Source organism: Papio anubis, chromosome 6, assembly GCF_008728515.1.
Source record: "Papio anubis isolate 15944 chromosome 6, Panubis1.0, whole genome shotgun sequence".
Taxonomy (NCBI): domain Eukaryota; kingdom Metazoa; phylum Chordata; class Mammalia; order Primates; family Cercopithecidae; genus Papio; species Papio anubis.
In genome coordinates, this window is record NC_044981.1 from 104,070,677 (window position 1) to 104,339,997 (window position 269,321).

The window sequence follows — 269,321 nt, forward strand, 5'->3', positions numbered from 1 at the left end:
CTGGGCGCCTGTAGTCCCAGCTACTCGAGAGGCTGAGGCAGGAGAATGGCGTGAACCCGAGAGGTGGAGATTGCAGTGAGCTGAGATCGCGCCACTGCAGTCCAGCCTGGGCGACAGAGCAAGACTCCGTCTCTAAATAAATAAATAAATAAATAAATAAATAAATAAAACTTTCCTTTGCATCTGCCTTGGGTCACACAGTGAGCTCAGAGCCCAACTGAATCTGATAGGCATTCTGGTAACAGTATATCTTGACCACTCATTAAAACGTGGCTGTGCTCCTGGCGGTGGTTAAGCACCACTGTCATACCCTAAGGCTGGGCCTGAAGGCACAAGGGATCCGCAGTCACAGCCAGCCGGGCACCTGGGTTGGCCTCTGTTCCCTTCTCTTCTCTCCACACTTCTTTGCACCCCTCCCTGGTCATGATGTTCCTCTAAGACATCCAGACAGTGAAGCTTCAGCAGCTCTTCTCACAGGCCTCTTCTCTGCCTCCCTGTCACCAAGCAGCCTGCTGGGCGACTGCCCTCCCTCCTGGCTGCAATATAACTCAGAGCCCAAAGTTTCCGCTGTCTCAAGCCCTTCAGCCACCAAGACACTCAGGAAGGGGATAGGGAAACTGGCTCCTGGACATAAGGAGATGGCAGAGGAGTCAGAGCTTTTGAAGAATAAGACGCAAACCCTTCCCCTTTCAAGGTGTCCTGAAGGTGAAAAATGCCTGAAGGTGAAAAGTGCCAGCACTAGCTGAGGTTTCATCACTGGAAACCCAGCATCTGGCACCAGGGGAAACGCTGTAGCCCTGCTGTGCTCCGCTCAGCCATGCCTCATGCAGACTGTCCTGCAGTTCTGGAGGCCACCACAGCCACATGTTAAGAAAGAGTGATGAGTTGCAGCACATCCTTTTGAAGGGTGGCCAGGATGGTGAGGACTCTAGAAGCTGTCTTACAACGTCATACAGTTTTACAAACATCTGATGAAGAAAATAAGAATGTTTAACCTGGGAAGAAACACACTTACAAGCCCCTGCTGGTGAACTTTGTCCCATTGAGAGCAATTGTATGGGAGGGTTGTTCTTTTTTTTTTTTTTTTTTGAGGCAGAGTCTTGCTCGTCGCCAGGCTTAAGTGGCGCGATCTCAGCTCACTGCAACCTCCGCCTCCAAGGTTCTAGTGATTCTCCTGCCTCAGCCTCCCGAGTAGCTGGGACTACAGGCGTGCACCACCACGCCCAGCTAATTTTTGTATTTTTAGTAGAGATGGGGTTTCACCATGTTGGCCAGATGGTCTCAATCTCTTCACCTCGTGATCTACCCACCTTGCCCTCCCAAAGTGCTGGGATTACAGGCGTGAGCCACCATGCCCGGCTGGGTTGTTCCTTTTTGATTATTCTTTGAGCTTCTACTTTGAACCAGGCACTGTCCAAATGAGAACAAGTATGTGGGAACCTATGAAGGGGCTTCGGATCAGAAAAGGAAGGGCCTCTGCTAGGGCGGTCACCGGGAGGTGTGTGGCCTTGCAAAGTAGCCTTAGCCCACCTACTTCTTTTTTTTTGAGACGGAGTCTCGCTCTGTCACCCAGGCTGGAGTGCAGTGGCCGGATCTCAGCTCACTGCAAGCTCCGCCTCCCGGGTTTACACCATTCTCCTGCCTCAGCCTCCCGAGTAGCTGGGACTACAGGCGCCCACCACCTCGCCCAGCTAGTTTTTTGTATTTTTTAGTAGAGACGGGGTTTCACCGTGTTAGCCAGGATGGTCTCGATCTCCTGACCTCATGATCCGCCCGTCTCGGCCTCCCAAAGTGCTGGGATTACAGGCGTGAGCCACCGCACCCGGCCTAGCCCACCTACTTCTATCGTTTGACTTTGGTGGCCTGGGCTGGATGCACAGAATGCAACCCAGGGTCCCACTCACCCTCTGCCTTAAAGGCTCGAGGCTCTAGTCAGCTAACTCTTCCCCTTCCCAGGCTGCTCAGAGCCTCCCAGAGCAAAATAATACCTGGACCAAGATCTAGAACCAAAAGGACTGCTTGGCTCACTCTGGAAGGGAGAAAATGGCTTACAAGAAAAGAGAGCTTTTGTCATTGTCTCCTTCTTCCCATCCAGGAGAAGAGAGGAGGTGAGCGGGCTGCAGTACTTTGTACACAGTTGAAGCACCACTCTCCTTCCTCCCGATCCTTTCATTGCTGAGGTGGTCCTTTAGGGCCCTGAATTCTGAGCAGACTCTCAGTAGATGCACATAGTTGGGTACACATTTTCTTTTTTTGTTTGAGACAAGGTCTTGTTCTATTGTCCTGGCTGGGGTGCAGTGGCGTGATCATAGCTCACTGCAGCCTCAAATTCTCCAGGCTCAGATGATCCTCCTGCTGCAACCTCCTGAGTAGTGGGACCACAGGTGCATGCCACCACACCTGGCTAAGTTTTTATTTTTTTGTAAAGATGGGTGTCTCACCATCCTGGCTAACATGGTGAAACTCCATTTCTACTAAAAATACAAAAACATTAGCCAGGCGTGGTGGCAGGCACCTGTGGTCTCAGCTACTTGGGAGGCTGAGGCAGGAGAATGGAGTGAACCCGGGAGGTGGAGCTTGCAGTAAGCTGAGATCTCACCACTGCACTCCAGCCTGGGCAACAGAGCCAGACTCCATCTCAAAAAAAAAAAAAAAAAAGATGAGGGTCTCACTATGTTGCCCAGGCTAGTCTCAATCTCCTGGGCTCAAGAAATCCACCCACCTCAGCCTCCCAGAGTGCTGGGATTACAGGTGGGAGCCACTGCACCTAGCCCACACTTTCTTTAAGCAGGGTGGTCGACAGTTCAAAAGACATTGACTTGGCGCCAGGTGCAGTGGATCACGTCTGTAATCCCGGCACTTTGGGAGACCGAGGTGGGCGGATCACTGGAGGTCAGGAGTTGGAGACAAGCCTGGCCAACATAGTGAAAACCCATCTTTACTAAAAATACGAAAATTATCTGGATGTGGTGGCGCACGCCTGTAATCCCAGCTACTCAAGGGGCTGAGACAGGAGAATCACTTGAACCCAGGAGGCAGAGGTTGCAGTGAGCTAAGATAGTGTCACTGCACTCCAGCCTGGAGACGGAGCAAGGAACCATCTCAAAACAAACAGCAACAACAATACAAAGGCACTGACTTGGTCTTAGGTAAGCAGCTGTTAAGGCAGGTAGCCATAACTGTTTTGGGAAACATTTTTTTCTGGCAGTGTTCTAAAAGCTTTCCTACCTCTTGATGTGTAGAAGTGTTCCCTGGGGCCGGGCGCAGTGGCTCATGCCTGTAATCCCAACACTTTGGGAGGCTGAGGTGGGCGGATCACCTGAGGTCAGGAGTTCGAGACCAGCCTGGCCACCATGGTGAAACCCCCCCATCTCTACTAAAAATACAAAAAGATTAGCCAGGTGTGGTGGTGTGCACCTGTAGTCCCAGCTACTCAGGAGGCTGAGGCACGAGAATTGCTTGAACCCAGGAAGTGTAAGTTGCAGTGAGCTGAGATCGTGCCACTGCACTCCAACCAGGTGACAGAGTGAGACTCTATCTCAAAAAAAAAAAAAAAAAAAGAAAAAGTGTTCTCTAGGACAGAGGAAGAGTGATTTTATAAAAGAAACTCGTTAGCATTAGGAGATATACCTATTGTAAATGACGAGTTAACGGGTGCAGCACACCAACATGGCACATGTTTACATATGTAACAAACCTGCACGTTGTACACATGTACCCTAGAACTTAAAGTAAAATAATAATTAAAAAATCAAAAAAAAAAACAAAAGAAACTTGCATTCCTCTAGTAGGAAAGGGATCAATGACCCTCACACCTTCCTCTACAAGGCTCAGGATGAAGGATGTGATGGGCTGGACCTGTCCAAGGCCCATGGCAGGGGAGGCCTGGAGGCCTTGAAGTTCGGTGACTGAGAGCAGAGTAAGATGGAATCCATGATTTACTCGTGGGGCCACGTGGGAAGGAGCCAGCATGGAGGCCCAGGGCCGGGAGGTGTTGGTGCTGGAGCCAGTTTGGAGCCAAGCCTCAGGAAGCTGGCTGCCCTCTGTGAAGCTGCTGGGTGGGAGAGCCATGGAGCTGGCAGCCGAGGGCTGTCATGTCTGAGCCTGAAGACTATTGTAGCTGAAGCATCATTCAGTGGACATGACTTCCCTCAAATAGCGATCCCCTTAAACGCTTTCGTCTTATCTGTCGTATAGAATCTGTTTGTTCTATCTGGTTTTGTGTTCGTGTTCACCACCACTTGGAAGAACTAATAGAGACTTCTGAAGAATAGACGGTCACATGGCCTGGGTTCTCATCTGTGCCACCACCTGGGCACACTACTACATCTCTCCAGCCTCCATTTTAGAGTCTGTGAAATGCGCAGGGGGCATAGTTCCCTGACCCTTCCCGACTTGAAAGCCCTATAGCTCTTTAAATGAAGTTCACTCATAGAAATATATATAGGGTTCTTTTCCGACCCATGACTTTGCTGTAGTTTGGAATATTTATACCAACCTCCCATAAGAAATATCTTGAAAACACTTTTTTAGGGCCAGGCGTGGTGGCTCACACCTGTAATTCCAGCACTTTGGGAGGCCAAGGCGGGTGGATCACCTGAGATCAGGAGTTCAAGACCAGCCTGGCCAATCCGGTGAAACCTTGTCTCTACTAAAAATACAAAAAATACACCACCTGGGTGTGGTGGCGGCTGTCTGTAATCCCAGCTACTCTGGAGGCTGAGGCAGGAGAATCACTTGAATCCAGGAGGCAGAGGTTACAGTGAGCCGAGATCGTACTATTGCACTCCAGCCTGGGCGACAGAGCAAGACTGTGTCTCAAAAAAAGAAAAAAAACAAACAAACCCTTTTTTTAGAAATAGAGTCTCAATCTGTTACCCAGGCTGGAGTGCAGTGGCATGATCCTAGCTCACTGTAGCCTCCAATTCCAGGGATGAAGGGATCTTCCTGCTTCAGCCTCCTGAGTAGCTAGGACTACAGGCACATACCTCCACGGCCAACTAATTTTTTTAATTTTTTGTACAGATGAGATCTCAGTCTGTAGCCAAAGCTGGTCTTGAACTCTTGGCCTCAAGCAATCTTCCCACCTCGCCCTTGCAAAGTGCTGGGATTATGGGGATAAGGGGCCACACTCAGCCCCCAGTTACATTTTGTTTTTCCTCAGCAAGTTCATCCAACGTAAATTTCTCAAGCGAGGAGGGCTATATAGGAAGAGAAAAACAAACAAACAAAACAACAGCAACAACAAAAAAACCAAACTGGGAAATTTTAAAGTTAAATTTATTTCTTTCTTTCTTTTTAATAGATGGGGGTCTCGATATGTTGCCCAGGCTGTTCTCAAACTTCCGGGCTCAAGTGATATTTCTGCCTCCATTTCCTAAAGTGTTGGGATTGCAGGTGTGAGCCACTGTGCTAGTCCCTAAAGTTAAATTTCTTTTTTTTTTTTTTTTGAGACGGAGTCTCGCTCTGTCGCCCAGGCTGGAGTGCAGTGGCCGGATCTCAGCTCACTGCAAGCTCCGCCTCCCGGGTTTACACCATTCTCCTGCCTCAGCCTCCTGAGTAGCTGGGATTACAGGCGCCCGCCACCGCGCCTGGCTAGTTTTTTGTATTTTTTAGTAGAAACAGGGTTTCACCATGTTAGGTTTCACCAGGATGGTCTCGATCTCCTGACCTTGTGATCCGCCCGTCTCGGCCTCCCAAAGTGCTGGGATTACAGGCTTGAGCCACCGCGCCCGGCCTAAAGTTACATTTCTATCTCTATGCCATACTTTCCTTTTTTTCCCCTTCTTCCTCCCCCACCCTTTTCTTCCCTTGACTGTGAATCCAAGATATACTTAATAACCACTAAGAAGTCACTAACAGGACCATTGTTCAAGCATTTATTTTGGAGGAGTCTACCATAAATTTTCTGAGAATATAAGGATAGCAAATACTGTTGGTTGTACCCACAGCCATTCTCCCGACTTACTTGCTAATGAACCCTAGTTTATTAAGATATCCATGTGTGTCCATATCATAGTCCACTCCAGGAAGCCCGGCCGCATCCCCACATCCTGACTGGGCTGTGCTAGAGGTTCCCACCATGTGGTCCCTGGCCCAGCAGCAGAAGCAGTAATGGGGATTGTTAAAAATGCACATTTTCAGGCTCCATGCCAAACTTCCTGAATCAGAGCCCTGCTGTTGGGGGCCTGTCTGTGGTTTAACACACTCCTCAGGTGATTCTGATGCACACCAAGTTCAAGAGTCATTGCTATAAGCAAATCGTGCCAATGCTATTCTCTTTCCTTAGAAACAGGCAAATTGATTCAGTTCTGGTCAGTTACACACGGGGGATACTGTACCGGGGAAGCCTTTCAGAAACCGTTTCTTAGCCTTTATTCTTTATTATGTATTTATTTTTTTCAGACAGAGTCTTGCTTTGTCACCCAGGTAGAGTGTAGTGGCGTGATCTCAGCTTACCGCAACCTCTGCCTCCCGAGTTCAAGCGATTCTCCTGCCTCAGCCTCCCAGGAGCTGGGATTACAGGCACGTGCAACCACACCTGGCTAATTTTGTAGTAGAGACTAGAAATGGGGTATCATCATGTTGGCCAGGCTGGTCTCGAACTCCTGACCTCAAGTGATCCACTCACCTTGGCCTCCCAAACAGGCGTGAGCGCCCGAGCCCAGCCCATTTCTTAGCTTTTGAAAGAGGCATAAGGACTCTCCCTTTCGGGGGTCTTTGGGTCAAACTGTTTTCATAATAATACTAAGATGTCATTTCCACTCTCACCTCTTGCAAGTGTACGCTGGACTCTTCCAGAGGCTATGTGATGATGTGCGATGTATGACAGATTGCATGAGAAGCAGATAGGAGAAACCATCTGTCCTCAGTGAAGCTGACATCAAAAACATGTAAAAATGTAAAACAATGCCAACTTCTCACTAAATTTTTTTTTGGAAAATATAGTTATTTTTGTCATAAAAATGTGTGATGTATGTTAACATGTAATAGATTTATTATTTTTTAAATAAATCAATATTTTAAAATTTTCAGTTTATTCATTTATAAATGATAAATATTGATAAACATTATATATTACACATATATATATTACACATATATATATTACACATATATATATTACACATATATATATATTACACATATATATATTACACATATATATATATATATATATTTTTTTTTTTTTTGAAAAGCTCTTTGGCGTCCTTGGTTTTTAAGCCTGTGATAGGAAGTAGTCCTGAGTCGGAGAACCGCTCCTCCGGGAAGGCTGCAGTGCCCGTGGCTGCTGCTGCCACCTTGTGGCTGTGAGAGGACACAGCCAACACAGTGAGGCCGGAGGACCAGAGACAATGGCAGGGTCACTGTCCCTCCCAAACAGCCAACCTGTGTATGTGCCACATGCCTCCACTATCTTGAAACCTCCTGTTCTCTGAGATGAGAAACTCCCTTGTTCCTTAAACAATTTTAGGCTGGGCTTTCTCATACATACAAAATCTTCCCAGCTGTTTCAAGTTTGCCCTGAGGACCTCAATGATTTTTTTTTTTTTTTTGACAGTGTCTCCCTCTGTCACTCAGGCTGGAGTGCAGCGGTGCGATCTCGGCTCACTGCAACCTTCACCTCCCGGGTTCAAGCGATTCTCCTGCCTCAGCCTCCCCAGTAGCTGGAATTACAGGTGCACACCACCATGCCCGGCTAATTTTTGTATTTTTAGTAGAGACGGGGTTCCACCACGTTGACCAGGCTGGTCTCAAACTCCTAGCCTCATGTGATTTACCCACCTCGGCCTCCCAAAGTGCTGGGATTACAGGCCTGAGCCATTGCACCTGGCCCTCAATGCCTTTTCTATGCATTGTGTTTGTTTCCAGGTCTTTGTGGATTATGACACTATTTTCCAAATGAAGACACTGAAGCCTTAAGACAAAACTTTTAAAAAAGAAATCATAGATTGAAATGCGATAAAGGCGTCATTCAGGAAATTAACAGAGATCATCAGCACTGTAAAAAGCAGATGTCAAAAAACAGACAAAACCTATTGAAAATACACTGGCACTCACATGCTCTTAGGAAAGCAAGTCTTCTAATTAGGACTATGTGCCATTATCACCTCTATTTTGTAAAATTGTTCATTTTTATGTAAATGCTAGCCATTTTCGATTTTACTCAGTAAAAAACTTAGATTTTGTAACTTCAGACTCTGCAACTGATGTTTGCCAATAGGACCAATGGATGCAAATGTCATGTCATAATTTATACTGTAAGTAAACATTGCTCCAAAGAGAATCACTTAGCAGACACTCAATAAATAATTTTTGTTATATAAAAAAATAAGCCACTCACTGTAGTTCAGCCCTGTAATCCCAGCACTTTGGGAGGCCTAGGTGGGACGATCGCCTGAACCAAGGAGTTTATATATATATATGTATTATATAACATATATAATACATATGTTATATATGTCATAACTGGGCAACACAGGGAGACCCCCATCTCTAAAAAAATTTTTTAAATTAGCCAGGCATGGTGGCACAGGCTTGTAGTCCCAGCTACTCAGGAGGCTGAGGTGGGAGGATTGCTTGAACTTGGGAGGTTGAGGCTACAGAGAGCCATGATCATGCCATGGCACACTCCAGCCTGGGTGACAGAGCAAGACCTTGTATCAAAAAAAAAGAAAAAAAGGTAAACAAAACAAAAAAAACTAGGTGGAGGAAGATAATCTCTGAAAGACTTAAACATTTAAGTATTATATAAGTATTAGACCACAAAAGTAAGCAATCCCAGCAATGATTTACCTATGTTGAAATAATCTTACAGCTGCAAAATCATGCCAACGTTTTGGGTATTGCAGAAGTGGCAGCTAACTGTACACCACGAATCCTCTGATGTGATAGAACTGTAACCAGGAAGTCTTTGCCCAGCCAGAGACTGCATTTCCTAGTACCTCCCTACCTCCAAGTGGAGCCATGTGACTGATGCTCGCAATCGGAATGATGTGTCTCACTCCTGGCCAAGGCAGTTTTAAGAAATGGCTGTGTTTCTCCACATGTTCTCTTCGCCTGCCAGCCAGCTAGGTGTAAAGAACTTGAGGCCCTAGAGAATGAAGCCACCAGATAGAAAGGGCCGGGATTCCTGAATCACTTGTGATGGAGGGCTGGCTCCCAACAAGAAACATCTACATGGGACTGCTAGAGGAGTACAAAATAATCCCAGTGCAGTGGGAGCAGGAAGAAAAAGCTGAAAAAGAAAGACAAAAAACAGAAGAATGAAAAAAAAATTTTAAATTCCATTTTGTGAAGCCTCTGAAAACTACAGCTAATATTAACACAGACACTAAGCTATTTTGAAGCACTGAAGTTCTAAATCGGCATCAGGAACATTTTGGGCCTGGGGAGAAAAAAGAGCAAGTTTCATGTTTACTATTGTATCCCTATTTCCCTGCTGAGCCCAGCAGCACGTAGTGATTATGTGAGCCAGACTTGAGCGAGATTTGAGCGAGACGCCATTAAAAAAAAAAAAAAAAAAAAGGCTCCACCTGTCAACGTGGTCACAATGGCAATGAAATTTCCTTTTTTTTTTTCTTTTTTTTGAGACGGAGTCTCACTCTGTCACCCAGGCTGGAGTGCAGTGGCACGATCTCCGCTCACTGCAAGCTCTGCCTCCCGGGTTCACGCCGTTCTCTCACCTCAGCCTCTGAGTAGCTGGGACTACAGGCGCCCGCCACCACGCCCGGCTAGTTTTTTTGGTATTTTTAGTAGAGACAGGGTTTCACCATGTTAGCCAGGATGGTCTCGATCTCCTGACCTCGTGATCCACCCGCCTCAGCCTCCCAAAGTGCTGGGATTACAGGCTTGAGCCACCCCGCCCGGCCTCCTTTTTTTTTTTTTTTTAAATAGTCTTGCTCTGTCGCCCAGACTGGAGTGCAGTGGTGCAACTTCAACTCACTGCAACCTCCACCTCCCAGGTTCAGGTGATTCTCCTGCCTCTACCTCCTGAGTAGCTGGGATTACAGGAGCCCGCCATCACGCCTGGCTAATTTTTGTATTTTTAGTAGAGATAGGGTTTCACCAATGTTGGTCAGGCTGGTCTCAAACTCCTGACCTCATGATTCGGCCACCTCGGCCTCCCAAAGTGCTGGGACTACAGGCATGAGCCACCACACCTGGCCAGCAATGAAATTTCAACGTGAGTTTGGAAGAGGACATTCAAATCATAGCAAAAGCTACAATAGTCTCAAATAAAATAATAGTAAACACTTGGGGGAAAAGTTCTACAGATTAACTGGTATTTATTTCTGTATATTTTAGGTAAACAGAGAACTAGAGAAAGCTGCCTTAGAAGGTAGTGAGTTTTCCTGGAGATATTAAAGAATAGAACAAGTGACAACGTGGCAGGGGTATAAGATGTGACAGAGAAAGTTCAAGCTTGGAAAGGTGGTTGGACTAGTTTTGCCTTGATATTACCTGATCTTTTTTTTTTTTTTTTTTTTTTGAGACGGAGTCTCGTTGTGTGGCCCAGGCTGGAGTGCAGTGGCGATCTCGGCTCACTGCAAAGCTCCCACCTCCCGGGTTCCGCCATTCTCCTGCCTCAGCTGGAAGTAGCTAGGACTACAGAGCGCCCGCCACACGCCTGGCTAGTTTTGTATTTTTAGTAGAGGCAGGGGGTTCACCGTGTTAGCCAGGATGGTCTCGATTTCCTGACCTGCGTGATCCAGCCTGTCTCGGCCTCCCAAAGTGGGATTACAGGCTTGAGCCACCCAGCGCCCGCCCTACCCTGACCTTTTAAATAAAGAGTGATGAGAGATACTAGTTGGGATTCTATATTTAGCAGTTTTAATAATGGAGTGCTTTTGTTTTTAGGCTTTTAATTATTATTTTTAAGAAGTACAAATCTGAGATGAAAAATTCATATCTCTAAATGGTTTCAGATCACATACCAAGCGAATCATCATAAAATTGAGTACATTTAATTATAGGCAAAGAATCCCTGCAGAATCATCAATATTGGGATTCAGGCCTTATGGCCCTAAACACATACAGCGACGTATTGCCGAGTACTAAAGACTTGCATGGCGGCACGATATCAGGTTTAAGAAAGAAAAACAGAACTTTGATGTGGTGGCTCCAAACCTGAAATCCTACTGGGAGGCTTGAGGGCAGAGGCCGGATCCATGAGAGGTCAGGAGATCAGAGACCATCCTGGCTAGCATGGTGAGAGCCCCGTCTCTACTAAAAATATACAAAAACTAAGGTAGAGTGAGTGTGAGCCTGTAGTCCCAGCTACTCGGGAGGCTGAGGTGGGAGAATCGTAGCAGGGAGGGGCTTACAGTGGGTGTGATGCATGCTGCACTCCAGCCCTGGGCAGCAAACAAGACTCAAATCTCAAAAAAGAAAAAAACAGATTTTGGCTGAGCCGGTGGCTCAGCTTCTGGCTCCTTTAGGAGCCGAAGCGAGACTGGATCCACGAGGTCCAGGGAGACTGGGATCATCCTGGCTAACCACGGGTGAGAGCCGTCTCACCACTAAAAGTAAAAAATTAGCCCAGGAGGCGAGGTGGTGCGCCTGTAGTCCCAGCTACTCGGGGGAGTCAAAGGCAGGAGAATGCAAAGTGAACCTGGGAAGCGGGCTTGCAGAGTGAAGAGCTGAGATGGTGCCTGCACTGCAGCCTGGGCACAGGCAGACTCTGTCTCAAAAAAAAAAAAAAAAAAAAAAAAAAGAAGAAGGAAGAAAAACAGATTTTATATAGAAAAATTTCAGACAAGTACAAGAGATATATGTTAGCCCATTTGTTTTGTTTTAAAGTTAGATGAGTAAATATTAATTTGCTTCTCTTAATAAGACTGAAAGATGGACTAGGAAGTCAGCTTGGAGAAATAAAACAACGTGACGTGAACAGATTAAACTTTCCTCAGGCCAGGTCACGGTGGCTCCGCGGCTGTAATCCTAGCACTTTGGGAGGCCAAGGTGGGTGGATCACCTGAGGTCAGGAGTTTGATACCAGCCTGACCAACATGGAGGTTACAAACAGTCTCTTTACGTGTTTCTCTTCTATTTATTTTATTTTTTTGAGACAGAGTCTCACTCTGTCACTCAGGCTGGAGTGCGTGCTTGCCATCTTGTGCAACCTCCACCTCCGGGTTCAAGTGATTCTCTCTAAAAATACAAAGGAAGAGTGGCTGGTGGTGGCACATGCCAGTAATCCCAGCTACTCAGGAGGCTGAGGCAGGAGAATCACTTGAACCCGGGAGGCGGAGGTTGCGGTGAGCTGGGATCGCGCCATCGCACTCTAGCGTGGGCAACAAGAGTGAAACTCCGTCTCAAACACAAAACAAAACAAAACAAACAAACCAGAAAGAACAAAACAAAAATTAGCCGGGCGTGGTGGCACATGCCAGTAATCCCAGCTACTCAGGAGGCTGAGGCAGGAGAATCACTTGAACCCGGGTTGCAGTGAGCTGAGATCGCGCCATTGCACTCCAGCGTGGGCAACAAGAGTGAAACTCCGTCTCAAACACAAAGCAAAACAAAACAAACAAACCAGAAAGAACAAAACAAAAATTAGCCGGGCGTGGTGGCATGTGCCTGTGATCCCAGCTACCCGGTAGGCTGAGGCAGGAGAATCACTTGAACCCAGGAGGTGGAGGGTGCAGTGAGATTGTGCCAGTGCACCCCAGCCTGGGCAACAGAGCGAGACTCCATCTCAAATAATAATAATAATAGTTTTCCTAGAAATGATTCTATTTTAGAAAAAATATCTATCTATCTATATCTGTTTCTATCTAATATATATTTAACCTAAATAGTACATACTTTCTCCCAACCTTTCTGTATCTCCAGAGCAATAGAAGACATGTAGTGAAATCGACTAGTTGCCTAGCAACCTGAATTAGTGAGACATCTCCCCTTTCATTGATTTGATTTTAAATCATGCTTTTCAAGGATGTCTATGAGATAAATGACAAACATGTAAAAGCTCAGGATGCCAGCACGGTAGGTACAGTGAGATTCAGGAACAAGCTGCATATGTGGTCCACATGTTAGGATATTGTGGTTTATTTGGAAAATAATTTTAGTCCAGAATCCTCTTTTTCCTGTAATTATTAAAATTATTTAAAATTATTTTTGCTAATGGGGATCTCCAGAGTGTCTGTGCAGCTTTATATATATGTATTTGTACAGGTTCTTTATAGACTTTTTAAAAATGGAAACATAAGGGTAAATTTGAGGTCTGAGGCCAAGAAAACCTCATAAACTTTTTTACACGGGTGGTATAAAAAGAAGAGAGGTAATCCCAGCACTTTGGGAGGCCGAGACGGGTGGATCACGAGGTCAGGAGATCAAGACCATCCTGGCGAACACGGTGAAACCCCGTCTCTACTAAAAAAAAGACAAAAAACTAGCCGGGCGAGATGGCGGGCGCCTGTAGTCCCAGCTACTCGGGAGGCTGAGGCAGGAGAATGGCGTGAACCCGGGAGGTGGAGCTTGCAGTGAGCTGAGATCCGCCACTGCACCCAGCCTGGGCGGCAGATGCAGACTCGCCTTCAAAAAAAAAAAGAAGAGAGGTTGGCGTGGTAATTTCACCTGGTTTCACTTGGGAGGCTTAGGTGGCGAGATCACTTGGTGCCGATTGAGACCATCTTGGAATATGGTGAAACTCCGTTTCTGATTGTACGAGCAATATTCCAGGGTGCTCGCAGTCCCAGCACTGCAGCCGAGAAAGGAATTTCAACCACAGACTTCCAGTTTGGTGACAGAGTGAGATTTCCCTGTTTAAAAATAAAATACTAATAAATAGAAGAGAAACACATAAAGAGACTGTTTAGGCCCTCTAAATATATAAATTATAAATTAGGGCTTTTTTTTGAGATGGAGTTTTCGCTTTCTTTGTTGCTCAGGTTGGAGTGTAATGGTATTATTCTCGCTTCACTACAACTCTCTTGCTCCTGTTCAAGTGACGCTGGTTTCAGCTCTCCTAAGTAATTGGATGGCAGGTATGGGCGTATGCTAACGCCTCGCTTCGGCCTCGGTGCCGCATATCAGGCTCTCCGTGGGTCAAGCTGGCCCCACCTCCCGACCCTCGCAGACCGCCCTCGGCTCCTCAAAGCCAGATTGGCTGGCTCGGTCACCGACCATTCAGCAATTTCATACTTTTTTTCCAACAAACATGAACGCATTAATTTTTTTTCGGAGATCTTTATCTCAGGCTTTTCTCTGTCCTCAGGTTGAGTGTAGTGGTTAGATCTTCGCTTACTGGCCTGGCTTCTGTTTTACGCGATTTTGTTTAGCCAGAGCAGCCGACCGGCACCAACGCCAGTTTTCGCGAAGAGACCCGGTCAACCGGCCGAAATGGCGACGGTCCCATCTCCGACCCCGTGATCCCAACGCCCGCCCGCGCTGGATTACAGGCTTTGAGCCACGCTACCGCCTGTGAATGCATTAACGTTCCAGTGTACCGCTCAAGGAAAAATATATGTGTGTGTGTGTGTGTGTGTGTGTATATATATATATTTTGTGGCAGCATTTTATTTCCTTATTGCCTGTCATGACACAGAGAGATAATGATATAAGGTTTGATCTCAGGGACTTTATTGATAGTGAGATAGATCTTTATCAGGTGTTTTGTTGAGTAGGGAGAGCGAGCAGTTCCCACAGCCCAACCGCCGGGCCGAAGCCATCCCTCCCACTTCAGCCGCCCAAGTAGCTGAGACCGCAGGCGCACTGAGCTCTGCGTCTGTGCTTTTAAACTCTTGCTCAGAGCTCCTCCTACTGGAACAACGCATTCAGTACCACGTCATATCAGACCGCTTCATGATTCAAAATGTAACACAGTGTTGCAGACTCACTACACCACAAATTCCTTCTTTGTGGCAGGGAAAAGATTTCACATTAACTGCTGATTTTTTAAAAATCCATATCACCTCTTCCATTTACCTTATAATTGATGTGTACATTCAGATTTGGCTTAACATTTACATAGGGCTTATGACCTGCCTAGGACTATTCTAAGAGTTTCAATATAACTATTCACTTGATCCTTACAACCACCATATAAAGGAGGTACTGCTAATGTTCATTTCACAGGTGAGAAAGTGAGATACAGAAATGAAGTATTTTTAAAACTTGCCCAATGTCACACAGCTGGTAAATGACAGACTCAGAATTTGAGCCAAGGCAGTCTGACTCCAGACCCCAGTGCTCCTAATCACAGGCTATACTGTCAGAAACTTGGAGTAACCAAAAAATGTCACTGTATGTATTGAACACATTCTAAAGTGTTAAGAGTCAATGATGTCAAGATGATCTTTTAAAGTAGCTTTTGTTGTTGTTATTGAGATATAATTAACATACAATAAAATGAACAAAACTTGTGTTTAGTTGAATGAGTTTCACAAATGTATCTCTGTGTGCAAACACCACTAACAATAGAAATAGTTTATCTCCACCAATTTTGGAAGTTGTTCTATTACAATCAAACCTAACCCCTCTCCCTGCACCCCCACCTCTGAAAACTACAGTTCTAATTTCCATTACCATAAATTATTCTTGTCTGTTTCTTGACTTCATATGAATTATACAGTATGTATTCTTTTGTATCTGGCTTTGCTTTCTCACTATAATGTTTTGTTGTTGTTGTTTGTTTGTTTGTTTGCTTTGAGATGGAGTCTTGCTCTGTCACCTAGGCTGGAGTGCAGTGTTGCGATCTCGGCTCGCTGCAATCTCCGCCTCCCGGGTTCACACCATTCTCCTGCCTCAGCCTTCAGCTTCCCGAGTAGCTGCAACTACAGGTGCCCACCGTCAACACCCAGATAATTTTTTGTGTTTTTAGTAGAGACAGGGTTTCACCTTGTTAGCCAGGATGGTCTCGATCTCCTGATGTCGTGATCCGCCTGCCTCGACCTCCCAAAGTGCTGGGATTACAGGCATGAGCCACTGTGCCCGACCTCACTATAATGTTTTTGATATGCATCCGTGTGTTAATTCAACTAATTGAATTTGCTTCTGCAATTTGCCTATTTGCTTCTGCAATTCTCCTATTGATGGACTTTTTAAATTTTTTTTCTTGAGATGGAGTCTCACTCTGTCGCCCAGGCTGGAGTGCAGTGGCACAATTTCAACTCACTGCAACCTCTACCTCGCAGGTACAAGCAATTCTCCTGTCTCAGCCTCCCGAGTAGCTGGGACTACAGGTGCCTGCCACCACGTGGTCTCGAACCCCTGACCTCAGGTGATCCACCCACCTTGGCCTCCCGCAGTGCTGGGATTACAGGTGTGAGCCACCATGCCCAGCCAATGGATGTTTAAGATGCTGCTAGTCTTTTGCTATTATGAATAATGCGCCATGAACCTTATTGTACAGGTTCATTGTAGACTTTTTTATTTTCATTTTTTTTTTTTTTAGTTGAGACAGGGCCTCACTCTGTTGCAAAAACTAGGGTACAGTAGCATGGCTCCACTCACTGTAGCCTCAGCCTCTCAGGCTCAAGCAATCCTCCGTCTCAGTCCCCCAAATAGCTGGGATTATAGGTGCACATTTCAAATCCTATGCCTGTCTTTCTTGCTGTGTTGATTAATATGTTCTGTTGTGCCTGCTTAATTGTCATTGAATAATGTTCCTTTCTGGCTTCTGCCAGTATTTTATGTTCATTTTAGAATTTCCAATACAGAAGTTTAACCCAATCTATTAGTATCAATTTAAGAGAGAGAGAGAGTATATCCCCTAAAACATTACTACTTGTGAAGTGTTAGAACATTTATTTATTTATTTATTTACTGAGACAGAGTCTCACTGTGTCACCCAGGCTGAAGTGCAGTGGTGCAATATCAGCTCACCACAACCCATGCCTCCCGGGTTCAAGTAATTCTCATGTCTCACCCTCCCAAGTAGCTGGGACTACAGGCACCAGTCACTATGCCTGGCTAATTTTTTGTATTTTTAGTAGAGATGGGGTTTCGCCATGTTGACCAGGCTGGTGTCGAACTCCTGACCTCAGGTGATCCGCCCACCTCAGCCTCCCAAAGTGCTAGAATTACAGGTGTGAACCACTGTGCCCAGCCTAGAACATTTTATCAAGTATAAAGTTCTAAAATATCTGGTGTGAATATTTGTTCTTTATTAAGGACAGTTAACTTTGCCAAGTACTTGGGATTAAATTAAATTTGGAGATTAAATTCAAGTTTTTGTGACCTGAAGATTTTAATAATTACTAGACTCTTGCAGGAACAAGCCGGCCAAGAGAATTTATTGCATATTTTTCTTCTTAATTAACAATCAAATGATCAATTTTTTTTTTTTTTTTTTTTTTTTTTTTTTTTAAAAGTTTCTCTTTTTCCCCCTGTTTGGTGTTCTGGGCCCGGGTTCACGCCATTCTCCTGCCTCAGCCTCCCGAGTAGCTGGGACTACAGGCGACCGCCACCGCTCCCGGCTAATTTTTGTATTTTTTTAGTAGAGACGGGGTTTCACGTGTTAGCCACGATGGTCTCGATCTCCTGACCTCGTGATCCACCCGTCTCGGCCTCCCAAAGTGCTGGGATTACAGGCTTGAGCCACCGCGCCCGGCCTCAAATGATCAATTGATAGATCAATTGGTGTATTTATGCAATACCTATTACCCCTTTCAAAAAATTGGTTTTGGTTTGGGGAGGGAGACAGTATATATGCCATAAAGCATACTTAATCATGATGAGGGCCGGGTGCGGTGGCTCAAGCCTGTAATCCCAGCACTTTGGGAGGCCGAGACGGGTGGATCACGAGGTCAGGAGATCGAGACCATCCTGGCTAACACGGTGAAACTCCGTCTCTACTAAAAAATACAAAAAACTAGCCGGGCAAGGTGGTGGGCACCTGTAGTCCCAGCTACTCGGGAGGCTGAGGCAGGAGAACGGCGGGAACCCGGGAGGCGGAGCTTGCAGTGAGCTGAGATCCGGCCACTGCACTCCAGCCTGGGCCGCAGAGCGAGACTCCGTCTCAAAAAAAAAAAAAAAAAAATCATGATGAGGAGAAAGACATTGATGATAATGAATCTTTGTCTTTTGAAGGGAATCTGCTGTCAATTTTGTTCCACTTAAACTTTGGGAGATAAATACATATAACACATATAGAATATTTATTACCTATCCATATGATCATGGTCTCTGACTCATTAAACATTTTTCTTTTTCTTTTTTTTTTTTTTTGGAGACAGAGGCTCACTCTGTTACCCAGGCTGGAGTGCAGTGGCGTGATCTCAGCTCACTGTAACCTCCACCTCCCAGATTCAAGCGATTCTCCTGTCTCAGCCTCCTGAGTAACTGGAATTACAAGCATGCACCACAACGCCTGGCTAATTTTTTGTATTTTTAGTAGAGATGGGGTTTCGCCATGTTGCCCAGGCTGGTCTTGAACTCCTGAGCTCGGGTGATCCACGTGCCTTGGCCTCCCAAAGTGCTGGGATTACAGGGTTGAGCCACCGCGTCTGGCCTAAACATTTTTCTTTAACTTCTATTTCTCTATGATACCATCACTTTGGGTGTTCGAGCTTAGCTACTCAAAATGTGACCTGCCAGACAGCAGTACACCATCCCCTGGAAGCCTTCTAGAAATGCAGAATCTCAAGCCCCAGCCCACACCCACTCAATTGGAATCTGCATTCCAAGGACTTCCAGATGATTTGTAAGTACTTTAAAGTTGAAAAGCACTGATATAGACTAAGAAGCCCTCAATGGCATATCTGCCTCAGTCAAGACCATAAAGAACTTTATGCTGGAAAATTTTCAGAGCGGCTTTTGGACCAATTGCTCAGTATAGTCATAGTTAGAGGTTTAAACACTCATAGAACATTTACTTTTAGACATGGTAGCTTCTATTACAATATCCAAAGTGCAATTGTTACAAATTACAGTTGCAAATAGCACCTGATTTAATGTGTTTGATAAGCCTGACATAAGACTAACCCTTCCATTCCATGTCTCCACAGAAGTTCAAAACCTTCCAAGATTTCTGTGAATTCTTCATGTCACTAAATCAGGTGTGTTTGTATATCTCTCATGGTCCTGCCTCTGCTCTCCCTGTTTTTGTGTGTCAAACTCAACTTCTGTCCTTAATTTAATAAAATATAAGTCACACATCCAAAGACCTTATGTAAGTGCACATGTTACTGAGGGCTTGAGGGAACCAGAGGAGTGATGAGAGTTAGGTAAGCCAGTTAATACTGAATTAGACATCTACCTCCGAAAATCTCTTCCTGAGAAAGGATATACTGACATACCTTAACAGTTTGTTTCACACGTACAAAAAAAGGAAGGTAAATAATAAATAAACACAAGACTAAAATATCTTAGTTAATTTATGTTTTTGTTTTTGTTTTTTTAAAAACCTTAACCAATTATGAGTGCTGCAATGACTTTCCTCTGTCTAACCAAATGATCCAACCCAAGGTAGCTACTGTCAATAAATAGGATCCTGCAACGACTTGGGGAATCAGTTATCTAATTAGTGAATTTTAACAAAAGCTGGTTCTTGCTGGGCAGACTCAGCATTTCCTTGGCAGTAAAAGGAAACAGCTGTGCTGGTAGATTAGCCTACTGGAAACCAAACGAAACCCCAAAACAAACCCTCCTATCCAAAGTCTCCATTGTGCACACACTGGCCCAGGAGTTCTCAGCTCTGACTGCACAGCAGAAGCACCAGGGAGGCCTTTTAAAGATGCTGACGCTTGGGTCCCATCCCAGAGCAACTAAATCTGAATGACTGGGGGCTGAGGCCGGGCATCAACGTTTTAAGAATGCTCCCCATCTAAAATCAGAAGAAAAATTTTCCTCTGAAATAGAAATCCTGCTTCAGGTTTTTAATAAAGGATCATGAAAAATTAAGTGAAAAGGCAAGTGTCAAAGCAGTGTGATCTCACTGGGATGGGGAGTAGAACTCTTTTTATATATATATATATATATTTTTTTTTTGAGATGGAGTCTCGCTCTGTCACCCAGGCTGGAGTGCAGTGGCACAATCTCGGCTCACTGCAACCTCCGCCTCCTGGGTTCATGCCATTCTCCTGCCTCAGCCTCTCAAGTAGCTGGGACTACAGGCGCCCGCCACCTCGCCCGGCTAATTTTTCGTATTTTCAGTAGAGACGGGGTTTCACCGTGTTAGCCAGGATGGTCTCGATCTCCTGACCTTGTGATCCACCCACCTCTGCCTCCCAAAGTGCTGGGATTACAGGCATGAGCCACCGTGCCTGACCTCTCTTTTTATATTCTTAAAAAAAAAAGTGAAGATTGTCATTAGCTTTTTAATTTTTTTATTTGAGACAGGGTCTCACTTTCTTGCCCAGGCTGAAGTGCAGTGGTGCAATCATGGCTCATTACAGCCTTGACCTCTCTGGCTTAAGCGATCCTCCTGCCTCAGCACCTCCCCCAACTCCAGTAGCTGAGACTACAGGCATGCATCATCATGCCGGTCTTTTTTTTTTTTTTTTTTTTTTAAGGCAGAGTCATACTCTGTCATCGAGGGTGGAGTGCAGTGGTGCCATCTTAGCACACTGCAACCTCCGCCTCCTGGGTTCGAGCGATTCTCATGCCTCAGCCTCCCCAGTAGCTGTGTGTGCACATCACATCTGGCTAACTTTTGTATTTTTAGTAGAGATGGGGTTTCACAATGTTGGCCAGGCGGGTTTTGAACTTCTGGCCTCAAGTATCCACCTGTCTTGGCCTCCCAAAGTGCTGGGATTACAGGTGTGAGACACCACGCCTGGCCTAATTTTTTTGATTTTTCAGTAGAGACAAGGTCTATGTTACCCAAGCTGTTCTGGAACTCCTAAGCTCAAGGGATCCTCCTGCCTTGGCCTCCTGAAGTGCTAGGATTACAGGTGTGAGCCATCACACCCAGCCTGCTATTCACATTTTAATTGTGGCTACTCCTGAGTGGTGAGATTATGGTCGAGTTGTATTTTCTTTTGTTTCCCTTTTTCAGTGTGCCTGCAATGAATGTGTGTCACTCATAAAAAGAGAACTTCAATTAAAAATAAAAACAGGCTGTGACAGGTATAGTTTTTTAAAAATTTTTATTTTAGATTCAGGGGGTGCACATACATGCTCATACCATGGATATACTGGGTATAGGTGGGCATTGGGTTTCTAGTGTACACATTACCCAAAGAGCGAACACTGTACTTAAGGAGTAGTTTTAAAGGGAGTGCAACATAACCAAAAGCTCAGTAGCCAAGATTAAATCATGTTGGGTGCAGCAGAAACAGGTTTTCAAGAAAGTAAATCAATTTTAGTGACGAACTTGAAAAGCATTCCTAAAACAGAGAATTAAAAAGCAATGAAAATAATGAGATAACAACATAAAGGTGTTAATCATGGAGAATTAATACATTTCTGAAGAAAACAAACAATACAGGTATTAAAGTTGTAACAGCTTATTCAAAAACATCAAAAGAATTCTCCCCAAAGCAAAACAAAACAAACCACCTGTTTGAAGAGATCAAGAAGACTCATGTATTCCAGGCAACATTAAGAAGTTTCAAAATTTCAAAGAAATAATTAACTGCAGAGGAACAAAGGAAAGGGAGGGAGGGATGAAGAATGACAGCCAACTAGAAAAAGAACAGCTGGGTGAGAAAACAAGAGATGAGCGAAGAGAATGCTCCTGCAATCCAAACAGAAAGAGTTCTTCAAAAGTTAAGTCCAGGCCTTGCGCAGTGGCTCACGCCTGTAATCCCACCACTTTGGGAGGCTGGATCACTTGAGGTTAGGAGTTCGAGACCAGCCTGGCCAACATGGTGAAACCTCGTCTCTACTAAAAATACAAAATTAGCCAAGTGTGGTGGTGCATGCCTGTAGGGATGGCTGAAGCACTAGAATCACTTGAACCTGGGAGGTTGCAGTGAGCCGAGTTTACGCCATTGCACTTCAGCCTGAGCAACAGAGTGAGACCTTGTCTCAAAAAAAAAAAAAAAAAAAAAAAGAATAAAGTTCAAACTGGACTCAGTACATTTCTGAGGACAATGAAAAAAATAGCCTAGTTTTTATGGAAATGGATTGTGATCCAAACATTCTATACGAGACTAATTATCATTCCAGAATGAAGGCAAAGATAAGAATGGTTTCAGAAATGTTAACTATCCTGACACCTTTCCTGGTAGAGTTGCTCAGAGACAGTTTTGAGATCAGTGAAAGCATCAGACTGCTGGTGGACTAGCTACCCAATGCTCTTTCTTAAGGAATTCTCCTCCTTCATCTGTTAGTTTCTGCATGGCATTGTGACAATGGGGAAAACAATGTATATGTGTGTGTATTTCTATCTTCCCCTTTATCATTGTGCTCTTCTAGATTCAAGGTAACTCAATTTCATAACGATCTGCTTTATATATGAGGTAACTTCAAAAAGTTCACGGAAAAATAGAATTAAAAGATAAAAATATATTTTTTTTGTTTGTCAACATAAGCTCCATTAAGTTCAAGCAATGATACCAGCCATTCAGTCTATCCCTAAAGAACTGACGGTCCTAGGAAATTAACCATGTCAGTGCAGTCTTTTTTATTAACTGAAGAAAAACAGGTGCCCTTTAGGGATTTTTTTAAGATTGGGAAACGAAAAGAAGTCAGAAGGAGCCAAATCAGGACTGGGAGAGGGATACCTAATGATTTTTGATAGAAACTCTAGCTAAACTGCCCTTGCTTTACGAGAGGAATGCGCAAGGGCATTGTCACAGTGGAGGGCCCTCTGATGAAGCTGTCCCAGGTGTTTCTCTGCTAAGCTTTGGCTTTCTGGAAATACTCTCATAAACAGATGATATCTTTATTTGGCCCTCCAAAAAGTCAACAGGCAAAATGACTTGAGGATCCAAAACACTGTTACCATGACCTTTGCTCTTGATCGGTCTGCTTTTGCTGTGACTGGACCTCTTCCACCTCTTGGTAGCCATTGTTTTGCATTTTGTCTTGAGGGTCATACTGGTAAAGCCATGTTTCTCTCTGTGGCAATTTTTTTTTTTAATGTTTGCAAAATAATTAGATACTTTATTTTACAGCTCAGCAAAAGAAATATCATTGGATATTTTGAGCAAAAGGACTCGGACGACTATAGATTTTTTGTTTTTTTTATTTTTATTTTTATTCTTTTTGAGACGGAGTCTCGCTCTGTTCCCCAGGCTGGAGTGCAGTGGCGCGATCTCGGCTTACTGCAAGCTCTTCCTCCCGGGATCATGCCATTCTCCTGCCTCAGCCTCCTGAGTAGCTGGGACTACAGGCGCCTGCCACCGCGCCCGGCTAATTTTTTTGGTAATTTTAGTAGAGACTGGGTTTCACCGTGGTCTCCATCTCCTGACCTTGTGATCCGCCCACCTCAGCCTCCCAAAGTGTTGGGATTACAGGTGTGAGCCGCCGCGCCCGGCCTGACTATAGATTTTTTGAAGGAGTAGCGAATACTCTGCATGATGACTGTGCCTTTCTCTCTGCATTTGGGTATCTTATTTAAACGTGTGTTAGTGGGTTGGTTTGGTTGCCATGTTAAATTCCTGTTGTATCTGGTCATTTTCTGAAGATGATCTCTCCCAAAATGATCTCAGTCCTCTTAAAATCACCAAGCAGTCTTTATGCCTGTCTCTGAATTCTTCTTAAGGTTTTAAAAGTCTGTTTTTCTTTGTTACAATTCTTTGAAGAAATGCTTCAGGATCTTGATCTCCCTTGTTTAACATTTCCATCGAAAGCTCTGCTTTTGTCTGCGGCTGACCTGGGCTCGATGGTTTTGTCATCCATTGAGTGGAAAGTGTGCTCAACTTTAATTTTTCAGTCAGATTTACAAAAGCTGAACCAACTGAGAAGCATATTGTATTGGCTATCGTTTCTGCTGTTAATCATTGGTCCTCTTCAAGTAGGGCATGAGATAATTTTTTCCTCACGAAGTGACATGGTCTGCTGCTGTAGGTTTCATCTTCAACATTGTCTCGTCCTTTCTTAAAAGGAATTATCCATCTTTTTTTTTTTTTTTTTTCTTTTCCTGGGGCAGAGTCGCGCTGTATCGCCCAGGCTGGAGTGCAGTGGCGCAATCTCAGCTCACTACAACCCCTGCCTCCCGGGTTCACGCCATTCTCCTGCCTCAGCCTCCCAAGTAGCTGGGACTATAGGCGCCCGCCACCACGCCCGGCTAACTTTTTGTATTTTCAGTAGAGACGGGGTTTCACCGTGTTAGCCAGGATGGTGTTGATCTCCTGACCTCGTGATCCGCCCGCCTCGGCCTCCCAAAGTGCTGGGATTACAGGCGTGAGACACCGTGACCGGCCAAAATGAATTATCCATTTGTAAACTGATTTCCTTGGGGTGTTGTTCCCATAAACTTTTTGCAAAGCATCAATGATTGCACCATTCTTCCACCTAAGCTTTGCCATAAATTTGATGTTTGTTCTTGCTTCAGTTTTAGCAGAATTCATATTGTCCTGACAGAGGCTCTATTTAAACTGATACCCTTCTTAGTGCCTCAAACTAGATCCTGTTCGGACATGTTATAATGTTGAGTTTATTTTGTTGCAAAAATTTTTGAAATCTAAGCATAATTTTTTTATAATATGCATTTTCCATGAACTTTTTGAAGACCTCTTGGATGTTAACTCCCATTCATTTTAATAGTCTTTAAAGAAAGGCATTCCTGTTTACACAAATGAGTACTCATTTGAGGCACAAAGAAATCCAATCAATGAAACATCTGAGATTCCAGAGCTAGTAAGCAGAGATCTGACACTTGGACTCAAGGAATCTGGATTCAATCAGTGCTTTTTTTTTGAGACGGGAGTCTCGCTCTGTCACCCTGGTTGGAGTGCAGTGGCACGATCTCAGCTCACTGCAACCTCCGCCTCCTGGGTTCACGCCATTCTCCTGCCTCAGCCTCCCAAGTAGCTGGGACTACAGGTACCCATCACCACACCTGGCTAATTTTTTGTATTTTTAGTAGAGACGGGGTTTCACCATGGTCTCTATCTCCTGACCTTGTGATCCGCCCACCTCGGCCTCCCAAAGCGCTGGAATTACAGGCGTGAGCCACCGTGCCCCGCCCCAATCAGTGCTCTTAATCACTTGCCCATCTTGAGAACAGTGTTTTTTAAAAAAGCTTATCCAATAATCTCAACCATAGACATTTCAGTGTTACCTTTGCTGCAAATGAAATTGAGTTACATACACTTGAGAATATTTATTGACTATATTTGGAAACTGCATAATTTCTCCATCCTTAAAATATACCCCTTCCCCACCTGTTAAGTTTGTTAAGGTAGAATGATCTCAGTATTTTAGTTACAGCAGAGGTTTTTTGTCAGAGCTTTTACTCCTAGTTTCTTGTCAGCTAAGATTTATTGTATAACTACAAAATAGAGTAGTAAGTACATTATCAGCTTCTCAGAAAAAAGTACAATTATGTCAAATCATCTGTTCTAGATAATATAAAGAGCAATAAAATCATTAATCATTTGGATTACCACCTATAATGCCTATCAGAAATAAAATGCAGTAGTGTTTGTTGCCTATTATCTGTAATGCTGTTACCGTTCACCAAAACTGATTTCTCAAAATACATTTTTATATCAATCAACTGTGATGTTAGATAGGATCCCTGGAATTTTAAATTAATCACATGAAATTTCACAAGGAAATTGGAATTCAAGGAATTAAGACCTTGAACTTTGACCTAATACAGTATTAAAAGAAAAAAACCTTTATTGAGAAATATAACACTCAATATCATGGCTTTAGTCCATAGTTCTGTGACTGATTAGCTACCTTCCATAACTTATGATTCTTTTATGGTTAAGATTTTTTTTTTTTTTTTTTTTTAAGAGACAAAGTTTCACTCTATCACCTAGGCTGCAGTGCAGTGGCACTTTCTTGGCTTACTGCAGCTTCAAACTCCTGGGCTTTAGTGATCCTCCTGCCTCCAGTTAAGACATTTTAATGCTACCTTTAGGACTTTTTTTTTTTTTTTAAATAGTAGTAAATTTCTTGGTGCCAAGCACCAACATCCTTGCTCTGGACATTTAAAGTATGCCAAATCAAATAATGCTAGTCAGATTCCAACAAACAGCCTAGGTAAATGTCACTTATTTCCTGTTCATTCATAGTTGGACATGTCAGCTAAGTGGTTACAGGTGGGCTTCCTATCATTCACATCACTCTATCTTTCTTAATAATGTCCAGAGAAAGATATTTAACATTTGCCCCAACACAACTTTTAATAAATAAGAGCTAATATTTTCCTTCACTTATTTCACTTAATACTCTTTGCAGTCACTGTTCAATAGTTTTCTCCTAAATATCTTTTTTTCTCTTTTTTACTTCAGTGGCAAAAATCCTAATACCTTTTTAACTCTGGGATTCTATCAAAAATTTTCTAAGTTTCATGTTAATATGAAAGGTTGGTAACAAATGCCTGAGGAATACTAAAAGTTGATTTAGACATGCCTGAAATATAAAATACATTAGTAACATTTTAGTATAGTTGGAAATTATTATTATTATTATTTTTCTTGTTTTTTTGTTTTTTTTTTGAAATGGAGTCTCCCTGTCGCCCAGGCTGGAGTGCAGTGCTGCCATCTCAGCTCACTGCAAGCTCCACCTCCTGGGTTCACACCATTCTCCTGCCTCAGCCTCCCGAGTAGCTGGGACTATAGGCGCCCCCCACCTCGCCCGGCTAATTTTTTGTATTTTTAATAGAGATGGGGTTTCACCATGTTAACTAGGATGATTTCGATCTCCTGACCTTGTGAGCTGCCCGCCTCGGCCTCCCAAACTGCTATAGGTGTGAGCCACCGCGCCCGGCCTGGAAATTCTTAAGAATCATCTTTTACTTAACAAGTTTTAGTAATAGTAACTCATCAAAATTTTTTGCATTGCTATGAGGGAATGAAAACTGTGAACTGTATAGACTGAGTTATATGGGTGGGAATCATGTAAAATATACCTAACTGAAAATCTCCAGATTCAGTAATGCTGTGTAAGTGAGTAAAAATGGTACACAAGTGCTTTGAATAAACATACCATAAGGAAGCAGGTAAAACAGATTTGATAAGATTCTACATGTCATGAAAATTCTCTTTTCTCTTGGAAAATTCCCATTTTAGGAACTCATCCCAATGACATTGTCTTTAGGAAGGGAAGCAAAGCCCCTCTCAGTGTTATTGTTTTTGCCTTCAATTGATCACAGAACTCTCTCTTGCTGCACACACACACACACTTTTTTTTTTTTTTTTGAGACACGGTCTCTGTCACTCAGGCTGGAGTGCAGTGGCAATGATCAAGGTTCACTGCAGCCTCAACCTCCTGGGCTTAAGCCATCCTTCTACCTCAGTCTCCCCAGTGGTTGGGACAACAGGCAGATAATTTTTGTAGTTTTTTGTAGAGACAGGGTTTCGACTTCTGGGCTCAAGCGATCTGCCTGCCTCAGCCTTCCAAAGTGCTGGGATTACAGGTGTGAGCCATTGAGCCCAGGCCACAATATATTTTAATCTAGTAAGTCCTTTCCTGTTGGGCTGACTTTGCATATGGCTGTTTCTATTTTTCCTTTTTTTTGAGACGGAGTCTTGCTCTGTCACCCAGGCTGGAGTGCAGTGGCCGGATCTCGGCTCACTGCAAGCTCCGCCTCCCGGGTTCCTGCCATTCTCCTGCCTCAGCCTCCCGAGTAGCTGGGACTACAGGCGCCCGCCACCTCGCCCGGCTAGTTTTCTGTATTTTTTGGTAGAGACGGGGTTTCACCGTGTTAGCCAGGATGGTCTCGATCTCCTGACTTCGTGATCCACCCGTCTCGGCCTCCCAAAGTGCTGGGATTACAGGCTTGAGCCACCGCACCCAGCCCCTATTTTTCTTTTTTAGGTAAGTTTGATAAGTATTCTTATAAGGAATAAGGTCAAGTAGAATTTTTTTTTTTTTTTTTTTTTGAGGCAGGGTCTCTCTGTTGTCCAGGCTAGAGTGCAGTGGTGTGTTTGTAGCAACCTCAGACTCCTGGGCTCAAGCAATCCTCCCACCTCAGCCTCCCTAAGCTGATTTCTTAATAAAAAAGAATACAGATGGGAAAATGTGGCCAAGAAAGTTTGAACAAGGAAAAACTAAAGATGCAAAGCAGCATGTGCCTTTCCCATTTGGTTGGTTCTAACCCTCTTAAAAAACAATATTCTATTTTCAGGGAAATGCAAACTGTAGTTTACATTAGTTTTACATCTTCATCAATAGAGCTGGCTGGTATGCAGGTAGAATTTGTGAGACATACATAATGTCAAAGTCCCCACCTTGGCATATTCAAACAGCAAATCTATGACGTTTCTAACTGAAACCAAACAACCATATCCACACAGCAAAAATGCACAGTTCACAGGGATGAGCAAAATAAATACCTATGTTACACTGACAATTTAAAAGCACACTCCTGTATTAAAAAGGCAGGAAAAGCATTGACATTCGTATTTTAATAAAGGATAATAAAAGACAAATTATAGCCAACTGTTAAAGCCTTTTTTTTTTTTTTAATTCTATGGTATAACAAAATCAGTTCAGGGGCTTTTTTTTCTGAACAAATGATCATGATCCCTTGGTCTTTCCTGTGGCATGCTCCTACAACAACCCTCTATGTCTAATCAGTCACCTATCAAGTGGCAAGTCTTTCACATTTGCTGCTTATAATTCCTAAATGGTCCATATTGAGTATTTTCATTTCTGGGTAAGGGAAAAAGCATTTTGGTCCATTAATTCACCCACTCGCTCCTGGAGGACATTAACCAATTCTGCTATTACAAAGACGTGAGTGTCATCAATGTCTTGAATGATGAACTTCTTCCCCAGGGCATTGGACTCATCCAAGTACAGCAGAAACTGCTTCATGGCAGGATCACTGTGAAGACAAACACATGATTGTAAGACCACTTGTTGTCAAATCACACCACAGAGACTTGAGCAATTAAATTTGAACATGTAGAATTTTTAGAATGATTTTTAAAGTTCTGTTACTCAATCCCTCACTTCCTCTCTGCCTCAAGTGTTAACAATTTATAGACATGGCTTCATTTTAGAACTATTAGTGTAAGTTAAGGAGGCAGAGGCCAACGGCAAGATTTTTAAAGAATAATTTGTCACTAAGTGAAAAAAATGAAAGAATATTCAAAGCTTTGTAGTTAGTAGGGCCTAGAATCACAGCTTTCTTAACTGATTTAAAAAATGAATTTCTTCCTTGTCTATGCCCATTACATCTAAGGAAACAGCAGGTGTTCAATGTCTTACCAGTGACAAATTAACTTACAAAACCAGTTAAACAGTCACTTTGATCAGGCAGGGCGTATAGCAAGAGTCATACCTGGATTCAACCCCAGCTTCATCACTTATTTGTGTGACCTTGAATAGAATACGTACTTATCTCCCAGAGCCTCTGTTCCCAAATACAAAAGTGAGGCTACCTAACAGAATTGTTTACGGAAATTAAAGGAGATAATGTCTAGGACGGTGCTTGGCTTGCAATAGGTACTCAAGGGAAGAGATCCAAATTCAATTTTATTAACTTGTGGTTTTTGCTTTGGAAAGAATAGGATTTACAGCAAAATGTCTCTTTCATAAAAACCCTGAATTATGTATGACAAAGGACACTCTTTAGATCTAATACACAATGTGTTTAGCAAAAAATGAATATAAAAATGTCAAGCTGCACCACAGATTTTTGCAATTCTTGAGAAAACAATCTTACATAATCTTTTGGTGTCTTGAGAACTGTCAATATCAATTGTAAAGGTAACAATTTAATACAAAAGATGTCACTATAATTTACTGAAAACAAGAAAAATAAGGTTTAAGTACAAGCACAGGTATTAACTGATGCTAACACAGGAATTACTTCTATTCATAGATGAGTATGAGCCTCAGAACTGATTTGGGGGACTTTGGCTTTTACCAAGTGACATGATTTAACTTACAAATTGACTTAAAGTTTAATTGTAAGGATCATATTGGCTGCTGGGTTGAGAAAAGACTGGGAGTGGCAGAGGCAAGGATGGAAGCAGGGGACCCATGAGGTGACATCCAGGCAAGAGATGATGATTTTGATGTAGGTGGTAATAGTGGAGGTGATGAGAAGTGGTTGAATTCTAGATATATACTGACATAAAACCAACATAATTTGCTAATACTAGACATGAGCTTTGAGAAAGAGGAACAAGGAAACTCCAAGATTTTTGGTCTGAGCAAGTGGAAGACTGGAGATTTTTACTGAGATAAAGAGGAATGTGTAAGAAGAGGTTTGCAGGTAAGATCAACTTTGGTTTTAGGGAGGGCATGGTGGCTTATGCTGTAATCCCAGCACTTCGAGAGGCCTAGGCTGGAGGATGGCTTGAGGTGAGGAGTTAGAGACTAGCCTGGACAGCACAGTGAGATATCCTGTGTTAAAAAAAAAAAAAAAAGGTTTAGTTTTTGATGTTATATTTTGAGATGCCTACTGGCCCCTGAGTGAAGAAGTTGAGTAAGAAGTGACCACTGAGGTAGAAAGAAAACCCAAAGAGTCCTGAAAGCGACGTGAACAAAGGCTACTCAGGAAGTGGGAGTGATCAATTCTGTCAAAAGCTTACAGGGTATAGCAAGATAAGGACTGAAAATTGCTCACTGGATTCAGAAAGTCACTGGACCTTGACAATAGCAGTTTTGGTGGAGTCATAATAGGGAAAGCATGACTGGAGTGGGTGTCATATGGGAGGAGAGAAATCAGAGACAGTGAAGAGAACCAAGTCTTCTCTTTACTGAGAAATTTTGCTACAATGACCAGAAAGGTAGATTGGAAGCTAGAGAGGGGTGGGAATCTGAACAGATGGGAATATCAACAGACCATAGGTCTGGCGAAGTTGAAGAAATGATGGGGTGAGGTATTAGAGGGAGTGATGCAGGGGCCTTTGAAAACAGTATGCTGAGAATAGATAGGGCTCAAGGACAGTATCTCCAATTGAACTTTTAATGAACTCCCGTAGGCGCCAAGAAGGCGGGCAGATAAGGAAGAGCATAGAAACAAGGAACTGAGTAGAAGGTTACATGTGGGAAAAGAAAGTTTGTTTTGCATTGCATTCTTTCTGCTGACGTGGGGTTTAGGGAGTATAAATAAAGTGAGGCGGAGGCTCTGAGTGCGGCCGCCATGTTCTCTGTGTGTCTTCGTCTTTTGTGTGTTCTTTCATTCTCCACCACCTCTGGCACGGACCCCAACAGAGTGAACTCAAGAGAGGAGGTGGTGGTCAGAGTCTGATGCCTGAAATGAGACTGAAGAGCTGGCATGTGGGTAAGGAAGGACAAGTCTAGCTACAACTATGAGAATGAGTGGCTGTGATGAGGTGGAGGATAAGCTCAGTGGAAAAGGAGGTCAGGGAACTGGGAGAACAGCATTATCCTGATACCAAACCCTGGCAGAGACACAACAAAAAAAGAGAATTTTAGGCCAATATCCCTGATGAACATCGACATGAAAATCCTCAATAAAATACTGGCAAACTGAATCCAGCAGCACGTTGAAAAGCTTATCCACCACGATCAAGTAGGCTTCATCCCTGGGACGCAAGGCTGGTTCAACATATGCAAATCAATAAATGTAATCCATCACATAAACAGAACCAATGACAAAAACCACATGATTATCTCAAAAGATGCAGAAAAGGCCTTTGACAAAATTTAACAGCAGAAAAGGCCTTCGACAAAATTCAACAGTCTTTCATGCTAAAAACTCTCCATAAACTAGGTATCGATGGAATGTATCTCAACATAATAAGAGCTAATTATGACAAACCTACAGCCAATATCATACTGTATGGGCAAAAACTGGAAGCATTCCCTTTGAAAACCGGCACAAGACAAGAATGCTCTCTTTCACCACTCCTATTCCACATAGTATTGAAGTTCTGGCCAGGGCAATCAGGCAAGAGAAAGCAATAAAGGGTATTCAGATAGGAAGAGAGGAAGTCAAATTGCCTCTGTTTGCAGATGACATGACTATATATTTAGAAAACTCCATCATCTCAACCCAAAATCTTAAGCTGATAAGCAACTTCAGCAAAGTTTCAGGATACAAAATCAACATGCAAAAATCACAAGCATTCCTATACACCAATAACAGACAGAGAGCCAAATCATGAGTGAACTCCCAATCACAATTGCTACTAACAGAATAAAATACCTAGGAATGCAACTTACATGGGATGTGAAGGACCTCTTCAAGGAGAACTATAAACCACTGCTCAAGGAAATAAGAAAGGAAACAAACAAAGGGAAAAACATTCTATGCTCATGAATAGGAAGAATCAATATCATGAAAATGGCCTTACTGCCCAAAGTAATTTATAGATTCAATGCTATCCCCATCAAGCTACCACTGGCTTTCTTCACAGAATTGGAAAAAACTACTTTAAACTTCATATGGAACCCAAAAAGAGCCCACATAGCCAAGACAATCCTGGGCAAGAAGAACAAAGCTGGAGCCATCACACTACCTGACTTCAAACTATACTACAAGGCCACAGTAACCAAAACAGCGTGGTACTAGTACCACAACAGATATATAGACCAATGGAACAAAACGGAGGCCTCAGAAATAACACCACACATCTACCACCATCTGATCTTTGACAAACCTGACACACACAAGCAATGGGGAAAAGATTCCCTATTTAATACATGATGTTGGGAAAACTGGCTAGCCATATGCAGAAAACTGAAACTGGACCCTTTCCCTACACCTTATACAAAAATCAACTCAAGATGGATCAAAGACTTAAACATAACACCTAGGACCATAAAAATCCTAGAAGAAAACCTGGACATAGACATGGGCAAAGACTTCATGTCTAAAACATGAAAGCAATGGCAACAAAAGCCAAAATTGACAAATGGGATCTAATTACACTAAAGAGCTTCTGCACAGATAGAAGAAACTATCATCAGAGTGAACAGGCAACCTACAGAATGGGAGAAAATTTTTGCAATCTACCAGTCTGACAAAGGGCTAATATACAGAATCTACAAAGAACTTAAACAAATTTACAAGAAAAAAGCAAACAACCCCATCAAAAAATGGGCAAAGGATATGAACAGACACTTTTCAAAAGAAGACATCTATGCAGTCAACAGACATATAAAAAAAAAATGCTCATCATCACTGGTCATTAGAGAAATGCAAATCAAAACCACAATGAGATACCATCTCACACCAGTTAGAATGGCAATCATTAAAAAGTCAGGAAACAACAGATGCTGGAGAGGTTGTGGAAAAATAGGAAAGTTTTTACAGTGTTGGTGGGAGTGTAAATTAGTTCAACCATTGTGGAAGACAGTGTAGCAATTCCTCAAGGATCTAGAACTAGAAATACCATTTGACCCAGCAATTCCATTACTTGGCATATACCCAAAGGATTATAAATCATTCTGCGATAAAGATACATGCACACATATGTTTATTGTGGCACTATTCACAATAGCTAAGACTTGGAACCAACCTAAATGTCCATCAATGATAGACTGGATTAGGAAAATGCAGCACATATACACCATGGACTACTATGCAGCCATAAAAAAGGATGAGTTCATGTCCTTTGTAGGGACATGGGTGAAGCTGGAAACCATGATTCTCAGCAAACTATCACAAGATCAGAAAACCAAACACCACATGTTCTCACTCATAAGTGGGATTTGAACAATGAGAACACATGGACACAGTGGGGGATCATCACACACCGGGGCCTGTGGGGGGTGGGGGGCTAAGGGAGGGATAACATTAGGAGAAATACCTAGTGTAGGTGATGGGTTGATGGGTGCAGCAAACTACCATGGCACATGTATACCTATGTAACAAAACTGCATGTTCTGTACATTTAACTCAGAACTTAAAGTATAATAATAATAATAATAATAATAATAAAGAAAGCTGAACAACTGATTTGCAACCTGGTACTCGTAGTCACTGGCCAGATCACCAGGTGGCCCATTACTCAAGATAACCACTGCAACCACAGATGCTGACCACATACTGTACCCTTCACGTGCTTTGCCCAGCCCAGCCTGCATACCTTATCCCTGATGTCAATTCCCATGCTTTGTCTAATCAAAAAGTCCCTGTCAGCTTTTGTGGGGATCAGCAGCAGAGTTCTTACTACTGTACTGTCTCCCTTGCATTTGTGGATAAACCCTGAATTAAAAGCCTCATCTGGAAAAACTGTGTAGCTGTGTTAATTTTTATTACATAGGGAGCCAAAGAGCTTGTGATCTGTAACAGCAATGTTAGTACCATAGCTACACTGCAAAGTTGATGGACCAGAGAATATTTCTAAAACATCTTGCTCATAGTAGGTACTCAAATGAGCAATTAAAATGCCAAGAGCCTGTGAGAGGATACAGGCAGAGAGGTTTAAATTACAGTTAGTTCTATCCCTATCAAATGATTTACTGTTGGGAACAGGCACCCCAAAATCTGGCCATAAACTGGCCCCAAAACTGGCCATATACGAAATCTCTGCAGCACTGTGACATATTCGTGATGGCCATGACACCCACGCTGGAAGGTTGTGGGTTTACTGGGTTTCAAGGAAAGAACACGGCCCGCAGGGCGGAAAACCATAAAGGTGTTCTTAAACCACAAACTAAAATAGCATGGCGATCTGTGCGGACGTAGCTCCTGCTGCAGATAATAACCAAACCCATCCCTTTATTTAGAAACATCCCTTTGTTTCCCATAGGAATACTTTTTTTTGAGGCCGGAGTCTGTCTATCACCAGGCTGGAGTGCGGTGGCGGATCTCAGCTCACTGCAAGCTCGCCTCCCAGTTCCACCATTCTGCCTCCAGCCTCCCGAGTAGCTGGGACTGCAAGGCGCCCTTTTTCGCCCGTGGTTTTTGTATTTTTCAGCTATCTGCCGTGTTAGCCAGGATGGTCTCGATCTCCTGACCTCGTGATCCATGCATCCTACGTACCCAAAGATGCTGGGATTACAGGCTTGAGCCACTCATGACCAGGAATACTTTTAATCTATAATCTATAAAGTAAATACTTATGCTGGCTTGTTGTTAATAAATACGTGGGTAAATCTGTTTGTAAATCTCTGTTCGAGGCTCTCAGCTCTGAAGGCTGTGAGACCCCTGATTTCCCACTCCACACCTCTATATTTCTGTGTGTATGTCTTTTATTCCTCTAGCGCAGCTGGGTTAGGGTCTCCCTGACCGAGCTGGTCTCAGCAATTTACTATTTTGATTACGAAACCATTAACCTGTGAATATATATGGGTATAATTCTAAGACATACATATAACCTCTTAAAAAGCAAACATAGGCTGGGCGCGGTGGCTCACGCCTGTAATCCCAACACTTTGGGAGGCTGAGGCAGGTGGATCACGAGGTCAGGAGTTCAAGACCAGCCTGGCCAAGATAGTAAAACCCTGTCTCTACTAAAACTTCAAAAATTAGCCAGGCATGGTGGCAGGTGCCTGTAATCCCAGCTACTTGAGAGGTTGAGGCAGGAGAATCGTTTGAACCCAGGCGGCAGAGGCTGAAGTGAGCCAAGATCGTGCCACTGCACTCCAGGCTGGGTGACAGAGTGAGACTCCGCCTCAAAAAAAAAAAAAAAAAAAAGCAAACACAATATTATACTTAGTTTTATAATGGAGAGATAGTATATGTAAAGTTTAGTAGCTTGGGCTCTGGAGCCACAATACCAGGATTTAAAAAAATCCCAGTTTAACAACAGCTGTGTAACTGAGCAATTGATTAATTTCCCTGTATCTCACCTTGTACATCCATAAATGGGGATGATAGCACCTACCTCAAAGGGCTGTTGTGAAAACTAAATTAATATTAGCAAGTGCTTCCATAGCACATGTCACATGGAAAACAGTGTTAATACAGGAATCCAGGTGTTTTTACTTAACATCATTATGCAATGTCATTTCCCTGAATCACTTAAAATGTCTGAGAATATTTTAATAGCTATATTATTTGATTAAAATATGCCACAATCAACAAATTTCTTTTTCTAGCACATTAAATACACACATTTTTATTGGCAGTTCTGATCATTTCCTAAATTTTTTTTTTTTGAAATGGAGTCTCACCGTGTCACCCAGGCTGGAGTGCAGTGGCACGATCTTGGCTCACTGCAACCTCTGCCTCTTGGGTTCAAGTGATTATCCTGCCTCAGCCTCCCCAGTAGCTGGGATTATAGGCGTCTGCGACCATGCCTGGCTAATTTTTGTATTTGTAGCAGAGACAGGGTTTCACCATGTTGGCCAGGCTGGTCTCAAACTCCTGACTTCAAGTCATCCACCCGCCTCGGCCTCCCGAAGTGTTAGGATTACAGGAGTGAGCCACTGCGCCCAGTGATTTCCTAAACTTATAGAAACGGAGTTACTGTGTTAAAGGAGATAAAAGCACAAAACACCCATCACAAGTTGCTTTCAGTTGTTTCTCAGGATTACACTTCCATCAGCAGCTTGGTGGCATGCCTGCTTTTTAAAAGCTATGACTGAAGACAACAGCCTCCTCATTTACAAGCTATTTTGATATATAACATGCTAAATGGAGGCCTAGTATACACATCTGTTTTGAACTAAAACTTTATCAAGAATCTCATCTTATCCACTGTGAATCTCACTGTAGGAATAGAGAGGCTATAAAGGAACATTAACAAATTTGGAATTTTGCCTGAGATCACAAACCTGGACTCAATTCTGTTAATAAAATTCATTCAGTAAACAAATATTTACTAAGCCATATCTATATATGTGTATGTGTATCTCTTTCTCTCTCTATCTCAGGCACTGTTTTGGGTGCCTGGAAAACTTCACTGAACATGGCCCTACTGAGAAGCAAAGGCTGAGAAAAGATTTATACATGCTGAGAAAAAAACAGAACAATGGTTAGATTGGTTTTGTCATACTTCTTACTAGCTTCTCAGAAACAATACAGGTTTAGAAGCCAAACTCATAAGAATAAGGGTGGTTTAATAATACATATTTCTCCAGATTCTTTGCTATTGTGATGTAAACTGGTTGAAATTTGCACCTTGCCAACAAATTTTTGCTGAAGCACTTGCCAAACCAATTGTGGCAACTGTTAAACCAGAGGTCTGCTCCAGCATCTGGAACTGGACACAGACATACTGTGGTCATGTGTTGCTTGCTTTGGGAATTGCTTGGGAGGCTAGACTTGGGAGAATACTTACTGTGAGCCTGGCAGTTAATGGTGGATCCCAACAAAGAGGAAGTTTTCACCAACCTTTCAGTTTTGACATAAAAATGTAAATTTATAAACATAAAACTTTTTTTTATAGCCTTCAATTTTAGTATGTGATAAGCCCTTGGGAGTTAAGAATTTAACTATATCCAAGTGCCCTGATTTTTCAATTCACTGAAGGTCAGAATAAATGGCCATCATCATAATTTGCTTTACTTCTTTAGCAAATCTCTGCAGACTTAAAAATCAGTTAAACATAACTGATAGAAATGGAGCTTAAATATGGCAGTAAGTGAAGCCAACTTAAGATATATGTGGGACAGCACTATATAAGTTATTACACATTAGCTTATATTAATACAATGATGGGACTGGAATTTGGAGAGATTCCTGGGACAGTGGAAGCAGCTGTGAGATAGGAATTCAGCAGAACTAGTTTCTAAGACAGGAGAGACAGTAAACAACAGGTCAGAAGACCCGACTGATAAGAGAGGATACAGTAAAGAAACCAGCCAGAACCAAGATGGTGACAAAAGCAGCCTTCACCACTATCATACACTAATCATAATGCATGAGCACGCTAAAAACCACCCCCACGGGCACCATAACAGTTTACAAATGCCATGGCAATATCTGGAAATTACCCTGTATGATCTGGACTGGGGACTCCTGGTTCCTCAGAATCCCTGTCTCTTTTCCAGAAAACTCAGGAATAATCCACCACTTGTTTAACATATAATCAAGAAACGGCCATAAAATAGCCAGTTAGCAGGCCCCGCCTGCTGCCCACCCACCCCACCCCATTCTGCCTATGGGGTAGCCACCCTTTTATTCCCTTATTTTCAATAAACTTGCTTTCACTTTACTCTGTGGGCTCATTCTTGAATTCTTTCCTGCATGAAGCCAAAAACCAACTTGGCCTCCAGGGCTGAGCCTCAATTTTGGTGTTCACCTGCAACAGTTGTAGAAGATCCTTGAGTGGTTTCCCTGTAAACTCCAGACCTATGAAATTCTATACTCCAATATGCCTAAATGCTTCATGTAATCCATGGATATTATGAAGTAATAAACAGACTTAGCTGATATCGTATTACTAACAAGCTTCTCCTTGGCATCAAATATAGACATGAGGGAAACTGAAGGACTTTTCCAGTTACCATCCTAACATCTGCATCTGACTGTGAAGGGGAATCCACTAGCACTGGCCATATCCTTTCCTTTGTGAATCTATGTTATTTCTTAAGCCCAAAATCTTTTTGGAAGACTTGCGTTTTTGGGAAGACAGAGTTACCCTTTTGAAAAATTGTGCAGACCACACTTTAGAATTCACTTTGAAGGGAAAAATTAGTTTTGCAAGGATGGTACCTACCTGCAAAATAAAATTTAATAGTCATGGTGCAAAACACTTCTCCACAGGGAAACTTATTAAACTGAAGCTGATTAACAGTATTATTGCTTCTCAAAATTTAAATATCTTAACAAGATTCTTTGTATGCACAATTCTGATTTAGTAGATGTAGGGTGAGGTCTGAGATTTTGCATTTCTAACAAGCTCCAGATGATACTAGTCTGGGGATTATCCAGAAGTGCAAGGTGATGGACAGTCATTAGAGAGACCAGGCAGAATTCAGAGGCTAGATACAGGACAGCAAACTAGGCACTGAGACTTCAGAGTCCCCCCAGAGTTTTGTTCTTTAAGATGTAATCCAGTCATTTTTTTAAAAAATTAAAACGTAGGTTTAACGCAATTCCAACCATCATGCCAAAAGGATTATTTTGGAAACAGACTAAATTATTTCAAGGTTATTCTAGAATAGGCAATAAAAAAGATGAATGTGGGAAGGGATGAAAGAGAATAGCAAGGGGAGTAAAATCATGTGATTAAGGAGGCATCAAGCATCATTAGGAAAGGAAATAAATGGTGGAGAATTAGCTATTTGGCAAAATGAACAGACAAAAATGCCCAAAACAAAAAAGAAGCTAGGCTGGGCATGGTGGCTCACGCCTGTAATCCCAGCACTGGGAGGCAGACACAGATCAAGAGATAGAGACCATCCTGGCCAACATTGTGAAACCCCATCTCTACTAAAAATACAAAAATAAAATTAACCAGGGGAGGTGGTGTGCACCTGTAGTCCCAGCTACTCGGGTGGCTGAGGCAGGAGTATCGCTTGAATCCGGGAGGCGGAGGTTGCAGTGAGCCGAGATCGTGCCACTGCACTGCAGCCTGGCAACAGAGCAAGACTCGGTCTCAAAAAAAAAAAAAAGAAGCTACATTTAGATCCTCACCTAATAATATGCCTCTCCTCCAAATAAATTCTAGATGAATGAATCTAACACACCAAGAAAAATACAAAATCCCCACAAGAGAGAAGTGAATATTTAACAATCCTATGCCGCTCCTCCGAATAAATTCTAGATGCGTGAATCTAAAACACCAAGAAAAACACAAAACCCCCACAAGAGAGAAGTGAATATTTAACAAACCCAGGGGTGAAGATTAAACTTAGAATTGGAAGAAACAAGAGGGAAAGAAAAATGACAGCTGACACTCTGTGTATGTGCATCCTCTGTATTTAAAAATAACACTAAAAGGTCAATGAGGAAAATATTTATGACAAATTAATAGGAAAATAAGTACATCAAACCTAGAGTCTTCAAAAGACAACAGAACAGTGTGTTTAGAACTTCTGGGGTCCAGATCCCAACCCCTTTGCTTTTCCAAGTGAAAAAAACCACTCCCCCATAGTGGTTCACTCTCATCAACGTACATTCTAGTCTTTCACATTAAAATAAAAATAGCAAGAACCTGAGTCCCTCACCATGTCCTTCCTCAGCTACCAATCCAGTTAGTTCTCTATGAGTTTGCTCATGATCACAGTAAAAATTCTCCAAAGTCTCCATCTCTACCTCTTCACCTCCCTTTCCTTTTTCACAGTACTCCAATCTGGCATCTCCCCACCCTCCATTAAAATGGCTCTCATCAAAACTCCAGTCCTCATCTCATGCCAGTTCTCAATCAGTGCCCAACACAGCCTACTCATCCCTACGAAACACTTCCTCCTTTGGCTTTCCTCCCTCCAACCTCACTAGCTATTTTCTTCTTAGTTGCCTTTGTTGGTGTCTCCTCTATCAAAACTCCAAATCTGCACTAGGCATAAGGTAGCCCACTAGTTAGGTCACTACAGAGTCCTTGAAACACGGTTAGTCTGTGAGATGTGCTGTAAAATTAAAATATCCAGTCGACTTTGAAGATGATTTTTTTGAAGACTTAGCACCTGTTGAAAGCATAGTGTTTTGCACAGACAGGGTTAAACAAAAGAAATTAACTTCACCTGTTTCATTTTACTTTACTTCTAATGTAACTAGAAAAAATGTAAGACTGTATCTGTGGCTTGCATTAGATTTCTATTGGCTAGTGCTGTTCTAATTGTTGGCAGTGTCCAAGGGTTTGGTCCTTCTCCTCCTCAGCTTTGCCATCACAGTAAACAGTATCATTATCCATGCACTGGCTCATATTAGAGGCACAGAAAGATAGACAGTAGTATTTTCAGACAATGGGAGTGTCCACAGAGCAGGGTTCCTAGACATTGGATTGCTTTGAGGACCTCAACCCTGCCCATTTATGGTTTTTAGTTTCTCCTCTGGAATGTATCTAAAGGAATTTAAGAAACTTTCTCCACTTGGCTCTCTTGTTTTTCTCTTTAAAGTCCACAGTTTGTAATGGTAAAGACTTAAGCAAGTTCCTGAACTCTTTCAGGCCCTAAAATTCTAGTCATGTTTGAGGAGAATGCAAGCACTGTTCCTCTAAAGATGACTCATCTAACAAATATGCTGCCTCTGATCATGCCAGTTCCATCAATTCAACAGAGGGACTGAAATCTGGCACTAGGAACTTTGCAACAAAATCTGTGCCACTTGTTAAAAGTGAAAGACTTGATTTCATTCATATCTTAAAAACAACAGGGTTTTAGAAAAGACACACACGTAAGTCAAGATTCAATATTTAAACTTAAAACTCATGAAGTATCAAAACTACTAACCATTCTATAAGCACTCCTTTCAAGACGTTGACCATGTTTTCTTAGTCAGAAGGTTCAGATGACCTCAAGAATGCTAATAAAAAGAAGAAGGTAAAACTGAATTAAAAATCATTAACTTTCATATACTTTGGGGACTGCCTCTGAAATGAGGCAAAATAATTAAGTGTCAATATTTAACAGTTAAGTCTATGAAAGACAGTTAACATTAAGAGACATTCTGATTTTTTAACAAAATTAAAATGAGTCTACTTGGAATATTAATGCCACATCTTACTTGCCAACCAACTCTACCCAAGGTCAATTAGCCCTAATAGAAGCAAGCAGCCTAACTCTACACCAGTGTGCCCAACCCAGGTGTAAACTGTCCGTTATTCAAAGGATTTCTTTTCCCATTCAGGAGAATGACAAAGGGTAAGATCCTGGGAGACAGGACTCAAAGATAGTTCTGAAAGGTGCTTCAAAAATTACACAGTGAGCCCAACCACCTCCTTTTAGTTTATATTTTATTTTATTGAGACAGGGTTTGGCTCTGTCGCCCAGGCTGGAGTGCGGTGGTGCGATCTCAGCTCACTGCAACCTCTTGCCTCCCAGGTTCAAGCCATTCTCCCACCTCAGCCTCTCCAGTAGCTGGGACTACAGGCATGAGTTACCAAGCCCGGCTAATTTATTGTATTGTATTGTGTATATATATATACACACACACACACATATACTTTGCGACAGAGTCTCGCTCTGTCGCCCAGGCTGGAGTACAGTGGCGTGATGGCGGCTGACTGCAACCTCTGCCTCCGGGGATCAAGAGATTCTCCTGCCTCAGCCTCCGAGCAGCTGGGACTACAGGCGCCCGCCACCACGCCAGGCTAATTTTTGCATTTTTAGTAGAGACGGGGTTTCACCATGTTGGCCAGGCTGGTCTTGAACTCCTGATCTCAAATGATCCACCTACCTCGGCCTCCCAAGGTGCTGGGACTACAGGCGTGAGCCACCGTGCCCGGCCAATTTATTGTATTTTTAGTGGAGACGGGGTTTCACCATGTTGGCCAGGTTGGTCTCGAACTCCTGGCCTCAAGTGATCCACCCGCCTCGGCCTCCCAATGAGCTGGGATTGCAGGCGTGAGTCACCGCGCCCGGCCCCAACCACCTCATTTTACAGAAGAGGAGACCAAAGGAAGAGATTAAGCCGTAGTTCCCGGGGAAAGGGGAAAAAAGTACAAGCCAGATTTCCAGATCTTGTGCCCCTTCACTAAATAAATCACGTCCTGTGCGGACCTAGGCTGGAAAGAAATCACTCAGCGTCCGCCCACTAAACTAACTTCCACTTACACCTGGGCGCAGGGCGAGCCCTAGCCCCACAGGAAACCCACGATTAAACGAGTGCGGGACTGCAGTGCGGCCCCGCCAGGAAGGGCCTGGAGAGAGTGGGGGACACCGCCCTGTGCCCCCAGCACCCGGTGGACAGGCTTCTTGGGCTTTCCTCTTCTTCCCCTCTTTCTTTGGGACCCCTCAGTCTGCCCACACCCCACTTTCCCCAGCCACTCGGACGCTTGCCACACACCTCAGCCCACAGATGCAGAAGCGCCTCGGCGTCGCCGACACAGTGCGCCTGCGCCGATACGTCATCGCGCTAGGGACGCTGTTGTGAGTGGAGCGAGCCGGCAGTAGGCGGGCCCGGAGAGGGCCGAGGGGGGCGGGGTCATAAGCCGCCCGCCGCCGGGTGGAAGGCCCCGGCCGGGAGCCGAGGAAAGGGGTGGGCTCCCCAGACAACTGGGTCCGGCGAGCAGTTGGGGACAGGCTGAGTCTGCGTGCCGGCAGGTAGGACGTGAAGGCCGGGCTAGTGTGGGGGCGGACAGGGGCGTCGGAGCAGCTGGGCGCGGTGGGGAGTGGAGAATGGGGAGGGCAGTGGCCGGGCACGGCCGGGCGCCACCGTAAGGCGCGCGGACCGGACCGACCCGCTGACGCTCCCCTGGGTGTGAGGGCCTCTCTCTGGTGGTCGCGAGCCTGACTCTTCTTTCCCGGTCGCTGCCTTTCTCTGGCTGCTGTCGAGGCCTCGGGGAGTGCACCTACCGGTCCTTCTTCCCGGGCTCGGTAGTCACGGAGAGATAATGAGGAGGAGGAGGAAAGGGCCTCACGGGTCACTTCTGAGCCTTCCAGACCACCGCTTCCGGCTCCCTCTCTAACCCCAGAGATGGAACCGATTGAATACTGAGAGATCTCTAAACTCTGCAACGGTCATTTAAAAGTGAAAGACCCCAGAAGCTTCTGAAGTGATTCCCTTTCCCCAAATCTGTTCTGTAATCTAAAGGAGCACTCTCATTATTTTTACTAGTTGAGATATGAGATTCTTGTTTTCTGTTCCTTAGGTTAAATTGTACTTCCCGAATTAAGCTCATGCTACCTTCTTTTTTTTTTTTTTTTTTTTTGAGATGGAGTCTCGGTCCGTCGGTCACGCCGGAGTGCAGTGGCGCGATCTGCGCTCACTGCAACCTCCGTCCCCTAGGTTCAAACAATTCTCCTGCTTCAGTCTCCCTAGTAACTGGGATTACGGGCGTGCGCTACCACGCCCGGCTGATTTTCGTATTTTTAGTAGAGACGGGGTTTGTCCATGTTGGCCAGGCTGGTCCGGAATTCCTGATATCAGGTGATCCGCCCCCGTCAGCCTCCCAGAGTGCTGGGATTACAGGTGTGAGCCACCGCGCCCGACCTCATACTGCGTTTTTTTTTTTTTTACATCGTGTGTGTTCATGTGATCGCTTAGGAACCCAGCTCTTCCATTTAGTTCCCTCTTTCAATTTGCTTTTTTTCATCTTGCATACATTCTCTTCCTTGACCTCATCAGTTCCATTTTTGTGCACTTGATGTGTGCCAGCTATTATTCTAGACACTTGGGATACAATGGTGAACAAGTAACTAATTTTGGTTGGGGCAGAGAGACACAAATCGGTTAAGGAATAAGTACCATTTGGTGATGTGATAAAGGGTGACTAGAGGGGTTATTTTGGCCAGGGGGATGTCAGAAATTGCCTTAATTTCTGCATTTAAAAACCTTCTGTATATCAGTAACAATTAACTAGGAGTTTTAATAATAAAGACACTATTCATAATGGCGTTGAAAACTGAAGTTACCTAGAAGTAGATCAACCTAAAGCTGTGTAGTCCTTTAGACAGAAAATTGTACGGCTCTGTTGGAACACAAAAGATGACCCAAGTAAATGGTAAGATATACCGTATTCATGGATGGAAAGACTCAACAAAATGATGTCAGTTTTCCTCAATTCTACAAATTCAGTGTGATGCCAATTAAAATCACCATATTGTTTTATGGAACTTGACATGCTGAACTTAAAATTTATATGGAAAGTCAAAGGGCCAAGAATAGTGAAGTCAATTTTGAAGAAGAAAAATAAGGTCTCTCTCTATCAGATACCAAAGCTTAATATAAAGTTGTAATTATTAAGGTGGTATGATATTGATTCAAGGATAGAGAAGTAGATTCATGGAACAGAATAGAGACACTAGAAACATACGTGTTTACGATGGGAGCTTAGTATACCACTAAGTAGTATTACAAAGCAGGGGGAAAGCATATAATATTCTAATAAAGGATGATGAAATATGTGGTTGGTGAAATATGTGGCATCGTTGTGGAATACAGACAGGATTAGATTCTTTCTTTCAAACTACTGACGACAGTTTCCAGATAAAGACCTAAATGTGAATGGCACAGCTGCAAGGTATTTGGAAAGAAATATAAGAGACCATTGTCTCTAGGAAAGATTTCTTTTTTGTTTGCTTTGTTAAATCTTGTTACACATAAGATTTATCCTGTTAACCATTTTGAGATGTTGAGTTCAGTGACATTCACGTTGTGCAACCAGCACTACTATCTATCTCCAGAACTTTTTTTTTTTAAATCTCTCTGAGAAGGATTTCTTAAGTTACAAAAAGCACCATTGAGGTGTCATTTTATTACTCCAAATGAGAGATGATATTGGCTTGAACTAGACAAGAGTGTAGCAGTGAATACAGAGAAAAATGGATGGATTTTGGGGTATGTTTTGATGATAGAGAAGAGCAACTATGCATGCTTTGGATGTAGGGTAAGGGAAAAACAAGGAATCAAGAGCAACAACTGTTTTCTTGCTTCAGTTAAGAGGTAGATCATTTACCATTTACAATAAAAAAGCATTGACCATTTGGTGGATGGTGATGGAGAAGATTTGTGGAAGAAGAGTTTGGATAGAAAAAGTAAATAATTCTGTTTTGGATAGTTAAGTATGAAAGGCTTATTGGACATCTAAGTGAAAATGTTCCGATAGCTGTTGGATAGATGGGTCAGGAAAGATCGTAGCTAGAGGTACTCTGAGATCACTGGCATATAGATTTTTTTTTTTTTTTTTTTTTTTTTTTTGAGACGGAGTCTCGCTCTGTCGCCCAGGCTGGAGTGCAGTGGCGCGATCTCGGCTCACTGCAAGCTCCACCTCCCGGGTTCACGCCATTCTCCCGCCTCAGCCTCCGAGTAGCTGGGACTACAGGCGCCCGCCACCACGCCCGGCTAGTTTTTTGTATTTTTAGTAGAGATGGGGTTTCACCATGTTAGCCAGGATGGTCTCCATCTCCTGACCTCGTGATCCACCTGCCTCGGCCTCCCAAAGTGCTGGGATTACAGGCTTGAGCCACCGCGCCCGGCTATATAGATATTAAGAACTGTGGTGTGTTAGAATTAGATCAGCTGTACTACACAGAAAACAAGATAATACTGGCTTAAATATGTATGTAATTGCATAGGTAGGCAGCCATGCTTTTATGGCAGCAGCTCTGTAATCATCAGGGACTTGGATTCTTCTATCTGACTGCTCTACCGTCCTTAATAAGATGCTTCATGGTAAGATGACTGCTTTAATTCAAACTGTCAGTTGCTCATTCTAGCAAGAGGGAGGAGGGAAGGAGGAAGAAAGACGCATACCCTTCTTTTTAAGGACACTTTTCAGAAATTGCACGACACATCCACTCATATTTCATTAGCCATTTCTTAGTAAGTGCCCATCGTTAACTAGAAAGAAAGAAAGGTGATGTAGTCTTTTTTCTTATCTGTGTACCCAGCTACAATTCAGGTTTTATAAATCAGAATGAAAGCATGAAATGAAGTTTCACTCTGGCTTTTTCTACCAGGGCAATGAAACTGCTGATATGAAGATCCCAGTGACCTCCATGTTGTTAAACTTAATGGAATTTTCAAATATTTGTTTTATTTTTAAGTTATAGTCTCTTCCCTTTTACTTTCTGTGTCTTTCTTAGTCTAAAAATTTCTCCCCGTTCTCTACTTAACATCAGTGTTTCAGATTTTATGTAATCACCATCGTAATCTTTTTTTTTTTTTTTTTTTTTTGAGATGGAGTCTTGTTCTGTTGCCCAGGCTGGAGTGCAGGCGCAATCTTGGCTCACTGCAAGCTCCGCCTCCTGGTTTCGGCCATTCTCCTGCCTTAGCCTCCCAAGTAGCTGGGACTACAGGTGCCCGCCACCACTCCTGGCTAATTTTTTTGTATTTTTAGTAGAGATGGCGTTTCACCGTGTTAGCCAGGATGATCTCAATCTCCTGACCTCGTTCGGCCTCCCAAAGTGCTGGGATTACAGGCATGAGTCACTGCGCCTGGCCCCATAATCTTAAAGGTGCTTTTAAATAGAAATTGACAAGCAGACTCTAAAATTATGTGGAAGTACCAAGGACCTAGAATAGTTCATCTTGAAAAGGAAGGACACAGCTGGAATATTTATACTGCTAGTTTCAAGACTTACTTTAAAAACTACAGTAATCTGTAGTAATCTGTAGGGCACGGTGGCTCACACCTGTAATCCCAGCACTTTGGGAGGCCAAGGTGGGTAAATCACGAAGTTAGGAGTTTAAGACCAGCCTGGCCAACGTGGTGAAACCCTGTCTCTACCCAAAATACAAAAATTAGTCGAGTGTGGTGGTGGGTGCCTGTAATCCCAGCTACTTGGGAGGCTGTCAGGAGAATTGCTTGAACCTGGGAGGCGGAGGTTTCAGTGAGCTGAGATCGGGCCACTGCACTCCATCCAGCCTGGGCAACATAGTGAGACTGTCAAAAACAAGAACAAAACAAACACAGTAACAACAACAACAAAAAACCTACAGTAATCTAAACAGTGCAGTGTTTATATAAGGATAGATAAATAGATTGATGGAGTGGAATAGGTCCATACTTACATATTCCATTAGGGTTTTTTTGTTGTTTTTTTGAGATGTGGGTCTCACTATGTTGCCTAGGCTGGTGTTGAGCTCCTGAGCTCAAGCAGCCCTCCTGCCTCAGGCTTCTGAGTAGCTGGGATTACAGGCATGTGCCACAGATATAGTCAGTTGATTGTGGTCTCAAGCAATCATCCCATCTTGGCCTCCCAAATCACTGGGATTATAGGCATGAGCCACCACACTTGGCCCTATGGTATACTTTTTATCGTTATTTTATAGTGTATTCCTCTATTCCCTCTGCTTATAAAAAAGTAAAATTTACTGTGAAACAGTATACCAAGTTATACTGGCAGCAACCTCATATATCTCGTGTAAAGTTTAGAAATTACATGTCAGCTTTTTGAGGCATTATAAACCATCCTAAAGGCTACTGGCTAAAACAGACATTTATTATTGCTTGCACGCTAAGGGCTGAATATGGATTTGTACCGTCAGCTAGGGGCTGGCTAGTTCGATGTGGCTTCACATGCTTGGCGGCTGGTGCTGGCTGTCAGTTGGTACTTGTTGGCTTCATTAATGGGGATATTGGACATTTCTCTTGTGATCTAGCAGACTAACCTAGGCATCTTTACATGGTGTTGGTCACAGGGTTCTCAAGAGCAACAAGACAGAAGCTTCGAGGTGCACGTGCTTCCCAAGTCTCAGCTTGCATCATGCTTCTGTTGTCCTATGGCCAAAATTACTCATAAGATCAATCTAAAGTCACCGTGGGAGGGAACTACCAAAGATCATGGTTATAGGAAAAGGAATAATTTGTGGTCATTAAAAAAAAAATCTGCATTTAAGACAAAAACTGTGTAAAAAAAGCAGGCAGGTATAAAAGTGAGTCACCTGGAAGTTTTAGAAATAAAAATTTTTGAAATACTCAGTGGATGGATCAAATGATAGTCTAAACACAACTAAACAGAAGATGATGAATTGGAAGGTAGATTTGGGGAAATAATCCATAGTGCATGTCAGAGAGACAGAAAAAAATGGAAGAAGTTGAGATTTGAAGGTTAGACTTTAAAAATCTAGCATACATCTAATAGGAGTACCAGAAAGTAAAAGTTGAATGGAGGTCAAAGTGATAATTATTAAGAATATTGCAGAATTGAAGAAAAATGTGAGTTCTAAGATCGAAGGCGCATACCAAATCTTGAGTGGGGTATATAAAAACAAACCCATACCCAGACATAAAGTAGAGAATTGTAAGAACATCAAAAACAAAGATCTTAAAACTGCCAGATGGAACATAATATTGATACTAATGATAAGTAATATTTATTGAACACTTAATTTGGAATAGGCACTATTGTGTGTGTTTTACATATATTAACTTATGTGATATTTGTAACAACCCTTTACAGTAGTTCCCTTATTACCACCATTTTATAGATGAGGAAAGTGAGACACAGAGAGGTTAATTAACTAGCCCATTATCATATGTGTAGTGCTTTCAAATGTACGTGGATTTTGTTTTAATCAGGTATGGTAAGAAGACAGACACAGAGACAACTACCTTGAAAGAAGAGTTTATTATGTACAGTTCCCAAGGAAGAATGGGCATACCACACCATGCAAGGCCACATGGGGAAGTACCAGGGTCATTCAAGAGGCATAAGGAACAATGTGAAAGCATGGGCCAGAGCTTGCTTTTATTGTGTTTTTTTGTGGGAAGGAATGAGCGAGACAGGGTAGATGAGCTGAGCACATTTAGGATTGGATAGTTCGAATAATTTTGGCAGACCAGAGAGGTGGTCTCTAGTTGTCTAGTATCTGGCTCCGAGGAGATTTAGAGTAAGGGAAGCATTGGCTGTGTGTGATGTTTGGGGGTGTGCAGCTGGGATTGGTTGGTTTGCGTATGAGAGGCATGCTCACAGGCAAGTTGTTTGCTACCTCTAGCAGTTAGCTATCCCAGACCCAGAGAGAGGCAGTCACTCCCTGGGTCCTTAAGGTCCTAAGATGTCAAAGCATTCTTAAAAAAAAAAGACTAATACAAGTCGTTTGTGGAGTTGGATTTGAAACCAGGCGGTGTGGTCCTACAGAGCACTTTCTTAAACTTCTTTGCTACTGTTTTGCCTACAAAGAAACAACAATTAGACTTAGATTTCTCCTGAGCAACAAGAAATATCAGTGAAAATATCATTAATGTACCGAAGGAAACCTACTGTTATTCTGAATTCTAAACCCTGAATTCCAAACCCAGCTATTACTGTTATTATTATTTTTTCTGAGACAGAATCTTACTCTGTCTCCCAGGCTAGAGTGTAGTGCGTGATCATGGCTCACTGAAACCTCTGTCTCCCAGGCTCAAGCGATTCCTCTGCCTCAGCCTCCCGAGTAGCTGGGAATACAGGCACATGCCAACTGGCCCAGCTAATTTTTAAAATTTTTTTGGAGAGATGAGGTCTCACTGATCTTGAACCCCTGGACTGGCCTAGAGCTCCTGGGCTCAAGCAATCTGCCCACCTTGACCTCTAAGTGCTGGGATTACAGGCATGAATCATCACGCCTGGCCCAAACACAACTGTTTTTTAGTGTATCTAAAATAGAGCATTTTTAGACATGCTGAGAGTGAGAGTGCTAACTACATATATGCCTTCATGAAAGAACTGTCAAAGGATATACCTTCATCAGACTGATTTGAACCTAGAGGGAAGTTGTGAACGCAAGAAACAAAAGTAAGGAAGGAAATTCACAAGATGTCGGTAAATATTTAGGTTGACTGCTTTTAAAAATGACTTCTTTTGGGATGTTTAAAAATAAAATGGAATTAAAATACTAGACAAAAATACCTAAGATAGGAGAGGATTGGATTTAAAGTATTTTAATAGTCTCATTTGGGAGGATAATTGTATTGTTTAAATTCATACTGTATATAGCACTTTTAAAATGTAGCTATTTACTAAAGGAATAGAAATAAATGGTATAACTTTAAGCAATTAAAGAGTAATAAAAAAAAATCCTGATCTATCCAACATGCGATAAATGTAAATGGATTAAATTCATCTATTAAAAGAGAGGTTTTGAAATTATAAATGATACCAATAGATTATAACCATGATGGAAAAAGTTAAGATAGTTAAATACTTTGGAGAAAACTGGCAAGGAACTTAAAGCAGTAAATGTTAATAGGGATAAAGGAAGATAGTATGTGATGACAAAAGGAACAAAGTACTAAGTTCCTAATAATCGTGAATTTGTGTGCACCTAGGCATATCTTTTCACATTATGGCCCCCCAAAAAGGGTAGTATTTGTTTGCCACACTAATTGGGGTGTTCTGCGCTAGAGAGTAAGATCCATGAAAGCAAGGGCAAATTTTTCTTTTTCATTGTTAAATTGCTAGCATCTAGAACAGTTCTTCGTTCATAGGAACTCAGATAAGTATTTGCTTAATGAGTAATAAATAAAAAAAGGACAACAAAAGGGGTAAATCGACAAGTGCACAAATCAGTATGAAACTTTAAAAAACCCCTCTCATACTGGTAGATCATGCAGACAAAAATTGGCAAGGCTATTCAATGGCCATTTGGAGCTGTGAAAAAAAATTAGCAAGACTATAGAAACAACAAAATTAACAAGCCTAGTATAATGGATATATTCTGCTCACAACAAAGAATAAGTTTATATGATATATTTATAAATATTGACTGGAAGAGGTAACAAAGCAAGTCTTCACAATTTTAAAGAATCTATATCACATAGCACAGTAAGATAATCTTTGCCTGTAATTCCAGCACTTTGGGAGGCTGAGGTGCGTGGATCACTTGAGGTCAGGAGTTCAAGACCAGCCTGGGCAACATGGTGAAATCCTGTCTCTACAAAAAATACAAAAAATTAGTTGGGTGTGGTGGTGGGCACCTGTAGTCCCAGCTGCTCGGTAGGCTGAGGTGGGAGGCTTGCTTGAGCCTGGGAGGCAGAGGTTGCAGTGAGTGGTGATTGCACCATTGCACTCCAGCCTGGGCAACAGAGCCAGACCCTGTTTCAAAAAATAAAAAAAAGATCTTAAAAAATTTTATATATTTGGAAACTAAAAGCCACACTCTAAAACAGTTCACAGATTAGAGAAAAATTACAGTGGAATTTCAGAGGGATAATTTACAGTCTTTTTGTCGCTGGAGACAACAGTGGCACAATCTCAGCTCACTGCAACCTCCGCCTCCCAGGTTCAAGCAATTCTCCCACCTCAGCCTCCCAAGTAGCTGGGACTACAGGAGTGTGCCACCACACCTGGCTAATTCTTTTTGGTAGAGTCAGAGTTTCACCATGTTGGCCAGGCTGGTCTTGAACTCCTGACCTCAAGTGATCTACTCACCTCAGCCTCCCAATGTGCTGGGGTTATAATAATTTATAGTCTTAAATGCATTTATGAAGGAACAAGAAATGCTCATCTTAGGCGTTATTGAAGAAGTTAGGAAAAGGACAGTTGCACCCAAAGAAAGAAAGAAGAAAATAATAAAAAGCAGAAATAGAAAACAAAACAAAAGAGAGAGGTACCTTCCTTCCTTTCCCTTATAGCAAAAAGAAAAAGAAAAAAAACCTCGCTATCCAAAGACAATCTGATATGGGTCTAGAATAATGAGTTGTGTTCTGGGAATGATTGCATCATATTTAGATCATCTTTACTCAGTTGATGAATTAGTTGAGTGACAGCTCTCCTTTGATAGAATGCCAACAATTAACAAATTTCAAAAATTTTAAACAACATGGGTACTATCCTGAAAGAACTAGAGAAAAGCTAAATGCTTCTATGGATTCTAAGTGTACCGTCCACGTAGAGCTTCTCATTTCTTTAGGGCCTCAGTCATCAGAGATAAATACATATATATATTTTCAAAGACATTAAATTCTTTTCATGCCTATGTTGGTATTCTGATTAATAATATGTCTATTCTTGTTACCTGTTAATTCTTGTGTTCTGGAAATGATTGTATCATATTTAGATCATCTTTCCAATTGTGAAAATTATGCACAATTGGACACAGTGTGAGGAAGAATAATGAAAATACTAACAAAATATTATTCTAATAAGTCCCTTTTAAGTTTTTAAGGGAGAAATTTTTTTTAATTGGAAAGTTTTCTTCGTAGTCTTGAAAGATTTAACTCTGTGGGTCATCCACTGTGATGGTAACATGTTCTTGTAGTTAAAACAAGTGTTTTGATTTAGATGCTAAATTAAATTTGTTGTGATTGTTCTACTTACACAGAATGTCCCTGGCTGCTTATTGTGTCATCTGTTGCAGAAGAGTAGGAACCTCTACTTCCCCGCCGAAAAGTGGCACACGCTGGAGAGACATCAGTGAGTACAGCTTAAACAACTCTTCTTTTCTTATAGGAACAGTGATAGAATTGTGGCCGTTTCTAAGGTGGGCCACAAAATCTTTTTGAACCCATGATTAAATCTCAAATTGGTTTATGTGTTTCTGTACTAATAGTCCACCCCAATTTTATAGACCCAGAGCCATACATACTCCTTTTTCTTGAGAATTATTTTCCCTCTTCTACTTCTCCTGTCAAATTTCATACTCATCATCGTAAACTTAAATATAACTGCATTTTCATTCAGCAGATATTTATTAAGCTCTTGCAAAACAAAGTGCCAGGCACCCATGTTAGGTTCTGGGAATACAGTGGTGAGCAAGGAAGATGTCATCCTTGCCTTCCGGGGGCTCGGGATGTGTCTCCAGTCTACTCCATTTGGAGCCTTGCCTTCATTTAGGAAGCTTTCTCTGACACCCTAGGCCAGGTTGGATCTGTTACTTGTCATTTCGTAGGGTCAGCGTAGAACTTAGTTAATTATCTTACAGTTTCCACTATAAACTCTGTGAAGGCAGTATTTTATCTTGTTTACCACTATAACCTAGTTAGTTATTATGCATGGCATATAGTAGGTGATCAAATAGTTTTTGTTGAATGGAAGAGTGAAATAACTTACCTTTTCTGAGCATTATTTCCTTTGTGTGTAAAATGAGAAGATTGGCCTAGAACAGCTTTTATTCATTTGACAATAAACAAAATATTTAATTGACCAGGTACAATTTAATTGTGCCAGGTACAATTCTAGGCCCTAAGAATACAATATTGAATAAAACAAACTCCTTTTCCTCGTGGAGTTTCTTTTTGATCTTTAAGAGAAATCTGTTTTTAAGGATAGATCATTTTCATCTAGAAAATTCTGATACTGTTTTAAATACAAAAAGAGAAGTGAGGACAAATGTCTTTTTGGCAGCATGAGTTGAAGCTCTGAACGAAGGAGTGTCTCAATATGTGCACTAAATTATAGGTTAAGGCCGGGTGAGGTGCTGTGACTCATGCCTGTAATCCCAGCACTATGGGAGGCTGAGGTGGGTGGGTCACTTGAAGTCAGGAGTTCAAGACCAGCCTGGCCAACATGGTGAAACCCCGTCACTACTAAAAATACAAAAATTAGCTGGGTGTGGTGGCGGGCGCCTGTAATCCTAGCTCCTCAGGAAGCTGAGGCAGGAGAATCACTTCAACCCAGGAGGTGGAGATTGCAGTGAGCTGAGATTGTGTCATTGCGCTCCAGCCTGGGCAACAGAGTGAAACTCTGTATATATACATAAAATCTTTATATTTATTTATATATATTTTCTTTATATATATAAATATTATATATGTAAATATTATATACAAATATATAAAGAGTTTTGTGGGCTAACCTCAGTACCTAATCATCATGAGTACCATATCAGTTAAGGTTGTGCTCAGTGCATGTTATAGAAGCTTGAGTCCAGTGGCTTAGGTAATATGGTTTTCATTCTTCTTACATAATAATAAGTCAAGGTGGAGACAGTTAGGGCAGGAATTACAGTTTAGCAATCTTCTTGTCTTCCTGCTCCATTCTCTTTATTGTCCTCATGGTCACATGATGGTGAATCCTTGGGTATCAAGAAGCAGAGGGCCAAAAGCCATTTTGAGGCTTTGTCTTTTTATGTGGGGAGGGATCCACCTCTATAGACTTCCATCTATATCCTATTGGCTACAACTGTGTTGCACAGTTAGCCCTAGCTACAGAGTTGTCTAGGAATTTGAATATTTTTAGGTGGTAATCAGGTTGTGTATTTGTAAGGATTAAAGGGCATGTGTATTGGACAGGCAATTAGCAGTGTCTGCCATAGGAATTTTTTAATATTAAAAAAGTTTTCCAAGACCCAAACAAACATTTATAAATGAACTTGTAGAATATACTCTCTATTTCATTTTATTTATTTATTTTAAGATGGATTCTTGCTCTGTCGACCAGGCTGGAGTGCAGTGGTGTAATCTCGGCTCACTGCAACCTCTGCCTCCGTGGTTCAAGTGATTCTCCTGCCTCAGCCTCCCGAGTAGCGGGGATAACAGGCATGCGCCGCCAAGCCTGGCTAATTTTTTTTTTTTTATATTTAGTAGAAATGGGATTTCACCATGTTGGCCAGGCTGGTCTCAAACTCCTGACCTCAGGTGATCTGCTCGCCTTGGCCTCCCAAAGTGTTGGGATTACAGGTGTAAGCCACTGCACCTGGTCTAATCTCTGTTTTAAATGGGGCTATGTACATGTATACCTAACCATCAACTATAACATAATTACTTTAGAAAACATTCTTTCATGTCCTCACTTGACAATATAATCCTTCAATATAGTTCTAGTAGTGATAGGGACAATGCTTCCCATTTCTTTCTTTAATGGGTTGTTAACTAAAAGGGGTCAGAAGGGAAGCGAGCTGCCTGAATGTTGCATTTGGTGGAAACATTGTAGTGCTACCAGCGTCAGTAGTGGAACAGGGACTAGGAGGGTGGAGAAAGGGAAGGTATGAAATGTCTTCAGTATACATTATATTTGCACTCAGTGCTTGTTGATTTGTGTGTTTGTGTCTAAGGATAGGAGACCATTTATTAATAGCAACTGATTATATTAATATAAAAATAATAGCTTCTTATCTGATAACATATGATATAGGTAGAGACACTGTTGCCTATTTCCTTTCACACTTTTAAAAATGAAATTCATCACATTGACTTTTTTTCTTTTGAAGGAAATATAATAAAGTTTACTGGATCACTTATTTTAGGGTAAGTTGTCAACTGTGGAATGTTAATTGGCTTCATTTTACTCTATTGGAAATCTCAATGGCAGTGATTTACAGGTTGCATGAGGTATTGAAAGGGTATAGATTTTGGAATTAGACTGGTGGATTTAATCACTGATCCCACCAGTTAAATGTTGTCATGATGTGGTTTCCTTACCTTCTGAAGAGTGCTTTCTCTTGGAGCCAAATGTGTACTAGGAACTCTGCCTGCCAGGCACTGCTGCTGTGAGAAAAGCACTTTGACGCACCTATATCAGGCACGCACTTAGTTTTGACACACTTAGAGTCACGTCTTGTATTAGGTTCTAAAGTGGGTGAAAAAGGTGCAAATTGACTATAGTCAAAAGTATTTTGGAAAATCCCTTAACTCACCATAAAGCTTGCGTGAAAGGAAATTGAGGCTGACTGAGAAAACCAACAGATGGACATCTCCCATTTGATGCTCCCTCAGGAGCACGTGTAATGAATGCAGTGACCCTCTTTCAGCAAATTGTTATTTTTCATATTCCTTCTTCTACTTTTCTTTAGGGGGAGGAATATATATGTAATACTGTTGTACTGTATTTGTTAATACTTTTTACTAGTACAAATATAAAATTAACTCTCAGATGCTGAAATGATAAAAGAGATATATTTGGCATTTTATCCAAATGCATACATTTCTCTATGACATTGTAATGTACGGCAAAATATATTTAGATAATTTTTCCCTTTGACTCATTCTGAGCAAAGCATAAATGTATATATAACCTTTTCTGTAATGCAGTTTGTCTAGCTCACAATTATGTTCAGGAATATAGTGAAAATTAATTACAGTTTTTTCTTATAGTAAAGAATTTTGTCTTTCATGGAAAACAAGATAAAAGTTCAGATACATCCCGAAGAGAGTAGAGGATTCTTTTTTTTTTTTTTTGAGACAGTGTCTTACTCTGGTCACCCAGGCTAGAGTGCAGTGGCATGATCTGGGCTCACTGCAGCCTCTGCCCCCTGGGTTCAGGTGATCCTCCCACCTCAGCCTCCCAAGCTGGACCACAGGTGTGTACCACCACACCTGGCTGTATTATTATTATTATTATTATTTGTATTTTTAGTAGAGACAGGGTCTCGCCATGTTGCCCAGGCTAGTCTTGAACTCCTGGGCTCAGGTGATCTGCCTGCCTTGGCCTCCCAAAGTGCTGGGATTACAGGCTGAGCCACTGCCCTTGGCCGAGGGCAGAGGATTCTAAAGAGCCTTCTTTGTGTTCCTCTGGTGCTAAACCAGTGTCTGAACTTTGTTTTATCTGTTTGCCTGAGGGTAGAAACCAAAGGTCAGAAGAAGGTGTAGGAAAACAATGTTGCTAAACTCTGAATCCAGAGTGCAATGTTTGTGTCAGGATTTAGGGAGTGTGTAAGTCAATCTGATTAGGAAAAAAGAAATCTTCATTTTGAGATACACAACAAACAACATTTAAAATTCACTTCAGGTACATGATGGGAATACACATTGGCTCATCTTTTCGCAAAACCGGTTTGTCATTATCTAGTAAAATTGAATATGTATACTATCAGAAGGTATGTAATTCTAGATATATGTATGTGTAGATAGATAGAGGTACACGTACATGTATGCACGGTACAGATGTATAAGATATGTAACAGCATTGTTGTGATAGACTCAAACTAGAAACGTTCTCGGTGCCCATCTATGGGAGAGTGAATAAGTAAGTTGTAGTATATCCATGCAATGGATAATCGCATACTATACGAAAATCTAAGTGCAGGAACTACATTTTACGTGCAACAACATGGATGACTCACATAAATACAAGGCTGAGCAAAAGAATACGTGTAGTGTGATTCCATTGATATGAATTTCAAAAACAGGCAAAACTAAGCTCTGTTGTTTAAGGATGCATATATAAACTGGAAAGAAAAGCACATTGTTATAATAAAAATCAGAATCATATATAGAGATGAGAACAGGTCAGTATCGGGGAGGGCACACTGTGGGCTTCTGGGGTGCTGTTAACATTCTGTTTCTTGCCTGGATATGATTATGAAGCTATTTATTATTTGTAAACTGAAATGTGTATATACATGTATATGTATATATACAGTCATGTGTCAATAATGGCGATACATTCTGAGTAATGTGTTAGGTGATTTCATTGTTGTGCAATCATCACAGAGTGCACTTGCACAAACCTGGATGGCAGAGCCTACTCCACACCTAGGCTGTGTGGGACAGCCTATTGCTCCTAGGCTCCAAACCTGTACAGCATGTGACTGTACTGAATACTATAGGCTATTATAATACAATGGGAAGCATTTGTGTACCTAAACATATCCAAACAAAAAAAGGTACAATAAATAACATTTTAAAATGGTACACTTACATAGGGCACTTACCATGAGTGGAGCTTACAGGACGGGGCGTTGCTCTGGATGAGTGAGCATGAGGGCTTAGGACATTACTGTACACTACTGTAGACTTTATCAACACTATGTACTTAGGCTACATTACACTTTTTTTTTTTTTTTTTTTTTTTTTAAGACGGAGTCTTGCTCTGTCACCTAGGCTGGAGTGTAGCGGCGTAATCTCGTCTCACTGCAGCCTCTGCCTCCTGGGTTCAAGCGATTCTCCTGACTCAGCCTTCTGAGTAGCTGGGATTACAGGCGCCTGCCACCACGCCTGGCTAAGTTTTGTATTTTTAGTAGAGCCTTGGTTTTGCCATGTTGGCCAGGCCAGTCTTGAATTCCTGACCTCTGGTGATCCGCCCACCTTGGCCTCCCAGAGTGTTGGGATTATAGGCGTGAGCCACTGAATTTTGTATTTTCTTTAAAGGCAGAGTCTCACTATGTTTTGCCTAGGCTGGCCTTGAACTCCTGGACTCAAGTGATCCTCCTGCCTCAGGCTTCTAACTAGCTGGGACTACAGGCATGCACCACTGCACCCAGCTACACTAATTATAAAACAGTATTTTTTTTCTTTAATAATTAACCTAGCTGGATGTAGTGCTGTGGGCCTGTAGTCCCAGCTGTTTGGGAGGCTGAGGCAAGAGGATGACATGAGCCCAGAAGTTTGAGGTCAACCTGGGCAACATAGTTGAGACCCTGTCTCTAAAAATAAATAAAGTCCTGGCTTTAATAATTAACCTCAGCTTACTGTATTATTTTTTTTTTTTTACTGTATTAGCTTAAATTTTTGAAAAACTTTTTGACTTTTGTAATTACACTTAGCTTAAAACACAAACACATCATATAGCTATACAAAAATATTTTCTTTCTTTATGTCCTTATTCTATAAACTTTTGTCTATTAGAAAAATCTTTTTGGCCTGGTGTGGTGGCTCATGCCTGTAATCCCAGCACTTTGGGAGGGGAAGGCGGGCAGATCATGAGGTCAGGAGATCGAGACCATCCTGGCTAACAAGATGAAACCCTGTCTGTACTAAAAATACAAAAATTAGCCAGGCGTGATGTGGGTGCCTGTAGTCCCAGCTACTCGGGAGGCTGAGGCAGGAGAATGACGTGAATCCGGGAGGCGGAGCTTGCAGTGAGGCAAGACTGCACCACTGCACTCCAGCCTGGGCAACAGAACAAGACTCCCTCTTCCAAAAAAAAAAAAAAAATCTTTTTGAGGCCGGGTGCAGTGGCTCATGCCTGTAATCTCAGCACTATGGGAGGCCCAGGTGGGCGGATCACGAGATCAGGAGATTGAGACCAACCTGGCTAACACGGTGAAACCCCGTCTCTACTAAAAATACAAAAACAAAATTAGCCGGGCGTGGTGGCAGGCTCCTGTAGTCCCAGCTACTTGGGAGGCTGAGGTGAAAGAATGGCGTGAACCCAGGAGGTGGAACTTGCAGTGAGCTAAGATCGTGCAACTGAAGTACAGCCTGGGGAAAACAAAAAAAAAAAAAAAAAAAAAAAAAAAAATATATATATATATATATATATTTTTTTTTTTGAGACGAGGTCTCGCTCTGTCGCCCAGGCTGGAGAGCAGTAGCTACTCGTGGGTACAGTCATAGCATGCTGCAGCCTTGAACTTCTGGGCTCGAGGGATCCTCCTGCTTTAGCCTCCGGAATAGCTGAGACTACAGGCCTTGCTACTGTGCCAGCAAAAACAATTTTTTAACTTTTTAAATGTTTTTATTAAAAATGAAAACACAAACCCATTAGCCTAGGCCTACACAGGGTCAGGGTCATCCATATCACTGTCTCCGCCTCCGCATCTTGTCCTACTGCGAGGTCTTCAGGGCAGTGACACGCATGGAGCTGTCATCTCCTGTGATAACACTTTCTTCTGGATACCTTCTGCAGGACCTGCCTTAGGCATTTTACAGTTAAGTAGAAGGAGTACACACTGAAATAGCAATAAAAGTATACTATAGTAAATACATAAATCAGTAACATTTATTATTATCAAGTATTATGTACTCTACATAATTGTATGTGCTAGACTTTTCTAGGATAGGCAGCACGGTAGATTTGTTTACACAGCATCACCACACACATGTGATTAATGTGTTACGTTGGCTACTCAGTCACTAGGAGATACGAATTTTTTTAGCTCCGTTATAATCTTATGAGACCACTATCATATGTGAGGTCTGTCCTTGAACAAAAAGTCAGTATATGGTGCATGACTGTATAAATGTTATATGCATGTTACTGTATACATGTTATGTTTCCCAATAAAAAAGAAAGAAGTTTACTATGACAAACTTAATAGAGAAGAGTAGCTCTTGTGTTACATTTTGATTGTGTATTTATGATGCATTTTTTCTTTTCTCTTTAAGAGGTTCTCTATTTCTTACATATGAAGTTCTGGCCCTGAAGAAAGCTGTGACATTAGATACTCAAGTGGTAGAAAGAGAAAAAATGAAGTCATATATATATGTGCACACAGTTTCTTTAGATAAAGGAGAAAATCATGGTAAGTTTATTGTGAAGTAAGCCTCTCTTTGTGAAAAATGGAAGCTAGTCATTGAATTTAAAAATATGTCTATTTAAAACACAGTATTAGTAGTACAGATTGAGCTAATTCTAAGAATCACCAAACCCTGTGAAAACCAAGTTCCTAAAGAATTAATTAAGGACCAAAGTTTAGACTTCCACATTTAATCCAGGTTTGCAACTCTCCTAAAACTAAGTGAAGACTAACTGGCATTTTTAGTCTGAACCTGGAATTCCACACCTTGGTGGAACTGTCAATACAGAGGCTGGCTCTCAGTTTGGCAAGTACAAAAAACATGATTTTGTCATTTAGCTCTGCGATATTTCTACCTTATTTAAGGGATGTATTCATGCAAACCAAACACATGAGATACATTCGTCAATATGAATGCCAACTCATTATAATTATCTGTCACCAAGGCTAGAAAACCTGTCTTTACTAGTTAGGACACTCCACTTCTCAATATTTAGGATACATGGAAGCCCTCATTAGTGATCATATGGTTGCATGGTGAACATGAAATTTTACAGCAGAGGAGTGTATTTTCCTCAGCATATGGGTAGCATGGTGAGTCACACACTTGACTCACAGCTGCCTGTTCATACACTGTTAGCCAGAATGTGCCAGTTAACATGATGTTCCTCGAGTGGGGCAGGCTCTACTGCTTTCCTGTGTCTGTCACCCGCTGCTCTGTTGCTATTAGTTATTATATCACTTTCTGTATTTCAAAATGCTTTTATGGTATGTTTACGATTTCAATTACATAGATAATTGTTGTTGCTTATAATATACCTGTATAATAAGACTTAATCTCTTTAGTAAAGTATCTCCAAACTTCAGTTTGAGGTGAGCTCATCATGAAGGACATTTTCCTGGATATTGCAAAACCTATGTTGTATGTGGAGATTTTCATTAGCTTTAGTAAGTGTTTTTGTAGTTAGTGTTTTTGTTTTTACTTTTCCCTAACTTGGAGAGCAATCTTATTTTGGAATTGAGAGCTCTGTGTTTCCATAATGGTTTTAGTTGCATCAATAGTGACAATAAAAAGACAGCGATGCTATTTTGTATTTTCTTTGTGAAAAAATTTGGAGTTTATACATTTCTCTTTGAAACACTGGAGCATAGTGTTAAGAATACATTCTTGGGCGGGGCGTGGTGGCTCACGCCTGTAATCCCAGCACTTTGGGAGGCCAAGGCAGGTGGATCACGAGGTCAGAAGATTGAGACCATCCTGGCTAATATGGTGAAACCCCATCTCTACTAAAAATACAAAAAAATTAGCCAGGAATGGTGGCGGGCGCTTGTGGTCCCAGCTATTCGGGAGGCTGAGGCAGGAGAAGGGGGTGAACCCGGGAGGCGGAGCCTGCAGTGAGCGGATATCGCACCACCGAACTCCAGCCTGGGCGACAGAGCAATATTCTGTCTCAAAAAAAAAAAAAAAAAAAAAAAAAGAATACATTCTTGGTTTTACTTAATTTTATGATCATTTTAGGTATTGCCTGGCAGGCAAGAAAAGAACTTCACAAAGCAGTAAGAAAAGTGTTGGCAACATCCGCCAAGATACTACGGAATCCATTTGCTGGTAAAGATCAAATACGTGACTTGGAATCCTTATCAGTAATCTGAAAGTCATTGGAATGATCAACTTGATACTTTTTTTCATTTCTTATACTAATATTTTTTATAGCTATGGAAAATTAATCAGGGCAGGTGCGGTGGCTCACACCAGCACTTTGGGAGGCTGAGGTGGGTGGATAACCTGAGGTCAGGAGTTTGAGACCAGCCTGGCTAACATGGTGAAACCTCGTCTCTACTAAAAATACAAAAATAGCCAGGCATGGTGGTGGGTGCCTGTAATCCCAGCTACTCAGGAGGCTAAGGCAGGAGAATCGCTTGAACTCAGGTGGCAGAGGTTGCAGTGAGCCAAGATCGTGCCACTGCACTCCAGCCTGGGTGACAGAGTGAGACTGTCTCAAAAAAAGAAAAGAAAAGAAAAGAAAGAAAATTAATTAGCATTATTCTCTTGGACTGTATTTAATTTTAAGGGCTTAATGCTTTGGACAGTTTTCTTCCTTCCTTAGGTAATTGTGAATAAATATGGAGATAAAATATACCCTATTCTCTTGATAAGTGTTTTATAATTTTAAATTTGTTAGAAAATCACTCCCATGCCTTCTTATAATGAGCATAGTACATCCACAATCATAGATTTCACAATCAGGTTAATCTACAATGTGGAGCTAGATACAAAAGAGCTTATCTGATCTCCTTAAAAAGTTGGCATTGTGAAAATAAAAGATGAGAAAACTTTCTACAGTTAAAAGAGACTTTATTAAATCCTGGTTTTAGAAAACAACCTTAAAAAAATTTTTTTTTTATTGAAAAATTGGGGAAGCTTGAATATGGAATTAGACTGAATTTTAGATGATTTGGGAAGATTTTTGTTAGTGTTTTTGGGTGTGATAATAGCATTGTGGTTATTTAAGAGAATGCAGGATTGTTCTTAGGAGATGCAGGTTGAACTGTGAAGGGGTAAAATGTCATTTTGTCTACATCATCCTTTCAAATAGTTTGGGAAAAATTACATGTGAATATAGATTAAGAAAATATGGTAAAATAATAAGAGTTATTGAATGTAGATGTGATGTATGGATGTTAACTTATTCTTTTTTTTTTTTTTTTGAGACAGTCTTGCTCTGTCACCCAGGCTGGAGTGCAGTGGCACGATCTCTGCTCACTGCAAGCTCTGCCTCCTGGGTTCACTCCATTCTGCTGCCTCAGCCTCCTAAGTAGCTGGGACTACAGGCGCCCGCCACCACACCCGACTAATTTTTTGTTTTTGTATTTTTAGTAAAGACGGGGTTTCACAGTGTTAGCCAGGATGGTTTCGATCTCCTGACCTTGTGATCCACCCACCTCGGGCCTCCCAAAGTGCTGGGATTACAGGCGTGGAAGCCACCGTGCCCAGCCTATGTTAATGTATTCTTTAATTTCTTTCATATATTTGATCTTTTTGAAAAAGTTTTGGGGAGAAAAAGATTTTTAAAATGACCACATATGAAAGACACCAGAATATACAAAACAAAAGCATACATGTTGAACCTGGGCAATGTAACAAGTCCCTGTCTCCAGAAAAAAAAGAAAAAGATTAGTTGCGCCTAATGGTACACACCTGTGATCTCAGCTACTCAGGAGGCTGAGGTGGGAGGATTGCTTGAGGCCAAGAGGTTGAAGCTGCAGTGAGCCATGATCGTGTCACTGCATTCCAGCCTGGGTAACAAAGTGAGACTGTCTCAAAAAACAAAACAAAACTGACCCCTGAACCCCACCAAAAAAAAAGCACACACAATATTCATAATAATATAAAAGATAATATTACAGAATTGAGAACAAATAATATCAGTTTTTATCAATACCTATATACATGGATTTAACTGTCCAATTGTAGATTTCAAATATTTATAAATTACCATCTTAAAGTGAAGATAAAAGTATTATCTTAGCTGTTCATATTGTCTTGGCTTTTTCTTTTTGCAAAGACCCTTTTAGTACAGTTGATATAGAAGATCATGAGTGTGCTGTGTGGCTGCTCCTACGGAAGAGCAAGTCAGATGACAAAACCACGCGACTCGAGGCTGTGCAGGAGATGTCGGAGGCCCATCATTGGCATGGTAATGAGACCACCCGAACAGGTGGCAGGTCTTCAGCTGGCTCTTGATTTCCGATGTAAAAGACAAGGGAGTGAGATTCAGGAAGGAAAATAATTCAGGCAGTCTTAGTATATATAAAAAGTATTTTAAAAATTTTAAGAAGCTTCAATGATACGGAAAGTAGAAAGCCTGCTGACCTGGTAGTCAAATGTGTTTGGTAAGAATGAGCTCAAAAATGAGGTATATATATTTGTATAACTTTCTACCAGAACAAAGTTTTATTTGGTTACATACTTCTTTGGGAGCAACTCTTGATTCTGATAGTTGCCTAATGTACTTGAGTTTTCTTTGGGTTTCTATTTAATGAAGTATACTTAATTGCTTGCTACACCATACAATTATATTTGCTTTTACTTTTACAATCTACTTGACTCTAATACTAATAGTTGAATGTACCCAATTTGTATGTGTGTATATCATTTTTAATGGACTATTTGAAATATGTAATTGTGTTTCAGAGTCACACATTTTACAATAAAAATACTTTAAAAAGAACTCATATCTGCTCTGGTTATAGTACATGGACAAAACTATATTTTGTTAGTAGAGCTGTCTTGTAAAAATGGGTAAAATAGAAAAAAATAATTTTCTCAGCTAGGCACAGTGGCTCACACCTGTAATCCCAGCACTTTGGGAGGCTGAGGAGGGTGGATCACTTGAGGCCAGGAGTTCAAGACCAGCCTGGGCAACATGGCAAAACCCTGTCTCTACTAAAAAAATACAAAAAATTCAGCTGGGCATGGTGACGTGTGCTTGTAATCCTAGCTACTGGGAGGCTGAGGCACAAGAATTGCGAACCCACGAGGCAGAGTCGTTAGTGAGCTAAGATTGCACCACTGCGCTCCAGCCTGGACAACAGAGCAAAACTGTCTCAAAAAAAAAAAAAAAAATCTCAAAGAAAAGTTAAACTCAGAATGAGATCTCTGAAAATTAATTTGTTAATTGGTTGGCGGCTACAATTATAATAATTTATAATGTAAGTATAAGCTCACTTAATGTTGGTGGAGATTTAGAATAGAAATATTTTTCAAAATTTGCCTTCCAGGGCTCCATTCCAGACTTACTGTATCAGAGAAATCAGAGGAAGTGCCCTGGCCCATAGATTTTGAAAAAGTTCCCCACTTGATCCAGAAGTACTCACCCAGGTTATTATTATTATTATTTTTTGAGACAGAGTCTTGCTCTGTCACCCAGGCTGAAGTGTAGTAGTACGACCTCCGCTTACTACAACCTCCGTCTCCTGGGTTCAAGCTATTTTCCTGCCTCAGCCTCCCGAATAGCTGGGATTACAGGTGCCCACCACTATGCCTGGCTAATTTTTGTATTTTTAGTGGACACAGGGTTTCACCATGTCGGTCAGGCTGGTCTTGGACTCCTGACCTCAGATGATCCACCCGCCTCGGCTCCGAAAGTGCTGGGATTAGAGGCCTGAGCTGCAGTGCCTGGCCAACCCCAGGTTATAAACTGCCATTATTGAAAATAATGTTTGCTTTCATGATTGGAATTTTGTTTTTGATATATAAAGAATGGCATGTTTAATTGAAAGTACTGGTATCTGGAACTGCAGACTAAATATTCATGGGCATTATGAATACCAAAGCACCATAGCATCACCACGGGGCAGTAGGCTTAAACGCAACCTCATGTGTTTTGAGTAGTGGTCGAAACAGCTTTTGAATGCTGGAATTGTTTTAAAAAGAAGTTAAATTGGTTCTGACTTACCAGTTTCCACCTTTGAGCTTCCTTTTTTCCAAAAAGTTAGGCTGTGACCCGGTCTCTGGATATACGTTGAGGAGAACTGTGAGATGAGTCCTGGAAATGTAGCTAGCTTATAGGTATTGTAAACGTAGTTGCACTTGGGACATTTTGGATTACAAATTTGCAGAGCAGTCTAAAACTTAGAGTGCTTTCAGTAGTTTGTTCAGTTAATCTTTACAACATCTATCAGCTGGTTTTGGTATTAACAAAAGATAATGCTTTTTCAATAGATTACCAGTATAGGCTAATTGCTCAAGCCTGTGATCCGAAAACTCTTATTGGTTTGGCACGAAGCAAAGAGAGTGATCTTCGCTTTTTTCTCCTACCACCTCCTTTGCCATCTTTAAAAGAAGTAAGTAAAACAATATTAATAATAATTTAGAGAGTGAAAAATGGTTTAATATATTATCTTCACTTTGGGTACAAAATACTTTAAAAAAGTAGTTGTTGGCTACTTCTCACAAGCAGATAAACTGGAATGTAAAACTGAAATCATAGTAGTTATACAAATATTTGGTTCCTCAGGAGGGGCTGTTCCTGCTATATTATTTTCTGCCTTTGGGAATTGGGAGTCTCTGTAAACCAGTGGGTGACATGCCATAGCATATCAGCATCCATGAGTTGGTCCCTTCTGAGTTTCTGTAGGTCAGGTTTTCTTAGCCTCAGCACTATTGACATTTTGGGCCAGATAATTCTTTGTGGTAGGAAGCTGTTGTGTACATTGTAGGGTGTGTAGCAACATCCCTAGACTCTACTCCCTAGATGCTAGTAGCACCCCCTAGTTGTAACAACCAAAAATGTCCCCAGACATTGCCAGATGTTGCCGAGGCAAAATAGCCCCTGGTTGAGAAACACTGCGACAGATTTAAAGCATGCTTCTTGAGTATCTTTCCTAGATCAGAAAATGAAACTCTTAAAACTTATGCGTTCGCAGCTTTCTGAAAAATAGGAAAATGAATATGCTAGATATTAATTATTAGAGAAAATGAGATAGTAACAAGTTCTGGATTTAAAAAGCAGTAGCTTTAATTAGTAAGGGTGCAATACTTCATTTTGAGTCAAGATGTTGAGAATGTCAAGATGTCAGATGAAAATTCAGAGTTAAAGTTTACAGTACGTCTCTCAGTTTGAAGTAGCAAACGTGAAAATATAGAATTCAAAATTAAATGATTGTTTATTTACCTGGGTGGGTGACTGTTTTCAAGACTGAAAGCAGTAATTAATCTCTGATATCTCTTTCCCTATATCTCGTATCATATATATATGTATATGTATATATATAGAGAGATGCACATATCATATATGGCTTTGATATATATGGCAAATATTGGCTTTGAGTATTTGGATATTTTTTGTTGTACTCAGTTGTTGAGTATTTATGAAGAATTTCCTTTCATTTCAGGATTCTTCCACTGAAGAAGAGCTCAGGCAGTTGCTGGCTTCCTTACCTCAAACAGAGCTGGATGAGTGTATCCAGTATTTTACATCTTTGGCTCTTAGTGAAAGCAGTCAGAGTCTAGCTGCTCAGAAGGTTAGCTCATGTATTCATTCAGTAAATATTTTTGAGTGTCCACTCTTTCCAATGTATTGTGTCAGGGGCTAGCATTCACCCAGTAACTGAGTAAACATGCTAACTTCTGGTTGTGTGCCATGCCCTGGGCTGGATGTCAGGGATGACAGGGAGGCAGGTAAATAAACAGTCACAGAGTGTGTAAGAGAGATAAAGGTGATTTCAGGAGCCCTTCACTCTGCTTAAGAGGTCATTTACAGCTTCACAGGAAGTAACTCTTAAAATTTTATCTTAAAGAATGAGGGCCGGGTGTGGTGGCTCATGCCTGTAGTCCCAGCGTGTTGGGAGGCTGACACAGGTGGATCACGAGGTCAAGAGATAGAGACCATCCTGGCCAAAATGGTGAAACCCCATCTCTACTGAAAATACAAAAATTAGCTGGGCGTGGTGGCGCATGCCCATAGTCCCAGCTACTTGGGAGGCTGAGGTAGGAAAATCGCTTGAACCCGGGAGGCAGAGGTTGCAATGAGCCGAGATTGTGCCACCGCACTCTAGCCTGGTGACAGAGCGAGACTGTCTCAAAAAAAAAAAGAATGAACAGGGCTGAGCGCAGTGGTCGACAACTGTAATCCCAGTGCGCAGTGCTTTGTGAGGCTGAGGTAGGAGGATTGCCTGAGGCCAATAGTTTGAGACCAGCTTGGGCAACACAGCGAGAACCCCCATGTCTATAAAACATTACAAAAAAAAATTAGTTGGATGTGGTAACATGTGCCTGTAGTTCCAGCTGTTTGAGAGGCTGAGATGGGAGGATTGCTTGAGCCCAGGAGATTGAGGCTTCAGTGAGCTGTGATTGTGCTGCTGCACTCCAGCCTGCGCAATAGAATGAGACCCTGTCTCAAAAAAAAAAAAAAGAAGAAAACAAGGCTCTCAGTGAATACTGAATTCTGATATTCTTGGGGTGCAAGTTATTCTTTATAAAAATCTCATACCTCTAAGAGAAATCAGAACGAATAACCACCATTATTAACTGCAGTAACTATGTAATCTCAATGAGAGGAACGTATTTTGTCAGTAAAAAAAATCACAGTATTCTATATTCTTTGACCAATTAAATGCATTTTCTCATTTTTCCCTTTTATGAAAAATTAGGGACACATCAGTAGACAGGACTTGTCTAGTATACTTTACGTAATTTCCCCTTTTGGGCCATGTCTTGGAATTGCTCCAGTGAATTATAGTGGTGTTTTCTTTTTGAAGCTGAGAGTTCCGTCGTCTGGCCTCTATACCATTTCTGTACACTGACTTTCTTATGCTTTTAAATTCTGTTCCCAAAGTGGCTAGAAGGTGCCATGGTTTTTTGACAAGATATCCCTGGCTCTTTTTGATTCTTCCTGCCCTACGAGATATGGCTGCTTCTCCAAGGAGATCTGATTCTTCTTACAGGAAAAGGTTAAGAGTCCAAAACCCAGGCACTAGGTGTGCGTAATAGTTCTTCATGAAGGTAGAGCTGGTGGACCTTGAGGGCTCCTAGACACCTAAGTAACAGAGCAGAACAATTACCTTTTTCTTAAAAGGTCTTAAATTTATGGTGATATTTCCAATTCAACTAGTTTTCTTTATAATCCACATACCATAAAACCCTTTAAAACTATACAATTCATTCAATGTTAATATACTCATAGAGTTGTATAATCATTACTCCAATCTAATTCCAGAATATTTTCACCATCCCCCAAAGAATCCCTCTAACCATTAGCAGTCACCACTCATTCCCCTCTCCAGCCCCTGGTAACCACGAATCTATTTTTCCTATGGATTGGCCTGTTCTGGACATTTCATATAAATGGAATAATCTAGTATGTGGCCTTTTGTGTCTGACTTCTTTCACTTAGCATAATGTTTTCAAGGCTCAACCACATTGTGGCATATCAGTGCTTCATTCCTTTTTATGGCCAAGTAATAGTCCATTGTATGGCTATGCCGCATTTTATTTATCTGTTCATCAATGATGAACATTTGGGTCATTCCTATTCTTTGGCTGTTATGTATGAATAATATTTCTATGAACATTCTATCGTTTGGCTATTATGTATGAATAATACTTCTATGAACATTTCTAATTGGGAAAAAAAAAAACTGTACTGTACAAGATAGGGAAAAAGCAAAGCATTTTTCCTTCTTTCTCACACCCCTTAACACTTCTGACACCAGAAGTGTGGAGGGTTTTTCCCTACACACTCAGCAATTCTCCATAAGACACCAGCTCGGTGTCCTTCCATTTAATTCAGTTCTGACGTCTCTACCTAGAGATGGTATCAGAGCCTATAGGTTAAGGGCTCTGTCCCACAGGACTGCCCCCCACTTCAGATGCCAGTCACGTGTTCCAAGTGTGACCTGTGCTTCTGATCAGCCATAAACTGGCAGTGCCCATGACCCCCTCCTTGGGTTTGATTAATTTACTGGGATGACTCATGGAATTCAGGAAAACACCTGACTTATGCTTACCGTTTATTATAAAGGATACGACAGAGGAGAGGGATGGACAGCAGATGGAAGAGACGAATAGGGCAAGCTATATAGGAAGGGGTGCTGAGCCTTCATGCCCCTCCAGGTGCATCACCCTCCAGATATCTCCACAGGTTCCGGTATCCAGAAACTTTCCGAACCCTGTCCTTCGGATTTTCATGGCTTTAATCAGTTGGCATGGTTGATTGAATCATTGACCTTTGGTGATCACCTCAACCTTCAGGCCCTCTGTCCTCCCCAGAGGTTGGTGAATAGGGCAGAAAGTCCCTACCCTCTAATCGTGTCCTTAGTCTTTCTGGCCACCAGCCCCCTTCCTGAAACTATTTAGGGGCCCTCCAGCCACCAGTCATCTCATTAGCATACAGAAGACACTCATCACTCTAGAGGGAACCAGGGGTGGAGACCAAATATATGTTTCTTATTAGATCTCAATATCAACATTCATGTGCATGTCTTTGTGTGGATGTATGTTTTTAGTTCTCTTGAGTATATACCTAGGAGTGGAATTTCTGGGTCTTATGGTAACTCTGTGTAACTTTTTGAGTAACTTTCAAATGTTTTCCACAGAGACTTTACCATTTTACATTCCCACCAGGAATATATGTTATTGTCCATCTTTTCTTCTAGCCATCCCATTGTGTGTGAAGTAGTATCCTCATTCTGGCTTTGATTTGCATTTTCCTAATGCTTAATGATGTTGAGTACCTTTTCACGTGCTGTTGGCACTTACATATCTTCTTTGGAGAAATATCTATTCAAATCCTTGGCCCAATTTTTTTTTAACTAGGGATTTTGTTTTTGTTTTTGAGATGAGGTCTCACTGTGTTGCCCAGGTTGGAATGCAGTAGCTCTTCACAGGCAAAATCATTACGTGCCCTACAGCCTTGAACTCCTGGGCTCAAGTGATCCTCCCACCTCAGCCTCCTGAATAGCTGGGTCTACAGGTGTGAGCCACCATGGCTCCCTTTGCTCATTTTAAAATTGGGTTACTTGTCCTTTCGAAGCATCTTTTCATGTTGTAGCACCCAATTTAAAAATGGGCTTTTGTTTTTTTTTGTTGAATTGTAAGAGTTCTTGATATATGCTAGATACAAATCTCTTATTAGATATGTTGAATTGTAAGAGTTGAAATTTTTTGTTGTTGAATTGTAAGAGTTCTTTATATTGTTGAATTGTAAGAACTCTTTATGTATTCTGGATACAAATCTCTTATTAGATATGTAATTTGCAGATATTTCTCCCATTCTGTGGGTTCTTTTCACTTTCTTGATAGTGACCTGTGCACCCCAAATGTTTTTAATTTTCATGAAGTCTGGACAGGCATGGTGGCTTATGTCTGTAGTCCTAGCACTTTGGGAGGCGGAGGTGGGAAGATCACTTGAGCCCAGGAGTTTGAGAACAGCCTGGGCAACATTGCAAGACTATCTCTACAAAGAAGAAAAACATTAGCCAGTTGTGGGGTGTGCGCCTGTGATCCTAGCTTCTCAGGAAGCTAAGGCGGGAAGAGCACTTGAGCCCAGGAATTCAAGGCTGCAGTGAGCAGTGATCGTGCCACTGCATTCCAGCTTGGGCAACAGAACAAGTCCCTGTCCCTAAAAAAAAATTTAAAAATAAAAAACATTTTTGATGAAGTCCAATTTATACATTTTTTTTCTTTTGTTGTTTGTGCTGTTGGTGTCAAACCTAGGAAACCACGGGCCTGTCATACCAAGTAGTTTCTTATCTAAATCTGTATTCTTCCCTTCTCTATTCTTATGCCCCTGCTTTTCATCTGGAAGCCAGGGAACCACCTCATTTTCAGCAGGCCTTGTCTAACATCTGACAGTTTCAGCTTGGTTGGGATCAGGCTGTTTACAGACAGGGTCTTGTGGACTTGGGTGCTTCTCTGTGTTCTGCCATAGTGTCTCCCACTCCCATCACTAACTTCTCTCCTGCACCCCCATGTCAGAGCTCCTGAGACCTGGCCTGACATTACTGTTTAGTTAATATTCCTCTACCTTCTATAGTGTTCTGTAACCTTACCTTTTGCCAAGTGAAGAGAGGGAAAGTGGTTTAATACTACCATGCCACTTCTTTTTTTTGAAATGGAGTCTCCCTCTGTCACCCAGGCTAGAGTGGTGCGGTGGTGTGATCTCGACTCACTACAACCTCTGCCTCCTGGGCTCAAGCAGTTCTCCTGCCTCAGCCTCCCGAGTAGCTGGGACTACAGGCATGCGCCACTACACTAGGCTAATTTTTTTGTATTTTTAGTAGAGTTGGGGTTTCACCATGTTGGTCAGGCTGGTCTCAAACTCCTGACCTCAGGTAATCTCGCCTTGGCCTCCCAAAGTGCTGGGATTATAGGTGTGAGCCACTGTGCCTGGCCCCACTATGCTGCTACTTTGTGCAGAATTCTTGGCCTCAGCAGTAAAGAGTTACATAGTTTAAATTGGCCTTGTACATGTGTATGTGTGTGTTCATAATTAAAATATCATGTGTTTGTGTGTTTTAACATTCACCACCTTGGAGAGGACCTGGGTCTTCTGACAACTTCTCCTACCCATTCCAGGTGCCTCATTTTAAAGATCTTCCCCTAACTAAAGTTTTTCTGAAAAAGTAATTCGTATGACCTTTTTTTTGAGATGAGGGTCTCACTCTGTCACCCAGGTTGGAGCACGGTGGCATGATCTTGGCTCACTACAGCCTCCGCCTTCTGGGCTCAAGTGATCGTCTCACCTCAGCCTCCCGAGTAGCTGGGACTACAGGCATGTACCACCAGGCCTGGCTAATGTGTTTTGTATTTTTGGTAGAGACAGGATTTCGCCATGTTGCCCAGGCTGGTCTCTAACTCCTGGCTCAAGAGGTCCACCCAGCCTCAGTCTTCCAAAGTGCTAGTATAACAAGCGAGAGCCACCGTGCCTGGACCGTTTGACCTTTTAATTGCATTGTCTTTACGCTACACCAATTCAGTATATTTAGGAAACATAGATCACACTGGAAATGATGAAACTGACACTTGAAACGTTTCCATTCTACTTGGGCAGATCACAGACACATATAGATCCATCCTTTAAGTAAAAAAATTGTTTTTAGTATTTTTTTTAAAAAACAATGAATGCTTTATGTTTAATGAAGCACCTTTGATTTTTCCACTTGGAAGGTACTAGTTTCACTTTGATTTGAGTCCCTGTTCTTTTTTTTAAAACAAGAGGTAGCATATCTTTAATTGATTTTTCAAATAAATATTTAATTTTAATTCTAATGTCCCATCTCTTTAGGCCAGTAAGCACTGCCTTTTACTTTTTTTTTTTGAGGCACAGCATCGCTATATCCCCAGGCTGGAGTGCAGTGGCTCCATCTCGGCTCACTGCAAGCTCTGCCGCCCAGGTTCAAGCGATTCTCCTGCCTCAGCCTCCGAAGTAGCTGGGACTACAGGCGCGAGCCACCATGCCCAGCTGATTTTTGTGTTTTTAGTAGAGACAGGGTTTCACCATGTTAGCCAGGATGGTCTCGATCTCTTGACCTTGTGATCTGCCTGCCTTGGCCTCCCAAAGTGCTGGGATTACAGGCGTGAGCCACTGCACCTGGCCTCCTTTTCGTTATTCTTATTCCCCCTACTCTGCCTCAAGTTTGTCATGCCTCCTGGATTTCACATATGCCAGGAGGCTGGGGGTGCTGACATGGCGGGTGGAGAGAGTCCATCTGGTTTGCAGTAATCTGTCTGCCCAGTTTATGACAGACCTGTCTCATAGTGGTCCCCAAGGGCCCTTCAGTGTCAGTGTGCTGTTTCTATATAAAACTGCTTTCAAGCTGGGCACAGTGGCTCATGCCTGTAGTCCCAGCTACTGAGGAGGCTGAGGCAGGAGGATACCCCAGTCCAGAAGTTTGAGGCTGTGGTGCTCTATGATAGCTTCTGTGAACAACCAACTGCACTCCAACCTGGGCGACATAGTGAAACTGCATCTCTAAAAAATAAATAAACAAAACTCCTCATGTACGGAGGCGACTGTCAACCCCAGCATATAGCCAACACAATAATGTTTGGTTTTGGAACAGAGTTCTTAACCTTTGAATACCATGGACTCCTTTTGTGATTTGGTTAAGTCTAGGAACTCAGTTCTAAATGCATAAAATATAATGCATAAGATTACAAAGGAAACAAATTATATTGAAATACTATTATCAAAAGAGAAAATAAATTCTGATATAATTAATACATGTATTTATGGATGCATTCAATAATAAAATATATTTAAAACATGAAAGTTGAAGTTAATTAAAATTTTTCTCTAACTTTTTATTTTGGAATAATTTCAAATTTAAATAATTGCAAAAATAATACATTTCATTAAGGTTTACCAATTACTGGCTGGGCGCAGTGGCTCACGCCTGTAATCCTAGCACTTTGGGAGGCCGAGGCAGTTAGATCACGAGGTCAGGAAATTGAGACCATCCTGGCTAACACAGTGAAACCCCATCTCTATTAAAAAATACAAAAAAATTAGCCAGGCGTGGTGGCGGGCGCCTGTAGTCCCAGCTACTTGGGAGGCTGAGGCAGGAGAATAGTGTGAACTTGGGAGGCAGAGCTTGCAGTGAGCCGAGATCACACCACTGCACTCCAGCCTGGGCAACAGAGCGAGACTCCATCTCAAAAAAAAAAAAAAAAGATTCACCAATTACTAACATTTTATCCCATTTGTTATATCATCCCTCCCTTTTACTTTCCCTCTCTCTGCAGATATATTTTAAGATACCTATTCACACACATTTAATATTTTTCTCCCTGAGCCATTCATTAGGTACAGACATGATGCCCCAAGGACATTCCCTGAAAGAACCACAGTACAGTTATCAATTCAGAAAATTTAATATTGATATAATACTGTTGTCTAATATTCAAATACTCCGTATTTGAATTTTCCCAGTAATTCTTTTATGACAGCTTTTTTTTTTTTTTTTTTGGAGATGTAGTCTCGCTGTGTCACCCAGGCTAGAGTGCAGTGGTACAATCTCAGCTCATTGCAATCTCCGCCTCCCCGGTTCAAGCAGTTCTCCTACCTCAGCCTCCTGAGTAGCTGGGATTACAGGCATCCGCCACCACGCCTGACTAATTTTGTATTTTTAGTGGAGACGGGATGTCACCATGTTGATCAGGCTGGTCTCGAACTCCTGACTTCAGGTGATCTGCCCGCCTTGGCCTCCCAAAGTGCTGGGATTATAGGCATGAGCCACTGCGCCCAGCCTATGACAGCCTTTTTCTTTTTAAAAAATCTATTGCAGGATCTAGTCTGGTATTAAGTGTTGCATGTGAGTCTTGTGTATTTAGACTCCTTTTACCTGAAAATTTTTTCAGCCTTTCTCTGTCTTCATGACATTGACATTTTTGAAGAGTACAAAGCAGTGGTTTGTAGATTGGCCCTCAGTTTAGTTTGTCTTATGCTTCCTCATGATTAAATTTGGGTGTGTGTTATTACAGGAATACGATAGAGGTGATTTTGTGTCCTTCCCAGTATGTCATGCCCGGAAGCACGTGATGCCAGCTCACCCCTTATTGCTGATGTTCCCTTTGTTCACTTGATTAAAGTGATGTCTGCCAGTTTTCTCTGCTTGAATGTTAATATATTTCTGTATTTGAAATTAATACGGCCAGGTGCAGTGGCTCCCACCACTCTGGGAGGCTGAGGCGGGTGGATCACGAGGTCAGGAGATTGAGACCATCCTGGCTAACACAGTGAAACCCCGTCTCTACTAAAAAGACAAAAAATCAGCCGGGTGTGGTGGTGGGTGCCTGTAGTCCCAGCTACTCAGGAGGCTGAGGCAGGAGAATGACGTGAACCCGGAAGGTGGAGCTTGCAGTGAGCCGAGATCTCGCCCTTGCACTCCAGCCTGGGCGCCACAGTGAGACTCTATCTCAAAAAAAAAAAAAAAAAAAAAGAAATTAATACACGATTTGTAGGAGGAGGAACTACTTTGAAATTAGGAGACTGTCCTGTTGCTCTTCAAACTTTCAGCCAGTGGTTTTATTTAATAATATTCTTTGAATGAATCTTGCCTGAATAACAGTTATTGTTAGGTGGTTACAAAATGCTGAGTTTTTCCCCCTAATTTTATTACTCCTTATTCATTTATTTAGTACTCTTCTGTAGGAAAAGCTTTCTTCCTCCTCCCATTTCTCCTTTCTGCCTTTCTTTCTAATCCATATGGGATCACATATGGTTATTTTTCTTCACTAGATTATAATCTATTACTCTCCTTATTCATACTGATGTTCAGATTGTCTCAGGTTTGGCTGTGGGAGCCCCTTCAGGTTGTCTCCCGTGTCTTTTGGAAATGGTTTGTCATTATTTTTGGAGCACTTGCTTATTTTCTGGCATTAGAAAATGTTCGTCTTAGACTTTCCCTATTCTAGCCCTAGAATCAGCTGATTTTTTAAACAGCCTTGGTTCCTTTTAGGGCTTATGGTGTTTAGTAACCAAGTTCTGGGCTAGGGAAGCTCATTGCTGCTGTCGTTGCTTTCAGGCCTTCGGTGGATAGAGCTGGGGAAAAGAGACAGCTTCATATGGTTCTGTTCAATATGTACCTTTTATTTTTTAATGACATACCAGTGTGAATGCTGTTGTTGCTTCGCTGAATGAGAACATTGAACTGTTGATCTCAAATCATTATTGCTAGGGAATACGGAAAGCAGTGTAGATTTGGGATCACTAGTATGAGAATGCAACTTCACCATTTGGTGATAGTTGGCATTGAAAGGAAGGGTGAATATAACTGTATTTTCAGGTAGCTGCAACATGAGATGTGATATGAAAATACCTGTGCTTTCCCTTACAAACAGAATCACAGGGACTGCTAGTGTTACTGTGGTTTATTGTCTGTGTTCATAACTGAATACTATGCAGAATTTCAGTTAGAGGTTAGGAAAAAACAAAGGTAATTTTTTTTCCATCCAAGTTTACACCCTGCCTGCCTTGAATTCTATCTACCCCATACCCCTAAGGACCTTGTTAAAAACTCCTGCTTTAGAATGAACATAATTTTAAAGACCAGTTAGTTTGGACAAATCACAGAGCTCTAAGGTTGTAACTTTTTTTTTTTTTTTTGAGACGGAGTCTCGCTCTGCCGCCCAGGCTGGAGTGCAATGGCCGGATCTCAGCTCACTGCAAGCTCCGCCTCCCGGGTTCACGCCATTCTCCTGCCTCAGCCTCCCAAGTAGCTGGGACTACAGGCACCCGCCACCACGCCCGGCTAGTTTTTTGTATTTTTTTTAGTAGAGACGGGGTTTCACCGTGTTAGCCAGGATGGTCTCGATCTCCTGACCTCGTGATCCACCCGTCTCGGCCTCCCAAAGTGCTGGGATTACAGGCTTGAGCCACCGCGCCCGGCCGGTTGTAACTTTTTATTAGGAAACACCAGAGATGGGCCGGGCACGGTGGCTTATGCCTGTAATCCCAGTACTTTGGGAGGCCAAGGTGAAAGGATCACGAGGTCAGGAGATCGAGACCATCCTGTCTAACATGGTGAAACCCCATCTCTACTAAAAATACAAAAAGTTAGCCGGGTGTGGTGGCACGCGCCTGTAGTCCCAGCTACTCGGGAGGCTGAGGCAGGAGAATCACTTGAACCTGGGAGGCGGAGCTTGCAGTGAGCTGAGATGGCACCACTGCACTCCAGCGTAGGTGACAGAGTGAGACTCCATCTCAAGAACAGAACAAAACAAAACAAAACAAAACAAAACAAAACAAAACACCAGAGATTGGCTCTTATATATTACTGTTGCCTTCAATTTTTCTACCTATTCCTTTTCCTTTTTTTTTCTGTCTGTTTTCGAGACAGGGTCTCACTCTGTTGCCCAGGCTAGGGTTCAGTGGCATGATCATGGCTTACTGCAACCTTGACCTCCCTGGGTTAGGCAATCCTCCCACCTCAGCCTCCTGGGTAGCTGCGATAGCAGGTGCACCACCTTTCCTAGCTAATTTTTTGTGGAGATGGGATTTCACTGTATTGACCAGGCTGGTCTTGAACGCCTGGGCTCAAGCAATCCACTTGCCTCGGCCTCCCAAAGTGCTGGGATTACAGACGTGAGCCACCACCCTTAGCCTGTACCTACTCTTTATTGTTGTTTTCAATATCGTCATTCTCTAGCTTTTTCTATGCACTTCCTTAATCCTTAGGAAATTATTGTTGTACTCATAGAATTTGATGTTTGGTGTTTCTTGAATCTTTATGAATTTATTTAGTCTTGTCATATCTTAATTCAGTATAAAGCAGCAGTAACTATGTACATTTATTTTTACATTAGGGTTTAGAATATAATCCATACAACCATACTGTGAGTTTGTTCCTTTGTATTCATTCCTTTTTGCTTGTACTTCTTACTGCCACAAAATCTGCCAATTCATAAGTAACAAGCTTCGCCAACAATGAGAATGGAATGGGAACTGCATTCTACATCACACTGCCGAAATGGTCAAGACAAATGAAAGTCCTAGATCATTTTTCTTCGCCTTCTCCCCTCTCTGTCCTTGGGGAATTTAGAGTAGAAATAGATGAGATGATTCAAGGGTACAAGGTGGGAAGAGGGGTTTGGGGGAACCAGGATGTGGTGATAAATCTTCAAGAAAAAATTCCTACCCCCTGACAAAGGTTCACCAATCCGCTATTTACCATTATCTCTGCCACAGAAGGATGACTTTTCATGACTTAGCCCCATCTCAATCCTCAGTTTAAATAATGTGACTCTCTGAGATCCAATGCATGTTTAAATGTAAAAAACCAGAATATTATATACGAGAAGAAGGCATGAATAAAAAGTATAGAGTGACCAAAAATTATTTTTACTTGGTTTACTGAACCATGGACCTTATAAATTAACTAAAAATGCAGAATCTTATGGATTATATTTTCTATAGAAAACACTGGGCTTTATATTAATGTATACATTTTTCAGCCATTACCTTGTAGTTGTCCTCTTTTGCCAGCGGGTGGGCTGTACGCGCACAATTATGACCCCTAGCTCCAAGGTGAAGCACTTCCAAAGCACCTACAGCAATGCAGCAATACATCTTCTCTCCAACTCTTCCGTCTCTCCTACCCCAATGCGCACACACTCTCTCTCTCTACATGAGTAGTAGCACAGGATACATACACACCGTTTTATACCTTTTTCTCACTTAAGGATTATTGTGGAGATTGGTATATATCAGTGTAAGAAGAGACTCAAAATTTTTAGACTGGCATAGCATTCCATTGTACAACTGTACCATAATTGATTTAACTAATCCCCATTGATGAATATTAGCAGGTTTTCAGTCTTTATTATTGTACAAACAATGCAGCAGTGAGCAAACTTGCATATCTCTCACTTTCCGTATGTGTGAGCATCTCTGTAGGATCAATTATTAAAGGGCATGTGCACTTGTGATCTTGATCGCTGATGCCAGGTTGTCCTTCATAGAAGTCGTGCCATTGATACCACTCGCAGCAGGGCGCTGTGCGTGCTTGTTTCCCTAGAACCTCGTCTGTCTGATAGATGACAAATGTAGTTTCTCAGTGTCCTTTCAATGTGCATGCCTCTCATGAACAGTGCTGAGTGTTGTTTATATATATTTATAAAATAAATATATAAACAGGTATATATTTATATTATTATATTTATGTATTTTATATATAATGAATTATATTTAGAAGTATAAGGCCTCTAAAATATAAAAATCTAAATATAAATATATAATTTGCATATTATATAATATATGATATATAGCTATAAAAATGTATATATAATATATAGATATAAAAATATATAGTATAATATATAATAAATGTAAATATATAATATATAATTTACGTTTTTATATATTTTAGAGTTATATTTATTTTCCTAACAAGTTTATGTTTATGACTGTTGCTTGTGTTTCTATAATAGTGTTGGTATTTTTTGTCACTGACTTGTAGGAGATTATTGCATATTAGTGACATTAACCCTTGATCTGTGATAAGAATTGAAATTGAAATGTTTTAATTTTGAAAACATTCAATTAAAAAATGAAATGTTTTTATTATTTATGTTTTAATATCTGTTAGAAATAGTCCCCACTACTCTTCTGTTTTGTAATTTTTGTAACGATTTTTGTTTATCCTTGCATATGAACTTGAATTGAATTTCAACTTGAGAAGAATTTAAAGCTCTGTGATCGTTGTCATTGTGATCTCTCTTTTTAACTTGTCCAATAATGCTTTATATCTTTTGAATTATGTTGATTATTAGACTTTAAGTAGGCTATTAGCAGAATCTGGAAAATAATATACTGTTCTGACCACTGGCGGGGGGGCTGAAAGAGATGACACTAGAACATCCTGGGCTTTTCTTACTTGTTAAAGAATTGTGAGTTAGTCTTCACACTTTCAAACGAAAGGACACAGAGGAGAGACTTGAGGAGGACACAAAGGTTGCGCTCTTCTCGGAATAATTTGTATGTTTTCTGTTCTGATAACCCACAGTTTGCATAAAATTCCTTTTACGTTTCCAACATATTTTGAGGCCCTACACATTAGTATTTTCTAATGCCATCTATTAGTACAGAGATTTTTTTTTTTTGTCAAACAAGAATATTAGTCACTTTTTTCAGTAAAAATTTTAATTATTTTAATTTCAGGGTGGTTTATGGTGTTTTGGAGGAAATGGACTTCCTTATGCTGAAAGTTTTGGAGAAGTTCCTTCAGCAACAGTGGAAATGTTCTGTTTAGAAGCTATAGTAAAACATTCTGAGGTAATTTACATTTTCAAAATGTAGTTTACTTTTTATGATTTCATTGAAATAATTATATAAGTTGATTCTTGCAAGGGCAGTAATCATCATTTACTGTAAAAGGAGAAAAGTCCTTCACTTATCTTTAAATTTCTGCTTTCCTCCAGTTTTGATTGTTAGACTAATCATGATTTAGCACCAATAAATGAGATTCTATTTTGCTAAGTATTTCTAAAAATTTATTTAATTTTAATTGCATAGAAGAAATTAGCCCATCATCTAAATGTGGCATTTGCCTTTGAGTTATGTTGTCTTCTACTGCCTTTCTCAGATATTTTTACATATTATTTTCAGATAATTTCCATTAAAACAACTGCCAAAGATGTGACAAGATAAAAGAAAAAAACAGGCCGGGTGCGGTGGCTCACGCTTGTAATCCCAGCACTTTGGGAGGCTGAGGCGGGTGGATCACCTGAGGTCAGGAGTTCGAGACCAGCCTGGCCAACATGGTGAAACTCCGTCTCTACTAAAAATACAAAAATTAGCCAGGTGTGGTGGTGTGCGCCTATAATCCCAGCTACTTGGGAGGCTGAGGCAGGAGAATCACTTGAACCCGGGTGGCAGAGGTTGCAGTGAACTGAGATTGTGCCACTGCACTCCAGGCTGGGCAACAGAGCGAGACTCCATCTCAAAAAAATTTAAAAAAACAAGGAAATATTAGATGACTGTACTCTTGAAGTGTGACTGTAGCATATATCAGTGATGGTTAAACTCTTTGGTACCGTAGAAACTTTTGTATCATGATGACAGTTTAAAGAAGAAAAAGGCAACAAACCTTGTAGTGCTCATAGTGCAGAAACATCACCCAGGAAATGTGTTTAAAAATGCACATTTTTCCACTCACTTGTATCAAGTTTAATGTGATAGATTTGGTGTGGAGTCCAGGAATTCGCATTTGTAGCCAGCACCCTGGTGAGGTGAATGCAGGTGATCTGACCCACATCAAGACAAACACCATCCTTGAGATTCTGAACTCTCCAGTTCAGTTTTGGGACACATTAGACATGGCTTAAAAGCCATGTGTGGAAAGTTACCTTTACACTAGAAAGTCATCTTTAGTTCTCACCCATGAAATAAGGAACTGACCACAAAGCAGAGGGAATAAGGTGTTGTAGTACAGAAGGGACCTGGGAAAATTTGCTCGAGTGTGATGTCTCCTGAGTTGTTTTCTGAAGCAATAGCTGCATCTTCAGTAGAAAGGGCAGTGCATGGAATATAATAGTTACCTTTCCAGAAATCTCTCAAATGATTGCAGATCTTACTTGATATACAGTATATTTAAAAGGCATACATTTTAAAGCACTTAAAATATGATATAATTTAACAAAAATCTAGAAAATGAAAATTGCCATATGTACATATGGTGTCATGTCCTTGAGTAAAACTAGTGATGGGAAGAGGCAAGGCTGTGCCCAGTGACATTAGAAAGACTGACTTGTTGGTCAGTTCTCTTCCCTTAACTTAATATGCATGTTTTCTTTTTCTTTTATCTGTTTTCTCCATTAAAACTTCAATCCCTTTTTACTTTTACCTGATCTTTCTCTCTTAAAAAATTTTCCAACTTCTAAGTTTGAGGCTAGCCCCATAGCTGTGGGCATTGTGTGGAATGGGGTGTGGGACCACAGAGGTCACTGGTTTCGCCCTGTGTGAGTTCTTATTTGCTGAACGAAATCTGTCTGCTTGCACAGAGGACTATTTCCTGGGAACAGGTGGCAGATTTCTCAAGGTGAGAACTGTTTTAAGGTAATTTCAAGTCAAAGTGTCACTATAAATTGAAACAATTTTGTAATAATGACATTGTCAGGTTACATCCAACCAAGAGCTAAGCAGAATGAGAATAATGATTTTAGTAGTCCTGGTGAGAGATGCCTTCTTGGGATTTTTTCTATGATTTTGAAGCACTTCCCACTTAGACAGGGATTTACTGATTTAAGCAAGCTGAGACAAGAGCTTTGAGGAGTCTCCCTGCATCCCCGCCCTTGAGCAGGAGCTACCTATCTGTCCCCATGACCAGGCTGTGTCATCTCATGTCATGAATTTGTGCAATGTCTAAGGGAGCTTTCGTTTATTTATTGTGCCAGATATCCACACATTGTGATAAAATCGAAGCAAATGGAGGCCTGCAGCTACTTCAGAGGCTGTACCGACTTCACAAGGACTGCCCTAAAGTACAGAGAAATATAATGCGTATCATTGGAAATATGGCTTTGAATGAACATCTTCATTCTTCTATAGTTCGCTCAGGTAACAGCGTTACATACTGAGTATTTTTTACTTTGCTTTCCCACCTCTACCCCTCATGATATGTTCATTTGTAATAGACAAGGCTCTATTTAGGGTTAGGTATGGGTCCTTAGAACATGTTATTTTGGTAAAGGCAAGGAATTTCTTGAGATTGTAGATAATCTGTGCCTAAGATAATCAGTGTTGTAGATGATCATAGGAGAGCAGGTTTGCCATGATGATCATCTCATTATTTATGTAATTTTTTTTTCTTTGAGAGAGAATCTCACTGTGTTGCCAAGGCTAGAGTGCAGTGGTGTGGTCATAGCTCACTACAGCCTTGAACTCCTGGGCTCAAGGGATCCTCCTACCTCAGCCTCCCGAGTAGCTGGGACTACAGGCACGTGCCATTGTACATGGCTAATTTGAAAATCTTTCTATAGAGACGGGGGTCCCACTTTGTTGCCCAGGCTAGTCTCGAACTCCTGGGCTCAAGTGATCCCCCTGCCTTGGCCTCCCATAGTGTTGAGATTACAGGTGTGAGCCACCATGCCCGGCCTGTAATATTTGATATGATTTGGTTAACCAAGAGGCATAGTCAGACTAAAAAGAGATTCATTTTATGATTAATGATTTTCCCTCTTGCAAGTAATAAACCAGCTGTGGGGAGATACTTTAAGACCAAGCAAATATCCTGCTTTCTATCTTCTGGCAGTTCCTGCCCAATCTAGTCTTCACCTTAATGGTTTTAAAATCATTTTCTAGCTCCAGCACACCCTCTGCATTTCCTTTTCAGCTTTTGGCATTCTACTGGAAGCAAGAGTCCTTCTCTCTCCCTCCTCCCTCGCTCCATATCCTCCCTCCCTTCTATTGACAGGTCCATGAATTCCTATTTTTAATAGTTTATAATTTATTGCTCTACTTAATAATTTGGTGCCAGATTGTTCCAGCTTTGACTAATGGGAGCTCCAGCAAACTGGCCCATGTCCTCTATGATATGCCCACGTTATTTTGGGGAGGCATTTCTTATTTCCTGGTATAACAAGATATTTTAGGCTCATTTCTCTGAAGAAACCTCTATCCTTTTAGTGGGAGAATGATTCTTAGATACCAAGGTCTAAATGATAGGAGTGCATATTGCTCCTGGGGTGTCTTTGCTTCTTGCCTCTTTCAGTAGAAAGAGCTGGATAATACATACACACATGTATATATACACACAGATATACATATACACACAAATACGTATAAATGTATATGTACACATATATGTGTGCTGTGGGATGGAGGATACACTTTCAGCACTTACTAATGTAATTTTCGGTACTGTTTGGTTATGTTGGTCATCTTGCTCTTTGCTTTCTATTTGTCCCTCTTTTTCTTCTTTTTTCTGACTTCTTGTATTACTTGAGTGTTTGTTTTTAAATTCAGTTCTTTCTCCTCTTTTGGCTTTTTATATTGTGTTTGTGTGTTATTTTTAATGGTTGTATCCTTACAGTCTACTTTGAATTAAGATTATACCATTTCATATGATGTAAGATCCTTATAACCCCATAATTCAGTTCACATCCCCTGCCATTCTTTGTGGTATTGTTGTAATATATTTTACTCTTATTTATAGACTTTACAATATATTATCATTGTTGTTATTATTTTTTGAGACAGGATCTTGCTGTGTTGCCCAGGCTGTCCTCAAACTCCTAGGCTCAAGCGATCCTCCTACGTTATCCTCATAAGTAGCTGGGACTATATGTTTGGGCCATTGTGCCTGGTTACATTGTTGTTATTTAAGTTTTAATAATTGTTTTAGTTTATTTTGTGCTTCTGTAACCTAAGGCTATATGTTGGAGGCTGGGTAATTTATAAATAACAGATTTATTGTCTCTCAGTTCTGGAGGCTGGGAAGTTCAAGATCTAGGTTCTGGCCATTGGTGTCTTGTGAGGGCCTCATTGTTTTATCATCACATGGCAGAAGACTGAAGGGGAAGCTAGCCTTCCTGTTGCATGAAGCCTCTTTTTTTTTATTTAAAATTTTTTGAATTTAAAATTTTATGTACATAATAGTTGTACATATTTATGGGGATATACATGTAGTGATGTTCCGATACAAGCATACAATGCGTAATGGTCAAGTCAGGGCAATTGCAATAGCAATCACTTCAAACATGAATTAATTCTATTAATGTGAGAGGAACACTGATGGCCCCGTCACCTCTTAAAGTCTCACCTCTTCATACTGTCACATTGGCAACACTTGAATTTTGGAGGGGACACATTGAAACCATAGGAACAGTCATGTGACATTTAAAGAATATAAGAAATCAAAAATCTTTTTTGTTTGCATATTTATAATCTCCAGTGCTCTCCTTTTTTTCTGTATATATGAATTTACATCTGATAATATTTCTCTTCAGCCTAAATACTTTCCTTTAGTATTTCTTGTGTATTGGGTCCGCTGGCAATAAATTTTTTCACCTCATTATTTTAAAATGTCTTTACTCTGCCTTTATATTATGCCCAGGAAAAGATATCTTCCCTGGATATTCTTTGTTGACTGTGTGTGTGTGTGTGTGTGTGTGTGTGTGTGTATGTATATATATTATTATTTTTTTCCGGCATTTCTAAAATGTCATTCCACTCTTTCCTGGAATCCATTGTCTGATGAGAAGTCTCTTTGGATTCCCACTTTGTTCTCTTATATGTAATATTTTTTTTCTCCGGCTTCTTTGAAAATCTTTCTGTTTGATTTTTGACTCTGAAATGCCTAGGTGTCATATTTATCCTGCTTGGGGTCCACTGAACTGAGAGAATTAACGTATGCATTACCTCATACATACCATTTTTTCTGGTGAGAACATTTAAAATCTATTCTCTCAGCAATTTTCAAGAATACAATACATTGTATTGATAGTTTGGTGTTTTTGATCAAATGTGGAAACTTTCCTGCCAGTGTATCATCCAGTATTTATTCTTTTGTCCTTTTTTATTCTTATCTTTTTCTGGAACTTCTATTATAGATATTAGATCTCTTTTTTTCTGTTCTGCAGGTTACTGAGATTCTATTCATTACGTTTCAGTTTTTTCCTCTGTGCTTTACTTTGGATGATTTCTATTGAGCTATCTATAGGTTCATTGATGAAGTGGAGACTAAGGGATTCAAAGCAGGACAAAAACCTGATCAAATCAGTATCTTGCTATAGAAAAAAAAAAATCACTCTTCTCTGAAACTTCGGTCTACCTCAAGTCTTCAGTCCTCTTATCTCCTGGACAGCCCACTCATCACCTTGGCCTCAATTACATGACCTTCTCATCTTCATTGACTTCTTGCTCTGCTCCTGAGCTGTCTAGTACTCTACTCCTAAGTCATACATTGAACCTAGTCACTGCCTGAAACCACTTCACCTAAAAATCAGCCCTGAGAACATCCTTGTTTCATTCAAGCTTGGTTTGCATCTACCCCATATGGACTGGTTCTCTTCTCTATTGAAATCTTCTATCCACAGACCCCTTTATCCTCTCCCAATCCATCACTCTTTTTTATTCTTTATTTCCTCCCTGAACCCAGCTTATATTCCGTGGTCTGTTATTTCAGAAACATTTTTGCCAGTACCTACAACTCACTTTCCCTTTGATCCTGTTAGCAGTCTCTTGGTCAAGACCTTGATGAAACCTACTGCCTGCTTACTCTGTGGCTGAACGTGGGATCATTGCAGATTGGTTGTCAGCATGCTTATGAGATTGCAAATTAAAGAACCTTCAGTATTGCTCAGCAATTATGTTTCTCCAATCAACATGCCTTAACATTCTTAGCGATGACTATTGTAAACCTTCTCCAAGTTCCTTAAACCTTCCACATATTCTTTCCTCTCAGAGGGTGACTTCTCCTCCTACTTTACTGAGACAATTGAAGCCTTAAAAGGAATTTTCTCACTAACAAAAACCAACTCTGTTCTTTCCTTTTCGTGATAATAGGAAGAGCGACACCTCTTTTATAAGGCCTCCAGCCATGTTTGGGCCTGTCTCCTTTCACAGTCTCAGGAATGTATACTTTTTTCTGGTCTCATGGTCAGCTGCTGCCTCATAGCTGGACCCTCTGATCACATACATTGGAGGAAGATGTGAAAAACATTATCTGCATCCCCAATAACATCCTCTCCTCCCTGTTATAGCTAAACTCCTGAAAGAGTTACCTACATATACCTTCTTTTTGCTCAGTCTTCATTACTTCTCAATACTCCAATTTGAATTCTGCTACCTTGCCCTGTGTTTTTTTCTTTTTAGGCATCCTGTGTCTTTCCCTGTTTTTATATATTTTTGTATCAATCTTAGTATCAGATCTGCAGATTTTTGCCTTCAGATTTACAAAAGTTGGAAGCAACTTAAATGTCTGCCAATAGGAATGAATAGTGGTTAAACAATGGCGTACTCAAGTGACGTTAGTACTGTAGTTCAAAGGAATGAAGTTGATATGTATAGAGAGCTCTCCAAGACATATTGCTGAAGTACAGTCACAGAACAGTAGTATGATTCCATTTAGGTTTCAAAAAGTGCGTATGGAGCTACATTTTTTTTTTCTTTTTCTTTGAGACAGAGTCTCACTCTGTTGCCCAGGCTGGAGTGCAGTGGCGCTATCTTGGCTCACTGCAACCTCCTCCTCTCGGGTTCAAGTGATTCTCATGCCTCAGCCTTCTGAGTCGCTGGGATTACAGGTGCCCACCACCACACCTGGCTGCTTTTGTAATTTTAATAGAAATGGGGTTTCACATGTTGGCCAGGCTAGTCTTGAACTCCTGACCTCAAGTGATCCACCTGCCTCAGCCTCCCAAAGTGTTGGGATTACAGGCATGAAACACCACGCCCGGCCCATTGTATATGTTTAAATTATAGATATATGACTATATTTTTCAAAAGAGTGTCCACCAAACTTCTACCTTTCATTACTCTGAGGATGTAAATGGAGTTGGGAAATTATGGAAGTACTAAAGCAAGACTTTCATCATTAGATGCTACTTTTAGTTATTTCATTATTTTTTACAGTTAACATGTACAGACATGCATTGCTTAATAGTGGAGAAACATTCTGAGGAATGTGTCATTAGGTAGTTTTGTCACTGTGCAAACATCACAGAGTGCACTTACACAAACCTGGATGGTAGAGCCTACTCCACACCTAGGCTGTATGGGACAGCCTATTGCTCCTAGGCTCCAAACCTGTACAGCATGTTACTGTACTGAACACTGTAGACAGTTGTAACACAATGGGAAATATTTGAGTATCTAAACATAGAAAAGGCACAGCAAAAATACTGTACTACAATCTTACAGGATCACCATCATATATGTGATTCATTGTTGACTGAAACATTATTATGTGGTGCATGAGTGCATGCAGATGTTATGTAATTTTAAAATGCTCAATGTTAAAGAAAGACGTAGGTTTTCCAAAGGGCATTTGGTATTTTTCAAAGGTGGAGGTATCTTGGACATTGTGAACATATTTTGTCAACTGAAAAAAGCCAGAGATGGCTTGTGCCATGCTTTTTCTTGTGACTTCATTAAAAATAAAGCCATATTTTCATTTATTTATTTATTTATTTATTTATTTATTTTTTTTGAGACGGAGTCTTGCTCTGTCGCCCAGGCTGGAGTGCTGTGGCCGGATCTCAGCTCACTGCAAGCTCCGCCTCCTGGGTTCCCGCCATTCTCCTGCCTCAGCCTCCCGAGTAGCTGGGACTACAGGCGCCCGCCACCTCGCCCGGCTAGTTTTTTGTATTTTTTAGTAGAGACGGGGTTTCACCGTGTTAGCCAGGATGGTCTTGATCTCCTGACCTTGTGATCCGCCCGTCTCGGCCTCCCAGAGTGCTGGGATTACAGGCTTGAGCCACCGCGCCCGGCCCATATTTTCATATATACCAATAACATACTTGTCTATCTTTATAGATAGAATTTTTAAATATTCTTATTTTATTATTTTAAAATCTTTAACAGATTTTGAAGAGGAATCTTCTGATGTTATAAATTTGAATATTGTTAAGTACTGAGTCTGAAGCTTCTTTTAGGTTATTAAATACTGGCTTCCCATCATCACAGTGACTCAACACTTTTGTCTTAAAGAGTGGGAGAAGGGCATGGGGACAGCTGTCGGGTATTGAGTGCCTGCTGGGCCTAGGCCCATGGTTTTCACGTACATTAGTTTATTAAAACCTTCCTCTAGCTCAGTTGCTAAATAACTTGACTGAGGTTCCAGAGCAAGTAAGCAGGGAGCAGAAATGTGAGTCCAAGTCTAACTTCAAGTCCCATGTTCTGCTTTATTTAAATTAAATAAATTATATAAATAAACAGATTTTCACTGTACTTCAGAAAATAGATAAAGCAAAAAAAGCTAAACGTACCTTTTTTTACAGAGCCCTCTTCCACCCTACCTCTCTTCTAAGAGGTAATGACTTTATAAGTTTGGTGTATAGATCTTTATGTGTTTGTGTGTGTGTGTGTGCACATATACTTTTATACATATTTATGTATATAAAGTTTTAAAAACAAAAACATTAAAAAAAAGAAATCATAGTATTATCCATGCATTTTCTGTTTGCCTCCCTTTAAAAAATGTTTTTTCCTTCCTGATCTCCAGATTCTAACAAGAGTTTTGTGTGTCAAATTCATTATTAAGAAATAATTTCCTCATTTGTATGAAAGGGTATTACTGACTGCTGGTCAGGATGAAATAACTAGTATTGAGTTTCATAATTCTTGTTAAAAGCAAAACATCATGGTATTTTGTTCACTTTTGTGAACACCTCTATAATTGCTATTAGTGTTAGGTTTTCTTTTTTTTTTTTTTTTTTTGAGACGGAGTCTCACGCTGTGTCACCCAGGCTGGAGTGCAGTGGCGCGATCTCGGCTCACTGCAAGCTCCGCCTCCCAGGTTCAGGCCATTCTCCTGCCTCAGCCTCCGAGTAGCTGGGACTACAGGCGCCCGCCACCACGCCCGGCTAGTTTTTTTTTGTATTTTTAGTAGAGACGGGGTTTCACCATGTTAGCCAGGATGGTCTCGATCTCCTGACCTCGTGATCCGCCCGCCTCGGCCTCCCAAAGTGCTGGGATTACAGGCTTGAGCCACCTCGCCCGGCCAGTGTTAGGTTTTCTATATAAGAAAATGGCTCTTGAAGCCCTCTTTCCTTCTTTGAGGTCCCTTAAGGGGTATGTGGGTGGTATTGTGCCACAGGTCTCAGAGGATCACAGGGGAGAATGGGGTTGGAGTGGTCGGACTTCTCTGCCAAGGACAGACATGCGAGGTTTGCCTTTCTCCCATCACATTCAGTTTGAAACTTCTCTCTACGGTCTGCGATGGATTCACATCAGTATTTAGGATACGTGTACTTTTCACCAGGCTGGGTGTCCATCATGGCAGAAGCAATGAAATCTGACCGCATTATGGAGGCCTCACACGCTGCCAGAATCCTGGCAAATCTAGATCGAGAAACTGTGCAAGAAAAATATCAGGATGGCGTGTATGTGCTGCATCCCCAGTATCGAACAAGGTAAGGGAGCAGAAGAGAGTCACTTTGTCCCCTTTGGGAATGTGAAGGCTACAGACCTCAAATTTTTAACTTATTTCTGCATAATTCAGATAAGTACCTTATAAGTCAAATATCTTATTTACTAAAATAATTTGTCTACTGTAACCTCAGAAGAATTGGAGGTTGTCATGAAAAGCATGTGAACTAGCTAAATTATCGTGGTTATTTTACAAAGGGCTTCCCTTCAGGTAGATTGAATTCACCTTTGATAATGCGTCACACTTAAACTTTGAAATACATATCTCCTTTGGTTCAAGGCATTTTCACTTAGATCCGAGTTAATAACTGATTTGGATTGTAGAAGTCAGCTGACCAGGAAGGAGACAAAACATTGTCTTATGTGGCAACCAAATTAGCGTGGACCTAGAACTCAAGGGACTGGAGAAAGTTTATACTTAGTTATAAAAGGATGCATTGGAAGGAATAAGTTGTAATCAGTTTGACTCATGCCCCTTTTTAAGGTTATTTGTGGTCATTATGTCTAGTTCTATAATTGCTAAGACAATAAATATAGAAGGGACCACACTGAAAAAATAACATATTTCTTGGTTTTCTTAGGGCACTTTACAAAAAATACCTCAGACAATAGCAAAAACTTCCTTTAAATTAAAAAATGAATTACCTGGTTAATTACAATTTGTAAATAAAATATTATGGTAATGTATTTTATATGTGCATTGCATAATTGTATGTGTACTGTAAATAGCTTGCAACTAACATACTATCTACAATTTTTAATGGGTCATATGCAAAGAGTGAATGTTACTTTGAAATCTCATTTTATAAGTATTAGTTTCCTTAACACATTTTCAAAAATCTCTTTTATATATACTGACTTTGAAACTGTTATTAGCACGTTCTTTAATTTCTTAAATACTTTTATTGATTTGTAGAATATTCTCAATTGGAAGTCTTTAGAGGGTAATCTGACTATGACATCTGTCAGTTGATTGATTGCTAAGCTCATTACAATCGATTGTGGTTGGTCTGCCTGATTAGAAAAGTCTCCATTTTTAGAGAACAGTGAACATGCTTCATGTATGTCTATGCCAAAGTTCCTTCTAGGGTTTCTCAGCAAACCTGTGCTTATAAAGCTTGCTTGAATTCAGTTTTATATCACATAAACCTGCTAAAGCACCATCCACAGAGAATGCTGTGTAGATTCTTACCAAAGCAGTAATGCATTTATTCTACTTCTTTTTAAAACTCTCTCCCCTATTAGTCAGCCCATTAAAGCAGATGTCCTTTTTATTCATGGCCTTATGGGAGCAGCATTCAAAACATGGCGCCAGCAGGACAGTGAGCAGGCTGTAATTGAAAAGCCTATGGAGGAGGAAGACAGATACACAACGTGTTGGCCCAAGGTAAGGGAGTCACTGACTCTGGCCCTGGTTGCTGGGGCCCTGATTGTGACTTGCTTGTTTTTCTCTTTGTACTGGGATTTTTTTTCCATGCAGTTCTTCTTTCCCTTAGGGAGATTTGTAGTATGTTATGACAACAACTGGGCTTGTCACCCTATCTTGTATAATTTCCGTTTGGGGTGCAGTATATGACTCTAAAAACATTAAGTAAAAAATAGGGGTAAGAGCCAGTAATAGTTCACTTTTGTTGTAATAAAAAAATAACATAACCATACTTATATTTATAATAGGTACCTAATTCTATGACCTTAATAATTATAAAAATAGAAAGTCTTTGAAGAAGTAATTATACTTTGCATTTCTTTCTTTTTCTTTTTTCTTTTTTTTTTTTTCTGAGATGGGGGTCTCACTTTGTCACCCAGGCTGGAGTTCAGTGGTGCGATCTTAGTGCACTGCAACCTCCACCTCCCAGGCTCAAACAGTCGTCCCCTCAGCCTCCTGAGTAGCTGGAACCACAGGCACATGCCACTATGCCTGGCTCATTTATACTTTACATTTCTTTGATATTATTTCTCCCAAAGAACCTTAATTCTGGAATGAATTCATTGAATGGAATTTATCTAAAGCTCATTAAAAGTGATGCCGGCTGGGCGCGGTGGCTCAAGCCTGTAATCCCAGCACTTTGGGAGGCTGAGATGGGCGGATCATGAGGTCACGAGATCGAAACCGTCCTGGCTAACATGGTGAAACCCCGTCTCTACTAAAAAAATACAAAAAAAAAAAAACTAGCCGGGCGTGGTGGCGGGCGCCTGTAGTCCCAGCCACTCGGGAGGCTGAGGCAGGAGAATGGCGTGAACCTGGGAGGCGGAGCTTGCAGTGAGCTGAGATCCGGCCACTGCACTCTAGCCTGGGCGACACAGCGAGACTCCGTCTCAAAAAAAAAAAAAAAGTGATGCTGCATATATGTGTGAATAGTTTCTAGGGCATTGTTCCATTACTACTTATTGTCTTTCACAAGGCTTATCAAGTAGAAGAATGCTTTGCGCTTTCCGGTGGCACTAAAGCACAGAGATGATGGTAGACCTAGGGTACATAGAGATAGAACTGTGACCATTATTATTAGTGTCTCTGAATTCTCAGATCCAAAATCTGTCAGACTATGCCATCTGTCCTGAGAGATAGCATTCTACTACATTCTTTCAAAAAGCCAGTTTGATATAGACTTTAAAACAGGCCTTGCTTTTGGCTATGGTGGGTTAAAATTGAAAATATTCTCTTGAAACCTTCATTGGCCTTATGCTATAAATACTGGTACCACTTCAAGACCAGAGACATAAAAAGATAAAATGCTGGAATTGTTTTTACAGTACCTTCAAAACTTATTCCGGTGCTATCTTTAGGTATATTGCAATAGGCCTTTAGTTGTAAATTTCATTTACTAGGCAGTAATTGCAGTGGTGGAGATTCATACTTGTTCTCACATATGTTTTATTTTACTTAGACATGGTTAGCAAAAGACTGTCCTGCTCTCCGAATTATATCTGTGGAGTATGACACCACCCTCAGCGACTGGAGAGCAAGGTGCCCTATGGAAAGGTAACAGAGGCGACTTTTAGACCAGGAGGACAGGGAAGAATTCAGGCTGCAAGTTTAGGTCCTCTTGGATGGGAAGTGATTTTAATTTTTTGATGCCACAGACAGGATTTTCTTATGAAAAACAAACCTAATCTTTTTTTCTCTTCCTTCTAGAAGGAGTTTGCTCTCAATAAGCAGTGGAATAGGAGAAGGCTTAGGTATATCATCAGTGGTGGGCTCCTAACATGGTTTATTTACAACTGTTCTAATAGTTAAGGATCATGGATTCTCTAACAAAGTCTCCTTTTCTATGAGAAGTAAAAGTGATGTTTTTTGTTCTTGTGTCCACAATCATACTGGCTAAAGGAAGCAAAGAGAAAGATGCTGAGAAATATCAGCTGCTATATCCCTTGTATGTCGTCTGTGCCAGTTGTATACATGGGAAGGAGTGCTCGATTTCAGAGTTACTGGGTGAGAGTAGCCAGATCCTACCTTTGATTTGCTATGCAGTCTTAGACCAGTCAGTTAACTTGTCTGGGAAGCTTTGTCTACAGATTAAGAGAGTTGGTCTAAATCAGTGTTATCAAACTGCTTTCTGAATGGACCTCCCGTAGGTGCCCAAGAAGGGTGTCAAGGTGAGCAGGCAAGACCCTAGGTCTCCCTCCCCATTTCACCCAGAGGAGCTCTGGAGAACCTTTATTTTGAAGAAATGTGTCTGCAGATAAACAGTTTGAAACTGCCAGACTAGATAGTTTTGAAGTTCCTCTTTAGTTTAAAAATTACTTATTTCAAATTCTGATTCTAATAGCATCCTGTTTATGCTAGTTACAAAAGCATGCATTGGAAGGAATAAATTCTAATGAACTTGACTCATTCTAGTGTTTCTAAATAGCATCCTAGTATTTCTAAAGAATAAACCAAAATTATGAAAGTTTAATATTTTTGCAGCCTAACTACCAGTAGAGAGACCACAGTCTTTGGTGATATCCTTGAATGAGAAAGGACATATCCTAAGTGTTGAGGGGCAGTTGCAGGGAGACTCAAGTTTGACCTGAAAAAATTGCCTGACACAATGCTCCAACAATGTTCATGTAGTAAATGAGTGGCCTGTTCTGGGCTTAGATATTCCTAATTATGCCAATGTTAATAAGTTACAATAGAGAATGAACAATTTCAGGAATTGAGCAGAGAGATCCCAGGCATGGTGGCTCATGCCTGTTATCCTAGTGCTTTGGGAGGCTGAGGTGGGAGGATTGCTTGAGGCCGTGAGTTCAAGAAGAGAGAATAGGGGTATTTTATATTAAGCAGAGAGAAGGGGGTATTTCTAACTCTAAAGGTAGTATGTAGTGTTGGTCCTATAGACAAAAGTTCTTAACTCTAAAAATTACACAGCAAATTGAGGGGATCAATAGCCTCGTGTCATGCCTGCTGTTTTTGTTTTGTTCAGAAAGTCCATTGCATTCAGAAGCAACGAACTTCTTAGGAAGCTCAGAGCTGCTGGTGTTGGGGATAGGCCGGTGGTTTGGATATCACATAGCATGGGAGGTAAGTGTGGCTTCAACTTTGTGAAGTGGCCATTGTGATGTTATTTTCAGCCACTGTGGCCAACCTAAAGTTATTGTGTCTTTCCGTTTTACTTAATAGTGGCCCCCTTGCTCCCCGCTAAATTAATCTGTGTAGCTATAGCTAGGACTTTTAAAATTACTACTCTTCTTCCATGCTGTTCCTTTCTCTAGAAAGGGGCAATCTGTTCCAAACCATCTAAGAGGGATATGGGTTTGACAGTGTAGTGCTTTCACATAGCAGTAATGAATAAACATGAGAAGCAGTCCATTTCATATACACCCACCTCATCAACATGCCTCAGCATTCCTGGGGGGCCCCAGGGTGCCCCTTTATTCTTTCTGCTCCCCCTCACCATTGCAGAATCTATGGTCGCTTTAGTGCCCACAGTCCCAAACCCTGGGTGCCTGCTCACACCAGGCTCAGAGCTGCTGAGGTGCAGGTGTGATCAAGTGTCTGTTCTTGGGGTCCTAGTGGTTGCTTATGGAGCTGCCTCCCCTGCGTGCGACTCCCCCAGTCCAGTTTGAGATTTTCACCACCCACCTTGCAGAAGGCCTTTCTGCAGCCCGTGGCCTAGTTTATCTGTTGAAGCACTCAGGATTGCCTCTGAGGTGGGGCTTTTTGCTAAGACAAAGGTGGGTGTAGCCCTTTGTGTCCTTAAAGACCCACTGTCATCATCTTTGAGATCTTTGTGTTTCATTATGGGTTCCAAAGCCAGGGCAGGGAGATGAAAGAAAAGGTGCCTCCAGAGGAACAGTTGCCATGAAAGCTGTGTTCTCCATGGGGGACTGTGTGCTGTGGAATAATAGCACCGTCCTGACAGTGTGGTCATCAGCAGACTGCCATGGCAGGCTGAGAGACCAGCCACACCACACTCACGACCTGAGGGAGCTCCCAGCTGGGCATACCTCATGTTTCTGCAGTGGGACAGTAGATCCTGTCAGACGAGGATCTGCCCTACAAATGAGTTTCTAGACTCTTACCTGTTTGTAGGCTTGCACTGTAAGGATCAGGAGTATTATTAAATGTTTTAAGGCCTTATTTCTTACACTACTGTACAGAGAATTTTTTTTTTGAGACTGAGTCTGGCTTCCTTGTCGCTTCTTAGCTGGAGTGTGGCTGATCTCAGCTCACTGCAAGCTCCCGGGTTTACACCATTCTCCCGCCTCTGCTCTGAGTAGCTGGGACTACAGGCTCTACCACCTTGCCCGGGCTAGTTTTTGTATTTTTTGTAGAGACGGGTTTCCCCTGTTAGCCAGGATGGTCTCGACTCTTTGACCTCGCGGATCTGCCCCGGCCTCAGCCTCCCAAAGTGCTGGGATTACAGGCTTGAGCCACCACGCCTGGCTCGGAGAATTGTTTAAACCATTTTTTAAAATAAAGCATCTCTTTTTATGTATTTCTTGTTTGGCTTTTTCTTTTTTTACAGTAACAGAGGGAAGGAAAATAGCTTATGCATTGTTTATCTTCCTTATCTGTGGCTAGGTCTTCTCGTCAAAAAGATGCTGTTGGAAGCCTCTAAGAAGCCAGAAATGAGTGCTGTTATCAACAATACCAGAGGAATAATTTTTTATAGTGTCCCTCATCATGGATCACATTTGGCTGAATACTCTGTTAATATTCGCTATCTTCTCTTTCCCTCTTTGGAAGTCAAAGAACTCAGCAAGGGTAATACTTTCTGTCATAAAGGAAATTGGGGTTATATTAACATCACTTATACAGAGAAGAAGAAAAAGTTTCTTCCCTGAATATATTATCTCATTTTATAATTTGTATATAATTGTGTTTAGACTATTCATGGAAATTTTGGGTTGGGCTTGATTTTTCTTTGATAACTTCTCATTTTTTTTTTTTTTCTTTTTTTTGAGACGGAGTCTTGCTCTGTCACCCAGGCTGGAGTGCAGTGGTGAGATCTTGGCTAACTGCAAGCTCCGCCTCCCGGGTTCACGCCATTCTCTGGCCTCAGCCTCCCAAGTAGCTGGGACTACAGGCGCCCGGCACCAAGCCGGGCTAATTTTTTAAATATTTTTAGTAGAGATGGGGTTTCACCGTGTTAGCCAGGATGGCCTCGACCTTGTGACCTTGTGATCCACCCGCCTTGGCCTCCCAAAGTGCTGGGATTACAGGCATGAGCCATGGCACCCAGCCTCATTTTGTTCTTAAGCCATTATTTACTCCAGCATTGCAATAATTTTAATATTATCTTAAATACTTAACATTAGAAAAATCACGTTTTGCTTTTAAGTATTATTCCAAATTACCAATAAATGGCTTTTTTCCCCATGAGTGGAGAATCATCAACTGTTAAAATGTAAATGAAACTTTGAGATTGTGAGCATTAATTTTAAAGTACTCTATTTGGTTTGCTTAATAAGCAGTTTTCTCTCTGGAACACCTGTTAATCAGAATTTCGACTCCCTGGCTCGAGCCTAAATATACCAGGTGTCTTTTTGCTCCCATTTTCTCTTTGTTCTACTTTATGGAGAATCTCTTGATTTCTTCGAAACCTTCTGTTGGACTTTCCTTTCATGGAGTCAGATTTTGTTTTCCACATGCGCCTTCTTTCCTGTGCCCTGGTGGTTCTGCACTCATGGCCTCTTCTTCTTTTGTGGCTTATCTTTTCAAATAATTCTAAAGATCCTAAGTAGAAGCTTTGTGAGTTCCCTTCTATTCCTCATCTAGCTGTTTTTTTCTGTGGCCAGCTTTTCTGTTTGCTTATTTGATCCATCTCTTTTAGGTCATAGGCCTATCTGGTGCCTCTTGGTTGCTCTTTCATATGTGAGGGTGAGGGATGGGAAGGGACAGGCACTCTGTGATTGTAGACAGGCTTTGTTGATGGGAGGCTGGGCTTTGGGGTGGGTGTAGCGGTACCATCATCACTGGAGGACCCCTGCGGTCCCACACACCAGACTGCCCCGGGAACTGCTTCCTGCCCCCAGTAATGTGGTAAAACCTCTCCTGCTGCTGACTGTCCTGTCAGTTCTTGGTTTTAGCTTTTTCCCTGACTCTGAATGACTTCTTGGCAGGGGAGAAAGTAAACGTTTACTCAAGCCTCCATCTTGAATCAGAATTCTAATTTCCTCTCTAAATTTGAAAGATTAATGCATTTTATTATGAATTAGATAAACAACTTGTCACAGTCTTGTTCTGTATAATTTTATAGATTCTCCTGCACTTAAAACACTGCAAGATGACTTTCTGGAGTTTGCTAAAGATCAAAACTTCCAGGTGCTGAATTTTGTGGAAACACTACCAACCTACATTGGCAGCATGATTAAGCTCCATGTGGTGCCTGTGGAATCAGCAGGTATTCACTCTTTTGAAACTTGTTGGCTGTTAGATGCTTAATTGTACCTAGCATTTACTTGTAAATAGCAATTTTTATATCCAGGTTCTCAGTTTTAGGAGATAGTTTATGAAGATCTAGATTGGAATTCTTTTATTCTTTTCAGCAATAGATTAAAATTTCTCTGTAAACATACAACCCGGGCATTACCTCTCCCTGCCCTTTATGTAACTGATTAGATGAGAAGGGTTAATTGGCTAACTCTAAGTTAGGCATCAACAGTGAACTCTATTTCAGTAAAGAAAGAAACAAAGCTCTTCTATTAGCTAGATCGAAAGGGGCATTTATTTAATAGACTTATATTTACATGCAGAACCCTTAAGAAAATCAACTAAAAGTGTGAAAGTTTTCATAAATAGAAGGTCCATGGGGAATAGTAAAGCTCCAGAAATATTCCAATGGGAAAAACTAGTGTTGAAATACAATGTCTTCATGATCCTGGGGTTGAGGGAAATGGCCAATGCCAGCTCTCTACTGTCATATAATGTATTATAGATTCTTTGAGGGAGGAGCCCAGATCTTAACTGTTTTCATAGACTCCTCTATTACTCTGTACATAGTAGATACCCCGTACATTTCACCACCTGAATTGCTTTTGCCTCACCTGGCCACGTCTTCAGCTTGCCCGTTATCTCTGGGAACCCCTTTCTTACCGCCTCTGAGGCTGGCTTAGGTGCTGTTCTGGTGGTGGCCAGCCACACTGTGGGTCCTTTAAGCTAGGGACAGCATGCATCTGGAGTGCTTGCCAGATGGTTCTTTTGTCTACATAATGAGTTTTGTCCTAACTTCATTATATGCTATCTAAATAAAATGAAAAATGTCATACTTTGTAGTAGAACTGAAAAATTTTACCTTAAAGTAATATGCTGTAGGGTAAGGAGTTACTGTTTAGTAGTTGAAGAACTTGAAGAGTTCCAAAAAACAGCTGCCAGATGTTTTTAAAAAGGACTTTGGAAGCTTGAAGCAACAGCCAAGTTTTTTGTTTTTGTTTTTAAGAGACGGGGTCTCACTTTGTCATCCAGCCTGGAGTTCAGTGGTACGATCATACCTCATTGCAGCCTCGAACTCCTGGGCTCAAGCGATCCTCCCACTTCAGCCTCCTGAGTAGCTGGGACCACAGGCGCACACCACCACACCTGTCTAATTTTTAAATTTTTGTATAGATGGGGTCTTGCTGTGTTGCCCAGGCTGGTCTCAAATTCCTGACCTCAGGCAGTCCTCCTGCTTTGGCCTTCCAAAGTGCTGGGATTACTGGTTTGGGCCACTATGCTTGGCCCAAAAGGAAAGTTAATATCATGGACCAGCTGCTTGGAGTGGCATAGCCTTGTCCTAATTCTGTCACCAAGAGGCTCTTCTTCCTTTATAACTACCACCTGCATTCCTCACCTAGGTGGCCTCACTAGTACCTCTTATCACTTCCACGTAGGGGGACTTTGCTAGACTGAAATATCTCAAGCACTAAATCATTTTTACCCTGAAAGTGATCATTGCGGTTTAGGTATAGAATGGATCCCATGTGAAACATTCCCATTCATTTCATCAGGACAAAGAAGCTTACTAGAAAGTTTATAACAGAAACTCTGAAGTAAGTAATAACCTACAGGTGTAAGAAGGTTTTGAAGATGCTAGTGCTCAGTCTCTTCTTGCTCTGAAATAAGGAAGTAGGCCAGAACACATATGAAAAATTTACGGAAAGCATAAAATTATGGTTATATTGACTGAGAATCCATTCCTGCATGTTTCCTCAAATGTAGTTTAGCTACAATCAAACTTCAGGTTCCTTTAAGAGTCCCTTGTCACAACCAAAGCAATATCTGGAACTATCTATTTGGCCCCTTTCAGTATTGTCAAGGGGAAAGCTTATATTTTTACTTAGGTTTATTGACTTTTTTGTTTTCTTCAGATTTAGGCATTGGAGATCTAATTCCTGTGGATGTTAACCATTTGAACATTTGTAAACCAAAGAAAAAGGATGCTTTTTTGTACCAGCGTACTTTACAATTCATCCGTGAAACTTTAGCCAAAGACCTTGAAAACTAACAGTTGTCCTCTTCCAATTTTCATATGTGAATTCAGTGCAAGAAACTTGGTGTTCTGTTTCTCCTTTTAAGCTCTAACCAATCATGTAAACATAGTGATCATAGCATCAACATGGTCTGGAGTGTGTTGCAGACTACAGAACATTGTTCTCCCTTCAAGCGCTGTAAAGTATCAACCCGGCAGTGGCAGGCACAGAAGGAAAGGCTGGATTGGGCTCCTTTGGCGTAAAGAAGTCCCTGTGTGCTGCTTTATGGTTTGTGGTGTTGGGCCTGGTGACTGCTGTGAGACAGTGCCCTTTCCCATCTGTGACTTTCCCGGCGCATGCAGGAGGGGCACAGCAGGTTCTGAGGGGAGAGCTACCATTAACTCAACTCACCATAAAAATGCCATTAAGAGAGTACCTAAAATAGAGAGAAGAATGAACTAGAACATTAAAGACTCTTGTACTTCTAGGTATTGATTTGCTCTACATTTTAAAAATGTGTCAGTTTTTTAAAGTTTGAGTTTTTAGCTTTCAGTTCTACCTTTTATCTGACACATTATTACTGGTGTTAACTGTTAGACCTCTTGTCGTGTCTGGGTCAGTTCCTTGTATCTATTTTCATATTGCTGAGAACAAATATTTTTCTTTTTTAGAAAAATTCTAGCTTATAATAATTCTTTCCAGACTGTAGTTGCCTATGCTTGGAATTGGTCCTAGATAAGGATAAAGTAGCTAATCCATTATTGATCACAGTATGAAATAAAACTATTCTAAGCCATTAAATGAATTAGCAATTCTTAGTATCAAGATTCTCAGATTCTCTTTAACTAAATAAAGTAAACCTGTCTTCCCTGCTCATTTGGAAGTGGTGTTAATTGACCTCTATAGCATGAAAGAAGTAGGAAATCGTGTTTTTTTCTTTAGAGTAAAGCATTATTGAGTTAATTTACATACCATAAGATTCACCCTATTAAATTTTACAATTCTTTTTTGTTGTTATTTAGAGACAGGGTCTCACTCTGTTGCCCAAGCTGGAGTGCAGTGGCATGATCATGGCTCACTGTAACCTCAAACTCCTGGGCTCAAGAGATCCTTTTGCTTCAGCCTCCCAAGCAGCTAGGACTACAGGTGCATGCCACTGTACCTGGCTAATTTAAAAAAAAAAAATACTTTTTTATAGAGACAGGGTCTCACTGTGTTGCCCAGGTCTCAAACTCCTGGTCTCAAGCCACCCTCCTGCCTTGGCCTCTCAAAGTGCTGTGATTATAGGCCAGAGCCACTGTTCCCAGCCTCAGTTCATTGGTTTTTAGTATATAGTTCGCTGAGTTGTGCACCATCATTGCTCTCTAATTTCAGGATATTTCATCATCCCCAAAAGAACCCCATGCCCATGAGCAGTCAGTTCCCACCTCTGCTTTCCCCAGTCTGCAGTAAACACTAATCTCTTTTCTGTTTCTATGGATTTGGGGATTTTATGTAAATGGAATTGTACAATATGTGGTCCTCTCTGCCTTCCTTCTATTAGCATGTTTTCAAGGTTCATTCATGATATAGCATGTATCAGTACTTCCTTTTTATGGCCAAAATTACTCCATTGTGTGATATGCCATGTTTATCCAATCAGCTGATGGACATCTAGGTTTTGTTCATTTTTTGTCTGTGATAAATAATGCTACCATGATCATTTGTGTACAGATTTTTGTGTGGATAGATGTTTTTGATTTTCTTCAGTGGAATTGCTGGTCAAATGGTAAGTCTATGCTTAAATTTTGAAGATGGTAGACTTTTGTAGAATGAGATAGTCAAAGCTAAAACTGGAGTACAGTATCTGAAGGTAAATGGCTCATCAATAAACCCTATCAGCATCTGATTGTTTCATATACAACAATCTAGCAAAACCCACTTATTTATTGCTGTATGTAGATATAGCAAATATGATAGTTGCTAACAACAAATGTACTATCTAATGTGATAACATGGGAAGAAGGGGTAGATATGTTTAATATTTTTTTTTTTTTTTTTTTTTTGAGATGGAGTCTTGCTCTGTTGCCTAGGCTGGAGCACAGTGGCGTGATCTCGGCTCACTGCAACCTCCACCTCCCAGGTTCAAGCGATTCTCCTGCCTCAGCCTCCCGAGTAGCTGGGACTACAGCCACGTGCCACCACACCCAGCTAATTTTTGTATTTTAGTAGAAACGGGGTTTCACCATGTTGGCCAGGATGGTCTCGATCTCTAGATCTTGTGATCCACCTGCCTCGGCCTCCCATAATGCTGCAATTACAGGCGTGAGCCACTACACCTGGCCCTGTTTAGCACATTTTCTTGTTCTGCTTTCTGTGAGCCATGGCAGATAAACAACATTTGAAACAACTGTTCGTTAATTCAGAGTAATGGAATGGAAACCCTGTTTCTTAAATTTTTAATAGAACGAATACAGCTGTGCTTTAAAAATAAGATGTGGAAGAGATATCCAGTATATTCCTAACTAAATTAGAGTAGTTTTCCAGGAGAGCCACTTACCTTTTCTTTTTATTCCGTCTGTGAAATGGAGGGTCCACCTTCCATTTATCAGGCAGGTAGGGGTCTGGGTAAAATTATACATAAGCAAGATTAAAAGAAATGGCATAGCACATAAACAACACAGTAAAGCAAAATAAGTACAGATGGTCACTGGCTTAATGATGGGTCAACTTACAATTTTTTCAGTTCACAATGGGTTTATCAGAGTGTTTTTTTTTTTTTGAGACGTCATCTCCCTCTGTCGCCCAGGCTGGAGTGCAGTGACGTGATCTCTGCTCACTGCAAGCTCTGCCTCCCAGGTTCATGCCATTCTCCTGCCTCAGCCTCCCGAGTGGCTAGGACTACAGGCACCCACCACCACGCCCAGCTAATTTTTTTGTATTTTTAGTAGAGACGGGGTTTCACCGAGTTAGCCAGGATGGTCTCCATCTCCTGACCTCGTGATCCACCTACCTTGGCCTTCCTAAGTGCTGGGATTACAGGCGTGAGCCACCGTGCCTGGCCTATCAGAGTGTTAAATGCATTGTTGACTTACAATGGGTTTATGGGGATGCAGCCCCATCATAAGGAACATCTGTATAAAATGATGGTTGAAGGTGCAATTCCAAAAGGAAATATAATCCCTGAACAACAACAAAAAAGTGATGAAGGAACAGGTGGAAACCACTTGAAAATCAAATCAGCACAATTACAGAAGTAGAAACAGCACATTAAAGAACAGACATGGGGCCGGGCATGGTGGCTCATGCCTGTAGTCCCAGCACTTTGGGAGGCCAAGGTGGGCAGATCATGAGGTCAGGAGATTGAGACCATCCTGACCAACATGGTGAAACCCCATCTCTACTGGGAAAAAAAAAAAAAAAAAAATTAGGTGTGGTGCGTACCTGTAATCCCAGCTACTTGGGAGGCTGAGGCAGAGGAATCACTTGAACCCAGGAGGCAGAGGTTGCAGTGAGCTGAGATTGCGCCACTGTACTTCAAGCCTGGGCGACAGAGCGAGACTCTGTCTCAAAGAAAAAGAAATGGATGAAAATTCTATTAATAGAGAGGTGGCTGGATGGATATGGAACCACAATAGATGCAGAAGCAAAATAAAATAATTAGAAGATAATAGGTAAGTTATTCAATTGTAAAGGCAATAGACAGGCATTGTGAACATCACCTCAAGGAATAGGGACCTATGTGCCTTTCCTGACAAATTTGCTTCTTAATTAAATCCAGACATTCAAAAAAAAAGAATGAAAATAGCACACTTTACAATGCAAACAAAAACCCTAAAAACAAAAACACTTATGTTAGAAAACAGTAATGTTGGAGAGAAAGAATTGTGTGCCCAGCTAAGTTGCCCTTGAAATGGGTACAAAGGTAATGGACCGGCATGCTCAAACCTGCAAGAACTTGGGGAATACTGTGCAGTTCTAGTTTTACCTTAGCTTAAAGTAAATTAAGTTTATTAGATAATGACATATAGTATGCCATCATACTATGTCATTAATATTAAACAATTTATGACATAGCATTCTATGTCATCTAGTAAATATTAAACATTAAATACATATGTATTCTAGAATATATATTTAATATATTTAATAATCTACATTTAATAAACACATGTTTTATATCTATATTCTAGAAACCTCTGTGTATATGTATAGTAAAATCCCAGACACTATAATATATAATACACATAGATTTCTAAAATAATGTTTATGATTACTTTTGGATAGATTTTGGGTGAACTTTTAACTTAATACTTTAATGCTTAATTTTATGAGTATTTATTACTTTTTTTTTTTGAGACAGAGTCTCACTCCTATGCAAGCTGGAGTGCAGTGGCATGATCTCGGCTTGCTGCAGCCTCCACCTCCCGGGTACAAGCAATGCTCCTGCTTCAGCCTTCCAAGTAGCTGGGATTAAAGGTGCCTGCCACCCACACCCGGCTAATTTTTGTATTTTTAGTAGAGATGGGAGATTTCACTATGTTGGCCAGGCTGGTTTGGAACTCCTGACCTCAAGTGAGCCACCTGCCTCAGTTTCCCAAAGTGCTGGGATTGTAGGTGTGAGCCACTGTGCCCAGCTGAGCATTTGTTACTTTGATACACAATTTATTCTAAAAAGAAAGCTCTATAAAAGTCAAAATCCAAATAATAGCCACTGTGCTTATTGATCAAGTTATTGCAACATAAACTGGAATATTAGTGAAAAAGATATCTTAAAAAATAATAGGCCGGGCGCGGTGGCTCAAGGCTGTAATCCCAGCACTTTGGGAGGCCGAGATGGGCGGATCACGAGGTCAGGAGATCGAGACCATCCTGGCTAACACGGGGAAACCCCGTCTCTACTAAAAAATAAAAAACTAGCTGGGCGAGGTGGCGGGCGCCTGTAAGTCCCAGCTACTCGGGAGGCTGAGGCAGGAGAATGGCATGAACCCGGGAGGCAGAGCTTGCAGTGAGCCGAGATCCTGCTACTGCACTTCCAGCCTGGGCGACAGAGTGAGACTCCGTCTCAAAAAAACAAAAAAATAATAATAACAGGCTTCTGCTTTCAGTAATAGCAGGATAGATCATTTGGATCTAATCTCCCAGTGAGGACAATTAAAGAATCTAGAGGAATTTTTTTTTTTCTTTTTGAGATGGAGTCTCGTTCTGTTGCCCAGGCTGAAGTGCAGTGGCGCCATCTCGGCTGACTGCAAGCTCCGCCTCCTGGGTTCACAACATTCTCCTGCCTCAGCCTCCCAATTAGCTGGGACTACAGGCACCCGCCACCATGCCTGGTTAATTTTTTTTTGTATTTTTAGTAGAGGCGGGCTTTCACCGTGTTAGCCAGGATAGTCTTGATCCCCTGACCTCGTGATCCGCCCGCCTCAGCCTCCCAAAGTGCTGGGATTACAGGCGTGAGCCACCACTCCCAGCCGACAAAATGTTTTTAATTGATCAAAGAGCTACAAAGAAAATAATGATTTATTGGCCAAAATATTATCATCATCATTATTATTATGAGACAGAGTCTTGCTCTGTTGCCCAGGCTGGAGTACACAATCTTGGCTCACTGCAACCTCTGCCTCCCAGGTTCAAGCAGTTCTTCTGCCTCAGCCTCCCGAGTAGCTGGGATCATAGGTGTGTGCTACCACGCCCTGCTGATTTTTGTATTTTTAGTAGAGACAGGGTTTCACCATGTTGGCCAGGCTGGTCTTGAACTCCTGACCTCAGGTGATCTGCCCACATTGGCCTCCCAAAGTGCTGGGGTTACAGGCGCGAGCCACTGTGCCTGGCCCATTATTTTATCTATAGAAATAGAGTCCAGGAGGCTGGGCGTGGTGGCTTATGCCTGTAGTTCCAGCACTTTGGGAGGCCGAGGAGAGTGGATCACCTGTGGTCAAAAGTTCAAGACCAGCCTGGCCAACATGGTGAAACCCCGTCTCTACTAAAAATACAAAAATCAGCCAGGCGTGGTGGCGGGTTCTTGTAATCCCAGCTACTTGGGAGGCTGACGCAGGAGAATCCCTTGAACTCGGGAGGTGGAGGTTGCAGTGAGCTGAGATCATGCAGCATGGGTGACAGAGCAAGACTTCACCTCAAAAAACAAAACAAAACAAAACAAAAAGGTGCAGGAAAAGGCAACAAACTGAAGAGGAGACCAGCAAGCAGAACTACATTGGCTTGAGGCAAGGGTGCCACTCACATATTTGGCAACCTCAGTATGCAGACAATTACAAAAAAAGAAAGTCCCCTGTGGGCAGATAATATTTGTTTATTTATTTATTTGAGACAAGGTCTCTGTCACCCAGGCTGGAGTGCAGTGGTGCAATCACAGCTCAGCAGATAATTTTTAAAAGGCCTTTCTTCTTCCAGCATATGGCTTGGGACATAGAGCAGGGATCTGTATTTCTGACCCCACTTAACTTCTTTAGTTGGGTCTCTTTGTACAAGGTCCCACTTTGAAGTCATTTGCAGAGCCAAAAGCAGCAACCAAGAAATGGAGCTATGGTTTTGGCAAATTCCCAAGGTAAGAGGGACAGAAGTTAAAGACCAGGGCTTGCCAAGGGAGTTGGATAGTCCCAAACACATTAAGCTGGGACTGCAGAGGGCTATATACACAAAGTAAGGATGACCTAGAAGGAAATATACTGTGCTCGTGACTCTTGGGTGATTCAAGGAATCCCAAGCCCACCACTTGAGTTAAGAGGATTCCAGACTGGGAGTGTCTCCAGGCATCTGACCAAAGCAAATTAGGAGGATATATTCACCCCAGACTTTAAATTATTCCTACAAATAGTTTTTCAAATGCCTTATCAGTGAATAAAGATAACCAGGCATACAAGGAAATAAGATACCATGAATGAGAACAGCAGCAGAACAGATCCCTGTGCCAAATAAATAAATAAACAAAACTTGAGATACTGGAACTGTTAGACACAGATGATTAAACAACTATGCTTAGCATGTTTTTTTAAAACACAAGGTTGAAATATCTTCATACACAGGCTTATATAATGACTTAGGTTTTAGAAAGTCTGAAATAGATTTGACTTAGAATAGAAATAGATTCTAGACAAGGAAACTAGTTGAAATTAGATTGCACCTGAAGAAAGTTTGTGAACTGGAAGAGAGGTCAGAAAGAGAAAGTATTCAGAACGTAGTACAGAGAAACTAAAGGTAGAAAATATGGAAGAGAGACTAAGGACATAGACAAGTAAAAAGATAAAGTCTGCCATAAGGTTAGAGTAGCAGAAGGAGAGAGAGAATGTCTTAGAGGCAGTATTTGAAGAGATAATGTTTGAGAAGTTTCCAGAACTGATGAAAGACACTTATCCACAGACTGAAGAAGTTAATCCGAAACAGAGGATATAAAAATAAATCTGCATCTATACAGAGAATAGGGACACTGCAGAAAAGCCAAGACAAGAGGAAGAACTTAAAAGTAGTTAGAGAAAAAAGTGTAAAGAACAACAGTTAAAATTGCTGCTGTTGAGAAGTCATCAGTCAATGGAAGCCGGAAGACATTGGAAAGATATTGTCAATGTGCTAAAAGAAAACCACTTCCAATCTAGAATTATACATCCAGTAAAAATCATAAACACCTAAAATATTAAGGTGAAATAGACATTTTATATAAAGCAAAAGAGTTTAGTGCCAGCAGACCTTCATTAATGGAAGGCAGAAGGCAAATGATCCAGCCAGAGGCACTGGAATTCAAGAAAGAATGCGGAGTGAAAAAAGAGGTAACTACTAGGAAAAATTAAATAAAAATTTCATAAAACATAATGTATCAAGTAGGTGTTAAAATATGTAAAATTAAAATGCACAGCAACTATAGCGTATAAGTTGGGGGTGAATAAATGGAGTTAAAATGCTCCAAGGTTGTTGCATTATTCATGAGAAAGGTAAAACAATAATGATTATCACTAGACTTTGAGAATTTAATGATATGTCTTGTTTCTAAGATAACCAACAATAGACAAAAAATAGTGTATAATGAATTCCGAACTAGGAGAGGAGAAAAAGGGGAATAAATAAAAATCTTAAGGCACAAACCGAGGGGAAAAGAAATAAGGAACAGATGGTACTAAGAGAAAGCACAAAATGGCATGGCAAATTAAAACCCAAATATAGTAATGATTGCATTAAATGTAAATGAACTAAATGCCCAAGTTAAAAGAGAGTATGTCAGACTGGGTAAGAAATAACACCCTACTGTATGTTTATGAGACCCATCTTGACACATTGGCTACAGAAAGGCTCAAAATAAAAAAGATGGAAAAAGACGTCACACAGACACCAAAAGAAACCTGGTGTAGCTATCAGAACACTTCAGGGCAAGAATAATTATTATTAGAGAAAAAGAGGGTTACTTCATGGTGATAAAAGATTAAATTCAGGCTGGGTGTGGTGGCTCAAACCTGTAATCCCAGCACTTTGGGAGGCCGAGGCCAGCGGATGACTTGAGGTCGGGAGTTTGAGACCAATCTGACTAACATGGCGAAACCCCATCTCTACTAAAAATACAAAAATTTTACTGAAAATACAAAAATTCTACTAAAATTATAGGCATGGTGGTGGGCGCCTGTAATCCCAGCTACTTGGGAGGCTGAGGCGGGAGAATTGCTTGAACATGGGAGGTGGAGGTTGCAGTGAGCTGAGATCATGCCACTGCACTCCAGCCTGGGCGACAAAGTTAGATTCCACCTCAAAATAAATAAAAATACAAAAATCAGCCAGTCCTGGTGGCGTGTGCTTGTGATCTCAGCTACTTGGGAGGCTGAGGCAGGAGAATCACTTGAACCTGGGAGACGGAGATTGCAGTGAGCCAAGATCGAGCCACACTGCACTCCAGCCTAGACAACAGAGTGAGACTCTGTCTCAGAAAAACCAAACAAAAAAGATTAAATTCACTAGGAAAATGGTAAATTTTAATTGTGTATGAATGTGAGTACAAGACATAAAAATTATATACTATAAAAATGGAGAAAACTACAAAAAGAAACAGATGCCACAGGAGATTTTTAACACACCTCTCTTGACCTGCTGGAATATTTAGAGCCCTATACTGTATCCAAGGAATAGAGAATATATATTCTTTTCACATTTGACCATATTAGCTCATATGGTCAAATGAGCTAAGCATCTCAAGAAGTTAGAAAAATGAACAGTGAAATAAAACCAAGGAAAATAGATGGAAGAATTTAAAAGAACATAAATTAATGAAATAGAAAAAAACAAAATAGAACCTCAGCAAAACTAGAAGCTGACTATTTGAAAAGACTAATAGTTGACAAACCATTAGACCAATCAAGTGAAAAGAGGCACAAATTGCCGATATTAGGAACGAAGAGGAAATACCATTACCGTGCACACATTAAAAGATAAGAGGATATTAAGAAATACTTTCAGGCCAATATTATTAAATTTTTAATAGAAAACTCCAAGGAAAATACAGCTTGCCCAAGTTGCCCATGAAGTAGAAAACTTTTTTTTCTCACAGTTCTGAAACTTATTTATTAACTTAATTACTGTATCATGGACATCTTTTCTATGTGAACAGGAATGAGCAAGATGGGAACTATTATTCTTTTTCTTTTTTTTATACTTTAAGTTCTAGGGTACATGTGCACGACGTACAGGTTTCTTACATTTGTATACATGTGCCATGTTGGTGTGCTGCTTTTATAGTCCTATTCCTATAAAAGGAATAGAATAAGTGGTTTTAAAATCTCACAAACTATAGGCCCAAGTGAATTCAATGTACTATTCCTTACTGGTCAGGAAGGACTAGCCATATTTATTACTTCGAGATTATCAGTATAATCTTATTGCTGAAAATCATCAGAGAACATTTATGACCTATATTTTAATTAGCTTAGAACAAACCTAGACAGAACTAGACTGGTGAGTGCTACTGAAAGTTTAAGGAGGAAATAGTTCCAATATTATCAAGTTTTCCCAGTTAATAGAAAAGAGTGTAGTCCCCAGCTCATTTTATGAGGTTAACAAAACTGATATCAAAACCATTCAAGGACAGTATAAAAAAGGGAGAGTTACAAGCCGTTCTCACTTATGGATGTAGCTGCAAAAATCCCAAGCAAAAATATCGACAAATTAAAGTCAGCTATTTAAGAGGATAAAATAATCTGCCCAAGTTGGAGTTACACGATGCATGCAAGGTTTGCTTAGCACTGAAAAATTGATCAATGTAATTCACCATATTAAACAAAAGGAAAAATCATAATCATTGCAATACACACAAAATATCTGATAAAATTCAACCACTATTCATGCAAAAGATAAACTTAGCAAGCCAGGAAGAGAATTTTCTCAATAAAGGACATTTAAAGAAAAAAACAACAATAAACACCATACTTAGTGGTAAAAATATTAACATCTTCCCTCTGAGAACAGGAATAACACAAGAATGCCTACCAGCAGCATTTTTAACATCGTACTAAATATCCTAGCCAACTCTGTAAGAAAAAGACACAAAGATACAAGGATGAGAAAGGAGTAAACAAAATTCATTGTTTGCTGATATGATTATTTACAAAGAAAATCCAAAAGAATCCACAGATGCCATGTTTTATCAATTCCAAGACACATTTTATAATATTTTAACATCTCTGTAATTGGGCTGCATCTCGCAATACATACTGAGTCATAATTTAGTTGGAAGCCTTCTTAAGAATGATGGTACATAAATGGTGTATCTGATAATTGATAGTATACTAGGTGTATCAAAATACAGTAAATTGTTAGAATTTTGAGAGTTTGGCAAGGGTGCTGATGCATTCAGTATAAAAAGTCTATAAGTATAGTAGTAAAAAATAGCAAATGAATTTTAAAATAAGAATTATTGTCTGTTAGATATAATAATGACATTAAGGTTATGAAAGAAAATGTTGGAGACATGTTGAAAGTACCGAGGAGTCAAGTATAATAGCAGAATTGCTTTAAAATATTTCAGCAAAGGAAAAATATATAAAGCAAATATAGCAAAGTGTTATTACTGTTAAATCCCAGGTGACAGATACGCGAGGGTCCAGACTATTCCCTCTGATTTCATGTATGTCCGAAACTTTTTATAACAAGTTAAAAACTAAGTCACATCAAGGAAAACCTTAAATGAAGAGATGTGCTTGGACTGAAGACTCAATACTGTAAAGCTGTCTATTCTATTCCATGCAATCCCAAAAATTCCAACAGGTTTTTTTGTTTGTTTGTTTGTTTTGTTTTGTTTTTTTGAGACGGAGTCTCGCTCTGTCGCCCAGGCTGGAGTGCAGTGGCCGGATCTCAGCTCACTGCAAGCTTCGCCTCCCGGGTTTATGCCATTCTCCTGCCTCAGCCTCCCGTGTAGCTGGGACTACAGGCGCCCACCACCTCGCCCCGCTAGTTTTTGTATTTTTTAGTAGAGACGAGGTTTCACCGTGTTAGCCAGGATGGTCTCAATCTCCTGACCTCGTGATCCACCCGTCTCGGCCTCCCAAAGTCCAACAGGTTTTTAAAAAATGGAACTTGAATTGATTTTAAAATTGATATAGGCTGGGCATGGTGGCTCACGCCTGTAATCCCAGCACTTTGGGCGGCCGAGGCGGGCAGATCACGAAGTCAGGAGATCAAGACCATCCTGGCTAACATGGTGAACCCCGTCTCTACTCAAAATACAAAAAATTAGCCGGGGGTGGTGGGGGGCGCCTGTAGTCCCAGCTACTCGGGAGGCTGAGGAAGGAGAATGGCGTGAACCTGGGAGGCGGTGCTTGCAGTGAGTTGAGATTGCGCCACTGCACTCCAGCCTAGGCGACAGAGCGAGGCTCTGTCTCAAAAAAAAAAAAAAAGAAGAAGAAGAAAAAAAAAGATATAAAAATACAAAGTCTCAAAAATAGCCAAAATACTCTTAAAGAAAAAGGATATGGTGGGAATGCTTATTAGATATCAAACTTAAATGAAATAAGATAATGCTGTATTGGCACACAGATAGACAGACTAGCAGGTCAATGGCACAGAACACAGAGAGCTCAAAGGGTCTACATTCTGGAACAGCTGCATGAGCTGCTCAGGGAAACCTCTCCCCCAGAAAGACATCTATTAAACTGCTCAGAAATAGCAGAAGCAATCATTCAATGTCTCTAGAGATTGACCAAAAGGCTTATGACAAATTGCAAAACATCTATTCAGCAAGATCTAAGGAATCTTGGTAGGAGCAAGGTGAGGGCATCACTTTGGAACTAGAAGTAGAGCCTTCACCATCCCCCACAGATCTGCCTTGCACAAAGACCTGTTCCAGCAGGTAGAGTGTAGTTGACAGCAAATCAATTTCTCTCTCTCTCTCTCTCTCACACACACACAATTCTTTACCCTATGCTTAAAAAAAAATTATATTGATGAAACCACTTCACAAATCAATTCTGCACATGGCCACATCGAACGTTAATACATTTTTAAAAGTAGATGGTTTTCTAGGTCATAGTCTCAGATCACAGGCCAATAAAATTAGGGGTAAGCAACTTAAAATGCCAACAAAACCCCCCAAAAACAAAACAAAACAAAACAAAAAAACAATTTACTTGGAAATTATACAGTCTCCTAAATAACCAGTGGATCAAAGAGAAAATAATGACAAATTACAATCTAGCAATTAATGACAAGGAGAAAATTCATCCAAAATGTATAGGGTGCAGTTAAAGCCAAAATCAAAGGAAAACGTTTAATTAAATATCTTTATTATGAACTATGAAAGACTAAAAATAAAAAACCCAGTTCTACTATTAAGATTAGGAAAGGAACAATATTCAAAGTGCAAAACAGATCCAAGTTAATGTTAAAATTAATGAAAGATGTTTAAAAAAAACAAAGAAAAAATATATTTTTAGACAGTCTCCCTCTGTCACCCGGGCTGGAGTGCAGTGGCGCAATCTTGGCTCACTGCAGCCTCTGCCTCCTGGGTTCGAGCAATTCTTGTGCCTCAGCCTCCCAAGTAGCTGTGATTACAGGTGTGCACCACTATGCCTGGCTAATTTTTGTATTTATAGTAGAGATAGGTTTTTCCCATATTTGGCCAGGCTGGTCTTGAACTCCTAAACTCAAATGATCTGCCTGCCAAAATGCTAAGATTACAGGTGTGAGTCACTGCACTGGCCAAATATTTTAAAACACAATACAGAAGGAGCTGGGGATGGTGGCTCACACCCGTAGTCCCAGCACTTTGGGAGGCCAAGGCGGGAGGATTGCTTGAGGCCAGGAGTTCGAGACCAGCCTGGGCAACATGGTAAAACCCTCTCTCTACAAAAAATACAAGAAACTAGCCAGGCATGGTGGCACGCCCCTATAGTTTCAGCTACTTAGGACCTGAGGTGGGAGGATCACTTGAGCCCAGAAGGTCAAGGCTACAGTGAGCTATGATCATGCTACTGCACTCCAGCCTGTGTGACAGGCTGAGATCCTGTCTCTAGGAAGAAAAGAAAACAATAGAAAGGATATATAAATCCCAAAGTTGTTATTTGAAAACGTCAATAAAATTGAGTAATCCCTCGAGAAACCTAATTCAGGAAGCAAGAGCAATGGTTTATTACTTAACAAATGGTCCTCCTACAAACATCCCTCAGGAAGAAAGTGTTGGGCTCACTTCATACCATTTCTAAACTATATTCCAGATGCTTTGAAGAGTTGCCATTAGCCCAGGCAAAGCCTATAACTTTAACCATTCTACCACACAGATTTATTCAGATATTTCTACAATAAACTTCTTCTATTACACACAGAATAAAATCCTAAACTATAAAGTCCTCTGAAATCATCTTTCCCATTGGCTAACACCCTTCCTCTTAATGAACTCTGTTACCTTTCAAATTCTTAATCCTCCTTTCTGCTCTGCAAAAGACAATGTCAAGAGAATGAAAAGGCAAGCCACAGACTCAGAGAAAATATTTACAAAAGATGTATCTGATAAAGGACTATTATCCAAAAGGTATGAAGAACACTTAAAACTCAACAGTAAGAAAATGAACTTTATCCATTTAAAAACCAGACCAAATATATGAACAGATACCTCACCAAAGAAGACGCACAGATGGCAAACATACAAGATGTTCAATATAATGTCATTAAGAAACCACAAATTAAGACAAGACACTACTACATACCTGTTAGAATGGCCAAACTCCCAAAACACTGTCAGCACCAGATGCTGGTGAGGATGTGGAGCAACAGGAACTCTCATTCACTTCTGGAGGGAATGCAAAATGGTACTCCCACTTTGGAAGACAGCTTGGCAGTTTCTTACAGACATATTTTTACCATATGATCCAGCAATTACATTCCTTCGTATTTACCCAAATGAACAGAAAACTTATGTCCACACAAAAACATGCACACAGATGTTTATAGCAGCTTTATTCATAATTGCCAAAACTTGGAGGCAACTAAGATGTCTTTCAGTAGGAGAATGGATAAACTGGTACATCCAGACAATGGATTATAGTCAGCACTAAAAAAAAAAGCTATCCACTCATGAAAAGACTACATACTGTGTGATTCCAACTCTATGACCTCAGGAAAAGGCAAAACCATGGAGACAGTAAAAGATAAGTGGATGCCAGGGATTGAGAGGGAGGGAGGGATGAATAGGTGGGAACCAGAGGATTTTTAGGATAGTGAAACTCCTCTGCATAATACTGCAATGGTGGATCCAAGTCATTATACACTTGTCCAGGCCCATAGAATGTGCAACACCAAAAGTGAACCCTAAACTATGGACTTGGGAGGATGATGTATCAATGTAGTCAACTGACTGAAACAAAGGTACCACTCTGGTGGGAGGATGTCAGTAGTAGAGGAGGCTGTGCATGTGTTGGGGTAGGGAGGATATGGAAACTCTACTTTTTGTGCAATTTTGCTGTGAACATAAAACACCTCTGAAAATATATTTTAAAAATAGTTCAAAATTCCTTTTTGAGACGGAGTCTGGCTCTGTGGCCCAGGCTGGAGTGCAGTCGCATGATCTCAGCTCACTGCAAGCTCCGCCCCCCAGGTTCATGCCATTCTCCTGCCTCAGCCTCCCGAGTAGCTGGGAATACAGGCGCCCGCCACCATGCTTGGCTAATTTTTTGTATTTTTAATAGAGACGGGGTTTCACCATGTTAGCCAGGATGGTCTCGATCTCCTGAACTCGTGATCTGCCTGCCTCAGCCTCCCAAAGTGCTGTGATTACAGGCGTCAGCCACCACGCCTGGCCCAAAATTCTTAATACTCTTCTCCCAAATCTTCCCTAACCCTCTGTTCACAATTACTCTCTCATTTATACTCATTTATTTATTTATTCGAAACAGAGTCACACTCTGGCTGGAGTGCAGTGGCGCAATCTCAGCTCACTGCAACCTCTGCCTCCTGGGTTCAAAGGGATTCTCTTGCCTCAGCCTCCTGAGTAGCTGGGATTACAGGTGTGCGCCACCTCTCCCAGCTCATTCTCGTATTTTTGTAGAGACAGGGTTTCACCATGTTGGCTAGGCTGGTCTCAAACACCCGGCCTCCGGTGATCCACCCGCCTCGGCCTCCCAAAATGTTGAGATTACAGGCATGCGCCACCGTGCCTAGCCTCATTTGTACTCTTATTACCTCACTGAGATACAAGCAAACAATTTGCCTTGGATGAGGGTGCATTTTAAACCTATCTCCCCCACTCCCTTGGAAAGGAAGTTTCTGCAACTCTCTGTCAGATTTAGTGAATTCATATGCCTCCTTACTGGTCAGAAAGGACTAGCCATATTTATTAGAGATTATATTCTTATTCCTGAAAATCATCAGAGAACATTTGTATTAATTAGCTCAGAGCAAACCTAGACAGAACTTGAAGAGTGTTTACTTCTCCTGCCTCTATGCTGTAATGGACTCAAGCTAGCAGTTCAGTTTTTGTAAGTTTGCTATAAAATCGAACAGAAAATGAATTCTAGCATCTCTCAAGTCTTGTAGATAATGTAGCATAAAATTATTATATGTTATGGCAGTAGCCCTGCTAGCAGCGTTCAAGTCATAAATTCTTAACAAAATGATTCCTTTTCTGTTTTTTGAACTTAATTTGATGGTTTAAAAAAATGAACTGGTCAGGCACAGTGGCTCACGCCTGTAATCCCAGCACTTGGGGAGGCCGAGGCAGGCGGACCACGAGGTCAGGAGTTTGAGACCAGCTTGGCCAGTATGGTGAAACCCCCGTCTCTACTAAAAATGCAAAAAATTAGCCAGGCATGGTGGGACATGCCTGTAAGCTCAGCTACTAGGGAGACTGAGGCAGGAGAATTGCTTGAACCCGGGAGGCGGAGGTTGCAGTGAGCAAGATCGCACCACTGCACTCCAGCATGGGAGACAGAGTGAGACTCTGTCTCAAAAAAAAAAAACAAAAAAAACCCCAAACTCAAGAGGAATAACTAAATAACTAGTAATTGCATTTGATCCAGAACAGAAAGGTAGCCAAAGATATTCTAAGGTTCTCTTCATATCTGAAAAGAAATAAACCCAATTAAAAAAAAGACAAAAACATTTAATAGGTATTACGTACAACTTCAGTACAAATTTTCACTTCAAAAAATATTACAGGATTTTATTAATCACTAGTCCCCCAATAGTCTTTGCAGCTTTCCTTACAGATGAAATGACTTCATTATAAAGCAAACGCTTTGATACAGTACTTTGTTTATACTTACACACACATCAGAGAGAATTTTATTATGTGCCTTGAACTTCAACAACTTTCAACTGTTACAGGAATTGCTTGAGCTGATATCCTAAGTCAATCATTAACCAAAACATATTTTAAGAATAGGCAAGAAATCTGAGAAGATGGTGATGTAAAAGGGACTAGGCTTGGGGTCAGAGAACAATGGGGAGTTGTGAAGTACCTAAACCAGTCTGCGTGAACTGCACACGTTAGAGAACAGCAGGAACAAAATAAGCTACAAGGTCACAACAAGCAGCCCTGGATGGTAGCATCAAAGATGAAATATTTAAAAAACCACAGAATGAAGTCCCCAAGACGGCAGCTGCTCATTGTCAAGATTATTTAATCAACTCTGCCGCTGACCTGGGAATCCTACCAGCTAGTAAGCATTGATTTTAAAAACAAAAGGCAATTCCAATTGTCTTTTTTTTTTTTTTTTTTTTTTTTTTTAAAGAGAATTCTGGTATGAGAACTATACCTACTACCAACTCCAAATCCAATCTATGTTGTTCACTAAATTTGACAGTCATGATCAAATAACATTTAACTCTTAAACTCCTTGTAACTTCTTTGTGATTCACCTCCCCAAGTCAACACAATTCTGTGTGTTTTTACGTACGGTCAGACTCTGAAGAGCTACTTAGGAAATAAGCACCTATTTTAGCAGAAATTTTATTCTCTGTCCCATTTATGTGCTATCTGGAACAAGGAGAAAACCTAAAAACGAGATCTATTTCCAGCACTGCAAGCAACTTTGGAGGAGCTTACTTTTCCCCTGTTTCTTTGACTGGTTGTTACATTTATCTGTTTTCAAATTTACCTCCTTTTTGGTGAGAAAAGAGGTTATAGGGAAAAAAGCATTTGAATGAATTCTTCAATTTCATTTCATTTATGACTCTGTTAATAGCGATGTGTATCTTGGCAAACCAGCTTCTCCAAGCAACCCATCTTGCTCTCTCCCCCAGACTCTGTTAAGGACCATTCTGTTTATTTCTTGTGTTTATTATGGAGGTAAAAGCCATATAAAGCACGTAACTGCCACTAAAGGAATCCTGATCACTTAAACACCGCCTTTTATGATTGGTTAACTATGCATCTTATCTGTCTAACTCTGTGGGTCACGGATTCCTTTTTCTGTTATCCTTTTCCAGGTATTAGTTTTCAGATGAAGAGAGATACGTGTTGTAACTTTTGTTTTGATGGCCAGATTTAAGTAATCTGCAATATATCTTGATAGTGTCAATGAAAACTAATTCTGAAATTCCAGATGTCTAATTGGTAACAAGAGCATGGCATAGCCCAGGCAAGATGATCCTTACCATCCTAGCGGTCAGTGTTTAGGACAGACATTCCCCAGTCATGTGAGGGATGACACTTGATCACAGCTGTACAAGCCTCTGTACCAGGCTCCCAGATACGACAGGCAGTACAGTAAGATTTCACTAGTGAACTTCTTATTAAATAGCAAAAACACGGTATCTGATCCAAATGGATTCTAGACTTTGTAACATTACTTTAAAAATGTAAAGCACTATGGTAATGTCTTTTTCAGTTATTGAATAGGTGAGAAGTGCTGTTGGAAACGTGGGAAAAATGTATAGGCAAAAAATAAACCTAATAAACATATAGACAAGCAAACCCAGAAACACTGGCCTGGGGATTCTTATATGCAGGGACACATAACACTTTCCATCCTGAAGCTCCAGCCGGACAGACGCGGTTGAAACACTCTCCATATTCTAACGATGAGAATCAGTATCACGTGTCAGCATGAGTTTTTACACTGTGTGCTTTTATGTGGTATGCATGGAATATAAGTGGAAAAAAGGATCTGTGAGGTTTCATTTAATAAGGACTAGATGGTGGATAAAAATTGGTTCCAGTAGCACACCACGGCTCAGGATTATAATAATTGAAAGGGGATGCAATGTCTAAGACACGGCACAGGAGGCTTCAGCTAGTTTAAAATAAGGTTAAGCTAATGATATATGCTTTAAAGGCAAAGCGGTGTATGACCCCAGCTCCCCCGGGATTCACCCATCATCAAGGTTAATGCACATGTACACAGTTAAACACGAAGGCTCATGGGAATGTACTGTCTAGTCATTAGGTTGACTCTGATTTTTTGTAACCTTGTTTAAGTGGGCCAGGACAGCTATTAATGGTCCCAAATGACCTCTTTCTCTAATCCTTACTTTATACATCAGGTGGCTCCCCAAAATGTTACACCAAATCTGTAAAATACAAATAAAACAAAAGACAAATCCCCACCACGTACAACATGAACTGAACAACCATTTAAAAACTCAATGGGTGAGAACTTCTTGGGCCTCATCTGCTAGATTCCTTTCTTAAAATCCATACACCAAATTTAACAGGAAGGTTCCCACTCTTTGAAGAGGAAACTTCAGATGTACAAGTCTTGAGTGAAAAATATTTTGGTGGCTGACTAACCATCTTACTGAATAAGAGACACGATTTTTGTAAACGACACAAGAGTGACAGATGCACAAATGTTTTGGCCGGTGTGCCTTTAAATAGGTATCTCCCTAGAGGGAGGAAGGTATGCATTCTACAGGAGGGCAGCCTTCAAAGCTGCTCAGTCATGTTTTTGCCAGTGGGTCAAACACCTGCAGTGCTGTCCTCTTGTCTTGGTCACTGATTGTCACCCAGTGACCCAAGGTTTTGTGTTCATGATCTGGTGGCAGCTCCGCCTTCACAGCTGAAGCGCCAACTGACACTGGGTCTATGGGATCCCTTTCAGGGCTCCTGGTCCCTGAGTCCAAAGGGTCTGAGCTCTTAGAAAGCCAAGTGTTATTCAACAGTTTAGGGTGGTGAAGAAGGTTCCAGAAGGGGTCCTGATAATCACCAAGAAGAGGGGCTGCCTCTGGCGTCATCGCTTTGCTGCCATCGCTGTCGGGGCTTGTAGCAGATGAAGTGCTGAGTAAGTCCCCTTGTGGAAGAATGGCGCCCACAGCAGGCGGGTGCCCAGAGGGGCTGTCGCTGCTGTTGTAAGTGAGGCCCTGGAGGAGCTGGCTGTTGCTCTGCAGGACCTGCAGGTGGAAGGCTGCGGGGGCTGACTTCTTCCTCCTCGGGGGGACCTTGGGCACAAGAGATGGTGCCTCCAGAGGTGGCGGCACGGAGGCTCCTGCCACAGGAGGGGCTTCGTCTGATGCCGGCTTTCCATGGCTTGGTCTCTCTGCAGCTTTCCCGGGCTGAAATGTTCTTGGTTTGGGAACAGGAGGGACTTGAGGGACTGTCGCGAGAGGAGGGGCCTCAAGGCTTGCCTCCGGGGGCCCGATTGTAAAATGGACAGTCTGTTGCTCAAACTGTTCTTCCGGTGACAGGGGCTGAGAAAAGGTGGGACAAAGAGTGTAAATAAGAAGCCAACACCTGGGCAGCTGAGGATCAGAGAACACTGAGTGGTCAGCAGAGAACAGAGATGAGACCAAGCTGGCATTCTAGCAAATTCAAGATTTGAGAATGTGTGGGGTGCCAGAAATGTCACCAGGTAGGGAAAAGAAAAAGCACAGGAGAAACACACATGTATCAGGTCACACCAGCAGGTCCAATGAAAATGAGTGGAAATTTTAAAACCAGGGCCACAGTAAATAATCAGAGAAACTTTTCTTTGTCACTTTAGGAAATGGGGTTATGCTTTTCCTTTATTGAAAGCAAACCTCTCTGAAAACAGTCTTTGAAGATGCAACCTGGGCTGATTCATGGTCTGTACCATGCTAGGGTGAAGTAACTTGTGTTACAACACTAAGCTGATTGAAGGACTAATGGATATACTTTCTCCTTGAATTTTTTTTTTTTTTTTTTTTGACAAGGAGTCTCGCTTTGTTCCCCAGGCTGGAGTGCAATGGTGCAATCTCAGTTCACTGCAACCTCTGCCTCCCAGGTTCAAGCGATTCTCCTGCCTCAGCCTCCCGAGTAGCTGGGATTACAGGTGCCCGCCACCATGCCTGACTAATTTTTGTATTTTTAGTAGAGACAGGGTTTCACCATGTTGGTCAGGCTGGTCTCGAACTCCTGACCTCAGGTGATCTGCCTTCCTTAGCCTCCCGAAGTGCTGGGATTACAGGCGTGAGCCACTGTGCCTGGCTCCTTGAATCTTTTATACTTAAATATTGGTAAAAAATGGAAATCTTGACACTGCTTTGGTTCTGGTTCAAATCTATCACAAAGAAAACAACTGCACAGGCAAAATGAAGCTTTTGTACAGAAAAGGTGATCAGTAGACTAGTTAAACATTGGCGTTTCGGTGTTTCTTTAGGTTCTTTAGAAAACAAACTAAAAAAAAAGAAAGTCGCTTTTCCAACAGCCTTTTACTCTAACTCCTGTGCAGCAGGCTGGGAAAATGAATCCATTTCTGCTCCTGGCTTTTACAAGAAAAGACAAAGCAGGTGGTCCCCGACTTACAATGGTTCCACTGAGGATTTTCCACTTTACCCTAGTGTGCAAGTGCTAACGTTCCATAGAAAGCATACTTCGATTTTTGAAGTTTGATCTTTTCTTTTTATTATTATAAAATAGGCTGTGTTGAATGTTTTTTTTTTTTTTTTTTGGCCCAGCCATAGGCTAATGTGTGTGTTCTGAGCATGTTCAAGGTCAGCAAGACTATGACGTTTGGTAGGTGTATTAGATGCAGTTTTGACACGATATTTTTTAACTTACGATGGGTTTATTGGGACATCACCCCATTTTCAGTCGAGGAGCATCTGAACGGGGAAAAGGCGGAGGAAAAAGGTCCACTTTGTAAGGAGGCATGGACAAGGGATGGATGGTAATGAGCCAATGTAGGACAGAAGAGCAACCCAGGAAATACAAAGCAAGCGCTGTCAAGAATGAAGCCGAAGCCCCCCTCACACTCTCTAGGAGAGAAGCAGCATCGTGCTATGACGACCAGGAAGGGATTACCGAGGGTCCGTTACTAGAACACTGAGATCAAACGGAAGATCCAGATGTGTCTACAGATGCCAGTCTTTGGGCTGCTACTGTCCTTACAAACTCATGTCTTTGAAGCAGTAAGCAAGGCTGAGAAGCTTGAGAGCGAGAGCAAAAAACAATCTGCAAGAAAAGTGGCAAGAAAAGCTGTGGATCCTCTCGTAGACTGAGGCCACACGAAAGCATGTGAACATGGCGACTCTGGGAATCAGTTACTGTTTTTCTAATGCCTTGAAACCATGTGCACACAACACAGACCACATGCAAATGGGCGGTACCAGAACACGTGGGGAAAAGCATCCCACCGTGGTTCCCTCTGGGGACTCAGAACACTTAGGAAGCATAATGCCTCCAAGCTGTTCTCGTCACACTGACAATCTGCAAGACAGTGGACTCCTCGTTCTTCTCAGCCAGAGCCAAGACACAGTAGGATATGAGGGAGGAAGCAGTTGTCAGACCTTTCCCCAAAGACATGCCTGTGTCTAGGACTCATGAACATGAGGCTGTCCATAGGGAATTTCTTTTTTTCTTTTTGAGATGGAGTCTCACTCTGTCGCCCAGGCTGGAATGCAGTGGCACAATCTTGGCTCACTGTGACTTCGGCCTCCAGGTTCCTGTCTCAGCCTCCTGAGTAGCTGGGATTACAGGTGTGCGCTACCACACCCAGCTAATTTTTCTATTTTTAGTAGAGACGGGGTTTCACCATGTTGGTCAGGCTGGTCTCGAACTCCTGACCTCGTAATCCGCTCACTTCAGCTTCCCAAAGCGCTGGGATTACAGGCCACAATTCTGATCTATCGAGACATGTGAGCAACTTAGGAGTAAGAGGTTTTATATTACCAGGCTTTTACCTTTCCTGTCCTTCTCAAGGTTGGCTTCTTGATGGCAGGAACTCTGGGTGGGGGTCGACGGGGCAGGAGCGGGGGCACCTGTGGGGTCTCTGGTTTGGCTGCCCCCGGTGTGGGCTCTGGTTCAGACGATGCTTCGGGGGCCCTTGGAGCCATGGCACTTAGGGCTTCTTCGGAAGTGCCTGAAACATTAAACCACATGGCCGAAGTGTAAAGGACAAGGCAATTCACTGCATGACTTCATCTTTAGACAGTCTACATCCTAAGGGTCATTTACTAATTCAATGTATTTCAGGAGTAACCAGCTAGGTTCAGCCCCAGCATTTTTCCTTTTTTATTTTTTAAGATGGGCTCTCGCTCTGTCACCCAGGCTGGAGTGCAGTGGCATGATCATGGCTCACTGCAGTCTCAACCTCCCAGTCTCGAGTCAGCCTCCCTAGTAGCTGGGATTACAGGTGAACACTGCCACGCCCAGCTAATTAAAAAAATTTTTTAGTAGAGATGAGGTCTCGTTATGTTGCTAGAACTCCTGGGCTCACGCAATCTACTTACCTCAGCCTCCTAAGTAGCTGGAACTACCGGTGGGAACCATCACGCCTAGCTAATTTTAAAATTTTTGTAGAGACAGGGCCTCACTCTTGCCCAGACTTGTCTCGAACTCCTGGACTCAAACAATCCTCCTGCCCTGGCCTCTCAAAATGCTTGGATTATAGGCGTGAGCCACTGCACCCAGCAGCCCCAGGTTTTCACACTCAACTTCCTAGCAGGGATGGTGATCTGGGGTCTGTGGATAGTCTGGATGACCCTGAGATCATATGCAAAGTCTCATGTGTACTTACATTTCTCAGGGTAGATGATCCAAACATAAAAAAATCTCAATGGGGCCATGACCAAGAGAGTGTTAAGCTGGGACTGTAGGTAGATTTCAAACCTCTACTAACATCTACATCTCTAGCATTTTTTTTTTTAAACAGCTTTATTGTCGTATAATTCACATACTGTGAAATTCACCCTTTCTAAGTGTACCATTCACTGGTTTTTAGTATATTCACAGAGTTGTGCCACCATCACACTATCTAACTCCAGAACATTTTCATCACACAAAAAAGAAGCCCCACACCCGTCAACAGCCACTCCCCACCCAGGCCTCCTTCCAGTCCCTGGAAAGCACGAAGAACTTTCTGACCCCATGAATTTGCCTGCTGTGGCCATTTCATAAAAAGGGGATGGTACACTATGTGGCCTTTTTTTCTTTCTTTCACATAGCATAATCTCTTCAAGGTCCACCCATGAGGTAGTAGGTATCAGGCCCCATTCTTTTTTATTTTTATTTTTTTTTGAGACGGAGTCTCGCTCTGTTGCCCAGGCTGGAGTGCAGTGTTGCCATCTCGGCTCACTGCAAGCTCCGCCTCCCGGGTTCACGCCATTCTCCTGCCTCAGCCTCCTGAGAAGCTGGGACTACAGGCGCCCACCACCACGCCCGGCTAATATTTTTTTGTATTTTTGGTAGAGACGGGATTTCACCGTGTTAGCCAGGATGGTCTCAATCTCCTGACCTCGTGATGTGACCGCCTCGGCCTCCCAAAGTGCTGGGATTACAGGCATGAGCTTCTGTGCCCAGCCCTATTCTTTTTTTTAATCACTGAACAATATTCCATTGAATGGATGGACCACATTTTGTTTATCCATTTATCAGCTGATGGACACTTGGGTTGTTATATTCATAGTTTTAGTTATTTTTCTTTTCTTTCTTTTTTTTTTTTTTTTTTTTTTTAGACAGCTCGCTCTGGCGCCCAGGCTAGAGTGCAATGGGGCGATCTCGGCTCACTGCAAGCTCTGCCTCTCGGGTTCTCACCATTCTCCTGCCTCAGCCTCCTGAGCAGCAGGGACTACAGGCGCCCACCACGCCTGGCTAATTTTTTGTATTTTTAATAGAGATGGGGTTTCACCATGTTAGCCAGGATGGTCTTAATCTCCTGACCTCGTGATTCGCCCACCTTGGCCTCCCAAAGTGCTGGGATTACAGGTGTGAGCCACCGCGCCCGGCCTAGTTTTAGTTATTTTTCTAAAATAAAAAAAAGAAACCATTTGTGGCAGTATCATTCTACAACGGTAGTTCTCAACCTTTTAACTCATGCCCCCTTAAATATTATTTGAGAATTTCAAAGAAGTTAAACATGCTGACTAAAAGCAAATGAGGCAATGGTGATTGCTTACACCTTTTCAAAGGGCACACTCAGCCGGGCATGGTGGCTCAGACCTGTAATCCCAGCACTTTGGGAGGCCAAGGTGGGTGAATCACCTGAGGTTGGGAGTTGAAGACCAGCCTGGTCAACATGGTGAAACCATGTTTCTACTGAAAATACAAAAATTGGTTCGGCATGGTGGTGCGCACCTGTAGTCCCAGCTACTCAGGAGGCTGAGGCAGGAGAATTGCTTAAACCTGGGAGGCGGAGGTTGCAGTGACCTGGGATTGCGCCACTGCACTCCAGCCCAGGTGAAAGCGTGAAACTCAGTCTCAAAAAAACAACAACAAAAAACCCACAAAAAGGGCACATTCTCCTCTTACCAAAGGAGATTCTGGAACAAAGCCAAGGCCAAAACTAAAAGTGTAAATTACCAGTGATTATGAATGAAGCCGGGGAGAGCCCAAGTTGACTAACATGGTTTAAGTAACAGCAACAAAAAACAGTGTGGTGGGAAAGAGATCCCTGCCTGTCACTAAAAACTTTATTTCCACTTGCCAGTGATTTAAAAGGTAGATTTTGTGCCTGAAATTAGGTCAAACACCGTCACTGTCTCTGTTTTATAAAGCTGGCTGAATGACTTCGTGCTGGCAGCATTCACCTTTTTAAAAACTCATTTTGGTTTATTTCAGTCTCTCCTTTAGATGCTGCTTAATAGCCCTGGGATGATTTTTATATACATACTGAATTTTGAAAATACAATTTTAAATGAACAATCAATCTTAGTATAGATTTATATAAAATGTTGCTAAAGGATGCTTTCATTTAAGATTGCCTCCAGAAGAATAAAAAGAGTTATTTTTGTTTCTAGACCATTTTTAGTGGTGAGATGAAAAGAAGAATCGGTTTTTCCACTGCCCCCAGGCACCTACCTCCTCTGGCTTCCAGGAGACACCGGATTGCTGCTTCTGCCTCCTGGGCATTGGTGGTTTTGATCTGCTTGACATTATAAGGTTTACTTATTCCAGTCCGAGCCTTGGGCTTGAGGACAGAATGAGGAAGAGCAGAGTATCAGCACAGGCAGGCAGATAGCCTCATGGGACGTATTTGCTACCTATGCGTCTGTGCAGGGCTCCACCAGACGATGCTGACCATACAAACTTCAGCCTCCACCACACCCTGCAATCCTCTCTTCCCCGGAGCACTCTCTTTCCAAGAGTGCCACACTACGTAGACCTGATGACCCTGGTCTCCAAAGCCAGGTGGTTACCAATTTTTGTATATGGACAGACCATCTTCTATCTTTATTTCAATAACCAGGTGAAAGTCAGAAAGCAAAATCAGAGGCCACTCTTTCCATGGTCCGGCTGAGTTATTAAAATAGCTTCCAGATATGTATTTCCTTAAAAGTGTTTTTTTCTACTTCTTCATCCAGCATCTGGTGTGCCTTAATGACCTATTTTCACTACTGTAAACCACTGGCCTCCAGTCACCCCCGCAACTGCTGGGGCTGCACAAGCACCTGACCAGGCCCAGCACCCCAGAGGCATCCCAGTCATAGCAGTTTCCCCACCAGCACCCGGCTTCCCCTCTACTCCCCCGCCTTCACCTGCTCTCTTCCCCAGCAGCTCATGGGACCCTCTGGAACCCTGCACCTCCACAGTCCTCTATGGCTGTTACTCTTCCTACTGTTTTCCCCAACTTCATTATTTACGTTTCCTTTTAGCCTCTTCTCTCAACCAACTTGACTCCAGAATGATCATCATTTTCCCAGGATGATGACCTGAATTTCTCCCATTTTCCCTTCTACCAAGCAACGCTCTGTCCGTACACCAAGGGCAGAGGCAAGAACGGGAAGAGAGAGAAATGGATGAGTCTAGAAACCAGGGATATTTGGGATTTTTCATCAACAGTGATTTTCTCTAGAACACTACATACAACCATTTAAAAGCCCTATGGAGGACCTGTGAGGAAGGGTCATGGGGTGTGGAGATGAGACGGTGAGCAGGTAGAGGGTTAAAGACACATAAATCTATATATTCATTGAGAAGAGAGACCTCACACTATCCTGGGGACAAAACCCGTAGGTTTGAAATGTATGCAGAAGAACTCACTGGTTGCTGAGGTGCTCCTGGCAGAAGTCTTGCGGTCTGCAAAATTGAATACTGCCCACGGGTGCCAGAGGAGATGGACGCATCTGAAGCCGACTTTTTCACCATTAAACCGGCTGTAAAAACCAATGAGGGCAGAGTCTCAATCTCAGTGAAGGCACAACTTTCCAGTCAGCTGCCAGGAGCCCGACTAGACGAGGCGGATGTCCCAGCAGACCACAGACACGGTGAGGTCCGAATACTCACTCGGCACTTCGGGCACCCACAGAGCCTTCCTTGACTCTCTGTGGAGTTTCTCACTTGATTCTACCCGTGTGTGCCTACTGATGTAGATGATCTGGAGAAGCATTACTAGAATGCAAACTTTAACATCCTGGGGGATTCAGATCTGATATAAAAACCAATCGATTTTGAAATGGTTCCAAACACTGTTACTAGGACCAGAGTTTTAAAATATTTTGTGGGGAAAAAAATAGTTCAAAAACCCCAGCCTGGGCAACATGGTGAAACTGTCTCTACAAAATAAATAAATAAATGAATAAAAATAGCCAAGCCTGATGGCATGTGCCTGTAGTCCTAGCTACTTGGCAGGCTGAGGCAGGATGACTGCTTGAGCCAGAGAGGTCAAGGCTTCAGTGAGCTGTGAGATCGCACCACTGCACTCCAGCCTGGGGGACAGAATGAGCCTATCTTTAAAAAAAAAAAAAAAAAAAATTGCAAAGCAGGGGAATAAACTGTTAAAATATACTCGTAGCCATTAACAAATGTTTTAGAACACTTAATGACACAGAAAATATAACCCCATTAAATAAAAGACAACCGACCAGAGAAAATGGGTATTAATTTTTTTTTTTCTTTTCTTTTGAGATGGAGTCTCGCTCTGTCGCCCAGGCTGGAGTGCAGTGGCTGCATCTCAGCTCACTGCAAGCTCCGCCTCCTGGGTTCACACCATTCTCCTGCCTCAGCCTCCCAAGCAGCTGGGATTACAGGTGCCCACAACCACGCCCGGCTAATTTTTTATATTTTTAGTAGAGACGAGGTTTCACCGTGTTAGCCAGGATGGTCTTGATCTCCTGACCTCATGATCTGCCTGCCTCGGCCTCCCAAAGTGCTGGGATTACAGGCGTGAGCCACCACGCCCAGCCAATTTTGTTTAAAAAAAAAAAAAAGGTATGTTGCTACAGATATACGTAACTGGAAAAAGAAGTCTTTTGTAACAACTATTATCTGTAGATCATCAAGTGAATTTTAAAATTTTGTTCTTCTTTGTAATTATCTCTAAAATTTCTGCAATAATACATGCCTTATACATTTTATTTTTAGGTTATTTTTATTTTATATCTGGGCTTGTGGCTTGCCATTGGTTACTACTGTGACGTCAGCCACGATAAGCCCAATTCTGAAGTAACGGCTTAGGAAGATCTAAGTCTGATCATGACATTTTTGGGGAGGGAGAAGTAAACAGTGGTGGTAAAATGGAAGTGGATCAAAAGCACATCACAGCTTTGCTTTCAGGTTATCAGGGAGGGCTAGATGGGCAAAGCATTGTTCGAGGAACCAGAAGAAAATGCTCCTAGACCCAGGCTAAGGGGGAGCTTGTTCTGAGCCCGGGGAACAGGAGGCCTGGGAGCGCAGAGGGGTGACTGGGTCACCTCCAGGCGGGGACCTGGGTTTACCAGATTCCTCATAAGCAGAGGGAGGACTGTGCAGTCGCTGAGGAGAGATGTCTGACTGCGAAGCTCACGTCCCTCCCACAGCTGCTGCCCCCATTCTGCATCCTCTAAAGCTGCCGAGGGAGAGCAGCTTGAAGCAGAAGCACAGCTCCAGGGTGAAGAGCAGCTTTGCAAAGGAGCCATTTAATTTGCCATGAGAAACACAACCAGCCCTGACGTCAAACATGTACTGGATTTACAACAAAAAGGAGCCCGAGGAGGAGGAAGTCCTGTGGGGACCCGAAGGCGGGGGAGAAGTGGATTCTGAGCCATGTTTTCAGTGGCAGGGAATGCGCAGTTATTCCTGGCAGGCATCCAGGGAGCTGAAAGCAAGCAGAGTCTTACTTGGAGGGGGGGGTCTCTGCGGGGGGTGAGGTGGCCGAGGCCGGTTGGGGACCGACAGAGACCTGCTCGGAGAACGGTGGCGGAACTCCCCGACGGCTTCCAGCTCCTGCTTGAGCTCCACCAGGTCCGCGTCATCTGAAGGACATGGCGGGGTGTGAGTACAACGGTCTGTTCCACATGTGAGCGTGTCAGACACAGGTCTGAGCACAGGAGGCTGACTGTGCAGGGGGACCTGCTGCAGGACAGCTGAAGGCTCTGTCCAGAAATGGGCACCCCTGTCTGCCGGCAAGGGGCGGGGGTGGGGAGGACACCCAGCGCCTGCTTGGAACATGCAGTGAACCATGGACAATGTGTGTTTCTTAGACTTGAGACATTGAGCTATTTGAAAGCGTGTTTTCTTGTGAAATAACAAGACTTGCGCGGAGTAGAGGAGACAGTTGCAAACCACAGCCCCTGAAGAGTCACCTAACCACGGGAAGACATTTTCAATTCCTCACTCTAGAATACACCGGCTGAGGAAGCTGAGGGTGTTCTCCCTGCTCTGGCAGCAGAGCAGCCTGGCGTGCAATGGCCAGTGCCCAGGACCAGGAGTCTTGCTCACTCATCAAATCCCAAACCCTGTGGGCCCATGGCTGGCCACTCCCAAGGTTCTGCCATCTTGATCTGCCCTGCACGCACCTTCCAAGAGGCTGAGAGATCTTGAGAAGGCACAGCTCCTGCTTCATTACAGATCAAATCAGCAGCCCTAGGGCTCCCCTGAAGCATGGGCCTCTCCATTTTATTTTGACTCAGACACCCCACTCCTTGTATCTAGCAGCTCCACCCCATGTGTCCTGGAGACTGGAACTGGGGAAAGGCAGGATTTCTCCTACAAATGGGAATTACTGAACACCCCACAGCATCAAGGGAAGACCCTCTCAATGCCCACCAGGTAGCAAAGCCGCCCATGTGTCCCGGGTTGCTCTATTAGTTTCTTCATGTAAAGGACTATCTGTGCTCACACCTGCACTGGCTCCAGAGGCTGCCTGCGTGACGGTCACTCCCGAGAAAAAGGTCCTTCTTATGGGAAGAACACATCCCTCCAGCCACTTCAGTTCCAGGGCAGAAGCCCGCGGCAGGAGCAATGTAAAGAACCACCGCGATGCCTTGGCGAAGGCTGCTGCTTCGGTTTTGGGCAGAAGTCCCCAAACCTGGCTGTGCGTCCAAACCACCTGGAAAGCCTGGTGAAATGCCAGGCTTCCAGGGTCCCACCCCACTCCTGCCAAATCCAGATCTCTCTGGGCAGGGCTCAAAAATCCATAAGTTTAAAAGCTCCTGATGGTTCGGTATAGGCAAGGTATTGATCAGTGTGGGGACCAGCGTACGGTCAAAGGGGCTTGGAGGTCTTCACACCTCTCCTGGCAAAGTACCCTCCCTGAGCTGTGCCTTAATCCACTTTCAGCCCTGTTCTCTGCTCTCAGCCCCAGCTCAAGGGGCCCAATGCATGGCTAAGCTCCTGCACCTGCTGGTTAGAGCTGTCCTCCAACTCGGGGCTCAGTGACTGACAGCTAGAGGCATGCCTGGCGATGAATGGAACAGCATCAACATAGCTGACACTGAAATATGAACTACCCGACCTGCCAGCCATGTAACATTAGTGGGCTTTAAAAGCTACTCAGAACAGTTATTGGCCAGGTGCAGTGGCTCAGGCCTGTAATCCCAGCACTTTGGGAGGCTCAGGTAGGAGGGTCTCTTGAGCCCAGGAGTTTGAGACCAGCTTGGGCAACACAGTGACACCCCATCTCTACAAAAAATGCAAAAACATTATCTGGACGTGGTGGCGCATCCCTGAAGTCCCAGCCACTTGGGAGGCTGAGGTGAGAGGATCGCTTGAGCCTGGGAGGTGGAGGTTGCAGTTAGCTGAGATCGTATCATCGTGCCCCAGCCTGGGAGACAGAGTGAGACATTGTCTCAAAAAAAAAAAAAAAAAAAAAAGGGAAAAGAAAAAAATTATATTGTTTAATTTAGGGGTGTGTGGTTCAATTAATGTGACCTTTCAGGGCCTCTCAAGTCTAAAATGATACAATTATGTGACCATATAACATGACTGTATAACAATATGATATTATATGTATGTGACCATACGCCAGCAACTCAGGACATAGATATGGAATATGTCTCTACTGGGATTGAATCAGAAGTTTTTTGTTGTTGTTGTTTTGAGAAGGAGTCTCACTTTGTCACCCAAGCTGGAGTGCAGTGGGGCGATCTTGGCTCATTGCAACCTCTGCCTCCCTAGTTCAAGTGATTCTCCTGCCTCAGCCTCCTGAGTAGCTGGGATTACAGGCATGCGCACCACCATGCCCTGCTAATTTTTGAAAAATATTTTTAGTAGAGACAGGGTTTCATCTTGTTGGCCAGGCTGGTCTTGAACTCCCGATCTTAAGCGATCCGCCCATCTGGGCCTCCCAAAGTGCTGGGATTACAGGTGTGAGCCACTGCACCTGGCCGAATCAGAAGAATTTTGTTGGGGGCAGGAAATAATCACAAATATAAAACCAGTTCAGAACCGTGGACATTTGAATATCCAGAGGAAACAGGAATTATCTTGAATCTGGTGTGTTATAGGGGGTACAAGTCATTGTAAAAAAAAATTAACTAGAGGAAATCAGGGTGTTGGAGCTGGCTACCTCTGCAGGGCTCAGTCCCTACCCCTCGCTTGGCCTGCCTGGTTTAGGTATCTCCTGGGACCTGCATACTTGATATCACATAGTGCCAGAGCGCCAAGAGAAAAAGAAAAATCTGTCCTGAGCTGACTCCGTGGCAGACGCTCCTGAGAAAAGAAGGGTCGGGCTACCTTTGTACGTTGGATGCTGCTTCTTTTTGGCGAGAGCAGGTGACTTGCTGGAAGGAGCCAGTGCTGTGGGGCCAGGGACATCAGAGAGGTCGTCTCCCCCAAGTTCACTGTCCGAGACTCCAGGCTGACTGAGTTCATCCACCAAGTAGTCTTCATCATCTTCAAGAATATCCCCTGGGAGAAGGAAATGAATCACAGTTTGGGTGAAAACAATGAGGGGGAAAGGCTCGGTCTTTCATCAGTGGGACTGGTTCAGCTCCTGTCAGGACACCTGCACCCTGCCACGCAGCCCAGGGCCAGGGCGCCAGCAGGGATGGTACCCCAGCTCCTTTGGTATGCCCACAGCCCTGACATCCTCAAAGCCAGTTTGTAGCCTAAGTTTAGACGCCTCCGGTCCCAGGTAGCATGGCATGCATCGTCCACACATACAAACATGGCTCATCACATGGGACAGATGGCTTGCCCTGCACGTGTCCTCTGTCACTTCTGCAAGGGAGGCTTTAGAAGGTGTCCTTAAAAGCTCAGGCCTGTTGCTTGAAGAATGGCTTGCCTGTCCTTCCCTGCAGGGTCACTAACCTTCTGATTCATAGTCCAAACTTGTGAAGTCAAAGTTTTCCTCCAGCAAACAGGAGTTGGCAGTGGGAGACACGGGCGCCATGCTGTCTCGTTTCCGAATGATCTCCTCTCGCAAACCTTTCAGCCAGTCCTTCGTCTTCGGTCTAATCTTCACTGCTCTGCCTTTCACCTGGGAGGGCAGAGCGGCCACCCAGGAATAAATAAAAATCATGACCACTCCTGCTGATCACACAATGCTTCTCACTAAAACCCACACACCCGCAATGAGGCCAATCTTCACGTTTGGCCGTGAAAAACCAAGGATCCAGACCTCAGGCAGGCTCAGCATAGCTCTCATACATCTGGCTGAAAAAAAATTGAACTGGGCCGGGTGCAGTGGTTCACACCTGTAATCCCAGCTTTCTGAGAGGCCGAAGCAGGTGGATCCCTTGAGGTCAGGAGTTTGAGACCAGCCTGACCAACATGGTGAAACCCTGCCCGTACTAAAAATACAAAAATTAGCTGGGCGTGGTGGTGGGTGCCTGTAGTCCCACCTACTTGGGAGGCTGAGGCAGGAGAATTGCTTGAACTCGGGAGGCGGAGGCTGTAGTGAGCTGAGATTGCACCTCTGCACTCCAGCCTGGGTGACAGAGCAAGATTCCATCTCAAAGAAAAAAAAAAGTTGAACCGTCATCTCCAGCTTCCCATTTGGTACAAATTTAAAGCCAAGACACTATAAAAATAGAAACTATCTATGAGCTGCATATTCCAAAATACATACTCTAAAGGCAAAGATTGGAACAGCCTCCCACGTGGCGGTGCGAGCATAGACAGATCAAGTAACTAGGCGAGAACTACACTCTGAAATGGCTAAGCTTCTGCCGCTGCTGGTAGAGCTGCCTTCTAACGCGAGACACAGTGACTGATGTTCTTCTTCCCCATTCTGTTTGTTTGGTTTTTTGAGACCGAGTCTCACTCTGTCACCCAGACTGGTGTGCAGTGGCACAATCTCGGCTCACTGCAACCTCTGCCTCCTGGGTTCAAGCGATTCTCCTGCCTCAGCCTCCTGAGTAGCTGGGACTAGAGGCACACACCACCATGCCTAGCTATTTTTTTTTTTTTTTTGAGACAGAGTCTTACACTGTCGCCTGGGCTGGGTGCAATGGTGTGATCTCAGCTCACTGCAACCTCTGCCTCCTGGGTTCAAGTGATTCTCCTGCCTCAGCCTCCCGAGTAGCTGGGATTACAGGCACCTGCCACTATGCCTGGCTAATTTTTGTATTTTTAGTAGAGATGGGGTTTCACTATGTTGGCCAGGCTGGTCTCGAACTCCTGACCTCATGATCTGCCCGCCTCGGCCTCCCAAAGTGCTGAGATTACAGGTGTAAGCCACTGTGCTGGGCTAAATTTTGTATTTTTACTAGAGACAGGATTTTGCCATGTTGGCCAGGCTGGTCTCGATCTCCTGACCTTGGGTGATCTGCCCACCTCGGCCTCACCAAGTGCTGGGATTATAAGCATAAGCCACCGTTCCCCCCCTTCCTCCCTATTTTGCAAGTAGCCAGAGCCAGACATGAGACATCTCAGAACCAGAGTGAAGAATCCAAACTCCCTCTCGCACATATGGTGTCTATACATAAAGACAGATTGGTGGCCAGGCATGAAAGCTCATGCCTGTAATCTCAACACGTTGGGAGGTCGAGGTGGGAGAATGACTGGAGCCCTGGAGGCTGAGGTTACAGTGAACCATGACTGTCCCATTGCACTCCAGCCAGGGCTACAGAGTGAGATCCTGTCTCTACAAAAAATTTAAAAGATTAGCTGGGCGTGGTGACATGTGCCTGTGGTCCCAGCTACTTGAGAGGCTGAGATGGGAGGATCGCGTAAGCCTGGCAGTTCAAGGCTGTAGTGAGTTGTGATTGCATCACTGCACTCCAGCCTGAATGACAGTGCAAGACGTTGTCCCCGCCCCCCCCCCAAAAAAAAGTCACAGGTTGGGCACAGGTCAGGGCAAGAGGAGGGAGCAGACATGCCCACGTAAAAATAGGGATTGATCTGACCTCACTCCACAGTGTGGCCAAGTACAGCGTACCTTCATACCATCCACATCCAGGACACTGAGAGCCGAGTGACTATCTGCAAAAGTCACCAGCATCTGCCCTTGGTTGATCCTGGAATAAATGATATGCCAAGTCAGTGCCAAGAACGACCCGGCAGCTCTCACGGATCCTCCCCGACATCCCCTGGAACCCACATCAACCAGGGGAGCAGTTACCTGACAAGAACAATTGTCCCATAATTCCCCAAGGTCTGCATGAGCTCAGCACGCAGGTCCTCAGGAAACTCGTTTTTCTCTTCTAAGGTCGGTGACTGAAGGTTTACTACAACAGTGGCATCCAGGGGGCCCTGGAAAGAGGATACTTCCTGGAAAACCCTCTCCCGAGCACCCACATCGACTTCCTGAACTTCCACCTCCACGATCGCCAGCACGGGTCTGTGTTAGACAGCAACAAAAGAGGGATGACAGTTAGCCTGGGACAGATGTCCACACCCCCGGCCTCCAGTCCCCAGCTGCTGTCCCCCAGGGCTCTCTGTAAACAATCAACGCCAACAACCTGCGAATGTGGCCACCGGCAGGTGGATTTGCAGGCTAGCTGCCCTGCCCTCATGTTTTAGTCTTCATCGTTCCTTAATCTTAGTATCACCTTGGCATTTTTATCTAAAGACGATTTGAGGGGAAAAATAAAGTGTGGTTCTCTAATAACATATCCCAGTACTTGGAAAATGACCAGCCATCAGCAAAGATTTTTGATGTGGTGATCCTCAGCATGGCCAAGGAGGTGGGGAAGCAGACATCTGCCCTCTGCCAGGGGTGCAGGCTTTTCAGAGGGCTACTTGGCACTTTACATAGAGTTCCAAAATTGTTCATCTCTTTTCATCTAGTAATCTCATTTCTTGGACCTTATTCTAAGGAAATGACCAGGGATTCAGACAAAGATTTAATGCATGAGGTTGATCATTTACAGCATTGTTGATGGGAGGGGAAAAAAAGGGAAATGCTCTATTTTTAAATTTTGAGTGAGAGTCTCCCTCTGTTGCCAGGTTGGAGTGCACTGGCGCGACCTCGGCTCACTGCAACCTCCACTTCCCAGGCTCAAGTGATTCTCCTGCCTCAGCCTCCCAAGTAGCTGGGATTACAGGCGCATGCCACCACGCCCGTCTTATTTTTGTATTTTTGGTAGAGATAGGGCTTTGCCACGTTGGCTAGGCTGGTCTCGAACTCCTGACCACAGGTGATCCGACTGCCTCGGCCTCCCAAAGTGCTGGGATTACAGGCATGAGCCACTGCACCAGGCAAAAATGCTCTTGTTTCTTAATGGGGAAACAGTTATGATACATTCATGCAGTACTCTATGCAATCATTAGGAATAATGTAAAAATCCATGATGTAAACAGGAAAACAGTCCAGCAGGAAATAATACAAATCCTTATAGTAATTCTGACATAGGGATGGGTATTACTCTATTTACAAATTTTCAGAAAATCCTTTCTTACAAAAATTACATAGCCTGATTGAAAATAGCTCAACTCTGGCCTGACTCCTGCCACTACTTTTTTTCTTTCACAGCACTTATGTTTGTTTATTGTCTGTTTGTCCTGTCCAGAAAATTCCATGACAACATGGTTTCATCTGTTTTGTTCACTGCTTTTCTCCAGGCCAGCAACAGGGCCTGGCATGTAAGGGCCCTCAAGAAATATTGGTTAAATTAAGGTTTCAAAATACATTGAGCTAGCAAACCTTGACGTCACACATCTGAAGATTCCTCAAGATTCACTTCTAGGTATGTATTTGCAACAACAGGTATCTAAAGAATTTAGAATTATCTAAAGAGTTGGCATGGTGGCTATAATCCCAGCACTTTGGGAGGCTGAGGCGGGCACATCACTGGAGGCCAGGAGTTGGAGACCAGCCTGGCTAACATGGCAAAACCGTTTCTACTAAAAATACAAAAATCAGCTGGGCATGGTGACGCACGCCTGTAATCCCAGCTACTTGGGAGGCTGAGACATGAAAATCACTTGAACCCTGGGGGTGGAGATTGCAATGAGCCAAGATTGTGCCACTGCACTGCAGCCTGGAGGACTCTGTCTCAAAAAAAAAAAAAAAAAAAAAAAAAAAAGGTTTTTTGGTTTACCAACTGTTCCCCACCTTCTTTTTCTTAATTTCTTTCCCTGTAAAAGTTGAAACTGACATGAGAGTTTAGGCAGCAGCCTTGGGAAAATAAAACTCTTCCCTCTTCACACCCTCAAATGCCATCCTCTCCTCTGTCTTTAAAGACGTTCTGCAGGGTGAGCCTTCCTCTGCGGCAATCCCAGTGCACAGGCACTGGTGCCCATGGTGCTCCCTCTGCTGCCCCCAACTCTATCCTCAATGCATGATGCACAGAGCATTTAAAAAGCCCTGCATCCTAAGGCCAGGTGTGGTGGTTCATGCCTGTAATCCCAGCAGTTTGAGAGGCCAAGGCGGGTGGATCACCTGAGGTCAGGGGTTCGGGACCAGCCTGGCCAACATGGTGAAACCCCGTCTCTACTAAAAATACAAAAATTAGGCAGGCATGGTGGTGTACGCCTGTAATCTCAGCTACTTGGGAGGCTGAGGCAGGAGAATTGCTTGAACCTGGGAAGCGGAAGCGGAGGTTGCAGTGAGCTAAGATTATACCACTGTACTCCAGCCTGGACAGTAGAGCAAGACTCTGTCTCAAAAAAAAAAAAAAAAAAGTAGTGCATCCCAGATTTGAAAACCCTATGGTGTTTATAATCATAAAATCCTGGAGAAAATATTCATCAGGAGGTGAATGGGTAAGTTGTAAGTTCCATGGACCTATTTAGTGGGATACTACACAGCAGTTACAAATGAATGAACCAGATCTATAACATCAACACGACTGTATCTCAAAAATAGTACAAAAAAGCAAGTCGCACAACGACATCATTTAAGAAAATATAAAAGCCACAAAATACGTAGGTTGCATCTTTGAAATTTTCATAAATGATGTCATTTATGATATGGAGCAATGACAAAATGCTAACATTTATTAATTCTTGGTGGTGGGTCCACAGATATTTGTTCTATCATTCTTTGTTCTTTGGTGTATTGTATGAACGCAAATGCACCCACACACGCACACACATCCCTATGGGGACAGCATGCATTTCCCTGTGGAGAGGGAGACGCTGCCTTCCCCAACACAGGAGAAAGCACCATGGAAGTGAGGACCTCACCTGTGATCAGACGCTTGTAGCTCCGCACGGCCGTAATACTGGAGGGCACCAGGAGACCACGTGTGTCTGACTTTGGTGTCAACATCTAAATCACTGTCCAGAAGGTTGAGTTCTCCAGCTACTCGCAGGGGTTCCATTCGAGAGATCCATAAAGAATCGAGTCAATATCCAAGAATGCAATCGTGAAACTTCCACAATAGAGGTCTACGCCACAAACCACCCCATGTCACAGACTCATCCTCCTTACTCCTCGACCTTGAAGCCAGGCTTCGGATGCTTTGGGGCCTTTGGTTAAAAACATTCTACACATATAATTATTGAAAACTGTCATGACCATGCCTGCAGTCCTCGCCAGCGTGCCCGCTGTGGGCTCGAGACACAGTGTTGCTGCCGGGTTTCCAGGAATCCCAGGAGGTTGGGAGCAATTGGTACAGTAAGTAAGAGCTGCAGGAGCTGAGAACACGTGGACTCATTCTGGGCCCTGCCTCTCAGAGTCCTGGGGCCACGCAGGTGTTCACAAACTCATCTGAAGGAAAATCTGTATTTTCTTTTTACAGATGCAATTTCCCGGCTATTCTCTACCAAAATGTGTAATTAGATTTTTTTTCTTTCTTTCTTTTTTTCTTTAAAATGTACTAGTTACAGATATTCTAACTTTAAATAAACTTCACTTCCTACCTGGGCATCAACAGTTGTTGAAAACATACTTGACAACTAATGATTTTTAAAAACTTAACTTATTTTTACTGTGTCTTACTCATGTCCAATTTGGAATTAGGGCTTTAAGCAGGTAAGAGCGCAGCTGAACAAAACAGGCTGGATAAAGAACATGAGGGGGAGCATGGGGGGCAGGCAGGGAGGCAACCTCATGCTCCCCTACTCTTTCCCCACCCAGAAAAAAGAGGTGGGGGTGCGGGGTGGGGGGAGCTGTGATGCAGGGGCAGGGGCAGGGAGAGCCAGGAGCAGATCTATTCACTGTCTCTAGAAAGAGGCCAGAGGAGGCCGGGTGTGGTGGCTCACGCCTGTAATCCCAGCACTTTGGGAGGCCGAGATGGGCAGATCACCTGAGGTCGGGAGTTCAAGACCAGCCTGACCAACATGGAGAAACCCTGTCTCTACTAAAAATACAAAATTAGCTGTGGTGCATGCCTGTAATCCCAGCTACTCAGGAGGCTGAGGCAGGAGAATGGCTTGAACCCAGGAGGTGGAGGTTGTGGTGAGCCAAGATTGTGCCACTGGACTCCAACCTGGGCAACAAGAGTGAAACTCCATCTCAAAAAAAAAAAAAAAAAAAAGAAAGAGGCCAGAAGAGGAGGCTCCCCAAAAGCACAACTTCCAAAGCTTAGGGGTTAAGGTCTGGGATGACTTTTGTGCCATCTGGGGTTATGAAGAAACTGATTTCTGTAGCAGCGCATGGGGCTGGGTAAGTATGACTTTCCCTCCACCGCATTTCTTATTCACCCTCTGCCGGCTCTAGAATGGGCATGGCCCCCTCACCTGTTTTATCAAAGGGATGTTTCTTCCTCCACCACAGCACCCTGTCTGTCCAGGCGGGGGTGCGGCATTTGTCGCTTGTATCATAGGCAGCTGAGCCGACATCATACTTGTAGGTGGGTCCAAAGTTAATGGCTCCTTCGTGAAAGTCCTTAAAAATCTATTGGGAGAAAAAGAAGTCATCAGGCCGCCTTAGTTTTAGATCCTGAATGTTATATACAAAAATGAAAACTAAAAAGGCAAGTCCCTATTTTTTTTTTTAATTATACTTTAAGTTCTAGGGTACATGTGCACAACGTGCAGGTTTGTTACATATGTATACATGTGCCACGTTGGTGTGCTGCACCTATCAACTCGTCAGCACTGCAAGTCCCTATTCGTAAAAAGTAACACAAGCTCCATTACATTTGAAAATCTGTCTAAAACTGGACATATGTGTGTCTTTTAATTAGCAAAAAAGTGATCCTTAGCTCATCCCACTGAGGGACACACCACCCTTGTATCTTCCTACCCGCTCCAGTGTCTGATCTATCCACTGTCTGCTTGTTGCCTCCGAGGAGACAATGCAGTGTCCGAGGCAGGGGTCGGGGTGCTCATCTTTACGGTCCCATGCCTGGTGCGACGTCTAGCCCACAACCACCAAGACCTTCATCCACGTTTGTTGACTAAATGAGCTAAGTACACAGAGCACAGAGTGAAAGTCAGCTCTCCTCTCTCTCTCTCTCCTCGGAGTCTTGCTCTTTTGCTCAGGCTGGAGTGCAGTGGCACAATCACGGCTCCCTACAGCCTCAACCTCTGGGGCTCATATGATCCTCCTGCCTCAGCCTCCCAAGTAGCTGGGACCACAGGCGCTCACTGTCATGCTCGGCTAATTTTAGCTTTTGTAGAGACAAGGTCTCCCTGTTTCCCAGGCTGGTCTCAAACTCCTGGGCTTAGGAAATCCTTCCGCCTCAGTCTCTCAAAGTGCTGGGATTACAGTCGTGAGCCCCTATGCATGTCCTTCTTTTCTTTGTTTAGCTTTGGATTGGCCTTGCTTCCATGGGAAGCCCAAGGGACAGACACACCCTCATTCTCTCGGGGATCACTGAAAGGATGTGAGAATGTTGGTGGTAGGAAGACAGGAAAACCTGCTTTAGGAGGTTGGTGTGGTCACTTGTCTATGTGGCAACCCTTTAGCACTCCACACAATGGCAGGGGCTGAAGTGGGAAGACACAGTAAACCTCCAAGAACATCTAAATCTTGCTTCAGGAGAGACCTTATGTGCCCTGTCCTCACACTTTTTTTTTTTTTGAGACGGAGTTTTGCTCTTGTCGCCCAAGCTGGAGTGCAATGGCATGATCTCGGCTCACTGCAACTTCCACCTCCTGGGTTCAAGCGATTCTCCTGCCTCAGTCTCCTGAGTAGCTGGGATTACAGGCGCCTGCCACCATGCCCAGCTAATTTTTGGATTTTTAGTAGAGATGGGGTTTCACCATGTTGGCCAGGCTGGTCTCGAACTCTTGACATCAAGTGATCCGCACGCCTCGGCCTCCCAGTGCTGGGATTACAGGCATGAGCCACCGCACCTGGCCCTCACATATTTAACCAGCTTCTTTCTCCACAGGTAAATGGAATTTCATCTCAGCCCATCCTGCTAGGAAGAAACAGGCACTAAAATAACAGTATTAGAAGGAGGAGAAGGTTGGCCAGGCATGGTGGCTCATGCCTGTAATCCCAGCACTTTGGGAGGCCGAGGTGCACGGATCACCTGAGGCCAGGAGTTAGAGAGCAGCCTGGCCAACATGGTGAAACCCCATCTCTACTAAAAATACAAAAATTAGCCAGGTGTGTGCACCCCTGTAATCCCAGCTACTCGGGAGGCTGAGGCATGAGAATCACTTGAACCTGGGAGGCAGAGGTTGCAGTGAGCCAAGATAGTGCCACTGCACTCCAGCCTGGATGACAGAAAAAGACTCTGCCTCACAAAAAAAAAAAAAAAAAAAAGAGGGACAGGACGTGTGTATGAACAGCCACTCCTGTACTATAACCTCACGAGTCCACCTGTTTTCTACAATGTTGGAAACAGTGAAATCCACTCACAGAACTGAATTTGCTGCACCAGCCTCTACATCTCATAGATATCATTCCATCTTGGAGCAGCTGCTAAAAATTATGTTTAAAGCACAACTTACTTTTCCACTTGATTTCTGTAGTTGTAGTTGATCAAATTCCAGAAGTTTCTTCCAGTCTTGGCGTTTAACAAAATAGAACACTTCTTCATAAGTAAGATCAATGCGGTAGTTGAAATCGCCGCACCAAAATACATAATCGTGAGAAAAAACATTTCTCCCCTAAGTTGAAAAGAAAATAATAATCATTCAGCCCATCTTGCAAGGAAGGTGGGAGAGGGGAGAAAAACAAGCTCACGGGGACAAGCAGGAGTATTTTTCTCAAAATGTTACTTAAAAAAGAGAAAGTTTTCTACTAGAGCATCTCATTTTTCACTCATCCCATACAACTATGGAGGCATTTTGACACAGCTTAATTTTAAATAGTAGTGTTTCTGAGTGGTTAGAAGGAAGCTCCTATCCTAAACGGAGGAGAGCAACATGGCCAGCATTTCCTCCACGGATCCCGTCCAGAAGACCAGATGCACCCTTGCTTTGGAGTGTCTGCTCCTAGGAAGCAGCACCCAGCATTCAGCGTTAGGAGAATGAGGTTTCGAAAGAGCAGCATACACGCTCAGGATGTGCACCTTCATATAACTTCCTGAGCTTTTTCAGGTGACCCTTCTCCATCTCTCGCTCCTCCTTCCCATCCTGCCCAGTCCTAGGAACCCACGGCCCCAGCTCAGCCCCGGAGAGCTCCCGGGGTCCTTGCCTTTCCTGTCTCTTCCCCAGGAATCACAATGACAGCAGCTGCTGCGGATCAACTATCCGCAAGGGCTGGGCTCTGTTCCAGGTGCACAAAGCAGATACCACCAGATCTCTCTTCGATTAAAAAAAACAAACAACAAAAGTTCAGAGACAAAGGCACTTGCTGAAGGTTACACAGCGAGTGCATGATACAGATGGGATTTCAGCTCCCATCTGCCTAGCTCCCAAATCAGTTTCTCTTCTCCTATAATATGAGGCATTTCCACTCCCCCCATGACAATAATCTGGACAGAAGATTAAACGGGTCCCAACCAAATAAAATGAGTGTCTAGACAACACTGCTAAACAGAACTTTCTGCAGCACCGGAATGTTCTCTGTACTGTCTGATGTGGGAGCCACTGGCTACGTGGATACTGATCATTTTCAATGTGGCCAGTGAAAGCAAGGAATTTAAAATGTTATTTAATTTTAATTAATTTAAATTTAAATAGCTACTTATGGTTCTCAAAAACAAAAACAAAAAAGAAGTGTAGACTGTTAATAGGTCCCTCAATATTTTTATTGTAGAAAAGAACTACATTATAAATCCTTTACTTATTATGCATCCCAAGCTTACTATGTCAAAGTAGCACTTTTTTTTTTTTTTTTTTAGATGGAGTTTTGCTCTGTCACCCAGGCTGGAGTGCAGTGGTGCGATCTCAGCTCACTGCAACCTCTGCCTTCCGGGTTCAAGCAATTCTTCTGTTTCAGCCTCCCGAGTAGCTGGGATTACAGGTGCACGCCACTGCACCTAGCTAATTTTGTTTTTTGTATTTTCAGTAGAGATGGGGTTTCACCATGTTGGCCAGGCTGGTCTTGAACTTCTGACCTCAGGTGATCCGCCCACCTCAGCCTCCCAAAGTGCTGGGATTACAGGTGTGAGCCACTGCGCCTGGCCCCAAAATAGCACTTTTTAAGTGACAAGGGTTAGACTTCTTTTTTCTTTTTTTTCCCTAAACTACATTACACACAATTGAAAACTTCTCAAGTCATTTGTTTCTTTTTTAACATAAGAAATAACTCCAACAAGAACTGTGGCACTTGTTATTGAAAACTAAAGAAATTTTGCCTTGAGTGCTCATGCAGCCCAGTAAAATGGGATGTCTGTTTTAAAGACCTCTTCTCACAGGCAAGAGCTCCGTGACCCAGCCCGCCACCTCTCAGACAGTGGAATATTTTGCGGCAAGAACAGCTGACGTCTATCCTCACTTCGGGGAATAGGTGGGCCTCATGTGTGTCACACGCTGAAGCTGTGCCGGGTAGCATCTTTGCACAGGAGGGAGAACGTTAATGTCTAGATTTGAAAAGAAAATCCTCCAGTTTCAGGATGAAACCCTCTGGACCGCCACGAGAGGGCAGTGTGTGGTTCACTATTGCAGCTTTGAGGACAGGGAGGATCTGGGCTCCTTGCTCAAGAACCGTGTTCCCGGTCAAAAAGGGTCCACTGGTCAAAAGGGTGTTCTTATCTGAGCCGCCACAGAAAGTACATGTGAGGACTGTGAATCTCAGGAAGGTGGAGTCTCAGGCTGTGTGGATTTAAAAGTTCTTCACCACTTGGACAGGACAGACCATGGACATGGTTTTCTTCCCTAAACCATCACTTGAATTAGAAAATCAGAAAATGTACACACACAAAATCCAGCGGCCATGCAGACACTCAGGAAATGCACAGCAACGGGAGGGGAGGGATGCTGCAGAGCCGGCCCACTCCAGGCACACGGCTAACTCTGCCCCAGGTCAATTCCATGGGGTGACACAGCCTTCTCCCCCTCCCCCAGCGCTGAGCCCTCCAAGCAGGGGCCCTCCCTGTGGTTGTGTTCCCAATGCCTGGCTCCTATCAACAGTCACGTTTGGGACTGAGCTGAGCAGGGAGGTGCTGGCCGCCCCCACGGCACCGCTCACCATTGGGAAGCAGAGTTTCTGGGTGATCTCCTTGTAGTCTTCATTCCGCTCCTTCACCTGGGACTGTCCGGCTGTCAGGTGGCTACATATGAAGCAGAAGCTGGTGCTGTGGAACTGGAAGCGGATGCCGACGGCGCCCTTGTTCCCCGCCTTGCCCCCCATGCCCGTCTTCACTGTGTCGATGGCCACGTCCCTGGAACAGAAGGATGTGTGCATGCTGTCGGGTCCTGAAGGAGAAACATGACCCTGCTTTGTCACAGAGAAGGGCCCAGCAGCAGCTCAGGACCTGCCGCTCTGAGTGCTCCAAAATCATCAGCTCAGAGTCTGTCCAATTCAACGAAGCGGCCACTTTGGCCATCATCGACTCCCGGTCAGGAAGCCGCCTCCCTCCTGCTGCCCACTGCTGCCTGCACACCTCCTCCACGCCCCAACTGGCAAGCGCTCATTGCTCACCTGAGCACCCCATGAAGCCGAAGACAGGGCAATCCCTGCATCTCCCCAGCTTCTCACTGCCACCAGGAGCAGCACGAACATCACCACCCACCAGCCCACCCCACTCCCTTGTGGCTGTCACGCCATGCATGGGAGGTGTCATCTGGGCAATCAACTTTTTAATTATTATTATTATTACTTTGAGACAGAGTCTCGCTCTGTCACCCTGGCTGGAGTGCAGTGGCGTGATCTTGGCTCACTGCAATGGTGGCCTCCCAGGTTCAAGTGATTCTCCTGCCTCAGCCTTCCAAGTAGCTGGGATTACAGGCACCCACCATCATGCCCGGCTAATTTTTGTACTTTTACTAGAGACGGGGTTTCACCATGTTGGCCAGGCTGGTCTTGAACTCCTGACCTCAAGTGATCTGCCTGCCTTGGCCTCCCAAAGTGCTGGGATGACAGGCATGAACCACCACGCCCAGCAATGAATGCATTTTAAGAGCTAGGAAACCGGCAGCTGTTTATGCTGGGCTGGGTAGGTGGTCTCAAACGGACTTTTATGCAATGCCAGAGCCTGCTCGCATTAAAATGCCAACTCATAATGCATACAAGTCCACAGAAACATGGGCTACAAGCACATTTGTTAACATTTCCACAGCCGTGCCACAGACTGAGGCCTGCTGGTGCATCTGCTCCCTGGTAGACAAGGCTGGGGGGATGACTGATGGAAGGGGTGGAGGCGGAAGCAGCTCAGGGCTAAAGGCGCGTGAAGCCGAGGACACCGAGCCTGGGAAACCTCGTGCTCCTCAGTTCTGAGCCCTTTCTCTCACCCTCACCCTGCCCTTGCCTTTAACTCTTACTAACCTTCACCTGCTAACCTGGGATACTGCCAAGCTGGCAAAATAACACAAGCAGAGGGACAGGGACCTAAACATCTTCTGAAAGTCAGAGAAGAGGATTACGGGCAGCACTGTCTTAGTCTCCAGGTGCAGCAGGGGTGCACCTGTGGTGCTCTAGACAGGCACAGGCCCTTCCCGGGACCCAGGGGCTCAGTGGGGAGGTCAGTTCAACGCTTGCTGCCAGCCTGCCGAAAGGCTGGTGGAAATTCGAAAGCCACAGGTAGGCCCAGGTGGAGAAAAGATGAGTTCCTCCAGCATCCAAACACCCACACCCACACCCCACGAGGAATGCAGCCCCTAAGCTCGCCCCCTTTCCGACGCTCACAAAGCATGCACCTTGGAGAAATGACAAGGAGGCCCCAGTTGTAAAGGCCCATTCTACTTAGAATTCTTTTAAAAAGAGACAAAAGAGTTGGCATTTCCCAGTGAGTTACTCAGCTCTTGGTCAGAGGTTTCCTGTCTGTAAGATTCCAACAAGGAACCCCTTTCCTTGCACAGAATTGAGCTTGGGTGATGACAATCATGTAACACTCTTTCTAAGAGTTCAGCTTCCTGAGTTGGACGTTTCCCATGGTGGCTTTTTAATTGCCGGACAATATTCTATTCAGCCCAGTTTTTCCTAGGGGGTTTTTGCTACATTTATCTAAAATAATGGTAAGTCCCGATTCCTGTTACAGAAGGGGATGGGGGAGGAGGAGGAAGTCAAAGAACAAAACACAAAGACTAACAACCCCTTGTTCCCCAGATGTGTGTAAACGGAATGTTCTTACCTGATGAACGGGACATGGTATGGACGTACAAATATATAAAGACAGACGCCCACCAGCTGTGCCGAAGTCAAGAGGATGTATCTATGAGAGCGTGAGATGGCTTTCTGAAGCTGCTCACCCCACATCTTCTTGTTGGTAGTACTGGAAGAGAAAAGGAAATGATGCTGTTTACAGATGGCTGGAAGCACATCTATCTCCCACCTACCAAATGCTCCAGCCCAGGCCTGTTCTCTTTGCAGAACTGATTTCACACTGCCTGCACCCCAATATGAGTGTCACGCTTTCCTTCTTCTAGTGGAGGATCTGGGTATTTTTGGCTATGTCTCACACATCACAGCAGCCCTTCCTTGACCTCTGAAACCCAACCCAGGACCTTATAGCAGCCCCACAGAGTCAGTCTTATTTATTTGTTCAGAAAATTCCTTAAAATAAAGCCAGGCCAGTTTAGCAGGGGGTGGGGGAATGTCCAGTTGACTTCGTATTAAACACAAATCCAGTGGTTTTGATTTTTTCCTTTGCTCTGGTATGCAGGAGGAAAGTACCTCTTCCCGGCACTCGCGCTTTCTCACCTCTCCCTAGGAAACATGAGTCAACCACTCTCCCAGTTCTAGCCCTGCCCTTCCCTTGCATCCCAGGTCCACACATGCCAGCTCCCTCTGGCAGCGTAAATCAGCCTCAACAAGTGGTCAAGGCTAGAGCACGGCAGAGAAAACACAGCAATCATCAGCCCTTCCTTTTACTTCCTAAGTAGCAGGGAAAGAACGGGGCGGTGCATGTGTGAGCGTGGAGAAGGAGCCAGGTGACAGAACCCCACACAGCCAGAGCCACCGCTTAGCTGGCTCAGAAGCAGGCTGGCTCCAGGAGAGCCTCAGAGGCTCTGCTCCCAGCCAGGCACCTGACTCAGGAAGTCCCTGCCTGGCCCCACACACCTAGCCCCTTACCTGGCATTGACAATATTCCCTGCGCTCAATTCCACCATCTCTTCAAACCCCACAGCAAATATGTCAGCTGGGCTGCTGTCATCTGGGGAGCAAGGCAAGAGATGACAGAAGTCAGGACCACCAAGTCCTGCATTACAAGTTCATGGGGTTCCCCAGTCCCCTCTCCCAAGCCACGCTGTCCACTGCCTGAGTCCAACTCCAGGTGGCTATCATTGCTGCTGGGAACTGCCCCAGTGGAATCTGCTTCAGAAATGCCTGGCTTCAATGTAGCACAGTGAGCCCAGAGGGGCCCTCCATCCATTCTGTTCCCTTTGAACAGGGGAGAGGTCAGAGTTTAATATAACCCTGTAGCCACTGACTGAATCTCTCCAGTCACGACCTCTGACACCCAGTCTCCTGAGCCCCCAAGCCCAGCCATAGCTGCTGCAGAAAGGGAGATGCCTGCCTGCCTCCCCAGGGTCCAGCCAGGAGGACGTGGCCTCTGTCAGTGAGCGGCCAGGCAGGCTGTCCACTGCCTTCTCTGTTAGCCATAGTGGGCAACCTGGAACCTCTAGTTTCCCTGACTTAAAGCTTTTTCTTAAAAAAAAAAGGGCCGGGCGCGGTGGCTCAAGCCTGTAATCCCAGCACTTTGGGAGGCCGAGACGGGCGGATCACAAGGTCAGGAGACTGAGACCATCCTGGCTAACACGGTGAAACCCCGTCTCTACTAAAAATACAAAAAACTAGCCGGGCGAGGTGGCGGGCGCCTGTAGTCCCAGCTACTCGGGAGGCTGAGGCAGGAGAATGGTATAAACCCGGGAGGCAGAGCTTGCAGTGAGCAGAGATCCGGCCACTGCACTCCAGCCTGGGCGACTGAGCGAGACTCCATCTCAAAAAAAAAAAAGAAAAACCAATCTCTGTCCCTCTGTCTAGTCTGCTTGGCAACAGTGACCACAGCACTTTCCTTTCCTTCTCTGGAAGCTGGTGCATCTCTAGTGGGACTGCTGGGGAGCCTTCTAGTGTCTTCCCCAAAAAGATCCCCTGCAAAACACCGGCCAGCTTGCTAACAACACGCACACTTTCCTGCAGGGAAAAGAGGAGGAGTCACTTCAGTGGGGAGAGGAGGGTCGGCCCTTGAGCCACGGCGGTGCTAAGCACCCTCTGCGTTGATGGGCCTGCTCCAGAACGTATCCTGAATGGCTTCTGGAGGCACAAGCAGCAACTCAGGCTACCACTGACACAGAGAGCCCCAGTGGCTCTGAATGGTGGACTCTGCCACCTGCCCTCTGAGGCAGAAAGGAGGGCACAGATGGCGTGTGCAGAAGAAGGGACGGGGCTCTGGGCACCACCTAGACAGCTGTGGGGCATGAATGTACACATGGGCCACCACATGTCAGCTAGACCACAGGTCACTCACCAACAGGCAAAAACCTGAAACACAAGTGTCTTCGTGAGTCCAAGGAAGCAAAAAAAAAAAAAAAAGCAAGGCCCCTGAGTCAACGCTGACTGTACAAGAATCACTTATTCTTCAGATCCTAAGTTCTGGGGCCATTCAATAGCGTATCTTACAAGATAAAAGGTGAGGTGTCAACATTTGGAATTATTTTATTCCTAAATAGCACATGGATTATTTTGTGACTACTTAAAGCAGATGAATACAGTTGGTTTGGGGAGAGGCAGGGATGAGCCGTTCTTGGTCAATATCAACACTAAAGGCAGGGCCAGGCGCAGTGGCGCACACCTGTAATCCCAGCACTTTGGGAGGCTGTGGCAGAGGGATCATCTGAGGTCAGGAGTTCAAGACCAGCTTGGCCAACATGGCAAAACCCCGTCTCTACTAAAAATACAAAAATTAGAACGGCATGGTGGTGGGCGCCTGTAATCCCAGCTACTCAGGAGGCTGAGGCAGGATAATTGCTTGAATCTGGGAGGCGGAGATTGCAGCGAGCCAAGACTGTCACTGCACTCCAGCCTGGGTGATGAGAGTGAAACTCATCTAAAAACAAAAAACAAAAACAAACAAAAACAAAACACCGAAGACAGGCCCAGCTCCCGTCCTCACAGTTACATGGCTCTAGAAGCCACACCTTCAGCCTGGTGACAAAAAGATTCTACTGATGAAAGCCTAAGACTTCACCATCACTGTATGCAAAGAGAAAAGAGAGATTCACTATCTGCTAACTCTTCTAAACATTCGGGAAAGGAAAAAAGTCAAAGTTACTTGTGAGGCAGCATTCTTGACAGTCAGACCATGGTGCTATTTAAACACTGTGAGGAGGGAAAACACAAAGACGAAATTCCACAAGACGATGGCCACTAAAGGGTCAAGCCTGACATGTCAGGTGAGGTGGAATTGGCTTTTGTCTCCCCCGAAGCCACTGCCCTCACCCTGGGATTCGGCAGCGCCCGAGAGCTGGGGCGAGTCGAGCAGCCAGTCGGTCAGCTCCGCCGTCCCGAGCAGGTTGCTCCGGAACTGCTTTCCTCCGTTCACGTTCCAGGTCCCCATGGCAATCCGGATCCGCTTGAAATTTGTGAATTCAGACTGACGCTCAGTCATAGCTTTCAGGATCCTGGGAGTCACTGTCAGGAGGCATAAAAAGGCACATTTCTTTGCAGTTCCAAAGCTCAGGCATCTTCCAAAAAGAAGAGGCTGCCTGGCAGAGACAGATGGTTCACGAGCCTCTAGAGATAAACCAGGGTATGCTCCTTAGGAAGACGACAAAAGGTTTAAAACCATGGTCACCACGGTGCTTCCCCTATGGCATTTCCGCAATAAAGGCGTGAAAACATGAGACTGGAAACTCACCGTCTACACCCCTGCCCCCAACTGAAGCCAGTAGCCATGGGACATCAGATCACAGGGATCTCAGACACGACAGGGAAAAGCCATGTCCCCACTGTCCACTCCGTGGAAGAACAAGGCATAGGAATTTAAGCCAGGGCATGCTGTAACTGACCATATTTCAAGGTGGATGTGCCCATAGCCACTATACCTTTAAGTGTCTTACCAACCCAGACAGCCACCTTTGCATCCTCTGCCTTCCAGCCTGCATGTCTGATATGTTTTGTTTTGCCCCAGACTTAAGGCTTTAAAAAGTCACTACACAGAACCATCACCATCCTCTCAATAGCCAAAATATATTCCATCGTTTAAACTTGTGACGTAACCCAAATCTAACTCATGTCTGCCTTGCTATTAAATAAGACTCACTGTACAACATGGAGCTTCGTTCACCTTTTATAGAGCTGGCATAAATATCGCCTGGCCTATCGGAAGCCAAATAAGAGCTCCCCCAGTGAAGAAAGAGTGAGAGTGGAAAAGGGCCATGAACCCATTTTAAGCATGGGCTAGTTCATTTTTCAAAAACACCTGACGTTTTGAAAGCGACACTTGTACATTCTTATTAGGAAAAATGCTGGGTTTCTCCTCCTTTTTCCATGAGACCTAATATGTTTACAGGCTCAGGTAAGAAGATGTCATTAAAATGCTCTCAAAGGAACCTCCTATATTGATGGAACCACGCTGTGTTGCTGCGGAGACCCGAAGGTGCCCTCATCCCTGGGAGATTACAGCATCCTCCTCCTCTGTTTCTACAGGGTCCAAAACAGAAACCGGAAGCCAACTTCATGGGAAGCTCCCAAGGCCAACATCACCTGCTAAAGGCCCAAGAACCCAAGCAGCTGAGGAAGTTTCTGGAGTGGGTGAGCGTTCAAAGGCACCGATGCGTTTAGGAGAGTGCACGGCCTCTCGCTGAGCCTGCCTGGTGTCTCCCGCTTCTCAGGATGGAAACACAGTCCAAGCCAAGACAGAGGAAGCGTGAGCTCCCAGGCCCAGCTGGAAAGCACAGGCTGCCGGGAGAGGCAGTGACAGCTGCAAGGTGCATGGTCCACTGCTCAGACCTCAGGCACGTCTGCCACCCACTCTCTGGATGGCACAGAGGCGGTGGGAACATGGGGCCGGGGAGCACCCCACCTTCCTGCCTCCCCCTGTCCGTGGCGGGCCCTACCCAGGAGCGCTGTGCTGTCCAGCAGCATGCCCCCTTTGTCTGCCATCTCCTCGCCGTAGACGTCCCCAACCAGCAGCAGCTTGATGGCCTCCTGCTTCACCCCGTCGAAGAAGTTGGACTGGATGGTTCGAGACATGGACCGGGCTCCATCCTTCAGCTTCCCCACCTGCCAAGAGCCCAGACCACAGGCCGTGAGGGGGGTCCCTGGGGCCCCCACCCTGCCCCCTTGGCGAGGCCCTACCTTGGCCTTCCCTTCCAGGGACCTGCTGCCTGTGAACACCTTGCTCAGGCTGTGGCCGTTCAGAGACCACATGGCTTTGAAGGACTCCACAAAGCGGTCAACAATGGGTTTTGAACTCAGCCCCAGGGTCTCGAGCTGCAGATGCAGGACCTGGGGAGGAATCAGGAATGGCTGTCACTGGCTTCTCCCACAGAGGCCCCACAGCCACCGTCCCAGGAGGTTCCTTATTCAGCAGCCTGTGGATTACGCTGTGTCCTGGAAGACCCTGTGCCCCTCCAGAGGATGACGAGTTCCTACAGCAGACAGTGACTTCCCATACCTCACCCCAACTTTATCTATAGGGTCCACCCAAGCCCTCCTCTCACCCTCTGACACCTGACCTCCCCGCTACACAGCCAGAGGCTGAAGAGCAAATAGTGGTGGACAGCAAGGGGCACTGATCCCGCCCCTAACCCCCCAGCCAGGAGAGGTCAGTCAGACAGCTGCGGCCATGCAGACCCAAGTCTCCCTCCCCAGCTTTAAATCCAGCCTCATTCGGCCAGCCTCACACTGCCTTGGGCCAATGGTGCATTCACAATAATCATTACACAACTGCTCTTCCCTAGGAGTGTTTGGGCCACCATGTCTGGGATGCATTTCACAAGAGGTTGTGAGAAAGCGTGCCTATGACAGAGAAAGCAGCCACCTGGGGAACCCCTCTCTGGATGTCCCAGTGTCTCCCTGTCCACCTTCCCCACAGTTAGAAAGTTGTCTCGGTGATGCCACCCTCATCTTGCCGCTAAAGGTGCTCAGCTCAGCCTGTCCAGCTTAAGTCATAGGACCTGGCACAGATGGCCGAGAAGGCTGCAGCAGGGACGCACCTCGAGCGCAATGAAGCTCTGCACAGTGTTGGTTCGGTCCAGGCAGTCAAGACAGTTCATCCGCAAAGTGCCTTTCTGAAAACTTAGGACAAGAAGAAATGTAAAATTATAAGTTGTGTTCAAAGAAGCAGTGGCCATAGCACAGTGGCCCATGTCTAACTGTCGACTCCCAAGGAAACATGTTCTTTCTATTTTGAGATAGAGTCTCACTCTGTCACCCAAGCTGGAGTGCAATGGCACGATCTTGGCTCACTGCAACCTCTCCCTCCCCGGTTCAAGCAATTCTCCTGCCTCAGCCTTCCGAGTAGCTGGGACTATAGGCGTGTGCCATCACACTCGGCTAATTTTTGTATTTTTAGTAGAGACAGTGTTTCACAACATTGGCCAGGCTGGTCTCAAACTCCTGACCTTGTGATCCGCATGCCTCGGCCTTCCAAAGTGCTGGGATTACAGGCGTGAGGAAACATGTTCTAAGAACCCCCACCTCCTCACCAGTAGCCCCCCAGAAACCCCAGTGTCCATCCCAGTGGATCCCCAGCATTGCTGGAAAGGCAGGCAGACCCCAGGACACACACTCAGCAGCCTGCACAACTGGGTCATTTTAAGTTTAGCTGGTCCTTGTTATTTATAGCAATTATGTTCTATAAAGTTGTAGGAACACTGAATTGGACATGAACACAGAACCATCGGTCCTAGGGGAAATATAGGGTTAGGTTCCTGCAAATCTCTGGTCACATTTTCATCAACTGATCAATATACAAACTTGTTTTATGTATGTTTCCATATAAAGACACCTTATTGAATATATATATTTGTTTAATTAACACTGAACCATGGCCAACAGCATTGTAACTCATATCGGGACAAAGCTTATCTTAATGTGCATTTTCTCCATAAAGCACACCACCACCTTCTTGTGCTCAGAAGTACTAGACAGTTCTTCAGCACAATGCTTGGGGCCATACTAAACCATGAGATCCCCGAACAAAGAGGGGCCCCTAACAAAGACCCCACAAATGTGAAAACCAGTACTAAATCTCAAAAAGGACACTTGTTTACATACGAGGGCTGAAATAAGAAGACAGAGTATCACCTTGTTTGATCTCAGCTGGAAGCATGTACATGTGACTCAAATTGTCACTGCTCTGCACACGTCTCTGAATGTCCAGGAAAAATGCTTTGAGTACTGATTTTGGGGTTACAAATAAGTTTTAAGGAATAGGTAAATTAGCCAATATGGAATCTGCAAATAATGAGGACCCCCTGCATGTGACCTGAGGGAACTGGACTTCGTTTTCCTCCTCTGTTCTGAACAGGGCAGTCCATACCCTGGTCTCCTTGAGCAATCTAAGTTTATGCCAGCCATCCCACTGGGACTGTGGCCCTCACTCTCACAGGCCTGCGTCCCAGCGTGGAGCTCCATGTTTAAATGCACTCCCCTTTATGAGTTCATTTCTTTTGACAGAAAACCATGCCTCAACATCTCCTTGAGAAATTCAAAAGCCTGTCTCCTATTGTGGGAAGGGAGCGGAGAAGCTGGAACCCAAGATTCCCAATGTCGCCAAGCTTATGACCCAGGAAACCGCAAGGGTAGCTGAGTGGGGAGGGAAGGAAGCCGCCCCTCACAGGGCACATGTCCTCTATGTCCTCTATGGTGCAGCCCCTCTGCCACCTCACCCAGAAGAAGGCGCGGCGTGCAGCGAGCCTCACTGTGGACTGACGCTTCCCCCCCAGCAGAAGACGTGGTGCAGTGTGCAGCGAGCCTCACCGTGGACTGACGTTCTCCCCCTTCGTGAACACATCAAAGTCCTCCCAGTGCAGCTTTAACTGTGGCCTCAAGAGGGTCTCCAATTTCTCTAGCTTCCCGCCTTTGGCAAACTGATGGAAGTCAAAATTGATCATAGGCGTGTCGCCTGCGTGGCAAGAAGCCCAGAGCAGCTTCTGAAAAGAGGAGGGGAGGGCGGTGAGGGGAGCAGAGGGAAGGAAGGACAAGGAGGACAAGTTCCTTGCATAGCACTTGCCGCAGGACATGCTTTAGCTGGAAGCTCACAATGGACCAGGCAGTTAACCCTGAAAGGGAAGCACAGGACAAAGGTCCTGGGGGGACAAAACCCACACAGAGCATCTTGCCTGCGAAAGGGCAGAAGGTTCCCCTCGGACAAAAGAAGCCAGAGCAGGTGTGGTCCCCTGGGGAGATCATACTCCTGCAGGGCTCCCCGGAGGGCACAGGTGAGGAAGGACTGCTCTGTTCTTCAGGTGGCCCAGGTGGCCCAGGCCCTCAGAGATAGCAGGGCTGCAGCAGGCTGCAGAGCTCATAATCCAGCTCCCCGTTGCCCTGGTAACTGGCCCCAGCCTGCTGCATACCAGCCTCTGGTGGCTGTGCTCTGAAGAGACCAAGTCTCCAGCTGAAGTGGCCTAGGTGGGTCCCACATCCCAGTGCTATTTCAGAATGGTCAGGGAGCCAGAGTGAAGGTGGGGACAGATGGGAAGCAGGGCAAGGGGCTGCTGATGACACCACGATGTCCTTAAGAGCCCTCCCCTTCCATATGAGGCTTCCCTGGCCTGGCAGCTCCCTGGCTTTCTCCCCAGAGAGCCCCGTGATAAAGGACAAACTATCCGCCTACCCAGGCCACCTGGCTTCCAGGCCTCTCACACTCTGTACCCATGCCCTTGCGGCTTCAGGTCAGGCCAGTCCAGCCTCTGCCCAGCCAGAGGTCCTAGTGACTTGGAAGGACTAGGACTTGGGGGTCATCTGGTCTGACTCAATGTGACCACCTATGATAGGCCTGAGCATAAAGCAATGCAATGCTGCCATCGTCAAGCAAGTCTTGCTGTGAGTAAGAAGCTGGAGGAGCCCAACAGTGCCTGGTGGCTCAGTGCCATGCATTCCGGAGCCAGTGCTTCATCCAGCAGGACCGATGGCCACTGGGCCCTGGGCAGGCTGCCGGGCCGCCAACCTTGGTCTGGGCCGAACTGATGTGGCTGAGGACCATCCCAGGCAGGGCCATGACCCAGGTCTCCAGCTAGAGTACCCCTCCCTACCTGGCCAGGAGCCCACCCTTCCCCGTATGAGGTGGCTGCCATCTCCCGCCCTCACCAGTACCGGGCACTTCACCCACTGATGGGAGGGGCCACAACTCAAGGCATACGGGGAAAAGACTTGGGGGTTCTTATTATTATTCTTATTTTTTGGCTTTCTTTTTTTTTTTCCTTCTTCCTTCAAATTAGCAGCCAGCATCACTGCCAAGATGGGTGGGAAGGGAGACACTTCTGGAGCTTGTTGCTAATAGCAACAAACCAAACAGGAAAAGCAGGTCTGGCCAAATAAAATTGGCAACCAGGAAGTGCCTGCTCTGAGCATGAGCATGTGGCATTTCTAAGCAGAGGGAAAGGCTCAGAGATCGCCCTCACACCCAGTGAGGTGACTTCGAGCTCTCTCTGTAAGGGATATTCTTGAGCTTTAAACAACGAGAGTTTTCCTGTATGAGGCAGGGGACATGGAGGCTGGTAAAGGAACCAGAAACCTCCATGGTTCATTCTAGAACGTCTTGCGCCTGGGGAGCAGGGGGCAGGGGCTGGAGGCCTGGGATCCATGCACAGGGATAGACCCTGGCCAGGTGGGCGGAGTCTCTTGCTCCCATGGCTCTGTGACCCTGCCCAGGATCTCTGTCCAGGTTCGCCAGGAAAATCCCCCAGGGAACCCTGAAGGAGCCCACGGGAGCCCAGCAGGAGCAGGTCCAAGGAAGAAGGGGAAATTTGAAGGCCAGCGGGCAAGCAGGGGAAAGCCAAGAGGCTCCTGCTCCTGAGCCCTGAGGTCAGGTGCCCTGTGGGCTGGGGGAGCTCATCCAGGACCAGCCAGGGCAGAAGAGGAGGCCTGCCTGCTCCTGAGCTGGACTGAGAGGGACTCCTTGAGAGGTCAGAAGCCCTCAAAGCCCCACGGGGAGGGTAAGGGACACATGGCTGGGGACAGGAAATGCTCTGTTTTGACTGAGCAAATTCTCCCAATCATCAGCTCACAGAAATTACACTCACTGGGCCAGGCGCAGTGGCTCACGCCTGTAATCCCAGTACTTTGGGAGGCTGAGGTGGGTGGATCACCTGAGGTTAGAAGTTCTTGACCAGCCTGACCAACATGGTAAAACCCCGTCTCTACTAAAAATACAAAAATTAGCCTGGTGTGATGGCAGGCGCCTGTAATCCCAGCTGCTCAGGAGGCCAAGGCAGGAGAATCACTTGGATCTGGGAGGCGGAGGTTGCAGTGAGCTGAGATTGCGCCACTGCACTCCAGCCTGGGTAACAAGAGTGAAACTCCGTCTTAAAAAAAAAAAAAAAAAAAGACATTACACTCAAACTGTATCAGGGCCCGAGTCACCGAGCACTACCGTGTTCACTGGTAGGAACACTGGGGAAGCCTCAGGAAATGAAGAAGGGTTGGGCTTCAGCTCCAGTCCCTGCAGGAGCCACCTCCAGGCTCAAGGCTCCACCATGGCCACCCGCCGCCCAGCCCAGCCGTGGAGGGGACAACCAGGTCTTACCTTGAAGGCTCTGTTGAGCACCTCCTCTCCGCCTCTGCTTCCCAGAAGGTTCACGACCACCTGCTGCCCGTACTGCTCCTTCAGAAGCACCATGTGCCTGCAAAGTCAGTGGGGTGGGCGTGATGCTGGGCACAGGCACAGGTGCCAACTCTGCCCTTTTCTGCCCCTCAAGGGAAGACGGGGCAGAAGGAGTCATGCTTTTAGTGCCAGAGTCCAGGACCAGCTAGTCCCCATGACCCAAAGCGTGGAAAATGAGCCTGGGTGGAGAGAACCTGTCCCTCCCAGCTGCCATTATGACTCGCTAGTGTAGACTTCTACATGAGTTTGGAATCAGACAAAGGGTATGCTGGTCTTTCTATAAAGCATCTCCCATTAAATCTAGAACACCTATCCTGACCTTCCATCAACAGAGTTTTGTTTCTGAGGTAGGATCTCAGTCTGTTGTCCAGGCTAAAGTGCAGTGGCATGATCATAGTTCACTGCTGCCTCAAACTCCTGGGCTCAAGCAATCCTCCCACCTCAGCCTCTCAAGTAGTAGGGACTATAGGTGCATGCCACCACATCTAGCTAATTTTTACTTATTTATTTTTCATAGAGACAGGGTCTTGCTATGTTGCTCAGGCTGGTCTCGAACTCCTGGCTGCAAGCAATCATCCCACCTCAGCCTCCCAAAGTGTTGGGATTATAGGCATGAGCCACTGCGCCTGGCCTAGAGTCTTATACAGGCAATGTGCACATGTGTGAAATGAATTTCTTATCTTGCTTGGTACCCATCTTTCTCAAAACTAGAACAACTGGCAGGAGAGCTCTCAACTCAGCATCCTGTTTTCAATCTAAGTGCTGTATTTCATTATGCTAAACCACAACAAGGAGATAAAACAACTTGCAGGCTTTGGGAAATATTCCTTGTATTAGAAGCTACTTTCTAAATATGTATGTTGGAATATTAGGGGGAGATTCCAATATTTATCCATGATCACCAGCTTTTTTAAAGTAACCTTACATTTCAAGTGTAAACATGTTGAAATGTAGTGCCTTAAACAAAACACAGGGAAATGATACAATGCAAAAAGCAGACGTCAAATTATTATTTAATGGTGCAATCTTTAGGCCTAAATATAGAAAAAACACTGGAAGAAAACACATGATGTCACAAGTGGTGGAATTTTATATGATTTCTGTTCTTTTCTCCTTTAAACATCTTTCTCTTTCCCAAATTTCTATAATGACATGTTTATGAGTGGAATTTTTTAAAGAGCTAATAATGATCATGAAAAAAATCATTTTTCTTTCCTTACCCGATAAGAGAAAACATTCTTTTACCAACTTTAAGGGACAGTAGTGGAAAGAATATGGATTTTGAAGTGGGTGGTTTGAAGGTAGGCTCGCCTGCTGATTCGCTGGCCTAAGTTAAGGGTGAGCACCCTCCCAGGCTCCTGTCTCCATGTGGAGCTCCAGGCGGCCCTGGGGCGGGGCTGTGTGTCGCTCAGCCCTTGTGGACTTTCTTTCTGGTCAGTCTGCCCAGAGAAGCTGCATCCCAGGCCTGGCTCTGACATGTGCAGGCTCTGCCCCTGGTGAGGGAGCCCACCTTGGCGACACATCCAAGCCACATCCCACAATGTGGCTCCTCAGAAACAAGGCCCATTTCTGATCGCTGCCTGTCTCATTCCTGCCCCTTCTTCTCAATTGGTTCCAAAGCCCAGGGCCAGAGGAACTGCTGTTACTCATTATTACTCACTATTCCTCATCATTACTCTATGCTGTCACCAACCCCAAACTCCCCTGATCAAATGATTCATCCCCTCTGAGCTGGCTCCTTCAACTACAGAGCAGGGCTACTTCCCCTCCTGCAGAGAATGGCTAGGAGGACTAAAAAGACTAGTGAAAGTGACAAAGACAGTGCTTGGTGTGTGGGAGCTGGTTCTTCTTTCCTTTATTGTAAAATGCTCGTTATTGATGAGCTGAGAATTGCTGTGGGGCGTAAGGGCTGGCACAGGATAAAGGCCTTGGCACAGGGGATAAAGGGCTGGCACCCAGGGGGCGTGGGGAGGCAGGATAGGGGCTGGCTGGGGCGTAAGGAGGCGTGGCACCCAGGGGGTAAAGGGCGCTGGCACCCAGGGGATAAGGGCGCTGGCACCCAGGGGATAAGGGCACTGGCACCCAGGGGATAAGGGAGCACTGGCACCGGCAGCAAGGTTGGCAGCGTGCAGGCTTCTTCCTGGGTCACCCTGAGCACTGAGGCCTTTTTTCACTTCCCCTGCCCATGGGTTACTGTCATGGGAAGCTACTTGGAAAACAGGAGTTTTTCGGGACACTAAGGAATCAGATTTCCATTTGGAAGCATCCTTCTCATCTTCAGGGAGGGACCAAGAGTTCAGCACACCCTGATGTGCACAGCAGCCGCCCGCAGAGTGGGGCGGAGAAGGAGAAGGGCTTCACTGTCCTGCGAGTGGAGATTCAGGCACTGCCCTGTGAAAGGTTAACCCTTCCACAGAGACTCATCACCACACAGAGATGACAAGACCCTGCTGCAGCCAAAGGCCTGCTGCCAACAGCCCTCCTCAGATATGGAGCACGTAGAGCAAAGTGGCAAGAGACAGCCTCGGCTAACAGGGGCACCCATGCAGCTCAGGCAAAGGAAAACAAGCATCCTCCGGGGAGAAAAACTATCTATGTGAAGGTTTTACAGGAAAATGAAAGGCTTTACTCTCGATGAAATCCATCAGAGAACCGCACGACTCTTGAGGGCGCAGTGATGTCCCAGAGAAGAGAATTGGGAAGCACCCAGGACAACGCACATGCCAGTCCAGGGACATCATCGGGGACCTGGGCAGTCTGCTCTCAGGGGGACCCTCACGGTGCCCCACCGCGGCCACTAGGCAGACACGTCACCTTATTTCCAAATGTCATCTCAAATGAGGGGAACATAGTCAGCAGTGAACATGAAAGCAGCAGCTCCTGCAAGGGAATGGGAGGGCTCCTGCCTCCAGTCCAGCGTCGTGGGTAAGAAGCATTACAGAAGAGACTTCCTGGACACAGTAGCTGCCTGTGGAAAGACTCACCCTTTCGGCAGCTTGTCCTGTAATTTGCAGAAGAGATCTAAGTGTACCCCTAGATTTAGGAATGCTTTCCAAGGGGCAAGGCAGCCTCTGGGGTGCTTGTGAGAAGACAGGGGTCTCATTCTCTGTGGTACGTGCAGCTCACACACCATGCATTACGAGGATTCTGAAAAATCTACAGTCTATGCAAATGTGCTTCAACTAGATCTATGTATTTTTTAAGAAAGCTCCTAAACATAGGAGGGTTTTTGAAGTGAACCCAGCATGACCCTTCCCTCTTGTTTTGTGTCAGCTTCAGGTAGAATTTTTGTTTTTTGTTCGTATGTTTTGTTTTGAGATGGAGTCTCACTTTGTCACCCAGGCGACTCCCTAAAATCTGAGCCACCAAGTTCAGCCAGGTAGAATTTCATTTTCAGTTTCATGTTCACTATTTCCTAAGATAATTTAGTATAGATGAATGTCAACTGAAAGAACTCCATATGTAGAATGCTTAGGACATACTAAAAATATTCTGGAAAAGGCAATGGTCTTGTCTATACTTGATTAAATATCTCTTTACAGAAAAAGCCCATTATGTGTAACATGCTAATCAGGGGGTCACATCTGGGCTCATGCGACCAGCATTATGTTTAACGAGAGTATGAAAGCAAACTTAAAGTCTCAATAAAGCTTCAGATAGAATGAGCCAAACACTTAAAACATTACTTTCGAGAATTTTCACTATATTCGCTAAGACAATTTTAAAATATTGAGTACTTAGATTAAATAAGCAAATCTTTTAAGAAGCTATTATTTCAAATACATATTACAAATAGCTCAGCTTTTCTTAAGCAAGCTGCAAAACAGTCATGTGTTATGATCCAATTTGTGTATTTAAATATATATATAATGCCAAAATTGTTTTCTAGAATGACATGTAAAAAACTACTAATATAAAATCTCTGAGAGTGGTAACTGGGAGTTAAGGTACTTTTATTTTTCACTTTATACGTTTCTATACTTATTTATTCTATATTATTTTAAAACAAAAAACAAACAGCTTCAAATATCCTATAATTTAGATTATCCCTTATTAACCAGGGCATAGAGATGAAGCCTCATTGCAAGAAACTGATAAGATAAAATAATTATAAAGTGCCACCTGAACATTCATTAATTTACCTTCAGGAAACCTGAGAACAAGTAAAAATCCCATTTTGTAATCTCCCTTCTTGCATAAAGGACCAAAAAGAAAGCAGATTTAGATTCAGGGTTCAGGGTCCTCTCTTTCCCGTCGCACCCTATCCCTTGTGTCTGATGGGAGGATGACGTCTAAGGATGACAATGACAGGCTCGGATGGTGTCAGACAAGCCCTACCTGTCGAAAGCAGGGGCGTTGGCTTCCAGGCCTCTGTGGAGTCTCAGATGATGGGAGCCAACCTAAAGCAAAGAGAAGTAACAATAGTGATTCTTCCTGCTTTGCAAAGCAAGGAGGCAGTGGTTTTTCCCATTCTCCTTCTTACTGTCAGCCAGGCTGCATGCGGCACCCACTAGGCCACCTCTGTGGTCTCTTCAGGGCTCAGGAAGGCTGAGCTCTCTGGATTCAGCTAACAGTGCTCCAAACTCAGGTCTAGGCGCCTCGAGTCTGACTTTGCTGCTGCCCAGTCCTAACTGCAAAATGACCATGTCTGCTGCAATTCTTCCACAGACAGAAGATCCAGGGTAAGATTATGAGGCAGATGTCAGATCCTAAGCTCTCTGATAGCACAGAGGTCAGGGAAGCCAACTAGGGAGACAGAAACTGCTTCTCAGCCTCCTTCATGCCTTCAGGGACACTAATTTTGCCCTAAAATCTGAGTCATCCTAATTATAAAATTTGCCTTATTATTTATTAATAGAACTATTTATTTAATACTTAACTTAGTTTAAAAAAACATTTAAAATACAGTCACTGGAGCCAGCTTAAAGGGGGCTTTCACTGGCCAAATCTGGGGCAATTTGAACATCAAACTATACGAGGACAGTAATGGATTATAACCTGACGAAGAAAATAGAAATCCATGAATCCATACTGATGATAACTAGATGGATGAATAGATGGATGGATGGATGGATGGATAGATGGGTGGGTGGATGAATAGCTGAGTGGATGGATGGATGGATGGATGGATGGATGGATGGATGGATGGCTAGGGGATGGATGGATGGATGATAGACAGATGGGTGGGTGGATGAATAGCTGAGTGGATGGATGGATGGATGGATGAATGGGTGGAATGGATGGATACTGGGTGGATGGATGAATGGGAGGATGAATGGGAGGATGGATGGATGGATGGATGGACAGGGTGGGTGGATGAATAGCTGAGTGGATGGATGGATGGATGGATGGAATGGAATGAATAGCTGAGTGGATGGGTAGGTGGGTGAGTGAGTGGATGGATAGATGGATGGATAGATGAATGGGTGGATGGTTGAATGGATGGATAGAATGGTGGATGGATGGAAGGGAGGATGGATGGATGGATGGGTGACTGAATGGATACATGGATGGTGGAATGGATGGATGGACTGAAGGATGGAAGAGGGGATGGATGGTGGATGGATGGAGTGGACGGAACAGTAGGGGCTGGGTGGATGGATAGTGGAATGGATGGATGGATGGTGGAATGGTGGATGAAAGATGGATAGGGTGAGTGGTGGTGGATGGATGAAGGATGGATTGATGGACACACACATGGAAGGATGGATGGATCAGATAGAGGGACGGGTGGATGGTGGGTAGACAAGGTGGATGGGTGGATAGATAGGTGGATGATGGGTGGATGGGTGGACGAATGGATGGGTTAATGGGTGGACGAATGGATGGGTTAATGGGTGACAGATGGGTGAATCAGTGTGCAGGTGGGTGGGTGTGTAGGTGGGTGAATGGGGAACAAGAGAGGGCTCTATAGTAGGATACCAAGTGATAAATTTGGAGGAAATAATTTTTAAAAATCATCATTTTACAGCTGTCATAGTAAATAATTGTTCAGCAAAAGTTATCTGTTGATGATAAATCTTAAGGGAAAGTTTAATGAGAAGCATGATACTAGCACGGTCTCAAAGTGTCTCCCATAGATTGCTGATTAGTTGAAAGGGAAAACATATTAACCATAAGTGGAGAAACTGAATAGCACCTTGACTGGGTGACCAAAATTAACATCACTAATGAGGGGCAGATGGACACCGTGTGCCTCCAGACCAGGTACCCTGAGAAGGACACAGCATCATGTAGGCAGTATGCTGGCCAGGGATCTATACACTGAATGTGATTATAATGAAACACTAGGAAAACCTAAAGGTAGGGACTCTCAATTTAAAGGAAAAGAAGGCTTGCATTCTCCAAAAACATTAATGCTTTGAAAGACAGAAAGCCAAGGAACAGATGCAGATTAAAGACTAGAGACATGGCAATAAAATGCAGTATGTGATGCTGGACTCAAGGGAGGAAAGGTGCTTCAAAGGACATCATTGAGACAAGTGATCAGTGTGGAATATTGCCTGCAGATGAGAATGAAGTACTTCGTCAATATTAAATTTCCCAAATGTGTACCTATACTATGGTAATGTAGGACAGTATATTTTGCACTTAAGTAAAGAGACACCGATATGGTTTGGATGTGTGTCCCTTCCAAATCTCACGTTAAAACGTGACCTTCAGGGTTGGAGGTGGGGTGTGGTGGGAGGTGTTTGGATCATAAGGGCAGATCCCTTATGAATGGCTTGGTGACAACCCCATGGTAATGAATGAGTTTTTTGCTAGTTCACAGGAGAGCTGGTTGTTTAAAGGAGCCTGCAACCTCCGTTTCCTTGCTCCCTCCCTCATCATATGACACACTGGCTTCCCTTCCTCTTCCATCATGACTGTAAGCTTCCTGAGGCCCTCCCCAGAAGCAGATGCTGGCACCATGCTTCCTGTATAGCCTGCAGAACCATGAACCAAATAAACCTCTTTCCTTGATAATATCCAGCCTCAGATATTCCTTTACAGCAAGGCAAACGGACTAACACCGACGTGATATATGCAACCTACTCTCAAATGGTTCAAAAATAACAACATGTGTGTGGCAAAAGGTTAAAATTGAGTGAATCTGGGTGAAGGACATATGGGAGCTCCCTCTTGTTCTTAAACTTTTTCTGTAGCTCTGAAATTATTTCAAGAATAAGTTGTTGAAAATGCACTCTTTAGTTTTGCTTCCATTTGAGTGCTGTAAAAGCAGTGCCATCAGGTTTATCTGTGTTATGAGATACAGCTATTACCATGCTTCACATATCATTTTATAACTCACCACTACAGATGATACAACTGCTCCATTGCAGACTCAAGAAAAGCACCCATCTAGATAACTGGTTTCTCAGCAATAGATTTAGATTCCTCGGAGAAGATTTCCTTTTCTTCTTCTTCTTTTTTTTCCTTTGAGACAGGGTCTTACTCTGTTGCCCAGGCTGGAGCGCAGCGGTACAATCACAGCTCACTGCAGCCTCAACCTCCCAGGTTCAAATTATCCTCCCATCTCAGCCTCCCAAGTAGCTGGGACTACAAGTGCACACCACAATACCTGGCTATTTTGTGTGTGTGTGTGTTTTTTGTAGAGATGGGGTTTCACCATGTTGCCCAAGTTGGTCTTGAACTCCTGGGCTCAAGTGATCCACCCACCTCGGCCTCTCAAAGTACTGAGATAAAGGCATGAGCCATTGTGCCTGGCCAGGTTCTTTTTTTTTTTTTTTTTGAGACGGAGTCTCGCTCTGTCGCCCAGGCTGGAGTGCAGTGGCCGGATCTCAGCTCACTGCAAGCTCCGCCTCCCAGGTTCACACCATTCTCCTGCCTCAGCCTCCTGAGTAGCTGGGACTACAGGCGCCCGCCACCACGCCCGGCTAGTTTTTTGTATTTTTTAATAGAGACGGGGTTTCACCATGTTAGCCAGGATGGTCTCGGCCTCCCAAAGTGCTAGGATTACAGGCTTGAGCCACCGCGCCCGGCCAAGGATTTTCTATATAAACAATTCAACAAAGTCCCAAATCCCTTTTGGTCCTAAGACACTTTGGTCACAGGCAAAATGAGTGCAAAATGAGGCATCTTTGCCGTTGGCTAATGGGAGCTCCTAAGAAAGGCTCACCCCAAACCCCATCATTTTGCTGCCTGTGTTGCCTCTGTCCTTTATCCCAATGGTCATCAACACCTGGTTGAGGAAATCTCAGAGAATTTGAAAACTTTCTTTTTTTTTTTTTTTTTTTTTTTTTTTTTTTGAGACTGAGTCTGGCTCTGTCGCCCAGGCTGGAGTGCAGTGGCCGGATCTCAGCTCACTGCAAGCTCCGCCTCCCGGGTTTATGCCATTCTCCTGCCTCAGCCTCCCGAGTAGCTGGGACCATAGGCGCCCGCCACTTCGCCCGGCTAGTTTTTTTGTATTTTTTAGTAGAGACGGGGTTTCACCGTGTTAGCCAGGATGGTCTCGATCTCCTGACCTCGTGATCCACCCGTCTCGGCCTCCCAAAGTGCTAGGATTACAGGCTTGAGCCACCGCGCCCGGCCATAATTTGAAAACTTTCATGGCCACACTGCCAAGAGGCGTGCTCCATCCTGCACCCAGAGGGAAGTCGGCGGGTCTGCGTACCCCTCAGCTACCCTCTGAGAGGTCACCAAGGGCTGAAACCCAAGAGAGGGGCTGTGTCGTCTGTCAGTCATCACAGGAAATCTCCCCTGGCTTCAGGGATGAGTGGCAGCTGTTTGTAGGATCATTCCCATGGAAGCACAGTGAGACAAGAATACAAGCTCGGCAGGCCAGGGCTGAGGAGTCTGGCTCTCCATCATGACAAGTTCTATTACTGGACATGTCTAATGGCCTCTCCCTGAGTCATAACCCAAAGCCTCTTCTTTTAATTAGGCAGAAACTGTCGCACAGATGACTGGACCTAGCAGTGTCCAATCCTCAGGCTCTATAGCTCCCCTGTTAACATATAAACTGCATTATCAGTCAGCAGTCCATTCCTCAGTTACTGAGCACCCTCTGAGTCATCATGCCTTTGAGTATCGTGGAAAGGCAGGAAAGGGATGGGAGACGCTGAATCCCCTCCCCTGGGTGATGACACTTAACCAGGACCCCCATGGAAAGACCCAGAAGCCCTTCAAAGTTCCTAACAAGTCTGCACAAGTGCAAATTAATTTGACAGAAACTACGCCCTTGAGTCCAGGGAGCAGGCAGCAAAGCATGGTGGAATGAGGTGCCTGCCTATGATGGGGTCCCCTCAACCACATCATTGAGGACTCAGGGAACGTGGCAAGCAGATGGCACGCCCTGGAATCAGCTGCCCACAGCAGAAGGCACAGCCTGGACAGGGGCTGCAGCACATCTTTTCTGAGGCCTCGGGCCTGTCTTTCATCCTGGACTTAGACAACCATTCTGTGTGGACAGGGCTGGGCCCAACTGTCACAGGCATGGTCAATATCCCCTCAGTGGCTAATCCAATATCACTGCTGACAACAAACCTTTCTACCTCGGAGCACTAAGAAGTCAGGAGCACCACCCCTAGGTGAATGACCAGAGCAGGAAATGGGAAGAAAGGATCTGTAAGTCTAGACCAGTGGTTCTCAAAGTATGGTCGTTGGACCTCCTCTGGGTGCTTGTTAGAAATGCAAAGTCCTGGGCCCACCCCAGATCTGCTGAGCCAGACTCTCCAGGGTGGGGCCAGGAATCTGTGTTTTAACAAGGCCTCCAGGAGACTCCTACGCACACACACTGAAGTTTGAGCAGCTCTGATTTTGACTTATTTCTGGATTTGTTACGTTCCCTTTCGGCTCAGGATGCAAATGCCCATGAAGGGGTAGAAGGTATAACAAAGAAGACAGCTCCAGGGGCCGTGTGCACACCTGCAGAGCTGTGTCCACACTTGCAGAGCTGTGTCCATACCTGCAGAGCCACGTGCATACAGGCAGAGGCATGTCCCCATCTGCAGAGCTGCATATACACCTGCAGAGCCGTGTCCATACCTGCAGAGCTGCATGCACACCAGCAGAGGCACATCCACACCTGCAGAGCCTCAGGGACACTGTGACCAGGCTCAGCTTGCCACAGCTGCTTCCTTGAGCTCAGGGCCTCAGGCTGAGTCCCTCCATCCCCTAAACAAGCTCTATTACTGGACTTGTCTAACTGCCTCTCCCTGAGTCATGACCCAAAGCTGCTTCTTTTAAGCAGGAGGAAAGGCAACACAGTGAGGCCTTGGGCAAAAGTGGAGGGGGAGCTGGGCCTCACGTTCTGTCCGGAGCTCACCCTTCCCCCATCACCCCATGCATCCCTTTCATCTGGGTTTCTTGGGCCTCATATCCTTCCTCTCCTCTGTCCCGCTCCGACACTGACCAGCGTCCACCTTCTCTGGCGTCACCTAGTCCTGAGGTTACTGAGTGTCAGAAGCCACAGGCAGAAGCTGCAGCTGGGGGCAGGGTCCACCACTGTCACTGCATTTTGCAGCTTCCCTTCTTCTTCACCCCATCCTTCTCCCCTCTGGGCAAAGGGCCAGCTACTCTTATCTGGCCCCTAAAGTCATTAGTTCAATCCTATAGACCAGAGACGAGTTAAGGGAGACAGCCATGAGGATAGTCAGGGTCTGGAGAACTCCTCGCTAAGGGAGTCCCAGCAGAGTCTCAATCAGAACTCAAGAGGCCCAAAGATCGCAGACAGCACCTCCACGCCTCTCCCCTGCACCCCGACTTAAGGCTACCCAAAAATCTCAGCTCAACGGCCTCCCATCTGGCGTCTATCCCCCTCCAAACTAACACTTCCTAGACTTCTGTCTAATCATGTCTCCACCTCTCTTGCAGCCCTTTAGCACAGTGTTCAGTGTGTGCTGGAGCCAGCTCCTGCAGGCCTGCAAGCTGACTGTGCACCGAGCTGGTCCAACTCTGAGCTTAGCAATGCGAAGCTGGTAGGTTGAAACTGGCCATGATGGGAGAATTTACACCACAGCAATGGACAAATGCTACAAACCAAAGCTCCCTGTACCCAGTCTGACCCCAATAAAACTGGCTTGCCAGAACAGTACCGAGTGGTTCCCATATTTTCCTACACACTGGAGTCACCCACGGGTCTTCAAAAAGGACAGCTGCCTGGCTCCTGGCCCCAGATATTGTGACTTAATGTGTATGGTATCAACCTGGGTATCAGGATCTTTCAAGCTTTCCAGCGGAGTCTTCTGTGCAACAAGGTTGCGGAGTACTACTTGAGTAGCTGCTGGTATGGGATGCAATCTCCTCAGTGCAGCATCCACAGGCCCTTGACCCAGCCCTGCTCACCTCTCCTATCTGTCCTCCCATTCCCTTCATGCCCAGGACTTCAAGAAGTTACCCAGTGATACTCCCTGATCACTGTGATATCAGGAGTTACAACACCTGCACCCACTGTTCCCTCTGCAAGGGCTGCCTTCCTTGCCCGAGTGCTTCTTCCTTACCCCTCCCCAGTTTGGACCCTTGGGCAGCCCACCCCACACCCTCAGCCTGGGAGAGCTGCCCCGGGGGCCTCTCCCTTCCTCCAGCATGGCTCTATCTACACAACACTGCCATGTCCTGCCCCCTGCTCCCTGCAGGCAGGGACTGTATCTGATCCCTGGTGCCCCCTACACCTGGCAGATGCTCAGTGAATGTTTGGGATGAATAAATGGCTTCATCTGGGGTTACTGATTTACCATGAGTCTGTGAGGGATGAGAGATAAGATACCCCAGGAAGCTGTCTTCGTGTCACTACATCTCACGGTGTCCCTGTCCCCATGAAGACAGGAGGAAACTCATTCAGTGCTCAGGACACCAAGAACCACGCTTCTCCGGATGCCACGGGTGGTTTTATCTCCTGGGTGTTATCATTTGTTTCTATTAGTATCAATAGCAGCTGCCATTTTGAGTACTTTTCACGTTCTAGATACTGTGTTAATTTTTTTTTTTTTTTTTTTGGACTGAGTCGCACTCTGTTGACCAGCCTGGAGTGTGGTGGCATGATCTTGGCTCACTGCAAACTCTGCCTCCCAGGTTCAAGTGATTCTCCTGCCTCAGCCTCCTGAATAACTGGGATTACAGGAACCCACCACCACGCCTGGCTAATTTTTGCATTTTTAGTGGGGACGGGATTTCACCATGTTGGCCAGGCTCATCTTAAACTCCTGACCTCAAGTGATCCGTCCACCTCGGCCTCCCAAATTACTGGAACTACAGGCGTGAGCCTCCACGCCCAGCCAAATTCTTATACTATGTTCTTTAATCCTCTCTAGAACGCTATACGGGAGATCTTGTTAGCCCCATTTTACAGAAAAGTAAACTAAGGCTTGGCACAGACAAGAGCCTCTCAAATACACATGGTTACGAAGCAGAGGAGCCAGAGTTTGAATTTGAGCCCAGGTCTGCAGAGCTTCAAAGCTCGTGCTCTGAGTCACTGTCATAAACTGGCTGTGACCGTGGTTCTTTCTGTGGTGGCTGTGGGAAAGCTTTTGGAACAAGTGTCAGATTCCTTCCCACGCACATGAGACCCATGGCACGCACTGTGGGCACCAATTCGACTCCCTTCATCCGGACCTCTTCACTTATTTTTGAAACTATTATACTACAAGCCATCTCGTGTCCTTTTTGGAACAAATAAAGGTACAAACACATAAACGTGCCCATCCAGTGCCACAACTCAATGAACTTGGCAGGGAAGAGGCCAAGGTAGGGCAAGAGAGGTCTGCTCTACTCAGCATCCTCCTCCATTTGGTTCAGTTTCAGGAAACTTCAAAAGACAGACTGAACTCACCTTGGCAAGGCATGTGTCTGTACAGGCATATTAGGGTGAGGAAGCTTCTACAATGACCAGGGGAGCAAAGTTGTCAACCACAGACACAGATCATAAATAGATTCTTGAACTAGCTAGACTAGGGAGCAATTCGCTTTAAGGGTAAAATTTCAATGTGGCTATTTATAAACTGCACAACCCATTTACACAGTAAAAATGAAATTTATTAAAGGTACACGGCTGCTAGAAATGGAGTCAGGAAATACTGAAAGCACCATTCCTGGGAAAACATGCAGACAGATCCTCATCCACGACCCTCTGCCCACCCCTGCACCAGCCTGCTAGGCTCCTGGGTTTCCACCGGCAGCCATCAAGAAGGGACAGCATTGCAGCTTAATATGCAAGCTACTCACACCAAAATCTTTGCACTTTTCATCTAACCCAAGTGAAGAAGGAAGAGAAAAAGTTCAAAGCGGAGAAAAATAACCAGAAGCGGCCTTAGGCTTGATAGTGACAGTTGAAGCCAGTGATGGTAGACCACCACTTCCCGCCACCCTCCTGGCCCTCTCTGAAGATGACTTCATCTCTCTTTGATGATGAGTGGTGTTTAGAGGCTAAACACAGGTATTAGGCCCAAAGGTTAGCAAATCCTTAATAAGATTAAGGAACACTAAAGCCTTCTGAAACTTGTTTTGAAGAAACCACGGAGGCCGGGCACAATGGCTCACACCTGTAATCCTAACACTTTGGGAGGCCGAAGCGGGCAGATCACTTGAGGTCAGAAGTTCAAAACTAGCCTGGCCAATGTGATGAAACCCTGTCTCTACTAAAAATACAAAAAATATTAGCCGGGCGTGGTGGTGGGTGCCTATAACCCCAGCTGCTTGTGAGGCTGAGGCAGGAGAATCACTTGAACCCAGGAGGTAGAGGTGGCAGTGAGCTGACATCGCACCACTGCACTCCAGCCTGGGTGACAGAATAAGACTCCGTCTCAAAAACAAAAAACAAAACAAAAACAAAAACAAAAAGAAGAAACCATGCAGGCTTTGGTGTAGCACAAGTGTTAGGAATTTAAGAGGGTGAAACAGCTGCCAAAAAGCTGAGATCTCAGGGTCCGCTGCTCCTGGCCCCTGACAGACTGAGGCACAGTCATCCCATGGCAGGTCCGGCTACATCTGAGGCAGCACGAAGGTCAAGGGGGAGACCAAAACGAAATCTCAGAGGGGAACGACAAAAAAGGAGTGTCATTTTTTAGATGAGGGAGATGAGAACATTGAGAGTCTTAGAAACAGGAGAGAAGGTGGCCAAAGGAGTTGGGAGGCCTTAGAGAAGACAAGAAGAAGAGGGAACCAGAAGACTCCCTCCAAGGGCTGAAGGTGAGTCACACGGAGAAGAATCAGATTTACTCCTGCACACCCCAAAACACTCTATAGTTGGACAGACGCAGCAGTGCAATACAGGAGGAACTCACCAAGAGTCAGAATCATCCCCAGTCGTGGCCTGGAGGACAGCCCTTTGGGGGTCCTGGAAGAAGGATCCCTGAACTGGCCAGGTGTGGTGGCTCACACCTGTAATCCCAGCACTTTGGGAGGCCGCAGCAGGTGGATCACCTGAGGTCAGGAATTCGAGACCAGCCTGGCTAACATGGCGAAACTCCATCTCTACTAAAAACACAACAAAATTAGCTGGGCGTGGTGGTGGGCACCTGTAGTCCCAGCTATTCGGGAGGCTGAGGCAGGAGAACGGCTTGAACTCGGGAGGCAGATGTTGCAGTGAACCGAGATTGCACCACTGCACTCTAGCCTGGGTGACACAGTGAGACTCCACCTCAAAAAAAAAAAAAAAAAAAAGGAACACGCTGAACTGAGAGTCACAGGGTGGAATGGATGAATTCCAAAAGGTCATTCCCAAATTCTAAGAGTCCATCATGACCATCGCCCTAATTTTTGGATTTCTTACAAACTTTACATGAAACACAAGACGGTCTCCCTATCTCCTTTTCGTGCCATACTCATTCGATCAATTCTTTCATTCTCCTGAATACAGAGCTCCAGAAGTTTCCAAAGGAAAACTCCATATTTAAAGAAAATCAGGTTTCAAAAACTCTTTTGGAATGTCTGGAATGGGAAATCTATAGATAAAGACAGCAGATGAACAGGCGAGTTGGCCTGAGGGAGACTTGGAGGGGATGGGAGAGACGGCTAATGGGGACGAAGTTTTTTAGCGGTGATCAAAGTGTTCTACGATTAGATTACAGTGGTGGTCACACAACACTGTAAATGCAGTAAAAACACCAAGTTGTAGGCTTTAAATGGGTAAGTTATATTGCAATAAAGCTGTTTTTCCATAAACCTCCTTTGGGCAGCCCTCCGGAGGAATTTCTGTGTCACTGCTGTCCTCAGGAGCATTTCTCTGGAGGCTGTCAGTTATCTCGTGCACAGCGGTGGGCTCTTTCTAGTGGAAAGACTGAATGTTAATCAAGCCTTTTCCCCCTACCAGAGCACGGAGCCTAAACGGGACCTCCATTCATCCATCTCACTGCCCAGGCTGACCCAGAACTTCACCAATGCTGTCAGCACGATGCGCTGGGGACAAGTGACTCACCTGCTCCGGGCACAGGGTCAAGTCAAGGGCGAGGCTAAGAAGCTGAACCCAAGACAGGGGACCCTGAGTCCAGCATTGTCAAACAACCCCTGGAACCTGGCAGATGGCACTCTGGGCCCTGCTAGCCACTAGCTGGCAACCCAAATGCAGTCACACGAGAGCTGTCGGTAAGAAGAGCCAAGAGGCCACAAAGGCCCTGGCCGAGAGGCTTTCTGAAGGCACCCACGTCCCCTTGGGGCAGGGAGGAAGACTGGGGATTAGTGGGGAGGCCCCTCCAGTCCACTCGGCCCACAACCCACCTTGTTAGAGACCCTGGTGAAGGAGGCAGCATGCCATTCCACTGATGACAAATGTGTTCTTGGAATGTATCCCCACCCTGCGCTCTTCCCAGGAGAAAGAATGCCAGATCTCTCTGGCACTGACCAGAGCCCAGCTTTGGACGGCAAGGGCTATTTTTAGAAACCACGGGAAAGCTGTGGAAGTCTCACGTGGCCCCACAACAGGCAGCACCGAGTGCCAGCCCTACGCAGCCACAGAGCCTTCCCGGAGCCCTTTATGAGAGTCACGGCTCTCAGAAACGTCCTCAGTACACCGAACTCAGGGTCTAACCTCAGGCGGCGCTACCCAAGCTCACTTGGCGGCACCCACTCAGCAGGCACCACAGCACCGTTCCCGAGTCAGCGGCTTCACACAGCACCCTTGCCGACCAGAAGCAACAAAGTGGTGTCTGTGTTTTCTACACACATGCACGCATGCACACACACACACGTGTGCACACTTTGGCAGCTCAGCTCAACACAACAGGGCTAAGGAAAAAGACTGGAAACTATGCCATGAAAGGAACATGTTAAAAGAAATCTTCCCCCGCTGTTGAAGGGAAGGGCAGGGCGGACAACATCACAAGGGGACATTTAAGTTTTTTCATGACCTACCTGAAGCCCTGGCTGCTCCCAGAACAGTGGAACGGAGCCTCTGATCTGGACAAAAGATGACACTCCATCGTCCATGTAAATCGTCTGTGGCACAAGGAAACAGAAAGGGAAAGGTATTCTTCAATGAAACCGAATGTCCTGGGCTGGGTAACGGGATCCGGCCGCCTGTGACCCGACACCAGCCAGAATGAAGGGCGGACGGTGGACTCTGGCGTCCTCTGCTCCCCCACCCGACATGGCTGGCAGTGCGCCCTGACCTCTGGCCAGGTGCTGGGTGGGTATACTGGCTGTCGACCAGCCTCTGAGGAGGGGGTCTGCTGGGGGTTGGGGCCTCCCAGGGTCTCCGGGAATTCACACTTCTAGGGCACAACCTTATCACCACCCTGAAAATCTCAGCAACAGCCCTCCACCGCCCCCTGTATGAACAGAAGCCGATGTGCTCTGGAATGTAACCTTCCTTAGAGCCCTCTATTTTTACCTTGGCAAATAGCTAAGCGGCAGAGAGCTATGAGAAAAGGACTGAATGAAATAAAATGCACCAGTGATAGCCAAAAGACCTCGCTGACTGTGCTAGCCGGTCTTGTACTTGACAATACAAGACTCAACTTGACCTCATACTTGGTCCTGGCCCTGCCCCACTGTGTTCTTAAAACACCACTCGGTTAACACACACAACATGGTTTCCACAAGCTTCCAGTGTGACAGCACCTGCGGAGAAAGAAATGATCCTTACACTTTAAGACATCTATCTCCTCCCCACCCACACATACAGCTATTTCAGAGTGTGCCTGCAGGCCTCCAATGACGCTGGAGTGCAAGGGAGTTTTAAAAGGACAAGAAGTACGATCCTGAGCGCCAGCAGGGGCAGGCGGCGGCACTTATCAGATGTGGGGCCTTTATCTGTGCAACTCTAGCCTGGTCTGGCAGGGTGGCCCGGGCGCTGCTGTGGTCCTTGCCTTTCCTCACCGCCCTGCTCCCTTACAGGGTAGCTTTCCATACGGGCAAGATGACGCTCAGATCACGCAGGAATGAGTCATTCTGCAGTGGAGGACCTGAAAATTAGAGCCACTGTTTCCCTGGACCACAGGAATAACAGGAGCCTGGTATCTACGTTGTCAAACTAGAATTCTATCCTTTAATCTCCAAAGGGAAAAAGCGTGCGTTAAGAACTTGCTGTCTGTTTCCAGGTATTGAGTACCAGCAAAGTTGTTATACTCCATTCTTCTACTAACAAAACAGAATAAAATAGCAGGTTGCTTGAACGGCTGCAGACATAGTTGGCTACCATGAAATTAGGTACACACAATTGACTGACGTGTGTGCCCTGCATAGGCCCAGGTTCCTGGAAAAGAAACCAACTAGGCCAACATTTGTATGTAAAGACAATGTTTAACAATATCCAGGCCGGGTACGGTGGCTTACGCCTATACTCCCACCACTTTGGGAGGCCAAGGTGGGAGGCTGGCTTGAGCCCAAAAGTTCAAGACCAGCCTAGGTAAGAAAGTGAGACCCCCATCTCTACAAAAACAATTTTTAAAAAGTTAGCTGGGTATGGTGGAATATGCCTGTAGTCCCAGCTACTCAGGAGACTGAGGCAAGATCACTTGAGCCCAGGAGGACGAGGCTGCAGTGAGCTATGATTGCACCACTGCACTTCAGCTGGGGCAAGAGAGCGAGATCCAAAAACCACCAAACAACAACAAAAACCAATGCCCATGATCTATTTACGCTGAGGAATGTCTCCCTTCACTCTGACTGCCATGTGCTAACAATGCCACTTCCAGCATCATACCACGCTCCTCCCAAGCTGAGAATTGCCCAGAACCAGCTTCTGAAAACACCGAGGGTCATCAGTGCTCTGTATGCCCCTCCCTGCCCACACTGGAGCAAGAAGAAAGTTTTCCATCCCCTCCTCCACAGGGAAGCAGGCGACATCTGCACCCCATCCTATCACCAGGACTGCCTTCTTTGTTCCCAAGGCGATGGGCATAACTAGACCGTCAAATGCAAGTGATCCGTTTCCATTCTGGGTGAACAACTTTTAACACCAGTGAAGAAGTGATGTCTCACCTCACAGATGCCATTTTGACAGAGGGCTCTTGGGGTGGGGAGGCAGGACAGAGAGTGGAAGCAGGAGAGAAAGTGGGCTCTGGTATTAGCACAAGTTGGGTCTGACTGCCACTTTGCAAACTCCCATTTGCCCAGCAGGGTGGCCCTGGGCACATTACTTAGCCATCCTCAGCCTTGGTTTCCCTCTCTCTACAGGAGGTTCATGTCACCTTGAGCACAGAGAAGGGATGAGCTCTGAGGAGTAAGTGAGGGGGTGTAGGCCCAGCAGAGTAGCCACTCAAAAACAAAGCTGTTTTCTCTTCCCCAGAGGCACTGACGCTATGAGTATGCACAAGGGCACCTGCTGGTGTCGGAGAGAGTTTGGGCCCTGGGAGGAAGGAGGGATACAAGAAGGAACAGACAAGACGTGGGAGGGAGACCAGGAAGAGCAGTGGGGCCACATAAGGAAAAGACGGAGGCCCATGCCAGTGCTGTGATGAGGCCAGGCCAGTGCCTAGATCCCAGACTGAGCAGCCGGAGGGTGACCCTGAGTGACACTTCCAGAGCAGTGGGAACAGAAACCTAATGGCCATAAAAAGAGAGGGACGAGGCAGGAAAACTCACAGGTGTGCATATACCTTCTATCTGAAAGGCTTTCTGCTGACCTTCTACTTCCGGATACAGTGTCTACAAACCAATTATCTCCAAGTCTGCATTCCTGGGAGGACACGCAGTCATCCTAACCTCCCTGAATGAGTCAGTGGCCTTATCTTGAAGAGCCAAATATTTATCTTACATCTTTTTTTTTTTTTTTTTTAATAGACTGAGGGGACTTTTTGTCTTGTTTTTCTGCGTGGTGAGTCAGCACTGCAGAGCAAGCCCACCAGCTATGACTCAGCAGAGCCAAAAAGACTCAAGGCTTCCTCCCAAGGAGGCTGAGATGCTATCTACACATGCACACAACATGTGTGCGTGCACACACACAACACATGCACCACCCACATACGTGTGTATACAACATACAAATGCACACACTGCACACATACACATGACAAACACACGGCACACACGCCACACACATGCCTACACAAACACACATGACACATACATGTACAACACATAAATGCACATACCATGCACACACTGTGCACATACAACCCGCGCACACACACACACAGCCTGCCTTGGGGAAGGAAGATTATTTATTCCTCCTAAGAAACATGTTAAACCAAAGCAAAAGCGGAGGAGCCCCCTTTTCTGGCTCCCTGAGAATTAATTCCTGAGAAGCTGATCCACCTGCCAAGAATCTCCACCACAGGGAGCCAGTCTGCTCCTGGTCCGGTCCTACCATTTGTTTGCCAGACGATGACCGCATCGCTGTGCGCACGCTCCACTAATGGCCAGCAGGCCCGGCTGCGGGATCCTGTTTCCTCTGCAGGGGCCCTAGGCCAGTGTGACCTGCGGGCGGCACCACAAGGGGCTGACCTGCCTCCCCAGCACAGTCCTTCCTACTGGGGGCTCAGCACTCATTTCCTCAAAGTTGCTCCCTGCACCCTGGGGCGAGGCCATCGAGACGCAGAGCCTGCCACTTCCTCAGCTGTCAGTTGGACGGGGAGGCCACGCTGTGCTACCAGAATGAGTCTACCCGACTCTGTCCATAGGAGCATGGTAAAGGTCTTCAGAAGCATCAGACAGTCTGCTCCTGTACCATAAGCAAAGCTGCGAGATGCATATGGAGGGCTCATGACACGGTCCCAACACAGGCCCTCAGCTGTGACTTTGCAAACTCAAGGGGGTAGGATGTGCCAGGCTCCCCGAGGGACCTCCCCAGAATCCCAGCAAATCACTGGCATCTGAAATAGGTGAATCTCAACAGGGTCCCAGGCAGATTCCCCTGCAGACCAGGCAGCCCAATCCTCACAGGGCTGCTTCCCTGAGCTCAGCGAGGACCTGCAGGCTGAGCCTTGCTCCACTCTCCCAACTCATCCTAGAAGAACCGTCCTCAGCAGGCGGCTGCGGAGCCAGGGAACGCCGTGGGGCTGCCACTTCACAGGAGCATATTAACTGTGCGTTCCACTTAAAGATGTGTTTTGTGTTTTAAAAATGAACTTAGATCAACCTAAGCATCTGTACTGCTATCAAGTGACATAAAAATATTCAGTGACTCCAGAGACAGAAAGTGAGGGGTTCCCTTGGCATATACAAGTGAGGCAACATGAGTTTCTTGCTTTTGAGGAACAGTCACTTCCCTGCAGCCATCTCTGCTCCTCCTGCCTCCATAATGTTTTAGAAAAGGGGCTGTCACACCTGTGTTGTTTGGCTTGGAGGAATGCTCACCCCCCACCAGGCCCGTGTCCTGGTCCCATGTGTGCAGGAAGCATGAACCCTCTCTGCTCCTCCGGTTCACCTGTGTTTCTTTCTGCTCCATGCCCCTCCTGCCTGGGCTGCGTGCAGCACACGCTTCTCCTGCCCTGGCTCTGCGGTGCTTCCCCTTGCCCTCCAGGCAGGGGTCACTAGCTGAACACCACCTATCACAAGTACCACCTGGAAGGGCAGCAGCGCCTGCCAGGGCCAGCTTCACCTGTCCCACTCCTGCTGTGCCCCCGTTACACCACCACTGCCTCCCCGTGCCCACCTGCCCAGGAGCAGAGCCTGGGACCTGGCAGGCTCAGTCAGCCTTTGCTGAAGGCCCATGCGGACAACCCTGGACTCAGCGCTGGGAAGTGATGGCTCCCATTCCTGGGTAGCCAGGCTGTCCGGGGTCTCCGATGGATGGGCCAGCCCGGGCACCTCCAGGCTCATCAGCACAGCCTGAAACATAAGCACCCAACCAAGAGCTACTGTGGGTGCAGGGCCACCTTCCCAGGGCTCCGCTATGCGTCTCTTGTTAACAAAGTCACTGGGGTTAAGTTACGCTCTCTAGGTGGGGCGGGGGCAGCGTCCGCAGCTGCTGCATCCATGGATGAGCGGCAGGTGGTGGTGCCCAGCTGTCTGTCAATCACTGCTGCTCCTGGGCATGAGGTTGGGTGGGGACTTCATGGACAGCAGCCCTGTCTAGCCCAGAGGATGAAAAGGGACAAAAACCACACACTAGGAAGCCCACAAAGACTTATGGGAGCCAAGAAATCCCTCCCCAGCCCCGACAAGGGAGGTGGAGGCAATGTCAGCAGCATCGGGCTGTACCCCAGGAGCTGGAAGGGCAGGCTGTTCACATCTCTACGGCCTTGCCAGGCCGCCCGAGGTGGGAGATTCAGGAGATGTGGGGGCAAGATCCCTGCCTCTGAGCTCTAACAAGCAAGCTGGCAACACAGGAGACAAACGCCAGTCAGCAGGCACGCGACACGACGTGGCTGGAGCCAAGGCCCACCCTGGTCTGTGGCAGGGCTTGCTGGTCTGTAAAAGTGAGAAAGCAAAGACGGCAGCGAGAGTTCTCACCGGGCCACAGGCGCTGCCTATAAAGCACAGTCCTCTAACAGGAGCTGGCATCCGCATCCCAGGGTGAGCTGTGCCCCTTCCAAAACCCATATGGTGAAGTCCCAACTCTAGTACTTCAGAGCTTGTTTGGAAATAGGGTCTTTGCAGAAGTAACGGGTTAAGATGAGGACAGCTGGAGTAGGGTGGGTCCCTGATCCAGTATAACTGGAGTCCTGGAGAGACACAGGCAGAGGAGGACACATGAAGACGGAGGCAGAGATGGAGAGATGCTTGCCAGGGACCACCAGGAGCTGGGAGCAGTGCTCGGAAGGGTCCTCCCTGGGGGGCTTCGAAGAGACAGCGGCCCTGCCGACACCTGGACTGCAGACTTCCAGCCTCCAGAACTGGGAGAGAATAAGTGTGCGTTTTCAGCCACCCAGTTTGGGGTACTTTATTACGGGCAGTCCCAGGACACTCATGCAGTTTGCTTTCATTTTCCGTGTTGGAATGTCTAGTGCTTTAGGAAGGACAGTGATGCTAAAGGACAGTGGTTCCCAGGGACTTACTTGATGAGATGCAATAAATGAGACCCCAAGTCTTAAAATACTGGTTGAAATCCAAAACCAGTATTTTAAATAAAAGTTAAAAATAAAAGGAAAGTAGTAACGAAGTGGGGCAGGGAAGGGACTCTCTCCATGCAGACATCAGCCAGAAAAGAGGAAACCACCCGGCTGGGCCACAGCTTCTCTCTCTCTCCTCTTTTTACACATTTAACTTTTATTTTAAGTTCAGGGGTACATGTGAAGGTTTGTTACACAGGTAAACTCATGTCATGTGGGTTTGTTGTACAGGTTATTTTGTCACCCAGGTATTAAGCCTAGTAGCACCCATTAGTTATTTTTCCTGATCCTCTCCCTCCTCCCACCCTCCATCCTCCACCCGCTGATAGGCCCCAGTGTGTGTTGTTCCCCTCTTTGTATCCGTGTGTTCTCATCATTTAGCTCCCACTTGTGAGAACGTGTGGTGTTTGGTTTTCTGCTCCTGCCTTAGTTTGCTTAGGGTAATGGCCTCCAGCTGCATCCATGTTGCTGCAAAGGACATGATCTCATTTCTTTTTTATGACTGCATAGTATTCCATGCTGTATACGCACCACATTTTCTTTATCCAGTCTACCACCGATGGACATTCAGGTTGATTCCACGTCTTTGCTATTGTGAACACGTCTCTGAGGAATCACCACACTGTTTTGCACAATGGTGGAACTAATTTACACTCCCACCAACAGTGTGTAAGCATTCCTTTTTCTCTGCAACCTTGCCAGCATCTGTTACTGACTTTTTAATAATAGGCATTATTGTATGAGGAGGTATCTCATTTCACATAAGTCAAATAATATTCACACAAGTCAAATAATAGCCGTTTGACTTGCGTGAGGGGGTATCTCATTGTGGTTTTGATTCTCATTTCCCCAATGATCAGTGATGTTAAGCTTTTTTCCATGATTGCTGGCCGCATGTGTGCCTTCTTTTGCAAAGTGTCTGTTTATGTCCTTTGCCCAGTTTTTAATGTTTTTTTTTTTCTTGGAAATTTGTTTAAGTTCCTTACAGATGCTGGGTGTTAGACCTTTGTCAGATGCATAGTTTGCAAAAATTTTCTCCCTTTCTGTAGGTTGCCTGTTCACTCTGTTGATAGTTTCTTCAGCTGTGCAGAAGCTCTTTAGTTTGATTAGATCCACAATCCTCAAAATAATAAGAGCCATCTATGACAGACCCACAGCCAACATCATACTGAATGGGCAAAAGCTGAAAACCAGCACAGGACAAGGATGCCCTCTCTCACCACTCCTATTTAACATGTTAATAGTAGTAGAAGTTTTGACCAGGGCAATCAGGCAAGAGAAAGAAATAAAGGGTATCACAATAGGAAGAGAGGAACCAAACTATCCCTGTTTGCAGACATGATTCTTTATCTAGAAAACACCATAGTCTCAGCCCAAAAGCTCCTTAACCTGATAAACAGCTTCAGCAAAGTCTCAGGATACAAAATCAGTACACCAACAACAATCAAGAAGAGAGCCAAATCAGGAACACAATCCCATTCACAATTGCCATGAGAAGAATAAAATACCTAGCAATACAGCTGATGAGGGAGGTGAAAGATCTCTACAATGAGAATTACAAAACACTGCTCAAAGAAATTGGAGATGACACAAATGGAAACACATTCCGTGCTCGTGGATAAGAAGAATCAATATAATTAAATGGCCATAATGCCCAAAGCAATTTATGGATTCAAAGCTATTCCTATTAAACTACCAGTGATATTCTTCATAGAACTAGAAAAAACTATTTTAAAATTCATATGGAACCAAAAAAGAGCCCAAATAGCCAAGACAATCCTAAGCAAAAAGAACAAAGCTGGAGGCATCACACCTCCTGACTTCAAAATATACTACAGGGCTATAGTAACCAAAGCAGCATGGTACTGGTACAAAAACAGATACACAGACCAATGAAACAGAACAGACAACCCAGAAATAAGGCCGTACACCTACAACCATCTGATCTTCAACCAACCTGACAAAAACAAGCAATGGGGAAAGGATTCCTTATTCAATAAATAGTGCTTGGATAACTGGCTAGCCATATGTGGAAGACTGAAACTGGACCCCTTCCTTACACCATATACAAAAATCAAGTCAAGGTGGGTTAAAGACTTGAATGTAAAACTCAAAACTATAAAAACCCTGGAAGACGACCTAGGCAATACCATTCTAGACATAGGAACAGTCAAAGACTTCGTGATGAAGATGCCAAAAGCAATCTCATTTTTAACCAGATATTTATGTAACAGCCTCGTTGATATCCACATTGCAGACATTATGAGCAGAATTGCAGCTGCTGCCCATGTTAGGGCCCCTGCTCCGATGTTCCTCCGAGTGAGGACTCCGAGAGGAGCCTCCTCCCATCTCCATACCCACCCTCTGAACACTGGAGCAGGCAGAAAGTCCCACACAGTAAAGGCAGGTGCTCAAACCTATGCTGGATTAAAGTGGCCAAAGTCCGCATAAGGCGTTCCTCTCACAGCAGCGGCAGTGAGAAGGGACGCAAAGCCACAGCTTCACTCAGTAAACACAGGGCACTGAGCTTGCCCTGGCAGGAGTATTGTACATGTGCCTTCCAGGGCTTTCCTTTCTTACGGCTTACGCCACTGGTATTCCACATGGTGGCCTTATCTTACAGATTGCAAGTTAGAGCAAAAATTAAAAAGTTGTAAGACAGCATCTCTGGGAATGAGAACAGAATTTAGAAAAAACTTCAGGAGAAACTAAGCAGATGGCTATATTCTAGGGGAGCGGATGGGAGCGGCTGCTTAACACGCAGATTTCACAACTCTAGGGTGCTAATACTGGCTTCCAGGAGAAGCTTCAGTTGATTTAGAATAAAAAATAATGGTTTCTTCTTTCATCTCCCATTGTATTGATCTACTTATTTGTGTCCTAAAAGAATTTTCAAACCCAATTGGTTCATCTGTCAGCTGCCCTTGGAATAACTGCCCACCTTTCATGACCATGCCAAAAATTCCCGGTTCCTTTTTGTTAAAAATACCTTGGCTAAGCAGCATATTCCCAGCATGAGATGTGTATCAGAAAGGATACATCATGCAAACCAGAGGTCACATTTTCATGCAGAGCCCAATTACACGTGCTGTTCTCTACATATAGGAGGGAGCCTGATCAGAGACCACTGCAAATACGCCAGGGCCTCTTCTGCCCTAAGTGGAAAGCGCCGTGCAAGAGCTGCAGCCACTCTGAACCATCTGGTGCCACAGATGGGCCTGGGCACTCACCTGCTCTGTCTCCACGAAGTTGGACACATGGCCGTCGTCGTTGATGCCACGGGTGTGGAAGCGAGCGCCTGTGCGCTCGCAGCTAACACGAGAGATGAGGCAGGCCTTGGCCTGCTTGTGGGAGGCGTACACGGTGCGAATGGTCACCACTCCGCAGATGGTCTTTAGCAGCCAGTCACAGCAGCTTACCTGGTGCTGCCTCAAGGGCACGTGCAACAGCTGGTTCCTGCAAAACACAGCCCCACACCAATTCCGGTCACCTGACATCCTCCAGTACATGCTGCCTGGACAGCGAGTGTGGCTGAGGAACTGGGGGGCGCACAGTGCAGCATTCTGGGTCAGCAAATGCATGCTGCTCCCCAGTGGACTCTGAACTTCGGCTGTACAGATCTGGGAAGCTCATGTGCTTCAAAGAGATCTCAAATAGCAGGACCACTGTGTCATGTACAGGAGGATGGCCAGGGAGTCCTTTCCCAAAGCTACTATCAGGTCATCACTGTCGCTAAATGGAAGCAAAGTTGGAGAGAGAGCCAGGGTGCACTTTTCGGGGAATCACAAAGGGGCCTCTGGTTAGCACCGTGGGCCCTACAGTTTTCATCGCAGGCCCCATCGGTAAAACATTAATCATCTTTTGTTATTAAATCATGATAAATAAGTGATTAAAATCACATTAAATATGGGAACAGTTAAATTATCCATATATACACACACATGTACCGTGAGATGAATATGACGGGAGCACTATAAAGCAATCCAAAATAAATTTTAAAAAGATCTGAGGAAAATAAAATGTAATGAAAGTTCAAGCATTCCCTCTCCATGCCTAGTGGATTGTTCTAGGCTCTGGAGTCCATGATGATAATGACAGGGTGACAGCCGACATTTATCCTGTGCACTAAGTCCCATTCTATGTACTTTGGGGTGGATTAACTCATGTCACCCTTGAAGTGACCCTGTGTGAAAGGTATCATCAGTGACCCCCTTTTACAGATAAAGAAGCTGAGGCACAGAGAAGTGAAGTGCTTGTCTAAGGCCACAAAGCCAGCCATATGTGGCGTCATGGAGCTTGGAGCCCGTGTTCTTCACCCTGAGCCTTTCCTGATGGAGCCCTACATTACCATTTGCACTGGCAAGCGGCCACATTGTTCTCTCATCCCCGAGACTGGCTTGGCCCCCTTGCTCCAGCACCCAGGGGACCTGAGTGGTACCATTCTGAGGGCTTGTACTCCCTCCCAGGGAGGGGGACCCATCTCCGGGAGATGCCCTCTTACAGGGCACTGAGTGAATCTAGATCACAGTGCCCTACTTGTTTAAAAAAGGCAACACGATTCCTGCCCTTGAGCCTTCCTCAAAGACAGCAGCAGCATTTTCTCATTGCTGGAAATCTGTGCTGTGAGCTCTGATGGGTCCTAGGGGGCTTCTCCAAGCTTCCTGCTCTCAGGTCAGCCTCCCCAACTGTGACCGAAGCCACATGCATCCCTACAGGGAGCACAGCCCGCGTCTGACCCCTTCTGAGGTCGCACGGCCACAGCGCTCCTCTGCTTGAAAAAAGATGATTAGGAAGCATTGCTGTACAAAACCGTATGTCCCTCTTCCAAATCACCCTCTCAAATGTAGATGATAAGCCAGCTTCTGAAACACATATATTAAATCTGCATGTGGCATCAAGGCAAAGCCTCCAGAATATTCCAGAGTCTGCCACCTACACAGCTATGGCCACTGTCACCAGGGCTCAGGAGAAGAAACCTTTTGCCAAGGGGACAACCCTTAAATCAGCCCTGTTTCTAGTGACACTGCCTGGCCCTCTGGCGGGAGGATGGCTCATATCCAGGACCCGCAAAGAGTTTCCTCCCAGGACCTGATTGTACTGGGAGGCAACTGTCAGTGTGATCAATTACCAGCCCAGAAAGATGAGTTCACCCTGCTGCTCACTCTCCCTTACGTGCCAGCCACGCTCAGCGTTGACCCCATCTGACTCCTGCTGTGGGTCTCCAGACCTCAGACACTGCGCCACAACAGTGGGGGTTTAGGCGATCAAGCCCAGGACCACGCTGCCTGTGGTGACTCAGTTGTGGTCAGTTCTGGGGGCTCCACCCTGAGCCCAAACACCACGCCCCAGCGTGTTACAGCTGAGGAGGCTGGCGACTTCCTCCTCTCCCTTCAGAAAGGGATACCATGGGGCTCCTCCTTCCCAAGCTCCTCTCAGCCCCCATCTCGTGAATCCCCTTTGCCTCCCTTTGTTAGCGCCCCTCACACCTCCAGCCAGAGCTGGCAAAGGGAAGAGAATTTGCAAAGGTGCTGGTGCAATTCAGATCCGCCACGGATCCCCTCGGGGTTCCAAGGACCCTCACTGCTGCTGAGAGCTCTCACCTCTGCTCACCTGACAGTTCTGGTTTCAAATAGGTTCATGGCGTCCACAAAAAGATACCTCATAATACACAGCCCCTCTGTGCCTAAGCTTGGCCACCTTTAGGGGAACATGTAACAGTTCTGGGGCACATGCTTGGCCCTGCACAATGGAACTAGCGATTCACAGAAATGCCACCCCGGAGGCTGCTAATCAACCTGCGGTCTGCAGACAAGCAGCACTGGAAGCTTACTAGAAATGCAGCATCCTAGGCCCAGCCCAGACCTGCGGTCCCAGAATCTGCATTTTTAACGAGATCAGCAGGAGATTCACGATTTTATTATTTATTTTATTTTATTTTATTTATTTTGAAATGGAGTCTTGCCCTATAGCCCTCCAGCCCAAGCTGGAGTGTTTATTTATTAATTTTGAGTGGAGTCTCACCCTGTAGCCCAGGCTGGAGTGCAATGGCATGACCTCGGCTCACTGCAATCTCAGCCTCCTGGGTTCAAGCGATTCTCCTGCCTCAGCCTCCCGAGTAGCTGGGATTACAGGCGTGTACCACCGCGCCCGGCTAATTTTTTTGTATCTTTAGTAGAGATGGGGTTTCACCATGTTGGCCAGGCTGGTCTCAAACTGCTGACCTCAGGTGATCCGCCTGCCTCGGCCTCCCAAAGTGCTGGGACTGCAGGTGTGAGCTACCACGCCCAGCCTTGATTCACATTCATTTTGAAGTCTGAGCACATTACTGGTGCCAAATATCCACAATACCAGAGAACCAAAGAGGATGTGGGGGTGGGGAGTGTTGGGATGGACACAGGGATGTGGGGAGGGTCCCCTTCTCCCAGAAGTCAGGAATTCACTTGTGTGGCATCCAAAGCACCAAAGCCAGATGAAAACCTATGGATGCCTCTGGCAAAGGGAGAGAGGCACAAACAGGTCAGAAGTAAACCTCATAAGTCCCGTCTCAGAGCTGGGAAAACTGATATAGCTTCAAAAGGCAGACACTGGATTCTAAAACATTACATTAAATGAGGTTCATTGGAACCACTCCCACGGCAGGACTTTCCTCACTTTTGCTTCTTCCTAGCATCTCTAGGCATCAGTGCGAACTGACGGAAACAGCATTATGTCCAGAAAGGGCAACAGATCATTTACATATTTACAGGGTTGTCCCACTCTTGTCTCTGTCCTGCTGTGGAGTGAAAAGCACCAGGAGATCTTAAATATACAGAAATCCAGCCGCCTTCACCTGGGCTCCAGGACTAGTCTTAGTGCATTGCTACAAGTCCCCTTGGGCAGGGTGACTCAGCTTTCCCGTTGATGGGATTGGTTTAGCGTTGTGATTACCAGCTTGGGACCAGGAGCCAGAATGCCTGGGTTCAAATCCTGGCTCTGCCACTTACTAAATGTGTGGAGTTTGGCAAAATTCCCTCGACTATTCATGCCTCAGTCTCTCTATCTGTAAAATGGGGTAACAGAGCCTCTGCATAATTATTATAAAGGTTTTTATTATAAGGATGAGTTATTACCAGCAGAGAGATCTTAGCATGGTGACCCAAACACAGTGCTTTATAAACATCAGCTGTAAACAGCTACACACTGGAGGTAACCATAATTGAGAAGACTGAGTGAATCCAGGCAGAAGCACAGAGCTCGGTGCCGGGACTGAGGAAGCACTCGGCAGACGTCGGCTCTTAGATTTTTTACTTATGGAACAGGGTTTCTTTTGTTTGTTTCTTTTGTTTTTTTGAGAAAGAATCTTGCTCTGTCGCCCAGGGTGGAGTGTAGTAGCACCATCTTGGCTCACCACAACCTCCGCTTCCTGGGTTTAAGCGATTCTCCTGCCTCAGCCTCCCGAGTAGCTGGGATTACAGGCACCTGCCACCACGCCCAGCTCATTTATTTTTTTTTATTTTTAGTAGAGATGGGGTTTCGCCATGTGGGCCAGGCTTGTCTCAAACTCCTTACCTCAAGTGATCCACCTGCCTCGGCCTCCCAAAGTGCTGGGATTACAGGCGTGAGCCACCATGCCTGGACCAGGTTTCTTTTCCAAATCTACATTGAACACATTCCCTGAGGCCAGGGGTCGGGGTGGCGGTGAGTTCAGGGTTAGCTTTCCTCTCACTGTGCTGAGAGCAGGCCTGGGTCCTAACTCTCCAGGGGTGCCCCATAACCCGGGGGTGGTGCAAGTGGAGGTCAAGGCCTCAGGTGCCAACCAGGGCCCACCCTCTGCAGGGGACCCAGGGCCTCACCAGAAGAAGGAGTTCCCCCACTCAGAGCTGTCATCCCCCTGCTTCTGCGTGCGGACAGTCAAGTCAAAGTGAGAACCGTCGTTGGGCCACGAGAAATAGAACACCCCCGAGCTGAGGATTTTCTTCAGAGCTATGAGGCGTTCCTCCTCCTTGGCCTCTTCCTGAAGAGGGTAAAAGTCGGTGGCGGTGATTTTGTAGATTTCAGCATCTGGAATTCTGCCCACAGATGTGCAGCCTGTCACCAACACCAGGAAGCTCAGAGACGTGCCACCTGGAAAGGAAATCAGACAGGAGAGCTCAGGGTCGCAGCCAGTCTGACCGCCTGGAGCTCCGAGGGGACAAACGGAGCCCAGGTTCAACCGCAGCCAGGAAGGCAACGTCTGTGCACCTGCGACTTCCCACGGCACTGCTCAACTCAATGGCTCAAGAACCTGCCCTGTCCCGTAAGCCTCGGGCAGGACTTCTCAAAGTATGGGACCCTGGCCAGCGGGTCAGCATCTCCTGGGAGCCTATTAGAAATGCAGATTCCTGCTGCCCAGCTGCCTGGGGCAAGCTTTGCTTTAACAAGCCCTCCAGGTGATTCTGATGCCCCCAGGAGTCTGAACATTCCTGGCCTGGAGCCCTTCCAGACCCCCAGGACCTGCCCCCAAAGCCTCTCCAAATCACCTTCCCCAGTGCCTCCTCAGCCACTGCCTTGACTCAGGACCCCTGGCCTGGGGTCTGTCTTCCCCTACTCCATCACAGGAGTGGCCTTCCCAAAGCCATCAGATCACAGCCGCTCCGCCCTTCCTTCCTGCACAGCTCCCATTCCCTGCAGGACTGCAACAGAAGCTCCCAAGGCCCTCCCCACTGCAGCCTGCCGCTGCCCCACATGTGGGCGGACACCCTGGCCGGCTGCTCTCCTGAGCTGGCTGTCCTCCAGCTGGTCCAATGTGCCATAAGCATGACCTCACACCCTGGGCTCTTGCCCAAGATACTCCCCCTGCCTGGGACATCCCACCACCATCTGCCCAACAAGACCTCCATGACCCCTTCTCCACGTACCTCCTGCCTGTCTCTGCCCTCACAGTACTTCGGGCTTCGGGCCCAGCATTCCATCCTCTGGAACAGCATGAGTGTCCCTACATGCTCCGTGGGGACCATCCTGCCTCTTCCCTCCCCCCTTTACCAGAAGAACTCCTCCTCATCCTTCTGGGCCAAGTTGGCAGCAACTCCTCCAGGAAGCCTTCCTTGCTCTCCCAAGACACGGACAGGCACCCCTTGTACATGCCAATAGCATTCCCATCAGCAGTTGTCACACAAAGCTCATGACCTCCTTCCCACCCTGTACCCCCAGGGGAGGGACTTCCTTGGGGCAGGACCATTTTATCATCGTCTCCCGGCACCGCACACACGCAGTTTGCTGGATGCTTCCTAAATAAATTCCTGCCAAATGCTACCAAGACCACGTCGGACCCTGCAGCCAGGGGAATGAGGCAGCCCTCTCTGGGGCACCACTTCGCTGCCGCTGACGGCTGGTTTTCTGTTCCCTGTCCCCCACTGCTCACAAGGGCACTTCACAACACGGTATGTATTGGGGGTGCCTGGCAGCGCCGTGCCCCACTTTCGGGACAGGGCCCAAGAGATCATCAGGTAGAAACTGGCCTTTGGGGGCTGGCAGGGCTCTAGTCCCAAGGACACTCTTCCCACCCCACTGAGATCTTCTGCGAACGATCAGGGGCCTCTATCTAGAGCCATGGTCTGGAGATGGTTCAGATCTCTCCACACTCTGGGAAGGGACCCCAAAACAACCAATTCCACCAGCCCCTCACCCCAATTTCCTCATCATACTTCAAAGGGAGAAGAGTGCTGCTTGTGGCAGGGTGGCGTGTGGTTGTCATTAAAGTGTGTTCCTTTAATGAGCGGCTCAGGGCTCCCACGGGCCTGCTGATATGCCATGGGGTAGGGGTCCCAGCAGGGTGGGGGGTTGACCCCATCACATCTCCCCAGACACATCCTCAGGAAACCACCTAAGAACAAAGGAAGTTATCACACTGGGGACAGGGACAGGGGTCAGAGTTCAACTTCTCAAGTAGGACAGGTGGGGTTCCGGGGTTGGCAGCCTCTGATCAGAACTTGGCCACAGAGCAGTCCCAGCACCCACCTGCCTTTTCTGACATGCTCAGGGCAGGGAAAAGCACAGTTCAGCAGAAGTGCCCTCGGAGTGGCAGGAGGATGGCCCCTGTGGCTGCCAGAGTTATGGAAAATTTTGCATGACATCACTCCGTACGAGTCATAAGCTGATTTCTAGCACCACTTCCTCAACAGCCTCCGCGTGGGGGGCCTGAGTGCCTGGCAACAGTCCCAGGTTGCATTTCCTGGGCAGGACCACGGCCTAGGGGAGGCTGGGGGAAGGAACACTGTAGCAGCCAGGAGAGGCTCTTAACAACAGCATTGCCACAGAGCTCTGGGGCTCTTGGGTCCAGGGAGGAGAGGGTCAGGAGTGGTACAGGGGAGTAAGGAGAGCTGGCGTCTGGTGGGCGCAGTGGAGGCAGGGGAGCTGTACAGGCACAGACTCCATCCTCCTGCCCACCGCAAAGGGCGCCCTTACCAGCTCCGTTTCACAGGGAGGGAAATAGAGGCACAGAGAGGTTAAGCAGCCTGCGCAAGGTGACAGAGCGGGGAGCTGGGATCCAAATCCACTTTCCAGCTACAGTGCCTGGGCAAGTTACTCAAGCCAAGTCTGGCCCCAGAGCTGGTGCTCCTAATTATACCTCCTTGCAGATGACATTGCCAGCCTGCTTACCCATGCTGCTGTCTCAGGGCTACCACTGCCATTTCACACACGCGTGACTGTCCCCCAGGGAAACTGAATCACTCACCCAGGCACACAGCTAGTCTGTGTTAGAGCCAAAACGCAAACGCAGGTTTCACTTTAAGCCCATGCTCCATCTAGCCCCAAAGTCCAGCAGTTTCCAACCAGATTGGTTTGCTGTACCCTTTACGTCTGTATGTATGCATGCATGTATTATTTATTTATTTGTTTTTTGAGACAGAGTTTTGCTCTTGTCACACAGGCTGGAGTGCAATGGTGTGATATCGGCTCACTGCAACCTCCACCTTCCAGGTTCTAGCGATTCTCCTGCCTCAGCCTCCGGAGTAGCTGGGATTACAAGCATGCGCCACCATGCCCAGCTAATTTTGCATTTTTAGTAGACGGGGTTTCTCCATATAAGTCAGGCTGGTCTCGAACTCCCGACCTCAGGTGATCTGCCTGCCTCGGCCTCCCAAAGTGCTGGGATTACAGGTGTGAGCCACCACGCCCGGCTATTTTTTCTTTTGAGATGGAATTTCACTCTTGTTGCCCAGGCTGGAGTGCAGTGGTGCAATCTCAGCTCACTCCTACCTCCACCTCTTGGGTTCAAGTGATTCTCTTGCCTCAGCCTCCTGAGTAGCTGGGATTACAGATGCCCGCCACCCTACCTGACTAATTTTTTGTATTTTTGGTAGAGATGAGGTTTCACCATGTTGGCCAGGCTGGTCTCGAACTCCTGACCTCAGGTAATTCACCTGCCTCAGCCTCCCAAAGTGCTGGGATTACAGGTGTGAGCCACTGCCCCTGACCTGCTGTACCCTTTAAGAGTGTGGTCAACCAGTGTACCTGCTATTAGCTGAATGTGTGCACCCCCAAGTTAATATGCTGGAGTACGAACACCCAAGGTGATGGTATGAGGAGGTGGGGTCTTTGGGAGGTGACTGGGTCATGGCAGTGGAGCCCTCATGAATGGAGTTTGTGCCTAGAGAGCTCCTGTACCTCCTCCACCACGTCAGATGCAGAGAAAGGCAGCATCTATGAAGCAAGAAGCAGGTCCTCACGGCTGACCAATCTGCCGGCCGCTGCTCTCAGACCTCCAGCCTCCAGAACGGTTCAAAATAAATGTCTGTTGCTGATAAGCCACCCTGTCTCCTATGGAACTTTGTCACAGCAACACACTGGACTCAGACAGCGTTCCCTTCCCATTTTAAAACTGTCACTGAAGGTTTTCATCGGTAGTTGACATGGTTGTAAATAATATATTGTGCAGTGTATTCTAAATATTGACATGTAAAACTAAAACTCTGGGAGTCTATTGTCAGTATCCCATGGAATCTACGCAGTCATGTGATACTCATCGCCATCTATTATTTACAGGATTGCAGGAACATGCTCTTTTTTACCACGTGGAACTTTCACTCATATTTCCAGTCCCCCCTCTTCGGAATTCCATCCTAACGTAGCATATTTGGTGCTTCTACATCCTGTTCTGGTCACCCCATCAGCCCTGCAGCTGTGTGTTCCTCAACTCCAAGTGTTTAAAAAGAGACTTCTGGTTTATCATTCCAATGAAACCTAACTGGTCAAACAATGTAAACAACACAATGTAAATAAAACACTTTGCCAAATAATTTTTTTTGGCTGTCCCCTTTAAAAGAGTGTGGTCAACCAGCGTACCTGCTATTGGCTGAATGTGTGCACCCCCAAATTAATATGCTGAAATACGAACACCCAAGGCAATGGTTTTAGGAGGTGGGGTCTTTGGGAGGTGACAGTCTTGCTCTGTCACCCAGGCTAGAGTGCAGTGGCGCAATCTCGGCTCACTGCAACCTCTGCCTCCCGGGTTCAACTTCCGCCTTTCAGGTTCCCTGCCTCAGCCTCCTGAGTAGCCGGGATTACAGGCATGCGCCACCACGCCCGGCTAATTTTTGTATTTTTAGTAGAGATGGGGTTTCGCCATGTTGACTGGGCTGGTCTAGAACTCCTGACCTCCAGTGGTCCACCCACCTTGGCCTCCCAAAGTGCTGGGATTACAGGCGTGAGCCACCGTGCCTGGCCAACAAATAATCATTTAATACGAAAAGTAATAATGTGTTGGAACCATCTCTTAATGAGATGAATAAATATTTATTGAAGGAATGAAAGTCGGTTCTGCACAAATTCTAATTCTAGTTTTCATTTTTGTAGATGCAAACACTAAAAAATCCTGTTCACATTAATAAATAGACGAGAATGGAAAGGGCTTCATTGTAGAAATGTCACTCGATTCTTCAAAGTCCTTCTGAGTTAGCCTGAAAAACGACAATAACCTGCTGATAAAATGGTTGCTAATGTGTCAGCTGATACCCCAATTGAATTCTCCTTCCATTATGAGGGAAGCAAACAATTGGACATCACCTGACTTGCAAACAGATTGTTACCTAGTCCTGACCTTATTTCAATGATGTTGACAAGCTTCTGGACTGTCCCTTTGTCTGGTATCCTAGGTGGAGTTACTTCCTGGAGCACGGCACACGGTGAGCTTCCAGAAGAGAGGAAGGCCTGCCCTCTGCCCTAACATGGAAGCAGGGCGACCGCAGAGGGAAACAAGAACACTGTCCTCCATCACAGGTGCTCGATAATAGAAAAAAGCCGAGGACCTGGAAACTTTTCCTTAGAACTGCCCCTGCCTGTGTGCCCCGGACAGTCGGTGGAATGGGTGTAACCACAGAGGCCTCTGTGGAAGAGCCTTACCCAAGCCTCAGGACCACTGTGGGGAGCGCTGCCTCTCTAGGAAGGCCCTGCCCTGCCTACCTGACCCAGCACTGATGGTTTCCTCCTCCTTCAGTCCCAGCCTCACTGTGTCCTGCCCAATCTCATTGATAGCCTGACTGCCTGACTGCGTTCTCTGTATACCATGGGTTTTTTTGTTTGTTTGTTTTTTGTTTGTTTGCTTTTTGTTTTTTAATTTAGAGACAGGGTCTTGCACTGTCACCCAGGCTGGAATGCAGTGACTTGATCTCAGCACACTGCAACCTCCCCTTTCTGGGTTCCAGTGATCCTCCCACCTCAGCCTCCCAAGTAGCTGGGACTACAGGCTCCTGGCATGGTGCTGTAGATACCACTGCTATGTAGAGACATGGTCTTGCTACATAGCCCAGGCTGGTCTTGAACTTCTAGGCTCCAGTGATCCTCCTACCTTGGCCCCCTAAGGTGCTAGGATTACAGGTATGAGCCACTATGCCTGGTCTGTACTATGGGTTTTAAGGAAAGTGCCATGGTTCGAGCCTAGCACCAGACTGTGGGGGGCCGCTGACTCCCGGGCCACCTGTCAGTGTGGTACAGGCCACTGGTCCCCACCTGCCTCCGGTGTGTGAGGCCCCTCCCAATGCCCACCTAGAGCACAGGATTTGTTTTTCTGAGGCAGGATCAATTCTCTGACAGCCAAGAAGCTAACTAGGCTTGCAGGGGTCTCGGTAGCCCTCAGCTGAGGGAGAGACCAGGGCCCTGAAACCATCAAGGATCTCACAGCAAGGGGAAAAACAAAACTCAGAAGACTGAGGCTTCAGGCTCTGCACACCTCCCGTGGCCTGTGTGGCCTCAGCAAGGCTCTCACCCTCTCTGGGCCTCCCAGGAGGATGCACCAGTCGTCTCGATGTCCCCTACAGGTAAAAGGCTTTGGTTGCAGGGCTCTGGACAAAGCAAAGCTATGCATGGGTCAGAGGGAGCTGCCAGTGAGGCTCTGCTGGCAGCTCCCTCTGCCAGGTAGATGGAGGCTAGGGCCAGCGGCAGGTCCTAGGCCATTTGTTATCAGGCCAGGAAAGCTGGCTGTTGGGGTCATGATACGTGGCTTGCAGACACAAGGCCCTGTTTACCAGGACCACCCCAGGCCTTCCACTAGGCTCTGGGCTGGCATTTCCTTGTGTTGTCTCAGCTCTGAGCTCACCTTCCCAGCCTGGTCTGTGCCAATCCCAACCCTGGGGTCCCTCCAGCCATCCTATCTGTCCCTCTGCTCACAAAGACACCCTCAGACTTAAAAGCTCCAAACAAAGGACTTAAGACCTCTAGGCTTTCCCACCTATGAAGGGGGAAGCTTCGGCCAGATGACCCTTAAGCCTCGCCCGCCACCCATAGGCTCAGAACCCTAAGCACCGTGTGCCCACACGGCATAGTCTCAGGGCCCTCTCCCGCCTCCCCTCTGCAGAACATGAGGGAGGAGTAGGCAGTGGCGGCTGCTGCAGTGAACACCCACGGTGAGCGCCCCTGGTATGGATCCTTCCTCAGCTCCACTCTGGGAACCTGAAATCAGTCCTGGCCCATGAATTTACACCTTGGAAACTGGCAAATGCTGCATCATCTCAGAGCTTCCCCCTCAGGGATCTGGGTGTCAACTCTCTTGGTAATATCCCACCACTGGGCACAGGAATTAAATTAATATAAGACTGACAAAGGCCAGTTCGCTTCAAGACTTGCTAGAGAACACTGCATCCCAAAAGACTAAGGGTTCAAACTCCCCTCCAGAGAATTCTCCTTCTGAAGTGACTGCCCATGAAACCAGCCCTCTACTAGCCTGTGCAGAGGAGTCACCCACCAGGAGTCCACACCCCGAGGCCACACAGCCTGGCCCTCCAGCTCACACCTCATCCTCAGCCCTCTGCAGGCCAGGTCCCTCTCACTCAGCACCCTCCTCCCTCCAGGCCTCCCAGGGACAGAGGAGAGACAGCAGAGCTTCTCAGTGGTGGCAGTGTCCCCAGGTCACACTCTAAGAAACTGCCTGTGGCCAGCCTGCCTGGTGTTGGAGGAGCACTCCACACTCTTCAAGGCATCACTCATGTGGACCTCCGAAGAACTAGGCAACATAGAAATGAGGCAGTGTTCCTAGATTTACAGATGGGAAAACAGTCCTCAAGAGATTAAATGCAGTTCAGCTGGGAAGTGGGAACTAGAATCCAGGAGGGCTGTCTGCTAGAGAATTTATAGGGCTAGAGTCCTAGCCAATTGTGTGACTAGGTGGAGTCACACAATTGGAGTCACACAGGTGGGGTCACATGGTTGAAGTCAATCATATAGCTGGAGTCACACAGGTAGAGTCAGTCACATAGTTAGAGTCAGTCCACAGGTAGAGTCACACAGGTGGGGGTCACACAGGTGGAGTCACACAGGTGGGGGTCACACAGGTGGGGGTCACACAGGTGGAGTCACACAGGTGGGGGTCACACAGGTGGGGTCACACAGGTGGAGTCACACAGGTGGGGGTCACACAGGTGGAGTCACACAGGTGGGGGTCACACAGGTGGGGGTCACACAGTTGAGGTGAGTCATACAGATGGAGTCACAGCTGGAGTCACACAGAGTCAGTCATACAACTGGAGTCACACAGATGGAGTGAGTCACACAATTGGAGTCAGTTACACAGTTGTAGTTGGTCACACAACTGGAGTTACACAGGTGGAGTCAGTCACAGAGTCAGTCACACAGGTGGAGTCACACAGTTGTAGCTACACTCTGTGCTGCCCAACATGCTCAACAGCTGAAAACACAAAAGAAAACAGGTCACAGTTCTGGGTCAGGGACTTACAGGGGAAAAAGAAAATCAAGTGAAAGTCAAACGCCCCTTAAGGTAACCAATGGGGACTGGAAAAACTTGATTTAAAGCCCAATCCTTCATCCTTCAGATGCTTAGGGTACTTTCCAGAATGTGTTGAAAATAGACCAAATTATCCTGACATCCCCAAAGTCAAATTCATACGTACAACACTCAGAGAAACTCCAACCCACCCCTGAGGGTGACTCTTACAGGGGGACTGGGGTTGGGTGCACCCAAAGCCTCTGAGCTGGGCTGGTCTCGCATGGCCCACAAGAAGCCTCATTCCCTTCTGTGGGGTGTGGGGTGGCGGGGACTGGCTGAAGGCAGGGAGGAGGCCTCGCCTAGGGCAGCCCCGGGAGGTGGTCTCCTCTCTGTGTACTCCCTGCCCCAGAAGACCCCGTGGATCCCCGCAGATCCCCTGGCTGGCTCTAACAAGACTTCTTTGGGGCTGCCACCCTTCCTGGTTAGGATCGATTTCCCACAGCTGATCTTAGATCACAGCCCTGGGAAAAAACACTTTTCCCCTGGGATGGGGGAAGGTATTGCACTTCCTGTCCTCCTTGTCAGCCCAGCCACCTGTCCCCTTCAGAAAGGAGAACAGCCTGGTGGTTGAAGGCAGTCCCTGGTGCCACAATACATTAGTTTAAAACCCAGGGCACCACTTGAGAATGGCCGGACCTTGGGCCAGTTACTGTAATTCATTGCATCCCAGTCCCTGTCGGATGTGAAATGAATCATTCATGTATGGACTGAAAGCAGCTGCCAACTATAACTGAAAGATGCCAAGACTGTGAGGCATCCTGGGGGCCCAGATGCCACCATGTGGACAAAAGGGCATCAGCGTGGATGGACGAGGCAGGGTAACAACAGCACCCACCCAATAGGTGGCCACGGGAGCCGCGCTAACAGATTCCTAAGTGAGCGCCATGCAGGTGCGGGTCACCGTCCTCACGGTCATCACCGTGGAAGGCAAGGGCCACGGGGATTTTCTGCAACTTCAGGAAGATCGCTGCAGAGCAGAAAGTCCTGCAGAAAACCCTCGGCAGCCCATATACTTTCACGGAAAAAGCAAGTGTTTGGAGGCAGCTGGATCCGGGTTCGAAATCCAGCTAAGCTTCTGACCTAAGGCAAGTTACTTGAAGCTTCTGAGCCTGTTCCCTTTACTGTAAACAGGGACAACGATGCATTATCACAGTAGCCTATTTTTAGGATTAAATAAGTGAATGTATGTCTAGCTCTTGGCACGAAACAGACATTTCCTAAATGCACTTTGTCACGTGGTACTGTGTGTTTTTCCTAAATGCTATTTGGAAATGATCACTGTCATCGTCACAGTTCAGGGAAAAACATTCCATGACAGAAAACACCCAGAAAAGGAATGGCCAACATAACCGTGCTTTTCTGGCAGCTTTAAAAATCCTCAGTATTTGAACACAGCTGCCGTGAGCAGGGAAGGGAGGTGTGCGCTTGGCTCGGGGAAAGCCCGAATCTGGACAACCCATGCAGCCATTCCCATCTCAGCCAGGTGGGACCGAGAATCAGGAATGCGACGGGGCTCTTGTCTCGGCCCCAGAAGTCACAGGAGATGTCCATAGCCGGGTCACAGATAGCGAGGGGGGGCCCTGAGAGAGGAGGAAGGAAATGGGTGGTGGAACTGAGGGCCCCAGGGCTCCCGAGCTCCAGGAACAGCAGAGGTTGGCTGTGACCACCCATGACAGCCGGGCACCGCCGGCTCACCCTCAAGTCTCTCAGAGTGAGCAGAGATGCCCACGTCTTCCTGGAAGTTCTCTCCCTTCGCAAGTTACATCGCGCTGTCCCTTCCTCTCCCTCCCACCCCACACTGACTGTCACACATCAGTGGCTTTTCTCTCCTGCCGACAACTTCCAGCCCATCCCTGTGCGCCCTGGCATCTGCCCTGGTCCTTGTCCTCACCCACCTGCCTTGGCACACCTTCTAGAGTACTGCAGACAATGCCCTGGGCAGAAGCCCCAGACCAGACTTTCGAAACACTTAGGCCCTCGCCGGCAAGCAATGAAGACGAGCTTCCCTGGCACGGGGTTGGGGTGCTGGGAGCCCCACCCTGCCCCAGCACAGGCAGGTCACAACCAGGCGACACTCACCTTGACCGTCCCACCTGCATGGAGGAGCAGGTTCTGAGGCACAAAGAAACATCTTAAAAGAGAAGCAAGGTCGGCCAGGCACGGTGGCTCATGCCTGTAACCCCAGCACTTTGGGAGGTTGAGGCAGGCAGATCACCTGAGGTTGGAGTTCCAGACCAGCCTGACTAACATGGAGAAACCCCGTCTCTACTGAAAATACAAATAATTAGTTGGACGTGGTGGCGCATGCCTGTAGTCCCAGCTATTCAGGAGGCTGAGGCAGGAGAATCGCTCGAACCCGGGAGGCGGAGGTTGTGGTGAGCCGAGACTGCGCCACTGCACTCCAGCCTGGGCAACAAGAGCAAAACTCCGTCTCAAAAAAAAAAAAAAAAAAAAAGAGAGAGAGAGAGAGAGAGAGAAGAGTGGTCAGAATGCCTGCACTGAGGCCCCTCCCGACGCAGAGGCTCCTGCCCACCGGGAAGCCCGGCGCCTGCTCCTCCAGCAAGCGGCTACTCACCAGATTTCAGCCTGAGCTCCCCCAGGCAGCCGTACGCGTCCGTGAGCTTGCCATACTGTCCTTTAATGACTTCCTTTTCTTCTGGAGCTGGGGGAGAAACACATCACAGAAGGCATCAGCGAGCGTCTCCTGCTCATTCCTGTTCATTCACACCCGGCTTGCCAAGCTGGCTTCCCACCCACTCCAAAAAGAAAACACAAAGACAATAGCTCGGCCCACAAACACCAAGTGTGGAGGTTTTATGATTCGCGAATCACAGAGCTGCAAGGATTCAGACCTTCCCACCAACAGCTTGCTCTCTGGAAGCGCTGACAGCTTCCTGGGGGCTGGAGGAGCTGGGGTCCTGGGGTTCTGGTGTCTAGCTGGGGGCAGGCACCTGGGGCCTGGCTCTATTACTCTGCCTTGCTGTCCCTGTCCACAGGTATCATCCACTAGAGGCTACATCCTGGAGGTGCCCACTCACTCCAAGGCACCTGTGGAGGTGGTAACTTGGGGAGACTGGGCAGAGGTGCCTGTGTACCTCTGAGTGCCCAGGGCCTGGGTCCAACCCATCCCAAGGCAAGCTGCGTGCCTTGCCTGCCGGGTCTTTGGCAGTGATTGTCCATGCCCAAGCCAAGGCACGGACTAGTTTTAAAGCAAAACTGACAGAGGGAAGAACCATTAGGCGCAGGGAGCCCTAACCTCTCCAATAATGCCACAGGCCTTTCTGGCCATGACAGGGCAGGCCTTTAGACCCCTTCTCAGAATAATGTTTTAAGTGTACAGAACAAAATACAAGCATAGATGAACCTTGAAAACATTACGCTACATGAAAAAAGCCAGTCACAAAAGACCTCAGAAAGATTCCATTTTGGCCGGACACGGTGGCTCACTTTGTAACCTGTAACCCCAGCACTTTGGGAGGCGAAGGCGGGCGGATCTCCTGAGGTCAGAAGTTCAAGACCAGTCTGGGCAACATGGTGAAATCCTGTCTCTACTAAAAATGCAAAAATTAGCTGGGCATGGTGGCGCACGCCTGTAGTCTCAGCTACTTGAGAGGCTGAGGCAGGGGAACGGCTTGAATCCAGGAGGCGGAGGTTGCAGTGAGCTGAGATTATGCCACTGAACTCCAGCCTGGGCGACAGAGTGAGACTCCGTTTCAAAAACAAGATTCCATTTCTATGAAATGTCCAGAACAGGCACATTTCTAGAGACAGAAAGTAGATGTTGTGATTGTCAGGGGCTGAGACTGGAGAAAGGGGGGATGTGGATAATTGCTAATGAGTATGAGGCCTCTTTTAAGGGGGACAAAAATATTCTTAAATTAGATTATGGTGATGGTGATGGTTATACAACCCTGAAAATATATTTTAAAAACATGGAGTTGTATACTTTAATGAGTAAGTTGTATGATACAGAAATTATATCTCAATAAAGCTGTTATAAAAATCAAGAAAATAAATACGATTACAAATACCAATCTTATTGAAATCCAGTTATCAAAATATTTTTTAAATGTTATAGTATAGTAATCTATGTGCCTTATCAGCATATTAAATCGCTAAATCCAGTGGGGTCTATTAACCACCTTAATTTAAAACTAGTGATGAGAATAAATGCTATTTCAAGATATCTGAAACAACGCTAATGTGATATGGAGATATCTGTAATTGCAATTGGTGACAGGGTCAGAGATATGGCTAACCCACATTGGTGACAGGGTCAGAGATATGGCTAACCCACGTTGGTGACAGAATCAGAGACGTAGCTAACATACTGGTTTTGTTGCCTGCCTTCCTAATTAGAGGAAATGCTACATTTCAGGTAGGATTGATAAAAATAAAGATGGACTTTTCTCCCCACCCAAGAAAACCAATCCTCAAATCCTATGCACAGAACCCTTGAGGAGCTTTGGGCCCCAGAAGAACCCTTGGGCTGGATGGAACCATTTCTACATCATCATGGAGGTAAGAAAAGGGGCAGCTGGTTCCCTCTCTACCTCATTGTCTTAAGCAGCCGAAAAGGATTCTTCGACTGCCTCAACTCCCACAGTTAAGGAATTTCAACCAGGAACTAAGATCCCAAAGTGAAATGTTAGAAAGGAGAAAATGACAGAAAACATCAGCCCCTCATACCAAGCCCTCAGAGCAGATGGACTGTGAACTGACTTTCATCACTTCCTGCTGTCTCTAAAGATGTTGACTCAGAGAGGCAAGTGTAGAAAGCATGGACGAGCATTTGAAGCAGGTGAACTTTGTTTTAGCTGACACACATCCCAACACCCCGACTCAAAAGATCCACCATGCCACGTTTTCCAGCGCAGTCTTGATTTCCTGGTTCCTCTCAACCATCCCTATCCCCCTCAAAGGCACTTGTCCTCATCAGATGACAAGTCCCAACTGGGATTGGAAATACACTCAGACAGTCCCATCCTCCCCTCTGAAGCTCTTCCCACCCTCAGCCCCCCGGAGCAGGTGCTGGCAGCCCTAGAGCTGCCTCTCTCAGGAACCAGCATGGACTGGCTGTTCCTGCCTCGTGCTCCTCTAGCAAGCACAGGAGGACAGAAGGTAGGCACCAGGGCCTCACAACATGACCTGCTACCACCCACCAAACAGACAGCTCTGTCCAGGCTGGTGCTCAGGACACAGCTGGTGGGGCAGAGAGTCAGGATAGACTGTAAGACCAGAGACCTCCCCTCCTCCATTTCTCTAGGCAGGACTGATGGTAAGACGTGATTTAAAGAGCAGGACTGATTATCAGCATAGCTTGAGAGGCCAGCAACTTGAAAATACACTCAATTCCCATTATTCACAGTAGTTATGTTCCATAGAGTTACCCATAGATACTGAAGCAAGCAGCGCTCCTAAAGGAAATGCAGAGTTAGGTTCCTGAAAGCCTCGGGTTGCAACATTTTTGTCAACCAATCAATACATAAACTTGTTTTATGTGTTTTTCTGTTTAAAAGACACCTTACTGAATAAACAGATGGCCTTCAATTTACAATGGGGTCATGTCCTGATAAACCCAAGGTAGGTTGAAAATATCCTAAGTTGACAATGCATTCAATACACCTAACCTACCAAACACCATAGAGCTCAGCCTGCCTTCCACCTACCCAGAACACTTACATTAGCCTGCAGCTGGGCAAAATCATGAAATATAAAGCCTACTTTCTGATAGTGTTGAATATCTTATGAAATTATAGATTATTGTACTGAAAGTGAAAAACAGAATGGTCCCATGGGTACTTGAAGGATGGTTTCTACTGAATGCATATCGCTTTCACACCGTTGTAAAGTTGAAACATGATAACTGGAATGAGCCATCATAAGTCAGGAATCATCTGTACAGTGTTGATTCGTTAACACTGAACCAGTGGCACTAGAACACAAACCTGAATACAGCTTACCAAACACATATATTTTCCCCATAAGGCACATCACTGCCTTCTTGCACCAGAAACACTAGACAGCACTTTCAAACAGTGAAACCACGAAGAAAAAGCACAAAACATGAAAAATATGGCACTAAACAAATCATGAAAACCACGCTTATTTATACCAAGAGGGTGAAACAAGATGGCAGAGCATCCTTTTCAGCTGGGAACAGGCTTATCGGGTGACACATTTTCACCACTCTGCTGGTGTCCATGAGTTCCGATCTTTGGGTGACAAATTTTAGAGAGCAGGTGAATTTACAAATATGGAATCCACAAATAATGAGGATCCACTGAACATGGTTTAAGGACCTGGCAAAGACCATGAGGAGACTTACCAGGAAAACAGTCATTCATCAGCCTCAATGTGAATTAATCTGTACAAGGGCTCTTCACCTGGGGCGACAGAGGAAGCCCCTGACAGTCACTGGAGTTTCAAGGGATAGCTCCTGGGGGAATCTGTATACAAAATTATATTCAAAATTGTATGCAATTTTTTTTTGATAGAATCTTGCTGTGTTGCCCAGGCTAGAGTGCAATGGTGCAATCTCAGCTCACTGCAACCTCTGCCTCCTGGGTTCAAGCAATTCTTCCACCTCAGCCACCCAAGTAGCTGGGATTATAGGCGTGCACCACCATACCCAGCTATTTTTTGTAGTTTTAGTAGGGATGGCATTTCGCCATGTTACCAGGCTGGTCTTGAACTCCTGACCTCAAGTGATCTGCCCACTCGGTCTTCCAAAGTGCTGAGATTACAGGCATGAGCCACTGTGCCTGGCCAAAACTGTATGCAAATTTTTGATAAGTATTTTTATGGGGGCTAAAATCCCATTTTCAACAGAATCTCAAGAGTTCAGTGCCCCCAAAAAGGTTAAGAACCAGTTTAATGAATGAATATTTTTCCCAATGCTCACTTGAATTTGATTGGGTTTTCTCTGGGGAAGGGAGAGCACGGAGTAACCTAAAGACAATCAGTGAAATCATCAACCTCTACCAGCAGCCAGAAGCCCGTCGTCTTGAGGACTAAGCAGACTCTGCTGGCAGCGGGGTGGGGAGTTACAGAAAATGAAGTGCCTGGGATATTAGGTTCGCAGGGTCACTTAGAAAAGTACTGGGAAGCCACTGTTCCACCTTTTCTATCAGCCCGCCTCAAAAGCTCAGAATGGTGGCAGAATGGCATATTAGTCTCCTTTACTACTGCAACAAATGACTACAAACACAGTGGCTTAAGCAGCACAGACTCATGACCTTACAGTTCTGCCCTCAGAATTCTGAAATGGGTTTCGCTGGGCTGAAAGGAAGGTGTCGGCAGGCCTGCATCTGCTCTGAAGGCTGCAGGAGAAAATCCATTTACTTGTCTCTTGCAGCTCCCAGAGGCTGCCTGCATTCCTTGGCTCTGGGCTCCTTCCTTCTTCAAATTCAGCAATCGCAGCAATCAGATCCCTGCTTCCATCCTCGCATTTCCTTCCCTCTCCCTGCCCGGCCTCCCTCTTCCAGCTTTTAAGGACCCTGTAAGTGCAATGGACTCATCCAGATCATCCAGGATAATGTCTCCTCTTAAGGTCCTGATCACATCTGCAAAGTCCTCCTGCCATGTAAGTGCCACATTCACAGCCTGAGGAGGACGTGGGCCTTCCAGCCCACAGGTCTCCTGCCTCTGCTCACACACTGATGAAGGGTGAGGAGGAGAAGGAGGCATCCTCTTCCCCAGCATCTGCTTGGAGGCAATGCCAAACCCACTGGTAAGGCACTCAGACTGTCACACACCTACAGGGCCCTCCTGGGAGGCGGGCCTATGAAACTCCAACTTCACAGGCAGAATCGAAGGCCATGTGTGTTGCCAAATGTCTTCCTCCAGCCTTCAGGTACTGCAGACAGGGCTGGAGAGAGGTGAATCAGCAGTTCTCAGTGCCCCATCTCAGTAGATAAGCTGATAAATGCAATAAAATAATTACGACACCAAAAATACCTATTTCAACCCTAGTAGCTTTACAAAGCCTTGAAACAGAACCCATAAGCCCTGGTATGATCTGGTTCTGACTTTGTGAATCGTGAAACAAGGAGGCCTTTGTGCATTCATTCAACTATGCGAATAAGCCTGACCAAATAAAACAAAATGACAGGAAATTGCTAAACAAAGTGTTGTGGCCAAATCCACACTTGAGGGGTGGGAAGATGACCCTGGGAGAAGCTATGCAAACAAAAGTGACCCCTTGCCCTGGTGCATTACAGATGACAGGCGTGGACTTTACATCCCTGTCACTGGGAAAATTAAGCACGAGTAAAAACACGACTTTCTATCCTCATATTTTAAAAACAAACAAACAAAACCCAATAGGACCACCTTGTCCCATTCCAATGCTGTCAATTATTAACTCCTTGAGAAAAACAACTTCACCTCTGACTTATACAATACGGGAGCTCAAAACAGGCCTCGACCATGGTGGACGGGAAAATCACGAGAAGATGTTTCTCCACCATGAACAGACTCACTGTAAACAAACTGGGAGGCCCCAGGCAGCAGAACTTCATTCTCTTCTGGGTCCAGAGGCCAGAGAGCTGAAATCCAGGCATCAGCAGGGCTACTCTGATACCTGGAGCCGGGACCCTCCTTACCTCGTCCTGCGTCTAGTGTTCGCCGCTTGTCCTGTCCGTGGCATTCCTTGCCTATGGCTTCCTCACTCCAGGCCCTGCCTCGGTTGTCATGTGGCAATTCTCTCCCCATATGTCCCCTTATTGTTATGTGGCCATCCGCTCCCCGTATGGTGTCCCCCAATTGTCATGTGGCCATCCTCTCATGTGTCCCCCCGCTATTATGTGGCCATTCTCTCCCTGTGTGTCCCTCCACCATTATGTGACCATTCTCTCCCCGTGTGTCCCCCCATCATGACATGGCCATCCTTTCCCTATATGTCCTCCCATCATCATGTGGCCATCCCCTCCCCACTGTCATCACGAGGCCATCCTCTCCCCACATGTCCCCTGTCTTTACAATGCCATCCTCTCCCGGCATACCCCTGTTGTCACAAGGCCATCCTCTCCCCATGTGTCCCTCCATTGTCATGTAGCCATCCTATCCCAATATGTCCCCCCCATCATCACATGGCCATCCTCTCCCAAAGTGTCCCTCCATCGTCATGTGGCCAGCCTCTCCCCACATATCTCTCCATCATCACGTGGCCATCCTCTCCCCACAGTGTCCCTCCATCGTCACGTGGTCAGCCTCTTCCCATGTGTCCCTCCATCATCATGTGGCCATCTTCTTAAAACAGCAGTCACACTGGATTAAGGGCCCACCCTACTCCAGTATAACTTCATCTCAATGTTACAACTGCAACAACCCTATCTCCAAATAAGATCCCCTTCTGAGGTCCCGGGGGTTAGGACTTCAACAATCCTTTTGGAGGACACAATTCAGCCCAAACACTTGGTCATCTTTTCACTTAGTGGGCCTGTCCTTTTAAAGCCTGACTGCCCCATCGACCGTCTCTCCAGTAAGCTTCCTTTATTCCTGCAGTGCCTTCACCTCCAAGTCCTCCCCTGACCCTTCTGATGTATCAGGAGCACGCACCCCACCCCAGGAGGCAGGGGCCTGGCAGCCTCACTGCCCACCTCCAGCACTCCCAGAGGCCTGGCTTCCCAGGAGGTTGGTTCCAGAGTCACCCCACACCCTACTTGCCCCCAAACAACTGTATTTTCTCAATTAGGTTTGAAGGAAAAAGAAATCCTTTTTGCTCTCCAAAATGGAGGTGACAACACAGATGTCTACACACACCAGGAAGGTAACAAATGAATATGGCCAGGCATGGTGGCTCGCACCTGTAATCCTAGCACTTTGGGAGGCCAGGGCAGGAGGATTGCTTCAGCCCAGGAGTTCAAGACCAGCCTGGGCAACACAGTGAGACTCCATTCCTACGAAATTTTTTTAAAAAAATAACCAGGCATGGTGGTGGGAACCTGTGGTCCCAGCTACTTGGGAGGCTGAGATAGGAGGATTGCTTGAGCCCAGGAGGTCAAGACTGCAGTGAGCTGTGATTGTACCACTACCCCGTCTCAAAAACAAATAAACAACAAAATGAAGCTGCTGGAAGGGCTTTGGGTGAGCAGAGAACACACACCACCAGCCAGGTGCCAGTCATGCCCACCAGCCCAGTGCTGCCAGGCTGCAGCATTTCCAGGAGACAGGGCACTCCAGACCTTCCAGTGCTGGCAACCATCCCCATTTATTTTAAGCACTGCATGGGCTGGAAGCACACCTCTGCAGACTGGATTTGGCCTGCCCATTTGCAACTTCCGTCCCCCCTTTCTCGATAATCTCAGAAATAGACAGACTCTTCCTATCTCCCACGCTTTTAGTTGCATTTCCTGTAAGTTTTTCCACATGAGAATGTCTTTGCTTCCCCTCTGGCTGGCCACGAATTTCTGGCCTTTAGAGGAAAGCCCTCCTGTCTACCTCCTCAGCCCCCTTCCTCGACCCCTCTTGCCAGAGATTTGGCCACTGGCTCAGTGGACACATCTTCATGCCTTCTGTGGTTGGCACCCTTCCAGGCACAGAGACACTGCAGTGAACCAAACAGATGGAAACCATCCAGCATTTGGCAGTGGCCAAGAGGAACAGGAGGAATGAATGGATGAGTGATGGCAGGGGGTGCAGACCGAGGTGGGGTGGGAGGCTGGGGTGGGGGCACTGCCGAGAAATAGCCAGGAAGGGGTGGGCGCTGTTCAAGCTTCCTGCCAGGGTGGACAGATAAGATCAACAAGTGCAATATAGACAGTGACAGGAGGGGAGCAGAAAAAGTGAGCACGGAGTAGGGGACGAATAGTGGGGAAGGGGAAGTGACATTTTAGATGATGTCATCTCAGAAGGCCTCATTGCAAGGGTGACATCTGAATGCGGACCTGAAGGAAGCCAGAGAGACAGCTGCATGGAGAGAGGAGGAGCACTGTAGGCCCAGAAGGGCACGTGCAAAGGTCCTGCGGCAGAAGCACTCCTGACCTGTGCAAGCCCCAGCAAGGTGGGCAGTGTGACTGAAGGTTCATGGAGGAAGTGGAGTGGGGAACACACTGCACAGAAGTTTGAGGTCACAAAAAGGTTTTGGGTGTCACTCTGAGTGCCACTGCAGGGGTCTGAGGTTCATCCTGCCTGCTATGTTGAGAACTGACTCTAGAGGAACAAGGAGAGAAGGAAGGAGACCAGTTAGGAGGTGCTAGCGCCAGCTGGGCGAGAGAGGACTCTAGCCTGAACCAGGGCGCAGCAATGGAAGAGCTGAAGAACAGTCCAGTTCTGGAGACAGACAGACAGACAGACACACACACACACACACACACACACACACATGCTTTTTAGTTGTGGACCTTTCCAAAGAAAAGTAGGATGACATAATAAACCCTTTTACCCTCATTATCACATACCCACCAGCTCCACCTGCTCCCAACCCACGCCCAGGCTACCCACTGTCCTATACCTTAGATCAGCTCAACTCAAAACGGGCTCCTCAGACCAGCAGCACCAAGCATTAGAAAGACCTTATGAGGCCCACCCCCCGCCTTGTGAATCAGAAGCTCTGGGCTCAAGACCTAGAAAGCTGTTTTAATGAGCCGTCCAGGGGACTTGAATGCATGCTAAAGCTTGAGAAGCACTGCCCTAGGTTATTCTGAGTAAATTCCAGGCATCGTATTATTTCATCTATAAATATTTCAGTAAGAATCTGGAAAAGATAAGAGTTCTTTTAAAAAACACAACCATGGCCAGACGTGGTGGCTCATGCCTGTAATCCCAGCACTTTGGGAGGCCAAGGGGAACGGATCACCTGAGGTCAGGAGTTCAAGACCAGCCTGGGCAACATGGTGAAACTCCATGTTGCTTTCCACAATAGAGGTGACAAAGCAGATGTCTACACACACCAGGCAGATAACAAATGAAGCTAGCTAGGCATGGTAGCTCCCTCCCTGTAATCCCAGCACTTTAGGAGGCCAGGGCAGGAGGACTGGCTGAGCCCAGGAGTTCAAGACCAGGCTGGGCAACATGGTGAGATTCCATCCCTACAAAAATTTTTTTTGTAATTAGCCAGGCACGGTGGTGGGAGCCTGTGGTCCTGGTCACTTGGGAGGCTGAGACAGGAGGATTGCTTGAGCCCAAGAGGTCAAGACTATAGTGAGCTGTGATCACACCACTACCCTGTTTTTAGTCTCTACTAAAAATACAAAAATTAGCCGGGTGTGGTGGTGCATGCCTGTAATCCCAGCTACTCAGGAGGCTGAGGCAGGAAAATTGCTTAAACCTGGGAGGCGGAGGTTGCAGTGAGCCAAGATCACGCCACTGCACTCTAGCCTGGGTGACAAGAGCGAAACTCCATCTAAAAAAAAAAACAGAAACAAAACACAACCGCAATACCATTATCACATCTAAAAAAGAAGTTGCCAGCAATTCCTCAACATCATCACATATCTGGGTATATTTTGAAGGTGGAACCATGGACAGATTGGCTATGGGATATGAGAGAAAGACAGGGTTCAAGGATGATGCCATGTTCATTGCCTGAACAATGGAAGGGATGGAGTGACCCTGGCATAACAGCAAAGACTGAGAGCATAGGTCTGGGCAGAGCATCGGCTGGCACCAGACATGCTGTGGCTCTCTTGCAGCCCCGCGTGGAGGCTGAGGACAGAGCTCTGCAAGTCTAGAGTCCAGCAGAGAAGTCTGGTTGGAAAGACCCCCCAGACGTCCCCAGCAGACAGAGTTATTTACAATCATGAGGCTGGGTGTGGTGGCTCCCACCTGTAATCCCAGCACTTTGGGAGGCTGAGGTGGGAGGATCACTTGAGCTCAGGAGTTCGAGAACAACCTGGGCAACATAGGGAGACTCTATCTCTAAAAATATAATAAAATATATTAATCGGGCAAGGTGTGCACACCTGTGGTCCCAGCATCTTCGGAGGCTGAGGTGAGAGGATCATCTGAACCTGGGAGGTGGAGGCTGCAGTGAGCCATGAATGTGCCACTGCAATCCAGCCTGGTTGACGGAGCGAGACACTGTCTCAAAAATAAATAGATCGGTGCCATGGCTCATGCCTGTAATCCCAGCACTTTGGGAGACTGAGGTGAGTGGATCACCTGAGGTTAGGAGTTCAAGACCAGCCTGGCCAGCATGTGAAACCCCACCTCCACTAAAAATACAAAAATTAGCCGGGTGTGGTGGCACACGCCTGTAATCACAGCTACTTGGGAGGCTGAGGCAGGAGAATCACTGGAACCCAGGAGGCGGAGGTTGCAGTGAGCCAAGATTGCACCACTGCACTCTAGCCAGGGTGACAGAGCGAGACTCCGTCTCAAACAACAACAACAAAAATTAGCTGGGATGGCGTGCACCTATAATCCCAGCAATAAAATAAAATAAAATAAAATAATCATGAGGTTGGAGGGGATCCCCTGGGGAGTGAGTGGAGGGCACTGACTTCTGGGTGCAGCACGTTTGAAGGTCAGGGTGGACTGAGAAGTGACCAAGAAGATACAACAAAACTCAGCAGTGCGTGGCATCCTGGCAGCCAGGAGAATAAAGCGTTTCAAGGAAGCAAGAGTGGTCAGCAGGTCAGAGGCTGCTGCTGTGTCTATAAGCTGAGGACTGAGGACTGATCACTTTAGTTAGGCATTGGCGACTCAGAGGAACAGTTTCAGGAAAGTTGAGGAGCAAAAACCTGAATGGGGAGGGAGAGAGAAAATGGAGACAGTGGGGATAGACGAGTCTCTGAGAATTTCCTGTGTGTGCATACACGTGTGAGTGTGCATGTCTGTATGCATGCATGTGTGTGCGTGTGCATATGTGCACATGTGTGTGTGGAGAGCAGAGAAATGGAGAGGCTGTTGGAGAGGGAAGTGGGTCAAAAGATTTCTCTAGGACAGGGGCATTTACACCAAGCTTGTGTGCTGGCAGAAATGAGCCAGGGGAGAGGTGAGGACTGATGCAACTGAGAGAGAGGTCAGGACCGATGCAGCCAAGAGAGAGGTCAGGATGGAAGTGGCAGGAGCGGGGAGCTACGAAAGCCACGCCCTGGAGCAGGCCACAGGCACCTGCGCACAGGTGGCACCGGTCTCAAACGCAGACAGTGCACCGTGGGGAGCAGATGGGAAGGCGGACAGACATGGTGGGCAGGTAGCGGTGGTGCAGGGAACCAGTGGGAATTCTCTTCCGGTGGCTTCAAATTTTTGGGTGGAATGAGAGAGGACGAGGCCGTCAGCTACGAGTGAGGTCGGGGAGGAGGCACGCAGAGCTGCGGAAAGGGGAGGGTGGAGTTGCCGTCCTGGAGGGTGGGGGAGCGGACAGAGCACAGAAACGCAAGTGAAAAGCCTGCCTTGGCTCGGGGGTTCTGACCTGATGGTAAGCTCTGCCCATGTGGTAGTGGGGCATCTCCAGAAACTTCTACTGCACAGGGGCTGGTGCAGGCATGGAGTGCAGGATGTAACAGGGCTGAGGTTTCACCAGGTGGGGAGGACCCAACAAGAGAGGCAGGCGGGGAGGGTGAGTGCAAGGCAGGGCTGGTCACTGACATGGCAAAGAGGGAAGGCATGAGACAGGCGAGGGGCTGTAAGAAGGCCATGGGTTCTAAGGGTCACCATCCCAGTGGCGTCAAAGGTCGCTGGGGGCCGGGCATGGTGGCTCATGCCTCTAATCCCAGCACTTTGGGAGGCCAAGGCGGGCGGATCACAAGGTCAGGAGATCGAGACCATTCTGGCTAACATGGTGAAACCCCATCTCTATTAAAAATACAAAACATTAGCCGGGCGTGGTGGTGGGCACCCACAGTTCCAGCTACTCGGGAGGCGGAGGCAGGAGAATGGCGTAAACCCGGGAGGCGGAGCTTGCAGTGAGCCAAGATCACGCCACTGCACTCCAGCCTGGGCGACACAGCGAGATTCCATCTCAAAAAAAAAAAAAAAAAAGTCACTGGGACTGAGAATTGCAGGATGAGTGACAAGGTGAAAGTGGAAAATGAACAGTGGGATGTTTGAGACAGACGCTGGAGGGTCGGGGCGTAGTGTGTAAGCGAGTGGCTGCAGGGGTGGGGTCACTCACTGGAGGACAGTTGTCCTCCGAAGGATCGACGTGGCCACTGAAGGCACCAAGAACAAGGCCGGACTCATAGTGAGAAATGAGAGAGAGAAAGAAGGAAAACTCGCCAAGGAAGCAGGCGACTGCTGAAATGAGGGGCAGTGGGGGATGCAGTCTCGTGGTGTTACTGGAAAGGGGTCCCGATCCAGACCCCAAGAGAGAGTTCTTAGATCTCATGCAAGAAACAATTCAGGGCGAGTCCATAAAGTGAAAGCAAGTTTATTAGGAAAGTAAAGGAATAAAAGAATGGCTACTTTATAGGCAGAGCAGCAACATGAGCTGCTGGTTGCCCATTTTTATGACTATTTCTTGATGATATGCTAAATAAGGGGTGGATTATTCATTTCTGGGAAAGGGGTGGGCAATTCCCAGGAACTGAGGGTTCTTCCCCTTTTTAGAGCATATAGGGTAAGTTCCTCATGTTGCCATGGCATTTGTAAACTGTCATGGTGCTGGTGGGAGTGTCTCTTAGCATGCTAATACATTATAATTAGTGTATAATGAGCAGTGAGTATGACCAGAGGTCACTTTCATTGTCATTTTGGTTTTGGTGGGTTTTGGCCAGCTTCTTTACCACAACCTGTTTTAGCAGTAAGGTCTTTATGACCTGTATCTTGTGCTGACCTCTTACCTCATCCTGTGGCTAAGAATGCCTAACCTCCTGGGAATGCAGCCCGGCAGGTCTCAGACCCATTTTACCCAGCCCCTGTTCAAGATGGAGTCACTCTGGTTCACACACCTCTGATAATGGTACGTGGGGTCAAGGGTTAACTGAGCTGTTTCCCTTTTGGCAAGAGAATTTGATTGTGGGTTGACTTTCTAGTCCTGTTTCCCTGGTAACCTGAGAAAGTTGTCTATGCTACTCGAACAACATGGCTTATGATAAAAATAAATAATGGATGGGGCTTGTGGAGGCTTAAGGAATAGGCTTATCCTTGGAGGAGGCTGGGGAACTCCCCGTCTCTAGCCCCAGTGGTCCAAGGGTGTGGAAGAGAAACAGCCACTGCCTGAGAGGCTCCCAAGGAAACCGTGGTTTGTCCCACAGCACAGCAAATGGGGCTCGTGGATTCCGGGTCCCAAAGCAGAGCTCCGTGGGACAGACCATCCCGAGGCAGAGGCTGGTCTCAGTAGGAGCAGCCATGCACTGCTCTGCGTGAGAGCTCTGGTCACCCAGAGCCAGTCCAGCTCAGTAACCAAGCAAACCACACGCTCTTCTTTCTCGAATAATATTTTCCGCAATAACATGCCATAAGGAAATGCCAACGAAGCCCAGCCCACAGGTCAGAAAAATAAGGAGGTCATTTGACAATGCAGACAGCCTGAGACTGAGGTAGCATTTGTGGCCACATTCTTGGACATGACACGAAACCATCTTCTCATATTTCTGGGTCTCAGGAGGCCGAAGTCTCCTTCATGTGTTAATTCAGAGCTCAGTTCTGACTGGCTGGTGGCTGCTCCTTCCAGAGTTATCAGTTTTGGAGCTGAAGCAGCTCTTCAGAAAGACAATGGTTTTCCCAAGGCAGAGCAAGGCTGCAGGCTGGTTGCTAAGCAAAGGGGGAATCAAAACATCTGTCTGAAACAGAAGCTGTGAGGCAAGACAAAGCCAGCTGGCAGACATACATCAGCCGGCTAAGGGACTCTCCTGTCCTCCCACTGCTGCTCCCTCACCAAAAAGTCCAGGCCACATGAAAGAGCCACGGAGTGAGGGGACACTCAGAACACATCACCCCCAGTGAATGCACTACCTCCCACCAACGCCATGCCCACGTCACAACCCAGCCAGAGAAAATACGAGAAGGTTTGGTTTCCTGCAGTCAGAGCCAGAGACCCATCTGTGGGGAGGGTGGGCCCTCCGCTTCCCCCAGCACTTTCCATACCCCTCCCTGCACTGAGCCATAGCCAAAGAGGGAGGCCAGCTCCCCTAACAAGAGGGCTTGAGCACAGGACTGGCCACTGAGTCTTTGTAGTTGAGTTTTTTCCTTAAAAATAAGAAATCCAGAAAAACAGTTTACACTTTAAAAAGCCAGGCCCAGTGCCAGACATGCCTCGGGCAGAGCCAGTGACAGCGCCCAGCACGATGGGCAGTTCCCTACACTTCGGGATGAGGCAGAACAGGCAGGGCTGGGCTGTGTTTTCACTGGGCTTGGTAGCCCCTGACTCTCCTACCCAACGGGGAACAAGAAAGAAGCACAAAAATACCCATTTCTCTCCAAGTGTGTGCACCTTCTCTTCTGACAAGAAGGAGGGGTGGAGCAATGTTTCCTAGCCACCAGGGAAGTCCCGGAGCGGGGCTTCCATGCCGCACTGCCTCGCACAATCACCCCTAATTAGGTCCTAACAAATTAGGTCCTGCGGCTGCAGGTTCTGATCCTGGCTACCGTTCCAGTTTCTTCAGTTACTTCTTCCTGAACCTGCCAAACCAGTTCCTCGGTTCCTCCCCAGCTCTTCTTCCTCTCTCAGGTGATTCCTCTTGGGAAGGCTCCTCCCACCTCAGGGCCGCCTCCCTATTTCCACATGAGCATGAACACACCCACACGTACTCCTCTAGAAGTCATGTGGTGCGACCCGTGTATGCCTCCTTTTGCTACATGAGATCCAGGAAGGAGCCCGGCTTTGGGAACTGAGGGAGCCTGAGCGAGGAAGCCACACACCCTGTCACACTTCAATTTCACCACTCAACAAAGGGTCTAGATGCCCACTGTGTGCCAGGCATGGTTCTAGGTTCTGGAGAAAAACAGGCAGTGAGGAAGGAATATGATGAGAACAGAGCCATCAGAGAATAAGAGAAGCCAAGTGAAGAAAATGCTTCCAGAAGCAGGTGTGATCATCTGGGGGATGCTGTTGGATGGAAGGCTGAGCAGCCAAAAGTTCCTGGGGGCCTTGAGGAAAGGTTTCAGAAGAGTGGGAGGACAGCGCCTGGCTGGAGCCACTTCAAGGGAGACTGGGAGGAGGGAAGGTATGTAGACGACCTCGCTGCATGGGAAAACCAAGAGATGAGGTGGGGGCCAGGGTCAAGAGACGGTTTCTTAATGTGAGCCATGACAGCCTGTTGGTATAATGGTGCAAATGACCGAGTTAGGAAGGAAAGGGGGAAACTGCAGGAGCAAGGTCTTGAAAGATGAGAGGGGACAGGGTCAGTGGGCTGGGAGGGGGGAGGGCCTGGGAGGCTGTCCACAGTGCCAGAGCCAGGGAGTGGGTGCGGCGGCTGTTGAAAGTTCTTAGTTACCTTCATTTTCCCAGTGAAATAGGAAGCAAAATCATCAGGTGTGAGGGGGATGAGATGTCAAAGGCCTGAGGAGATGTGAAATAGTCATCCTGGAGGCCAGATGGCTGGGGAAATGCAGGAAGATTTTTTGATTCCACACAGCCCTGGAAATCCTTTATGAAGTCTCACAGAACAGTCAATATTGCTGTTTTTCTCTCCAGCCACATTTAGCAACATGAGTGCATGCAGGGTGTAGAGGAGGGCGGGAGAGGGCTAGAGTCACTAAGAGCTGGGGATACCGCCAACAGGTGTGCAGCAGAGGGAACGGGGCAGAAAAAAGGGCAGCGGGAGGATGGCGAGTGAGAGGCCAACAGAGCAGGTGGGTGAGCCTCCCCGTGACCTCACCCAGACAGGGGTAGACAGACCCAGTGAGCAGGGAACTCAGCTCCTCAATGAATGGAGAGGTGTGGCCAAGGAGGAAGATGGATTCCAAACGGTTCCTCTTAGAGAGGGAAGAAGAACCATGGCCCGAAGGAGCACTGCAGGACAGGGGCAGGGCCAGGGTGCCTACCCTGCCTCCACCACCAGTCCCAAGGACAGCAGAGCGGTCTCAAGAGAAGCCCCAGCTTGAGGGGAGTGCGTGCTGTAAGGGAAGCATTCAAAGAAGAGGCCGACCACTGGGGGTAGGTCAGGAGTGGTGGAGGTTGTGCTTATTGAAGACAAGACAGACACAGTTCCAGAAGGCTGGGGAGTGAGGGGAAGAGTTGATCAACTTGCTAAAAGTCAGCTCCTACTCCATATTTCAATCCAGAATCCAGAAAACAGGCCAAAATTCATTTTTCAGGACCCTCTGATTTATTTGTTGTTTGATGAGAAAATGAGCATGCGTTAGGGACACACTGGGACTTGTTTGCTCACCTGGGTTAGAGGGGTGACCAGACGGCCTGCTGAGCCCCAGGCTCTCAGGAGCCTCTGAACACCAGGACACGTGGTCCAAGAAAGATGAAGGAACAAACAGCCAAATCCAGCTCTGAGTAAACACATTGATTCTGCTTCCTTATTCACAGCCCCACACGTGGCACATCTCAGGCACATATGGTTTGTGACTCTCTGGCTTTGTCCATACGTGCCTGCTCTTACGTACTGAGGCCCTGTCTATCACCAGGGGAAAACAGCATGCTATGTTTTACAAAAGGGCAGAAGAAGAAACCTTCTCAAATGACCCTAGTTACCGTCATTACGTGAATTTGGAAACAGCTTCCTACACTTTACCAGTGGCTTTCTGTACCTAGAATTAGCTGCTGCCTCAAAAAATAAAAATAAAAATAAAAATAAAAAAGGCTTTTGGCTTGGTGAGAACCTGGCCCCAGAATCTTAATCGTGTCATCGCCAGGATTCTCAAACTACATGCCGAGGTGCACTCCTGGACCGTAAGCTGTTGCGCTGTGTGCTGTGAACCAAAGGTCAAACGTGTGTGAAAAACATTGGCCTGAGCAGGGCTTGAAATCTGTCATCCACTAACAGGAGCTGCACGGCTCCAAAGAAAACAGGTCTCCCAGTCACCTGCACACGACAGCTTTCTGCTCCAGGGCCCCTCCTTGGGGAAGCCCGCTTCACAGAATGAACACTGCCTGCCTGGGATGCCTGCCCTGACTCCTGCCAGAGGGCTTCCTTGCCCTCCCAAACCCTGGCCTTTTGAGGCAGGATGCCTACCCACCACCTGCCCCAATTTCTGAACACCATGGCCCCCTTACTACCTCTTGCCACTCCTGGTCCTGCACCAGGCTGTTGTCCGCCTCAAGCACCTGAGCCCCACCTGGATGTTCCCAGCCCTGAGCTTAGCTCCCTGGACCTGTGTCTCAAGACTCAGCTGGAAGCTACACAGAGGTGCTCCCTAGAGGGCAGGCTCCATCTGGGCTTGTCTGGAAGCCCACGGGGCCGGCTCAGAGCCTGTGCAGAGACAACCGAACATCCCATGGGAAAAGGGTCAGGCTAAGGGGAGGGAGACAGGTGCCAGGGCATGGCTGTGAAGACAGGAGCTGGGGTAACTGAGCAGAGTGCGCTGCCTGCCACCTGGGGCCCGAGCTCCATGCCTGAATCACAGGGGGAGACGGCAGGAGAGTGGGGCTGGAGACGGGGCAAGCAGCCCTTACCCACCCAACAGTGACCACGTGCAAATGGCCGTGCTGGGCAGAGCCGGCCACACTGGCTCCATTGTTTTGGCCATTTGTATTTTTCCCTTGGAGAATTGCTCATTATATCCTTTGCCAATTTCTCTGTTGAACTATTTGTCCCTCTTCTTCATGATCTATAGGAGTTCTTTTATACGCTATGATCATCCATCTTTGGCCTTTTTCTAGGTTACAAAAGGCTGCACAAACTTTCCTTCTGGGCTACTGCTTGTCTTTTCACTACGTTTATGGTGTCTTTTGATATACTGGAGTTTTCCATTTTTATGTAGTCAAATCTATCATTCGGACACAGGAGGAATGGGAGGCAGGGGTCCTGGGAGGCAAACGCTGGCTCTCCAGATCTGCGCACTGGCTATGCGAGTGTGTTCGCTGGGTGAAGATTCATGGAGCTCAATGCTTAGAGTGTTCATTTTTCTCTATGTATGTTACACTTCAATAAAAATATTTCTTATATCAGGTTTATTTCCTTTACGACTTCTGAGTTTGATGCTTTCCTCAGAACATCTTTCCATACTGTAATGCTGTGAAAGCATCTCCTATATTTTCTAATACTTTGAAAGTTGTTTTTTTACACTTAAATACCTCTGCATTTATTTTAATGTATGATAAAATGTAGGACTCTCACTTAGTGTCCATATGGATAGTTCTGGTCACAGGCTTAACAAAATCTTCCTTCCCTTCTGTATGAGAATTCGATGTTTAATTCTCTAGCTCTGGTTCCTAATCAAGGTAGAACATCAACTCTGTTACTAGACAACATTGCTCATGGTAAAAATGACCTTGACTAGCAAATTGCCTCTGGAGAGGGAAGACCCATAAGTGAATTATAACCACTCGGTGAAGATGCCAGGCATGGGGCTTCCTTAGGTGTGGTAACTCTTGTAACATGGAATGTCCCTTGTGTGAACCCAGGGCTCTGTAAGGCTGGTAAATATTTTTTTTTTTTTTTTTTGAGACGGAGTCTCGCTCTGTCATCCAGGCTGGAGTGCAGTGACACCATCTCGGCTCATTGCAAGCTCCACCTCCCAGGTTCACACCATTCTCCCGCCTCAGCCTCCGGAGTAGCTGGGACTACAGGCGCCCGCCACCACACCTAGCTAATTTTTTGTATTTTTAGTAGAGACGGGGTTTCACCATTCACAGGATGGTCTCGATCTCCTGACCTCATGATCCGCCCGCCTCAACCTTCCAAAGTGCTGGGATTACAGTCGTGAGCCACTGTGCCCGGCCAAGGCAGGTAATTTTATAAGGGATTCTGGCTCCCTGGGGACCCAAGGCTTTCAGCTGGGGGAGGAGCTAGTGAATAGAAGGACAGCTGTGTGTGCAGCCACCTGCAAAAACTGCCAGGAAGACCCCTCACTCCCCTGGAAGCGGAGCAGCAGGAAGCATCCTGCTGGCCAGCCATGGTTTCCAGCCTCTTCCTCTCTGAGCAGACCAGCCAAGAATGCCTGAGTGAATATCCAGCTGAATAGAGCAGGGGCCTCTTAGGCATTGCACAGATCAACCACAGCAACAGCAGGTGCTGAGTATCTACCCTTACCTTTCCCTGACGGACTGAAGTCATCACTTTTATAAGGAAGGAAGGAACACTGCTCACACCAGTCTGTTCTGAGCCCTCCACTCTACTGTGTTGATTTGTGCTGACAACCTCCACGATGGTTAGGGCTTTATAATGTGTTTTGCTATCTGGTAAATCAGTCTGTCTTTGTTGATCTTTTTCAAAATCTTGGCTATTTATTTTTGCCAGTCCTTCATCATTCAACAGTGTTTGCTAAGCCTCATTCCCACACCAGGCAGTGTTAAGGTAAAGTACTGAACGAGATACGTGATGCCCCTGTATTAGTTGCCTGGGTTGCTGTAACAAAGAACCACAGACCGGAGGGCTTAAAACAGCAGCAAATTTACTGTCTCACAGTTCTGGAGGCCAGAAATCCAAGATCAAGGCGTGGGCAGGGCCATCTTCCCTTGCTTTTCCCAGCTTCAGGTAGCCCAGGCATTCCTTGGCTTGTGGCAGTGTCACTCCCATCTCTGCCTCCATTGTCACATGGCTGTCTTCCCTGTGTTCCTTCACATGACATTCTCCTCTCTGCGTGTGTCTGCCTGTGTCCCTTTTCTTCTTATAAGCACACCAGTCACATTGGATTAAGGGCCCACCCCACAGCAGTACGATCCCATCTTAACTTACATCTTCATTGCATCTGCAAAGACCCTATTTCCAAATAAGATTGCAAGGTATCCCGGGTTAGGACAGCAATATTTTTTTCTGGGGCACACAATTCAACCCACAATGCCCGTGGAGGTTGCATTTTTGCAGCGGACAACAGCAGACACCCACGCAAGCACACACATAAGGCAATTTCAGTGATAAGCACTAAGAAGGAAGGAAACCAGGCGTGGGGCAGGGACAGTTGATGTGTGGGGGCTGCAGGGTATTCCAGCCACAGAGGTCAGGAAGATCTTACTGCAGTCACTGAGGGGTGGGGAGGGGGGAAGGGGGAGGGGGGGGGGGGGAGGGGAGGGGAGGGGGGAGGAAGTAGCCAGGCCAACCCTTGGTGTATTAGTCTATCCTCACACTGCTATAAAGAAATGCCTGAGACTGGGTAATTTATAAAGAAAAGAGATTTAATTGGCTCATGGATCTATAGGCTATACAGGAAGCAAGGCAGCATCTGCTTCTTGGGAGGCCTCGGGGAGCTTCTACTCATGGCAGAAGGCAAAGAGGAAACAGGCAACTTACATGGCAGGAGCAGGACCAAGAGGGTGGGGTGGGTGCCACGCACTTTTAAACAATCAGATCTTGTGACAACTCACTGTTGCAATGACAACCCCAAGGGGGACAGTGCTGACCATTCATGAGAAACTGCCCCTGTGGCCCAGTCACCTCCCACCGGGCCTCATCTGCAGCACTGGGGATCACATTTCAACATGAGTTTGGGTGGGGACATAGATCCAAACCATATCACCTGGGGGAGGGAGGGCAGGCAGGTGGGTGGTGGGTGTGAAGATTCTGAGCAGGAACGAGTCAGGCTGCTGAATGCAGTGAGCCCAGGAAATGGTGGGAGATGAGGGTGGAGAAAGAGGCAGGGCAGAGGACCAGGGCTGTGTGGGCCTCAAGCAAGTCACTATGTGGGGAGCAGGGGAAGAGCCAAGAGACTAGTTAAAAGGCTGCCAAGTAGACCAGAAAAGCACATGGGGCAGTGGCTGCACTCTTGATGTAGCAGTGATAATGGGGGACTCGGTGGGATTCACCATCTGTTTTGGGGTGGTCAGGACTGGCTGGTAGGTTGGATGAGGCTGAGGAAGGAAGGGGAGTCAGAATGACTCACAGGCTTTTATTACGAGCAGTTGCCTGGATGGTGCTGCCATTAGCCAAAATGGGAGAATGAAGGTAAGAATAAGTTTGGATGTGGGGGGAGTCCAGCGATACTGTACAATCAGCCTGTTGCATTTTAGACAAGGCTCTTGTTGGAATTTAATTGGATTTACTCATCGATACTTGCACTTCTAGATTAACTGGAGAGGAACTGCCATCTCTGTAGTGTTGATGTTCCCATTCCAAGAACATGGTATGCCTTTCCACAGATGTGGGCTTCAGTCAGGTTCTATAGCTTTCTTCTTTTAGGCCTTACACACTTTGTTTATTCCCAGAAACTGTGGGGGAGTGGTATCTGCTTTTCCCATTACAGACTAATTGAATAATGATGGCATTACAGGAAGGCTATTGATGTTTATCTGTCGATGTTGAAAAGCGGCCAATAACTCCCTGTCTAGTGAACCACCAAGCAGCTTGTCACCCAGCTCCCGGAGGTGTCAACATTTTCCCATTCTTATTTCACCTACTCCCCATCCCCACTGTGTGTGTGTGTGCATGCACGTGTCCGTCTGTCTCCTGGCACACGCCAAACAGATCCCAGATGAGGGATCACTTCAGTCGCAGACGCTCATTTCATGCACAGATGGGCATTTCCCGCACAGATGCTTCAGGATCTAGCTCTCGGCTTTCCTGAGTGTATGATCCTATCTTCCGCACTCAAAATACTTTAAGAGTGTTCAGGAGAAGAGAAGGCAGGCACAAGATGGAGAGCTCCCCCAGGAGGGCCCAGGAGAGCGGAGGTGATGGAACTGGAGTCTCAAGGTGCTCCTCTGAAGCTCACACACTGTTTTTTTTGTTTGTTTGTTTTTTTAATAGGAGCACCCCTCAAGTCTTTGTTCCGGGTGTATTTTCTCTTTTAAGCCAAAATTGAGAAGCTCTCAGCAACTTAATTTTCCTGACAGTAAACTGAGCCTGAAACCTAAAAGGAGAAGATGCTGCCCAAGTCAGACACACTCAAAGGCCCTAGAAGTCTGGGGCTATTCATATGCAGTCACATTTCATCGTATTTTCTCATTGCCTGTATATAGTCTGAACGTAACTTGCTTTATGTTTTAAGGGTGAGCTCCAAATACCACTTCTGCAGTTGGCTGAATCACTGCCGCCCAGGCTGGGCAAAGGCCTTTGCCAGTTTTAGCAGGATGGGCAGTCTGGGGCCCATACTGTGCCTTCTGTGAATTAGAAGGAAGCGCCCCCACCCCGCAGATTCAGACACACAGAGCCACAGCCTGGAAAGCAAGGTGGTACGGGGCAATGGAGGGGCGCTCCTGGCCAGGAACCCCCGGACTCCCCGGGGTCTTTGGAATTGTCAATATTTTCAACATCCTCATGGAAATCATCTCTCATCTATCTTCCCCTGTCAATAAGAGTCCAATTCTATCGCTTCTGGTTAAAATCAGTGTATACCACCAGACAGAATCTCTCAGGCCTCACCCAAAAATGCCATTTATGTGGTCTGCCTGGAGGGCGTGGCAGATACCCTTTGAAATGAAAACACAAGCTTCTGTCTGTCCACTCTGGAGACATAAGATCCCATCACGGAATTCCATTCCTGCAGCTCACTGCTGGCCCTCCCGTTTCCCACCCAGCTGTGGTTCTGAGCTCGCCACCCACCACCAGGTGGTCCAGGTGAAAAGAGAGGTAGCTCCCCTACCCAGAAGGGCCTTGTTACAAGGGCTTGGCTCAGGCCTGGGCAGTTCCAGCCTTAGTTTTCCAAGATTCCTTTCTTTATTCACATCATTTAAATAAAAGACAAACAATCTCCATTGTTGAAACAGATTGTGACAGCCAGAGTCACTGTTCTGCCCTGGAGCACGTGGACTGTCACTGCCTATGACAGCCTTCTAATCACTCGTCTCTGCCCAGCCGGTTCTCTGCCCAGCCGGTTCTCTGCCCAGCCGGTTCCACCTGACCTCAGCTTTGCTGAATCAGCAGGAGCTGCAGAGAACGGTCTCCTCCTCTTAAAGAGAATGTCTCCAGTAGACAATATTTATCAGTCATTGATAAGATTCATGGTAAAGCGGGGTTCATGCAACATATAAAACAGACAGTTTAAACAGATAAAGACCACACATTTCCAGACAAACTCCCGGCTCCCTAGCCAAATGACAGTCCAGGTTACTTTAAAGAAAAAAAAAAGCTATGCAAGAATGAAAGTTATGTTTTTAAGAATGTCATGGCCCTCAAACTACGAAGCTACTACAATAAAACATCGGGAAAAACCGCCAGGACATTGACCTGGGCAAAAATGTCTTAAGTAATACCCCGCAAGCACAGGCAACCAAAGCAAAAATGAACTAATGAGATCACATTAAGCTAAACAGCTTTTGCACAGCAGAGGAAACAATCAAAGTGAAGAGACAGCCCACAGAATGGGAGGAAATATTTGCAAACTACTCATCTGATGAGGGACTAATAACCAGAATATATAAGGCGCTCAAACAATTCTACAGGGAAAAAAAAAATCTAATAATCCGATCCAAAAAGTAAGCAAAAGATTTGAATGCACATTTCTCAAAAGAAGATATACAAATGGCAAACAGGCATATGAAAAGGTGCCCAACATCACTGATCAGAAAAAGGCAAATCAAAACTACAGTGAGAGAGCATCTTACCCCAGTTAGAATGGCTTATATCCAAAAGTCAGGCAATAACAAATGCTGGCGAGGATGTGGAGAAAAGGAAACCCTTGTACACAGTTGGTGGGAATGTAAATTAGTACAACCACTATATATGTTATATACTCTATATATGTTATGTACTATATATGTTATATATGTTATGTTCTATGTTCTATATGAGTATAACCATTATAGAGAACATTTTGGAGGTTCCTCAAAAAACTAAAAGTAGAGCTACCATATGATCCAGCAGTCCCACGGCTGGGTGTATACCCAAAAGAAAGGAAATCAGCATGATGAAGAGATATCTGCACTTCCATGTTAGTTGCAGCACTGTTCACAATAGCCAAGATTTGGAAGCAACTTCAGTGTCCATCAACAGATGAATGGATAAAGAAAATGTGGTACATATACACAGTGGAGTACTATTTATCCATAAAAAAGAATGAGATCCTGTTATTTGCAACAACATGGATCGAAGGAGGTCATTATGTTAAGTGAAACAAGCCAACCAGCCAGGCGCAGTTGCTCACACCTGTAATCCCAGCACTTTGGGAGGCCGAAGTGGGTGGATCACCCGAGATCAGGAGTTCGAGACCAAGCTGGACAACATGGTGAAACCCATGTCTACTAAAAATACAAAAATTAGCCAGGTGTGGTGGTGGGTGCCTGTAATCCCAGCTACTTGGGAGGTTGAACCCAGAAGGTGGAGGTTGCAGTGAGCTGAGATCGCACCGCTGCACTACAGCCTGTGTGACAGAGCAAGACTCTGTCTCAAAAAAAAAAAAAAAAAAAAAGCCAGGCACAGAAAGACAAATATTGCATATTCTCACTTATTTGTGGGGTCCAAAAATCAAAATTGAATTCATGGACATAGAGAGTAGAAGGATGGTTACTAGAGGCTAGGAAGGGTAGTGGGGGGCTAGGGAGAAGATGGGGATGGTTAATGAGTACAAAAAAAAAAAATAGAATGAATAAGAACTGGTATTTGATAGCACAACATAGTGACTATATAATTTAACTGTACATTTTAAAATAACTAAAAGAGTATAATTGGATTGTTTGTAACACAAAAGATTAATGTTTGAAGGAATGGATACCCCATTTTCCATGATGTGGTTATTACATATTACACGCCTGTATCAAAATATCTCATGTATCCCATAAATACATATACCTACTATGTATCCACAAAAAACAAAAATTGTAAAAAGTCATGGCTCTTAACAAGCATCAGCTAAACCGGCCATGGAATCAGCACAGTCCATGATATTTTAATCAATACCTTGGCATTCCCAAAGTCAGCTTCAATTGCTTTTTATAAGTTTTTGCTGGTTGTAGGAAAGGGTAGACTCAAGGAGAGATAATCTCATGTATTTTCATTAATTCATAAGCATCCCATAAAAAATGCAGAGCATCAGATTTCTAGGTTTAGCTAAGACCTCAAAGCCATTTTCGACTTTGCCTTGCCAGATCACATCTCCTAAGATTCAAATTTCTGAGTGGTTTATAATTTTAGGTGTCTAAAGTAGTGATGGTGAGGGTGACATATTTAGTTTTAAAACTTTTTTTTTTAAGACATATGGAATCTCAGAGTAGGAAAGACAACATAGATTGTCGTTCATTTGTTTTCAGATTAAGATATTGGGGCCGGGAGGGAATAACTAAATTTCCCCAATGGAAAGAAGAGCCCAAGGGGCCAGGGCTAGGATTCAGGTCTCCTCCCTCCCAAGCCAGTGCGAGATCCCGGTACTCAAAGCTGGTTGTGGACCAGCATCACCTGGGAGCTTGTTAGAACGACAGGCTCTCAAGGCCTACCCCAGAGCCAAGGAGGCAGGACCTGATTTGCTACAAGATCTCCAGGTGAGGTGAACAAGCAAGTTTTGGAAGCACTGCTGTCCCGGGCTTGTTGACTTAGGGTGAGGAGAGGAGGTGTTCTCGGCCAATCTCCTTAAGGTTCGTCCCTCACCTGGTCACAACGCACTCACCACTTTCTCCTGCAAATGTGTGTCCCAGGCTCCAGAGGCGTACTCTCTCTCCCCGTCCTTAGAATCACTCAGACTGCGCAGTTAAGCTAGGCAATCTCCATCTGTGATAGACCCAAAGCCTCTCCTGGCCTGGCACATGCTCCCTCTCTGAAAGCAAAAGTATTGACTTTGCAGCTGAAAAAGAGACTGGGGCTCGGGACGGGAGAGGCAGGCGCCCAGGGCTGGGATCTGGCTGTCCTGTTGCCCAAGGCTGTCTTGCAAGCCTCAGTTTTACCCACCGTGAGCAGCCACCTAGTTTCCTGTCCTCAGTGCAGAGAGGTGGGAAAGGAAAAGGTGAAGAGTTTGGAGGTGGTATCACTGGAACATTCTAGGTTCAGAGCTGAGGAAAGGGAAGGAAGTAGTTTGCCTCTTCCGGGTTACTCCCACCAGGCAGTAACAAGTCAATGCAGGACCACCCCTTGCCTTCACATTCACAGACAGGCAGGCAGCAGCAGGGGTGAGAAACTGCATGGGAACCCGTGCTCACCTTAAATTTGGCCATTTTGCTACATCTTGCCGGGGGTCTGGAGCAGCCCTGTCCTGCGCTGGGTCTGAGCAGCAGCCGCTAACAACCTGCCCTCTCCTGCAACCCAAGTCCCACACCAACGCCAAAGCCAGGAGAGCATTTAGAGCCAGAGTTCTGCTCAGGGAGACCACATCCTACTTCGAAGGACCCTGGGGACATGCGCTTTCATTTCCTAGCAGCTGTGATGAAGGAGCAGGGATGTGGGGCGAGGCCCTGTTCTCAGGGGGGCATAGGCTCACTGGAAACACACAACTCCATCTGAGATGGAAGGCTGGCTTGGGGCACGCCAGACACGGGCTCCACCAGCCGCAGCCTTGGGGAGAAGGAGGCATGAGAGAGTGGGCAGAGATGCAGGCTGCAGAGATGCAGGAATACAACCAGGTGCCCGAGAGCCCCATGTCCTCAAAAACCTGCCTTAGAATGAAGCTCAGACCTTCGCACTGGAGCTGTGGAACTTGCTCCCACCTCCTGCGGTCTGGGCCTGGGGCACAAGCACAAGCTGCCCGTCTGGCTCTGTGACTGACAGGCTCCCAGTGAATCCGCTGCTCCGAGTCACCTTTTCAACCAGGAGGCTTTACAAGCAGTGGCAGCCTGCCAGCCTTGCAGGCCAAGGGCACAGGCGGCACAGCCCACAGGACCTGGCTGGGGCATCTAGCCTCCTGGCACAGCACCAGACTCACGCTCCGAGCCCAGCTCCTGCCTAGTGCCCCCTAGGGCAAGGCACAGTTCTGTCCACCAACTTGGCAGAGCCTCCCAGGCCCCCCAGAAAAGCCCACAGGGGCAGGAAGACACGCTCTGCAGGAGCCCCAGCACCCTCCCGCAGACACTTCTCCAGCTCAAACCCAGGGGCGTCTTGGAGCCGACCCAGTCCAACACTCTGGGTTTGCCAGGTCTCATGTTCCTTGAGAAGCCTGGGGCCTTGTAGCATCCTCTGCACTGAGGCACACTTTCCTCAGCACCTTGGGGCCGCATCAGCCTCTGCTCCCAGTGCTGGGAACATGTGTGTGGAGGCTCAGCTCTGCCTCCAGGAGCGTGGGCTTCAAGCTCACATGCTTCTCCCAGAGATCAAGCTTTGCCTTTGTAGTGCCACACCCTCTGCTCAGAAAGGGGCTGGCAGTTTCCCCAAGCGGGAACCTCCTCGATCAAAAGTGTATGTCAGATGAAAACCAAGATAAGCCAGAGACAACAGGACAAAGGGAGTCTTTTTCCATATATATATATACACACACACACACATATATACACACACACACATATATACACACACATACACACACACACATACACATACACACATATATACACACACACACACATACACACACACACACATATATATATATTCATTTTTTTTCCCTAAGAATGAGATTTTACTGAACATATTATTCTCTGGAGACTTCCACTGGAGGTGGAGCCTCGGGCAAATTCTTAAGCCTCTCTGTGCCTCAGTTTCCCCAAGTGTAAAATGGAGATTACTAGTACTTGCCTTAAGGATGAAGTTAATATATGTTAGCCACTTGGATCAGCACCTGGTAGGTGGTACACACTCCATAAATGTCAGCTATTATGATCAAGTTGAACCAAAGTTTATTTAACCAGTTAAAAACTCAAAACAGCTTGCAATAAACATCCTTGAAGCAAAATGGGCTAGTGATCTGGGAATATTTCCTGAGAGAAACTTCTGCATGTAGAAGAGCGGATTAAGCACTTGCATACTGTTAAAGGTTTTCATTCACTTGTCTAAATTTTCCTCCAGAAAAAAGAACAACTTACATTCACATGAACAGTGCCAGAAGGCTCCTGCCTGTGAGATCTTAAAAAGAAGCAGTGCCCTGAACTGGGCTGTTTCGTATGGACCTTGAGGGTGGACCCAGTCTGCCCACTGACAGCCTCCTGTCCACGGTGTGTGGTTAATGGCACCGCAGTTCTGGGGGCTTTAAGAGTCACGTACACCCTCCCAGCCCAATTTGGTTTTCACCTCCAGGAGAGCTGGCCACGACACCAGTGAGCCCTGCCCAGAAATGCTAAAGAGACTCTGATCAGATTTCCAAGTCTGAGCCTGAGCCAGTTTACCCACGGCTTTAAGGACAATTCAAGTGGAAAGAAAACAATATATTCCCCATCCTCAGTGGCAAGGCCAAAGGAGCCCAGCAACAGAAACTGAGCAGCCAAAAAGCACAAAGGGGACGCTGAGCACCCCAGGAACTCTCGAGAACAGAGACACAGCAGAGAGACAGGGGCTGGGACAGGTGCCTAGGGCAGGTCTGCCGGAGTATCTGCAGGGTCTGGGGCCAGGGTACTCGTGAGTGCTGCATCCTGTATGCCAAACTGTTAAGTTTTAAATCAAGCTAACAAAGTAAAACAGTTAAATAAAATAGGTTCTATCCTCCTACCTTGAGAAGTATGCTGCCATGAATACCTGGAAGGCCAGGTTCATGATGGGGCCAGTGGGGAGGGTGGCCCCAGCCTAGCCACCTTCTCTTCCCCCACTTCCCCCAATCTGGGCTTCATGCCCCCTTGCAGGGAGCCTCGTGCATACACACACGAGTCCCAGCTAGTGTGTGTCCAGTTCCACCTGTGACACATCCTTGCCACCCCAACGCCCGGGCCTGGGGTGGACACACAGCTGCACAGTCTGCCTGAGGCCCTGGGAGGGGTCTGCACAGGCTGAACTATGTGCTTAGCACACTCCAGCAGCAGGAGTGTCATCCAGAAAGGGGAACGCAGAGAACGCTCCGCCCACTCTTGCCCGGGGCTAGAGGCAGTGCCGTCAAAGGGTCCAGACTTTGTCCTCCCGAGCTCACCAGCAGAGAGATCCCTGTTCTTCCAGGCTGTGGTCGACCCTTCCCAAGTGGTCATTTTGCTTTTAAAAATGTGTCTTGGCCAATGTCTCAGAATCAGTTCATGCCACCATTTCTGCTGTTGGCCACACTGAAATCTGCCAAGTAAATTTTGAACTTGCATAGCATGGTAATTATAGTTATATTCTGAAATCGCTAGGAGAGTAAATTTCAAATGTTCTCACTACAAAAAATAAGTGGTCAGGTGCGGTGGCTCATGTCTGTAATCCCAGAACTTTGGGAGGCTGAGGCGGGCAGATCACTTGAAGTTGGGAGTTTGAGACCAGCCTGACCAACATAGCAAAACCCCATCTCTATTAAAAACACAAAAATTAGCTGGGTGTGATGGCCCCTGCCTGTAGTCCCAGCTACTCAGGATGCTGAGGCAGGAGAATCGCTTGAACCTGGGAGGTGGACGTTGCAGTGAGCCCAGATCACGCCACTGTACTCCAGCCCGGGCGAGAGAGCGCGACTCCATCTCAAAAAAGATAAATAAACAAATAAGTATTTGAGGTGATGACTACATTAATCATCTTGATTTAATCATTCCACATTGTACACATATATGATCACTTTGTACCCCATAATATATAATAATTGTAATTTGTTGGCCCAGCACAGTGGCTCACGCCTGTAATCCCAGCACTTTGGGAGGCTGAAGTGGGTGGATCACTTGAGGTCAGGAGTTCGATACCAGCCTGGCCAACATGGTGAAACGCCGTCTCTACTAAAAATACAAAAATTAGCTGGGCATGGTAGTACATGCCTATAGTCCCAGCTACTCGGGAGGCTGAGGTCAGAGAATCGCTTGAACCTGAGAGAAAGAGGTTGCAGTGAACCAAGATTGTGCCATAGCACTCCCACCTGGGTGACAGAGCAAGACTCCATCTCAAAAAACAATACTAATTATAATTTGTCAATTTATAATAAAATAAAAAAATTGAACTTACATATCTAAATACAAATAAGGAAGAAAAAAAAAAGCCAACCCAACAAATTAGAATCTTGCCTGGCATTAAACAAACTAAATTTTAGGAAATTCACGTTTTTATAAAAAATATAGGGACAAGTGAAATAAAATTGGCAATATATTGATAACAGTCAATGCCGAACAACAGGTAGACAGGGGATTCATTTTTCCCTCTACTTTTGTGTTTGAACATTTTCACAATTAAAGGTTAAAAGCCAAGGTTTTAAGCCACAGCCAAAACAAGAGCCTGGTAAGATCTGAAATCATGATCTTACAGGTAAGCTACAAAAACCACGGGGAAGGCCGGGTGCACTGGCTCATGCCTGTAATCCCAGCATTTTGGGAGGCTGAGGTGGGTGGATCATTTGAGGCCAGGAGTTTCAGACCAGCCTGGCCAACATGGTGAAACCCCTTCTCTACTCAAAGTACAAATATTAGCCGGGCGTGGTGGCACACACCTGTAGTCCCAGCTACTTAGGAGGCTGAGGCGGGAGAATCACTTGAACCCGGGAGGCAGGGGTTGCAATGAGCCGAGATTGTGCCATTGTACTCCAGCCTGGGCAACAGAGCGAGACTCTGTTTCAAAAAACAAAAACAAACAAACAAACAAAAAACCCAGGAGAAGCACACACCATCCCAGTTTGCATTTTGTAAATACTATGCTGAGACAGCCGCCAGCTAGGAGAGGAGGCAAACCAGTCCTGGAGGCAGACAGACCACCGTGACCCTGGGTCCTGCTCTAGTTTCCCATGTCAGGGGGGCCCTGGAACCCTGGCCTGGTCCTACCTGTGGTTCCAACTTTGTCCAGGAGCATTTATAAAATGGTGACTCATTTGATTCTCTGTGGTCCTCTGTAGCAGATCAAAATTCCAATCTGTGACCAAATAAATCTGGCCATAAAGTCTGGGAAAGTGATCTAGGCAACAGTTCAGACTGAGTCCTGCTCTGCCCTGGGGCCATCTCACCAATTCAAACAAAGCTAAACAGAGATGTGGCCTCTGCACAAACAGCAGCTGGGAGAACCTGGGGGCCTGGTGTTTACACAGAACCTTCCCCCCCACCCCTAGAAGCTCAAAGTAATTCAGGGACACACATTAATTAACTTAATTAAATCTCTCAAGCTTCCTGCCCCATCCCTCCCTCCCTCCCTGCTGCCTGTTCACAGCAAAGCCAGGCTGGGCCGCAGGAGGCAGGACCTCACTCACACACAGCCCTGACCATAAACACAGGGACACCCTCAGGCCCCGTTCCTGGGGGCTGCTGGAGAACCTTGAACTTTGGAACACTGTCGTTTACTCTGAAAATAGACAAAATCCATTAACAATAAGCACTTTTCCCTAAGTTTACAAGAGACAGAGACAGGAATAGGTTTTTGTCCCATGTGCAAATAAGGGAACATCTGTTTGCTAATTGTGGATTATTAGCCAGGGAAGCTGGTACTGGCTGCTACGGGGCTTCCCACCTGTGCTGAGAAGGCCAACTACCCTCCAGTCAGGTTCCTGAGACTTCATAAAATCCTTTTAAATCAATGCCAATACATTTGGCTTTTCTGCCTCTGGAATTTCTGCTCCCTCTGATCTACATAAAAGACAGATTCACAACCTAATTCTGTTAGAAGCAGGAATTTGGAATAATTCCTTCAACAATCCTGCTAGCAGGCCAGATGGCCTAGTGTGAAGAGTTCACTTTAGCACAGGACAGGTGAGGACAGGTTCAGATGGGAGGAGTCCAGCAATCAACGAATCATGGACCATCAGTTTGTCCTAAAAATCACAGTCCAGTTCAAGCCCCTGTCTCCAGGCCTTGCCTGAAAATAATAAGGAACCACGCAGCCCCTTTGGTGAGAGGTACTTTTCCAGTTAGGATCCTTCAGGAATAAAATGTGCTATGAAGGGGCAGTGCCTGTGGTCATCAGGCCCACTCCCCTCATTTCTTCTCGCCCCTAGGAAAGCAGCTGTGTGCATCCGCAGCAGAGCAGGACAGAAGTCAGAATGACTCAGGGGACGGGAAAGACCATTACCCAGCAAGCAATTACCCACAACTTCAGCCTCAGCCTCTCATTACTAACTGGGAGGGACCCCTCACAGGAAAACCACAGCTGAAAAGAAAAGGAAGCTACCCCCAACCCCGAACCTCAAGGAAAGGGTAAAAGGTGAAGATTAGACCACGAGCTACGCCAGCTGTCACTAGTGTACTGTCCCATACAAAAGTAGAGATCGCAGCCTTCTTGTAAAAATTCACCTTCTCGGGTCAGGCGTGGTGGCTCATGCCTGTAATCCTAGCACTTTGGGAGGCCAAAGTAGGTGGATCACCTAAGTTCAGGAGTTAGAAACCAGCCTGGCCAGCATGGCAAAATCCTGTCTCTACTAAAAACACAAAAATTAGCCGGGCATGGTGGTGTGTGCCTGTAATCCTAGCTACTGGGGAGGTTGAGGCAGGAGAATCACTTGAACCCGGGTGGGGGTGGGGATGTTGCAATGACTCAAGATCCCACCACTTCACTCCAGCCTGGGCAACAAGAGTGAAACTCCGTCTCAAAAAAAAAAAAAAAAGAAAAAAAAATCACTTTCTCCAAGAAAGGAAAGTAAAACAGCTAGCTAGCCCTTTGGAATACAGATGGGAATTTCAAGTTCAGAGCCATTTTATCCAATAGTGATACATTTAGGATATGTTGAAAGTTTGAAACAACTTTCTAGTAACAGAAGGCTCTCTCCTACAAACCTTCTCTGGACCAGCAAAGCCACCAAATGCTACAGCTGCTTTTTAAAAATAGTTTCATTTCACTTAAATAAAACAGACTTTAAAAAATTAAGTTTTCAGCCCAGACACAGTAAGTAGTTCATGCCTGTAATCCCAAAACTTTGGGAGACCGAGGCGGGAAGATCACCTGAACCCAGGAGTTCGAGACCAGCATGGACAACATAGTGAGATGCCATTAAAAAAAAGAAAGAAAGAAAGAAAAGAAAGAAAGAGAAAGAAAAAAATCAGCCAGGCGTGGTGGCACGTGCCTGTAGTTCCAGCTACACAGGAGGCTGAGGCGGGAAGATCGCTTGAGCCTGGGAAGTTGAGGCTGCAGTGGGCTGTGATTGTGCCACTGCATGCCAGCCTAGGCAAAAGAAGAAGCCTCTTTTTCAAAAAAAAAAAAAAAAGATTTTTTAAAAGTTTTTTCTACTGAAAAATGAATGCTAGGTTAAATGACAAATGTGGACTGCACATGAGTTGAAGACGAGCCAATTCCTTTCTTACATTCTCTGTTCTAAAATCTGGTATACTGTAATCACCAACGTGATGTAAATCTCAGCCCAAACTCCAGCTCCTAATGGAAAATATGCACTACATTACTGTCATTAATCATTTTTAAATCTTCACTTTTGAAAAAATAAAATTTTTCTAAGCTGCTTCAAATAATTCTTGAATGTGTATGAACCTGACAATGTTGCCGTAATCCAACTGAAGGACATTTTAATCTATTTGATGAAACAGTAGTTTTGTACCGTGAAATTAATCTTTTGCTTCTGATAAATGTGGTATGAAGTAGACATCTAAAATGGAATGAAAATTTCTGTGGTTTTCTTTTAAGGCCATACCAAATGACCAAACTTGGACTCTTCGGGACAGCACACATTGGAATAACCTGAAAATAACTTAATCTACAATTCGCTGCCCACTTTTGATGCTGAGAATACTGGAGACATTGGTTCAGTAATCAAGTGACTGAGAACAAGCTGGATAAATGCATGTTAATTAAATGATTAGGGAATCAGAAATAGGAGAGTCCTTCCAAGACTACATCTAAACTAGAGTCGACACACGCAAATGTGAAAACAAGGTTAGAGGCATCTATGAAGCATCCTACAAGTGACTGCCTGCTGCATTTGCCGACCACCTCAAGCACAAGTGACCCTGGGCTGCACCTTGTTTAGCTAGGAATACCGGGAAGCTGTTACAGCTGGACGCCTACTGGTGGGAGCCTACTCTCCCGGTGTCCACATTTACAAGTCTAACAATCAGACCTGGTTTCACGTGCTTTGCTGCTACCCAGGCTTTCCTTATAATGGTGAGCACAAAACAAGGGATCCAGGTTACTGATACCGGGAAGCCATGCATTGAATGACATTACAGAAACAGCCACATAAAAGTCAGGTGGATGATGTCACCTTGGCAAGCAACTTTCTTAGCCTCTTCGGGCCTCAGTTTGCTCATATGCAAAATGGGGATAATAATAACTCTTTAGTAGAATTGTCAGAATGAAGTGAGATAATGTCCTAAAGCCCATAGCACAGTGCCAGTTTCAAGGCTTCTGAAGTCCATAGGTGAAATTCGCTGGCTTGGCAGGATCTAAGACAGCATAAAGGTAGGGTCATGGTATATTTGCTTACAAGTTCTATAAATTGCACTACGGATGCTTCTTGACCAAGTATTCACGTGAGACAAAGGTGCCATCAGCAGTTTCTCCAGAGCCTTTTTGGGGCTTTGGTCCCCATCCCCTCCAGGAGTGGAGCCGCCAACACAAACCAAAGGGCAATCACTGGTTTCATCAACAGGTGCAAAAGAAAAGGCGCCTGGCACAAGGTCAGGCCGGCTCCTCAGTCAACCCCAGGGGATCCTCATGAATACGCAAAGCGCCCCAGCCGGCTCTCCAGCAACCACATCCTCTGGCCGCGCGGGCCGGAGATCCCCGTGGAGGGGCGGCCGGCCTCCGTGCACCACCCGCCCAGCCCGAGCGCTCTCTAGAGTCCCCAGTCCCACTTCATTCAAAAGGCCACCCCTCTGCGCGCGACCCCCACGCCCCGGCAGTCCCCGCGCCGCCCGATTCCCTCGGGAAGTGGGGTACCCGTCTTCCCAAGGCTGGGCGAAGGCGGGCGCCCTCTCCTCCGGGCGTCGCTGCCCCCGGGCCGGACTCACCCAGCGTGGCCACCGTGCCGGCCTCGAACAGCAGGCAGTCGCCGCGGCCGCGCGCCTCCAGCAGCACGCTGCAGTCCCCCGCGGCCCCCAGGCGCCCCAGCAGCCGCAGCCCTTTGCTCAGGGCCATGAGGGGTCGGGCCCGCTGCGGGCGGAGGCCGGGGCCACGTCCCCCCGAGGGCGCGCTGCCCGCTACAGCTCCCCGCGCGCCCGCAACTTCCCAGAGTTTCACTTTGCGCCGCCGCTCCCGCCGCGCCAGGCTCCTCCCCGGCCTCCTCCCGGCCTCCTCCCCTTCCTCCTCCTCCCCACACCCGCCTCCCCGGCCTGGGGCAGGTGAGGGCTCGCTGCCGCCTCCCGCCGGCCCCGCGCTCCCCCCAGCGGCCAGGCAGCTGCGCGAGGCCGCGCCCCGGGGCTGAGGCTTCCCGTGGGCGGGCGTGGAGCGGAAGGGCCTCCCAGATGCCACGCATTCCTCGCCGCGGAGGAGGATGCCCCGCGCGGGGCGCCCCCGAGAGCCGGGCCGCGATGCTGGCCGCCCGCAGCCTTATATGGGCAGCCCGGCCCCGGAGCCCGCCAGGCTGGACCCGCTGACTGCTCCCGCCGGGGGCGCTCCGCCTCCCTGTGTGGTCGGCTCCTGCGACCCTGGACGAGTCCTTTCGACCTTGCGTGCCTCGGTCTCCCTGCAGTGAAGCGGGGTCATAACTGCGCCTCCTTCGGCGAGGAGAACTGAGTTAATTGGCGGAGACGCTTAGCGGGTGCGGAGCGCGTGGAGCGGGCTGGAGAAAGGTTACTTTTCACTAGCGTTCTATTGCGGAGACTGTTGCGGTCACTGCCCCCGCCAGGGAGAGGTGTTGGGGGTCAACGGTGCGTTGTCGCGAAGAAACCTGGAGCTGTGATCCCCAGACCACGACCCCCACTTACCACGTGACTCTGACTTCTCTGCGCGCCACCTTCCTCTCCTGTCAGATGGTGACAGCGCCTCTCCCACTGGCCCTGGACACCGGCACGTGTCCGCGCGTGTACGCTGGAGTGTGGCCTCGCAGCGCAGTCACCTGTGGCCCGGCCTTCTGGCGCCGGGTTCTAGCGCCGAGGCTCAGCCTGTCAGAGCTGCAGGGGAGGTGAAGTGGGGATGGGTGTTTAGGGCTGAGTTGGAATCACCCTTTGGGGTGGTTTGGCGGCTTAATTGGCTTAATTCCCTTCTCTTGTGATGGGTACGTGGGGAGTGGGGATCGTGGAGAAGCCTCCATCAGCTGTTTCCATCCCGCCGGCAAACGAACTCAGTTCCGCTCTCACCCCATTCTGCTGCACTGGGCCAAGCTGTTTGTCTCTGGGACTTGTCCTAGGAAAGGCAGAGCCCCCAGAGCCAAGCAGAACATTGCCATGCCCCTGCAGACATTCAGTAATGACCAGATAAGGGGACAACCTCTCAGGGGATGATTGGGTAATACATTTGAGCAACCCCAGCAGAGATCATCTTGACCCTCAGCCCCTTTCCTTGCCCACAAACTTGGCCCAGGTCAAGCATGATGTGCTCAATATCCCAGGCATGATGCTCATCAGCTGTCGGAGCAGCTTCTTTCTGTGTAAATGTAAATATTACTACCTCATGAAAACAGTATGCCCATTCAGTGAGGCATATGAGCCTGTGGCCCACTTTTTGACCCCAAATTCACTTCTTCCTGGAAGCCTTCCTGGAATGCTGAGGTCCCAGATAATAGTGCTTATATAACACCCAGATTATATAGTTTATATATATATATATATTGCTTGAGAAGTGTTTTTATATCTTTTCTCTTAGCCCTATTTTGCAAATTAAGTGGTAAGGCCTTAGGGAGGGGACCCAGTCTTCCATTTATTTCTCTCTCCTCTTTCCTAACTAGCATCACATAGTCTAAAATCCTGCACAGTGGCATACCATACCTATTTTAGAAATTTTCCTGCAGTCAGGACCAGCACTTGAGCTTCACAGCTTATAGAATCCAAGTCACCATCAACTGTAAAATGAACCACTATTTTATATACCACTGAGAAGAAAGAAAAAAAAAAAGCTTCCAATTAAACTAGAACATGCCACTGATAGTCATCTCTGCCCTGATTTAGACAATGTTAAAATGCACATCTCAGACTCAAGAAACTACAGCGGCTGTTCCTCCGTCTCTGAGAATTGGCTGGGTGAACCAAGAGCCTGCTGGGTTTTGGGGCCTCTGCTCTCTGGTTTCGGGTGGGACAGCCCACCTGGGCAACAGAGGGAGCAGCTTCCTCACATGCGCACTGGCTTGATAGACCAAGGGTACCCAGGCACCGGCACCTTTTGCAGATGGAGCAAGTAACTGACCTTGAGGCATTCAAGGAAAAGGTCGGCTCAGACACCTAAAGCCCCAGTGGAGTTTGGGCAAAGGAGCGGGCCCATCTGCGGCGAGTGGGTTGAGTGCTTCCACTTTCTGAGATGTAGAATGTCTGGAGGGCAGGGAATTGGGAAGGGGAGGAGGTGGGGAAGGAAGCAAAAGCCAAATCCACCAGCCCCAGAGTAAGCCACAGCAGGAAATGTAGCTCAGCGTGGTGTGCGTGAGGGAACCACGGAGCCCAATAGGTTATCAGAGCAAACAAAGAGGGGAATGTAAGGGAGATATGCACTGAACGTTTTAGCCACCCTACCGCCCATCCCCTGCGGCCCTACCAAATCCATATGTTGAAGCCCTAACCCCCAATGGAAAGGTATTCAGAGATGGGACCTTTGGGAGCTCATTAGGTCAGATGACGTCATGCCAGTGGGGCCCTCACAATGATAGGATTACTGTCCTTATAAGAAGAGACAGGTCAGGAGTGGTGGCTCATGTCTGTAATCCCAGCACTTTGGGAAGCTGAGGTGGGCGGATCACTTGAGGTCAGGAGTTTGAGACCACCCTGGCCAACATGGCAAAACCTCATCTCTACTAAAAATAAAAAAAAAAATAAAAGAAAATAGCTGGGTCTGGTGGTATGTGCCTGTAATCCCAGCTACTCGAGAGGCTGAGGCAGGAGAATCACTTGAACCTGGGAGGCAGAGGTTGCAGTGAGCGGAGATGGAGCCACTGTACTCCAGCCTGGGTGACAGCGTGACTCTGTCTCAAAGAGAAAAAAAAAAGAAGAGACACGGAGGGAAGGGCCTGAGCATCTGCTGGCCAGGAGGAGGGTCCTCACCAAGGGCCACATCAGCTGGCACCTTGATCTCGGACTTTCTAGCTTCTGGAACTGAGAAATACATTTCTATTGTTTAAGCCACCGGCCTGTGGTATTTTATTGTGGAAACCTATATTATTAGTCTTTGTGTTACTATAAAGGAATACCTGAGACTGGGTAATTTATAAAAAAAATAGATGTCATTGGCTCACGGTTCTGCAGGCTGTACAGGAAGCATGGTGCTGGTGTCTGCTTCTGGGGAGGCCTCAAGAAGCTTACCGTCATGGTGGAAGGCAACCAGGAGCCAGCATGTCACGTGGTGAGACTGGAGCAGGAGAGCTGGGGGGAGGTGCCGCACTCTTTCAGACACTCAGTTCTCGCGTGAATTAACTGAGCAAGAACTCACTTATCATCAAGAGGATGGTACTAAACCATTCGTGAGAGGTCCACCCTCATGATGCAATCCTCCCACCAGGCCCCACCTCCAACACTGGGGATTACATTTCAACAGGAGATTTGGAGTGGACAGACATCTAACCCCATCAGAGCCCGAGTCAAGTAAGACAAGAGAGGTTTAAAAGAAATACAAGTCTGTATTTGGTGCCTGTATTTGCCCACAGCCCTGTCCCACTGCCTGCTCCCTCCTGCCTCCATACCTGTCCTCCCAAGCTCCTGTGGGCTGTGTGGTTGGTATAATACGAGCTGCACAAAGGACAGTGGGAAGTCAGACAGGACCCTGGCATTTTGAGAACGGGACAGCAGCAATACCATCCCGGAGCAAGGAGGAGGCGAGTTTAATTGGAGACAGAGACTGGGTGGGCAGGTCGTCCAATGGGAAATGGCAACAGATGAAGGACCAGGAAAGCGTATGGCAGCGATCAAAGGGGAGTGGAGACAGACGGGGGTGGAAGGCAGGGGCAGGAGGAAAAGACGATCAAGAGGTACCCTGAGAAAGAGGAGCCAAGAGCGTGACCCGGACAGCTCTGGATCTCATGTGAACTGAGTGAAAACTCATCATCCAGAGGATGGCGCTAAACCATTCCTGAGGGCTCCTCCCTCTTCAAAAAGGAGGCATTTTTTAACAGGCCCAAAGGAGGTAAGAGAAACAGTCATCAGGCATCTGGGGCTACAGCCTCCCACATGCAAAAGCCCTGAGAGGCTACTGGTTTAAAAACCTCAGGAAGGTCTCCAAGAATCAGGACTCAGAAAAGAAAATTGGTTTGGTGAGAAGGTAACGGGGACCTTTGATGGGGCAGCTTCACTAGAGGGTTGGGCAAAAAAGCCAGCTTGCAAAGAAGTAAGGAAGAAATGGTGCCGTGAGTGTAGTCTGCTGGCTCTGGAAGCCGGGCTGGGAGAAACACAAGATGAACAGAATCGGGGGCAGACGGGACAGCAGAGACCTTCGAGGACCAGCCAGACCCGCACATGGTGGAAGGCAAACAGCAAAGAGCAGAGTAGGAGAGCTCAGGCCCAGCACGGAGAGGCACCTGTCTCTAGAGGGGAGAAAGGAAGGCCCCCGAAAGGGAGGTGGCAGGATCTGGAGGGAGAGAAGGTTGGGAGGACAGGTATGGAGGCAGGAGGGAGCAGCTAGTGGGACAGGGCTGTGGGCAAGCTGGAGGAGGAGGCGCTGTCCTCCCGAGAACTGGCCCTTGGTGAGCTCCCCATGAGCATATGAGGGTGGGAATGGGAGTTAGCGAGAGTGGGAAAGGCCCAGGACGCTGGCCACAGTGCAGGCAATCTAGAAGTCATAGTCAAGATCCTCTGGGCCTAAACCCAGGGTGGACTGAAGAACTGAGGTAGCCTTGGCTAACTGTTTCTCTCTGGTTCCTCTGCAAAATGAAGAGGAAAGCCTCAAGCCTGCCAGTTCTAACTGAAAATCATATCCAGGCTCTGATCACGGTTCACTGGCTCACTGTTTCAGGTTCGGTTCCCTGTGGCATGGACTCCGAGCAGGGGATGTGCCTGCAGGGTCTGTACTGGGGAGAAAGATGGAGGGGGAGGATGAGGAGTTGAGCTGCCTGAGTGCATCCAGCGGTCCTGGCTTCTGAGGAGGGGTGACCTGGGCAGGGCACCCCAGCCAGGAGCAACACTCGCAGCACTGGGGGAATAGATGCTCTCTCCAGGACCTACAGTTTGAGGTCGTGGCAGGCACCCACTGTCCCCACCTGGTCTGGCATCTTTAGCTTGGATCTAGTCACCTTCCTTCTCCCCTGGCCTCACCAGCAGCCGGAATGGCCCTGCTGACACTGTCAATCTGCACAGCTCACTCTGTGGAGGCTGAAGTCCAGGTGCTGCGTGGTCTGGCCGGTCTCCAGACCCATATGTGACTGCTCTCTGGGCCTTGTCCAGCCAGGCTTGCCACAGTCCTCATGCTGGTGCACCAGGTGAGCCCCCACACAGGGCTTCTGCATGGGGGAGGCAGTTACTCCAGATGCCTGACGCTGCTTCTCTTACCTCCTTCACGTCCATCAAAAAACGGCTCCTTAGTGAGGCCTTCCTGAGCCTCTCTATCTAAACTTCCTCCCCCCATCCACTCCGTTATGGGCTGAATTTTGCCCCCCAAATCCATGCGTTGAACTCCTAACCCCCAGTACCTCAGAATGGGACTGCACTTAGAGGCAAGATCTTTAACTAGACGGTTAAGTGAAAAGGAGGTCTTTGGGGTGGGCCCTAATCCATCAGGACTGGGGTCCCTACACAAAGAGGAGATTTTGCCAGGTATGGTGGTTCACGCCTGTAATCCAGCACTTTGAAAGGCCAAGACAGGAGGATCACTTGAGGCCAGGAGTTTGAGACCAGTCTGGACAACATAGTGAGACTCTACAAAAAATTAAAAGAAAAGTAGGCAGCCATGGTGGCATGCATCTGTAGCCCCAGCTACTCTGGAGGCTGAGGTAGGAGGATCACATGAGCCCAGGAGTTTGAGGTTACAGTGAGCTATGGTCACACCACTGGACTCCAGCCTGGGTGACAGAGCGAGACCCTGTCTCTTAAAACAAAAAACAAAGGCTGGGCGCAGTGGTTCACACCTGTAATCCTAGCACCTTGGGAGGCCAAGGAGGGTGGATCGCTTGAGCCTGGGAGCGCAAGACTAACCTGGGCAACATAGTGAAACCCCACCTCTACACAAAAATACAAAAAAATTAGCTGGGGCAGTAGTGCAGCTACTGTAGTCCCAGCTACTTGGGAGGCTGAGGTAGGAGGACCACTTGAGCCCAGGAGTATGAGGCTGCAGTGAGCTGAGACGACGCCACTGCACTCTGGCCTGGCTGACAGAGCAAGACCCTGTCTCAAACAAAACAAAGCAAAACAAAACAAACAACTAAAATAAAATGAAAAATAAAAAGAAGGTGAAATTTGGACCCAGACAGGTGCCCACAGAGGGAAGCCCATGTGAGGATGGAGGGAGAAGAAAACCATATTGCACAAGCCAAGGAGAGAGGCCTCAGAAGAAAGCAACCCTGCCAGCACCTTGATCTTGGACTTTCAGCTTCCACAACTGAGAAAACAGATTTCTGCTCTTTCAGCCACCCAGTTATTGGTACTTTGTTCTGGCAGCCTGAGCAGATAAATTCACCCCCAACTTTTCATGTCTTTCCCTGTTTGATTTCTCTCCTTAGTGCTTATTAGTCTCTATTATAATAAATCATTGACTTGTTGACCCTGTTGTCACCCAACTCTCCGACTGTCATGTAAGCTCCTGTGCAGGGTTTCTTCTGTTTTGCTTTGTTTAGCACTATTTGTTCATGGTGTATCCCTGGTGCCTAGAACAGTGCCTGGCACCTGCTAGGCAGCCAGGAGTCCTTGTGCAATGAGTAGGTGGATCTCCTTTCCACCATCTGATCTCTGTGGGAGGGGAGGATTCACAACTTTTTTGGGCTGTCTGTTGCAGAGATTCTTGTGCTGCTTGGTAGATTGATTGAATACATATTTACTAGGCACCTACTATATGGCAAGCATTGTTCCAGGTGCTGGGGATACAGAAGCAAAGAAAACAGACAAAAATCCCTGCCACGGAGAAGAAATCAAACAAAGTACATCATGTGCTCATGGCAGTAGTGCCATGGAAGACAAATGAGTGGGGAAAACGGAGGTGCAGAACTCTAAATAGGGGGACAGCTGAGGCCTTACAGGGAAGTGGCATTTGAGTGAAAAATGAAACAAGGGGTGAGCCGTGAGGGCATCTGAGGACAGGGCAGGTCAGGCAAAAACCAGGAGGAGGGAGAGGAACCCCGGGGAGCAGGGGGGGGGGGGGGTGGTTGAAGAGGAGGCCGGAGAAGGAAGGGGGCCCAGGCTGTTGGCCACTATAATAACTTGGGCCTTTATGCCAAGTGACAGGGCAGAGAAGGAGACATGCTCAGATTTATGTTTACACCAAGCATTCTAGCTGCTGAGTTGAAACTTGAGTGCAAGGGTGGAGGCAGGGAGACCAGGTGAGAGCAGGAAGGAGGCTGCTGCCGTGGCCGGGGGCGGTAGGACAAGGCTGATGGTGGTGGGATGGTGAGAAATGGTCGGATTCTGGCTAGATTTTTGAAGGGCGAGTCAGCAGGAATTGTTTTTATGGCAGATGTGGGATGTAAGGGAAAGACAGGGGTTTAGAAGATGGAGACTTTGGTCAGGGCAACTGGAAGGATGGCGTTGAATCAGCGGAGAACGAGTTTGCATGTGGAGGAGCAGGTGGCTGGGGGTGGGGCGGGCAATTTGGGGCAGGCTGATTTTGAGATGCAGATTACATATTCAGTCGCAAGTGCTAAGTGGATGGTAGAGTATGCAAGCCTGGGGTCCAAGGGCGAGATCTGGACAGAGATGAAAATATGGAGGTCTATCAGTGTAAAAAATAAAATCAGATAAAACATTACAATTTTAGAAGTGTATTGTGCATACAAAACAATAATTTGCAAACTGGGTTGCAAATTGTTTGCAAACCAAACATAGTAGGAAGCTCCATTCACAACAGTTCTAGTACCATTTATAAAGCATTAGGAGCAAGCATTTGGATCTTTTTTATAACTGGCTATTATATGTTAATATTCTTTTTAAGGCAGTGGAGCTGTTTAAACTGACTTCTCCGTAGCTGATTGGTTTAATTTCATTGAATCATGCTGACAAGGTTGTAAAGCTTACGTTTTGTGTTTCTATGGTTAGAGCTAGCGTTTGGGGAAATCGGGATGACTTCAGTTTTAGTTATATGGTTATGAGTGATTGGCCTTGGGGTCCATCTGGACCATAGCCTCCTTTTCTCTTCCTTTAACATCAGCACACAGACAGCCTTGAGCCGGAGTGAGTTCACCAAGGGCTAAGTGCTGATCAGAAAGGGAGTTGGCCCCGGGCCGGTGCCCTCGTGCGCTCTGATATGCGGGAGACGAAAAGGAACTGGCGCCGGCCACTGAGGAGAAGACCGGTGAAGGAGGATGATGACCAGCAGGATCCCAGTGTCCTGGATCCAAAGGAAGGAAGCATTTCAGGGAGCGGACAGTGGTCAGTGATGGCCAAGGCTGTGAGGGGTCCAGGAGGACGAGGTCTGGGAATTGTCCTTGGGATTTGGCAACATGGAGGTAGTTGCTGGCCCTATAAGAGCAGCCTTGAAGGATGGCTGGGAGTGCACCAGTGCTTTTTCACAGCCCATTTCTTCCTGCTTGACCATCTGTATATGCGAGGATCTAGTTGTCAACTTGAGATCGTGAAAAGCACGCAGCCTGGCTGTGCACAGTGGCTCACACCTGTAATCCCGGCACTTTGGGAGGCCGAGGAGGGCAGATCGCCTGAGGGCAGGAGTTCGAGGCCAGCCTGGCCAACATGGTGAAACACTGTCTCTACTAAAAATACAAAAGTTAGCCAGGCATGGTGGTGGGTGCCTGTAATCCCAGCTACTTGGGAGGCTGAGGCAGGAGAATTGCTTGAACCCGGGAGGCGGAGGTTGTGGTGATTCAAGATTGTGCCACTGCACTCCAGCCTGGGTGAAAGAGTGAGAGTCTGTCTCAAAAGAAAAAAAAAAAAAGAAAAAAGAAGAAAAGCACGCAGCCAACTTGGAGAGTGATTCTGATTGGCTCCTCCGTGGCTTCTCCCGGTGACCCCTGTAAAGGCCGCTCACACTCCTAGAATCCACTGCTCTCATTACACTTGCTCTTCTTGTTCTATCCTGAGTTTCCGCACTTCTGAAATGTGGTGAACTCACCACACAGTTCCCTGAGGTCTGACTCATGCAGAACATAATGAAGGCGATAATTCGTATGATGTTCTGGGTTGATTTCAATTTTATGTAACTTTGCACTTTCCTTAAAGCAGATTCATTAAATGTACAACTAATTATGATTAAAATTTTATACCTTAATAAAAGTTTTCATCTGAATACATTCATAAACTAGAAAATATCCTTTTGTCAGACCACATGTTCCTTTTGGAGGCTCAGAAAAGTATGATCTCTGACTGGGAGCGGTGGCTCACTCCTGTCATCCCAGCACTTTGGGAGGCTGAGGGGAGTAGATCACCTGAGGTCAGGAGTTCAAGACCAGCCTGGCCAACATGGTGAAACCTCGTTTCCACTAAAAATACAAAAATTAGCCAGGCGTGGTGGTGCACACCTGTAATCCCAGCTACTCAAGAGGCTGAGGCATGAGAATCACTTGAACCCAGGAGACAGAGGTTGCAGTGAGCCGAGATCCTGCCACTGTACTTCAACTTGGGTGACAGAGTGAAACTCCATCTCAAAAAAAAAAAAAAGAAAAGAAAAATACGATCTCCATAAGTATACCAGCAAAGTAAACTGACGCATCAGCAAATAACATTGATTCAGTCTCTCTGTCTCTCTGGAGCTCTAAGATTTTAGCCCTAATTTTTGAATAAAACTTTGCAGTTTTTCAAAGTACTTTTTAATATCAATATTACATTAGATATTAACAACACGTGAATATTTAACACAAAAAATCCCACTATTCTTTTTTTTTTTTTTTTTTTTGAGACGGAGTCTCACTGTGTCTCCCAGGCTGGAGTGCAGTGGCGCCATCTCGGCTCACTGCAAGCTCCGCCCCCCGGGTTCACGCCATTCTCCCGCCTCAGCCTCCCAAGTAGCTGGGACTACAGGCGCCCGCTACCGCGCCCGGCTAGTTTTTTGTATTTTTAGTAGAGACGGGGTTTCACCATGTTAGCCAGGATAGTCTCGATCTCCTGACCTCGTGATCCACCCGCCTCGGCCTCCCAAAGTGCTGGGATTACAGGCTTGAGCCACCGCGCCCGGCCCAAAATCCCACTATTCTTAACTTATTAATTCATTTATTCAACCAAACTTCAACCTGCAGTGAATTTCTTTAGTAGCCTCCTTTAACTCTGAATCCTTAAAGTTACTGGAGAAATTGCACAGCTTTGCAGGCTGGTGTCATTTTTTAAAGCAGTAATTATTTAATATTATCAGTTAGAGTTCATGTTTCCAATTATTTCATAAATGTCATAAATTTGTGTGAATCAGAACCGAAATAATGCTTACACAAAATAATTGACATGTCCTTTTTAATACATAGGTTCCCCTCTATTTCTTTTTTTTATCTCCTTGCAATTTAGTTGTTGAAAAAAAATGGAGCTGTGTGTCCAGCCATCCTCCCCAACCTGGACTGCTGAGTGTGTCGCTGTGGTGTTGTTTAGCAAGTTCCTTTCCCTATGTTTCATCTGTAGCTCGGTGGCTGGATCTAGAAGCTTGATTAGATTCTGTTTCATGGGTGGCGGTGTGTTCCTCCACCAGGAAGCCCGTGTCTGATTTTCTCTTTGTGACATAGCAGCCATTAATCATCAATGCCTTAATCCTTGTGAAATGGTTATGTTCCAATTCTGTCATTCCTTCTTCATTCAGGAGCTAAAATTCTTCTAGAAATGGACAATTCTCATCTGCTACTTGTTTACCCAATGGTGACACAAACAAAAATAAACAAAGCGGGTAGAATAGGACTGTTTTCCTATTTCCTGGTGTTCAGAATAATGAATTGTTTTCCTTTCTTTCTGAACTCAGAGTTGAAACATATTTGGTGTGTTTCAGTCCATCGCCATTACTATTCTGACTGACGCTCAAATGTTCCCTCTTTGGCCAGTGGGAGCCTCTTTGAGGTGGCTCCTGGGTCCTTTTGACATGACCCAATGGCCTTTGATGGTTTCCTTGCCTTCTGGTATAGTAGTATCAACCTCATCTTGTGCATTTTTTTCTCTAGACCTGAAATCAACCATTTTTACAAGAAGCCTTGATGCTTTTTGGTAGAAAAAGGAATTTCAAGCCCACAGTGGGTGAAATAACATCTACTCATTTTACCCCCATGATCTCAAAACGTAACTGCCTTTTCATCTCAGAACAGTTTTACCGCTAAGCTCGTTTCCTCTAGGATGATGATGCGAACCTTTTCCTCTTTCCTCACAGATCCTATTTCCCTCTACCCCTGCATCTCAGCAATCTGTCTTGCCTCATACTTTCCTGAGAAATAGTCAGCCGAAAAGAACCGCCTCGTGATATTTTCCAGCGTGCCAACATTTTCCCATCATCTTCTTCCAAAGTCCCTGCTTCCTTCACCCCAGCCATTTGCTCTCTCTCCCTCTGCTGAGGATTGTGTCCTTTCCTTCATCCCAACGCCCACAGCACTCATCTCCCCCTCTCTCCTGGGTGGCTCATTCCTAGCAGGGTACAAATGCGCTCTAGTGGCTCCCACCAAAAAAGGAAGCCCTCCCCTCACCCCACAGCCCCTTAAACTCTTCCCACTAGACCTTTCTCATCGCTCATGCAGTGCTTTGGCTGTGTGCAGTGGCTCATGCCTGTAATCTCAGCCTTTCGGGAGGCCAAGGCAGGAGGATCACTTGAGGCGAGGAGTTCAAGACCAACCTGGATAACATGGCAAGACCCCATATCTACAAAAAATTTAAAAATTAGCCAGGTGTGGTGGTATGTGCCTGTAGTCCTGGCTACTCAGGAGGCTGAGACAGGAGGACTGCTTGAGCCCAGGAGTTTGAGACTGCAGTGAGCTAAAATCGTGCCATCGCAGTCCAGCTTGGGTAACAGAGCGAGACTCAGTCTCTGAAAATAAACAATAATAAAATACAATAATAAAACAAGGATTGTTTTGTCAATGTCAAATGAAGCCAATCTGTAGGACTGTGGAATTTTCTTCTAGCACTGTTTAGGGGTGTTGGAATTGTTAAAAAAATTATGGGAGACATTGTTTTAGACTGAGCTCTGGCACTAGGTCCCAACAACCCAGACAAAACCAAAATGAAGTCTCTAATGCTAAGTACCACAAATTCAAATGAAGCTTTAAGGAGGCCGCTAGATCCTAAACCAGACCAGTTTTTCCTGAAAATGGGAGATTCCAGAGTCTATCTGAGTCCATGTAATGAGGAGCTGCTCTCTGCTTTAACCCTTACAAAATAGTAATGGAAAATGTTAACCAGTTTTTTTTTCCTATTCTGTTTCCTTGTTGTCATTTTATAAAACCTAGTTTTCTGCTATTGCCCAGTGAGAGCTTTTATTTTATTTTATTATTTTTTGAGACAGAGTTTCACTCTTTTCACCCAGGCTGGAGTGCAGTGGTGCCATCTCAACTCACTGCAACCTCCGCCTCCCGGGTTCAAGTGATTCTCCTGCCTCAGCCTCCCTAGTAGCTGGGATTACAGGCGTGCGCCACCACACCCAGCTAATTTTTGTATTTTTAGTAGAGATGGGGTTTCACCATGTTGGCCAGGCTGGTCTCGAACTCCTGAACTCAGGTGATCTGCCAGCCCTGGCCTCCCAAAGTGCTGGCTTTACAGGCGTGAGCCACCGTGCCCGGCCTTGTTTTATTTTCTGTAAGGGAGGTTTCCCTGATTCATGAAACCTGAATAAGAGCCAGTTAGATCTACATCTAAATTGGTTGTTATTTTGTCTTTTGACAGTTCTGGGGACTGCAAAGGGACCCAAAAGAAACAACTGACAACTCCCAAGACCCCTTAAGAAACACAGAAGAGGCCCTGCTGGCCCTGTTTGAGGTTTCCTGTCCTTATGCAGTCCAGAGGGGGTGTCAGTTCTTCTCAAATTAGGCTCTGCTCTTTTTGCACTGAGGCCCCCGATCTTTTTGGCTTTTGAATTAAGGATTAGTTTGTGACTTTGGAAAGGATCCCAAGGGTAGTTTGTGCTGTGACAGGGCACTTGTCCTCCGGGTTGCTGTGGCTGATGACTCACTGGCAAGAGCTGCAGTCTTAAAGGCAACTAGTAGTGTTTGCAGTAAGTGGTTATTCCTACAGGGGCCAAGAAGTCTGACTTTCAGAATCTGCAGGTATTTGTGTTTCTAGCCTCTTCGTTTGTTTTTCCTGCTTGCTTAGGTTGGGGGAAATCACTGGCTAAGTTGATCAAGAGTATCTCAGAGCCAAAGCCATAATTTGATAGGTGGGCATGGTTCAGGCACTTAAACACTATTGGAGCACTTACCAATAATACTCCTGCCAGGCGCAGTGGCTCATGCCTGTAACCCCAGCACTTTGGGAGGCCGAGGCGGGCGGATCATCTGAGGTCAGGGGTTCAAAATCAGCCTGGTCAACATAGCGAAACCCCATCTCTACTAAAAATACAAAAATAAGCTGGTGTGGTGGTGCACGGCTGTAGTCCCAGCTACTCAGGAGGCTGAGGCAGGAGAATCACTTGAACGTGGGAGGCGGAGGTTACAGTGAGCCGAGATCGTGCCACTGCACTCCAGCCTGGAGACACAGTGAGACTCTGTCTTGGGGAAAAAAAAAAAAAAGAATAAGACTCTTGTGAAAGGCTAAGCTGGTCATGGAATGGGCTAGTTGATGTCAGGTCACCCACCAGCTGCAAGAAAATGTTTGTGCAATGCAGTACACTGAGGAAGGATTGGACGAGCCAGAAGCGGGATCCTTAATTTCTGCCCATGCCTGCCTTTCCATGCATAAGAATATGGCCCCGAATACCTAATGTAGATGACGGGTTGATGGGTGCAGCAAACCGCCATGGCAGGTGTATACCTATGTAACAAACCCGCACATTCTGCACATGAACCCCAGAACTTAAAGTATAATAATAGAAAAAAGGCTTTGAGAGAGTGCATTCACTCTCTTTTGCCCTTCTGCCATCTCAGGAGATAGTGTTCCTCCCACCGCCCCCCTCGCCGTCCCCCCTCCCCCCAAAAAACAATATGGCCCCAGAAGCTGCAAATATTTACAAAATGGCAAAAGATATTTTAGAGTCACAGTGTAATCCCATTTTAGAATTACAGTATATTTTAGGATTACAATATAAAAAATCTTACTAAAAATATTTGAGAATTCCAGTGGCCGGGGAGGGAGAGCTTCAGCATAAATAGCTAGTGCACGTGGGGCTTAAAACCTGGATGACGGGTTGACAGGTGCAGCAAACCACCACGGCACATGTAGACTCATGTAACAAACCTGCACATTCTGCACATGTATCCCAGAACTTGAAGTAAAACAAAATACAATTTTAAAAAAAAGAATTGCAGTGGCCATCTGCGGAACATTCTAGATGAACAAGACCATTTATCTAAGAAGTGCACTTGAAGCCCAAGCCTCCCAAATTAGGCAAAGATAATGGGATTTTTATTTTAATTGGCATTTAGAAGCCTCAAAGAGACAACAGGACTCGTGAGCCTAGGCAGCCTAAGGCCAGGAAAAACAGGGGCTGCCCATCAGAGTGTGCAGACAGCTACCAGTCAAGAGGAAAGCAAGTCAGTCCCTTTCAAGTTCCCTGGTGTCGGTCATCAGCGAGGCAGCTGGGGCGCTTTGCCAACATCACCCCCACACTCCCCACCCCACACACCCCTGGAGGGGTTAGGAAGACCCGTGTGGCACAGGTGAGGACTGAGCTCACTCGGCTTAGCTCCCTGGGAAAGCCTGTCTGGGCGCTGCTGGGTGGGACAGGTGCTGGACAGCTGTGAATAGGAAGGGCTGGTTTGGAAGTTCATTATAAGTTATTAGTTTTTGTTAAAAAAAAAAAAAGGCATGTGAGGCACTATCTGTCCATATCTACACACACAAGACTTGACTTACGGCCTTACGACTGGATATAGAGACTGATCTCTCAGAGGATTGTACCTGAGTCAGCCCAGGGACAGGGGCTTTCCAGACACAAATTATCTTCTCTGCCCCTGCTCTGAGCGTGCCGGGCAGCCACAGGCTACCATTCACGCAGTGCCACACTCTGCAAACTCCAGGCCCTGGGGTTGGAGAGTGCGGGGCCAGGCCTCCCTCTGTCCAGGTCCCCGGGTTCCTGCACGTTCCTTCCTCCTGGTCTGTTGCTGAAAGTCAACAAGCCTGTTGGTTGGGTTGCTACAGAGACTGCAGGTGCCCGTGGGCTCTGGGGACCAGGGGAGCTTTATTCACTTCCGTGGCCAAGACCAAGCTCCCCACACAGGTGTGCCAGCCTGTCGGCCGGGCCCCAGGCCCCAACCCAGCATCACAGCTGGAAAAACAACCTGAAGCACACCTGTCCCAGGTATATGGGAAAGAAGGGGGCTTTCACATGCCGAGAACAGCAAGGTCTGCCTGTCCTTAATAGAAACGTTGTTCAAATCAATTCCACATCCGAGGAGAACCTACTAGGGACAGGATGAGTTTTCAGGTTGGGGTCTGACTGTTCCACCGTTGTCAACTGAGGAGGCTCACCAGGGCCTCTGACAATGCAGCTCTGTCCCTGAATGCCCAGGCCCAGCACAGGAGCTGGGCCAACAGACAGACAGGGAAGAAGGGAGGGCACCGCTGCCGAGCGCCTCCTCCTCAGCATCCCCTCGCAGAAGGAGGAACAGGATTCCCAGCGTACCCTCGCTTCCGGGACTGGCAGGCCTCCTTCCTTTCTGTCCTTAATCTTCTCCAGAAATACCCCTTTTCTGATTGGCCTGCAAGATTCACACAGAGAGAAAATGCCATGACTGTTTTATAAAAAGGCCTGCACATTGTCACTCCAGAGAGTGGAGTAAAAAGTTACAGGGTGGAAAGGTTTGATGAACATCCAGAAGACCTTTCTGGCAATTCTAGGTGTGCCCTGGAGAAAGGGAGTGCCTTGGGTGGGAGCAAGCTCGCCTGCCCTGCAGGGAGGAGACAGGCTGAGTGGTGACTGCGGCTGGAGCGGCTGAGAAAGGAGTCCTTTTACGATGTTTATGTATGTTTAAAAATGTTCAAAATAGAAATTAAAAATATTATTCCTATATTTTGCTTCATCATATAGTTTTGAAAAGTAAAGCAAAATTGCAAATGACTATATGGTAATTTCCTTTTAAGAAAAACCAATTTAGTTAAGTCTAAATATATAGCCTGTAACATATTATAGCACTTCATGCTATCAGGAACAAAGTGTACTTTGGAATTAGGTGTACTTTAGAATGCTTTGGCTGGAAGTAACAGAAAACTCAACTCTCAAAGTCTTAAATAGGCGGGTGCGGTAGCTCACGCCTGTAATCCCAGCACTTTGGGAGGCCAAGGTGGGTGGATCACCTGATGTCAGGAGCTCGAGACCAGCCTGGCCAACACTGAAACCCCGTCTCTACTAAAAATACAAAAATTAGCTGGGTGTGGTGGCAGGCAACTGTAACCCCAGCTACTCAGGAACCTGAGGCAGGAGAATCGCTTGACCCTGAAAGTTGGAGGTTGCAGTGAGCCAAGATCCCACCACTGTACTCTAGCCTGGGTGACAGAATAGACTCTTTGTCTCAAAAAAACAAAAAAACAAACCAAAAAAAAAAAAAAACCAAAAAAACCCCACCCTCCCCTCACCAAAAAAGTCTTAAATAAACAAGAAGTCTCAAGGTAGGCCACCCACAGCTGGGGTAGCACCTCATCAATGTCATCAAAGACCCAGGCAAGCTCGTTCTTTCTCTTCATCATACCTAGCATGTTGGCTTGTTGCCTCATGATCACAAAATAGTTGCTCCAGCTCCAGACATTACAGCAATATTCAAGGTAGAAAGAAGAGAGGAATTCACACCAATTGTATCTGCCCCTTTTATAAGAAAAAGGCAAAAGCTTCTCTCTCTGCAAGTCCGCAACAAATTTCTGCTTACGACCCTTTGGCCAGAACTGTGTCATGTGGCCCCCATTAGACACAATGGAAACTTTTGCAGCCTTTTCAGTTGAGATGGACAAGAGAGAAAGGGGTTAGGAATGAATGAGTTTGGGTCAGATGACCAACAATGTCCTCTATGTCTAGTGCAGCCAATATCTGATAATCAGTCTTGTTCTTTTAGTGTAAGGCTTAGCACTGCCTTAGAAACTTTGTTATAAATTCTTTCTCCAAATTTATGATAATAATACTATGATTCCTATTAAAATGTATTCCTATGAAAATATACCTCCTATTTTCATTTATTCCATGTATTTCCTCTCCAGGACAATCATGGTGAAGTAAATAGGACAGGAGTTATTTCTGATTTATGCAGAACGCCGAAGTCCTGATAGGATTGCTATGAGGCACTGAGTCTCCAAACTGCTTGCCTAGTGGATTGTTGTTGTTGTTTTGTTTCATTTTCTTTTATTTATTATTTTTGTTTTTTATTTTTTGAGATGGAGTCTTGCTCTGTCACCCAGGCTGGAGTGCAATGGCACAATCTTGGCTCACTGCAACCTCTGCCTTTCGGGTTCAAGCCATTCTCTTGCCTCAGCCTCCCGAGTGGTTGAGACTACAGGTGTGCACCACCACACCCGGCTAATTTTTGTATTCTTAGTAGAGATGGGGTTTCGCCATGTTGTCCAGGCTGGTCTTGAACTGCTGACCTCAAGTGATCCTCCTGCCTCAGCCTCCCAAAGTACTGGGATTACAGGGATGAGCCACTGCACCCGGCCTCATTTTATTTTTGAGACAGGGTCTCATTCTGTCACCCAGGCTGGAGCGCAGTGGTGTGAACAGGGCTCACTGCATCCTCAACCTCCTGTACTCAAACAATCCTCCCACCTCAGCCTCCCAAGTAGCTGCGACCACAGGTGCCTAACTTTTTATCTTTTGTAGAGATGAGATCTCACTTTATTGCCCAGGCTGGTCTCCAACTCCTGGACTCAAGTGATCCTCCTACCTCAGCCTCTGAAAGTGCTGGGATTACAGGTGTGAGACACCGCACCCCGTCTCACCCATTGTTTTTACTGGTGGTCACACTGCCTCTCTGGTTTCATATTTTATCTCTTTGAGATCACTCATTTGTCTACTGCATTGCTGTCTAATTCAGCAGAGTTAAGAGGTTGTCTTCATTTGCTGACGAATGCACAGATCGCTGTTCCTTTCACCATAGCTCTAGAAACAGGAGAGCAACTTAACCACCACACCATGGATAGATTTCTACAGCAAATGTGGAAAAAAGGGGGAGTGAAATAGAAAGCCAATAGCAATGAAAGAATATTGCAGCACTTTTGCAGATCAAGCTATGTGACTATTTTAACCACAAAACTGAACACGAATCCACGTAAGACATAACAAAAATGAGAGCAAAAAAAAGGATCTGCTGCAATTTCGTGTGCACGATAAAGAGGAAAATGGAGCTCTGTCCGAGGTCAGCCGCCTCCCTTCCGCCTTTGGAGTCCTCACTTCTGTAGCACCTTAAAAAGGTATTCTGCTTAATCTTCACCCAGGGCACGGCTTTTGTACTATAAAAATGCATCCATGGTGTATGTTTTTAAGTAAATTGATACATTCGGACTCAGTGGGCCGAGCTCGATGGCTCACGCCTGTAATCCCAGCACTTTGGGAGGCTGAGGTGAGTGCATCATTTGAAGTCAGGAGTTCGAGACCCAGCCTAGCCAACACGGTGAAACCCCACCTCTATTAAAAATACAAAAATTAGCCAGTAGTCCCAGCTACTCGTAGACTGAGGCAGGAGAATGGCTTGAGTCTGGGAGGTGGAGGTTTCAGTGAGCTGAGATGGCACCACTGCACTCCAGCCTGGGCTACAGAGTAAGACTCTGTCTCTCAAAAAAAAAGAAAAAAAAAAAAAAAAAAGACTCGGTGTGTGAGCGGGAAGACTCCAGGCCTGGCCCCGTTTCAGGAGCTGCAGCTGTTTTCAAGGCCGACTCGCTTCCTGCCTGAGCGATGCCCAGTGGCCCACTGCTGGCCTGTGCGGTTTTATTTAGACAATAACGTTGACCAGACAGCCAGACTTTTCCCACTCTCTTTACATCCGGAAGGGTTTGCTCATAATTAGTTAAATCAGCTTTCTCTGCCTCTCAGTGCCAAGATGTTTATAGAAATCTCACTACTTCTGCTGTTGGCTATACTTTTCATTCTCTGCCACCACAACCTTCCCCATTGTTTCTAAAACCCGTCATCCAAAAACCCAAAGCTCCTCCCTGAGCCAAACAAGGCAATTGGCTTTGAAAGGGAACACACCTGTTCAACACAAAGACTTTCTCTCCTTTCTCCTCGAGGCTCAGCTACTTGCCATCTCTCCCCTTCTTGAGCGCCAAAGGGTGAGCAAAGATCTTGGATTGGCTGTTGCTTGCTAGAGCTGTTCTGCGCCAGAAAGATCCTCCGGGCACCCTTCACAGTGATGGCTTGGGTTCAATACTGTCTTGCTCAGACAGCTGACCTGCTAATCAGCCCGCACCTTTGAGGGCTAAGGGAAAACTGACCTCCCCTGACCTGTGAAATTATCCCTCCCTGCCTCTCCATGACACGCTTCTTCAGTGCGTGTGTGTCAGAAAAAGGAGAGGAGGAGAAGTGGTTCCAAGAAAAATAACAGGATGTGGTTGATGAAATATGAAATGAAAGTCTGGTATGGTATGGAAACTGACTTTGTCTTTCTTTTTTTTAGACAGAGTCTCACTCTCACGCCCAGGCTGGCATGCAGTGGTGCGATCTCGGTACACTCCAACCTCCGCCTCCCAGGTTCAAGTGATTCTCCTGCCTCAGTCTCCCATGTAGCTGGGATTACAGGCACACGCCACCATGCCCGCCTTTTTTTTTTCCTCTTTTTTTCGTATTTTTAATAGAGACGGGGTTTCACCATGTTGGCAGGCTGGTCTCAAACTCCTGACCTCAAGTGATCCACTCACTTCGGCCTCCCAGAGTGCTGGGATTACAGGCATGAGCCACTGCACCGGGCCTGACTGTGTTTTTAAGGCAGTGGCTCCTAACCTTTATTGAGTCACCCAGATCTTTAAGAATCTGATGACAGGTACAAATCCTTTCCCCAGAAAAAAATGTAAAATATGCACTTGAATGATTTGCCTAAAGTCTCACATGGTTCATTGGTACCCCTTCCCCCAACCCCCCAGAATTATCTGGACCACAGGTGACAAATTCCTATTTTAAGGCCAGGTGTGATGGATCACACCTGTAATCCCAGCACTTTGGGAGGCTGAGGTGTGTGGATTGCTTAAGCCCAGGAATTCGAGACCCGCCTGGGTAACATGGCGAAACCCTGTCTCTACAAAAAATACAAACATTAGCTGGGCGTGGTGGGGTGCGCCTGTAATCCCAGCTACTCAGGGGTCTGACGCGGGAGGGTCCGTGAGCCTGGGAGGTCAAGGCTTTAGTGAGCCAAGATTACGCCACTGCACTCCAGACTGGGTGACAAAGTGAGACCCCATCTAAAAAAAAAAAAAAAGAAAGAAAAAAAGATTCCTATTTTAGAAGCTATTACAAGTACCCCTTAAAGGTGGTTGGAATATAAATCTTAACTACAAAGAAATTCCCAATGACATTAGGAAATGCAGAGTTAATATCACGCAAAAGAAGAGGATTAGGAGCTGGGAGCTCCTCAAAGAAAAATTTTAATTCACCAGTGGTCAATTCTTCTCCTGTTGTGGCTATATACCTCCCATTTATGCTAATGAATTTGCTACCCTCTGTGTAGATGTGTGGCAAGGGAAGAATAATCTCTTCTCAGTTGCAACCAATTGATCCATCTGGAAGTGATTTAAACATCAAAAAAATCATTCAATCTCACAAAAATCATTTGTTTGCATTTGCAAATTCATGTTTTGTTTTGCTTCCTCTTCCTCTGCATTTTAGAGTGGATGAATAGTTTTCTATATGGCACATTTTCAAATACTCCTTCTTCGTTACACCAATACATTTTTAGACATGTGTTTAGGGGCAGAGTGAGCACACACTCTGGCTCAACAAAGAAAGAGAGACAAGACCAGTCACGACAGGCAGGAATAGTTCCTGCTGCATAACACACAAATACAAATCTCAATGGCTCAACATAGTAGGAGCTGATTTCTTGCTTGAGCACATTCTGCTACAGATCTGAGTGGCAATCCAGGCCATCTCTCCTCTGTGTGCTGGCTCTGCCTTCTAAGCTGCTGCAACTCTTCAGCCCCTTTGTGCCAATGCTTAGTCCCATCATCACCATGGGAAGTGGGAGGGCAGCTGGAGGGATGAACATCGCAATGACATGCTTCCACCTGGAACCGTACACATCTCCCCAGCTATGTTTCTTTGGGCCAAAGTGAATCACATAGTGATGTCTAGTTTTACAGAGACAGGAAAGCATGAGCCATGGAAGGGGTTCAGAAAAGCTGACAACCAAAGGATAGAAAAGCTGTAAGATCTACTACAGAGACTGCTGACCCATGCTTGGGAATTAGAACAAATTTTGAGAAATGTCTGTTAAGATGTTCTCTATGAATGGGAAAACTACCCTTGCCCTAGACTTTAAAAATAAATCAGGCTGGGCGCTGGTTCACACCTGTAATCCCAGTCCTTTAGGAGGCTGAGGCAGGCAGATCACTGGAGGTCAGGAGTTTGAGACCAGCCTGGCCAACATGGTGAAACCCCATCTCTACTAAAAATACAAAAGTTAGCTGAGTGTGGTGGCGCACTCTTATAATACCAGCTACTCAGGAGGCTGAGGTAGAAGAATTGCTTAAAGTTGGAAGGTGGAGTTTGCAGTGAGCCAAGATCACACCACTGCATTCCAACCTGGGCGACAGAGCAAGACTCTGTCTCAAAAACAAAATAAATAAAGTAAAAATAAATCATGAGTTTTCTACTTCCGGCCATAATGGCATAACAGAGGGCAGTTTACACCTTCACTCATCCTTAGATAAAGAGAAAGCAAGACCCAATATATGAAAAATATATTCAGACACTAGATGTCAGGCAGTGCAAGACTTTGATCACTGGAGAAAAGAAACAAACAACGTGAGACCTATGAGGGCTCTGCATTACTGTCTGAGGCAGTTCTTAAGCCCAGGAAAGGGAGGGGAAACCAAAGGGATCTCAGTGGTCTCACTGAATGGAGGAGACTGATCAGAATTTGGGGAGGCCAAAGTGGCTAGAGTTTGAAGGGCAATGTGTATGAGTGAAGGGAACTACAGAGAGAAACAGAGAGAGAGAGAGGGAGACAGAGACAGACAGAAACAGACCAAGAGACACAGTCCATTCAGACTGTTATAACAAAAATACCATAAACTATGTGGCTTATAAACAATAAACATTTATTTCTCATAGTTCTGGAGGACGGGGAGTCCAAGATCAAGGTACCAGCAGATTCAGTGTCTAGGGAGGTTCCATTCTTTATAGATGGCAACTGTGTGCTGCATCCTCACATGGTGGAAGGAGCAGACAAGCTCCCTTGGGCCTCTTTTATAAGGGCACTAATCCCATTCATGACCTAATCACCTCCCAAAGGCCCCACCTCTTAATACTATCACCTTAGGAATTAAGATTTCAGTGTATGATTTGGGCAGGACATGGACATTCAGACCATAGCAGAGGGTGTATGAGTGTGTGTGTGTCTATGTCTGTGTGTCTGTGTCTGTGTCTCGTGTGTGTGTCTATGTTTCAGAGAGAAAGAGAAATTGCTTGTTTTGGAGGTCTGCTGAAGAGTCCCCTGGAGAGACTTTGCTGAACATTGCATGCATTCATGTGAGAAAACTATGTGAGGATAGTGATCATAACCACCAAAACTCCACAGGCAGGCCAGACAATTCCTGGGACTCACAGGGCTGGAAATAGATCATGTAATCGCCAGCCAGAGTGTGAAGATATCTTAATACAGGGCATCTGGCAGGATCCACTTGGTAGAAGACAAAATCAGTTCTACTCAAAGAGACTGCTCTGATCCCACTCTATAAAATTTAAAAGCAAACCTTGAAAGGATCAAACTGATTTCAAGTTACTGAACTACATGCCAGAAAAAAAAAGCTGAACACTATTTAAAAGAATACAACAAAATCCAGCACCCAACAATGTAAAATTTTACAATGCCAACATCTAATCAAAAACTACCAGGCATGCAAAGAAACAGGAAAATATGAACATCACCAAGAGAAATATCAATCAACAGAAAAGACCCAGAAATAAAATACATGATGGTATTAACAGATAAAGACTTTAAAGCAACTATTACAAATATATTCCATATATTCATGAAGGTAGGGAAAAATAGAAACATAAATGAGGAGAGAAATTAATAATATAAGAAAGATTCAAATGGAATTTACTAGAGATAAAAATATAATATCTGGAATAAAAAATACATGATGTGGGATTAACAGCAGAGAGATGCTGCAGAAGAAAACATCAGTGAGCTCAAAGACATAGCAATAGCAACTGTCCAAAAATGAAACACATTGACAAAACAAATTAACAGAGAATCCAGTGATCTGTGGACAAGATCAAGTGGTTTAACATGTGTATCTCTGCAGCTTCAGAAATAAAGGAGGGAGACAGAATATTTGAAGAAATAGGGCCAACATTTTTTCACATTTAATGAAAACTTCATAGCCATAGATCCAAGAACTTTAATCAAACCAAAGCAGAAGGAGCACGGAGAAAACTGTATTAAGGCACATCATAATCAAACTGCTGGAAACTAGTGACAAAGAGAAAATCTTAAAAGCAGGTCAGGGAAGGCTGGATGCAGTGGCTTGCGCCTGTAATCCCAGCACTTTGGGAGGCCAAGGCGGACGGATCATGAGGTCAGGAGATCGTAGACCATCCTGGATAACATGGTGAAACCCCGTCTCTACTAAAAATACAAAAAATTAGCCAGGTGTGGTGGCGGGTGCCTGTAGTCCCAGTTACTTGGGAGGCTGACGCAGGAGAATGGCATGAACCTGGGAGGCGGAGCTTGCAGTGAGCAGAGATCACGCCACTGCACTCCAGCCTGGGTGACAGAGCGAGACTCCATCTCAAAAAAAAAAAAAAAAAAAAAAAGTAGGTCAGGGAAAAAAACCCATTGTGTACAAAAGAGCAAGGTAAGAGTGACGGCAGATTTGTCATTCATCAGAAACTATGCAAGCCAGGAGACAATAGAGTGACATCCTTAAAGTACTGAAAGGAGGCCAGGTGCAGAGGCTCACATCTGTAATCCTAGCAATTTGGGAGGCCGAGGCAGGAGGATCAGGAGTTTGAGACCAGCCTAGGCAACATAGCAAGACCTCTTGTCTGCTAAAAATAATAATAAAAAAAATGAGCCAGGTGTGGTGGCATAGGCCTGTGGTCCCAGCTACTTGGGAGGCTGAGGTGACAGAATTACTTGAGCCTGGGAGCTTGAGGCTGCAGTGAGCCATGATTGCACCACTGCACTCCAGCCTGGGTGCCAGAGCCAGACCCTGTCTCAAAAAAAGTACTGAAAAGAAAAAGAAAGCAATCAATCCAGAATTCTATCCTGCATAAAATTTCTTTCAAAATCAGCTTTTCAGACAAACAAAAGCTGAGAGAATTAATTAACTAGGGAAACTACACTCCAAGAAATGTTACAGGACACTCCTCAGGTAGAAGGAAAATGGCACTAGAGGGAAATGTGGATGTACACAAGGATTCAAAATGATAAATGCATCAGTAAATGTAAAATACTTTTTTGTAATTGAAAATACTCTTTAAAAGATAATTAACTGTTTAAAGCGAAAATATTAACAGTGTCTTTTTGAGTTTACAATATATGTAGAATAAAATATATGACAACAATGAGGTACAAAAGGGGAAAATGGAAGTAACATATTGTAAGGTTCATATGCTGTGTATGAGGTGGCACAAGGCACAATATTATTTAAAAATAGACTCTGATAAGTTAAATACATATAGCAAAGAGGAAAAAGGGAGGTCTTATTGGAGGTAAAATAAAATCATAAAAAGCACTCAATTCAAAAGAGGGGAAAAAAAAGAATGAAGAACAGATTGAACAAATAAAAGACCAATGGCAAGATAATGGATTTAAACCCAGCCATGTTGATAATCACATTAAATATGAACTGTCTAACAATAATTGGGTGCTTTATGACTCCAGTTCAGGAACAAACAAATATAAATACATTGTATACAGGAAGGAAACAGTGAAGACTTTACTCTCTATAATGGAAATGACTGTAACAGTGAAATGCTTCCATCCAGAGGCACAGCTTTAAGAGCCCCTCAAAGCTTTAAGCCATGGCTGCTGCTTGGTCTCTTCAGCTCTTTTTTATTAATTTTTTTTTATGTTTTAGAGATAGGGTCTCACTCTGCTACCCAGCCTGGAGCGTACTGGTATAATCATAGCTCACTGCAGCCTTGAACCCCTAAGCTTCAGCCATTCCCCTGCCTCAGCCTCCCAAGTAGCTGGGACTGCAGGCATGTGCCACCATGCCTAGTGAAGTTTTAAATTTTTTTTGTAGAGTCAGAATCTTGCTGTGTTGCCCAGGCTGGTCTCAAGCTCCTGGCCTCAAGTGATACTCCCGCTTCGGCTTCCCAAAGCACTGGGATTACAGGCATCAGCCACCTTGCCTGACCTCTTCAGGCCCCTTGATTCAAGAAAGTAGAAGGCAAGGAGGGGAGTCACCATCCTGTTGGAAAACTGACCAGTTGTCAGGAGGCTGTCGTTTGTAGGGCTGCTTTTCCAAAACAGAGGCAGGGAAGAATACGCTTGGTCTCTGGGTGCTCACGTACTCCATTTGGATAGCACATAGATAAGTGCACGCATGCTTGAGAGGGGGCACGAGGAGGCAACCTGTGTCAGGAGGTTCAGTTGAATTACTAAATTAGAGTGGTACAGGCCGGGTGTGGTGGCTCACACCTGAGTCTTAGCACTTTGGGAGGCTGAAGCGGGCAGATCACCTGAGGTGAGAAGTTTGAGACCAATCTGGCCGACATGATGAAACCCTGTCTCTACTAAAAATACAAAAATTAGCCAGGTGTGGTGGTGGGCCCCTATAATCCCAGCTGCTTGGGAGGCTGAGGCAGGAGAATTGCTTGAACCAGGAAGGTGGAGGTTGCAGTGAGCCAAGATCGTGCCATTATGTTCCAGCCTGGGTGACAGAGGGAGACTTGGTCTCAGAAAAAAAAAAAAAAAAAATTAGAGCAGTACAATAGCACTGTTGTACAATTGCAATACTATCCTCCACATGTGTGTGGCAGGGCAGGAACTCTGCAATGTAAAAATCACATTTTTTCCCTTTGGAATTCACAAGTAATCTGTGGGCTCATACGATGGCACCTTGAAATGATGAACTTTTTCTCTAATTGTTTAGGTATCAATTAATGACTCTTGCAGAAACAGATTCCACTGGTGGTTGCAAATGGTCTTTTAAAAGTTATTTTTCTTTTTTGAGACAGAGTCTCGCTCTGTTCCCCAGACTGGAGTGCAGTGGCGCAATCTTGGTTCACTGCAACCTCCGCCTCCTGGGTTCAGCCAATTCTGCCTGCTTCAGCCTCCCAAGTAGCTGGGATTGCAGGTGTGTGCCACCACATCCGGCTAATTTTTGTATTTTTAGTAGAGACAGGGTTTTGCCATGTTGGCCAGGCTGGTCTTGAACTCCTGACCTCAGGTGATCTGCCCGCTTCGGCCTCCCAGAGTGCTGGGAATGCAGGTGCGAGCCACCACGCCTGGCTGTCTTTAAAAAATTCTATCATTTTTATACATCTACAAGCAGAAAATTGGTACATGAGGCACTTTCCTTCTTTGTCCAAGATAAATTGATGGTCTTCCTAAAAAGGCCAGAGAAATGCTTAGTTCTTTTCCTTTACTTACTATATCTGGATATCTACTCTTCTTCAGAGTGCAGGGGCGAGAACAGCTGTGCCAGAAAGCCCTCCCAGTGGTGGGGCCCTCTCGGCATCACAGAGAACGGCAGGAGCTTGGGCCCAGGCAGGGACTCCTGGCTTCTGCTGGGGGCAGCACCTCTCTAGTACAGCCTCCCTGGGACTGCCTCCCACGTGTCCCCCTAGGTAGCTCGGACAGTCACAGGTAAGGGCAGGACAGAGTGTGTCCTCAGACTTCCCGCGTTCATCCCTCTCTCAATCCTGAGGTTCGAAAGTGCGAACCAGGCGTTGCCACCAGGTGTGTTCTCTCGGCTGCTCCAGGCTCTTGTCTAGCAGGAAAGAAAGGAGGGCTTCTGAGTGGAGGTGGCCCAGGGTGAGTTCCTACAGAGCCCTCCTTTTCTCAGAGGCGGCAGCCAGCGCTCACTGATGCCCACAGCAGGTGACAAGCCGAGTGAGGGCGCCAGCTCTCCTATCATCATCGTCACTGTTTCCATAAACGGGGAGGTTGAAGTCCAGGAGCCGCCGCGCCCCTGCTCCGAGGCACCCGAGCACCTGATCAATTCCAAGCCTGAGTAAATAGTTCTGATTCTCTTCGCCTTGACGAACTCTGGTCCTTCACGCAATGATAAGCCTCTGGATAGTGAGGGAGTTCTGAAAGCTTCCTACTTCCCCCAAGGAGGTATTTGTTAGGCTGCAGAAAAGGAAACCGGTTCTTTCCAGGTTTTTAAAACGTTCTTCCCGGCTCTTTGGCGTGTGAATTCCTGTGACCGCCCCAGCTACGCGCTCAGCAGTTATTGCTTGGACTGTAAAGCCAGTATCATGTGATATACTTTGCCTGGAAAATTACCGTGAAGCATGTGACAGACGCAAAGAATGAGGACCGCACCTTGTTGTTAATAAAGTCAGGTCCTGGCGCTGGAGGCTGAGCCTTCCGAGGGCTTACAGCTGGGCGCCCACCCGCTCCACTTCCTTTTCTGGAGGGAGCTGCGTGATCACCGGCTTCTCACGCTCTGTTTGCCTAATTTAGATTACTTTTAAAATGAATTCTGTCCTCTGAGCAGCTACCAGTATATTTTGGGGGGTCAGATATGAGTAGTGGTTTTCTACTTTGTTGTTTAGCCGTCAGACAGAAATAATGACTGAGCGCACGGGTAAAGGGAGGGTAATAGTAGAAGGTGCTCCTAGAATCATATGCAGGAAATGAGCTCTGCTGACGTGATCCCACTCACCAGGCCCTTCCTTAGACAAAGAGGGAAACAATGTCAGGTTAAATTCAATCTACTCCATCTAACAAGGGCCAGTGATGACTGCACTGATTGGTCTGGGCCTCAAGGAGATGCCATGTCTTAGCCTGAGAAGGACCACAGTTAGCTGAAGGGACATGCCACCAGGTGGGACACAGCAGGCTGGGTTCAGAGAACGGAAGGAGCCCAGGGTGTCAGGAGAGATGCCACCTGCCTGTGCTCCACGTTAATCCTGGCTTTGGGCCAGGCATGGTGGCTCACACCTGTAATCCCAGCACTTTGGGAGGTCGAGGCAGGAGGACTACTTGAGGCCAGGAGTTCAAGACCAGCCTGGCCAACATGGTGAGACCCCATGTCTACAAAAAAATTGGAAAAATAAGCCAGGCATGGTGGCAGGTGCCTGTAGCCCCACCTTCTTGGGGAGGCTGAGGTGGGAGAATCAGTTGAGGGAGGTCAGGGCTGCAGTGAGCTGTGATTGCCACTGCACTGCACCCTGGGTGACAGAGCAAAACCCTTTCCCTAAAAAAACACCAAAAACAAACAAACAAAACACTCCCCACCCCCACCAGAAGAAACCAAACCCAGCTTTGCTCCTGCGAGTCACCAGAGGGACACTTGGTTTGCATTTGTCACAGCTCCTCTGGCTGGCTAGAGAGGCAGGAATGGGTTATTTATAGAGGACTAGTTTGGATGCAGAGAGAATTACAGGGGTATCACAATGATTCAGGCCAGAGATGATGGTGGTGTCAACTAGCAAGGAGGGGCAGAGATAGAGCAAAATGGGTGAATTACAGAAATGTTTCCATGGTAGACCTACAGGCTTGGAAATAGATGGGAAGTAGGGCAGGAGAAAATGCCCGGGTTCCTGGCTGCTGACTGGAGGGTGGTGCGTCTCCCTGGGCTCCAGAACAGGAGGGGAATGCCTCAGAGAGTGAGCACACACGGGACACAGTTGGTTTCAGGGTGGCCATGGGACCTCCAGGTGGGGATGGTGAGTGGACAAGGACATGCATGGACATGCGTGGATGTGCAGCTACCAAGAAAGGCTGCTATGGAGACCCATGTTTGAGTCAAGGAGGCCGGGTGTGGTGGCTCATGCCTGTAATCTCAGCGTTTTGGGAGGTGGAAGCGGGCAGATCACCTGAGGTCAGGAGTTCAAGACCAGCTTGGCCAACATGGTGGAACCCTGTCTCTACTAAAAATACAAAAATTCGCCGGGCATGATGGCGGATGCCTGTAATCCCAGCTAGTCGGGAGGCTGAGGTAGGAGACTCCCTTGAACCCGTGAGGTGGAGGTTGCAGTGAGCCGAGATTGCGCCACTGCACTCCAGCTTGGGTGACAGAGCGAGACTCCGTCTCAAAACAAACAAACAAACAAAAAATGAATCAAGGAAAGGGTGTTCTGATATCAACGCTGTCACTGTAATTACCTAGGAAGAGAAAGCAAGTACAGAGGAAGGAGACAATTGAGCCAAGGACAGAAGGAGGTATATAAGCAGATAATGTAATAGTTTCAAAGTAGTTTCTTTCCATCTTTTTCTTTACATGCACTGTTTTTGCATAGCAGGAACCTTACTGGCTATACAAAAATACAAACTGGACCTGTAGTTGTGTATTCTGCTCTTGGCATTAGCTTTACCTTACTGCTTTAGAACTACTTTTACAAACATAATTTTTAATGGCTGCATAATTACACCATTTACTTTTTACATTTAAGAAGCCACATTTGAAGTTAGGTTGATAAAGTCATAAGCAAGCAATGACTTTATTCCATTCCAATGAGAAACGGAATAAGGGTAGGTGTGTGCAAAGGCCAGGGAACATTGTGGGAACTGCTCAATGCCGTGGGGAGTGGGGTCAGGTAAACTTGATGTCACAGTTGGTCACAGCTGCTGTAACAAAATACCTTAGACTGGATAGTAGCTCACCATGCTACTGCAGTGGAGGCTGGGATGTGCAAAATCAAGGTGCCCGCAGATTCAGCGTCTGGCCAGACCTCTCTGCTTCCAAATGACGCCTTGTTGCCATGTTCTCCAAGGCAGAAGGGGTGGAAGGGACTAGGACACTCCCTCCAAACTCCAAAAGGCTCCACTTCTTAATACCATCACATTGGGCATTAGGTCCCAACATGTAAATTTTGTGGGGACACCCACATTCAGACCATAACTTGGGAAGGCAAGTGGCATCTGAGCAGGGCCCTGGGACACAGGTGGCCTTCTCAGGGTTCAGTCAGTGTCCACTGAAACTAGCTCAGTCCTTAGATTCCCCTCCAACCTAGTTATCTCTATTTTTTTTTCTAACTTTTGTGGGTGCATAGTAGGTGTATACATTTGTGGGGTACACGAGATGTTTTGATGCAGGCATGCAATGTGAAATAATCACATCATGGAGAATGGGACAGCCATCCCCTCCAGCATTTATCCTATGTGTTACAAACAATCCAGTTACACTTCTACTTGTTTTTAAATGTACAATTATTATTGACTATTGTCACACTGTTGTGTGATCAAATAGTATGTCTTATTCATTCTATTTTTTTTTTGTACCCATTAACCATCCCCACCTCCCCACCTTCAGCGCCCCCACTACCGTTCCCAGCCTCTGGTAACCATCCTTCCAGTCTCTATGTCCATGAGTTTAACTTTTAGTTCCCACAAATGAGTGAGAACATGAGATGTTTGTCTTTCTGTGCCTGACTTATTTCACTTACCATAATAATCTCTAGCTCCATCCATGTTGTTGCAAATGACAGGATCTCATTCTTTTTATGGCTGAATAGTACTCCATTGTGCACATTTTCTTTATCCATTCATTTGTTGATGGACACTTGGGTTGCTTCCAAATCTTGGCTATTGTGAACAGTGCTGCCACTAACATGGGAGTGCAGATATCTCTTTGATATACTGATTTCATTTCTTTTGGGTATATACCCAGCAGTGGGATTGCTGGATAATATGGTAGCTTTTTGAGGAAGCTCCAAACTATTGTCTATAGTGGTTGCAATAATTTACATTCCCATCAACAGTGTATGAGGGTTCCTTTTTCTCAAAATCCTCACCAGCATTTGTTACTGCCTGTCTTTTAGATAAAAGCCATTTAAACTGGGGTGAGATGATTGATTTGCATTTCTCTGATGATCAGTGATGTTGAGCACCTTTTCATATGCCTGTTTGCCATTTGTACGTGTTCTTTTGAGAAATGCCTATTCAAATATTTTGCTCATTTTTTGCTCAGATTATAAGATTTTTTTCCTATCGAGTTGTTTGAGATCCTTATATATTCTGGTTATCAGTCCCTTGTCAGATGGGTAGTTTGCAAATATTTTCTTCCATTCTGTGGGTTTTCTCTTCACTTGGTTGATTGCTTCCTTTGCTCTGCAGAAGTTTTTTAACTACTTGATCTCATTTTTCCATGTTTGCTTTGGTTACCTGTGCTTTTGGGGTACTGCTCAAGAAATTTTTGCCCAGACCAATGTTCTGGAGACTTTCCTCAATGTTTTCTAGTAGTAGTTTCATAGTTTGAGGTCTTAGATTTAAGTCTTAAATCCATTTTACTTTTTGCATATGGCAAGAGACAGGGGTCTAGTTTCATTCTTCTGCATATTGATATTCAGTTTTCCCAGCACCATTTATTGAAGATACTGTCTTCCCCAGCATATGTTGTCAGTACCTTTTTTGAAAATGAATTCACAAGTGTGTGGATTTGTTTCTGGGTTCTCTATTCTGTTCCATTGGTCTATGTATCTGTTTTTATGCCAGTACCATGCTGTTTTGGTTACTATAGCTTTGTAGTATAATTTGAAATCAGGTAATGTGATTGCTCCAGTCTTGTTCTTTTTGTTGAGGATAGCTTCAGCTATTCTGGGTCTTTTGTTATTCTATATAAATTTTAGGATTTTTTTTTTTTTTTGGATTTAAGAATGTTGTTGGCGTTTGGATAGGGATTGCATTGAATCTGTAGATTGTTTTGGGTAGTATGGACATTTTAACAGTATTTTTTCTTCTAATCCATGAACATGGAATATTTTTCCATTTTCCATTTTTGGTGTCCTTTTCAATTTATTTCATCAGTGTTTTATAGTTTTCATTATAGAGATCTTACACTTCTTTGGTTAATTCCTAGGTATTTAATTTTATGTGTGGCTATTGTAAATGAGATCACTTTTTAAGTTTCTTTTTCAGATTGCTCACTGTTGTCATATAGAACTGCTACTGATTTTTGTATGTTGATTTTGTATCTTGTAACATTACTGAATTTATCAGTTCTGTTTTTTGTGTGTGTGTGTGTGTGGACTCTAGTTTTTTTTTTTTCAAGTATAAGATCATATCATCTGCAAACAAGGATAATTTGACTTCTTCCATTCCAATTGGGATGCTTTTTCTTTCTCTTATTATAGCTAGGACTTCCAGTACTGTGTTAAGTGGTGAAAGTGAGCATTCTTGTTATGTTCCAGATCTTAGGGGAAAGGTTTTCAGGTTTTTTCCCATTTAGTAATGACACTATCTGGGGGTGTGTTGCATATGGTTTTTACTATGCTGAGGCATGTTCCTTCTATCCCTTTTTTTTTTAGAGCTTTTATCATGAAGGGATGTTGAGTTTTGTCAAATGCCTTTTCAGCATCAATTGAAATGATATGATTTTATCCTTCATTCTGTTTATATAATGTATCACATTGATTTGTTGTGATACATTACAAATGTTGAACCATCCTTGCATCCCAGAGATAAATCTCATTTGGTCATGATGAATGATCTTTTTAATGTATTGTTGCGTTCGTTTTTGCTAGTATTTTGTTCAGGATTTTTGCACCAACATTCATCAGAGATATTGGCTTGTAGTTTTCTTTTTTTGATGTGTCTTTGTCTGGTTTTGGTATCAGGGCAATGCTGGCCTAGTAGAATGAATTTGGAAGTATTACCTCCTCTATTTTTTGGAGTAGTTTGAGTAGGTCTCCCTCTGTTTTATAACTGTACTTTAAAAATACTTTTGTTTTTTCAGAATCAAACCTATAAAAATTCTTATGAGAAAACACATGGAGAAATCATTATGATAGGCCTTGTAGACATCATGCTAAGTGAACTAGGTCAGTCATAAAGAACAGATATCATCTAATTCCACCTATGAGGTCCCTAGAATCATAGAGACAGAGAGTAGAAGGGTGGGTGCCAGGTGGAGGAGGAGAAATGGGGAATTACTGTTTAATGGGTATAGGGTTTCAATTTGGGAAGATGAAAAAGTTCTGCATGGTGATGGTTACACAACAATGTAAAAGTACTTAATGCCACAGAGCTGTGCACTTAAAAATAGCTAAAATGGTAAATTTCATGCTATGTATATTTTACAATAAAATAAAAAAACCTTTGTCTTAATTACCCCATGATGATGGTGCATTAGTGCTCACTGATGTAGTTAGAAATAAAAGCTAAAGAAAAATTTTACATCTAAATGTCCAACTATTGGAAACTGGTACATAGACTTATGTGTAGGGTCATTATGAAGACTGCCATAGCATGAAAAAACACAAAGAAAGCACAGATTAAGAATACAAAATTACATGAGACCACAATAATCAATCAATTTACATAAGAGAGATTCCCAATGGCCAAATTTGGGACATATGAGGATCTAAAAATTATGTCTGTAAATAATTGTAATACATGGAATAATAGAAATCCATGCCTCCATAAGATACTGAAACAAGGGAAAAAGAGCATCTGCCACCTTTGTAGGTGACTCTTACTGTCAGGGTCACCTAGGGGGACACTTGGGAGGCAGGCCTTGGGAGTCTGTTTCAGAGGTGCTGCCCCTAGCTGAAGCCAGGAGTCCCTGGCCTGGGACCATGTCCCTGCTCTTCTCTAAGTGATGCAGGGAAGGTCCCGCAGGTGGGAAGGGCTTTTGGATGCATCTGTTTTCATCCCTGCACTCTGGAGATGGGTAGACAAGAGCTTGCTGACTCGTTCGAGGGGACAGATGTTGGCATCAGAGTTAGGACCCTTGGTTCCTGACAATTCAAATATCTTTACATTACCAAGTGTTTCTTCACTGGAAGGAAAGTCTCCAAACTTTTGACGATTCCCACACCTCAGGGTCAGTATAAGCATAAAATGAGATTTGTACGTGGAAAGGCAAATCAGTGCCTGGTTCGTAGCTGGTACTAATGAACGTTTAGTCAACATGTGATTTGGGAAACCAAATCTATTTTTTTTGGATTATAATACAACCTCATTGTAAAATAAAATTCAGAAAAACATGATTTTATAATAAAGATCACTCCTAATTACACCCCCAAAGAACAAATGGAGAAGCTGAATCCTTAGGAGCCCATGTCCTACCTCCTAGCCTTAGTTCTGCATTTTTACAGATTTCCCCATCACTCTATTTCTGCACTACCATGGTCTCTTAGACTTTCCTGATAATGGCTTTTTATCCTTATCCACAGGCATTTATTGAGCTCCTTCTGAATGTACCTGGAAATACCTATTGACCACTAGGCAAACAGCAGTTGTCCGCTTTAAAGCAGGGCTTCTCGACCTTAGCATTACTGATGTTTTGGGCAAACAGTTCTTTATCACGGAGGCTGTGCTGTGCACTGGAGGATCCACTAGATGACAGTAACACCCTTCAGTAACTGTCTCCAGAAATGGCCAAGTGAGTCCTGGAGAGCACAAGGACTTCAGGTGGAGAACTACTGTTTTAAGGACAAACTGTTCCCTGCAGTCTTGGACATTTAGTGGTGGCAACCACCCATGCCCACCACCACCTTGTACCAGTGGAGCAGTCCTTAACTCCAGCTTGCTGGCAAGCTAGCATGTTTTCAGTACAGTCAGTGGCTTCTCTCCAGAATTAATGACTTCCCCTAAGCCCACCTCTTGGCCTCCCTCACCCGGCACTAGGTACCTCCTCCTCTGAGTTGAGCCAGGTGGGAAGTTCCCCAACCTTTAAATAATAGTGCTTCAAAATAGTGGTTCTTTCAAAGCTCACGTGGTTCCTGGAGTCAAGCTCACACAACCTCTCTCTCATTCTCTGTCTTCAGAGTTCTGCAAATCTTACAGACTGATTCACTGGACTTGGCGATTTTTTTCTAAGATATGGATCCCATCAAAAGACCTCTGAGCTTATTGTCAAGTCAGAAAAGAAGCCAACCTCTCCCCCACGGGGCTTCCTGGTCTTCAGACAACCTTGTTTTTGTCCTTTGAATTGCCAATGGCATTCAAAACACTCTCATTTCTGCTTTGATGAAATCTCAACTTGTTCTGGTTCTTTTCTATTGTATGCTAATGGGGTGTGAAAGACCATTCCTCATCTTCCAACAGTCTAGGCTAGTGTATATCTTTTTGGTGGCTTTATTCATTTATTCTGTCATTAAAAAATGTTTTCTTCCGAAGGTACCTGTTGAGTCTGGGATTTGATGTTGCCCTACTTACAAGCAACTAAGTTGGTCTGTTACTGTTCCATGGATACTGGCAGGGGACATAAGACAGGTTCCTGGGTCAGGGGCAAAGGACTTGATGAGCCATGGCACAGCAAGCAACACAAACTCCAGTTCTCCTTGCCCTGCCAGTCCCTTGGTGGAACCTTGAGTGGCCAGAGGGTGCCTGCCCAAACAGTGGGTTGTCAGAAGAGGACC

General features: G+C 45.5%; 3 protein-coding genes across 14 annotated transcripts; 1 reads left to right on the forward strand and 2 right to left on the reverse strand.

The window, feature by feature from the left end:
* Positions 1 to 28,402: 28,402 nt before the first annotated feature.
* Positions 28,403 to 42,855, reverse strand: GTF2H5 (general transcription factor IIH subunit 5). Its single transcript, XM_017958192.1, has 3 exons — positions 42,779 to 42,855; positions 41,224 to 41,296; positions 28,403 to 28,843 (listed from the first exon to the last, which is right to left on the reverse strand). Exons 2-3 carry the CDS (start codon positions 41,256 to 41,258, stop codon positions 28,663 to 28,665), a joined length of 216 nt encoding a protein of 71 aa, XP_017813681.1. The 5' UTR covers positions 41,259 to 41,296; positions 42,779 to 42,855; the 3' UTR covers positions 28,403 to 28,662.
* Positions 42,856 to 42,899: 44 nt separating this feature from the next.
* On the forward strand, positions 42,900 to 102,133 carry SERAC1 (serine active site containing 1). Of its 5 annotated transcripts, XR_001902018.1 has the most exons (18): positions 42,900 to 43,035; positions 52,679 to 52,770; positions 55,505 to 55,541; positions 60,342 to 60,478; positions 61,992 to 62,081; positions 64,039 to 64,170; positions 66,198 to 66,319; positions 67,370 to 67,498; positions 80,635 to 80,748; positions 82,869 to 83,031; positions 90,395 to 90,545; positions 91,807 to 91,948; positions 93,447 to 93,541; positions 93,695 to 93,738; positions 94,968 to 95,065; positions 96,569 to 96,751; positions 98,247 to 98,390; positions 100,333 to 100,517. XR_001902018.1 is itself a non-coding variant. In XM_003897993.4 (17 exons), the coding sequence occupies exons 2-17, from the start codon at positions 52,680 to 52,682 to the stop codon at positions 100,467 to 100,469; spliced, it is 1,965 nt and encodes a 654-aa protein (XP_003898042.1). In that variant the 5' UTR covers positions 42,900 to 43,035; position 52,679; the 3' UTR covers positions 100,470 to 102,133. The 5 variants fall into 5 exon arrangements, 4 of the variants coding, with proteins under 4 accessions (XP_003898042.1, XP_021793399.1, XP_009204069.1 ...); XM_003897993.4 differs by lacking the exon at positions 93,695 to 93,738 and having other exon boundaries at positions 100,333 to 102,133; XM_021937707.2 differs by lacking the exons at positions 61,992 to 62,081; positions 93,695 to 93,738 and having other exon boundaries at positions 42,918 to 43,035; positions 100,333 to 102,133.
* Positions 68,363 to 234,314, reverse strand: SYNJ2 (synaptojanin 2). Of its 8 annotated transcripts, none has more exons than XM_009205802.3 (28): positions 233,381 to 233,609; positions 198,203 to 198,289; positions 187,226 to 187,496; positions 182,624 to 182,849; positions 173,311 to 173,394; positions 161,365 to 161,426; positions 156,949 to 157,045; positions 154,182 to 154,354; positions 152,414 to 152,495; positions 151,554 to 151,703; positions 151,313 to 151,478; positions 149,694 to 149,885; positions 147,327 to 147,408; positions 146,386 to 146,526; positions 144,285 to 144,477; positions 141,659 to 141,817; positions 139,490 to 139,646; positions 137,993 to 138,110; positions 134,985 to 135,203; positions 134,802 to 134,880; positions 132,731 to 132,899; positions 132,155 to 132,328; positions 129,319 to 129,453; positions 127,265 to 127,377; positions 126,083 to 126,191; positions 122,968 to 123,146; positions 102,974 to 103,037; positions 68,363 to 69,012 (listed from the first exon to the last, which is right to left on the reverse strand). In XM_009205802.3, the coding sequence occupies exons 1-28, from the start codon at positions 233,505 to 233,507 to the stop codon at positions 69,005 to 69,007; spliced, it is 3,816 nt and encodes a 1,271-aa protein (XP_009204066.1). In that variant the 5' UTR covers positions 233,508 to 233,609; the 3' UTR covers positions 68,363 to 69,004. The 8 variants fall into 8 exon arrangements, with proteins under 8 accessions (XP_009204066.1, XP_009204065.1, XP_009204062.1 ...); XM_009205800.2 differs by lacking the exons at positions 68,363 to 69,012; positions 102,974 to 103,037 and adding exons at positions 120,440 to 120,516; positions 122,090 to 122,239; XM_009205801.4 differs by lacking the exon at positions 68,363 to 69,012 and having other exon boundaries at positions 102,706 to 103,037.
* Between the last annotated feature and the right edge of the window lie 35,007 nt (positions 234,315 to 269,321).

Coding starts and splice junctions, on each gene's coding strand:
- SERAC1 (XM_003897993.4), top strand. CDS start 52,680: ATGTCCCTGGCTGCTTATTGTGTCATCTGTTGCAGAAGAGTAGGAACC. Junction 64,171..66,197: donor GGAGGCCCATCATTGGCATG/GTAATGAGACCA, acceptor CTTTTTCAATAG/ATTACCAGTATAGGCTAATT. Junction 66,320..67,369: donor CTTTGCCATCTTTAAAAGAA/GTAAGTAAAACA, acceptor CTTTCATTTCAG/GATTCTTCCACTGAAGAAGA.
- GTF2H5 (XM_017958192.1), bottom strand. CDS start 41,258: ATGGTCAACGTCTTGAAAGGAGTGCTTATAGAATG. Junction 28,844..41,223: donor AAAGGAGTGCTTATAGAATG/GTTAGTAGTTTT, acceptor TTGTCTTCACAG/TGATCCTGCCATGAAGCAGT.
- SYNJ2 (XM_003897992.3), bottom strand. CDS start 233,507: ATGGCCCTGAGCAAAGGGCTGCGGCTGCTGGGGCGCCTGGGGGCCGCG. Junction 151,704..152,413: donor AGAGCTTCATTGCGCTCGAG/GTGCGTCCCTGC, acceptor ATTCCTCCCCAG/GTCCTGCATCTGCAGCTCGA. Junction 120,517..122,967: donor CCTTGAGAAGGACAGGAAAG/GTAAAAGCCTGG, acceptor ACCTTTTCTCAG/CCCCTGTCACCGGAAGAACA.